This window comes from Mauremys mutica, chromosome 20 (genome assembly GCF_020497125.1).
Source record: "Mauremys mutica isolate MM-2020 ecotype Southern chromosome 20, ASM2049712v1, whole genome shotgun sequence".
Lineage (NCBI taxonomy): Eukaryota > Metazoa > Chordata > Testudines > Geoemydidae > Mauremys > Mauremys mutica.
In genome coordinates this window covers 26,580,244-26,860,383 of record NC_059091.1, presented here as the reverse complement: position 1 = coordinate 26,860,383, position 280,140 = coordinate 26,580,244, and the positions used below count along the sequence as shown (strand labels likewise).

At 57.7% G+C, this 280,140-nt stretch overlaps 4 protein-coding genes, 1 long non-coding RNA gene and 1 pseudogene across 5 annotated transcripts; all 6 read left to right on the top strand.

The window, feature by feature from the left end:
* The first annotated feature begins 258 nt into the window (after window positions 1-258).
* On the top strand, window positions 259-11,989 carry LOC123353561. The gene is made up of 3 exons (XR_006574533.1): window positions 259-332; window positions 9,850-9,906; window positions 11,858-11,989. It is a non-coding gene; the product is annotated as an uncharacterized LOC123353561 (long non-coding RNA).
* Window positions 11,990-17,596: 5,607 nt separating this feature from the next.
* Window positions 17,597-29,866, top strand: LOC123353844 (adhesion G protein-coupled receptor E5-like). Its single transcript, XM_044995260.1, has 15 exons — window positions 17,597-17,663; window positions 19,244-19,375; window positions 20,477-20,526; window positions 20,951-21,052; window positions 21,446-21,617; window positions 21,886-22,002; window positions 22,308-22,540; window positions 23,095-23,259; window positions 24,156-24,347; window positions 24,884-25,104; window positions 26,369-26,435; window positions 26,751-26,842; window positions 27,268-27,436; window positions 28,704-28,793; window positions 29,219-29,866. Exons 1-15 carry the CDS (start codon window positions 17,597-17,599, stop codon window positions 29,225-29,227), a joined length of 1,878 nt encoding a protein of 625 aa, XP_044851195.1. The 3' UTR covers window positions 29,228-29,866.
* A 29,947-nt stretch (window positions 29,867-59,813) lies between these two features.
* Window positions 59,814-89,473, top strand: LOC123353560 (adhesion G protein-coupled receptor E5-like). The gene is made up of 18 exons (XM_044994752.1): window positions 59,814-59,938; window positions 71,793-71,849; window positions 73,124-73,261; window positions 73,973-74,128; window positions 80,190-80,321; window positions 81,402-81,451; window positions 81,861-81,962; window positions 82,355-82,526; window positions 83,049-83,165; window positions 83,630-83,862; window positions 84,127-84,291; window positions 85,289-85,480; window positions 85,883-86,103; window positions 86,493-86,559; window positions 86,875-86,966; window positions 87,324-87,492; window positions 88,381-88,470; window positions 88,899-89,473. Exons 1-18 carry the CDS (start codon window positions 59,908-59,910, stop codon window positions 88,905-88,907), a joined length of 2,193 nt encoding a protein of 730 aa, XP_044850687.1. The 5' UTR covers window positions 59,814-59,907; the 3' UTR covers window positions 88,908-89,473.
* Window positions 89,474-140,610: 51,137 nt separating this feature from the next.
* Window positions 140,611-161,464, top strand: LOC123353843 (annotated as a pseudogene).
* A 14,202-nt stretch (window positions 161,465-175,666) lies between these two features.
* LOC123353842 (adhesion G protein-coupled receptor E3-like) lies at window positions 175,667-198,408 on the top strand. Its single transcript, XM_044995259.1, has 18 exons — window positions 175,667-175,706; window positions 177,905-177,961; window positions 179,252-179,407; window positions 180,010-180,165; window positions 182,449-182,604; window positions 186,271-186,347; window positions 190,617-190,721; window positions 191,434-191,611; window positions 192,148-192,267; window positions 192,944-193,146; window positions 193,808-193,978; window positions 194,147-194,341; window positions 194,881-195,116; window positions 195,861-195,927; window positions 196,704-196,795; window positions 197,063-197,231; window positions 197,348-197,459; window positions 198,230-198,408. Exons 1-18 carry the CDS (start codon window positions 175,667-175,669, stop codon window positions 198,406-198,408), a joined length of 2,469 nt encoding a protein of 822 aa, XP_044851194.1.
* An 8,730-nt stretch (window positions 198,409-207,138) lies between these two features.
* On the top strand, window positions 207,139-265,408 carry LOC123353559 (adhesion G protein-coupled receptor E5-like). Its single transcript, XM_044994751.1, has 23 exons — window positions 207,139-207,204; window positions 223,312-223,368; window positions 224,642-224,779; window positions 227,204-227,359; window positions 234,406-234,540; window positions 238,621-238,752; window positions 244,097-244,228; window positions 245,179-245,334; window positions 246,747-246,902; window positions 255,048-255,179; window positions 256,048-256,097; window positions 256,931-257,032; window positions 257,426-257,597; window positions 257,804-257,920; window positions 258,145-258,377; window positions 258,648-258,812; window positions 260,593-260,784; window positions 261,401-261,621; window positions 262,012-262,078; window positions 262,348-262,439; window positions 262,852-263,020; window positions 263,746-263,838; window positions 264,184-265,408. The coding sequence occupies exons 1-23, from the start codon at window positions 207,174-207,176 to the stop codon at window positions 264,217-264,219; spliced, it is 2,934 nt and encodes a 977-aa protein (XP_044850686.1). The 5' UTR covers window positions 207,139-207,173; the 3' UTR covers window positions 264,220-265,408.
* Window positions 265,409-280,140: the final 14,732 nt, after the last annotated feature.

Below are 280,140 nucleotides of genomic sequence, written 5' to 3'. Positions count from 1 at the left end.
CCCGCGAGCCCCGCCGGGATGGGGGCTCAGCCCAGACCGGGGTCTGTCATTTAGTGGGAGCCCCTGGTTAAAATATTGCCCGCACCTGCCTGTCAGCTGGGCCCTTTTCTGACACCCCCCCGGCTCCCTGTCCTCCGTGGTCTACCCCTCCCATCTCCCCACACACGGCCCTCCCCTCCCCCCGTCCCACCCTTCCTGGGCGGGGCCCCCCGCCCCCCATGGAGCCGGCCCTGGCTCGGGGGCGCTGCCCTCTGGCTGCAGCTCGGTGCGCGCCGCTCGCTGGACTCCCTCGCCCCGCAGCATGGACCCGGCTCGCCGCCTGCTGCCCCTCGGTGAGCCCCCGACCCCGGCCCCGCCGCCCGGCTGCACCATGTGCTCGGCCCGGGCTGCTGCTCCCCGCGCGCGTTGCTGAGCTCGGTTCCCCTGGAGTGACTCCGGAGTCGCTCCGCCGTGGCTGCCGGCGGGCTCCGGCCCCCGGTAGAGCTGGGATCCCCGCGGACTGGGCCCCGAGTCCGACCTGGGGTCCGTGGGGGGTGGGCCCGATTCTGACGCCACTTACTGTGGTGTGAATCACCGGGGGCGGGTCCCCGGCTGGTGTGTTTTGCTGCCCGGACTCCCGGGGAGTGACGCTCATTTACACCCGCTGCCTTGACAGCGTTGTGACCGAGTGAGGGCAGGATCGGGCCCAACCAGTGCCGCCGGGGGCTGATTCTCCCCCCCCGGGTGGAAATCTGGAGCAACTGGGCCCGATTCTGCTCCTACAACTTTCCCCTTATGTGACTCCAGGGGAGTGACTCCTGGATCCCGTGCTGGTGTGAATGGGACCAGGACACTTGTCTCTGGCGGGGCAGGGATCTGCTGGGCTGTCCCGGGCACTAGAGGATTGTGCTATTTGTCCGGCTGGGCTGGGCTCCTCTCTGACACCCTGGGGAGCAGCGGTGTGTGTGTGTGTCGCAGGTTGTCCCACAGAGAGAGATGATCCTTCTTTGACAGAGAGGCCAGGTGGTTTCTCCAGGCTCCTGGCAAGATGGTTCTGGTGCTGGGAAGTGAACCCAGGAGTCCTGGCTTCCAACCCTCCAGCTCTAACTACTAGACCCTGTTCCCTCAGGCTGCAGAAGCAGGGTTTATAAACTGATTCCCCCGGGTTTGTAAACTGTGCTGTCCGGGGTGGACTTTACACCAGGGACGGAGAGGCCCAGGGACCAGGTTTGAAAGCCTTTTGGGGTAATCAGGCTTTGCATTTCCCCCAAGGGGGAATTGTTGGGTATGAGGCACTATCAGAGCGGGGTGGTGGTGCACTGGTGTTGTCTGTGGGCTGCCCCTCCGAACCCTCAGACGAGTCCTGAGTGGTTAATGACAGTGCAGAAGGCTGGATGCAATTGCCTGCATGTGTCCTGGCTCTGTCCCCCTCTGGGCCTGATCCGGTCCCCACTGTAGACAAGGCCAGGTCTACCCTTGGCCTGCACTGTCAGCACATCCCAGGTGGAGATGCCCCAAAGCGCCCCCCACCCCCACCCCCTTCTCAGCTGTTCCGGTCATGGGTCGTCCTGGGTCCAGTCAAGTCCCCTCCAAGCTTCATCCAGACTTGATCTGATCTTTGGGGGCAGGGGAAGTTCCAGGGTCACCTTCCCCACCCCCACCGGCCACTGATGCATCCGCAGTCTCATCCCCTTTGGGCTGTGGGTGGTGCTGGAGCGTGGGATCCACCTCGGAGCTGGAAGCTGCAGCATCAGGAGCTGGGTGCCTGGTGTCCCAGGGTTCAGAGGAGGCTGGATGGGGAGGGGTCGGGTTGGAATGTGGGTCGGGGTCCTTTGCTTTGGGGTGTTTGAAGTCTTCAGCTTCTGTATGAGGAGAGATTAATAAGACTGGGACTTTTCAGCCTGGAAAAGAGACGGCTAAGGGGAGATATGACTGAGGTCTATAAAATCATGACGGGTGTGGAGAAAGTAGATAAGGACGTGTTGTTTACTACTTCTCAAAACACAAGAACTAGGGGTCACCAAATGAAATGAATAGGCAGCAGATTGAAAACAAACAACAGGAAGTATTTCTTCACACAACACACAGTCAACCTGTGGAACTCCTTGCCAGAGGATGGTGTGAAGGCCAAGACCATAACAGGGTTCAAAAGAGAACTAGATACATTCATGGAGGACAGGTCCATCAATGGCTATTAGCCAGGATGGGCAGGAATGGTGCCCCTAGCCTCTGTTTGCCAGAAGCTGGGAATGAGTGACAGGGGATGGATCACTTGGTGATAACCTGTTCTGTTCATTCCCTCTGGGCCACGTGGCATTGGCCACTGTCGGAAGACAGGATACGGGGCTAGATGGACCTTTGGTCTGACCCAGTAGGGCCGTTCTTATGTCTTTCACTTAAAGGAGCATTTGCCTGGCTTTAGATGACGTCAGGGCTAGAAGCAAACCTAGGACTCCTGGGTTCTATCTCGGCAGTGGGAGGGGAGTGGGGTCTAGTGGCTAGAACAGGGGAGGCTGGGCCCGGACTCCTGGGTTCTATCCCCACAGCTGGGGAAGGGGTGTTGGCCAAAAGTTCTTGTCTAAGTGGCTGGCTATACGAAGGGCTGGATCCTGTTGGGTGCTCAGTGCCCCACTTCTATGTCCTGGGCGGGGGGGTGCCACGCCTGTGACGCCAGCATAGGAGTCTCGTTTTCAGAAATATTTCTGTCCCTGTGGTGCCAAGTGATTAATAAAATGGAGCATTCCTTGCCCTGCTTGGCCCTGCCAGTCCAGCCGCCCTCTGGGGAAGGAGGGAGGGAGAGGGAGACATCAGTGCTGCCCTGGGTCTGTGCCCACCCACCTCCCAGAGCTTTGGGGAATCTGCTTTTCAATCCAGATTTAGGCTCCTGAAATGAGAAGCCTGACTTACAAAGGGGCTGTGATTTGTAGGCAGGCAGCGCCGTCTAGTCAACAGAGTGTCGGGGTGGGAGTCAGAACACTTGGGTTCTTTCCACTGATTTGGCAACTCGCTTCCCTGCTCCATGCCTCAGTTTCCCCACTTGTCTTTTGTCAGTTGAGACTGGGAGGCCATTCGGGCAGGGGCTGTCTCTCACTGTGGGTCAGTGCCACGCCTGTTGCGATGGAGACCCCAATCTTGGCTGGGGTCTGTGCAGCCCCTGGCAGAATAGGGCCTCAGTTTTGGTCAGGGCTGATACCGTAATTCACTTAATAACGAGCATTCCCAGATCCTGCAGAATCTGGGCATAACCAGCCAGCCAGGCCAGCTATTTTAGGAGCCTTGATATGGATTTAGGTGCCAGATTTTAGGTGCCCAGGTTTGGCACGTGGCTCCCCAGCTGGAGGCTGGATCCTGCACTGCATGTTCCAACTCAGCTCCCGTTGGAGGCAGGCGCTGTCCTGCTGGTGCGATGGGCTCAGGATTGGATCCAGGGGTAGTTTGAGCTCCAGTAGCTGCTGTTATCTTTGATGCCTCCTTAGATCTGTGTGGCACAGCCCAGCTGGCAGCAGCTCTGTGGCACAGGTGCCCGAGTGGTTCAGGGGCTATGCTGGCACAGGGAAAATCCAGCTTCAGTTCTCAGCTCTGGCACTGAATCGCTCTGTGCCTCAGTTTCCACAGCAGTAAAATGGCACAAATGGTCCTTCACTTGCCTTGTCCGTTTGGGTCATTGGCTCTCAATGCCAAGGCTTGTAGGTGCCAAGCTTGGTACAATGGGGCCTTGGTGCCACAGCAGTATGGCTAATAAATACCAGCTGTGTCTGTGACGGTGGGGTTGCATGACAGCCGTTTGTTAGATCAGTGGCTTTGTTTTTTTACATTTGATTTCCTGGCTTCATAAAATGTCGGGGGGGGGGGGGGGGAGATAATATGGAGCAAAGAGCCAATGATAATATGGAGCAAAGAGCCAAAGACTCCTGTTCCTGGCTCTGGAAGGGGAATGGGGTCTAGTGGTTAGAGAAGGGAGCTGGGAGCCAGGACTCCTGGGTTCTCTTCCCAGCTGCCATTTGCTCTGAGACAGTGGGTGAGTTGTCGCTTAGTGCCTCAGTTTCCCCAGCTGTAAAATGGGGCTGGTGGCAGCTCTTTCTCAGCAGTGGGGCCGTGCGCACTGTGAATGCCCATGAGGCGCTTTAGGGCTGGATGGGGCCGAAGTGCCACCAACGCGCCGTCAGGGAGGGGCCGGCAGCGCTCGTGTCTGGGTGTCGGCCTTGGCCTGGCAGCATCTCTCCCCATCGCCCCTTGGCTGGCAGGGCTGTAACGCGAGAACTGACGGAGCGAACGTGTCTAGTCTCACCAGCGTCCTGAGCTACGGGCCTGGTGGGAACTGAGCTGCCGGGATCTGTCGGCAGATTCCTCCTTGGCCTGTCTCCTCTTTGCCAGGGGCCGTCGTTCTGGTACATTGGGGACTTGTCCCAGGCTAAGCGCTACCATAATACACGTAATACTAACTCCAGCCTTGCTGCCCCAAGCCTTGAAGCATTGAGACAGGCTCTCGAAAATCCCAAGTGGCTTGAAGAAGATAGTGAGATCGCGATGTTGGGTTCCTTGTGGTCTCGTAGCCCTCTGGGGGGGTCACATTTCTGAGCTCCACTCTGCCATCCGGAGGGTTAGAAACTTGCTTTTAATTTGAGCCCAGATCTTCACAATCCCAGGAGCCCAGAAGCTGGGGCTTTAAAAAAAGCAACAATTGTCACTAGGCCGATGGTAAAATCACAAGTGTCGGCAGCACCGTGACGCCCTTTGTCTCCTGTATCGGGACCCGGAGCTTTGGAAGAAATGGCTGGCTGGGGGTTGGGGAGGGGATTGGTTGTATCTCCAGGGGCTGGGGGTTGGGAGAGGGACACCTCATATCTTGTGGTGGGAGTTGGCGGATGAGTTAACCTGGCGGGGGGGAAGCAGGCTGTGTTTTGCCGGGTGAGGCGTTGCGCGGCTGATTTCGAAATCAAGAGCAAAACCGAAAGGCGGGTGCTGAGTTGTGGGAAATGGTGAGAGGTCTGGGAAATGACGGGTCCTGTAACCTCTCCTCATCCCCCCCAAAACCCCCTCGTCTTGTGCCAGGGCTGGCACCTGGGCAGAGTGAGCATGAGCCAGCATGTGTGTGGGGGTAAATTCTCCCAGGTCACCATGGCAGCAGCGCCGGCACCGCCCCCCCACTTGGTGCCGGTGGCATTGATGACGCAAGGGGCAGATCAGTGGTGGATCGGGCCCACCTGGGGGATCAGGCCCCCGTTGTGAGATGGGGGCTGGGCAGAAATGCAGATACAGTATCGGGGGGGGGGGCAGTTCTCCGGGTCCCTGCAGGGTTACTCAGTAGCAGCGAGATGCTGAGGTGACAGCGATTCCTGGAAACTACCCAGGGCAGAGGAAAGCCCAGGGGGGCCAGAGCCCGGCTGGTGTGAATCGGCCTCCTTCCACTGAGCTCACTAGGGCTAGACCAGTTTACACCAGCTGGGACCTTGCCCAGAACGTCAGGGGCTGATTCCAAGAAGAGGGGTGGAAGTGTCCCCTTTGAGAGGGGACTGGTGTCCGGTGGAGGAGAGCCAGGACTCCTGGGTTCTAGCCTCAGCTCTGGGAGGGCACTGTGGTGTAGTGATTAGAACAAGGGGGCTGGGAGCCCAGGCTCCTGTATCTAGCCCCAGCTCTGGGAGGGCAGTATTGTGTAGTGGTTAGAACAGGGGGGCTGGGAGCCAGGGCTCCTGTATCTAGCCCCAGCTCTGGGAGGGCAGTGTGGTGTAGCGGTTAGAGCAGGGGATGCTGGTAGCCAGAGCTCCTGTATCTAGCCCCAGGTCTGTGAGGGCAGTGCGGTGTAGCGGTTAGAACAGGGGATGCTGGGAGCCGGGGCTCCTGTATCTAGCCCCAGCTCTGGGAGGGCAGTGCAGTGTAGTGGTTAGAACAGGGGATGCTGGGAGCCGGGGCTCCTGTATCTAGCCCCAGCTCTGGGAGGGCAGTGCGGTGTAGTGGTTAGAGCAGGGCTCCCTGCACAGGGCTGTGGTTTGAAGCAGCAGCAGCAAGACTGGGCTCCTGAGGGGTGCAGAGGCAGGGATAAGTGCAGTGAGTTTCCTGCCTCTTTAGAGGAGCAGGGACTTTCCAGGGGCAGCTGCGTCGGGGGAGGGGGCGCTGCATCAGCTGCTGCCGCCCCCGCCTAGGCCGGGTGCATGGAGGGGGCACTCAGATCTGCTCGGCTGGGAACGCCGGGCCGGGCCGGGGGAGTCGCTGCTTGGTGTGTGGCTGGGAATGTGGGACCAGGGGGGCTGTGGGAAGCTGTTGCCTCCCACGGGCCAGCACTCCCGGGGGGGGGGCAGGGGATTGCCCTGGGGTGTTCCCTGGGCAGGATGACACGTGGCTTTCACTCTGCGTCACCCGCCCAGCTCCGGGTTTCCCCCCTGACCCTCCTGAGAGTGGTGGGGCTGCGTCCCAGGCAAACAGCACCTCGCTGGGCACGTTGCCAGCCTGTGAGCTGCACGTGTGTGGGCTGGTGGGTGGAGGAGGGGGGGCTGGGGGCTGGGGCTGACTCCTGGCTGCACTGGGGGAGGAGGTTACGCCAGGGCCAGGATCTGGCTGAGCGAGCAGATGAAAGACGTCTCTCCCTTACACAGGTGTCACTCCGGTGAGGCCAGATCCCAGCTGGTGTAAACTGGCCGTCGCTCCTTGGGAGTCAATGGGGCCGGACCCCACAGCTTCCATCGACTTCAATGCACTTACCCCGATTCTAGCAGCTGAGGCTCCGCCCCAGAGCCCGATCTGTCCCGTGTGCTCTAACCCTGCTCCCAGCGGCCGGGGCTCTGCCCTCTTGGCCTTCCCGGTGTCTCCGCTTGGCCCCATTCCCTTGGAGCTCTCACTCCCTGCCCCCTGTCTCCTCCACCCCCAGCCGGGGATATTTCCTGCCTCCAGCTGCCTTGTTCATTTCAGGGGGCTGAGTATTAATAGGAGACCGGGGAGGATTTTGTCAGCCGGCATCTAGCTCTGCCCACGTGTCCAGCGCCCGGCATTCTGCTCGGTGGGAAGGAAAGCGGGGGCGGGGGAGGTCTCCATTGTTATCAGTGGGAGCCTCTGGCCCGATCCTCTTCTTATTGCCCCTCCACATAATCCAGAGTCACTCCAGTTATGCCAGTGGATTCACACTGTTCTACTAACCAGTGTCTGGTTTGGCTATCACACTCTTAGTACTTAGATTACAGAAACTCAGAGACCCCACTCAAGATCAGAGGCCCACATTGTCATGGGTGCTGCACAGATCCTGCCCAAGATCTAGAGGGTCTCAAATGTGGTGGGTGCTGCACAGACACCTAAGAGAGACAGCCCCTGCCTTGAAGTGCTCGCAATAGACATTGAAGATGTGTGGGGAGGGGAAACTGAGGCACAGGGGGAAAGTGACTTGCCCAAGGTCACCCAACAAGCTAGTGGCAGAGGTGGGACTAGAACCTAGGTATCCTGACCCATAGGCTTGTGGCCGAGCTGGTAGGCGGTGCTGCTTCCAGCCAGCATTACGCTCTGATGTTACTACTAAAGTGGAATGGCTCCTCCGTATGTTCCCAGGGTTAAAAATGAGGCAGTGGGGTCAGGTCCCCAGCAGATGTACAGTGACCCCACTGACTCCAATGGAGCGATGCTGATTGACCCCACCTGGGAACCTGGCCCATTGACCCCAGCTGGGCTCTGGACTGGCGCTGCAGGGATGCAGATCTTAACCTTTCCCGGGGACACGTGCCATCTAGTGGAATTCAAAGGCTGCCTTTCAGCTCCCCCCACACCAGCCAAATGTCGTGGTTTTACAACCGCAATGTCCCCGTTCACGTGTGTTTTTTCCTCTCCGCTGTTGCTGAGCGACAGATCCACGCAAACACTGAGGAGACTGACAGGCGGGCTGGGTTTCTGACACGACCTCAGAATAAGGAACAGGCTGGGGCCGGAGGGCCGGGAGAGGCCGTGAAACAGGCAGGATGCAAAGTGCCAGCAAAGGCACCAAGAGGCAGATTTGTAAAAGGTTTTGGGGCCAAATTCCCCAGTGGCCCAAACACACCCGCCCTCCCCTCCCACCGTGCTTGGATCTCATTGGCCAATCCAGCTCTAAGAGCCTGTCTTCTCTAGTGAGTTAACAGGAGACACAGCTCCCCCTAACTCAATGCTGTCCACACACTAACACCTTGGTGTGGGGCTGTGGTGCCTCCTAGTGGTTAGAGCAGAGGGGGAGTCAGCCTTGCACCAATCCCCGGCCTCTGGGTGTCCTCACACACCCGGGCACTAGCACCAGGGTCCCTCACAACAGCTGCCGCAGGGCCAGGCTCCCTAGTGGGACAGGCTCTGTGCTCAGCACTTGTAGCTGGGATGACCTCAGCGAGCCCTGTTAGCAACCGGCCCCACTGCCGCCCCTAATGGCTCAGGGCTTTCAACACTACTTGAGTCCTGCCCATCAGAGAAGTGGGGGGAAGTAGCCAGGAGATAAGTGGCCTCGTGAAAAGGGAACCGATAAAACCCCTAGTTACCCCCCGGATGTTTTCACAACAGAGCCGGCCTTGGCGCTTCCCCCAGATCCCACGGTCTCGCTCTGTGGGGCAGCCCCCCAGCTGGGGTGACAGCCTCGCTCCATTGGCCTAGCAAACTACTGCCCCCTCCCTTCTCCCCCTACACCCCCCACCCCTCTGCTTCAGCCCTGGGTGTTGGGTCTCTAGGTGCAGCCCGTCTGTGGCCTTTCTACTGAAACTGGGTCAGGTCACTTCCTCTCGTGCATTAGGTGTGTTATGGTAGCAGCTACAGACCCCGACTGAACTGGGGGGTTGTTCCATGATTCACGGCTTCCCGGCGCGGTGGGAGGGGACGGCGCTCACTGGTAGTGGTCACCGCCCGGCCGTTGCCATCTGAGGGGGCAGCCTGGGGGGGGGGGGGGCGCGATACCCCGGCTCCTGCCGGCTACACGGGACCCCAGGGGCAGCAGCATCAGCATCAGCAGCAAGCCCTGGGTAAAGTGCTGGAGTGTTATTATTGCAGTCCTGGGCTGACCCAGCAGGGGGTACGTACATGGGAGATTCTGGAGACCCTGTCCCTGCATCTGATGCTGCAGCAGGCTGCCGGTATGTGTGAACATACGGGTCTGAACCTCTGTGCCCGTGCATGAGTGTGCAGCACACGTGTGTTCCCGTGCGTGGGTGTGGGCGCACCGGTATGTACATCGGTACTTGTTCACAGACGTGAGCACACATCTGCACGTTTGTATGCATGCTGGACTGTGTGTGCATATGAACACTAGTGTGTGTGGTGCATGTGCCTGGCATGGGGTAATTATCCTGCTCAGGCACTATGGGGACTCGGGGGGACAGTTGAGGGACCAGACCCAGCCCAGCATGGACGCTGGAGCTGTGGCCTTGGCGTGGGGTTGTGGTGCCCCCTAGTGGCTGAGGCTGTGCAGTGCCGCTCTGTGGACACAAAGGTTCGATGGGGGCGGGGGAAGGTGTTGGGGGGCTGGACTGGCCTTGGGGATCAGGTCCCCTCTGCTCCAGTCTAGCCCACCATGGTGGAGACTAAAAATTGCTGACATGCATCGTATGAAATGAGTTTGGCCCTGCTTCCAAGCTGGGCATCAGGAGTCCTGTATTCTATCTCCAGTTCAGAGGAGAGGGGAGGGGCCTAGTGGTTAGAGCAGGGGTAGGTGTCAGGCCAAAAGTCCAGTTCCAAAGCGGAATCAGGTAAAAATATGACCAGGGATCCCAGCTGGGGATGATTTCCCAGTGCACCAGGTTTCTGCATTTTTACTTCCACCATCGGCAAGGCCCTGACTGGCCATTGGCCCAGGATTGGCAGGACTGGGGTGGCTGGGGGTGTGTGCAGCTGAGTAGCGGTTACCATCTGCCCATGGGGCCTCACCCTGTCTCTGCCTTCCAGGGCTCTGCATCGCCCTGTGCCTGTGGGGCACCGTGGCCCAGAATCATGGCGTACAAGGTAAGGCCGACTCCTCCTGGCTAACCTTCCCCAGCGCTCCCGGCTGCCCGGGATCTCCAGCCTCCCCCCACCCTCCGGCCCCTGTCCCTTGTGGGAGGAGAGCAGAGTCAGGGGTCGGGCAAGCCAGGAGCAGCCCCTTGGTGTGGGCGTCTTGGGGTGGGTTTACAGAGCACGGTGGGTGCGTGCAGGGGAGAGGAGAAGGCCCCTGTGTAGCCCTCCCCTTCTGTCATGGTCTCACCCTCACTTGAAACTGGGGGGTTTCAAGTTGAGGACCAGCATGTATCCCCCCACCCTAAAATCCTAGGGTAGGTCTCCTTTTTGCTGCCACCACCCGGTCAATTTACGTGGGCCGGGACATCCCTCTTTTCCCCCTCCTCTTTCCAAAGACGTTCCCTAGGGAAACACAGATCAACTCACAGAGGGAGAAACCTCTCCATCTCCTTCCTCCCCTCTCTGCCTGGAGATAAGCTTGTCTCACCACCGAGAGAGAGTTTCTTAGCCCCCTCCCCCTGTATCCACAGTAGAAGGGATTTAATCAAATCTTTACAGAAAGAATTTATTAAAAGAAAAACAAGAAAATATACAATCTCTATGAGTCCAAGCTGGACATTCATAGGGTATAACCTTACTAATTTCTGGAGAGAATCCTCCCTCCTTCTCAGTACAAACAATACAGGCAGAATTAAGAATAATCAATAACAAACACACAGAATTGCAAACATAGGATTATTAGATGAGGACACAAAGTATCTTTCTAATACTCACTATCTTGACTAGAAGAAATTAGATCAGAAAGATGGAAACTTGCAGAAGACTTGATTAAACATCTGGACCTTTGTAACTCCAAACGGCTAAGAACAGCACACACAGGAACAGAGAGAAAAAGTTCCCTCCTAGGAATTTTAAATTCTCTTCCATGATTGGTCCTCAGGTCAGGTGTTCACCGGGTACTATGTGTTAACCCTTTACAGGTGGAAACTTAACTCTTAACTAACTATTTATGACACCTTCCCTTCCCAGCCCCGTGGCCAGCAGAGAATAGACCCTGGGGCCCAGGGCTCTACACTGGGGGCTGGAGTGAGGGGCAGATCCCCTTTGTAGCCAAGGGCCGGGTTATCGACCAGCCCGAATCAAACCCCTGATGGCTCAGACGTTAGAAGAGGCATTTGTAGGTGCCCCTCCCCGCCTAAAATCAGGCTGAACTGAAACCTGGGACCCACATGCCCAGCTGGGGGGTGTTTGGGATCCAGACTCTGCGCCCCGAGCCCAGCTCTGCTGCGAATCCCAAGCCCTGCAGTCGTCTGAGCTGCGCTGGGATCCTTCCGCTCACGCTGGTCAGAGGGACGGATCCCAGCGGAGCCCCAAACACGGGGCAGCTAAAGGATCCAGGAGCCCCCGTAGGCAGGTCACAATCTGGGTAATGGGAGGCAGCTCAGGATCCAAACTAGCCTCGCGCCCGATTCCGCTTTCAGTCAATTCAGGGCAGAGCCGGGCAGGAATTTCCCAAGGAACCATTTTTTGCCAGAAAATGCTGATTCGGTTCAGAGGAATTTTTGGTTTTATCTGGGAAAAAATTGCGCTGGGGGTAGGAGGGGCAGAGATGAAATAATTTTCAAAACGAACAATTCCCGTTTTCTGGTTCGAAGCGAGGTTTGGGTTTGAAATTGATGCTAACGAGAGTAATGACGACAGCAACAAAAAGGACAAGAATTGGGTGAGCTCTGGCGGCTCTGCCTGTCTGTGCCGGGGGCACCCTGGGGAGCCAAGGCCTCCTGTGCAGCCGAGGGCAGCTTGTGGCAGGCGGTGGAGGCGTCGGAGCTGTTTGCCAGGCGCCAGGGACGAAAATCAGCGAATGGGGCGTGTGAAAGGAGTCAATCCCCCTGTGTGTGGGGGGGGAGGAGGGAGCTGCTCTGCACTGGCTGACCCTGCCCAGCTGTTCCCGCCCCTGCAGGTGCCACTGGGGACTGCAACAACCATGTGATATGCCCAGCAAACGCCAAGTGTGTCAACAGCTCCCACTGCACCTGCCTGGATGGATACCAGCCAACGGGGAATCGCTTCTTCACCGACCCAACAGAGACCTGTGATGGTAATGGGGCTCCCACGTTGTCCTGGGGGGGCTGGGACAGAGCAGGGCATTAAGGGCCGGAGCAGCCAACTCCACTGACTCCAGGGCCTGCTGGGGGTGCTCAGCCCGGCTGGGGAATGAGGGGGGCAGCAGCTCGGGTGAGGGCCGCCCTCCTGGGGATCAAACCGGGGCCTCTAGAGTGAGCAGCAGGAGCCAGGAGTGTTGGGCTCTGTGAATGGGCACAGGGTGGGGGGGGCATCACACTGACCCGTCTGAATCCCAGCCTGGGCCCTAATCAGCCCCTGGGAGCAGAATGGGGCAGCCCTGTCTGTACTTCCCCCCCACACCTGCAGGGATCCAATGAGGGAGGGGGCAGAGGAGAGGCAGCTTGTCACCCTCCCCCCCCAAACACACAGGGTGCCTGGAGCCCCAGGGGGAGTCTCCCCACCCTCCCGTCACATGGGGGATCTGGGTGCTTGTGCGGCTGAACCCCCCCCACCGCAATACCTGGGCCAGGAGGCTTGGCGGGGGAGGGGCGGGGCTCTTTCTGACATTCCAGCAGCAGAAATGGCTAACTGAGGACGCTCAGGGTCCCGGTCACCTGGATCCTGTTACCCAGCTCAGTGCGGGGGTTGGGGGGTGATACAGGGAACGTCTCCCTGCCAGAACTGTACAAAGCGTCCCCTCTTGCATTACAGATATTAATGAGTGTCTGGGGCCGAGCCCGCCTGACTGCGGACGCAACGCAAACTGCAACAACGCGCCCGGGAGTTACTCCTGCACCTGCAGCGATGGCTATGAGCCCAGCTCTGGGAAAGCCAAGTTCACACTCGCGAGACAGAACAGCTGTCAGGGTGAGCTCTCCCCTGCCCCCACCCCACCCGGATCAGGCCCCCAATCTGCCCCTTCCCTCAGGGCTGGGAGCAGAGCCTTTTCCAGCCCCACACTGACAGGGAGCCCCCTGGCTTGGAGGGTGTTTCCTAGGGGGGCCATTATGCCCCCTTAGGCAGCCAGGGCGGCCTGACCGGAAAAGGGGCCGGGACGTTCCAGGCCCTTGTTTGCGATGTTCAGCCGGTAGTTACAGCTTGTGTCAAGTCCCACCCGGCCATTCCCATGGAAACTGCCCGTTACACCCCCATTTGGGGGGCGCAGAGCACCGGGCCCGTAGCACTGGGAGAACTCAGGAGCCCATTGGTTCAAATGCTTCCCCTGGCAGAGACCTCGCCCAGCTGTTCCTGCGCCAGCCCCAGGCCGCGTGGGATCACCCCAGCCAGTGCCCTTGGGCGGGTCTAGGCACAAGAAGAAATCAGCACCGCAGGGATCTCAGCCAGCGTCCCAGGGATTGTGCGGGGATAGCTGGTATCGGGAGTCGTGTGGAGAATCCCTAGGGCTTGTCTCCGGGGGGGATTGATGGCGATCGCTGTTCTCTTTGGAAGCGCACTGATTATTCCAGACCAGAGTGTCCGGACGGGGAGCAATTCCCTAGGAGCTGTTACCCTCAATTTCCCTGTGTACTTAAGCCCCTAGAGACACCCAATCTCAGAGCTCCCTGCAACTCGGAGCGAGTTTGGAAGCCGCGGGATACCCGTGTGCCGGAGGGAGGGGTGAGCTCTGGCCGCACCACCGAAAACCCAGTGCATGGCGCCCCTTCTCCAGCAGACAGAGCGTCGGAGCTGGGGAAAGCGCTTTGGAGCAGTGGCTGTGCTGTGGCTGGATCTGTGTACAGCACCTGGCACCACGGGGCCCTGGCTGCGGCGCTACCCGCTATAAACATCCCAATGGCACCAGGACGGGATGGATAAGGACGCTGGAAGCTTGGTTCCCATCCCGCATGGACATAAGAACGGCTGTACCAGATGAGACCAAAGTTCCATCTAGCCCAGTATCTGTCTACCGACTGTGGCCAATGCCAGGTGCCCCAGAGGGAGTGAACCTAACAGGCAATGATCAAGTGATCTCTCTCCTGCCATCCATCTCCATCCTCTGACAAACAGAGGCTAGGGACACCATTCCTTACCCATCCTGGCTAATAGCCATTTATGGACTTAGCCACCATGAATTTATCCAGTTTTCTTTTAAACACTGTTATAGTCCTAGCCTTCACAACCTCCTCAGGTAAGGAGTTCCACAAGTTGAGTGTGCGCTGCCTGAAGAAGAACTTCCTTTTATTTGTTTTAAACCTGCTGCCTATTAAACCGCTGGGAAGCCTTCGGGGGTGGAACTCGATTGTACGTCATTTCTGGAATAAAGCAGTTTCTGGAAACGCGGCGCCACCTTGGTGCTGTCAGGAGAATCCGTGAGTGTCGCAGGGTCGAGGGGCGGAGGAGGCAGCACTGGGCAGGATGCAGCCGGTAGGTTCTGACAGGTTCAGTCTGCCCCGGGAGCAGCTCAGCCTCTGAAGAGGCAAAACCGGGCACCGGCCAGGCTGAGACACAAGTAACGTGGCACTTGCACAGCACAGACGGGATCAGAGCTGAGGCCCATCTAGCCTGGTATCCCGGCTCCAACGGACCAAAGCCAGATGCTGCAGAGGACAGTGGAAGAGCCTTGCAGTGGCAGCCGGGGGATAATCTGCCCTCACGTCCTGGTCTCTAATACTCAGCTGTACTGAAGCCCCACAGCAGGAGGTTTTCTCTCTCTTCCCAAGAGTTTGTGCCCGTTAACTATGATCCCTCTGGCTGTTCTCATCATCCATAGGAATGTCCAGTCGCTCCTTGAATCTTGCTAAATTCTTGGCCTCAGTGACTCCTGTGGTGGGGAGTTCCACTGGCTAATTGCACATTGCACGAAACAGCCTTTCCTTGGCTCCATTCCAAATTTCCCCTCTTCTCACTTCCCTGACTGGCCCTGGCTCTCATGTTATGACTTGGGGAGAACAGAAGCTCCCCATCTCCCTTCTCTATCCCCGTCAGGCATTTATAGACTCTTAACACGTCCCCTCTTACGTTCACTCTAAGGTGACAGTCCCAGTCTTTTCAATCGCTCTCCGTAGAGGGTTTCTCCAGCCCCTGATCATTCTCATTGCCTGTCTCTGAACCCCTCTGGTTCTGCACTGTCCTGTGTGCAAGGGGGTGCCCAGGGCAGCTCGTGGGTTGCAGAGGAGGTCACCCCATTGACTGATATCCAGGCATTAGACCAGCCCTCATGTTAGTCTCTATCCCCTTCCTCCAAAGCAGCTCCCCACTTGTCCCCTCCAGGGGCGGACGGCTCATTCAGGCATTGCCGTCTGCACTGATATTACGGCACTGGGCATCGCCAGATCCGCTTGGGAGCTTTAGCAAGCAGCAGGCGCGTGTCCTGGCAGGGCTGCTTTTCCCTTCCCAGCTGGAGCGGCTCATTCCGGACAATAGCCACTTTCTCCCGTTCGCTGACCCAGTCACTGAACTCCTGGCTCTAACCAGCCCCGTCTCCCCAGCGCACGGTGCATGTCGGACGCCTGGATTATCCCCCAGCAGCGTCACCCAGTGCCCAAGGTCCACCTCCTAGATCAGCCTGGCCTAGCGCTTTCTCTCCCCTTGCAAACATTGACGAGTGCCAGCAAAACGCCACAATCTGTGAGCCCCACGGGAACTGCATCAACATGCCAGGGCGTTACATGTGTAAATGCAGAAAGGGATTTGGGAAGAGTCAAAAGGATACGGCTAAGATCTGCACAGGTACAACAGGAACTGGAAACAGTCGTGGCAAAGGCATGATTTTTCTGGCTTGTCTGCAGTGTTGATAACGTGTGGTGTTGCCTTAAAGCCCCACCTCCCGGAGTCACATGATTCCACTTTTGGCTAAAATCAAATGGATTTAAAAAAAAAATCTTGTCATTTTTAAACCGATCTCGTGACTTTTTTGCAGCCTGGCTCACGGTTTGGGGTTTTTATTGATTGCTTGGTGTTGGTGATGCTGTTAATGCACCATCACTGCGCTTACCCGGGATCTCTGACACTAACCAGCATTCATGGATATAGAAACTAACCAGGTTGCTCTGAGGTCTCGCTCTTTCTCTGCGCCACACGTGGGCAAAGTGTCTGTTCTGATTCCCAGCCTGTCTTATGAACTGGAAACTGAGCCCAGGGACTGAAGGTCGCCATTTCTCTTGCTGTGCTGCTTAATTCTACTGAGGCAGGAGCGTAGGGCACTGGGGATGTCATTAGAAGCGGCAGCATCCCCCCAAACCTGCAGCTGCAATCAGAGCCCAAGATGCTCTTTCATAGCAGAGCTTTGAGGTGGGGGAAAGTCAGGTCTTTGCAAAGCAAACTGGGCCGAGGACTCTGTGTTGGACAATCTTTAATACAGCTTGGGCTCAAAAAGCCCATTAGTTTCCTGGAACCCCATTAAGTGAACCCTCAGCAGCTGGTATCACAAAGGAACCAGCTTGGGTTATCAGGAGGAATCAAACCCAGGACTTGTCTGCTGAAAGCCTACAGCTCAGCTGCTGGAGCTAAGGGAGTAACTCCATTAGCCAGTCATTGTAGCAGGCTGTTATCTACTTATGGGTACCAACCACTAGACCAAGACAAACGTGCTCTCTCCTTGTTTCGTGGCTCAGCGGCCTTCGCTAGAGGCTGGCACATACAGGTCCCCTCACATGCATGGCATTGGCCTGTTGCCTTCCAAGAGGTTTAACAATGGAGCAAAAGTTGAATTTCCTGCCAAAGGAACAAGGGATTTTTTTCAGTCCTGATGCTCTCTTAGCCGTGAGCCAGGGAACACACAGCTCCTCTCAGTGAGGGGGAGCAGAGGGTAGAACCCGCATGATGAGGCAGGGGAGACGCATTCTTGACCTTCTATGGCAGAAGCAAGTTGAAAGAGACAGGTCTAGTGGGTCAGGTGTGAGACTCAGGAGACTTGGGTTCTAGTCCCAGCTCTGTTAGTGCTGGGTGTCCTTGGGCAATTCCCTGCCTCAGCTTTCTCTCCCACCTCTTGTCTATTTAGACTAGAAGCTCTTTATGGCCGTGTGTGTGCAGCGCTCTGGGTGCTGCCTTTATGCAAATAACGACCGAGGGGAAGGGGCGTAGCGGGAAATAGCAAAAGGCTGTCACGGCAAAGAGAGAGAAGGGGAGTCTGAGAAAGAGCTGCTGGAACACGGCCCAAGGGAAGGATCCGTGAGCGCTCTGGACTCTCCCTGCTGACTGACTTGTTTGCTGATGTCCAGGCCAAAGGGATTTCAGCCACAAGGATTTCTGTGAGAAGCAGAAGCGTTATGGATAAATATCAGGGAGAGCTTAGCTTTCTTCTATGGCTCTGCCCCTACTTCCTCAGGAAGGATCACTACCCATCTGTCCCCAGGGATGGTGAATGATAGGCCACTGCTGAGCTGAACACCACGGGGAGTCAGCAGAACAGCTCTGCATGCTGATCCAAGCCTGCAAACCGGCTGACCCTTCAATTGTTCGGGTGAATAAATGTCTGTGATTTTATTGGCAAACTGTTTGCTCTGAAAACTTGTCACTGATGTTGTACAATTGGTTGCCTGAGTCCCATGGTCTTTCTCTGCTTCCTGATTGGACGGCTGAAATGTTGGGTTAATAAGCAGGCGAATGTCGAATTCCAGCACTTGTTCCTGGCTGGGATTTCCGGGAGAATCAGTCATGGCCATTTCTGCAGCAGCTCAACTGCTTCCCTCAACCCATGGGAATGATGGACGATGCACCTGTCGCCACCAACTCAGTGCTGCTGTATGTGAAATGGTCACAAAGTGGGGGCCAGAGCCCCTGTGGTGTAAATTGGTGCAGCACCACTGACTTCAAGGGATTTTTGTCCCAGCTCTGCTTGTCCATCTCTCATTGCCCCAGACGGGACTGCAGGCTCCTCAGGGGCTGGCCAGAACGAGTGCGTCTCTGCACAAACAAGCTGGGTCCCTAGGTAGAAAACCCCACTCCCTGCACAGGGTGAGTGACCCCGCTGCACCATGGAGCCCCGACATCCCCCGTGTATCCCCCTTTGCCCAGCAGCTGGCGCTACCCGCATTGGCAGCCTGGCGGGTGCACGTCCCTCCAGCGTTTGGCTAGATCACGGCAGGGCTCCCTGTGCCCGGGCAGGGCGGGGCCCGTCTGTCAGATCAGACTCTCCACTGTGGTGAAAGGCCCCAGGAGCCGGCGAGGGCAGTAAAGTCCCCTCCGTTTGGGGCCGGATTGGTGACCCGCTGGGTGGCGACTCCGGCTGGGGCTATGCTGGGGGTCAGGCTGAGCTGGTCTCTTCCGGCTTCGGCTTCCACAGGCCGGATCGGCAGCGAGTGTCGAGCTGGCGTCATCCGTCCGAGGGTTCAGTGGATTCGCCCCGCGGGGCCCTGGGCCAGGGGTCACAGCAGGGTCCGGGAATGGACGTTGTTGGGCTGCTGCTCACTGCGCAGTTTTAGGAATAGGGGGATCCCCTGGGTCCAGCTGGATTCCAAACAACCTATTTACCAGCCGTGCAGGGCCTGGCCGCATGTTGGGTTTCTGCCATAGACCCCCATGAGAGCCACCAGAGAGCAAAGAAACTAGTTTAAAGGGACATCACCCAATTCCCCTGCACTCCCCTGGGCGCAGCCCACCCAACCTTCTCCTAGTGCTCCAGGGGAGGGGAGGGGCTGGGTGTATCCCGAACAGGGAGGGGACCCATCGGGTATGTAACGCTGAGCGTGGCGCCCCCTTCTGGCGACTAGCTCCAGTTCAGCGCCCCCTTTCTTCTCTTCCACCATTGCAGCGCCCGGAGTCGCGGCTGCCCCGTGTCTCGGCCGTCCGGCCAGGTCACGCTGTGATCCCCGTTCTGGGGGAGCCTTTTAAAGTCAGACCCCTCTCTCCTCTCCTGCTAGCGAAACCCTTCCTCTGGGGCTCCTAGCCCCCCCTCGGGCCTTCCTAGCCCCCCTTACCTCAGGCCCCCACCACTGGGCCCAGCCCTCGGGCTGTAGAGAAGCCCCACCTGTCCCCTCCCAGGCGAGCTTCCTTCTAGCCAGCGCCCTGCACGCAGCCTGAGTCACTTCCCCTTTGCAGCTTAACTGGCTGATCGGGCCCCCCCTTAACCCCGCTCTGTCAGGGCTGGTGCAGGGAGGGGATCGCAGGGTCCTGGTATGGAAAAGGTTGGGCCACAGGGAGGGGGCCCTGCAAATAGCAGGGAAGAAAGGGGAATAGAATGGGGGGGGGGTAGATGGAGCAGACCACGGCCCCTGCAGACCACGGCCCCTGACCGACAGACCACGGCCCCTGCAATGGGTGGGGGGTGCCTCCATGGTCATTTGCCCCCCGTGAGTCCCCAGACGTGCTGTGTGTGACCCCCTCCCCCGCTTTCCCCTCTCAGACATCCACGAGTGCAACAAGACCCAAGATATCTGTGGCCCCAATGCCACATGTATCAACACCATTGGGAGCTACTGGTGTGAGTGCCGGGCCGGCTACGTCCCCTCCAACAGGAACACAACCCTGTGCCAAGGTGGGTCCTGCCGCGGGGGGCATGGAGGGGGCACCTGGGGGGCTGGGCAGGGCCTGGGGTTACACAGGCAGAGGTCTTGCCCGAGGGGGCAGGGAGCTGGGAACTAGTCTGGGACGCTGCGCCAGCCCCCCTGTTCCCCATGGACGGGGTCCCTCTGGGTCTCAGCCCTGGCCAGGGGGAGCTCAGCCTCCAGGCCCTCCCCTCCCCCAGCCCAGCCTGTCCGTCCACTGGGGTGTTTCCGGTTGTCTCAGTGCCACAGGCACCAGCGAGCCCAGGTCTGGCTCTGGGAGCGGAGCAGGGCCAGGCCGGGGAGGGGTGAGCAGGGCAGCCAGGGGCCGGGCGTCTCCCCCCAGCAGTGCCTGTATTCCTGCTGCACGGCTGGATTCTCTGCCCTGGGAAGAGGCAGCAGGGGGCGCAGTCTGTGCCTAGGGGCCACTGTGGGGCCAGCCCGGGGCTCCCTGCTGGATTCTCCTCTCCTCCCCTCCCGCCCCCCCCAAACACACCCCAGAACCACCCACAGCTGGGGGGAGAGGGCTGAGGGGAGATACGGCTGGGATGATTCCACAGCCCCCACGGCCCCACCCCACAGCAGCTCAGTCCCCCCAGGACAGGGAGGGGGGACGGTTCCTTTCACAGAGACCGGCTTGCGGGCAGAGGATGGGGAGAAGGGACTGCACACATGTGTGGGGCTGAATGGCCTCCCAGAGGGGGGGCAAGTGAGGCAATTTGCCCCAGGCCCCGCAGGGGCCCCCATGAGAGGTTTTTGGGGCCCCTGGAGCAGGGTCCTTCACTCGCTCCGGGGGCCCCGGAAAACTGCCTAAGTGCCCCGAAGACCCGCGGCAGGGGGTCCTTCCACCCCTGGACCCGCCACTGAAGTGCCAGGTCTTTGACAGCAATTCCCCCTGCCGCCAAAGACCCCAGGCCCCCTGAATCCTCTGGACGGCCCTGGCTGAATGTGTGTGTGTGGGGGGGGTCACTGCTCCCCCTGCTGGAGGGAATGAGTCCTGCTTTCTGTGCCTGGCTCTGGTGCATGCACCTACCCAGCCAGACCCCACATTTCCCCCCACCCATCTCTCACTCCTCCTCCCTTTCCATCCCCAGAGCTCCCCTGCCCCCTGCTGCTGGCTGATGACAACTCTGCCGGAGCCAAGGTGAGTGGGGCACAGGCCTCGCGGGGTCGGGGAGATAGACCCCGATTCCCCTTTACATGCCACGTTGCTTTTCACTGATCTCGCCCCACAAGGATTCTGGGGCCAAACTCGCCCCTAGGCAAAGAGCCAGTGGCCAGTCCCTGGAGCCCCTGCAGTCCAGCCACGGCCCAGGCCTTTGCCCCAGGGGTGATTCTCACCCCCTAGGATCAGCAGCATCAGGCTGCTGCAACATGCTTCAGCTTGCAACCGCTGTCCCCCACCATCTCTTGCAAACACCGTGCACCCGCTAAGGGCCAGATGGGGCATTGCCCGCACTTCCTCTGGCACCTGGCTTCTGAGCCGAGGGATCCTCTCGGGACGGGGGGATGTGGGCTGCAATTCTGTGATCTCTTTTCCTGAGCCAGGCCTGGGCCTTGTTTTGCAGAACATCCTGAGCAGCTTCCTGGCACAGGTGGGAAGCCTCTGCCAGGTGACGCTGGAGGAGCTGAAGCAGATGAACTCTCAGAACGCCAAGGAAAAGCTGCAGGTGCCAAGCCAAAGTTTGGGGCCTTGCTGGGTTTGTTTCTGTTAGGGGGAGGAATTGCTGCTCCTACTCAGATCTAGTCCCAGGACTATCTATAGAGATGCAGCGCCTGGAACAGGAGATAAATAAACAGTGGCACTTCCCAGAAATTCCCATGCCTGCCTCCCCAGTGGGCTCTGTGCCCAAGAAGCTGGCTCTCCTAGGTTCCTAGGCTAGACGGGACCATTGTGATCATCTAGTCTGACCTCCCAGGCAGCAATGTCAATGGCAGGAGAACTTGTTTTTCCTTTCAGGGGGATTGTGGGAAGGCAGTGGAGGACTAGCAGTCTGGGAATGGGGGGCGCGGCAGGGGCTCAGACACTGTGACACCAACACCCCCCATGTTTGCTTGGCCAGGGCTTCTTGGAGATTCTGGAGAAGCAGATAAATCTGGTCGGGCAGCAGAGCGAGAGTGTGGAGTGGAGACACCGGATCGCGACGGAGCTGATGGCCCTAGTGGAGAAGCTGCTGAGAACGCTGGCCCTGACCGTGCGTGATAGGATCAGCATCACATCCCCCAATGGCACAGGTCAGCACCTGGCCACGCGGTCCCAGTTGGGCTTTCATCACCCACAGACTACACTTGCACCCCACTCCCCACAGCGCCCCCTGCTGGGAGATGGGAGCTCCCCCCACAGCCAGTGCTCCCGCCCTGCTCCCCACAGTGCCCCCTGCTGAGGGAGGCTGGGACTGGAGTAGCTGGGAGCTCCTCCCACAGCCAGGAAAGCACCTTGCCTAGCTACAGGCTTCCTTTCCCTGTTCTCTGTTGTGAGCCCTGGCTGGCATTGTGGTTGCAGAGCTGGGGCTGGCGTTCAGGCAGGCTGGGAACCAGAGCCAGGAGACCGTGACGCTGCAGCAGAGCAAGACGCAGATGGAATTAAAGTGGGCTGGAGCCCCAGGGCAGAAAAACGAAGGTATGTGGTCATCCCCTGTGCTGGGGTGTGTATAGCGATGGGCACGGCCAGGGCATTGGGAGCAGCAGCACAGCGCCCCCTAGCGCCAAGCTGGGGTGTGTAGGGGGACAGGGCATGGTCAGGGCATTGGTGCCTGCACCTCCAGCAGCACAGCGCCCCCTGGTGCCAGGCTGGGGTGTGTAGGGGGATGGGGCACGGCCAGGGCATTGGAGGTAGCACCCCCAGCAGCACAGGGCCCCCTGGCACCAGTCTGCCCCAGGGACCCTCCTGCCCTCCATTTCATCCGTCTCCTCTGTCTCTTGCAGGCTTCATGCTTGTTGGGCTGCTGACATACCAGGGGATGAGCCCCATCCTGGACGGTGCTGGGCGGGTGGAGGCGCCCGAGTGGGACAAGATCGGCCGGACGGGGAAGTGGGCGCAGGAGCTGGGGCGGCCCAGCTACCGTGTGCTGTCTCCAGTGGTGTCGGCCTTCATCAGTGACCCGAACCCCCAGGCACTCGGCCTCTCCGTCAGCATCCGCTTCAGCCACCCGGTGCCGGTGAGCCCCTGGGCTGGGCATGGGGGCAGGGCCGGCTTTAGCAAGTGGAGGGCCCGATTCCTGCGGCTTGTACTCACTGGGCGGCGCTCCCAGGCTTTGGCGGCATTTCAGATCGCCGGCCAGGGGAGGGGGGCCGTGGGGCTTGTCGCACTCCGGCCGGGGTCCTGGGGCTGGGGGCTCTGGCCGGGGGAGCTGGGCCGCCGAAGACCCTGGAGCGGACCGCCGACGGGGTGAGTAAAAAAAATTAAAAAGGCACCTAAGGCGCAGAGACTAATTCCGGGGAATCGAGCGAATGGGCCTAAAGACGGCCCTGCATGGGGGGAGGAGAGCCTGGGGCACTCGGGGACAGAGCCTGGGCCCATCTCTAGTAACACCCCCCACCCCAGGCTGCAGGCGAATCCGCCTCCCACACAGGGACAAATTGATGCTCTGTGAGCCCAGCCCAGCCCCTCGTACCCCCCCGACCTGCTCTCTCGCAGTCTGGGGAGACCGGCTCCAACCAGCCCCCCACCCCTCTCCTGCCCCCCATGCACCAAGCGTCTCTCTGTGCCCAGGAGAAGAAGACCGACCTGCGCCTCCTCTGCGCCTACTGGGAGCCTGGCAGCAGGCGCTGGGCCACCGATGGCTGCACCCTGCAGAAGTTGAACGCCACCATCACCCGCTGCCAGTGCAACCACCTGACCAGCTTCGCGGTGCTCATGGCCTTCTACGAGCTGGAGGTAGGCGCGGCCCTCGCTGGGGCCTCGGGACTGGGCTGGTTCTGCTCATCCCCTCAATCCTCCCCAGCGGAGCAGTAGTCACTCCAGATTCCCCCTGGAGTAAACCCATTCCCCACCAGCAGGCAGGGCCCTGGATCTGATCTGGAGCACAAGCAGCCCCCCCTCCCACAGGGGACAGACAGACTCCCCAGGTAGCAGAGACCGACGTGCCTGGCTGGGAAGCTGTGGGGCAGCAGGGGCAGGGAGCTCACCCCATTGCATTGCAGGGCAGGGAGCCGTCCCCATCCCCATCGCTCAGAAGCAGGGAGGGGTTAAATGCCTCACTCAAGGAGACACAGTGAGGTGACATCAGAGCTGGGAACTGAACCCAGGAGTCCTGCCTCCAGCCCCCCTGCTCCTCTCCAGAGGTGGTAGAACCCAGGAGTCCTGAGCTGCAGCACCATAGCCACAAGCGCATCTGTCTGGTCCAAAAGCAGCTCCCTGCCAGGCAGGGGCTTCCTCCCGCCAGGCGGGGGCGCTCTGCTCTCTGCTACAGGGGAACAGCCCCGGCCCCTCGCACTTTCTGGTGCCCCCGTCCTGCAGGGACCGGTGCCAGGGACTCCCCCTTGGTGGGTGGTGACCCTAGAGCCCCCTCGGCTTCCCATGGCCCTGGGGCTGTGGGTCAGCCCCTCGGGGGGACGGGGGGGCTGGGCAGCATTGAATCCATCTGGGCAGCTGGAGCCAGCCAGACTCTGGTTCCCGCAGGCTGCCCGGTGTCGCCACTAGGGGGCGCTCCCAGCCGCGGTGCAGAGCGAGGCCGACAGGCTAGTCCGGCTGTCCCCTAACGCCCGGCCTGGCTGCTGCCTTGGAGGGGGGGACCCTGACTAACCCCCTCACCCCACCCACCCCCGGCACAGGACTGGACCCTGGACGTCATCACCAAGGTGGGGCTGGTGATCTCGCTGCTGTGCCTGCTGCTGGCCATCGTCACCTTCCTCTTCTGCCGCGCCCTCAAGGGCCCCCGCACCACCATCCACCTGCACCTCTGCCTGGCGCTCTTCATCGCCTACACCGTCTTCCTCACCGGCACCTCCAGCACCGGCAACAAGGTACCCGCCCCCCCGCCAGCCTCGGGCCCAGCGCCCCCTCCTGGGAGCTCCTCCCCACCACCAGCCTCAGGCCCCACTCCCCCCCGCCAGCCTCAGGCCCTGCACCCCACTGCACCTCCCCAGCCACCCCCAGGCTCCACTCCCTGCAGCACCCCCTGCTCAGAGCTCCTCCTCCTGCAGCCAGCCTTGGGCGCCGCTCCCTGCAGCGCCCCCTACTGGGAGCTCCCCCCGAGCGAGCCTCAGGCTCCACTCCCCACAGCGCCCCCTGCTGGCAGCTCCCCCAGCGAGCCTCAGGCCCCGCTCCCTGCAGTGCCCCCTGCTGGCACAGGCTGGGGCTGGAGAACCAGGAGCTACCCCCACAGCCAGTGGTCCTGCCTTGCTCCCCACAGTGCCCCCAGTGCCTGGGGCTGAAGTACCCGGTAGCTCTCCCCAGCCAGTGCTCCTGCCCCACTCCCCACAACGCCCCCTGCTGCCCAGGGCTGGGGCTGGAGGAGCTGGGAGCCCGGCCCTGACGTCCCACGTCCCGTTGGCTGCAGGTGGTGTGTGGCGTGGTGGCCGGGCTCCTGCACTATTTCTTCCTGGCCGCCTTCTGCTGGATGTGCCTGGAGGGCGCCGAGCTCTACCTGCTGGTGGTTCAGGTCTTCACCCCCCACGGCCTCAGGCGCCGCTACATGTTCCTGCTGGGCTACGGCGTGCCGGCCCTCATCGTGGGCGTCTCGGCCGCCACCTACAGCGAGGGCTACGGCACGGCGCGCCAGTGAGTCACCGGCCCGGGGGGGGGCCCATTGCTCGCGGCCAGGGGCTCGAGGGGAGCAGGGCCCCGTGCCCAGGCAGCACACGGGGGCAGGAGCGGCTCAGCCGGGCGGCCGCTGCCATCCGGGCCCACCAGGGGAGGGGAGGAGTGGGACTAAACTGGGAGGAGTGGTTGATACGCTGGAGGGTAGGGATAGGATACAGAGTGACCTAGACAAATTAGAGGATTGGGCCAAAAGAAATATGATGAGGTTCAACAAGGACAAGTGCAGAGTCCTGCACTTAGGACGGAAGAATCCCCTGCACTGCTACAGACTAGGGACCGAATGGCTGGGCAGCAGTTCTGCAGAAAAGGACCTAGGGGTTACGGTGGACGAAAAGCTGAATATGAGTCAACAGTGTGCCCTTGTTGCCAAGAAGGCTAATGGCATTTTGGGTTGTATAAGTAGGGGCATTTCCAGCAGATCGAGGGACGTGATCATTCCCCTCTATTCGGCATTGGTGAGGCCTCATTTGGAGTACTGTGTCCAGTTTTGGGCCCCACACTACAAGAAGGATGTGGATAAATTGGAGAGAGTCCAGCGGAGGGCAACAAAAATGATTAGGGGGCTGGAGCACATGACTTACGAGGAGAGGCTGAGGGAACTGAGATTGTTTAGTCTGCAGAAGAGAAGAATGAGGGGGGATTTGATAGCTGCTTTCAACTACCTGAAAGGGGGTTCCAAATAGGATGGATCTAGACTGTTCTCAGTGGTAGAAGATGACAGAATAACGAGCAATGGTCTCAAGTTGCAGAGGGGGAGGTTTAGGTTGGACATTAGGGAAAACTTTTTCACTAGTAGGGTGGTGAAGAACTGGAATGGGTTACCTAGGGAGGTGGTGGAATCTCCTTCCTTAGAGGTTTTTAAGGTCAGGCTTGACAAAGCCCTGGCTGGGATGATTTAGTTGGGTTTGGTCCTGCTTTGAGCAGGGGGTTGGACTAGATACCTCCTGAGGTCCCTTCCAACCCTGAGATTCTATGATTCTATGACCTCATGGGGTGGGTGAGCCCAGCGTGAGGGGGGGGGGCACCCTCCTGCTGCTTGGGCCAGGGCCCCCGCCCAGGACACTTGAACAACACAGGGAAGCTCCCAGGCACCATGGGGCGGGGGGAGGGGAGGCTGGCAAGTCTCCATCCCCCACTCTGCTAGTAGGGGGGCAGACCCCACCGTGCAGCGCCCCCTGCTGGCAGGTGAGTGACTGACCCGTGTCTGTCTCTCCCCCCACAGCTGCTGGCTCTCGCTGGAGAAGCAATTCATTTGGAGCTTCCTGGCACCCGTCTGCATCATCATCTTGGTAAATCCCCTCCCCCAGCGCAGCCCCCTGCCAGCGCCTGGCCCCCTGGCCGGCCCCTGAGGGCCTGGCTGGCAGCTGCCCTCGCTTCTTTCCCCAGCCACCCAGTCCCCACTCCAGGGAAGCTGGGCCCCTCGCTCCCCCCCCGCTCCAAGTCCCCAGTCCCCAGGGGTAGAGCAGTGTCACTATGGGGAGTGGGGCGCCCCTGGCCCAGGCAAGGGGCTGCCCCAGGGGCTGCACAACTGGCAGATCCCATAGCCCCCACCCCTGGGACACAGCTGTCCCTCTCCCAACCCGCCTCTCCCCTGCCCCCGGCAGGTCAACGCCGTGATCTTCGTGGTCACCGTCTGGAAGCTGTCGCTGAAATTCGCTGACATCAACCCCGACATGAGCCAGCTGAAGAAGCTCAGGTAGCGGGCGCGGCCCCCGGGCAGCAGAGACCCTGGCAGTGCCCTGCTGCCCCCCGTCGGGGGAGGGGGAGCTGGGGGGGGGGATTAGAGTAGCGAGATGTCATCTCCCCATGTGTGGGGGGAGGAAGCCACATATGAGTGACATTTTCCCCCACTGCCTACTGGCTGGGGGGCGGAGTCTGGGGAGGTGGGGCTGTGTGCAGGAGACGTCAGTCACATGGGGGGGTTCAGACTCGAGGGGCGGGGCCCTAGGAGAGAAGGGGAAGTGGGGCAACCCCTGAGGAGGGAGGGGAGATGGGCTGTGACTGAGGGGTGGGACCCCAGGGGGACAGGAGCTGAGGCTGAGGGGAGGGGCCCCAAGGGGGGAGGGGAGCTGGGCCGTGGTGGAGGGGCGGGGCCATGTGACTGGTTCCCCTCCCCCGCAGGGTGCTCACCATCACGGCCATCGCCCAGCTCTGCGTCCTGGGCACCACCTGGATCTTCGGCATGTTCCAGTTCAACCAGCGCAGCCTGGTCGCCTCCTACATCTTCACCATCCTCAACAGCCTGCAGGGGCTCTTCATCTTCCTGCTGCACTGTCTGCTCAAGAAACAGGCCAGTCCCCCGCCAGCCGGTGCTCAACCCCTGCCCCACAGTGCCCCCCCCGGTGCCCCCACAGCCAGCGCTCAACCCCCCCCCCAGCCCATACAGGCACCCCCACAGCCAGCGCTCAATTGCCCCCAGCATAGCCCCACAGCCAGTGCTCAGCCCCGCCCCCCCCAGCTGGTCCTCAACCCCCACCCCACAGCACCCTCCTCCAGGCACCTCCCCCCAGCCAGTGCTTAACCACCCCCAGCGCCTCCCACAGCCAGTGCTAACGCCCCCCGAGGCTCCTTCCACAGCCAGTGCTCAACCCCTGCCCCCCGGTACCCTCCCCAGGCACCCCCCCAGCCGGCGCTCACCCCTCACCCCACAGCACACCCCTGACACCCCCACAGCCGGCACTCAACCCCCGCCCCGCTGGGCACCCCCACAGCCAGCACTCATCTCCTGCCCCACAACGCCCCACCCTCTGCCCCACCCCCAGGCTCCTTCCACAGCTGGTGCTCAACTCCTGCCCCACAGCCCCCCCACTGGGAGCTCTCCCTCTCACAGAGTGTGGGGGAGTCAGAGCTCCGCACCCCCCACTTCCTGCGATTCACCGTGACTCTCAGCCACCCAGTAAAACAGAAGGTTGATTAGCTGACAGGATCGCAGGGCAAAACGGAGCTTGTAGGTACAGAGAACAGACCCCTCAGTCAGGTCCATCTTGGGGGGCAGGGAGCTTAGACCCCAGCCCTGGGGCTCCCCCCATTTCCCCAGCCAGCTCCAAACTGAAACGCCCCAGCCCCTCCTCTGGCCTTTGTCTCTTTCCCGGCCAGGAGGGAACCTGATCGCTTTGTTCTCCAACACCTTCAGTTGGCACTTTGCAGGGGAGGGCCCAGGCCATCAGTTGCCAGGAGACAGGGTGTCGGCCATTCTCTGTGCAGACACCATCACACTGGCCCTCTCGGGCTCTGCACCAATCACACCCCCTTATCCCACCACCTAGAGACTTGAGAAATGCATAGGGGAAACTGAGGCACCCACCCAGTATTCAGAGAAAACATTAAGCACATTCCCACTTCGTCACACCCCCCACCAGCCAGCGCTCCTGCCCCACAGCGCCCCCCACTGGGAGCTCCCCCCAGTGCCCTCTGCTGGGAGGGGCTGGGGCTGGGGTAGCTGAGAGCTCCCCCCCTGCCCGGCCAGTTCTGGCCCCTTGTCTCTCTACAGCTGAGGCCCCACCCCCATGAGCACCCCTGCACTGTGGGGTGACCAGCCCTCTCCTCTCTCCTGCCAGGTGAGGGACGAGTACCGCAGGTGGCTGAGCTGCGGCAGCTTCAAAGGACCAGCCAAGTACTCCAGGTTCTCCAGCTCGACCACCACGCGGGTAAGTGGGGGGACGGGCCAGGCCAGGCTCCACAACAGCGCAGGAGCCTTCTGCCCTGCAGCCCTTCTACCCCCCAGCCTCCCTCCCCTCCTGCTCCGGCCCCCATGGCCAAACCCCACCCAGCAAGTGCTCACTGCCTCCTGCCTGTGTTGGGGAGGGGGCGTGTTAGAAGAGAAACGAGGCAGAGCTGGGCTGAAAAGGAATTAGAAACCAGAGAGGGGCTGGGAGCCCTGGGGTCTGTCCCCAGCTCTGCTGGGGGAAGGGGGATCTAGGAGCCAGGACCCCTGGGTTTGCCCCAGTTTGGGGGGGGGGTGGCTGAGAGCCAGGACCCCATTTGTCATGTTGACTCACCATGAGGCAGCCTGGGAGGAGGGGACAGTGGGGGTCGAATCCTGCTCTAACCTCCGCCCCCCCACTTCCAACAGGGGCTCTAGCCATCACAGGAGTCAGCGTTGTAGCTCTCTTGCGCTCAGCCCATTTCTGGACACTGCAGCTTTGCACATGAGAAAACCCGGCCCCCTGCCCCCGGCCTGGCCCTGCCCGTGAGCAGAGACCCATCTCGCACCTGGACTCGCTGCATGCAGATGCTTCAACAGTTGCCCAGTAGAACCGTTACGCTGCCCAGCCGCCCCCACCCGCTGGGCACTCACCAGCCCCAGGCCTGCACGCTGCCAGCATCACCAGCAATAGCGATACAGGCAGCAGGGCAGCCGCTCAGCTCCGACGCGACGTACTCTGGCCACAGGGGGCGCCTTTCCCTTCGGTATGAACGGGTCCCTGGCCCCGCCTGCGGTACGATGCTGGGCTGGGCTGGGCGTGGGCAGTGGAGATGAATCCAGCCAGCAGTGATGAACCCACCCCCCAGAGGACCCCGCCCTCCACCCAGGGACTGCAGCATCAGCCACTGCCCTTGACTTCGATGACGGTACGACACGGCCTGAGCTGAAGGAGGCAAGCGGCCCCAGCCTGTGGCAGCCCCCAGGGCTCGGCTGTCTGTGTCTCACTGTTGACACTGTTGTTTTTTTTTAATGATCTTTTTAAAGTTATTAAAATATTAAGTTTTGTGACAAAAACAGCTGCTTCAGGGAGCTACGTCTGTGGTGGCTGGAGAGAACCCAGGAGTCCTGACTCTCAGCCCCGCCTGCTCTAACCCTCTAGATGACACGTTCTAAGGGCAGCTGGGCCCACGGTGATCCTCTGAGCCCAACTGTGACGATGCAGTTCTGGCGGGACCCAACTGAGAGTGCCAGTTCAGGAGAAATCGCTGAAAACAGGGCAGTCACAGCCCAAGGCTTGGGTTTTTCCACCAGTAAGTCAAACCAAACCAGAGGTTTTGGTCTCACCCCACTGGCTAACCACAAGTCAGCCAAGCAATTCCCTTAGATACTCCAGTTTCCCAGTATCACCACCAGTGCCACTCGTCCTGGGGATGAATGGTTATGAAAACCAACAACCCAATAAAGGAAAAAAGTTCTCTCGATCCCAAAGGACCATGCCCCAGACCCAGATCAATGTACAAATCAGATCTTACCCACAAATCACGCTGTTGCCAATCCTTTAGAATCTAAAATCTAAAGGTTTATTCATAAAAGGAAAAAGATCTAGATGAGAGTTAGAATTGGTTAAATGGAATCAATTACATACAGTAATGGCAAAGTTCTTAGTTCAGGCTTGTAGCTGTGATAGTATAAACTGCAGGTTCAAATCAAGTCTCTGGAGTACATCCCGCGCTGGGATGGGTCATTCAGTCCTTTGTTCAGAGCTTCCATTTGTAGCAAAGTCCCTCCAGAGGTAAGAAGCAGGATTGAAGACAAGATGGAGATGAGGCATCAGCCTTTTATAGTTTTTTGCAGGTGTAAGAACCTCTTTGTTCTTACTGTGGAAAATTACAGCAAAATGGAGTCTGGAGTCACATGGGCAAGTCCCTGCACTTTGCTGAGTTACAAGGCGTGTTTGCCTTCTCTCCATGGGTCAGTTGTGTAGCTGATGGTCCTTAATGGGCCATCAAGCAGGCTAAGCAGAGCTAACACCAACTTGTCTGGGATGTCACTCAGAATCACAGCACAAGTTTGAAATACGGACAGGATAGAGCCAATATTCATAACTTTAACTACAAAATGACACATGCACACAGCATAATCATAACCAGCAACCCATAACCTGGTCTTAGACACCTTATATGACCCCCTTTACATAAGATTTGGTGCCACTCCAGGACCTTGGTTACAACCATGTTCTATATGGTCCCAGATTATATCAATAACGTCACACCAACCAGCTGCAGAACAGGCCCCCGCCCTCCCTGGATTCACTCCTGCTCCATTGAGTACAGAACGTCCCAGCTCCATTTGGAAAGGGCCAGGGCTGAGAATCCACCACGCCCCTGGGAAGCTGTCCCGGGGTTAATTTACCCTGCCTCAGAGGTGAAAGTAAGCCGGTACACTTCGGTACGGTGTAGCACAAGAGCCGGTTTGCTGTACCGGGGTGGCCCAGCTCCCCTAGGGGGCAATTTAAAGGGCCTGGGGCTCCAGCCCCTGCTGGGAGCCCCAGGCCCTTTAAATTGCCACCAAAGCCGCACTGCTGGAGCCCTGGGGTAGGGCTGCGGGGCTCTGAGGGCTATTTTAAAAGTCCGGGGTTCCCGCTGCTTCTACCGCCCCGGCCCTTTAAATAGCCACCTGAGCCCCACTCCCACTACTCCAGGGCTCCGGCGGCTATTTAAAGGGCCGGGGTGGTAGAAGCAGGGGAGCCCCAGGCCCTTTAAATAGCCCCTGGAGCCCAGGGCTGCTGCTGCTACCCGGGGGGGGGGCACTTACCTTACAGGGGGGGCTGGGGCTGGCTCTGACTCTCAGCCCCGCCTCTTCCACCCTAGGCCCCGCCCCTTCCAGGGGCCAGAGCCAGCTCCAGCATACCAGTAAGTCACTGGACTTACTTTCACCCCTGCCCTCCCTACCGATTTCAGATGTGAGGGTCTCACTTCCAGCCCTTTGGCTGCTAGACTGAAGAGCCCATGATCACAGTCCCCATAGACTGACCAAGTCATCCGTTCCCTGTGTCACGGACTCACAGATCGTGCCCACTCTTGGCCCTGTGCGGTCCGTGGGGGGTGCCCCTTTCAGTGAGACAGCCCTTTTCCCGGGGGTCCACCCTCCCTCGGAGTCAGGGGCCCCTCCATCTCCTGGAGATGCACCTCCCTGAGCCTTAGCACGTCTGTCCCTCGCCATGGGCCCCTCAGGGACTCCACTCGCTCTGGACCCCCAGGGCCTCTGCCCCCAAATGGGTTGACGCAACCCTGTTCTCTACACCGGAGCGACTCTCAGCCAGTGTAAAACAGGAGGGTTTATTGAGCGTCTGAACACAGCACAGGAAACTGATCCTCAGGCCTGGCCTCCTTCAGCCCAGCACATCCAAGTCTCTCCAGCATCCGGTGGGCTCCACCTGCTCCCTGTCTCCAGCCAAGAGCCCCCCTGCTTCCCAGCTGGGCCTCCAATATCACCAGCCCCAGGCACCACCCAATGGCACAGCCAAATTCTAAGTGTGGGGGGAGCAAACATAAAAAAGGTGCCCCCCCGGCTCCTCCTCGCCATGCCCCCCCCGGCTCCTCCCATTTCCCCCCCCAGATTAACCTCGGCGCCCGGCTCAGGACTCCTGCAGGCTTCCCAGGGCTGCGGATACCCCTGTCCCTCCATGGTCCCAGGAAAGTCTCTCCTGCCCAGTGCGCTCTGCAGGTGTCCCCCGCCGGGCTGCGCTGCCCAGCCCCAACCATGGGGTTCTGTCCTCCCCACCCCGGGCTCCAGGCTCCTGCGCCATGCCAGGGCCCCCCGTCCAGACAGCGCAGCCTGTGTCCCTGCCCTGCAGGCCCGGCCCCGGGGAGCCCCTCACCCAGACCCCCCCAGTGCAAGGCACCGGACCCCTGTCACTCACCTTCCGTCCTGCGCCACCGCCTGTCCCCAGCCTGCTCCCGGCGCTCAGTGCGCTCCATGCGGGGCTCACCAGCCAGGTGGCCTTAAAGGCGCAGGGGCCCTTTCGCCTCCCCCCACCCGGCGCTTTAGCAAGGGGCAGGGAGTGCTTGGCCGCCGAGCCCTGAGCCACCGCAGGAGGTGGCTGTGGCGATGTTGGGGCCACGCTGAGCGTGGGGCATGATGGCTGAGGAGCTGGCCCCTTCACTCCTCCGGCCGCGCCTACCACCCCTCATGGGTCCTCCGGCCGTGTTGCTGCCACCACCGGCCCGGCAGGCGCTGCTTTTTGAAAATGTGCTGAGGGGAAGCAGCTGCTTCCCCTGCACCCCTCTAGCTACGCTACTGGCCCCGCCTCTGTCCATTGTCTTCTTTCCAGGTAAACAGGGTCGTCTGGGCCTCCTCTCCTTTCCGCCCTCCTCTGGCTGGGACCAGCTGGTTAGATCATGGGGTCCTCTCTTCGCAGCCCATTGTCCTCCCACTGGCCAGAACTGGCTGCGACTCCTGAGCTGGGTCTCCGGGTCAGCAGGTCACCAGTCGCTGGGGTGTCCCTCCTCCAGGCCATCGGCTGGGGTCCCAAGTTCCCTCTCCGGTCCTCTGTAACAACAAACTCCCTCTCCCCTCCCCTTGTTAAACCAGTAACACCCAGGGACACTGAGTCCCATGAAAAAAAACAAGAAAATCTCCCACTTCGTCACACCCTGTCTCTTTGTTAATCCCATTGACAGGGCCGGCTCCAGGCACCAGCTAAAGAAGCAGGTGCTTGGGGCGGCTCTCCGGCTGCTATTGGGGTGGCACGTCCGGGTCTTTGGCGGCAATTCGGCGGCAGGTCCCTCAGTCCCTGTCAGAACAAAGGACCTGCTGCTGAATTGCCGCTGAATTTTCCACTTGGGGGCGGTAGAAAACCTGGAGCCGGCCCTGCCCACTGAGCTCCTGGAGTCTGTCACTACAGGGCAGGTTTGTGAATCCTCATGGGCCGTCTGGCCTCTCTCCAATTTATCAGCATCTGTCTGGAAGTGGGGACACCAGAACTGGACACTAGTTAAGCGGCACTCAGACCAGTGCCAGATACAGAGTAAAATAACCTCCCTCCTCCTACCTGAGCTTCCCCTCTTCACGCATCCACTGCAAGTTATTTAATTCATAGCAACAGACAAACCCCCACACCACAATCTCATCTTTTTTTTTTACTAAAATCTCCCAATTTGGGGGCCAAGCTCCTGATTTTGGGGTTTGTCTCACTTGATCTCCTGGCGCTGTTAATGATCAGCTCCCACCGAGAGCAGAGAGAGCCTGACCCACCTGGCCTCTAGGGGGGGCTGTTTGCTTGGTGACATATAATATCTGATTAGTATCACGCCTTGGTGATTATTTCCCATTAGCCCTGGCTGTTGCAGGCCCCATGGAGGCACCGACATGATTCAGGCTGATGGTGTCAGGCTCTCGCTCACTCGCTCCCTCTGTCTTGTTCTCTCGCTCGGTGCAACTTCCTCAGCCGGTGCCGGCCTTATCAATGCTGCTATTTCCAGCCTGCCCTGCTTGTGCCCCGCCTCCCCCCACCGAGGCACCCATTGGTGCGATGAGAAAGAGGAACTGGTCTGGGCCACTGCGAGGGAACGTGGGTTTGAGGGAACAGGTTGTACTTCTAGGTTAAGTACAACTGTATAAACACGATGCCACAAATGCATTTGTGTGACGACAACCGTGTAAGCTGCCGTAGCTACAGCTGTGCAAACACAATCTGCTGTAAGTACAACTGGACAACTGTCAAGATCTAGTGCAACCACCACGTAACTACAACCTTGCAGGCACAATCGGCTGCAAATGCAACTAGAACCAGGGAAGTACGCTACACCACAACTACAACTGGGTAACGCTGGCAAGGCAAGCACACAATGCAGCAAGTACAATGGTGCAGCTGTACAAACACTACACTACAGGTGCAACAGCTCTACTACAACTGTACAAAAGCACAATGCTGCAAGTTCAGTGGAACAATTGTGCAGCTAAAACCGTACGAGCACACAATGCTCCTAGTGTAACTGTGCAACTACCACCGTGCAACACGACTGGAAAAAAGCTAATGTAGTGCCCATCTTTAAAAAAGGGAAGAAGGAAGATCCAGGGAACTACAGGCCAGTCAGTCTCACCTCAGTCCCTGGAAAAATCATGGAACAGGTCCTCAAAGAATCAATCCTGAACCACTTAAAGGAGGTGAAAGTGATCAGGAACAGTCAGCATGGATTCACCAAGGGCAAGTCATGCCTGACTAACCTAATTGCCTTCTATGACGAGATAACTGGCTCTGGATGAGGGGAAAGCAGTGGATGTGCTATTTCTGGATTTTAGCAAAGCTTTTGATACAGTCTCCCACAGTATTCTTGCCAGCAAGTTAAAGAAGTCTGGGCTGGATGAATGGACGGTAAGGTGGATAGAAAACTGGCTAGATGGTCGGGCTCAACGGGTAGTGATCAATGGTTCCATGTCTAGTTGGCAGCCGGTATCAAGTGGAGTGCCCCAAGGGTCGGTGCTGGGGCCGGTTTTATTCAATATCTTCATTAACGATCTGGAGGATGGTGTGGACTGCACCCTTAGCAAGTTTGCAGATGACACTAAACTGGGAGGAGTGGTTGATACGCTGGAAGGTAGGGATAGGATACAGAGGGACCTAGACAAATTAGAGGATTGGGCCAAAAGAAATATGATGAGGTTCAACAAGGACAAGTGCAGAGTCCTGCACTTAGGACGGAAGAATCCCATGCACTGTTACAGACTAGGGACCGAATGGCTGGGTAGCAGTTCTGCAGAAAAGGACCTAGGGGTTACGGTGGACGAAAAGCTGAATATGAGTCAACAGTGTGCCCTTGTTGCCAAGAAGGCTAATGGCATTTTGGGTTGTATAAGTAGGGGCATTTCCAGCAGTTCGAGGGATGTGATCATTCCCCTCTACTCAGCACTGGTGAGGCCTCATTTGGAGTACTGTGTCCAATTTTGGGCCCCACACTACAAGAAGGATGTGGATAAATTGGAGAGAGTCCAGCGGAGGGCAACAAAAATGATTAGGGGGCTGGAGCACATGACTTATGAGGAGAGGCTGAGGGAACTGGGATTGTTTAGTCTGCAGAAGAGAAGAATGAGGGGGGATTTGATAGCTGCTTTCAACTACCTGAAAGGGGGTTCCAAAGAGGATGGATCTAGACTGTTCTCAGTGGTAGAAGATGACAGAACAAGGAGTAATGGTCTCAAGTTGCAGAGGGGGAGGTTTAGGTTGGATATTAGGAAAAACTTTTTCACTAGTAGGGTGGTGAAACACTGGAATGGGTTACCTAGGGAGGTAGTGGAATCTCCTTCCTTAGAGGTTTTTAAGGTCAGGCTTGACAAAGCCCTGGCTGGGATGATTTAGTTGGGTTTGGTCCTGCTTTGAGCAGGGGGTTGGACTAGATGACCTCCTGAGGTCCCTTCCAACCCTGAGATTCTATGATTCTATGATTCTATGACACTGCAAGGAAAATTGCACAGCTGTGCAAGTGCATTATACTACAAGTGCAACCATGCAAGCACCATACGCTGCAAATGCAATGGTGCAACTGCAAGCATGCAAGTACCTTTATGCTGAAAGTGCAATTCTTCTTCGAGTGATTGCTCTTATGCATTCCATGTAGGTGTGCGCGCTGCGCGTGCACGGTTCTTCGGAACATTTTTACCCTAGCAACTCCGGCGGGCCGGCTGGCGCCCCCTGGAGTGGCGCCGCCATGGCAGCTGATATATACCCCAGCCGGCCTGTCCGCTCCTCAGTTCCTTCTTTCCGCCCGTGACGGCTAGTAGGAACAGTGGAGTGCTCCCTTACCTCCACAGCCCTAGCGTTTCTCCATAGTTTAGTGTATATAGTTGTTAACATTTAGTTAAAGTTTCTTGTTATAGTTGTATAGTTAGTTGTATAGTATAGTAGTTAGGGAATTAGAGGGGTTAGCCCTCTTCTTCCGCCCCGGTGCGGGCTTATGCCCGGAGCACTGGGATTCAAGCCCTGCGTGGCTTGCCAGCGGCCGATGCCAGTGAGTGACCCGCACGACTCCTGCCTCCGCTGCCTCGGAGAGTCGCACAGGACAGATAAGTGCCCCATTTGTGTGGCTTTTAAGCCTCGTACGAGGAAGGAGCGGGACTCTCGTTTAAAACAGCTCCTTATGGAGTCGGCTCTCCAACCTCCGGCACCAGCTCCTTCGGCACCGAAGCCGGCCTCCGTGAGCAGCGCACCGGCAGCACCGAGCTGCTCCGGTACCGACACGTCTCGGCACCCTGCACCGAAGACCCGGCACCGCTCACTCTCTCCGAGGAAGAAGCAAAAGGTGCCGAAGACGGCCACTGCGAAACAGCAGCAGAAGCCGTTAGTCCAGCCGCCACCGACTAAAACGGTACAGGCTGAGACAGTGCACAAGAAGTGCACCGGGCCGTCGACTCCGGCGCCGCAAGGGCCGTCGAGTCCAGCACCGCCCAGCTCCCCGGTGCCGACCGAGGAGGAGCTGAGGCTCCCGTCCACGCCGGAGGCGTTCGCGACGGCGAGGGAGCTGATCGACCTCACCGCTGATACGGGCCATCAGCTACCGGCACCGCCGGTGCGGACAGTCAAGTCCATTGGAAAGCCACTGATGATGCGCCCTCCCTCTCCTGGCGGCCGAGGTGATCGGAGCACCATGATCCGCTCTCGCTCCCGTTCTCCCTCTAGACGGCGGTCGCCAACGCACCGGGGCCGAGCCACACGACGTTCAACGTCGAGACGCCGCTCTCCATCTCGTCACCGGTCGCAGTCCCGGTACCGCTCGCAATCGCGGTACCGGTCGCACTCCCGGCGGCGCTCTAGGTCCCGGTCACCAAGTCGCCGGCACCGCACCAGGTCCGGCTCCAGGCATCGCGGGCGACGCCGCTCCCGATCCAGGTCTGACTCCTGGCGCCGCCGGTCGAGCTCCCGGCACCGTCGGTCGAGCTCCCGGCACCGCGCTTCGCGCAGATCCCGTTCGCCTATCAGACCGCATGACGACCGGCACCGTCCGTCGGCACCGGAGCGGCAGTTTACTCCGGCACCGGACGTCCGCCCGGGAACCGCAACGGCTCCTCCCTGGCCTTCGAGGGAACCCTCAGTTGCTTCTCCTGAGGGCAGCGAGGTAGACTTCCGAGCGGGGTCTCTTCCTCAGGACCATGGACCCCAGCAGTGGGGATTTTGGGTGCCCTGGGCCCAACATGAGCAGGGACCTCCCCTTCCTCCGAGGCAGCCAGGCTCGGTGCGCTCGGTGCCGGTGGCCACTGTCAGCAGGCCACCCCCGTCTCCAACGCCACAGACCGCCACTCACGGCACGCCGTTGGGGCATGAGACACTGGCACCTGATCGCCCAGAGGCAGAGCAGGCACCTGAAGAGGTGCTACCAGGTCAATCCTCGTCCTCCTCTCCCGACGAGGCTGTGGCAGGGGCGTCACCATCGGAACCCCCGCCTATTGACCTGAAGGCGCACCAGGACCTTCTGCGGAGGGTAGCGAAAGCCATCAACCTGCCCATCGAAGAGGTCCAGGAGGTAGATGACCCCATCACGGATGTCGTGGGAGCAGACGCCCCCGTGAGAGTGGCGCTGCCATTCATCCGCACAATCCAGCGGAACAATGCCGCCGTTTGGCAGTCGCCGTCCTCCGTCCCTCCCACGGCACGCGGCGTGGAGAGGAAATATTCCGTACCACCTAAAGAGTATGAATACCTTTATGTGCACCCGACGCCGGACTCCTTGGTAGTCCAGTCCGTGAACGACCGGGAGCGTAACGGACAGCCTGCCGCTGCGCCCAAGTCTAAGGAGTCCAAACGCATGGACTTGCTGGGACGCAAGATTTACTCGGCGGGCGGCCTCCAACTCCGCATCGCGAATCAAATGGCCCTGCTATCCCGGTATACGTTTAACATCTTGGGATGCCTGGGGAAATTCGCGGAGCTGACCCCGCAAGACTCCCGCCGAGAATTCTCGGCCCTCCTAGAAGAGGGCAAGCTGGCCTCCAGGACCTTGATTAAAGCAGCGGTCGACTCAGCGGACTCGGGGGCCAGAACGGTTGCGTCCGGTGTAACCATGCGACGCATTGCGTGGCTGCAGTCGTCCACTTTGCCGCCGGAGGTACAATATACCCTCCAGGACCTCCCCTTTGAAATGCAGGGCCTGTTCTCTGAGAAAACTGACACAAGAATTCAGACCCTGAAGGACGGACGAGTGGCAATCCGCACTTTGGGGATGCATACACCGGCCACTCAGAGGCGTCCCTTCCGGCAACAGCCCTATTGGCCCGGGCCGCAGGCCAGGTCTCGGCCATTTAATAATCGCAGGGCCCCATTCCGCCGCAGACCATCGGGCGGGCGGCGTAACCAGTCCCAAGGCTCGTCCAAGGCCCCTCAAGGCCCCAAGCCGACCTTTTGATGGGACGCCCGAGGACGGCGCACCACTCTCCCCCCAGGATCCATCCCCTTTGTTTTCAAGTCGTCTTTCCCGCTTCCTTCAGGCGTGGTGTTCGGTAACATCAGACAGCTGGGTGCTCAACACCATTCAGCACGGCTACCGCCTACAGTTTATTTCACCCCCTCCCTCCCACCCACCTTCCCCGTCCCTCTTCAGGGACCCCTCTCACGAGCAAGTCCTCTTACAGGAGGTCCAGTCTCTGTTGAGCGTGGGTGCCATCGAGGAGGTGCCCCCCTGCAGGCGGGGCAGGGGATTCTACTCCAGATATTTTCTCATCCCCAAGGCGAAAGGAGGTCTTCGTCCCATCTTAGACCTCAGGAAGCTAAACAAGTACCTCTGCAAACTCAAGTTTCGGATGGTAACCTTGGGGACCATTATCCCTTCCTTGGATCCGGGAGACTGGTTTGCCGCCCTCGACATGAAGGATGCTTACTTTCATGTGGCAATTTACCCCCCCACACAGACGCTACCTGCACTTCATGGTCAATGAGACCCACTACCAGTTTGCGGTGTTACCCTTCGGCCTCTCCACAGCACCGCGGGTATTCACCAAATGCATGGCGGTCGTGGCCGCGGCCCTCCATCGTCGTCGTATTCACGTGTATCCATATCTCGACGACTGGCTGATTCGTGGCCGTACCCAAGACCTGGTAGCAGCTCAGGTGTCCGAGATACTGCATCTGTTTCGGTCTCTCGGCCTGCTTGTCAACGCCGACAAGTCCCACTTAGTTCCGACTCAAAGAGTGGAATTCATAGGAGCCGTCCTCGACTCCAATCTGGCCAGAGCCTGCCTTCCTCGGGCTCGGCACGAGACGTTGGCCTCCCTGATACGGTCACTGCAGGCCTTTCCAACGACAACAGTGCGGTGCTGCCTACGTCTCCTAGGTCACATGGCAGCGTGTACGTTTGTGACCGCGCACGCAAGGCTGCGACTTCGCCAGTTCCAAATGTGGCTGACATCGGTGTACCGCCCTCAGCGCGACCCACTAGATATGGTGGTGGTGGTGCCGAGTCCCGCTCTCCAGTCACTCACCTGGTGGCTGGATCCGGAGACAGTCTGCGCGGGGGTTCCGTTCCGCCCTCCTCGGCCGTCGATCACCCTGACCACAGACGCGTCGGTGCTTGGATGGGGGGCTCACATTGCAGACCTGCACACCCAGGGCCTCTGGTCAGCCCAGGAGCTCTCCCTCCATATCAACGTCCGGGAGCTGAGAGCGATCCGTCTGGCGTGTCTCGCCTTTCTGACCCACCTTCAGGACCGCTGTGTAGCGGTGTACACGGACAACACCACAGCCATGTTCTATGTCAACAAGCAGGGCGGAGCTCGATCCTCCCCGCTTTGCAAGGAGGCGATGCTCCTCTGGGACCTTTGCGTGACCCACTCGATTCGCCTCGAAGCGTTTTTTCTGCCAGGAGTGCAGAACACGTTGGCCGACCGTCTGAGCAGGTCCTTCGCCTCCCACGAGTGGTCCCTTCGCCCAGATGTGGCTTACGCAATCTTCCAGAGGTGGGGATTTCCCCAGATAGACCTCTTCACCTCCCGAGCCAACAGGAAGTGCCACAGGTTCTGCTCCTTCCAAGGTCAAGCTCCAGGCTCCCTCTCGGATGCGTTTCTCCTGCCATGGACAGAGTCCCTCCTTTACGCGTTCCCTCCATTCCCGCTCGTCCACCGAGTGCTGCTCAAGCTTCGAAGGGACAGGGCTCGCGTAATACTCGTCGCTCCGGCCTGGCCGAGACAGCATTGGTACACCATGCTGCTCGAGCTGTCGGTTCGGGATCCCATTCCCCTCCCGCTATGGCCGGACCTCATCACTCAGGACCTCGGCAGGCTTTGTCACCCGAACCTGCAGTCGCTGCATCTTACAGCTTGGTTCCTGAGTGGTTGACCGACGCAGAGAGAGGATGTTCGGCGGCGGTGCAGCAAGTTCTGCTGGAAAGCAGAAAGCCTTCCACGCGCTCTACTTACCTCGCGAAGTGGAAACGCTTTGCGCTATGGTGCGACCAGCGAAGTCTTAACCCCTTCTCGGCCCCCATCCAGACCGTCCTCGATTACCTCTGGTACCTGAAAGGTCAAGGTCTCACGATCTCGTCCCTCAGGGTGCACCTGGCAGCTCTGTCAGCCTTTCGACCCGCTATAGGAGGCCGCTCCGTCTTCTCCAACCCAATGGTAGCCCACTTCCTTAAAGGGTTAGACCGTCTCTACCATCAGGTGCGTCCTCCTGCTCCGACTTGGGATCTGAACCTGGTTCTCGCCCAGATGATGGGCCCACCCTTCGAGCCCTTAGCCACGTGCTCTCTGCTCCATCTCACCTGGAAGACGGCCTTTCTCGTGGCAATCACATCCGCCAGACGAGTCTCGGAACTCCGCGCCCTGACGGCGGGTCCCCCATATACCGTCTTCCACGGGGACAAAGTGCAGCTTCGACCACACCCGGCCTTCCTCCCCAAGGTGGTGTCGGCCTTCCACCTCAACCAGGAGATCTTCCTCCCGGTCTTCTTCCCGAAGCCGCACGCCTCACCTCGTGAGCAGCAGCTCCACACCCTGGACGTCCGCAGGGCCCTCGCTTTCTACATCGACCGGACGAAGCCCTTCCGGCGTTCGGCCCAGCTGTTTGTAGCGATCGCAGACCGCATGAAAGGCGAGCTGGTTTCTTCACAGCGGATTTCCTCCTGGGTGACGGCCTGCATACGAACATGCTACGAGCTTGCTCGCGTCCCCCCGTGCCGACTCACTGCACACTCGACCAGGGTGCACGCCTCGTCGGCCGCCTTCCTAGTCCATGTTCCCATCCAGGACATCTGTAGAGCGGCCACCTGGTCTTCTGTCCACACCTTCGCCTCCCACTACGCGTTGGTGCAGCAGTCTCGAGACGACGCAGCCTTCGGCTCTGCGGTACTACACTCCGCCACGTCTCATTCCGACCCCACCGCCTAGGTAAGGCTTGGGAATCACCTACATGGAATGCATAGGAGCAATCACTCGAAGAAGAAAAGACGGTTACTCACCGTAGTAACTGTTGTTCTTCGAGATGTGTTGCTCCTATCCATTCCAGACCCGCCCTCCTTCCCCACTGTCGGAATAGCCGGCAAGAAGGAACTGAGGAGCGGACGGGCCGGCTGGGGTATATATCAGCCGTCATGGCGGCGCCACTCCAGGGGGCGCCAGCCGGCCCGCCGGAGTTGCTAGGGTAAAAATGTTCCGAAGAACCGTGCACGCGCGGCGCGCACACCTAACTGGAATGGATTGGAGCAACACATCTCGAAGAACAACAGTTACTACGGTGAGTAACCACCTTTTGTACAACAACCTGACAAGCTCACAAGTATAATGACAGCGGTGCAAGCACACCACACGGAAAGTACAAGTGTGCAAACGCAATATGCTACCAGTGCAACCACACTAGGCTCCAAGGGCACTGTGCAACTATAGATGTGCAAGCACAATACACTGCAGCTGCCTAAGCCCATTGCTCTGCAGTAGACTTGTTTGTGTCCAGCCCTTATGCCCCGGCTGTGACTCTCAGCTGACCCACTAACAACACGCAGGCTGCTGTCCACACAACATCCTTTCCCACCTGCCTCCTCCTTGCTGCTGGAGTTTGTCCCAGTGCATTCTGGGAAACGCTGGGCTGCGATTGAGAATTACTTGCTAGCTCGGGTCCAGTCCCCCTCCCCCAATGCGGATTTAAGTATTTCTACAGAGCAGAACGGCTCCAAGGGGAGCGGGTGAGAACACCCCAGCTCTGAATATCCCATAAGGTGCTTGGCTTGGGAGCCCTGTGCTGCATCAGGCAGAGTGGAGATTAGAACCTGGGTCTCCCACATCCTGGAAGAGGTTCTGACCAGTGGGATAAGTGGGGCAGCCCCCATGATGCTTTGTGCAGGACCCAATTTGGGCTGGAAACTGACTGGGAGGCAGATGGCAAATGAACAGAGCCCAGTGGTTCAGATTTTAGAGGACTGCCTGGTTTGCAAGCTGCGCTGGTGATTCTCTGAGGGGCTGAGGTGTGACGACCACATGCAGCACCAAGGAGACACAAACCTCCACCTTCCTTTCATCTACAGCCGATGGGCGGCTGGATTTCTGGGTGTGGGTTGTTCAGCACCTAGCACCGTTTGTATGGCTCCCCCCTCCCCCAAGGTCCAGTGTGAGCATCCCATCCCATCCGACCGCCTGCATAACGCAGACCATAGGACATCCCCGGCTTAATTCCTGTGGGAACTGGAGCAGATCTGCTAGAAAAACATCCAGCCTTGACTTAAAAATAGCCAGCGAGGGAGAATCCACCATGGCCCTTGGTAAGTTGTTCCAAGGCTTCGTTCCCCGCACTGTGAAAAACGTGCCCCTTATTTCCAGTCTGAGTGTGTCCAGCTTCAACTTCCAGCTTTGCTAGAGTGACGAGCACATGGTCAATATTTTGTTCCCCATAGAGGTACTTCTACACGGTGATCAAGTTGTCCCTTAACCTCTTTGTGGGGCTCAGGGAAGGGAGCGGGATCTAGTGCTTAGAGCAGGAGGGAGCTGGGAATCAGGACTCCTGTGTTCCATTCCCAGTGCTGGGAGGGCAGTGGGGTCTAGTGGTTAGGGCAGGAAGGGGCTGTGAGGCAGAACGACTAGACCCCACTCCTCCCCCAGAGCTGGTCCATGACTGGCATTTCTACATGTACAGTATTAAAGAGAAATAATCCATGAAGTTACCTGGATCTGAACTGGCCCCATTTGAGTCTGTCAGGGATGCACTCTGGTGCCCTGTATGTTGAAACTGTCACAGCTGCCTGTAGTGATAAGGACTCAAACAACAGAGAAATCATGACTAACCCCCGGCCCATGTAGTACAGATCTTCCCCCAGATAAAGCAAACACCAAATGTGCAGCACTGGCTAGTTTTGGCCTCTCGGCCTGGGCTGTCCCGTGCTGTGTTGTTGTTCACACACTATGGAAGTGCGGGGTGGGGACTAGGCACCCAGTTTATTTAATAAAACAAACTCTTCCCTTCCATCTGCACCAAGGAGCAGACAGGGCTGGAGCCATCCCTGCATCTCGCTGGGGGATAAGAGGGCAGGACAACGGGCTGATCAAAGGGATGATTTGGGGTGGGGTCTAGAGGTTAGAGCAGAGGGGCTAGGAGTCAGGACTCCTGGGTTCTATTATGACCCCATTCTCCTTCCAGAGCTGGGAATAGAACCCAGGAGTCCTGACAGCACACCCGCCCCCACCCTTCTAACCCAGCAGACCCCCTATGTCATTTGCACCAGAAATGTTGAAGATGCTGGACAAAATGAGACCCTGCTCCGCACTGGTAGATAGATCCAATTTGTGGCTCTGATTTCCCAAGACTGCATCCCCCCGGCCCATTTGTAGGATCCCCTGTTTCCCCCACCCCCTGGCTCCTGGGTGGGAGCTGCCAATGTGGCATAGCAGAGCCGGCTCCAGGCACCAGCTCAGCAAGCAGGTGCTTGAGGCAGCTAAGGGGAGGGGGCAGTATGCTGGGTTTTTCGCAGCTTTTTTTGTTGTTGTTGTTCCACTGCTTGAAACAGCAAAAACCCTGGAGCCAGCCCTGTGCCATGGACACGGGCTGAGCACGGCTACCAGAGGAAGGAGCCGGCCCACGCTCCAGCACCATAGTGGTGTGGCCCAGAGCCAGCGCCAGGGTGTCCGAGTGCCTGCAGTGCAGCCGGCCCAGGACAGCCACTTCCCCAGAACAACAGCAGGAGCCCACGAGTGAGGAGGGGCCCTGGTTTGTCGGCGCTTTCACTTCTCCTGCTCCTGATTTTCCTGCCCATTGTTCAGCTCGGGAGCCGTCGCCGACGCTTCCTTATGGCAACACAGCTGATATCCCAGGAGAGCCAGGGCACATTCCGGCTGCATCCCCAGCCTGGCGCCAATGCCCTGGCTGTGCCCTGTCCCCAAACACACCCCAGCCTGGCACCAGGGGGCGCTGTGCTGCTGGGGTGCTGCCCCCAATGCCCCGGCTGTGCCCTGCCCCCATACACACCCCAGCCTGGCACCAGGGGGCGCTGTGCTGCTGGGGTACTGCCCCCACTGCCCTGGCTGTGCCCCGTCCCCATACACACCCCAGCCTGGCACCAGGGGGCGCTGTGCTGCTGGGGTGCTGCCCCCAGTGTCCTGGCTGTGCCCCGTCCCCAAACACACCCCAGCCTGGCACCAGGGGGCGCTGTGCTGCTGGGGTGCTGCCCCCACTGCCCTGGTCACGTCCTCTCTCCTCTCTAGTCACTGGGGCCCCATCCCAGGATTGGGCCCGTGGGCCTAGCCGCAGCGTTTGGCGCTTGTCTCTCATTGCTCTCGGCCTCTCTCGCTCCAGTGAAGCATGAACCCCTGGGGCCGGGCTGGTTTTCGGTTCAATTGCCTGGTTCCAGAGCAGCAGGGTCAGCGCCAATTCCCACCCCCCGGAATCCAGGCCAGCTGGGGGGAAACTGATCCCCTTGGCATGAAACTGCCCATGGAAAAGCCCCGGGGCCGACTGGGGCAGGAGGGGGGTTGAGGAACTCCACAGAATGACAATCGCAATCAGGAAACCTGCCCCCGACTGTACGGGGTCCTGGGCTCCTGGCCTCTAACCTCACCCTGGGGAGAGCCCTGCTGCTGGGGCCTGACCCCCAATACCGTGGGGAGAGGGCTGGGGGGGCACAGGAGATGGGGTGTATTTGAGCTGTTGGTGGGGGGGGTCAGAGTACACTTGGGGGGTACAAGGGGTTGGGGTATATTGATGGGGGATCCAAAGGGGGGTTGGATTGTGTCAGAGCTGAACAGCACTACAGAGTATTTTAGGGCGGGGGACTGTGACCCACAGCCCCCCGCTATTCCAGCTGTGAAAGTAGAATGAATTATATTGTAAAAATAAGAATGGATTAAAGAAATGTTGTATGTACCTTTAAGCAGAAATAAGAAATGTTGAAATACAGGTGCCAGGAAAAGAAACATTAGGCATAAACAATGGTGCTAATGGCAAAACATTAACAGAAGATGGGTAAGGAAATAAGATATGCATGCCTAGCCCAGGTAAACTTATCTGATTCTGCTTCCTTTGTTATCTTGTTAAGTTCTCACCCTTTTATCTGTATAAATAAGATAGTTTGTGTCTTGCATGGTGCTCACATTATCTGGGTGTCATTAGCAGAGCGCTGTGCTAATAAAACAGAGTGGTCTGACAAACTGTGAGTCCTGAGTCTAACTTTGACAATTTGGAGGTTCCACCGAGATGGCAACCGTCTTCACTGGGGCTGTGTGATTCCTGACTGTTTTTGTAGGACGACCGTGGCAGCCGGCACCTGGGCATTTGGCCCGAGCGGTCCTCCACTATAACGAAAAGGTGCACGACCACAGTGAAGTCTACGCCATTGAACCTGTTGGTTCCCACTCTGTTCTGGTAGGGACCCCGGGATCTGACATCAGGAATCTGGTCAGGTAATTATTTCTGTGTTTTGTCCGGACTGAGGACTGTCCTGACTCTGTGTCTATCCGTCCTCCTGTGGAGTGTTTGAGTCTGGGTGCCATCTCCGTCCGGGGATCGGCCGACCAAGGGGTTCCTGTCCCCGCGGTCTGAGTGAGTGGAATCTGCACAATCGCAGCCGCACCACACTTTGGGTAAAAGCCCTGGTGTGAAAGCAAGGGCGATTGAGGCAGTAGCCTGTGGGCTCCTAACCCGAATTTCCTTCTTGTGCGATTGGTGTGTGAAGTCCTCCTGTATGGGTAACCAGACGTCTAAGTCAGGACAGTTCCCTAAACGAACGCTGGCTCATTTTATATATTTAGGATGGGTCCAGACTCCTGTAAGAAGGGTCCGGACTCCTGTAAATTACTGGAAAAATGGTCTAGGCTAACTCAGGGGGATCCCAAAACTCAGTGGCCACTGTTAAAATCTTGGAACAAGACCGAGTGGACGTCTTAAAGGACAAACTCGGCCAACCTAAAACTAAATTGGCTAAAGAAGAGGTTAATTGCTTCATTCAGTGGTGGGAAGAGGCAAATCGTAGCTGGACAAAATAAAAAACTCGCCTCTCTCAAATATTCAAATAATAAGTTGAAAGCTTTATTAAAAGCCTCCTCTCCCACCACCAGACCGAGCGCTCCCCTTTACCCCGTTCTCAAAAACCCACCCCGGATCGATCCAACCCCCTTAATACTCCCATCTCATTGTAAAAAGGACAAAAAGCCCCTTGTTCTGTTCCCCTTTGTTGTCTGCCTCAAAAAAAAAATGATTCTTTAGTGTTCCACTACCAATTCAGCAAAGAAGGTGGGTTCCTCAACTAGCCCCCACCCTTCCTGGTCCCTTTCCTTAAACATTTATTTCAAAATTGTGAAGTGACCACAAGATCACTCACAAACGGTTCATTGGAAAAAAGCAGGATCGGGCCCAGAAAAGCAGGCAAGCAACAGATAAAGAAACTGAAAAACAGGTTGGAAGCCCTAAGGGCATAGTGTAAGGAGTAAGAAAAGCAGTAAGTGCAGGCATGAACCCCTGGAACAATACTTAAAATGGTGAAATCTGAGGTGATTAAGGTGTTATTTTGGGAGATAAACGAGTGATTTAAGGAAAGAGAGAGAAAATTTAACTCTACAAAGGCTGGAGAGAATTAAGCAGTTAAACTTTGTGAAAATGTTAAAAAGGACCATGTTAAAGAAAGAATTCTTGGTTTCTTTGCAGCCATTCTGAAGGGAAAATGGGCCCTTTTCCAAAAGAATGCCTGTAAATAATCCAAATATATATAGAGCTATGTAAAAACAAAGCAGTGTAAAGGAATAGAAAATGTGTATGTATCTATTTGTCTGTGAAAATATGTAAAGTTATAAGAAGCTAAACCAGCACATCTGGTTTGTAAAACTCCTGTTTTGTAGGTGTAAGATAAATTGGTTTTGTTTTTGTTTTTAATGCTGTTAGGTAAAAAGCAAGTCCTACTCACCTCTCCAGCACCCGAGTTCGTGCGGAGTTGGTATAGGGCTCAGAAATCTGTCAGAGACCAGACACCAATTCGTTGATCAACGGGCTCACACCATCCTTAGCTTAAAAGCAGAGCTTCGGAGTAAGTGTGGCAAGTTTATTAGGGGTGAGCATCAATGTTTATACACAGAAGTAAACAAAGTGATTAACAGATCATAATGGTCATGCATAATTAATCAAGATTCTACGGGATAAAACAGGTTAAAATGCAAATTGGAGAAGACAAAGGAGGAGATGGCTACTTATGGCTACCTATTGGGAGGGGAAGGGTCATGAGTAGTTCGCAGGTCAAAACTTTTGATTAAAAGTTTCAGACAGACACATGTAGTCTGAGTTAAGTTTCAGTGCATAAAGAGTTCAGACTTAAGATTCCTCCATTTGTAGCTTTGGGATAACTATTTACCAAAGCTACACCCTATTTTAAGGAGCCAAAGGTTGCTTGGCAATTTCAGCCTGGGCCAACTTGAAGAGAGTAAGGCCTTTGGCTGAAGTAGAAAAAGAATAAACTGACCCACATGAGTTTATGAGGGAGGGGACACATTGAATACAGCAACACAGTATTATAAGGATTACTATGGCCCCAACAACACCCACCAAGAGTTTTTTAACCCACCCAAATCCAGGCAGCCAATTTCATAAGGCTCCCCACCAATTATAAGGTGGCTGGCCAGAGGAGTAGTTCTTAGCCATTTCCCTTAGATGTTTGGTACGTTTAAAAGTGTCAGGGTAGGTGTTGTTTACAAAAACACAGCATTTTTTATAAGCAGAAAATAAAATAAAAAGGCATAATAAAAAACATACAGTTGTCAGAATAAAAGGTCCTCTCATTTTTTTGAGTCAATTTAAGTCTGATGTCTGAAAGAGGTAAGCTGGTCCACTGGTTAGAGGCAGTATCCTCAGTGGTGGCAAGAGCTGCTGGTTCGTCACTGTGGTCCACTACGGCTGGCTTGACGTGGGAGTGGTGGATCCAGGATTTGCGTCCTTCCAGGAACACTGCAGTCTGGGTTGTTAAAAGAACCTGGTGGGGTCCAGTAAACCTCGGCTGGAGGGCGTCGCCACGAACGAACTTTTTGGCCCAGACGAAGTCCCCTGGTTGGAACGGGTGGATCGCTTTCCAAAGGGTACGGAGGCGAGCCTGTAGGGAGAGAAACTGGCACGCGGTCATATGATCCCCTCCCAATAGTGAAACATCAGCACGTGGTAGCGCCCCGCCTTTGAAAGGGGGGTGTCCATAGAGCAGTTTAAAGGGGGATAATCCCAATACACGGGTTGGGCGAGTACGAAGGTGAAACAGGACCAAGGGAAGTACCTGAGGCCAGTTTAACCCTGTTTCCTGACAGTATTTAGCCAATGTAAGCTTAAGCTCCCTATTGTCAGAGGGCAAACCAAAACAAGAAGGTGCTTTTTCCCAAAAGCCTTTGGCATATGTGCAAAGTCAATTTGAAGATGTTGAAATGGAGCAGCAGGCGGAGGTTTTTTACCCTTAATTTTGTTAAGAGGCGGAGCAGGTTCATTACGCTGACATGTGCTGCATGCTTTCACTATTGACAGGCAGTAGGGTTGAATGCCTGGAGCATACCAAAAGCGAGCGATGGTGTTTACAAGGGCGTGCGTGCCGTAGTGACCCCCCTTATCATGGTGCCAGCGAACTGCCACGGGGTATGTGGAGCGAGGGAGGCAGGCTCGGCCATCCGGCATAAGCCAGGTCCCTTTGACCAGAGTGGCTCCGAGGCTTTCCCACGACTGTAGTTCAGCAGCGGGTACCAGTACAGGGTAAAAGCATACTTGCTATCAGTAAAAATGGTAACGGTCTTACCAGCGGCCAACTGGCAAGCTCGGGCCAGGGCATAGAGTTCGGCGGCTTGGGCTCCCCAGTTGCCTGGCAGTGAGGCGGCCTTTTGAATGTCCCATTCAGAGGTGACTGCATAACCGGTGAAACGCTTGCCATCAACATAGAAGGAGCTTCCGTCCGAGAAGAGGATGCAATCAGGGTTGTCCAGTGGCACGTCAAACAGGTTGTTTTTTATTTGTAAGATGCTATGAACTACTTTCACACAGTTGTGCTGATCCTGGAGGACTGGCAGGTCAGGAAGCAAGGTAGCTGGATTAAGGGGCCCACACCTTTTAAAAAGTAGGTTAGTGTCTTCTAGGAGTTTGGCCTCTAGCTGCTGCTGACGATGGGCCGAAAAGACTTGGGTCGTGCCCCTACGCAGAAGGGCTGACAAGGCATGAGAGGTCCAGACCGTGGTAAAATGACCCAGGGTCAGGCTCTTTGCCTTTGTGATCAGCAGGGCAGCTGCTGCCAGAGTCCGGGTGCAGGATGGGGTTTCCTGAGCGACAGGGTCGATCTGCTGGGAGTAAAAAGCAAGCGGGAAATGGTGGGGCCCGCTCAGCTGGGTAAGGACGCCACTAGCAATTCCGCCCCTCTCGTGGACAAAAAGGTGAAAGGGTTTGCTGTAATTGGGGGGGCGGAGAGACATGGAGGAGGCCACACTGTTCTTGAGTAACTGAAAGGCTTGGATCGTGTCTGGGGACCACTGCAAAGGGTCAGGAGCAAGGTTAGCAGTGAGTCGGTGGAGCGGTTTGCTTAACTCCCCGCAGGACGGCAACCAAGGGCGACAGAAGCCAATTAATCCTAAGAAATCTCGAAGTTGTTTCTTGGTGTTTGGCAGAGGGCAGTTTTGGATAGTCTTTATGCGGGCTGGGTCCATTTGTCTCCCCTCTGGGGTTAACAGGAAACCCAGATATTGAACCTTTTGTGAGACCCACTGAATCTTGTTAGGGTCTACCTTGTGGCCTCTGGTGTGTAGATATAATAAAAGTGCCTTACCATCGATGCGGAGGGCGGCTTCTTCGCGGTTACCTAGTAGGATGTCATCTACGTATAGGACTAACGTGGATCCCTGCGGACTGGTGAAGCCTTTCAAGTCGTGGCGTAGGCATTGGCTGAAAATCGTGGGGCTGTCTCTGTAGCCTTGAGGAAGTCGTTGCCAGACATAACTTTGTCCCTCCCAGGTGAAACCAAAGAGATATTGAGAGTCTGGGTGCACAGGAATGCTGAAAAAGGCTGATTTTAAGTCAATAACAGTGAACCACTCAGCATCCCAGGGGATTTGGCTGATGATAGTAGCTGGATTAGGAACTACTGCATGAAGAGGGACCACATAGTTATTAATAACCCGTAGATCCTGTACAAAGCGCCAACGAATAGGGTCTCCGTCCTTTTTAGGAGGCTTTTTGACAGGCAGTATAGGGGTATTACAGGGAGTGCGCTGAGGGCGGACTAGCTTTTGTGCAATGAATCCCTTGACAATGGGGCGGATGCCTTTCCGGGCTTCCAGCGACAGGGGGTATTGGGGGACTGACGGGGGGGCTAAGGAGGGCTTCACTTGAATCCTTACTGGCTCTGCCAAAAGGAGCAGGCCAACATCAGTGTCAGAAATTCCCCAGAGGGTTAAAGGCAAGTCAGTGAGGTCAGGGGAGAGAGAGGGGGGGGGGGTTCCCAATTACCCTGAGCTGGGGCCGAATCTTCTAACACTGTCATCAATAATTCTACCCCTTCAGGAGTACAGGTTAAAGTAGCCTCAAGCTTACAGAGTAAATCCCGGCCCATCAAAGGGATCGGACAAGCTGGGGAAAAAAGAAAACGGTGAGAAAAAACATTTATCAGCATAAATAACATTTAGAGGCAAAGTGAGTCCCAGAGACTGTGGGTTGCCTTCCACCCCAGTTGCAGTTTTAACCTCAGAGGATAGCCAGGGAGAGGGGGCATGATTTAAAAGAGAGAAAGTAGCTTTAGTATCAATGAGGAAACAGACAGGCAGTCCCTGGACTGAAAGGGTTAGACGAGGCTCTTTGCTGGGAGGGGAGAAAGTGAGGAAAGAGCCGGCTAAAGACATTAAGGAAATAAGACCATCACATTGTTTGCCTTCGCCCCCGGGGTACCGTCATTGAGAAGGCTGAGTTTGCTGCTGCTGCTGCTGTTGCCCGTAGTTGATCCAGGCCTGAGGAACGGGCTGGGCTGGTGGTGCAGCGGTGTATTCGTCCCTGGTGTAAGTATCTGCGGATGCGACCGGACCCTTTGGGCGTCCCCAGGGGCATTCACGTTTAAAGTGACCGGGCTGTCCGCACTGAAAACAATTTCCTGATGGCTGGGGTTGCCAGGACCCTCTTCCCCGAGCACCCTGAAATTCCCTGCCACGGCCACGGCTTCTGCCTCGAATAACACCGCGAAAAGCTAAAGCCATCAACTTATATTCTTTCTTTTTCTCTTTCTTTTTACTACTTTCCCTTTCTTTCTCCCATGCAAAACTCCTTCCGAGGTGTGCCCCTCCAATTTCTCCTTATCCCTCTGCAGAGATTCCAATTTGGAGTTCTGCAGATTCCCCTCTGCGCTCTGGAGAGAGTCCCCTTGCGGAGGAATAGGGGCAGGTGCAGTGGGGACCAACTGACGAGTTAAAACACGCCGTGGTTTACACCCTTTATCGAAATAACATGGAGGGGGTTCACTCCCGGAAGAATACCTGACTGCCATAATTTTTAAAGATTTCCACAGCTCTGCTGCTGTGTCCCAACAAAACCAGTAACATAACTGTCCCGGATGGTCTTTTTCGATCTGGCTCCTTACTCCTCTTAAGGCAGCCTGTTCGAAAGAGCCATACGAAGGCCACCTCATCTCCGGGTCGGCCAATACCGCGGTATACCCAGTCCAATTCCTTACACACAGTGTGTACAACTTCCTTCTAGACATTCCTGTCTGTACTGGGAGTTTCCCTTCAATCCATAACTTATTTACAATCCCCAGCGGACTCTCAAGAGGCACGCTAGTCCCTTGACCCATGGTGTCTGACAGGAGCCCTCCAACTGGCGTTTATCCTGCTGTCCAGTACACGACCCCTCAATATTGAATCGGCTGGGAGAAATCTCCCGTGGCGCCTGCCAATTCGTATATGAGTGGTCTGACCACTGGACAGAGGCACCGCACCAGAAGGAATCCCGGACGAGCCCCCAAATTGTTAGGTAAAAAGCAAGTCCTACTCACCTCTCCAGCACCCGAGTTTGTGCGGAGTTGGTATAGGGCTCAGAAATCTGTCAGAGACCAGACAACAATTCGTTGATCAACGGGCTCACACCATCCTTAGCTTAAAAGCAGAGCTTCGGAGTAAGTGTGGCAAGTTTATTAGGGGTGAGCATCAATGTTTATACACAGAAGTAAACAAAGTGATTAACAGATCATAATGGTCATGCATAATTAATCAAGATTCTACGGGATAAAACAGGTTAAAATGCAAATTGGAGAAGACAAAGGAGGAGATGGCTACTTATGGCTACCTATTGGGAGGGGAAGGGTCATGAGTAGTTCGCAGGTCAAAACTTTTGATTAAAAGTTTCAGACAGACACATGTAGTCTGAGTTAAGTTTCAGTGCATAAAGAGTTCAGACTTAACAATGCCACTAAAAATTCATTTGACTCTTAATTCAAAGTTGCAAAACTGACAGACCTTTTTGCAAGACACAGGTAATTAGTGTTGTTTGGCTTTGGGATTTAGCATTTAACCCTTAAGGGGTAACTTGATTCTTTATAAAATTTAAAATGTTTTTTTAAATAAAAACCAAGTCATGGCTGCAATAGGGCAGTCAAAATCAGGAGAATAGGGAGAGATTCTGGAGTCTTTTTGTTTGTTTGGTTGGGTTTTTTTTGTAACAATAGCAGATAAGAGCCGTAGTGAAAGAATAAAAAAAAATAAAAAAATTTAACAGTGCCCCTCTGAAGCAACTGCAGAGGTGAGGTGCATAAAACAAAAAGAAGCAATGTTAAAAACATTGAGCCTTATAATGGCTCTGTGTAATCAGACTGTCACTTTTGATAAGGGTACATGAAAACTCTGTAAGAAAAAAGAAAGTTACATCGTATGTAAAAATTGATATGGCTAATGTTTAAAAAAAAAAAGTTGTAGTATAGAAGGAATGTGCTTTTTCCCTAGGACATGTGCAATGTATATTGTAAAAAGGGGTAAAAGAAATACAAATGAAATATGCTACTGAATTAAAATCCTATTAGGGCTCCAAAAAGAGCCGCAATAGACTGTTTTCTTTTTCAGATCTCTGTGTGTTTTGTAAGCAGGAGTTGAAAGTGGAAAGAAATCAAAACTCTGGTGAAAGTTGATTGTGTCCCCAAGACAGAGTCTCTGAGCTCTGCTGATGGCTTTGAATCCAAAAGCCAAGCCTGTGTTGATGCAAATTACCTAACTGATAAAGGAAGGTGAAAACTGCCAGCACAAAAGAAATTACCTAAAAAAAAACAAAAAAAAAAACATGGTATAACAAGATATCTTTAATAGATTTGACGCTAATGTTATTGTTAATATTAAACATTGAAATAAATGTAATGTTAGTAAGTACCCCTTTAACAACGTATAGTATGTATGATTTTTGGAAAAATCCTTTAAGGTAATATGGTAATGATGCTTCTCAGCTATTACCTGTGAATAAACTTAAAGCTTAACACAGCAGGAAAAACATTACAAACTTGGTCTGCTATATAAGAAGAAAAACTTGAGGTACACCACCTCATGAATTTAATAACTAAACAGTAGAATAATTTCCCCATAACCCTTAAAAAGTAGAAGCCATTAAAACCTGACCTGCCTATAAAAAAAAACAAAAAAAACCCAGGAAAATATGGGGGCAATTCCTCTGTTTTGCCTGCAATCAGCAAGGGTATTTGTAAAAGAAAGGAATCTTTTAAGCGACAATCAATGCCACCCTGAAAGGGGTAGAAAAATGTTTTTTGTCTTTCAGAAAATCAGAAAAAGATAATACCAGCTACAGAACAACCTATTACAAAAACAAATGAAAGTTAAAAAAAACATACTGCAATAGCTATGAAATGTACCGAAATGCAGATATTTAGAACATAAAATGTTTTGGGTAATATAAAAAAAATTAAGATTTTGATACATCTGTTAAAGCAAAAAAAAATAAAAATAAAAGATAATTGTTTAATACCTATCAATATAACTGGATGCAGTATGTCTCCAGTACGGTAAGACAAAATTTGTTAAGTGAAGAAATTGTTGTTAAAATTGCACACCAACAGGCTCTGGAAGCAAAGATATGGAAAGTTAACCCACTCCAAAGATTGCACCTGGGATCCTTCTGGCTACCTCAGACCTCAAGCCAGTGGGCTGGGGAGGAAGGGAAACTATTGGACACTAGAGGCTTATCCATGCCTGTTGCTCCAAAGCCCTGTAGTGAAGACATCTCACTAGGATCCTGTATGTGGGATAAAATTAATAATTAGGCCAAAGTATTGTATAACGGGCAATGTGTGTGTTAATTATTGGAAAGAAGTGTTTTAAAAGGATAAAAGTGTTAGCAACCCACCAGTAGACAAATGTACATGTAATGTAAGTACTGTGTTTACCAATAATCACATTTACTATTTGCCACAACCAAAAAGTCTCAGCCTACTGTAAGCACTGATTTAGCTGAGTTCTCTATCAGTCTTAGCGCATTGAATGGCAAACAGTTACCAATTATCTGTTTAAAAAGGTAAAAAGGTAACATAGTTCCTAAAAACAAACAAACAAAACAATGTGGGAAACAGAACCATTCATAATGGTCTCCCACAACTACTGGCATACTAATGTTACTACCCCTAATTGTTTTTGGTTTTAAATTGTATGTGTTTAATTGAAATGTTTAAAATATGCTGGTGGATAAAACAAATGTATGCAAAGCTAGAGCCACAGGCCCAAATCACCTCCCAGTATTTTACTACATAAGAAGTGACACTGGTGATTGATAATCTTAGTGTCAAAAGGGGGATATGTAGGCGCTGGACTTTATAATGTATAATTTGATTTCATCCTACCAGCCACCCTTTTTGAATAGCAGAAAGAAATGACCCTCTGGGACTATAAGATTCTGTTTTCCCATATGCATTACAAATTGGGCCCTCTCTAACTCTTTGTTTTAAGATTTAGGTAGTAAGAGACAGGATTCTCTATTGTGTCTATGTTAAGTAAATTAGAGAAACATTGAAGGCCTGGGTCTCAATGTAAATTGTCTTGGTTATTAATTGTAAAACTTAGCAAGGTTTAATTTGCAATGCCTTTTTGCTCAATATAAAATACTACTGTTTGTATTCTCAATCTGTTTGTGTGAATGAGGAATGAATGCATCAGGAAAAGATAAGGTGTGAAGGCCATTGTTATAGCCAGAGTCAAGGAAAGAAGCAAAAAGACTTAAAGAGTATCAAAGAATCATCAGGCACTGCTTACTACCCAGACGGCTGTTAAACTGTCTGGCATCCGCAGCATGAATACATGCTTTGCCGTGTAAGAATGCACCCCCCCCAGTGAACCAATCATCACCTCAGGACCACGCAGAGTCAATTTTGACTCCAGAAGATGACGTAGAGGAACAGCCTGCAATACCTTACAATCTACGTTCTCGTAAGGGTTGCCAGAAGCAGACAACTACCTAAAGCAAGGCCCAAGAAAAAGCAGTAGTGAGCCTAGCGCCTGCTGCCTGGTGGACATAAAACTGTTACTACAGTTCCCTCAGTTGAGGTTGTCAAAACCAGAAGGGCCCTGCCTCCAACATGTGGTGCCTGTTCCTCGGCTGTTGGTGTCTGAAGGTCTGGGGAGTCCACAATGACAATTCTTTTATCCAGCAGCAAGTGTGGATAGCTCAGACCCTTAATATTTCTAAATGCTGGGTCTGCAGCCACATCCCAGCCCATTCTCAAACTGATGTTCCTGTCCTGGCTATCCCACTCAATTCCCCAGACCTCACTGGAGGACCTTGTCCGTTTAACACAATATGGAACAGTAATGACACCTGGGAAGAGACTATTGGCAGTTCCTTTAACCCACTTGGGGGAGTAATACACCAGGCAAAAAAAAAAAAAAAAAAAAGGTTCCTGAGGTTAAAAGAAGTAGTTAAAATAATGGCAAATAAAACTGGAGAAAGTTTAAGAGCCCTGGCCAAAGAAACAGGGGCAATCCGACAGGTGGCCTCCAAAACCGTCAGGCATTGTACATAGTGCTGGCGGCCAAAGGAGGGACTTGTGTTCTCATTGGAAAACAATGTTGTGTGTTTATACCTGACGATACCAATGAGGTAATAGATCACGCTAGCCACTTAGAACAAATCGCATATCTTCCCCATGAAGAGCCGAGTTCTTTATGGAAGTGGCTAAGTAACCTGTTCAATTTCTCTGGCATAGGAAACTGGTTGTTTCAGGGAGCCCTGACTATCCTGTTTGGAATCCTAATAATTTTTGTATGTTTTCAGTTAGTCTCCTGTTGTACCCAAAATTGTGTAAGGCATGCCACTCAGGTGACTGCCCCAGAACAGAGTGCTAATATGATAATTTTGAATATTGCTGATGAACAAAGAGATAAAGAATGGTTAATATGTGGAACCCAGTAAAATTTTGGTCATGGCGTGAGCTTGACCAAAAGGAGGGATTGTGAAAGTAGAATGAATTATATTGTAAAAATAAGAATGGATTAAAGAAATGTTGTATGTACCTTTAAGCAGAAATAAGAAATGTTGAAATACAGGTGCCAGGAAAAGAAACATTAGGCATAAACAATGGTGCTAATGGCAAAACATTAACAGAAGATGGGTAAGGAAATAAGATATGCATGCCTAGCCCAGGTAAACTTATCTGATTCTGCTTCCTTTGTTATCTTGTTAAGTTCTCACCCTTTTATCTGTATAAATAAGATAGTTTGTGTCTTGCATGGTGCTCACATTATCTGGGTGTCATTAGCAGAGCGCTGTGCTAATAAAACAGAGTGGTCTGACAAACTGTGAGTCCTGAGTCTAACTTTGACACAGCCCTGTCCCCCAACTTTGCTGATGCCCCTCAGTCCTGACTCACAGGCCCCTGCTATCCCAGCCCCACAGCTGGACATTCCCCCCACTCCCATCCCCCCAGCTGATCTCACCCGCCAGTTCCTGTTTCTGCTGGGGCAATGTTTCCATGAGGTCTCTCCAAGGGGTGGCCAGGATATCCTCGCAGTGACACAATCCCCCGGGCTCCAGCCATGGGGCCCCTGTGGTCTGACCTGAACTGCACCCCCATCCCACAGAGCAGACTGGGGGTCAGGACTCCTGGGTTCTAGTCTCAGCTGGAGGAGGGAAGTGGGGTCTAGTGCAGAGGTGGGCAAACAATGGCCCGTGGGCCACATCTGGCCTGCGGGACCCTCCTGTCCGGCCCCTGAGCTCCTGCCTGAGGAGGCTAGCCCCCGGCCTCAGGAGCCTGACCTGAACTGCCCCCCACATCCCAAAGGGCATGACACTGTCAAGCAGGAGGAAGCCTGTGGAGTGAGAGCAGGCTGGAGGTCAGGACTCCTGGGTTCTAGATGCAGTTTGAGGAAGGAAGTGGGGTCTAGTGGTTAGAGCAGGGGGGACCTTGGCATCAGGACTCGTGGGTTATATTCCCTTCTTAACCATCTCTCTCTCCTCATGACTAGCATCACACTGGATGGCCACATTGCCCCTGTATCAGTATCGCAGCCCAATATCTGAACCCTGGGATGCTCTTGTCTTCCCCACTGTCTTGTGGCAGGGAGTTCCCCCGGTTAACAACACAAGGCTGAAGGGATTTACAGGTAACGGTGGGGGTGAGTGCAGGTCGTGAGCTCCCAGCCATGCACAGATCTGCCCCAGGACTTGGATCTGGCCCCAGCTGGGCTGGAATGTCGGCAGCTCTTCAGCTGTTGGGCTGCAAGGGGAAAAGCAGCCCCCGGCTGCCCGGTCCTGCTAATCTGGGCTCCGCACCGTGCTGGGGCTGCGTTCCAGGAGGCACGAGGGGGGACAACAGGGGTGTAGGGGGGGCACAGACAGGAGCAGAGGTAGCATGGGATGGAGATAAGCTTGGGGCTGTTTGCCGGGCTGGAACCGGCCCTGCTGGGTCATTCCTGGGGCCATCTCAGGGGAAGCGTCCAGGGGCAGGGGTGTCTCTGGTCCAAAGAAGGAGGCCGGGGCCTGGGGAGTTTAGAGCAGTGTCTCTGTGTGTCAAAGTGGATGGGAGCCCAGCACGTTGGTCTCCAACACAGATATCCCCATATACACCGGACCCCTCCCTCAATCCGCCACCCACCCCTCCATCCACTCACCCACCCCACCCCACCTTCCCCTCCCCCCTGCATCAATCTATCCAGCCTCCCCCCACACCCATCCAGCCCCCTGCTCCATCCCGTCCTCAGGTGTTCCCCAGGCACCTCTCCCCCTGATCTCCCCCATCGCTAACCCCAGGAAGGGGGGCTCCTTCTGCCCCCCACTCTGCACCTCGGGACTTGGGCAGACACCCGCTGTAGCAGCCCCCGCGGCGCCCCGATTGCCCCATGTGGCTGCCTGGTCGGGGGCAGCTGTGTAAACGGGAACCGAATCCATGCCCCGCCCCCGCGAGCCCCGCCGGGATGGGGGCTCAGCCCAGACCAGGGTCTGTCATTTAGTGGGAGCCCCTGGTTAAAATAGTGCCCGCACCTGCCTGTCAGCTGGGCCCTTTTCTGACACCCCCACGGCTCCCCCGAGCTCTCCCCGTCCCATCTCCCCACACACGGCCCTCCCCTCCCCTCCCCCCGTCCCACCCTTCCTGGGCGGGGCCCCCCGCCCCCATGGAGCCGGCCCTGGCTCGGGGGCGCTGCCCTCTGGCTGCAGCTCGGTGCGCGCCGCTCGCTGGACTCCCTCGCCCCGCAGCATGGACCCGGCTCGCCGCCTGCTGCCCCTCGGTGAGCCCCCGACCCCGGCCCCGCCGCCCGGCTGCACCATGTGCTCGGCCCGGGCAGCTGCTCCCCGCGCGCGTTGCTGAGCGCGGTTCCCCGGGAGTGACTCCGGAGTCGCTCCGCCGTGGCTGCCGGCGGGCTCCGGCCCCCGGTAGAGCTGGGATCCCTGCGGGCTGGGCCCCGAGTCCGACCTGGGGTCCGTGGGGGGTGGGCCCGATTCTGACGCCACTTACTGTGGTGTGAATCCCCGGGGGCGGGTCCCCGGCTGGTGTGTTTTCCTGCCTGGACTCCCGGGGAGTGACGCTCATTTACACCCGCTGCCTTTACAGTGTCGTGACCGAGTGAGGGCAGGATCGGGCCCAGCCAGTGCCGCCAGGGACTGATTCCCCCCCCCCCCGGTGGAAATCTGGAGCAACTGGGCCCGATTCTGCTCCTACAACTTTCCCCTTGTGTGACTCCAGGGGAGTGACTCCTGGCTCCCGTGCTGGTGTGAATGGGACCAGGACACTTGTCTCTGGCGGGGCAGGGATCTGCTGGGCTGTCCCGGGCACTAGAGGATTGTGCTATTTGTCCGGCTGGGCTGGGCTCCTTTCTGACACCCTGGGGAGCAGCGTGTTATGGGGGGCGGGTCACAGGTTGTTCTTCCATCCTGGCTTGTACTCCAGAGAGAGATGATCCTTCTTTGACAGAGAAGCCAGGTGGTTTCTCCAGGCTCCTGGCAAGATGGTTCTGGTGCTGGGAAGTGAACCCAGGAGTCCTGGCTCCCACCCCTCCAGCTCTAACTACTAGACCCTGTTCCCTCAGGCTGCAGAAGCAGGGTTTATAAACTGATTCCCCCGGGTTTGTAAACTGTGCTGTCGGGGGTGGACTTTACACCAAGGATGGAAAAGCCCAGGGACCAGGTTTGAAAACCTTTTGGGGACCCTTTTGGGGTGATCAAGCTTTGCATTTCCTCCAGTGGGGAATCGTGCGTATGAGGCACTATCAGAGCAGGAGTGTGTGTGTGCTGGTGTTGTCTGTGGGCTGTTCAGGCGAGTCCTGAGTGGTTAGTGACAGTGCAGAAGGCTGGATGCAATTGTCTGCTTGTGTCCTGGCTCTGCCCCCCTCTGCCGCTGGTCCTGTCCCCACTGGAGACAAGGCCATGTCTACCCTTGGCCTGCAGTGTCAGCGCATCCCAGGTGGAGGTGCCCCAAATGCCACCCCCCTTACCAGCTATTCTGGTCACTGGTCATCCTAGGTCCAGTAAACTCCCCTTCCAAGCTTCATCCAGACTTGATCTGATCTTTGGGGGGAGGGGATGTTCCAGGGTCACCTTCCCCACCCCCACCAGCCACTGATGGATCCGCAGTCGCATCCCCTTTGGGCTGTGGGTGGTGCTGGAGCGTAAGATTCACCTCGGAGCTGGGAGCTGCAGCATCAGGAGCTGGGTGCCTGGTGTCCTGGGGTTCAGAGGAGGCTGGTTGGGGATGGGGCAGGTTGGAATGTGGGTCGGGGTCCTTTGCTTTGGGGTGTTTGAAGTCTTCAGCTTCCGTATGAGGAGAGATTAATAAGACTGGGACTTTTCAGCCTGGAAAAGAGACAGCTAAAGGGAGATATGACTGAGGTCTATAAAATCATGACTGGTGTAGAGAAAGTAGATAAGGGCGTGTTGTTTACTACTTCTCATATCACAAGAACTAGGGGTCACCAAATAGGCAGCAGGTTGAAAACAAACAACAGGAAGTATTTCTTCACACAACGCACAGTCAACCTGTGGAACTCCTTGCCAGAGGATATTGTGAAGGCCAACACCATAACAGGGTTCAAAAGAGAACTAGATAAATTCATATAGGATAGGTCCATCAATGGCTATGAGCCAGGATGGAAAGGGATGGTGTCCCTAGCCTCTGTTTGCCAGAAGCTGGGAATGAACGACAGGGAATGGATCACTTAATAATTCCCTGTTCTGTTCATTCCCTCTGGGGCACCTGGCACTGGCCACTGTCGGCAGACAGGATACTGGGCTAGATGGTCCTTTGGTCTGACCCAGTAGGGCCGTTCTTATGTCTTTCACATAAAGGAGCATTTGCCTGGCTTTAGATGCCTTCAGGGCTAGAAGCAAACCTAGGACTCCTGGGTTCTATCCTGGCAGTGGGAGGGGAGTGGGGTCTAGTGGCTAAAGCAGGGGAGACTGGGCCCAGACTCCTGGGTTCTATTCCCACAGCTGGGGGAGGGGTGTTGGTTATGAGTTCTTTTCTAAGTGGCTGGCTGTACAAAGGGCTGGATCCTGTTGGGCGCTCAGTGCCCCACTCCTCTGTGCCTCCTATGTCCTGGGGGAGGTGCCACGCCTGTGATGCCAGCAGAGGAGCCTCGTTTTCAGAAATATTTCTGTCCATGTGGTGCCAAGTGATTAATAAAATGGAACATTCCTTGCCCTGCTTGGCCCTGCCAGTCCAGCCGCCCTCTGGGGAAGGAGGGAGGGAGAGGGAGACATCAGTGCTGCCCTGGGTCTGTGCCCACCCACCTTCCCAGAGCTTTGGGGCATCTGCTTTTCAATCCAGATTTAGGCTCCTGAAATGAGAAGCCTGACTTACAAAGGGGCTGTGATTTGTAGGCAGGCAGCGCCGTCTAGTCAACAGAGTGTCGGGGTGGGAGTCAGAACACCTGGGTTCTTTCCACTGATTTGGCAACTCGCTTCCCTGCTCCATGCCTCAGTTTCCCCACTTGTCTTTTGTCAGTTGAGACTGGGAGCCCTTTGGGGTAGGGGTCATCTCTCCCTGTGGGTCAATGCTGCACCTGTTGCGATGGAGACCCCAATCTTGGCTGGAGTCTGTGCAGCCCCTGGCAGAATAGGGCCTCAATTTTGGTCAGGGCTGATACCGTAATTCACTTAATAACGAGCATTCCCAGATCCTGCAGAATCTGGGCATAACCAGCCAGCCAGGCCAGCTATTTTAGGAGCCTTGATATGGATTTAGGTGCCCAAGTTTGGCACATGGGTCCCCAGCTGGGGGCTGGATCCTGCACTGCATGTTCCAACTCAGCTCCCGTTGGAGGCAGGCGCTGTCCTGCTGGTGCGATGGGCTCAGGATTGGATCCAGGAGTAGTTTGAGCTCCAGTAGCTGCTGTGATCTTTGATGCCTCCTGAGATCTGTGTGGCACAGCCCAGCAGGCAGCAGCTCTGTGGCACAGGTGCCCGAGTGGTTCAGGGGCTGCAATGGCACAGGGAAAATCCAGGTTCAATTCTCAGCTCTGGTACTGAATCGCTCTGTGCCTCAGTTTCCACAGCAGTAAAATGGGGCAAATGGTCCTTCACTTGCCTTGTCCGTTTGGGTCATTGGGTTTCAATGCCAAGGCTCATAGGTGCCAAGCTTGGTACAATGGGGCCTTGGTGCCAGAGCAGTATGGCTAAGAAATACAATCTGTGAGGGTGGGGTTGCATGACAGCCATTTGTTAGATCAGTGGCTTTGTTTTTTACATTTGATTTCCTGGCTTCATAAAATGGGGGGAGGGGGGAGATAATATGGAGCAAAGAGCCAATGGGGCTGGGAACCAGGACTCCTGCTCCTGGCTCTGGAAGGGGAGTGGGGTCTAGTGGTTAGAGAAGGGAGCTGGGAGCCAGGACTCCTGGGTTCTCTTCCCAGCTGCCATTTGCTCTGAGACAGTGGGTGAGTTGTCGCTCAGTGCCTCAGTTTCCCCAGCTGTAAAATGGGGCTGGTGGCAGCTCTTTCTCAGCAGTGGGGCCGTGCGGCCTGTGAATGCCCATGAGGCGCTTTAGGGCTGGATGGGGCCGAAGTGCCGCCAACGTGCCGTCAGGGAGGGGCCGGCAGCGCTCGTGTCCGGGTGTCGGCCTTGGCCTGGCAGCATCTCTCCCCATCGCCCCTTGGCTGGCAGGGCTGTAACGCGAGAACTGACGGAGCGAACGTGTCTAGTCTCACCAGTGTCCTGAGCTACGGGCCTGGTGGGAAGTGAGCTGCCGGGATCTGTCGGCAGATTCCTCCTTGGCCTGTCTCCTCTTTGCCAGGGGCCGTCGTTCTGGTACAGTGGGGACTTGTCCCAGGCTAAACGCTACCATAATACACGTAATACTAACTCCAGCCTTGCTGCCCCAAGCCTTGAAGCATTGAGACAGGCCCTCAAAAATCCTGAGTGGCTTGAAGAAGATAGTGAGATCGCGATGTTGGGTTCCTTGTGGTCTCGTAGCCCTCTGGGGGGTGTCACATTTCTGAGCTCCACTCTGCCATCCGGAGGGTTAGAAACTTGCTTTTAATTTGAGCCCAGGTCTTCACAATCCCAGGAGCCCAGAAGCTGGGGCTTTAAAAAAAGCAACAATTGTCACAAGGCCAATGGTAAAATTGCAAGTGTTGGCAGTGCTGTGACGTCCTTTGTCTCCTGTATCGGGACCCGGAGCTTTGGAAGAAATGGCTGGCTGGGGGTTGGGGAGGGGATTGGTTGTATCTCCAGGGACTGGGGGTTGGGGGAGGGACACCTCATATCTTGGGGGGGGGAGTTGGCGGATGATGTAACCTGGCAGGGAGGGAAGCGGGCTGTGTTTTGCCGGGTGAGGCGTTGCGCGGCTGATTTCAAAATCAAGAGCAAAACCGAAAGGCGGGTGCTGAGTTGTGGGAAATGGTGAGAGGTCTGATAAATGACGGGTCCTGTAACCTCTCCTCATCCCCCCCCAAAAAACCCCTCGTCTTGTGCCAGGGCTGGCACCTGGGCAGAGTGAGCATGAGCCAGCATGTGTGTGGGGGGGTAAATTCTCCCAGGTCACTATGGCAGCAGCGCAGGCACCGCCCCCGCTTGGTGCTGGTGGCATTGATGACACAAGGGGCAGATCAGTGGTGGATCGGGCCCACCTGGGGGATCAGGCCTCCGTTGTGAGATGCGGGGGCTGGGCAGAAAGGCAGATACAGTATCATGGTGGGGGGCAGTTCTCCGGGTCCCCGCAGGGTTACTCAGTAGCAGTGAGATGCTGAGGTGACAGCGATTCCTGGAAACTACCCAGGGCAGAGGAAAGCACAGGGGGGCCAGAGCCCGGCTGGTGTGAATCAGCCTCCTTCCACTGAGCTCACTAGGGCTGGGCCAGTTTACACCAGCTGGGGCCTTGCCCAGAACGTCAGGGGCTGATTCCAAGAAGAGGGGTGGAAGTGTCCCCTTTGAGAGGGGACTGGTGTCCGGTGGGTGGGGGAGAGCCAGGACTCCTGGGTTCTAGCCTCAGCTCCGGGAGGGCAGTGTGGTGTAGCGGTTAGAACAGGGGGGCTGGGAGCCAGGGGTCCTGTATCTGGCCCCAGCTCCAGGAGGGCAGTGCGGTGTAGCGGTTAGAACAAGGGGGCCGGGAGCCTGGGCTCCTGTATCTAGCCCCAGCTCCGGGAGGGCAGTGCGGTGTAGTGGTTAGAGCAGGGCTCCCTGCACAGGGCTGTGGTTTGAAGCAGCAGCAGCAAGACTGGGCTCCTGAGGGGTGCAGAGGCAGGGAAAAGTGCAGTGAGTTTCCTGCCTCTTTAGAGGGGCAGGGACTTTCCAGGGGCAGCTGCGTCGGGGGAGGGGGCGCTGCATCAGCTGCTGCCGCCCCCGCCTAGGCCGGGTGCATGGAGGGGGCCCTCAGATCTGCTCGGCTGGGAACGCCGGGCCGGGGGAATCGCTGCTTGGTGTGTGGCTGGGAATGTGGGACCAGTGGGGCTGGGGGAAGCTGTTGCCTCCCACGGGCCAGCACTCCCGGGGGTGGGGGGGGGCAGGGGATTGCCCTGGGGTGTTCCCTGGGCAGGATGACACGTGGCTTTCACTCTGCGTCACCCGCCCAGCTCGGGGTTCCCCCCTGACCCTCCTGAGAGTGGTGGGGCTGCTCCGGAGCTCCCGCGTCCCAGGCAAACAGCACCTCGCTGGGCACGTTGCCAGCCTGTGAGCTGCACGTGTGTGGGCTGGTGGGTGGAGGCAGGGCCGGCTTTAGGCCGATTCAACCAATTCCCCTGAATCGGGCTCCGCCCCTAAGAGGGCCCCGTGCCCAAGCCCCAGTACGGCGTACCCGCAAGAGCCGGTGCGCTGTCCCAGGGTGGCCCGGCTTCCCCAGGGGGCAATTTAAAGGGTCTGGGGCTCCCTGCACACCTGCTTCAATGAGGGGGGCAGGGAGCAGCTGGGACCCACACATGTGCACATCCTAGGGTGACCAGACAGCAAGTGTGAAAAATCAGGACGGGGGTGGGAGGTAATAAGATCCTATATAAGAAAAAGACCCAAAAATTGGGACTGTCCCTATAAAATCAGGACATCTGGTCACTCTAGCACACCCCCAGGGAGTGGCGGGGACCCACACATGTGAAACGGAGCTCAGTTCTAGTTCAGGCCCATCTTTTTAAAAAAGAACTTTAGGTCGGGTTAACATACAGCCGTATTTTCCCGGACATGTCCGGCTTTTTGGTTCTTAAATTGCCATCTGGGAGGAATTTTTAAAATTTAAAATTTAAAAATTCCTCCTGGGAAAATATGGAGTATGGTAACCCTATTGGTACAAAAAAATACATATTGTGGCACATCCCTTAAGTCAGAACTTTTTATAGGGAACCGGTTGCTAAGAAATGAAAGGCTTTTTTTACATGTTTTGGTTTTTTTAGTCATCCCTGCTGGGGCCCCACTGAAAATGTTCGAATTGGGCCCCGCACTTCCTAAAGCCGGCCCTGGGTGGAGGAGTGGAGGTTGGGGCTGACTCCTGGGGGCTGTCCCCAGCTTGGGGAGAGAACTGGGTTTGAAAGTGCTGCCCAATCTGTCTGGGGTAAATGGCTGCTCTGGGGGAGGAGGTTACACCAGGGCCAGGATCTGGCTGAGCGAGCAGATGAAAGACGTTTCTCCCTTACAGAGGTGTCACTCCGGTGAGGCCAGATCCCAGCTGGTGTAAACTGGCCGTCGCTCCTTGGGAGTCAATGGGGCCGGACCCCACAACTCCCATCGACTTCAATGCACTTACCCTGATTCCAGCAGCTGAGGCTCTGCCCCAGAGCCCGATTTGTGCCGTGTGCTCTAACCCTGCTCCCAGCGGCCGGGACTCTGCCCTCCTGACCTTCCCGGTGTCTCCACTTGGCCCCATTCCACAATGGAGCCCTGGCTCCCGGCCCCCTGTCTCCTCTGCCCCCAGCCGGGGATATTTCCTGCCCCCAGCTGCCTTCTTTATTTCAGGGGCCTGAGTATTAATAGGAGACCGGGGAGGATTTTGTCAGCCGGCATCTAGCTCTGCCCACATGTCCAGCGCCCGGCATTCTGCTCGGTGGGAAGGAAAGCGGGGGTGGGGCAGGTCTCCGTTGTTATCGGTGGGAGCCCCTGGCCCGATCCTCTTCTTATTGCCCCTCCACCTAATCCAGAGTCACTCCAGTTATGCCAGTGGATTCACACTGTTCTACTGACCAGTGTCTGGTTTGGCTATCACACTCTTAGTACTTAGATTACAGAAACTCAGAGACCCCACCCAAGATCAGAGGCCCCTATTGTCATGGGTGCTGCACAGACCCTGCCCAAGATCTAGGAGTCCCAAATGTGGTGGGTGCTGCACAGACACCTAAGAGAGACAGCCCCTGCCTTGAAGCGCTCACAATAGACATTGATGATGTGTGGGAGGGGAAACTGAGGCACAGAGGGGGGAAGTGACTTGCCCAAGGTCACCCAACAAGCCAGTGGCAGAGGTGGGACTAGAACCTAGGTGTCCTGACTCCTAGGCTTGTGGCCGAGCTGCTAGGCGGTGCTGCCTCCAGCCAGCATTATGCCCTGATGTTACTAGTAAAATGGAATGGCTCCTCCCTATGATCCCAGGGTTAAAAATGAGGCAGTGGGGTCAGGTCCCCAGCAGATGTACAGTGACCCCACTGACTCCAGTGGAGCAATGCGGATTGACCCCACCCGGGAACCTGGCCCATTGACCCCAGCTGGGCTCTGGACTGGCGCTGCAGGGACACAGATCTTAACCTTTCCCGGGGACACCTGCCGTCTAGTGGAATTCAAAGGCTGCCTTTCAGCTCCCTCCTCCATCCCAGGCAAATGTTGTGGTTTTACAACCGCAATGTCCCCGTTCACGTGTGTTTTTTCCTCTCTGCTGTTGCTGAGCGACAAATCCACACAAACACTGAGGAGACTGACGGGCGGGCTGGGTTTCTGACACGACCTCAGAATAAGGAACAGGCTGGGGCCGGAGGGCGGGGAGAGGCCGTGAAACAGGCAGGATGCAAAGTGCCGGCAAAGGCACCAAGAGGCAGATTTGTAAAAGGTTTTGGGGCCAAATTCCCCAGTGGGAATTCCCCCCACCCCCCGTGCTTGGATCTCATTGGCCAATCCAGGTCTAAGAGCCTGTCTTCCCTAGTGAGTTAACAGGAGACACAGCTCCCCCTAACTCAACCCCTGTCCACACACTAATACCTAGTGGTTAGAGCAGAGGAGGAGTCAGCCTTGCACCAATCCCCGGCCTCTGGGTGTCTCACACACCCGGGCACTAGCACCAGGGTCCCTCACAACAGCTGTCGCAGGGCCAGGCTCCCTAGTGGGACAGGCTCTGTGCTCAGCACTTGTAGCTAGGATGACCTCAGCGAGCCCTGTTAGCAACCGGCCCCACTGCCGCCCCTAACGGCTCAGGGCTTTCGACACCGCTTGAGTCCTGCCCTGCAGAGAAGTGGGGGGAAGTAGCCAGGAGATAAGTGGCTCGTGAAAAGGGAACCGATAAAACCCCTAGTTACCCCCCGGATGTTTTCACAACAGAGCCGGCCTTGGTTCTTCCCCCAGATCCCACGATCTCGCTCCGTGGGGCAGCCCCCCAGCTGGGGTGACAGCCTCGCCCCATTGGCCTAGCAAACTACTGCCCCCTCCCTTTTCCCCCTGCCCCTTCCCCCCTGCCCCACTGTTTCAGCCCTGGGTGTTGGGTCTCTAGGTGCAGCCCATCTGTGGCCTTTCTGCTGAGATTGAGTCAGGTCACTTCCTCTCGTGCATTAGGTGTATTATGGTCGCAGCTACAGACCCCGACTGAGTTGAGGGGTTGCTCCGTGATTCACGGCTTCCCGGCGCGGTGGGAGGGGACGGCGCTCACTGGTAGTGGTCACCGCCCGGCCGTTGCCGTCTGAGGGGGCAGCCTGGGGGTGGCGCGATACCCCGGCTCCTGCCGGCTACACGGGACCCCAGGAGCAGCAGCAGCAGCAAGCCCTGGGTAAAGTGCTGGAGTGTTATTATTGCAGTCCTGGGCTGACCCAGCAGGGGGTACGTACATGGGAGATTCTGGCCATGTCCCTGGAGGGTGGAGAGGGGACAGGGCCCCACGATCACTCCTCTCTGGGCAGAGTCACTGCAGCTCGTCGCCGGCAGGAGGGTTTGAAGGATTCTCCCTCCATTCCGGCCTGGCTGGTGTTTGAGCAGCAGGGAGGGTCCTGGGGGCTCCTTGTCCCTGTATCTGATGCTGCAGCAGGCTGCTGGTATGTGTGAACATACATGTCTGTACCTCTGTGCCCGTGCATGAGTGTGCGGCACACGTGTGTGCCTGTGCGTGAGTGTGGGCGCTCCGGTATGTACATCGGTACTTGTTCACAGACGTGAGCGCACATCTGCACATTTGTGTGCATGCCGGAGTGTGTGTGCATGTGAGCACTAGCATGTGCAATGCGTGTGTCTGGCGTGTGGGTAACTATCCTGCTCAGGCACTATGGGGATTCAGGGGACAATTGAGGGACCAGCCCCAGCCCAGCATGGACCCTGGGGCTGTGGCCTTGGTGTGAGGCTGTGGCGCCCCCTAGTGGCTGAGGCTGTGCAGTGCCGCTCTGTGGACACAAAGGTTCGACGGGGGCAGGGGAAGGCGATGGGGGGCTGGACTGGCCTTGAGGATCAGGTCCCCTGTGCTCCAGTCTAGCCCACGATGGTGGAGACTAAAAATTGCTGACAGGCATTGTACGAAATGAGTTTGCCCCTGCTTCCAAGCTGGGCATCAGGACTTCTGGGTTCCGAACCAGCTCTGGGATGGGGGGAGTGGGGTCTAGTGGTTAGAGCAGGGGTAGGCGTCAGGACTCCTGGGTTCTATTCCTAGCTCTGCCCCTGCACCAATGGCCCATCTCAGAAGAAAGGCCTCCAAGGGACAAAGCCCTTCGCCCCGGGTGGGGTGGGGAGTGTCCCAGCAAGGCTGGGGCTGCCTGGGAACAGGCCCTGCTGCTGCCCCTGTTATAAAGAGCCCGAATAGCCAACACGTCCCCTCTCAGGGCAGGACGACGGCTCGTGTTTTAACGGGGAGGGGACGTCACCCTCAGGGCCGACTGCCCTGGGACGTGGCAGCTTCTCCATCACGTGGAGTCGCACAGACGGGCTGTCCCCTCTCCAGCTCTGCGCTAGCTCCATCCCCAGCTACGGGCTGGATGCAGGAATCCCTGGGTCATTCTCTGGCCCGTGCAGTGCAAGAGGCCGGATCAGCCTGCTCCCGTCCTGGCCTTAGACTCTCTGAATTAATGGCTCGGCCTTCGCTCCCAGGGGACCTGTGGTGCCGTCACCTCCCCAGCTCCCTCGTCCTCCATGGAGTCTCCCCGGGGGAGATCGGCCGGAGCTGAATTTCAAAGCCGCGCCCCCTTTCTAGCTTCCTTCCTAGGAAAGCACAATGGGGTTCCCCAGCCCGCTGGGCTTCCCCTTTGCACAGCACCTCGGGCACTCGGCCCCGGGTCCTTTAGCATCAGGTTCTGCATACCCACGTGTGGTTAATGACTCAGAGCAACAGACTCTAAATAAACACCAGCAGGAGGGGGCGGATCTGGGCCGATACCTGAGTGAAAAGCAGATCAACCGCAGCCTGTGTTGTGCCCCATCCCCTGCTCGGTGCTTCCCCTTTCCAAGTGGGTTTGTCCATTGCATGGACGCACTGGGTGATCTTGGGTAAGTTATTACTCCTCGCTGTGCCTCAGTTTCCCTATCCTCCCTTTGCCTATTGCCATGAGTCTTGTGGGTCACAGACTGGCTCACTGTGTGTCTGTGCAGCACCGAGCGTGACATGGCCCTGATCTCGGTCCGCTCTGGGCAGCACCTGGCACAATGGGAGCCCTGATTTTGGTGGGCTCTGGATGCCACCCGGCACAATGGGCAGGGCTGGATTTCCAATTAGGCACAGGAGGCACATGCCTGGGGGCACCAGCATTTTATGGGGTGCCTAAAAATTGAAATTTTGCCGCTCCCAGGTCCCAGCAAGGGGCAGGGCCGGCTGATGGGGAGACAGCCCCACACAGCCCTGCTGCTGGAGCGCTCCTCCCTCCGCCCGGCAGACAGCGTCACCTCCCAGGCGGGCAGTGAGTGCGGGCCGGGGGGCAGGGCTTGGGAGAGTGGGTCTCAGTGGGAGTTCATGGGGCAGCTCTGGGCAGAGGGGTGGGGGGTGCTGGGCAGTGGGTGGACGGGGTGCTGGGCGGCAACTAAAAGTTAAAAGTGGTGGGGAACCCTCGCTGCCGATGGCGGTTAATAGCTTCCAGGCAGCAGGGGACTCCTGCAGCTCCTGGCCACCTCCGGGTGGCGGGGCCCCCAAAGCTCCAAACCGGCGGGGGGGGGCGGGGGGGACAGGGACGCTCACCGAACCCCTGTGCCTGGGGCACCCAAAGTGTAAATCCAGCGCTGACAATGGGGGCTCCTGGTCTTTGTTGCTAATACACACAATAGAAGACTCAGTTGCCGTGGCCAAAAGCCCAGTACCCAACTGGAACCAGTTAAAAATATGACCAGGGATCCCAGCTGGGGCTGATTTCCCAGAGCACCAGGTTTCTGCATTTTTAATTCCACCATCGGCAGGACCCTGACTGGCCATTGGCCCGGGATGGGCAGGACTGGGGTGGCTGGGGGTGGGTGCAGCTGAGTGGCGGTTACCATCTGCCCATGGGGCCTCACCCTGTCTCTGCCTTCCAGGGCTCTGCATCGCCCTGTGCCTGTGGGGCACCGTGGCCCAGACTCCTGGCGTACAAGGTAAGGCCGACTCCTCCTGGCTAACCTTCCCCAGCGCTTCCGGCTGCCCGGGATCTGCTGCCTCCGCCCCCTCCGGCCCCTGTCCCTTGTGGGAGGAGAGCAGAGTCAGGGGTCTGGCGAGCCGGGAGCAGCCCCTTGGCATGGGTGTCTTGGGGTGGGTTTACAGAGCACGGTGGGTGCGTGCAGGGGAGAGGAGAAGGCCCCTGTGTAGCCCTCCCTTCCCCTTCCCTTCCCAGCCCCGTGGCCAGCAGAGAATAGACCCTGGGGCCCAGGGCTCTACACTGGGGGCTGGAGTGAGGGGCAGGTCCCCTTTGTAGCCAAGGGCCGTGTTCCTGACCAGCCCGAATCAAACCCCTGATTGCTCAGATGTTAGAAGAGGCATTTGTAGGTTCCCCCCCTCCCAAAATTGGGCTGAACTGAAACCTAGGACCCTCGTGCCCAGCTGGGGGGTGTTTGGGATCAGGACTCTGTGCTCCGAGCCCAGCTCTGCTGCGAATTCCAAGATGGGATTTGGGCAAATTCCCATTGACCCACTGGGGTCCCCCAGTGCTGCACCCCCCTGCTCCGTCTGCTCCCATCCCAAGCCCTGCAGCCGGCTGAGCTGCGCTGGGATCCTTCCCCTCACGCTGGTCAGAGGGACGGATCCCAGCAGAGCCCCAAACACCGGGCAGCTAAAGGATCCAGGAGCCCCCATAAGCAGGTCACAATCTGGGTCATGGGAGGCAGCTCAGGATCTAAACGAGCCTCGCGCCCGATTCCACTCTCAGTCAATCCAGAGCAGAGCCAGGCAGGGATTTCCCAAGGAACCATTTTTTGCCAGAAAATGCCGATTCGGTTCAGAGGAATGTTTGGTTTTACCCGGGAAAAAATTGTGCTGGGGGTAGGAGGGAGGGAGATGAAATAATTTTCAAAACGAACAATTCCCGTTCGAAGCGAGGTTTGGGTTTGAAATTAACGCCAACGAGAGTAACGACGACAGCAACAAAAAGGAGAAAAATTGGGTGAGACTGAAAACGTTTCACTTGAAGCGACGCCCGGCTCCGGGGGCTCTGCCTGTCTGTGCCAGGGACACCCTGGGGAGCCAAGGCCTCCTGTGCAGCCGAGGGCAGCTTGTGGCCAGGTGGTGGATGGCGTCGGAGCTGTTTGCAAGGCGCCCAGGGATGAAAATCAGCGAATGGGGCGTGTGAAAGGAGTCGATCCCCCTGTGTGTTGGGGGGGGGGGGGGGAGCCGCTCTGCACTGGCTGACCCTGCCCAGCTGTTCCCGCCCCTGCAGGTACCACTGGGGACTGTAACAGCCATGTGATATGCCCAGCAAACGCCAAGTGTGTGAACAGCACCCACTGCACCTGCCTGGATGGATACCAGCCACTTGGGAATCGCTTCTTCACTGACTCAACGGAGACCTGTGACGGTAACGGGGCTCCCACGTTGTCCTGTGGGGGCTGGGACAGAGCAGGGGCATTAAGGTCCAGAGCAGCCAACTCCACTGACTGCAGGGCCTGCTGGGGCTGCTCAGCCCGGCTGGGGAATGGGGGGGGCAGCAGCTCGGGTGAGGGCCGCCCTCCTGGGGATCGAACCGGGGCCTCCAGAGTGAGCAGCAGGAGCCAGGAGTGTTGGGCTCTGTGAATTGGGCACAGGGTGGGGGGGGCCCATCACACTGACCCGTCTGAATCCCAGCCTGGGCCCTAATCAGCCTCTGGGTGTGCAGGGGCAGAGGGGCCCCACGGGAGCAGAATGGGGAAGCCCTGGCTAAACTCCCCCCCACACACACCATGCGAGGATCCAAGGAGGGAGGGGGGCAGAGGAGAGGCAGCTTGTCACCCCCCCGCAACACACAGGGAGCCTGGAGCCGCAGTGGGACGTCTCCTCCCCTCCCCTCCCATGGGGGATCTGGGTGTTTGTGAGGCCCAACCCCCACGTACCTGGGACAGGAGGGTAGGGGGGGCTGTTTCTGACATTCCAGCAGCAGAAATGGGTAACTGAGAATCAAGCCCTTAATCACTAACCGATCAGGGCCCCAGTTGTCTGGGTCCCATCACCCAGCTCAGTGCGGGGGTTGGGGGGTGATATGGGGAGTGTCTCCCTGCCAGGACTGTACAGAGCGTCCCCTCTTGCATTACAGATATTAACAAGTGTCTGGGGCCGAGCCAGCCTGACTGCGGACCCAACACAAACTGTAACAACGTGCCTGGGAGTTACTACTGCACCTGCATCCCTGGCTACGAGCCCAGCTCTGGGAAAGCCAACTTCACGCATGCGAGTGAGAACAGCTGCCGGGGTGAGCTCTCCTCTGGCCCCACCGCACCCTGCTCAGGCCCCCAATCTGCCCCCTCCCTCAGGGCTGGGAGCAGTGCCTTTTCCAGCCCCACACTGACAGGGAGCCCCCTGGCTGGGAGGGTGTTTCCTAGGGGGCCATTATGCCCCCTTAGGCAGCCAGGGCGGCCTGACCGGAAAAGGGGCCGGGACGTTCCAGGCCCTTGTTTGCGATGTTCAGCCGGTAGTTACAGCTTGTGTCAAGTCCCACCCGGCCATTCCCATGGAAACTGCCCGTTACACCCCCATTTGGGGGGCGCAGAGCACCGGGCCCGTAGCACTGGGAGAACTCAGGAGCCCATTGGTTCAAATGCTTCCCCTGGCAGAGACCTCGCCCAGCTGTTCCTGCGCCAGCCCCAGGCCGCGTGGGATCACCCCAGCCAGTGCCCTGGGGCGGGTCTAGGCACAAGAAGAAATCAGCGCCGCAGGGATCTCAGCCAGCGCCCCGGGGATTGTGCGGGGATAGCTGGTATCGGGAGCTGTGTGGAGAATCCCTAGGGCTTGGCCCCGGGGGAATTGATGGCGATTGCTGTTCTCTTTGGAAGTGCACTGATTATTCCAGACCAGAGTGTCCGGATGGGGAGCGATTCCACAGGGGCTGTTACCCTCAATTTCCCCGTGGACTTAAGCCCCTAGAGACACCCAATCTCAGAGCTCCCTGCAACTCGGAGCGAGTTTGGAAGCCGTGGGACACCCATGTGCCTGACGGAGGGGAGAGCTCTGGCCGCACCACCGACAATCCAGCGCATGGCCCCCCTTCTCCAGCAGACAGAGCGTCGGAGCTGGGGAAAGCGCTTTGTAGCAGCGGCTGTGCTGTGGCTGGATGTGTGTACAGCGCCTGGCACCACGGGGCCCCGGCTGCGGCGCTACCCGCTATAAACATCCCAATGGCACCAGGACGGGATGGATAAGGACTCTGGAAGCTCCGTTCCCATCCCGCATGGACTCTTGGAAGCCTTTGGGGTCAGAACCCGATTGTACGTCGGTTCTGGAATAAAGCAGGTTCTGGAAATGCGGAGCCGTCTCGGTGCTGTCAGGAGAACCCGCGAGTGTCGCAGGGTCGAGGGGCGGAGGAGGCTGCACTTGGCAGGATGCAGCCGGTAGGTTCTGCCCCAGGAGCAGCTCAGCCTCTGAAGAGGCAAAACCGGGCGCTGGCCAGGCTGAGACACAAGTAACACTGGCACTTGCACGGTACAGACGGGATCAGAGCTGGGGCCCATCTAGCCTGGTATCCCAGCTCCAATGGGCCAAAGCCAGATGCTGCAGAGGACGGTGGAAGAGCCCTGCAGTGGCAGCTGGGGGATAATCTGCCCTCACTTCCTGGTCTCTAATACTCAGCTGGGCTGAAGCCCCACAGCAGGGGGTTTTCTCTCTCTTCCCAAGTGTTTGTGCCCGTTAACTATGATCCCTCTGGCTGTTCTCATCATCCATAGGAATGTCCAGTCGCTCCTGGAATCTTGCTAAATTCTTAGCCTCAGTGACTCCTGTGGTGGGGAGTTCCACAGGCTAATCGCACATTGCGTGAAACAGCCTTTCCTTGGCTCAGTTCCGAATTTCCCCTCTTCTCACTTCCCTGACTGGCCCTTGCTCTCGTGTTATGAGGTGGGGAGAACAGAAGCTCCCCATCTCCCTTCTCTGTCCTCGTCAGGCATTTATAGACTCTTAACACGTCCCCTCTTACGTTCACTCTAAGGTAACAGTCCCAGTCTTTTCAGTCTCTCTACGCAGAGGGTTTTTCCAGGCCCCTGATCATTCTCATTGCCTGTCTCTGAACCCCTCTGGTTCTGCACTGTCCTGTAAGGGGGTGCCCAGGGCAGCTCGTGGGGTGCAGAGGAGGTCATCCCATTGACTGATATCCAGGCATTAGACCAGCCCTCATGTTATTCTCTATCCCCTTCCTCCAAAGCAGCTCCCCATTTGTCCCCTCCAGGGGCGGGCGGCTCATTCAGGCATTGCCGTCTGCACTGATATTGCGGCACTGGGCATCGCCAGATCCGCTTGGGAGCTTTAGCAAGCAGCAAGCACGTGTCCTGGCAGGGCTGCGATTCCCTTCCCAGCTGAAGCGGCTCATTCCGGACAATAGCCACTTGCTCCCGTTCGCTGGCCCAGTCACTGAACTCCTGGCTCTAACCAGTCCCGTCTCCCCAGAGCACGGTGCATGTCGGACGCCTGGATTATCCCCCAGCAGCGTCCCCCAGTGCCCAAGGTCCAGCTCCTAGATCAGCCTGGCCTAGCGCTTTCTCCCTCCTTGCAGACATTGACAAGTGCCAGTGAAATGCCACAATCTGTGAGCCCCACGGGAACTGCATCAACATGCCAGGGCGTTACATGTGTAAATGCAGTTGCGGATTTGGGAAGAGTCAAAAGGATACGGCTAAGATCTGCACAGGTACAATAGAAGCTGGAAACAGTGGTGGCAAAGTCTTGATGTTTCTGGCTTGTCTGCAGTGTTGCTAACGTGTGGTGTTGCCTTAAAGCCCCACTTCCCAGAGTCACGTGATTCCACTTTTGGCTAAAATCAAATGGATTTAAAAAAAAATCTTGTAATTTTTAAACCAATCTCGTGATATTTTTGCAGCCTGGCTCACGGTTTGGGGTTTTTATTGATTGCTTGGTGCTGGCGATGCTGTTAATGCACCGTCACTGAGCTTACCCGGGATCTCTGACACTAACCAGCATTCATGGATGGGGAAACTAACCAGGTTGCTCTGAGGTCTCGCTCTTTCTCTGCGCCACATGTGGGCAAACTGTCTGTTCTGATTCCCAGCCTGTCTTACGAATTGGAAACTGAGCCCGGGGAGTGAAGGTCGCCATGTCTCTTGCTGTGCTGCTTAATTCTACTGAGGCACGAGCGTAGGGCACTGGGGATGTCATTAGAAGCGGCAGCATCCCCCCAAACCTGCAGCTGCAATCAGAGCCCAAGATGCTCTTTCATAGCAGAGCTTGAGGTGGGGGAAGGTCAGGTCTTTGCAAAGCAAACTGGGCTGAGGACTCTGTGTTGGACAATCTTTAATACACCTTGGGCTCAAAAAGCCCATTAGTTTCTGGAACCCCATTAAGTGAACCTTCAGCAGCTGGTATCACAAAGGAACCAGCTTGGGTTATCAGGAGGAATCAAACCCAGGACTTGTCTGCTGAAAGCCCACAGCTCAGCTGCTGGAGCTAAGGGAGTAACTCCATTAACCAGTCATTGTAGCAGGCTGTTATCTACTTATGGGAACCAGCCGCTAGACCAAGACAAACTTGCTCTCTCCTTGTTCTGTGGCTCAGCGGCATTCGCTAGAGGCTGGCACATATAAGGCCCCTCACAGGCATGGTGTAGGGCTGTTGCCTTCCAAGAGGTTTAACAATGGAGCAAAAGTTGAATTTCCTGCCAAAGGAACAAGGGATTTTTTTCCAGCCCTGATGCACTCCCGGCCGTGAGCCAGGAGACACAAAGCGCCTCTCAGTGAGAGGAGCAGAGGGTAGAATCTGCATGGTGAGGCAGGGGAGACACATTCTTGCCCTTTTATGGCGGAAGCAAGTTGAAAGAGACAGGTCTAGTGGGTCAGGTGTGAGACTCTGAAGACTTGGGTTCTAGTCCCAGCTCTGTTCCTGCTACGTCTCCTTGGGCAATTCCCTGCCTCAGTTTTCTCTCCCACCTCTTGTCTATTTAGACTAGAAGCTCTTTATGGCCGTGTGTGTGCAGCGCTCTGGGTGCTGCCTTTATGCAAATAACGACCGAGGGGAAGGGGCGTAGTGGGAAATAGGAAAACGCTGTCATGGGAAAGAGAGGGGGTGGAGTCTGAGAAAGAGCTGCTGGAACTCAGCCCAAGGGAAGGATCCGTGAGCGCTCTGGACTCTCCCAGCTGACTGACTTGTTTGCTGATGTCCAGATGAAGGGGATTTTAGCCACAAGGATTTCTGTGAGAAGCAGAAGCGTTATGGATAAATATCGGGGAGAACTTAGCTTTCTTCTGTGGCTCTGCCCCTACTTCCTCAGGAAGGATCACTACCCATCTGTCCCCAGGGATGGTGACTGATAAGCCACTGCTGATCTGAACACCACGGGGAGTCAGCAGAACAGCTCTGCATGCTGATCCAAGCCTGCAAACCGGCTGACCCTTCAATTGTTCGGGTGGATAAATCTCTGTGATTTTATTGGCTAACTGTTTGCTCTGAAAAGTTGTCACTGATGTTGTACAATTGGTTGCCTCAGTCCCATGGTCTTTCTCTGCTTCCTGATTGGACGGCTGAAATGTTGGGTTAATAAGCAGGCGAATGTTGAATTCCAGCACTTGTTCCTGGCTGGGATTTCTGGGAGAATCGGTCATGGCCATTTCTGCAGCAGGTCAACCGCTTCCCCCAACCCATGGGAATGATGGACGATGCACCTGTCGCCACCAACTCAGTGCTGCTGTATGTGAAATGGTCACAAAGTGGGGACCAGAACCCCTGTAGTGTAAATTGGTGCAGCACCACTGACTTCAAGGGGTTTTCATCCCTTCTCTGCTTCTCCATCTCTCATTGCCCCAGACAGGACTGCAGGCTCCCCAGGGGCTGGCCAGAATGAGTGCGCGTCTGCACAAACAAGCCAGGTCCCTAGGTAGAAAACCCCACTCCCTGCACGGGGCGAGTGACCCCGCTGCACCATGGAGCGCCGACATCCCCTGTGTATCCCCCTCTGCCCGGCAGCTGGCGCTACCCGCGTTGGCAGCCTGGCGGGTGCACGTCCCTCCAATGTTTGGCTAGATCACGGCAGGGCTCTCTGTGGCCAGGCAGGGCGGGGCCCGTCTATCAGATCAGACTCTCCACCATGGTGAAAGGCCCCAGGAGCCAGCGAGGGCAGTAAAGTCCCCTCCATTTGGGGCTGGATTGGTGACTTGCTGGCTGGCAACTCCGGCTGGGGCTATGCTGGGGGTCAGGCTGAGCTGGTCTCTTCTGGCTTTGGCTTCCACAGGCCGGATCTGCAGCGAGTGTCGAGCTGGCATCATCCGTCCGAGGGCTCAGTGGATTCACCCCGCAGGGCCCTGGGCCTGGGGGTCACAGCAGGGTCCGGGAAAGGACGTTGGGCCGCTGCTCACTGCACGATGTTAGGAATAGGGGGATCCCCTGGATCCAGCTGGCTTCCAAACAACCCGTTTACCAGCCGTGCAGGGCCTGGCTGCATGTCGGGGTCTGTGGGCTTCTGCCATAGACCCCCGTGAGCACAACCAGAGAGCAAAGAAACTAGTTTAAAGGGACACCACCCAATTCCCTGCACTCCCCTGGGTGCAGCCCACCCACCCTTCTCCTAGTGCTCCAGGGGAGGGGAGGGGCTGGGTGTATCCCGAACGCGGAGGGGACCCATGGGGCTGGGGTCTGTAATGCTGAGTGTGGCGCCCCCTTCTGGCGATTAGCTCCAGTTCAGCGCCCCCTTTCTTCTCCTCCACCATTGCAGCTCCCAGAGTCGCGGCTGCCCCGTGTCTCGGCCGTCCGGCCAGGTCACGCTGTGATCCCCATTCTGGGGGAGCCTTTCAAAGTCAGACCCCTCTGTCCTATGCCTGCTAGTGAAACCCTTCCTCCGGGGCTCCTAGCCCCCCCTCGGGGCTTCCTAGCCCCCCTCGCCTCAGGCCCCCACCACTGGGCCCAGCCCTCGGGCTGTAGAGAAGCCCCACCTGTCTCCTCCCAGGCGAGCTTCCTTCTAGCCAGCGCCCTGCACGCAGCCTGAGTCACTTCCCCTTTGCAGCTTAACTGGCTGATCGGGCCCCCCCTTAACCCCGCTCTGTCAGGGCCGGTGCAGGGAGGGGATCGCAGGGTCCTGGTCTGGAAAAGGTTGGGCCCCCGATCTGGGGGGTGGGGGAGGGGTTGTGCCGCAGGGATTGGGGCCCTGCACGTAGCAGGGAAGAAAGGAGAATAGAATGGGTGGGAGGGTAGATGGAGCAGACAGACTGACCGACAGACCACACCCCCTGCAATGGGGGTGGGGTGTCTCCATGGTCATTTTCCCCTCGTGAGCCCCCAGCCGTGCTGTGTGTGACACCCCCACACACACTTTCCCCTCTCAGACATCGACGAGTGCAACAAGACCCCAGCTGTCTGCAGCCCCAACGTCACGTGTATCAACACCTATGGAAGCTACTGGTGTGAGTGCCGGGCCAGCGACGTCCCCTCCAACAGGAACACGACCCTGTGCCAAGGTGGGTCCTGCCGCGTGGGGCATGGAGGGGACACCTGGGGGGCTGGGCAGGGCCTGGGGTTACACAGGCAGAGGTCTTGCCCGAGGGGGCAGTGAGCTGGGAACTGGTCTGGGATGTTGCGCCAGCCCCCTGCCCCCCATGGACGGGGTCCCTCTGGGTCTCAGCCCTGGCCAGGGGGAGCTCAGCCTCCAGGCCCTCCCCTCCCCCAGCCCAGCCTGTCCGTCCACTGGGGTGTTTCCGGTTGTCTCAGAGCCACAGGCACCAGCGAGCCCAGGTCTGGCTCTGGGAGCGGAGCCGGGCCAGGCCGGGGAGGGATGAGCAGAGCAGCCCGGGGCCGGGCGTCTCCCCCCCAGCAGTGCCTGTATTCCTGCTGCACGGCTGGATTCTCTGCCCTGGGAAGAGGCAGCAGGGGGCGCAGTCTGTGCCTAGGGGCCACTAGGGGCTCCCTGCTGGATTCTCCTCCCCGCTCCCCAAACACACCCCAGAACCACCCACAGCTGGGGGGAGAGGGCTGAGGGGAGATACGGCTGGGATGATTCCACAGCCCCCGCCCCACCCCACTGCGGCTCAGTCCCCCCAGGACGGGGTTCGGGAGGGATCCTTTCACAGAGATCAGTTTGCGGGCAGAGGATGGGCAGAAGGGGCTGCGCACATGTGTGGGGCTGAGTGCAGGGCCTCCCAGATGGGGGCCAAGTGAGGCAATTTGCCCCAGGCCCCGCAGGGGCCCCCACGAGAATTTTTTGGGGCCCCGGAGCAGGGTCCTTCACTCGCTCCGGGGGCCCCGGAAAACTGCCTAAGTGCCCCGAAGACCCGTGGCGGGGGGTCCTTCCATCCCCGGACCCGCCGCCGAAGTGCCAGGTCTTCGACAGCAATTCCCCCGGCCACCGAAGACCCTAGGCCCCCTGAATCCTCTGGGCGGCCCTGGCTGAATGTGTGTGTGTAGCGGGGGAGGGTCACTGCTCCCCCTGCTGGAGGGAATGAGTCCTGCTCTCTGTGCCTGGCTCTGGTGCATGCACCTACCCAGCCAGACCCCACATTTCCCCCGCCCATCTCTCACTCCTCCTCCCTTTCCATCCCCAGAGCTCATCTGCCCCCTGCTGCTGGATGATGACAGCTCTGCCGGAGCCAAGGTGAGTGGGGCACAGACACCGGGAGACCTGATTCCCCTTTAGGGCCACGTTGCTTTTCACTGATCTCGCCCCACAAGGATTCTGGGGCCAAACTCGCCCCTGGGCAAAGAGCCAGTGGCCAGTCCCTGGAGCCCCTGGAGTCCAGCCACGGCCCAGGCCTTTGCCCCCGAGGTGATTCTCACCATCCAGGATCAGCAGCATCAGGCTGCTGCAACACACCTCAGCTTGCAACCACCGTCCCCCACCATCCCTTGCAAATGCCATGCACTCCCTGGGGGCCAGACGGGGCATTGCCCGCGCTCCCTCTGGCGCCTGGCTTCTGAGCCGAGGGATCCTCTCGGGACGGGGGGATGTGGGCTGCAATTCTGTGATCTCTTTTCCTGAGCCAGGCCTGGGCCTTGTTTTGCAGAACCTCCTGGGCAGCTTCCAGGCACAGGTGGGAAGCCTCTGCCAGGTGATGCTGAAGGAGCTGAAGCAGATGAACTCTCAGAACGCTGAGCGGAAGCTGCAGGTGCCAAGCCAAAGTTCGGGGCCTTGCTGGGTTTGTTCTCGTAAGGGGGAGGAATCGCTGCTCCTACTCAGATCTAGTCCCAGGGCGATCTATAGAGATGCAGCGCCTGGAACAGGAGATAAATAAACAGTGTCACTGCCCAGAAATTCCCATGCCTGCCTCTCCAGTGGGCTCTGTGCCCAAGAAGCTGGCTCTCCTAGGTTCCTAGGCTAGACAGGACCATTGTGATCATCTAGTCTGACCTCCCAGGCAGCGATGTCAATGGCAGGAGAACTTGTCTTTCCTTTCAAGGGGATTGTGGGAAGGCAGTGGAGGACTAGCAATCTGGGAATGGGGGCGCGGCAGGGGCTCAGGCACTGTGACACCAACACCCCCCACGTTTGCTTGGCCAGGGCTTCTTGGACATTCTGGAGAAGCAGATAAATCTGGTCGGGCAGCAGAGAGAGAGCGTGGAGTGGAGACACCGGATCGCGACGGAGCTGATGGCCATAGTGGAGAAGCTGCTGAGAACGCTGGCCCTGTCCCTGCATGATAGGATCAGCATTGCATCCCCCAGTGGCACAGGTCAGCACCTGGCCACGCGGCCCCAGTTGGGCTTTCATCACCCGCAGTCTACGCTCCCGCCCCACTCCCCACAGCGCCCCCTGCTGGGAGACGGGAGCTCCCCCCCACAGCCAGTGCTCCTGCCCTGTTCCCCACGGCGCCCCCTGCTGGGAGACAGGAGCTCCCTCCCACATTCCAGTGCTCCCTCCCTGCTCCCCACAGCGCCCTCTGCTGGGAGATGGGAGCTCCCCCCACAGCCCAGTGCTCCCGCCTCACTCCCCACAGTGCCCCCTGCTGGGAGATGGGAGCTCCCCCCAACAGCCAGTGCTCCCGCCCTGCTCCCCACACTGCTCCCTGCTGGGAGAAGGGAGCTCCCCCTGACAGCCAGTGCTTTTGCCCCACTCCCCACAGCGCCCCCTCCTGGGAGAGGCTGGGACTGGAGTAGCTGGGAGCTCCCCCAACAGCCAGGAAAGCACCTTGCCTAGCTACAGGCTTCCTCTCCCTGTTCTCTGTTGTGAGCCCTGGCTGGCATTGTGGTTGCAGAGCTGGGGCTGGCGGTCAGGCAGGCTGGGAACCAGAGCCAGGAGACCGTGACGCTGCAGCAGAGGAAGACACAGATGGAATTAAAGTGGGCCAGAGCCCCAGGGCAGAAAAACGAAGGTATGTGGTCATCGCCTGTGCTGGGGTGTGTATAGCGATGGGCATGGCCAGGGCATTGGGAGCAGCAGCACAGCGCCCCCTGGTCCCAGGCTGGGGTGTGTAGGGGGACAGGGCATGGTCAGGGCATTGGTGATGGCACCTACAGCAGCACAGCGCCCCCTAGCACCAGGCTGGGGTGTGTAGGGGGATGGGGCATGGCCAGGGCATTGGGGGTAGCACCCCCAGCAGCACAGCGCCCCCTGGTGCCAGGCTGGGGTGTGTAGGGGGACAGGGCATGGTCAGGGCATTGGTGATGGCACCTACAGCAGCACAGCGCCCCCTAGCACCAGGCTGGGGTGTGTAGGGGGATGGGGCATGGCCAGGGCATTGGGGGTAGCACCCCCAGCAGCACAGCGTCCCCTGGCACCTGTCTGCCCCAGGGGCCCTCCTGCCCCTATTTCATCCATTTCCTCTGTCCCTCGCAGGCTTCACGCTGGCCGGGCTGCTGACATACCAGGGGATGAGCCCCATCCTGGATGGTGCTGGGCGGGTGGAGGCGCCCGAGTGGGATGAGATCGGCCGGAAGGGGAAGTGGGCGCAGGAGCCGGGGCGGCCCAGCTACCGTGTGCTGTCTCCGGTGGTGTCGGCCTTCATCAGTGACCCAAACCCGCAGGCACTCGGCCTCTCCGTCAGCATCCACTTCAGCCACCCGGTGCCGGTGAGCCCCTGGGCTGGGCATGGGGGGAGGAGAGCCTAGGACACTGGGGAGCAGAGCCTGGGCCCATCTCTAGTAACACCCCCCACCCTGGGCAGCAGGCAAATCCACCTCCCACCCAGGGACAAACTGATGCTCTTTGCCCCCAGCCCAGCCCAGCCCCTCGTACCCCCCCGACCTGCCCTCTCACGGCCTGGGGACACCAGCTCCAACCAGCTCCCCACCCCTCTCCTGCCCCCCATGCACCAAGCGTCTCTCTGTCCCCAGGAGAAGAAGACCGACCTGCGTCTCCTCTGCGCCTACTGGGAGCCTGGCAGCAGGCGCTGGGCCACCGACGGCTGCACCCTGCAGAAGTTGAACGCCACCATCACCCGCTGCCAGTGCAGCCACCTGACCAGCTTCGCCGTGCTCATGGCCTTCTACGAGCTGGAGGTAGGCGCGGCCCTCGCTGGGGCCTCGGGGCTGGGCTGGTTCTGCTCTTCCCCTCAATCCTCCCCTGTGGAGCAGGAGTCACTCCAGATTCCCCCTGGAGTAAACCCATTCCCCACCAGCAGCCAGGGCCCTGGATCTGATCAGGAGCACAAGCAGCCCCCCCTCCCCACAGGGGACAGGCAGACTCCCCAGGTAGCAAAAAGAACAGGAGGACTTGTGGCACCTTAGAGAGTAACAAATTTATTTGAGCATAAGCTTTCGTGGGCTACAGCGACCAACATGCCTGGCTGGGAAGCTGTGGGGCAGCAGGGGCAGGGGGCTCACCCCATTGCATTGCAGGGCAGGGAGCCGTCCCCATCCCCATCCCCATCGCACAGAGGGAGGGAGGGGTTAAATGCCTCACTCAGAGAGACACAGGGAGGTGACATCAGAGCTGGGAACTGAACCCAGGAGTTCTGCCTCCAGCCCCCTCCTCTGACCCCTAGATCCCGCTCCCCTCCCAGAGCTGGTAGAACCCAGGAGTCCTGAGCTGCAGCACCGTAGCCACAAGCGCATCTGTCTGGTCTAAAAGCAGCTCCCTGCCGGGCAGGGGCTTCCTCCCGCCAGGCGGGGGCGCTCTGCTCTCTGCTACAGGGGAACAGCCCCGGCCCCTCGCACTTTCTGGCGCCCCCGTCCTGCAGGGATCGGTGCCAGGGACTCCCCCTTGGTGGGTGGTGACCCTAGAGCCCCCTCGGCTTCCCATGGGCCTGGGGCTGTGGGTCAGCCCCTCGGGGGTGGGGAGGGGAAGGCTGGGCAGCATCGAATCCATCTGGGCAGCTGGACTCAGCCAGACTCTGGTTCCCGCAGGCTGCCTGGTGTCGCCAGTAGGGGGCGCTCCCAGCCGCGGCACAGAGCGAGACCGACAGGCTAGTCCGGCTGTACCCTAAAGCCCGGCCTGGCTGCTGCCTTGGGGGGGGGACCCTGACTAACCCCCTCACCCCACCCACCCCCGGCACAGGACTGGACCCTGGACGTCATCACCAAGGTGGGGCTGGTGATCTCGCTGCTGTGCCTGCTGCTGGCCATCGTCACCTTCCTCTTCTGCCGCGCCCTCAAGGGCCCCCGCACCACCATCCACCTGCACCTCTGCCTGGCGCTCTTCATCGCCTACACCGTCTTCCTCACCGGCACCTCCAGCACCGGCAACAAGGTACCCGGCTCTCCCCTCCCCTGCCAGCCTCAGGCCCCGCTCCCAACAGCGACCCTCCAGCCAGCCTTGGGCCATGTTCCCCACAGCGCCCCCCTCCCCTGACCTCCTCTCCAGCCAGCCTCAGGCCCCACTCGCTGCAGCGCCCTCTGCTGGCAGCTCCCCCCAGCCACTTTGGGCCCCGCTCCCTGCACAGGCTGGGGCTGGAGAACCAGGAGCTACCCCCACAGCCAGTGGTCCTGCCTTGCTCCCCACAGTGCCCCCCAATGTCTGGGGCTGAAGTACCTGGGAGCTCCCCCCAGCCAGTGCTCCTGCCCCGCTCCCCACTGCGCCCCCTGCTGCCGGGGGCTGGGGCTGGAGGAGCCGGGAGCCCGGCCCTGACGTCCCACGTCCCGTTGGCTGCAGGTGGTGTGCGGTGTGGTGGCCGGGCTCCTGCACTATTTCTTCCTGGCCGCCTTCTGCTGGATGTGCCTGGAGGGCGCCGAGCTCTACCTGCTGGTGGTTCAGGTCTTCACCCCCCACGGCCTCAGGCGCCGCTACATGTTCCTGCTGGGCTACGGCGTGCCGGCCCTCATCGTGGGCGTCTCGGCCGCCACCTACAGCCAGGGCTACGGCACGGCGCGCCAGTGAGTCACCGGCCCGGGGGGGGGCCCAGTGCTCGCGGCCAGGGGCTCGAGGGGAGCAGGGCCCCGTGCCCAGGCAGCACACGGGGGCAGGAGCGGCTCAGCCGGGCAGCCGCTGCCATCCGGGCCCACCAGGGGAGGGGTGGGGTGGGACCCCAAGGGGTGGGTGAGGCCAGCGTGAGGGAGGGGGGCACCTTCCTGCTGCTTGGGCCAGGGCCCCAGCCCAGGACACTTGAACAACACAGGGAAGCTCCCGGGCACCATGGGGCGGGGGGAGGGGAGGCTGGAAAGTCTCCATCCCCCACTCTGCCAGTAGGGGGGGCAGACCCCACCCTGCAGCGCCCCCTGCTGGCAGGTGAGTGACTGACCCGTGTCTGTCCCTCCCCCCACAGCTGCTGGCTCTCGCTGGAGAAGAAATTCATTTGGAGCTTCCTGGGGCCCGTCTGCATCATCATCTTGGTAAATCCCCTCCCCCAGCCCAGCCCCCTGCCAGCGCCAGGCCCCCTGGCCGGCCCCTGAGGGCCTGGCTGGCAGCTGCCCTCGCTTCTTTCCCCAGCCACCCAGCCCCCGCTCCGGGGCAGCTGGGCCCCTCGCTGCTCCCCCCACCCCAAGTCCCCATCCTCCAGGGGCCGAGCTGGGTCACTATGGGGGTTGGGGTGCCCTGGCCCAGGCAAGGGGCTGCCCCAGGGGCTGCGCAGCTGGCAGATCCCATAGCCCCCACCCCCGGGACACAGCTGCCCCCCTCCCAACCCGCCTCTCCCCTGCCCCCGGCAGGTCAACGCCGTGATCTTCGTGGTCACCGTCTGGAAGCTGTCGCTGAAATTCGCTGACATCAACCCCAACATGAGCCAGCTGAAGAAGCTCAGGTAGCGGGCGCGGCCCCCGGGGCAGCAGAGACCCTGGCAGTGCCCAGCTGCCCCCGTCGGGGGAGCTGGGGGGGCATAAGAATAGTGAGATGTCACCCCCCATGAGTGGGGGGAGGGGGCCACAGATGAGTGACATTTTCCCCCACCGCCTACTGGCTGGGGGACAGAGTCTGGGGAGGTGGGGCTGTGTGCAGGAGACGTCAGTCACATGCGGGGGGGGTTTCAGACACCAGGGGCGGGGCCCTAGGAGAGAAGGGGCGGTGGGGCAAACTCTCAAGGGGTGGGGCCCTGAGGAGGGAGGGGAGCTGAGCCGTGGTGGAGGGGCGGGGCCATGTGACTGGTTCCCCTCTCCCGCAGGGTGCTCACCATCACGGCCATCGCCCAACTCTGCGTCCTGGGCACCACCTGGATCTTCGGCATGTTCCAGTTCAGCCAGCGCAGCCTGGTGGCCTCCTACATCTTCACCATCCTCAACAGCCTGCAGGGGCTCTTCATCTTCCTGCTGCACTGTCTGCTCAAGAAACAGGCCAGTCCTCCCCCCAGCTCAACCCCCGCCCCCCAGCACCCTCCCCAGGCACCCCCACAGCCAGCACTCATCTCCTGCCCCACAGCGCCCCACCCCCTACCCCACCCTCAGGCTCCTTCCACAGCTGGTGCTCAACTCCTGCCCCACAGCCCCCCCACTGGGAGCTCCCCCGTCACAGATTGTGGGGGAGTCAGAGCCCCGCACCCCTCACTTCCTGCGATTCACCGTGACTCTCAGCCAGACGGTTGATTAGCTGACAGGATCGCAGGCCAAAACGGAGCTTGTAGGTACAGAGAACAGGACCCCTCAGGTCCATCTTGGGGGGCAGGGAGCTTAGACCCCAGCCCTGGGGCTCCCCCCGTTTCCCCAGCCAGCTCCAAACTGAAACGCCCCAGCCCCTCCTCTGGCCTTTGTCTCTTTCCAGGCCAGGAGGTCACCTGATCTCTGTTCTCCAACACCTTCAGTTGGCACTTTGCAGGGGAGGATCCAGGCCATCAGTTGCCAGGAGACAGGGTGTCGGCCATTCTCTGTGCAGACACCATCACACTGGCCCTCTCAGGCTCTGCACCAATCACACCCCCTTATCCCACCACCTAGAGACTTGAGAAATGCATAGGGGAAACTGAGGCACCCACACACTATTCAGAGAAAACATTAAGAACATTCCCACTTCATCACACCCCCCACCAGCCAGCGCTCCTGCCCCACAGCGCCCCCCACTGGGAGCTCCCCCCAGTGCCCTCTGCTGGGAGCGGCTGGGGCTGGGGTAGCTGAGAGCTCCCACCTCGCCTGGCCAGTTCTGGGCCCTTGTCTCCCTACAGCAGAGGCCCCAACCCCATGAGCTCCCCTGCGCCGTGGGGTGACCAGCCCTCTCCTCTCTCCTGCCAGGTGAGGGACGAGTACCGCAGGTGGCTGAGCTGCGGCAGCTTCAAAGGACCGGCCAAGTACTCCAAGTTCTCCAGCTCGACCACCACGCGGGTAAGGGTGGGGCCGGACCAGGCCAGGCTCCACAACAGTGCAGGAGCCTTCTGCCCTGCAGCCCTTCTACCCCCCACCCCCCTCCCCTCCCCTCCTGCTCCGGCCCCCATGGCTAAACCCCACCCAGCAAGTGCTCACTGCCTCCTGCCTGTGTTGGGGAGGGGGGGTGTTAGAAGAGAAATGAGGCAGAGCTGGGCTGAAAAGGAATTAGAAACCAGAGAGGGGCTGGGAGCCCTGGGGTCTGTACCCAGCTCTGCAGGGGGAAGGGGGATCTAGGAGCCAGGACCCCTGGGTCTGCCCCAGTTTGGGGGGGGGGGGGCTGAGAGCCAGGACCCCATTTGTCATTTTGACTCACCATGAGGCAGCCTGGGGGGAGGGGACAGTGGGGGTCAAATCCTGCTCTAACCTCCCCCCCCCACTTGCAACAGGGGCTGTAGCCGTCGCAGGAGTCAGGGTTGTAGCTCTCTTGCGCTCAGCCCATTTCTGGACACCGTAGCTTTGCACATGAGAAAACCCGGCCCCTGCCCCTGGCCTGGCTCTGCCCGTGAGCAGAGACCCACCTTGCACCTGGACTCGCCGCATGCAGATGCTTCAACGGTTGCCCAGTGGAACCGTTACGCTGCCCAGCTGCGCCCACCCGCTGGGCACTCACCAGCCCCAGGCCTGCGCGCTGCCAGCATCACCAGCAATAGCAACGGGCAGCAGGGCAGCCGCTCAGCTCCGATGCGACGTACTCTGGCCACAGGGGGCGCCTTTCCCTTCGGTACGAACGGGTCCCTGGCCCCGCCTGCAGTGCGATGCTGGGCCGGGCTGGGCGCGGGCAGTGGAGACGAATCCAGCCAGCAGTGATGAACCCACCCCCCAGAGGACCCCACCCTCCCCCCAGGGACTGCAGCATCAGCCACCGCCCTTGGCTTCGATGACGGTACAACACGGCCTGAGCTGAAGGAGGCAAGCGGCCCCAGCCTGCGCCAGCCCCCAGGGCTCGGCTGTCTGGGTCTCACTGGTGGCACTTTTTTTTTTAAATTATCTTTTTAAAGTTATTAAAATATTGAGTTTTGTGACAAAAACAGCTGCTTCGAGGAGCCACATGTGTGGTGGCTGGAGAGAACCCAGGAGTCCTGACTCCCAGCCCCCACTGCTCTAACCCTCTAGATGACACGGTCTAAGGGCAGTTGGGCCCACGGTGATCCTCTGAGCCCAACTGTGACGATGCTGGTTCTGGCGGGACCCAACTGAGAGTGCCAGTTCAGGAGAAATCGCTGAAAACAGGGCAGTTACAGCCCAAGGCTGGGGTTTTTCCACCACTAAGGCAAACCAAACCAGCCAGCCAAAGAGGACTTTGGTTTCACCCCACTGTCTAACCACAAGTCACCCAAGCAATTCCCTTAGACACTCCAGTCTCCCAGTATCACCACCAGTGCCACTCGTCCTGGGGATGAATGGTTATGAAAACCAACACCCCAATAAAGGAAAAAGGCTCTCCTGATCCCAAAGAATCAAGCCCCAGACCCAGGTCAATATACAAATCAGATCTTACCCACAAATCTAAAATCTAAAGGTTTATTCATAAAAGGAAAAAGATAGAGATGAGAGCTAGAATTGGTTAAATGGAATCAATTACATGCAGTAATGGCAAAGTTCTTAGTTCAGGCTTGTAGCCGTGATAGAATAACTGCAGGTTCAATCAAGTCTCTGGAGTACATCCCCCGCTGGGATGGGTCATTCAGTCCTTTGTGTAGAGCTTCCATTTGTAGCGGAGTCCCTCCAGAGGTAAGAAGCAGGTTTGAAGACAAGATGGAGATGAGGCATCAGCCTTTTATAGTTTTTTCCAGGTGTAAGAACCTCTTTGTTCTTACTGTGGAAAATTACAGCAAAATGGAGTCTGGAGTCACATGGGCAAGTCCCTGCATACTTGGCTGAGTTACAAGATCTATCTGCCTTCTCTCCATGGGTCAACTATCTAGCTAATGGGCCATCAAGCAGGCTAGGCAGAGCTAACACCAACTTGTCTGGGATGTCTCCCAGAAGCACAGCACAAGTTTGAAATACAGACAGGATAGAGCCAATATTCATAACTTTAACTAAAAAATGACACATGCACACAGACAGCATAATCATAACCAGCAACCCAGAACCTGGTCTTAGACACCTTATATGACCCCCTGCATCTGACGAAGTGAGTATTCACCCACGAAAGCTCACACTCCAAAACGTCTGTTAGTCTATAAGGTGCAACAGGACTCTTTGCTGCTTTTACATAAGATGTGTTGCCACTACAGGACCTTGGTTGCAACCATGTTTTATATGGTCCCAGATTATATCAATAATGTCACACCAACCAGCTGCAGACCAGGCTCCCGCCCTCCCTGGATTCACTCCTGCTCCATTGAGAGCAGAACGTCCTGGCTCCATTTGGAAAGGGCCATTACTGAGAATCCACCACACCCCTGGGAAAGCTGTTCCAGGGTTAATTTACCCTCCCTCAGAGGTGAAAGTAAGCCAGTATGCCCTGGTACAGCGTAGCACAAGATCCAGTTTGCTGTACTGGGGTGGCCCAGCCCCAGGCCCTTTAAATTGCCACCAGAGCCCCACTGCTGGACCCCTGGGGTAGGGCTGCGGGGCTCTGAGGGCTATATTAAAAATCCGGAGCTCCCGCTGCTTCTACCACCCTGGCCCTTTAAATAGCCACCTGAGCCCCACTCCCACTACTCCAGGGCTCCGGCGGCTATTTAAAGGCCGGGGCGGTAGAAGCAGGGGAGCCCCAGGCCCTTTAAATAGCCCCTGGAGCCCAGGGGTAGCAGGGGGCTCCAGGGGCTATTTAAAGGGCCCAGGACTCCAGTTGCCTCTGCCGCCCTGATCCTTTAAATAGCTGCTAGAGCCCCGCCGCTTCCCCAGGGCTCCGGCGGCTATTTACAGGGCCGGGGCGGTAGAAGCAGGGAAGCCCCAGGCCCTTTAAATAGCCCCCGGAGCCTTGGGCTACTGCTGCTACCCCGGGGGGGGGGCGTGGCACTTACCTTACAGGGGGGGCTGGGGCTGGCTCTGACTTTCTTGGCCCTGCCCCTTCCACCCTAGGCCCCGTCCCTTCTGGGGGCCAGAGCCGGCTCCAGCATACCAGTAAGTCACTGGACTCATTTTCACCCCTGCCATCTCTGTCGATTTCCAGTGTGAGGGTCTCGCTTCCAGCCCTTTGGCTGCTAGACTGAAGAGCCCATGATCACAGTCCCCATAGACTGACCGAGTCACCTGTTCCCTGTGTCACGGACTCACAGATCGTGCCCACTCTTGGCCCCATGCAGTCCATGGGAGGTGCCCCTTTCAGTGAGACAGCCCTTTTCCCGGGGGGCCACCCTCCCTCGGAGTCAGGGGCCCCTCCACCTCCCTGAGCCTTAGCACGTCTGTCCCTCGCCATGGGCCCCCTCAGGGACTCCACTGGCTCTGGACCCCCCAGGGCCTCTGCCCCCAAAGGGGTTGACGCAACCCTGTTCTCTAGACTGGAGTGACTCTCTGCCAGCGTAAAACAGGAGGGTTTATTGAGTGTCTGAACACAGCATAGGAAACTCTCAGGGCCTCAGGCCTGGCCTCCCTCAGCACAGCACATCCAAGTCTCCCCTGCATCCCGGTGGGCTCCACCTGCTCCCCCTTTCCAGCCCAGAGCCCCCCTGCTTCCCATCTGGGCATCCGATATCCCCGGCCCCAGGCCCCACCCAGTAGCGTAGCCAGATTCTAAGTGTAGGGAGAGCAAATATAAAAAAGCCCCCTCCCCTGGCTCCTTCTCTGGCCACGCCCCCCAGCTCCTCCCATTCCCCCCCCCCAGATTAACCCCGGGGCCCATCTCAGGACTCCTGCGGGTTTCCCAGGGGTGCGGATACCCCCGTCCCCCCACGGTCCCGGGAGAGTATTGCCCAGTGTGCTCTGCAGGTGTCCCCTTGCCGGGCTGCACCGCCCGACCCCACCCGTGGGGTCCCGTCCCCTCCGCCCCAGGCTCCTGCACCATGCCAGGGCCCCCCGTCCAGCCAGCGCCCCTGCCCTGCGGGCCTGGCCCCGGGGAGCCCCTCGCCTGGACCCCCAGTGCAAGGCACCAAACCTCTGCTGCTCACCTTCCATCCTGCGCCACCGCCTGTCCCCAGCCTGCTCCTGGCGCTCGGTGCGCTCCACGCAGGGCTCGCCAGCCAGGCGGCCATAAAGGCGCAGGGGCCCTTTCGCCTTCCCCCACCCGGCGCTTTAGCAAGGGGCGGGGAGCGCTTGGCCTCCGAGCCCTGAGCCACTGCAGGAGGTGGCTGCAGCGATGTTGAGGCGACACTGAGCGTGGGGCGCGATGGCCTAGGAGCCGGCCCCTTCGCTCCTCCAGCCGCGCCTACCCCCCCCCCCCCATGGCTCCTCCGGCCGTGTTGCTGCCGCCAGCATTGGCCTGGCAGGCGCTGCTTTTTGAAAATGTGCTGAGGGGAAGCGGTTGCTTCCCCTGCACCCCGCTAGCTACACTACTGGCCCCACCTCTGTCCATTGTCTTCTTTCCAGGTAAACAAGGTCGCCTGGGCCTCCTCTCTTCTCCGCCCTCCTCTGGCTGGAACCAGCTGGTTAGATCATGGGGTCCTCTCTTCGCAGCCCATTGTCCTCCCACTGGCCAGAACTGGCTGCGACTCCTGAGCTGGGTCTCCGGGTCGGCAGGTCACCAGTCGCTGGGGTGTCCCTCCTCCAGGCCATCGGCCAGGGTCCCAAGTTCCCTCTCCGGTCCTCTGTAACAACAAACTCCCTCTCCCCTCCCCTTGTTAAACCAGTAACACCCAGGGAAGCTGAGTTCCATGAAAAAAAACAAGAAAATCTCCCACTTCGTCACACCCTGTCTCTTTGTTAATCCCATTGACAGGGCTGGCTCCAGGCACCAGCTAAAGAAGCAGGTGCTTGGGGCGGCCAATACCAAGGGGCGGCCCTCCGGCTGCTATTAGGGCGGCACATCCAGGTCTTCGGCGGCGGGTCCCTCAGTCCCTGTCAGAACGAAGGCCCTGCTGCCGAATTGCCACTGAAGAGTGGAGCGGCGCGATCGCGCCGCCACAGCTTTTTTTTTTTTTCCTGCTTGGGGCAGCAGAAAACCTGGAGCCGGCCCTGCCCACTGAGCTCCTGGAGTCTGTCACTACAGGGCAGGTTTGTGAATCCTCACGGGCCTTCTGGCCTCTCTCCAATTTATCAGCATCTGTCTGGAAGTGGGGACACCAGAACTGGACACTACTTAAGCGGCACTCAGACCAGTGCCAGATACAGAATAAAATAATCTCCCTCCTCCTACCTGAGCTTCCTCTCTTCACACATCCACTGCAAGTTATTTCATTAATAGCAACAGACAAACCCCCACACCACAATCTCATCTTTTTTTTTACTAAAATCTCCCGATTTGGGGGCCGAGCTCCTGATTTTGGGGTTTGTCTCATTTGATCTCCTGGCCCTGTTAATGATCAGCTCCCACGAGAGCAGAGTGAGCCTGACCCACCTGGCCTCTAGGGGGAGCTGTTTGCTTGGTGACATATAATATCTGGTTATTATCAAGCCTTGGTGATTATTTCCCATTAGCCCTGGCTGTTGCAGGCGCACCGACGTGGTTCAGGCTGATGGTGCCAGGCTCTCGCTCACTCACTCCTTCTGTCTCGTTCTCTCACTCTGGGTGCAACTTCCTCAGCCTGTGCCAGCCTTATCAATGCTGCTATTTCCAGCCTGCCCCACTTGTGCCCCACTTCTCCCCACCGTGGCACCCATTGGCGCCATGAGAAAGAGGAACTGGCCTGGGCCACTGCAGGGGTACGAGGGTTTGAGGGAACAGGTTGTACTTCTAGGTTAAGTACAACTGTATAAACACATGATGCCACAAATGCATTTGTGTGACGACAACCGTGTAAGCTGCTGTAGCTACAGCTGTGCAAACACAATCTGCTGCAAGTGCAACTGGACAACTGTCAAGGTCTAGCGCAACAACCACGTAACTACAACCTTACAGGCACAAGCGGCTGCAAGGGCAACTAGAACCAGGGAAGTACGCTACACCACAACTACAACTGGGTAATGCCGGCAAGGCAGGCACACAATGGTGCAGCTGTACAAATGATACACTACAGATGCAACAGCTCCACTACAACTGTACAAAAGCACAATGCTGCAAGTGCAATGGGACAATTGTGCAGCTAAAACCATACGAGCATGCAATGCTCCCAGTGTAACTGTAACTACCACTGTGCAACATGACACTGCAAGGAAAATTGCACAGCTGTATACTATAAGTGCAACAATGTGAGCACCATATGCTGCAAATGCAATGGTGCAACTGCTAGTGTGCAAGCACCTTTATGCTGAAAGTGCAATTGTACAACAACCTGACAAACTCACAAGCATAATGACAGGTTTCAGTGTAGCAGCCGTGTTAGTCTGTATCCGCAAAAAGAACAGGAGGACTTGTGGCACCTTAGAGACTAACAAATTTATTTGAGCATAAGCTTTCGTGGGCTTCAGCCCACTTCTTCGGATGCATGGAATGGAACATGAATTGAGGAGATATATATATACACATAAAGAGAGCATGAAAAGGTGGGAGTTGTCTTACCAACTCTGAGATGCCAATTAAGTAAGGGAAAAAAACTTTTGAAGTGATAATCAAGATAGCCCAGTACAGACAGTTTGATAAGAGGTGTGAGAATACTTACAAGGGGAGATAGATCAATGTTTGTAATGGCTCAGCCATTCCCAGTCTCTATTTAAACCGAAGGTGATTGTATCTAGTTTGCCTATCAATTCCAGCTCAGCAGTTTCTCGTTGGAGTCTGTTTTTGAAGCTTTTCTGTTGCAAAATTGCCATCCGCAGGTCTGTCATTGAATGACCAGAAAGGTTAAAGTGCTGTTGGTGGCACCAGGCATGGCCCAGTGTTGACAGAGGGGTGGAAAATGACAGTGCCAATGAAGGCTCCCTGTATTAGGCCTCTGCTTGTTCGAACCGCTTCCATGTTTAGACTTTAATTAACTCCACAGGCTAGATGGAAAGAATGGAATGTGTGGCAACTAGTTATCAGTACCAGGAGGCAATTATACAGCCTGCTTGCACCTGGCTGAAGGGAGTGAAACAGAATGACCGGTCAAGAAAAGTTACTAACGAGATAATGTTTTTTGCCAAGTATGATCTAACCTGTTTAGAGTAATTGCTACGTTATAATGTATTTGCTGTATGGGAACTAAAAAGGAGGGAGAAGAGGGGGGGGAAGGGGGGAGCTGGGCATTGGGGGTAATAGACATGCTTAGCTAAAATCATGTATAAAGACAGAGAGCTGCTTGTATGGAGGGTGCTTGATCTGAGATGTGTGTCTCCGAGCACGTGCGCTTTGAGATCTCAAATAAACTTTTTTGCTTCTCCACCCTGGTGTGTCTAATTGGAGCGAGGCACTCCGGGCAACGAACCACTGTTGCTGTCGCCTCAGGCCTTTTGTGCCGGCAACAGTTTTGGCGTCCCTGGGTGGGCTTGAGGCTAAATTTAGCCTTGCCCGGACCCCTCCTGGAGGTCGACGGATTGCGGCGACGACCGATGCCCAGCGCGCACCGGTGACTTCATCGGGGGCCTCGGCGGAGACGCGGTGTGGTCGACCCCGGAGGGCACTACGATGCAACGCGCTCAGATAGTGGAGAAGCAGCTGCGGGCGACGGTGGGGAACCGGTCTCGTGGATAAGGTAGGAACAGTCCAGTGCTGTTAACCTTTTGTTTGCCTGTTAAGACCTGGGGACGCCCAGTGTCTTCCCATAGGTATGGGGCAGGGACAGAGTACAGGCAGGGTACGGTGTACACCCTTAGAATGCATCTGATGAATTGGAAAGTGTTTAAAAAAGATCCATTGATTAAAAGTAAACTGAAAAGATTCTGTACAGTAAACTGGCCTCAGTACCAGCTAGAGGGCCAGGAAAGGTGGCCACCGGAGGGATCACTTAATTACAACACGATCCTTCAATTAGCTTTGTTTTGTCAGCGAATGAATAAGTGGAATGAATTTATGTATGCACAGTTGTTTATGTTGTTGAGAGATAGGTTAGATCTGTTGCAAGAGTGTAATCTGACTCCGACAGGCTCGGCAGTCACTGTTGTTAGTTCCCCAAACCTCTCCCCGGCTGTAATGGCAGAGTCGGTGTCCCCTTCGGCTCCTACACCCCCACCGTATAAAGACCAGGTGCCTCAGGTTTCAGAGATTGCTCCTTCAGTGGGACTTTATCCGTTGATTACTGAGACTGTGGTGGCTCGCCCGGGAGCAGAGGGGCACCGGGCCACTACTATGCTAGTTTACTCACATGTGCCTTTTAACCCAGTGGACCTAGCAGCCTTTAAGGCACAGGCAGGGGAATTCTCCACAAATCCCAGCAAGTTTATTTCGGTTTTTGAGGGATGTTTTGCCAGTCACAAGCCTGACTGGGATGACTGTAATATCCTTATGAGGACCCTGTTGTCTGAAGTGGAGAGGAATCAGGTTATAGCTAAGGCAAGAGAAGAAGCACAACTAAGGCATGATCGGGATCCAGCTAATATTGCCACTCCTGCCAATATGGTCCCCCTAGCAGATCCTAGGTGGAATCCTAATGATCCTAATGGTCAGACCCGCCTCACTGTGTACAAGGAGCTGCTTTTGCTTGGACTCCGACGCTCAGCTGTTCGCCATAACAATTGGGCCAAGCCTTATGAGCTCATACAGGAGCCTAAGGAAAGTCCGGTCACTTTTCTGCAGCGCATCCGGGATACCATTCGGCAAAACACTAACGCAGACCCTGATAATGCAGCAACTGAGGCAATTATAAAAGGTATCTATACCAGCCGTGCTGCCCCTGACATTAAAAGGAAATTGCAGAAAAAGGAGGATTTGATGGGCATGTCTGTGGCACAGATTTTGGAAACTGCAAACAGGGCTTACAGCCTTAGAGAGGGAAAGAAGGAAAAGAGGCAAGTGAAGATGATGGTTGCAGCAGTACAGGCCAGTGACAAGAGGAAGTTTCAGGAAGGAGGTGGAAGGGGCCGGGGAATGAGCGGTCGTGGACGTGGGCGCCCTGGCTCACAGGAAAGGCGTTTGGGTCGCAATCAGTGTGCCATATGCCGAAAGGAGGGACACTGGAAAAATGAGTGCCCCGAGAGGGAAGATACCCCTATGATGGCAGCAGAGAATCAAGACTAGGGGTGTCAGGGGAGACGGACTATCCTGCCCCCGGAACCCCAAGTAAAAATGTGGGTGGGAAATTCTGAAATAGACTTTTTAGTAGACTCTGGAGCAGCTCGAACCGCTGTAAATCAACCCCTCCAGCTGCCTGTGGCAGATTCCCTCACTGTGGTCGGCGCTACAGGAAAAGGAATCAAATGTCCAGTGTATGCCCCAGCAGAATGTGCTTTGGGAGACAGAACTCTATCCCACAAGCTGGTTTACTTTCCCGACTGCCCAACACCTCTACTGGGACGGGATCTGCTTTGTCGCTTAGGTGCCACCCTGCACTTCACCCAAGATGAAATCACCCTCACCCTGCCCCCAGAGAATGTCTGGATAATGACTCTTGCAGTTGAGCCCTCAGCCATGCAAGCCCCAGAGTGGAGCCAGTGGGAGGACCAGGTTTTTCCTCTAGTATGGGCATCAGGGGTCCCAGGAAAGGCAGCACATCACACCCCCATTAAAGTTCAGCTCCTGCCAGGAAAAGGTCCGGTGCGGATCAAGCAGTATCCGATCAAGAGGGAGGCCAGAGAAGGGCTGCAGGAAACTATAAATCAGTTTCTGAAGTACGGGGTACTGCGAGAATGCCAGTCAGCCTGGAACACCCCCATCCTGCCTGTTCGAAAGCCCAATGGCACCTATCGGCTGGTCCAGGACCTGAGGGCAGTTAATGAACGGGTTAAGACTCTGCACCCCCTTGTTCCAAACCCATATACACTGTTGGCATCTACAGGAGGGCAGTACACCCACTTTTCGGTCCTAGACCTGAAAGATGCTTTCTTCACAATTCCAGTCGACACACAATCTCAGGAGATTTTCTCCTTCGAGTGGGAAGACGACCGAAGGGTTAAAAAACAGCTTTGCTGGACTGTTTTAGCTCAGGGATTTAAAAACTCCCCCACCCTTTTCGGCCAGGCTCTGGCCAAAGACCTGGAGGAGTGGAATACTCCGGAGGACGGGATTCTCCTCCTGCAGTATGTTGACGACCTGTTAATAGCGGCGGTGGGATTAACCCCTTGCCTCCATGCCACTGTGAGCCTCCTGAACTTTGTTGGGCTCCGAGGATACCGGGTAGCTCGGAGCAAGGCTCAGATTGCCCTCTCAGAAGTACAGTACTTAGGATTTCACATAAGACAGGGGGAGAGACAGCTTTCAAATGAGAGGAAGGAAGCAATCTGTCAAATTCCTGTCCCAAGCAATCGTAAACAGCTCAGGGCTTTTCTGGGCATGGCAGGCTTTTGCAGAATATGGATCCCAGAGTTCGGACTGTGGGCTAAGCCCTTGTATGAATGTGTTAAGGGAATGGATCACGACCCCTTTCACTGGTCCTCAGAAGCTGACAAGGCATTTAAAGTGTTAAAGCGAAAGCTAATGAAAGCCCCGGCACTCGGTCTTCCAGACATCTTTAAGCCGTTTCAACTGTATGTGCATGAAAGGAAGGGAGTGGCTCTAGGGGTGCTTACTCAATTATTAGGCACTTGGAAACGTCCTGTGGCATATTTCTCTAAACAACTGGATCAAGTTGCCAAGGGGTGGCCAGCTTGCTTGCGAGCTGTCGCGGCAACTGCCCTAGTGCTTGGTGAAGCAGAAAAACTGACTTTCGGGGGGACTGTGCAGGTGTATACCCCTCATATGGTTCAAGCCCTGCTGGACACTAAGGGTGGTCTCTGGCTCACGCAGGCTCGGGTAGCTCGGTACCAGGCTAAACTCCTAGAAAATCCTGAAGTTACCCTGCAGACCTGCCCCTCCCTCAACCCAGCCACTATGTTGCCAGAAACAGAGGAGCAGGAACATGACTGTTTAGAAATCATAGATGCCCAGTACTCCAGCCGTCCAGACTTAAAAGATCAGCCACTCCCCAATGCAGAGTATGAGTGGTACACTGACGGCAGCAGCTTTGTTACAGACGGGCAAAGGAGGGCTGGCTATGCTGTTGTAACTCTCCATGAGACTGTGGAAGCGGAAAGTTTGCCTGCCGGAACATCAGCCCAGCTGGCTGAATTGGTAGCTTTAACCCGTGCACTCGAACTGTCAAAAGGAAAAAGAGTTAACATTTTTACTGATTCCAGATATGCCTTTGGAGTGCTACATGCTCATGCAGGTCTCTGGAAGCAAAGAGGAATGCTTACAGCTCAGGGGTCCCCGGTCAAGCATGGGACACAGATTCTCCGGCTTCTGGAAGCGGTGCAGCTCCCCTCAGAGGTAGCAGTGGTGCACTGCAAGGCTCATCAACGAGAAGACCAGGACGTAGCCAAGGGCAACGCCAGGGCCGACAGGGAAGCCAAGCGAGCTGCCACCCTGGAACCATTGGAAGCTGAGGAGGCCCATGTGCATGCCCTCATCCCATCAGTGGGTGAGCTCCCAGCCCCTCAGTACTCTCGTGAAGAAAGGAATCTGGCCAACTCCCTTGGGCTCCAGGAAAAGGAGGGATGGCTCCACTCCACAGAAGGAAAAATCCTCCTACCTAAAAGCCTAATACGGCCAGTACTACAGAAACTACATCAGACCACTCACGCTGGAAGGGAGGCTCTCACCCAGCTTATGAATAAGTATTTTCTAACCTCTGGATTAAGACCCCTGGCTTCCCAGGTACAGGCTGAGTGTTTAGTCTGTCAAAAGAACAACCCTCGACCAGGAGTGTCAGTGCCACCAGCCACTCTGGAACCTACCCCAGGGCCAGGATTGGTGTGGCAAGTAGACTTCACTGAATTCCCCGAACCCAAGGGTTCAGGTACCTCCTCGTCATGGTGGATCGATTCAGCGGATGGCCTGAAGCCTTCCCATGCCGAAACAACACTGCCAGAACAGTGGCTCTCAAGTTTGTCAAGGAAATCATTCCTCGCTTTGGACTCCCCCAGTGGATGGAATCTGACAATGGAACACACTTCACATCGCAAGTCATTCAGGGGATTTCGGATGTTCTACAGATCACCTGGAAGCTCCACACTCCATGGCGACCACAGGCCAGTGGAGTAGTGGAACGTACTAATCAGACACTCAAGCGGCATCTCTCAAAGGTCTGCCAAGAGGCTTCTCTTCGGTGGCCTGATGCCTTACCCCTTGTTTTGCTCCGAGTTCGTGCTCTCCCAAAGGGCAGGTTAGGGCTTAGTCCCTTCGAGATTATGTTTGGGAGGGCATGGCCTATGAATGGTACACCGGTTCTGTTAGGGGAGTGGGAGGTAGGCTGCGGTTTCTTATCTCAGTACATGTGCTCTCTGTCTGCTGTTCTCTGTTCTCTCCACAGGTATACCAAAGATTTGCAGCCTCTCCCGCTGGATGCCCCTGTCCACTCCCTGCAGCCTGGTGACTCCGTTCTCGTTCGTACCTGGAAGGACGAGCCTCTCCAAGAGAAGTGGAAGGGACCTCACACCGTCCTGCTGATCACCCACACAGCAGCAAAGGTCGAGGGATACAAGAACTGGATCCACTACTCCCGTCTGAAAGCAGTGCTAGCTCCTGAACGGTGGACCGTCCAACCTGCGGAGAAGACTGCCAACGACGATCTGGGACTTAAGCTGTTATTCAGGCGACAGTAAGGCCTGCTGGGAATGCCCTGTGACCCCTTTGGACAGTTACAGCGCACTCCCCGTGAACACTCTGAGCGTTGGCTGTGTTTATTTTCACAGGGCCAGCCTAACCTGTGGGCTTGGTCCCTTTTGTTTTTAATCTGCTTGTTATTAGTAGTAGTAATTTTGTGGGTATTTGGGGAATTGTAATTGTTAGGCCTTAGAATCACTTGCCCAGTATGGATCCAGGCCTAGGGTTTGCCACAATGTTACTCTTTGCTATGGGAACACATCCTGTCAGCCGAACAGGCTTTCGAGGAGTGGAAGGCCCAGGAAAGGGAACCCACAATTTTTGATTCCCTTTGGAGTTGGTTGCCCAACCTAGGAGGACTGGGAAGTGGCCTTGTGCGTCTCCTCCTCACAGGTGTGATACTGTGCCTGGTCACCCTCCTCCTGCTTGCTTGTTTTAAACTGCTCCTCCGTAAACTTTGTACCCCCCGTGCCCCGAAGGTCCCTATGTACCCTCTCATTGACAGCCCCAGCTCCATAGAACTCAATTATGTTTTGTCCACAGTATATGAGAACACTCAGCCAAAGGTTTGTTGAGTATTCTTAAAGGAGGGAATTGTTGGTGGCACCAGGCATGGCCCAGTGTTGACAGAGGGGTGGAAAATGACAGTGCCAATGAAGGCTCCCTGTATTAGGCCTCTGCTTGTTCGAACCGCTTCCATGTTTAGACTTTAATTAACTCCACAGGCTAGATGGAAAGAATGGAATGTGTGGCAACTAGTTATCAGTACCAGGAGGCAATTATACAGCCTGCTTGCACCTGGCTGAAGGGAGTGAAACAGAATGACCGGTCAAGAAAAGTTACTAACGAGATAATATGTTTTTTGCCAAGTATGATCTAACCTGTTTAGAGTAATTGCTACGTTATAATGTATTTGCTGTATGGGAACTAAAAAGGAGGGAGAAGGGGGGGGGAAGGGGGGAGCTGGGCATCGGGGGTAATAGACATGCTTAGCTAAAATCATGTATAAAGACAGAGAGCTGCTTGTATGGAGGGTGCTTGATCTGAGACGTGTGTCTCCGAGCACGTGCGCTTTGAGATCTCAAATAAACTTTTTTGCTTCTCCACCCTGGTGTGTCTAATTGGAGCGAGGCACTCCGGGCAACGAACCACTGTTGCTGTTGCCTCAGGCCTTTTGTGCCGGCAACAGTGCTCTCCTACTGGTTTTTGAGTGTTATGATGCCTGATGTCAGACTTGTGTCCATTCATTCTTTTGCGTAGAGACTGTCCGATTTGGCCAATGTACAGGGCAGAGAGGCACTGCTGGCACATGATGGCATATATCACATTGGTAGATGTGCAGGCGAATGAGCCCCTAATGGTGTAGCTGATGTGATTAGGTCCTATGATGATGTCACTTGAATGTGGACAGAGTTGGCATCGGGCTTTATTGCAAGGGTAGATTCCTGGGTTAGTGTTTTTGTTCAGTGATGTGTGGTTGCTGGTGAATATTTGCTTCAGGTTGGGGGGTTGTCTGTAAGCGAGGACAGGTCTGTCCCCCAAGATCTGTGAGAGTGAGGGATCATCTTTCAGGATAGGTTGTAGATCTTTGTGGATGCGCTGGAGAGGTTTTAGTTGGGGGCTGAAGATGACAGCTAATGGTGTTCTGTTATTTTCTTTGTTGGGCCTGTCTTGTAGGAGGTGACTTCTGGGTACTCGTCTGGCTCTGTCAATCTGTTTTTTCACTTCAGCAGGTGGGTATTGTAGTTTTAAGAATGCTTGATAGAGATCTTGTAGGTGTTTGTCTCTGTCTGAGGAGTTGGATCAAATGAGGTTGTATCTTAGAGCTTGGCTGTAGACAATGGATCGTGTGGTGTGTCCTGGATGGAAGTTGGAGGCATGTAGGTGAGTATAGCGGTCAGTAGGTTTCCGGTACAGGGTGGTATTTATGTGACCATCGCTTATTAGCACAGTAGTGTCCAGGAAATGGACCACTTGTGTGGATTGATCTAGGCTGAGGTTAATGGTGGGATGGAAATTATTGAAATCATGGTGGAATTCCTCAAGGGCTTCTTTTCCTTGGGTCCAGATGATGAAGATGTCATCAATGTAGCGCAAGTAGAGGAGGGGTGTTAGGGGATGAGAGCTAAGGAAGCGTTGTTCTAAGTCAGCCATAAAAATGTTGGCATACTGTGGGGCCATGCGGGTACCCATAGCAGTGCCGCTGACTTGAAGGTATATATTGTCCCCAAATGTGAAATAGTTGTGGGTGAGGACAAAGTCACAAAGTTCAGCCACCAGGTCAGCTGTGACATTATCGGGGATAGTGTTCCTGATGGCTTGTAGTCCATCTTTGTGTGGAATATTGGTGAAGAGGGCTTTCTACATCCATAGTGGCCAGGATGGTGTTTTCTGGAAGATCGCCGATGGATTGTAGTTTCCTCAGGAAGTCAGTGGTGTCTCGAAGATAGCTGCGAGTGCTGGTAGCATAGGGCCTGAGGAAAGAGTCCACATAGCCAGACAATCCTGATGTTAGGGTGCCAATGCTAGAGATGATGGGGCGTCCAGGATTTCCAGGTTTATGGATCTTGGGTAGCAAATAGAATACCCGTGGTCGAGGTTCTAGGCATGTGTCTGTACAGATCTGTTCCAGTGCTTTGTCAGGGAGTTTTTTTAGCAGATGGTGTAGTTTCTTTTGGTAATCCTCCGTGGGATCAGAGGATAATGGCCTGTAGAATGTGGTGTTAGAGAGCTGGGAATGGCTGAGCCATTACAAACATTGAATCTATCTCCCCTTGTAAGTATTCTCACACCTCTTATCAAACTGCCTGTACTGGGCTATCTTGATTATCACTTCAAAAGTTTTTTTCCTTACTTAATTGGCCTCTCAGAGTTGGTAAGACAACTCCCACCTTTTCATGCTCTCTGTATGTGTATATATATCTACTCAATCCATGTTCCATTCCATGCATCCGAAGAAGTGGGCTGTAGCCCACGAAAGCTTATGCTCAAATAAATTTGTTAGTCTCTAAGGTGCCACAAGCATAATGACAGCGGTGCAAGCACACCACACGGTAAGTACAAGTGTGCAAACACAATATGCTACCAGTGCAACCACACTAGGCTCCAAGGGCATTGTGGAACTATAGATGTGCAAGCACAATACACTGCAGCTGCCTAAGCCCATTGCTCTGCAGGAGACTCGTTTGTGTCCAGCCCTTGTGCCCCGGCTGTGACTCTCTCAGCTGACCCACTAACAACACGCAGGCTGCTGTCCACACAACATCCTTTCCCACCTGCCTCGTCCTGGCTGCTGGAGTTTGTCCCAGTGCATTCTGGGAAACTCTGGGCTGCGATTGAGAATTACTTGCTCGCTTGGGTGCAGTCCCCCTCCCCCAATGCGGATTTAAGTATTTCTACAGAGCAGATCAGCTCCAAGAGGAGGGTGAGAACACCCCAGCTCTGAATATCCCATAAGGTTCTTGCTTGGGAGCCCTGTGCTGCATCAGGCAGAGCGGAGATTAGAGCCTGGGTCTCCCACATCCTGAAAGAGGCTCTGACCACTGGGATAAGTGGGGCACCCCCCATGATGCTTAGTGCAAGACCCAATTTGGGCTGGAAACTGACTGGGAGGCAGATGGCAAATGAACAGAGCCCAGTGGTTCGGATTTGAGAAGATCGCCTGGTTTGCAAGCTGTGCTGGTGATTCTCTGAGGGGCTGAGGTGTGACGACCACATGCAGCACCAAGGAGACACAAACCTCCACCTTCCTTTCATCTACAGCCGATGGGTGGCTGGATTTCTGGGTGTGGGTTTGTACAGCACCTAGCACCGTTTGTACGGCTCCCCCTCCCCCAAGGTCCAGACAGGTCCAGTGTGACCATCCCATCCCATCTGACCGCCTGCATAACGCAGGCCCTAGGACATCCCCGGCTTAATTCCTGTGGGTACTGGAGCAGATCTGCTAGAAAAACATCCAGCCTTGATTTAAAAATAGCCAGCGAGGGAGAATCCACCATGGCCCTTGGTAAGTTGTTCCAAGGCTCCGTTCCCCACACTGAAAAACGTGCCCCTTATTTCCAGTCTGAGTGTGTCCAGCTTCAACTTCCAGCTTTGCTAGACTGACGAGCACATGGTCAATATTTTGTTCCCCATGGAGGTACTTCTACACGGTGATCAAGTTGTCTCTTAACCTTCTCTTTGTGGCGCTCAGGGAAGGGAGCAGGGTCCAGTGGTTAGACAAGGAGGGAGCTGGGAATCAGGACTCCTGGGTTCCATTCCCAGTGCTGGGAGAGGAGTGGGGTCTAGTAGTTAGAGCAGGGGGAGCTGGGAATCAGGACTCCTGGGTTCCATTCCCAGTGCTGGGAGGGGAGTGGGGTCTAGTGCTTAGGGCAGGAGGGGGCTGTGAGGCAGAACGACTAGACCCCACTCCACTCCCAGAGCTGGTCCATGACTGGCGTTTCTACATGTACAGTATTAAAGAGAAATAATCCGTGAAGTTACCTGGATCTGAACTGGCCCCATTTGAGTCTGTCCGGGATGCACTCTGATGCCCTGTACGTTGAAACTGTCACAGCTGCCTGTAGTGATAAGGACTCAAAAAACAGAGAAATCATGACTAACCCCCGGCCCATGTAATACAGATCTTCCCCCAGATAAAGCAAAAATTAAATGTGCAGCACTGGCTAGTTTTGGCCTCTCAGCCTGGGCTGTCCCGTGCTGTGTTGTTGTTCACACACTATGGAAGTGCAGGGTGGGGACTAGGCGCCCAGTTTATTTAATAAAACAAACTCTTCCCTTCCATCCGCACCACAGAGCAGACAGGGCTGGAGCCATCCCTGCATCTCGCCAAAGAGGAGGGGCTGGAGGGGGTTTCATTTTGGGGCTGGCTGGGGACAGGAAGTGAGGGCAGATGGGGTTGTTTGGCTCGCTGCCCCCCCAGGATGGACCCAGCTGAGGGGTCCCGTTCTCTGTACCTACAAGCTCTGTTTTAGACCGTGGTCTTATCATCTAATAAACCTCTGTTTTACTGGCTGCCTGAGAGTCAGGTTGGCCTGCGAAGTGGGGGTGGAGGACCCTCTGGCTTCCCCAGGACCCTGCCAGGGCGGACTCACTGTGGGAAGCGCACGGAGGGGCAGAGGATGCTTAATGCTCCAAGGAGAGACCCAGGAAGGTGAAGGCTCCCCAAAGTCCTGACTGGCTTTGTGGGGAGCAGTTCCAGAGCATCGCCCGGGGACTCCGTGACAATTCCTAAATGTTAATACTCCTTTTTTGACCTTTGACTCAAAGCTATAGCAATAGACAAGACTGTTTTGCTTACATCACAAGACCTGAGCAAACATCTCCCCTTCTACCTCTAACAATACAGGCTGCTTTTCAAAGCTCTATTCATTTACAGATCCTCCTAACCAGTCTTTAAAGTTTGGCCATGGGTCAGGTCAGTCTGTGAGTTAATTAACTCTTTCTGGCCCTGCCACCTTCCAATTAAATATTATATTAGACTCATAACGTCAGAGGCCCACGCTCCAGCACAACAGTGCCATCGGTCAGAGCCAGCGCCATGGTGTCCGAGTGCCTGCACCGCGGCCGGCCCAGGGCAACCACTTCCCCCAGAACAACAGCAGGAGCCCACGAGTGAGGAGGGGCCCTGGTTTGTCGGCACTTTCACTTCTCCTGCTCCTGATTTTCCTGCCCATTGTTCAGCTCAGGAGCTGTCGCTGATGCAGCTGATATCCCAGAAAAGCCAGGGCACATGTTCAGCTGCGTCCTCAGCCTGGCGCCAATGCCCTGGCTGTGCCCTGCCCCCAAACACACCCCAGCCTGGCACCAGGGGGCGCTGTGCTGCTGGGGTGCTGCCCCCAATGCCCTGGTCACATCCTCTCTCCTCTCTAGTCACTGGGGGCCCATCTCAGGATCGGGCCCGTGGGCCTAGCCGCAGCGTTTGGCGCTCGTCTCTCATTGCTCTCGGCCTCTCGCTCCAGTGAAGCATGAACCCCTGGGGCCGGGCTGGTTTGTGGTTCAATTGCCTGGTTCCGGAGCAGCAGGGTCAGCGCCAATTCCCACCCCCCGGAATCCAGGCCAGCTGGGGAAACCTGCCCCTGACTGGACGGGGCCCCGGGCACTCGGCCTCTAACCTCACCCTGGGGAGAGCCCTGCTGCTGGGGCCTGACCCCCAATACTGTGAGGAGAGGGCTGGGGGGGCACAGGAGATGGGGTATATTTGGGCTGTTGGTGGGGGGGGTCAGAGTACACTTGGAGGGTACCAGGGGTTGGGGTATATTGATGGGGGGTCCAAAGGAGGGTAGGGTTGTGCCAGAGCTGCCCAGCACTACAGAGTATTTTAGGGCGGGGTACTGTGACCTGCAGCCCCCGCTATTCCAGCCCTGTCCCCCAACTTTGCTGATGCCCGTCAGTCCTGTCTCACAGGTCCCTGCTATCCCAGCGCGGTGCCCCACAGCCAGGGCTGGCTCCAGGCACCAGCAAACCAAGCAGGTGCTTGGGGCGGCACATTTTCAGGGGCGGCACTTCCAGACGGCCTTTTTTTTTTTTTTTTTTTTGTGCTTGTGGTGGCAAAAGCCTAGAGCTGCCCCTGGCAGCAGCAGCGCGTCCTGCACGGGGGTTTCCCCTGGGGCCGCTGCAGTTTGCGTCGAGGAGCAGCACCTGCACCTTACGGCTGGGCGGGCTCCGAGCGCGGGACTCTCAGGCTGAGGGCCGCCCCCCGGGACGCACGGAGCCGCCTGCAGGTGCCGCAAGGTGGCCTCCCCCGAGCGCCACAGCCGGGGCTGGGCAAAGCAGCCCGAGCCACCCAGGGACTGCGGCAGGGCGGCCAGCAGCAGAAGCGAGGCCATAGTGGGGACCAGTGCCCGGGGTGCTGCCGTGCAGGGCCTGCGTCCCACTCTCTGGGCTCTGCTCCCTCTGGGGCTGCCCTGCCCCGGCTCCTCAGCCCCCTGCTGGGCGGTTCCCCAGCTCTGCCATCCCGGGTCCCGGGCGGTCCTGGAGGCGGGAGCCCCAGCTGGAGGGACCCGGGGCTGAGGTGTGGCCTGGGAGCCCCACTGCTCTCCCCGACCCTGCCAGCGCTGGACTGGCTGGAGGCGAGGGGGGAAGTGAGCAGAGTCAGCACTAGTGGGGGGAAGCCCAGGGCTGGGGCAGCAGGGGGTGCGGGTGGGGTGGGGGGCAGAGCCCAGGGTTGGGATGGCAGGGGCTGTGGGTGTGGGAGGGGGCAGAGCCCAGTGCTGGGGCGGCACAGGGGTGGGGGGGGGAGCCCAGGGCTGGGGTGGGGGGGCAGCCAAAATTTTTTTTGCTTGGGGCAGCAAAAAACCTAAAGCCGGCCCTGCCCACAGCTGGACATTCCCCCCACCCCCATCCTGCCAGCTGATCTCACGCTGGTTCCTGTTTCTGCTGGGGCAATGTTTCCATGAGGTCTCTGGTGCCTGCTCAAGGGGTGGCCAGGATATCCCGGCAGTGACACAATCCCCCAGCCTCCAGCCATGGGGCCCCAGCAGCCTGACCTGAACTGCCCCCCACATCCCACAGGGCACGAACCTGCCAAGCAGGAGGCAGCCTGTGGGGTGAGAGCAGGCTGGGGGACAGTACTCCTCAGCAGGGCCGCCCAGAGGGGGGCAAGTGGGGCAATTTGCCCCAGGCCCCGGGCCCAGCAGGGGCCCCCACGAGAGTTTTTCAGAGCCCCTGGAGCGGGGTCCTTCACTCGCTCCGGAGGTCCCGGAAAATTCTTGCAGGGCCTGGGCCTCCGGAGCTTCTTCCATTCCGGATCTTCGGTGGCGGAGGACCTTCTGCCGAAGTGCCGGGTCTTCAGCGGTAATTCGGTGGTGGGGGTCCCCCACCATGGGTCTTCGGGGAACTTCAGCAGCAGGTCCTGGAGCGGACGGACCCCCCCCCCCGCTGCTGAATTACTGCCGAAGCAGAGGCCCCCTGCTGCCGAAGACCCCAGGCCCCCTGAATCCTCTGGGCAGCCCTGATCCTGGGTTCTAGTCTCAGCTGGAGGAGGGAAGTGGGATCCAGTGCAGAGGTGGGCAAACAATAGCCCATGGGCCACATCCGGTCTGCGGGACCCTCCTGCCCAGCCCCTGAGCTCCCGGCTGGGGAGGCTAGCCCCTGGCCCCTCCCTGCTGTCCCCCTTCCCCCGCAGTAACGCCGCCATGCAGGCAGCTCCGCTGGCTCTGGCCGGGTGTGGGGTACAAGCTCCTGCTGCTCTGAGCAGCATGGTAAGGGGGCAGGGTGTGGGGAGGGAGGTTGGATAAGGGGCAGGGGGTTCCGGGAGACAGTCAGAGGACAGGGGGCGGATGGATGGATGGATGGATGGGAGGCGGTAAGGGAACAGGCAGGGTTGGATGGGGGTGTGGTCCTGGGGGTGGTGGTTAGGGGCGGGGGGTGCTGGGAGGGGGCAGTCAGGGGACAAGGGGCAGGGGTGTTGGATGGGTCGGGAGTTCTGAGGGGGGCAGTCAGGGGGCGGGAAGTGGGAGGGGGCAGATAGGGGGTGGGGGCCAGGCTGTTTGGGGAGGCACGGCCTTCCCTACCCGGCCCTCCATACAGTTTCACACCCCGATGTGGCCCTCGGGCCAAAACATTTGCCCACCCCTGGTCTAGTGGTTAGAGCAGGGGGACTTGGCATCAGGACTCGTGGGTTCTGGTCCCTTCTTTACCATCTCTCTCTCCTAACGAAGAGCATCACACTGGATGGCCTCATTGCCCTGTATCAATATCGCAGCCCTTTCCGGGGAACTCTTGCCTTCCCCCACTCTCCTGTGGCAGGGAGTTCCCCGGGTTAACAACACAAGGCTGAAGGGATTTACAGGTAACGGTGGGGGTGAGTGCAGGTCGTGAGCTCCCAGCCAAGCACAGATCTGCCCCAGGACTTGGCTCTGGCCCCAGCTGGGCTGGAATGTCGGCAGCTCTTCAGTTGTTGGGCTCCAAGGGGAAAAGCAGCCCCCGGCTGCCCGGCCCTGCTAATCTGGGCTCCGCACCGTGCTGGGGCTGCGTTCCAGGAGGCACGAGGGGGGCACAGAGAGGAGCAATGGCGGCATGGGGTGGAGATAAGCTTGGGGCTGGGGGCCGGGCTGGTACGGGCCCTGCTGGGTCATTCCAGGGGCCATCTCAGGGGAAGCGTCCAGAGGTCGGGGTGTCTCTGGTCCAGAGAAGGAGGCCTGGGGCCTGGGGAGTTTAGAGCAGTGTCTGTGTGTGTCAGAGCGGATGGGAGCCCAGCACGTTGGTCTCCAAGGCAGATATCCCCATAGACACCGGACCCCTCCCTCCCAGCCAACCTCCCTCAATCCGCCACACACCCCTCCATCCACTCACCCACCCTTCCCCATCTCCCTCCAGCCCCACACCCCTCCCCCCTCCATCAATCTATCCAGTCCCACCCCCCATCCAGCCCCCTGCGCCATCCCGTCTTCAGGTGTTCCCCAGGCACCTCTCCCCCTGGTCTCCCCCATTTCTAACCCCAGGAAGGGGGGCTCCTTCTGCCCCCCACTCTGCACCTCAGGCCTGGGGCAGACACCCGCTGTAGCAGCCTGCGGGGTGCCCCGATTGCCCCATGTAGCTGCCTGGTCGGGGGCAGCTGTGTAAACGGGAACCGAACCAATGCCCTGCCCCCGCGAGCCCCCCTGGGATGGGGGCTCAGCCCAGACCGGGGTCTGTCATTTAGTGGGAGCCCCTGGTTAAAATAGTGCCCGCACCTGCCTGTCAGCTGGGCCCTTTTCTGACACCCCCACGGCTCCCCCGAGCTCTCCCTGTCCCATCTCCCCACACACGGCCCTCCCCTTCCCTCCCCCGATTCTGCTCTCCTCCCCCCTGCCCTGGTCCCACCCTTCCTGGGCGGGGGCCCCCGCCCCCCCATAGAGCCGGCCCTGGCTCGGGGGCGCTGCCCTCTGGCTGCAGCTCGGTGCGCGCCGCTCGCTGGACTCCCTCACCCCGCAGCATGGACCCGGCTCGCTGCCTGCTGCCCCTCGGTGAGCCCCCGACCCCGGCCCTGCCGCCCGGCTCCAGCATGTGCTCGGCCCGGGCAGCTGCTTCCCGGGCGCGTTTCTGAGCTCAGTTCCCCGGGTGTAAATCTGGGGGAGTGACTCCGGAGTCGCTCCGCCGTGGCTGCTGGTGGGCTCCGGCCTCCGGTAAAGCTGGGATCCGCGCGGGCTGCGCTCCGAGTCCAGGGTCAGGAGCGGAGCTGGGGCCAATGGGGGATGGGCCCGATTCTGGCACCACTTACTGTGGTGTGAATCCCCAGGGGGGGGCCCCGGTTGGTGTGTTTTGCTGCCTGGATTCAGGGCGCCCGGAGGGGGGGGGCAAGTGGGGATACTGGCCGCAGGCCCCACAGGGGCCCCGGGAGCCACTCTGGGTTTTCGGCGGCACTTCGGCGGCGGGTCCTTCACTCACTCCATGTGTTCGGCGGCGGGTCCTTCAGTGCAGCGGAAGACTCGGCGCGAGTGAAGGACCCGCCGCTGAAGTGCTGCCGAAGCCTCGGAGCGGCGCCCGCTGAGTACAAGCGCCGCAAGCACGAGGCGGGGGCAGGGAAAAGCCACGATCGGCAGCACTTAGGCTGCTCTGCCGCCGCCGCTTCATTCTTCGGCTGCATTCGGCGGCGGGACCTTCCCTCCGAGAGGGACCCGCAGCTGAATTGCCACTGAGGACCCGGCCCTGCCCCAGACCCCCTGAATCCTCTGGGTGGCCCTGCCCAGAGTCCCGGGGAGTGACGCTCATTTACACCCGCTGCCTTTACAGCGTTGTGACCGAGTGGGGGCAGGATCGGGCCCAGCCAGTGCCGCTGCCGGGGGCTGATTCTCCCCCCCCCGCCTCCGGTGGAAATCTGGAGCAACTGGGCCCAGTTCTGCTCCCATAAGTTTCCCCTTGTGTGACTCCAGGGGAGTGACTCCTGGATCCCGTGCTGGTGTGAATGGGACCAGGACACTTGTCTCTGGCGGGGCAGGGATCTGCTGGGCTGTCCCGGGCACTAGAGGATTGTGCTATTTGTCCGGCTGGGCTGGGCTCCTCTCTGACACCCTGGGGAGCAGCGGGTTATGGGGGGGGCGGGGTCACAGGTTGTCCCATCCTGGCTTGTACTCCAGAGAGAGATGATCCTTCTTTGACAGAGAGGCCAGGTGGTTTCTCCAGGCTCCTGGCAAGATGGTTCTGGTGCTGGGAAGTGAACCCAGGAGTCCTGGCTCCCAACCCCCTCTGCTCTAACCCACCAGACCCCACTCCCCTCTCCCTGCTGGGAATAGAACCCAGGTATCCTGACAAACCCCCCCCCCCCCCCACGCTAACTACTAGACCCTGTTCCCTCAGGCTGCAGAAGCAGGGTTTATAAACTGATTCCCCGGGGTTTGTAAACTGTGCTGTCCGGGGTGGACTTTACACCAGGGATGGAGAGGCAAAGGGACCAAGTTTGAAAGCCTTTTGGGGACCCTTTTGGGGTGATCGGGCTTTGCATTTCCCCCAGCGGGCAATCGTTGGGTATGAGGCACCATCAGAGTGGGGGGTGGGGGTGCTGGTTAGGGGCGGCTCTAAGAATTTGGCCGCCCCAAGCAGGGCGGCATGCCGCAGGGGGCGCGCTGCAGGGCGCTGGCCCTGCGGCTCCTGGTGTCCTCTTGCAGACGTGCCTGCGGAGCCGCAGGACCAACGGACCCTCTGCAGTCATGACTGCGGAAGGTCCGCCGGAGCTGCCTGCCGCCCTGCCAGCAAAATGCCGCCCCACGCGCGCGCTTGGTGCGCTGGGGTCTGGAGCCGGCCCTGGTGCTGGTGATGTCTGTGGGCTGCCCCTCCAAACCCTCAGATGAGTCCTGGGTGGTGTGGCAAACCCAGGCCAAATGGCTACAAAGGGAGGGGTAGGAATTAGTCCCAGGGGGGTTAAAAGGCTTCTCCCTATCCATTGAGGAGAGAGAGCCATGAGAAATTAGGTTCAGCTGGAACAGGGGTTACCAGGGAACTAATTTGGTTCAGCTGGCCCCAATTGCTGGTGACCTTTTTAAACCCTCCCTGAGAGGGAAATGGGGGTGGTGGTAAGGGCAGTGGCAGCAGCTGCTGCTGCCACCACCACCACCACCACCAAGGTGCAGCAAGGCTCTGCCCTCTTCCAGCAAGGAAGCCTGCACTCTGTCTCCAGAAGGGGAGAAAAACAGCAAGGGACTGACTGAGAGGAGGATCAGCCAGACCCTGTGTGACTGGGAAGGATTTTACTTTGCCCAAGCCTGTGTCTCCAAGGCAAAAAGGGACTGAGCCAGCTGAGGAGAAGCAGGTATTTTGCCACAGTGGTTGGTGACAGTGCAGAAGGCTGGATGCAATTACCTGCATGTGTCCTGGCTCTGCCCCTTCTCAGCCATTCTGGTCATGGGTCATCCTGGGTCCAGTCAATTCCCCCTCCAAGCTTCATCCATACTTGATCTGATCTTTGGGGGCAAGGGAAGTTCCAGGGTCACCTTCTCCACCCCCACTGGCCACTGATACATCTGCAGTCGCATCCCCTTTGGGCTGTGGGTGGTGCTGGAGCGTAGGATCCACCTCGGAGCTGGGAGCTGCAGCATCAGGAGCTGGGTGCCTGGTGTCCCGGGGTTCAGAGGAGGCTGGATGGGGAGGGGACAGGTTGGAATGTAGATCAAAGATCCCTAGGCAAAGGACGCCGAAGTCTTCAGCTTCCGTATGAGGAGAGATTAATAAGACTGGGACTTTTCAGCCTGGAAAAGAGATGGCTAAGGGGCAGGGGCAGCTCTAGGAATTTGGCCGCCCCAAGCAGTCATGCCTGCGGGAGGTGCACCAGAGCCCCGGGAGCAGCGGACCTCCCACAGGCATGACTGCGCAGGGTTCGTTGGTCCCGTGGCTCCAGTGGACCTCCCGCAGCTGCGCAGGGTTCGCTGGTCCTGCGGCTCTGGTGGAGCACTCGTTGGCATGCCTGCAGGCGGTCCACCCGAGCCATGGGACTAGCGAACCGTCCGCAGTCATGCCTGCGGGAGGTCCACTGGAGCCGTGGGAGGAGCGCACCCTCCACAGTCATGCCTGCAGGAGGTCCGCTGCTCCTGGGGCTCCAGTGGACCTCCCGCAGACATGACTGCGGAAGGTCCGCCAGACCCACCGGCCGCCCTCCCGGGAAAATGCCGCCCCACGCGTGCACTTGGCGCGCTGGGGTCTGGAGCCGGCCCTGCTAAGGAAAGATATGATTGAGGTCTATAAAATCATGACGGGTGTAGAGAAAGTAGATACGGACGTGTTGTTTACTACTTCTCATAACACAAGAACTAGGGGTCACCAAATTAAATGAATAGGCAGCAGGTTTCAATCAAACAAAAGGAAGTATTTCTTCACACAACGCACAGTCAACCTGTGGAACTCCTTGCCAGAGGATGTGGGGAAGGCCAAGACCATAACAGGGTTCAAAAGAGAACTAGATACATTCATGGAGGACAGGTCCATCAATGGCTATTAGCCAGGATGGGCAGGGATGGTGCCCCTAGGCTCTGTTTGCCAGAAGCTGGGAATGGACAACAGGGGATGGGTCACTTGGTGATTCCCTGTTCTGTTCATTCCCTCTGGGGCACCTGGCATTGGCCACTGTCGGCAGACAGGATACTGGGCTGGATGGTCCTTTGGTCTGACCCAGTAGGGCCGTTCTTATGTCTTTCGCTTAAAGGAGCGTTTGCCTGGCTTTAGATGCCGTCAGGGCTAGAAGCAAACCTAGGACTCCTGGGTTCTATCCCCACAGCTGGGGGAGGGGTGTTGGTTGTGAGTTCTTGTCTAAGTGGCTGGCTGAATAAAAGGGCTGGATCCTGTTGGGTGCTCAGTGCCCCACCCCTCCATGCATCCTATGCCCTGGGGGGGGGGAGGTGCCACGCCTGTGACGCCAGCAGAGAAGCCTCGTTTTCAGAAATATTTCTGTCCATGTGGTGCCAAGTGATTAATAAAATGGAGCATTCCTTGCCCTGCTTGGCCCTGCCAGTCCAGCCGCCCTCTGGGGAAGGAGGGAGGGAGATGGAGACATCAGTGCTGCCCTGGGTCTGTGCCCACCCACCTTCCCAGAGCTTTGGGGGGGTCTGGTTTTCAATCCAGATTTAGGCTTCTGAAATGAGAAGCCTGACTTACAAAGGGGCTGCGATTTGTAGGCAGGCAGCGCCGTCTAGTCGACAGAGTGTCAGGGTGGGAGTCAGAACACCTGGGTTCTTTCCACTGATTTGGCAACTTGCTTCCCTGCTCTGTGCCTCAGTTTCCCCACTTGTCTTTTGTCAGTTGAGACTGGGAGCCCTTTGGGGCAGGGGCTGTCTCTCGCTGTGGGTCTGTGCAGCCCCTGGCACAATAGGGCCTCAATTTTGGTGAGGCCTGATAGTTGCTACCGTAATTCACTTAATAACGAGCATTCTCAGACCTTGCAGAATCTGGGCATAACCAGCCAGACAGGCCAGCTATTTTAGGGGCCTTGATGTGGATTTAGGTGCCAGATTTTAGGTGCCCAAATTTGGCATGTGGGTCCCCAGCTGGGGGCTGGATCCTGCACTGCGTGTTCCAACTCATCTCCCGTTGGAGGCAGGCGCTGTCCTGCTGGTGCGATGGGCTCAGGATTGGATCCAGGGGTAGTTTGGGCTCCTGTAGCTGCTGTTATCTTTGATGCCTCCTGAGATCTGTGTGGCACAGCCCAGCTGGCAGCAGCTCTGTGGCACAGGTGCCTGAGTGGTTCAGGGGCTGCAATGGCACAGGGAAAATCCAGCTTCAATTCTCAGCTCTGGCACTGAATTGCTCTGTGCCTCAGTTTCCACAGAAGTGAAATAGGGCAAATGGTCCTTCACTTGCCTTGTCTGTTTGGGCCATTGGCTCTCAGTGCCAAGGCTTGTAGGTGCCAAGCTTGGTACAATGAGGCCTTGGTGCCAGAGCAGTCTGGCTAATAAATACCAGCTGTGGCTTGTGTCTGTGACAGTAGGATTGGTGCCAGCCATTTGTTTGATCAGTGGCTTTGTTTTTTACATTTGATTTCCTGGTTTCATACAGGCGTGTGGGGCTGAGAGTTCTCTTCCCAGCTGCCATTTGCTCTGAGACAGTGGGTGAGTTGTCGCTCAGTGCCTCAGTTTCCCCAGCTGTAAAATGGGGCTGGTGGCAGCTCTTTCTCAGCAGGTGGGGCTGTGCGGGCTGTGAATGCCCATGAGGCGCTTTAGGGCTGGATGGGGCCGAAGTGCCACCAACGCGCCGTCAGGGAGGGGCCAGCAGCGCTCGTGTCCGGGTGTCGGCCTTGGCCTGGCAGCATCTCTCCCCATCGCCCCTTGGCTGGCAGGGCTGTAACGCAAGAACTGATGTAACGAACGTGTCTAGTCTCACCAACGTCCTGAGCTACGGGCCTGGGTGGGAACTGAGCTGCCGGGATCTGTTGGCAGATTCCTCCTTGGCCTGTCTCCTCTTTGCCAGGGGCCGTCGTTCTGGCACAGTTGTGAGATGCGGGGGCTGGGCAGAAATGCAGATACAGTATCACGGGGGGGGTGGGGCGTTCTCCGGATCCCCGCAGGGTTACGCAGTAGCAGCGAGATGCTGAGGTGACAGCGATTCCTGGAAACTACCCAGGGCAGAGGAAAGCACAGTGGGGCCAGAGCCCGGCTGATGTGAATTGGCCTCCTTCCATTGAGGTCACTAGGGCTGGGCTGGGTTACACCCGCTGGGGCCTTGCCTGGAACGTCAGGGGTTGATTCCAAGAAAAATGTCTGCTTTGAGAGGTGTTGGGTCAGGGAGAGCCAGGACTCTGGGTGTCCTCGCACACCTGGGCACTAGCATTGGGTCCCTCACAACAGCTGCCGCAGGGCCAGGCTCCCTAGTGGGACAGGCTCTGTGCTCAGCACTGGTAGCTGGGATGACCTCAGCGAGCCCTGTTAGCAACCGGCCCCACTGCCGCCCCTAACGGCTCAGGGCTTTCGACACCGCTTGAGTCCTGCCCTTCAGAGAAGTGGGGGGAAGTAGCCAGGAGATAAGTGGCCTCGTGAAAAGGGAACCAATAAAACCCCTAGTTACCACCTGGATGTTTTCACAACAGAGCCGGCCTTGGCGCTTCCCCCAGATCCCACGGTCTCGCTCCATGGGGCAGCCCCCCAGCTGGGGTGACAGCCTCGCTCCATTGGCCTAGCAAACTACTGCCCCCCTCCCTTCTCCCCCTGCCCCCCACCCCCACCCCTCTACTTCAGCCCTGGGTGTTGGGTCTCTAGGTGCAGCCCGTCTGTGGCCTTTCTACTGAGACTGGGTCAGGTCACTTCCTCTCGTGCATTAGGTGTATTATGGTAGCAGCTACAGACCCCAGACTGAGATGCGGGGCCCCATGAGCCAGGTGCTGCACAAACTGGGGCAGTGGGCCTCGGACCACGTAAGGTGCCTCTTAACACCACTGCACCTGGGCTGGGAGGTAACACTCTGCAGATAAACTTTTGAAGTGCACTGACCAGGGACAGAGACTTTTGGGGTGTTGGACTTTTGGGACTTTGGGTGATTTTTTGGGTTGCTGGACTTAAGACCCCAAGGGGAAAAGGACACTGCCAGACTCACTTGGGGGTGGGTCTTTTGCTCATGGTTTGTGTTATGAATCCTGTTTGTGGGGTTTCCCCAACATGATGCCGCATTGTTTCCCTCCTTTATTGAAAGGCTTTTGCTACCCTCAGACTCCGTGCTTGCGAGAGGGGAAGTATTGCCTCCTAGAGGCGCCCGGGGGGTATGTAATTGTCCCCGGTCACTGGGTGGGGGCTCGAGCCAGTTTTGCATTGTGTTATTGAAACGGAACCGCTAGATACTGACCCCGGCCCTTGTTGCTGCCAACGCAGCCGGGCAGAAGGGTTACATGTAAAACTAGGCAGATATCTAGATGCATTGATGTACCCTCGAAAGACCTGTGCGTCTCCCCGGGGGTACATGTACCCCTGGCTGAGAACCACTGCTCTGTATGACACGGGAGGTGACTGTCCCACCCTGCTCGGCACTGGGGAGGCCTCAGCTGGAGTCCCGTGTCCAGTTCTGGGCGCTGGCGCTTTCAGGAAGATGTGGACACGTTGGAGAAAGGCCAGAGGAGAGCACCAAAAAGGATCAACGGTTTAGCAAACCAGACCTGTGCAGACAGATTAAAACATGGGCCATGTTTAGTCAGGAGCAAAGATGACTGTGGGGGGCCTGAGAAGCCCTCAAATACGCTGAGGGCTGTTACAAAGAGGCCGGAGATGTTCCCGGAAGGGCCTTCCTACCTGTACGTTTGCCGTGGTGGTGCAGCCCTGTCGGCCCTCGGATTTCAGAGACGGGGGAGGGGTTGGAATTTGAGCAGCAGCCGGTCCGGGCTCCTGCTTGCAACCAGGGATTGGGGTTCATGGGCCTGCAGAAAGCCTAGAGAGAGACTGATCAGCCATGGCCGCCGGCCACCAGCCCCCAGTGCTGGGGGGACTTGGCTGGCGCTTCCGGCCCCATCTGGGAAGCGGCGCCCACTGCCGGGACCCCGTGTGCGTCAGGGGAAGGGGGACACCCCGGGGGCAGCAGATTCCAGAGGAAACCGCAGATGAGCCTGCCTGAGAAACGAAGCCCAGACTGTGCGGAGCTAAATCAACCCAGCTGTGCTGTGCCGGGTTGGGGTGTGTTCGTGCCAGTGCTGAGAGCGTTGTGTGCCCGTCACTCCAGTCGGTGGATCTGCCTGACACACGTGTGTGTGTGTGTGTGAGTCACTTTTCCACAGTCCATTCCCAGAGCAGCCCCCCACCCCCGTCAGCCCAGCCCCTCCCCACTTGGGATGTGCTCCTGCCCCAGAGTTTGTGCCCAGGTTGACGCCAGCCCGGATCCCTCCCTCCCGCCAGCAGCCGGGCTCTGCGGTGGCTCTGGTCCAGCGCCCCAGAGCGCACGTCTGTCTGGCGTGGGGGAGGGCAGAGACGGGGACTGTCTGCACTTTGTCTGGGGCCACGGCTGCGGGAGTCGGGCCCTTTCCATTGCGTCAAGGGGAGAATCACCTGATTGTCCTGGGATCATTTCTCAGCACCAGTCTCTGTTCCTCCAGCGCCCCGTGGGGGGGGGGGCAGCTCTGATTCCACCCCCGAGACTGACCTCAGGGGCCGGACGTCCTTGGGGCTGGGACGGTACCGATGGGGCTGTGTCAGGAGGGGTCTCTGACAGTCCGTGCAGGTTGTGGGGAGGGCACGTCCCTTCCTTACACCGTTTCACAGCAGGGTTACTCCAGATTTACACCCCCACATGGGATAGAAGAACTAAGAGCGTCTGTTCAGGTGGCGGTAACTGGGCCTGGTTTACAATGGGGTAACTCCTGGGGCAGGGAGAGAAGACTCTGCCCCCCACCCTGCACCCCCCAGGCTGATGATGCCAAGTGCCATGGTTCCCTTGGGGGTGAAAGGTCTGATCTGGGTGCTGCTTCCCTCCCCCCCCCCCCCCCGTGCTCCCCAGGCACCCCTGGAGTTAGCGTGGCCTCTCCTGTACCCAGGCTGTGGGTCGCATCCCTCCCTGGGGTGACTCTGCACAGGCCTGCAGCCGGATCCGGGTGCGTCTCCTGGCCTCTGAGTCACTGCCCCTCACCCTGCTCCTCTCTCGTTCACCTCCCTGTCCCGCTCCCAAACTTTCCATGCTCAGATCTGCCACCCCCTGTAACAGCCAGGGGTGTCTCTGCTGTGGCTGCTGAGGGGCAGGATCAGGGCTGTTTGGGGGGGCAGAGGAAGGGGCCCTGGCTAGCTGCGCACTGTCTCTTTAAGGCCTCCTGACACCCCGCCCCCCATTAATGTTCCTTTTCACCCCTTCTGCCCCCCTGGGAAAATGTTCTTGGCCATTGGGAGGCAGCTGCTGGCCAAGGCCTGGAGGGGCCGGATGGGACACAGGGACAGTTATTCTGTGCGCCCGCCTCCGGCTGAGACATGAGCCTGAGACGTTCCCGGGGGGGGCCAACATGGCTCATCGCCCCCCTGCCCCCAATGGGGCCTTAAAACATCAGGGGAGCCGGGCTGTGTCTGTGGTGGTGGCAGACATGGAAGGGGGGCGCTGGATCGTACCTGGGAGCACAGGAGCTGGGATGAGTCCCCATTGGGTCGGGGGGGCGCATGCCAGATCCAGGGTAGCTGTACTGGATCCAGGGAACTGGTTGGCGGGGGGGCTTGTCAGACCCAGGAGGGGGCAGTTCGGACCTAGAGAGCAGGGGAGACAGGTTGGAGCCAGGGGGTAGGTGGGAGTCTAGAGGTCCTGAGGGGCCATGTGGGACCCAGAGAGCAGGGGAGCTAGTTTGGGGGTTCAGGTGGGAATCCAGGGTCAAGGGGAGGCAGATTGGATGCAGGGGTCGAGGGTGTCATGTGGGAATCCAGCAGGTGGGGGAGTTCGGGTCTCTCGAGTGCCTGCGTCAGCTCTTGGCCGAGGTTGTTCCATGATTCACGGCTTCCCGGCGCGGTGGGAGGGGACGGCGCTCACTGGTAGTGGTCACCGCCCGGCCGTTGACGTCTGAGGGGGCAGCCTGGGGGGGGGGGGCGCGATACCCCGGCTCCTGCCGGCTACACGGGACCCCAGGGGCAGCAGCAGCAGCAAGCCCTGGGTAAAGTGCTGGAGTGTTGTTATTGCAGTCCTGGGCTGACCCAGCAGGGGGCGCTGTGGGGGGGGGCAGGGCAGGAGCGCCAGCTGTGTGGGGAGCTCCCGGCTGCTCCAGTTCCAGCATCTGCCAGCAGGGGGCGCTGTGGGGAGCAGGGCGGGAGAGAGGACTGATTCCCTTCTAAGAGGGTTACACTGGGGCTGGTGGTGGGGGGGTTGCATGGGGGATTCTGGCCATGTCCTGGGGCAAGGGGGGTAGAGGGGGCAGGGCCCCACGATTACTCCTCTCTGGGCAGAGTCACGGCAGCTCATCGCCGGCGGGAGGGTTTGAAGGATTCTCCCTCCATTCCGGCCTGGCTGGTGTTTGAGCAGCAGGGAGGGTCCTGGGGGCTCCTTGTCCCTGCATCTGATGCTGCAGGCTACTGGTATGTGTGAACATATGTGTCTGTACCTCTGTGCCCGTGCATGAGTGTGCAGCACACGTGTGTTCCCGTGCGTGGGTGTGGGCGCACCGGTATATACATTGGTACTTGTTCACAGATGTGAGCACACATCTGCATGTTTGTGTGCATGCCGGAGTGTGTGTGCATGTGAACACTAGCGTGTGCGATGCATGTGTCTGGCGTGGGGTAATTATCCTGCTCAGGCACTATGGGGATACTCGGGGGACAGTTGAGGGACCAGACCCAGCCCAGCATGAACACTGGGATTAGGCTCTTGATGTGGGGCTGTGGCGCCCCCTAGCGGCTGAGGCTGTTCAGTGCTGCTCTGTGGACACACAGGTTTGATGGGGGCGGGGGAAGGTGTTGGGGGGGCTGGACTGGCCTTGGGGCTCAGGTCCCCTGTGCTCCAGTCAAGCCCACAACGGTGGAGACTAAAAATTGCTGACAGGCATCACATGAAATGAGTTTGGCCCTGCTTCCAAGCTGGGCATCAGGACTCCTGGGTTCCGTCCCAGCTCTGGGATGAGGGGAGTGGGGTCTAGAGGTTAGAGCAGGCAGTGGGAGCCAGGACTCCTGGGTTCTTCTATTCCCAGCTCGGAGGGGAGGGGAGTGGGGTCTAGTGGTTAGAGCTGCAGTAGGTATCAGGACTCCTGGGTTCTATTCCTAGCTCTGCCCCCGCACCAATGGCCCATCGCAGAAGAAAGGCCTCCAAGGGGCAAAGCCCTTCGCCCCGGGTGGGGTGGGGGGTGTCCCAGCAAGGCTGGGGCTGCCTGGGAACAGGCCCTGCTGCTGCCCCTGTTATAAAGAGCCCGAATAGCCAACACGTCCCCTCTCCGGGCAGGACGCCGGCTCGTGTTTTAACGGGGAGGGGACGTCACCCTCAGGGCCGACTGCCCTGGGACGCGGCAGCTTCTCCATCACGTGGAGTCGCACAGACGGGCTGTCCCCTCTCAAGCTCTGTGCTAGCTTCATCCCCAGCTACGGGCTGGATGCAGGAATCCCTGGGTCATTCTCTGGCCCGTGCAGTGCAAGAGGCCGGATCAGCCTGCTCCCGTCCTGGCCTTAGACTCTCTGAATTAATGGCTGGGCCATCGCTCCCAGGGGAACTGTGATGCCGTCACCTCCCCAGCTCCCTCATCCTCCACGGAGTCTCCCTGGGGGAGATTGGCCGGAGCTGAATTTCAAAGCCGTGCCCCCTTTCTAGCTCCCGTCCTAGGAAAGCACAATGGGGTTCCCCAGCCCGCTGTGCTCCCCCTTTGCACAGCACCTCGGGCACTCGGCCCCGGCCCCGGGTCCTTTAGCAACTGGTTCTTCGCACCCGCGTGTGGTTAATGACTCAGAGCAACAGGCTACAAATAAACACCAGCAGGAGGGGGCGGATCTGGGGCGACACCTGAGTGAAAAGCAGATGAACAGCAGCCTGTGTTGTGCCCCATCCCCCCCTCGGTGCTTCCCCTTTCCAAGTGGGTTTGTCCATTGCATGGATGCACTGGGTGACCTTGGGTAAGTCATTACCCCTCACTGTGCCTCAGTTTCCCCCTCTGTAAAGTGGAGAGAATGCTCCTCCCTTTGCCTATTACCATGACCCTCTTGGGTGACAGATGGGCTCACTGTGCGTCTGTGCAGCACCGAGCGTGATGTGGCCCTGGTCTCGGTCGGCTCTGGGCAGCACCTGGCACCATAGGCATGTGCCGCTCTCAACATTCTCCAAGCACCTAAAAATTCCAATTTTGCCGCTCCCAGGTCCCTGCAGGGGGCGGGGCCGGATGAGGGGGCAGACAGCGTCACCTCCCAGGAGGGCAGTGAGTGCGGGCAGGGGTTGGGAGAGTGGGTCTCTGGGGAAGTTTATGGGACAACTCTGGGGAGGGGAGTGGGGGGTGATGGGCAGTGGGCAGAGGGGGCGCTGGGTGGCAGGGCACCGCCTGTGGTGGTTAAGAGCTTCCGGGCAGCAGGGACCCTGCAGCTCCCAGCCACCTCCAGACGGTGCGGCCCCCAGAGTTCCAAGATGGGGGGGAGACCACCAAGCCCCTGTGCCTGGGGCACCCTAAGTATAAATCTGGCCCTGTGTGACAGTGCGGTTTAGGCGGGACCCAACTGAGAGTGCCAATTCAGGACCAATTGCTCAAACAGGGCAGTCACAGCCCAAGGCTGGGGTTTTTCCACCTCTAAGGCAAACCAAACCAGCCAGACACAGAGGACTTTGGTTTCACCCCACTGGTTAACCACAAGTCACACAAGCAATTCCCTTAGACACCCCAGTTTCCCAGTATCACCACCAGTGCCGCTCGTCCTGGGAATGAATGGTTGTGAAAACCAACACCCCAATAAAAGAAAAAGGTTCTCTCGATCCCAAAGAATCAAGCTCCAGACCCAGGTCAATATACAAATCAGATCTTACCCACAAATCACGCTGTTGCCAATCCTTTAGAATCTAAAATCTAAAGGTTTATTCATAAAGGGGAAAAGGTAGAGATGAGAGCTAGAATTGGTTAAATGGAATCAATTACATACAGTAATGGCAAAGTTCTTAGTTCAGGCTTGTAGCTGTGATGGAATAAACTGCAGGTTCAAATCAAGTCTCTGGAACATCCCCCGCTGGGATGGGTCATCAGTCCCTTGTGTAGAGCTTCAGTTTGTAGCAAAGTCCCTCCAGAGGTAAGAAGCAGGATTGAAGATGAGTTGAGGCATCAGCCTTTTATAGGTTTTTCCAGGTGTAAGAACCTCTTTGTCCTTACTGTGGAAAATTACAGCAAAATGGAGTCTGGAGTCACATGGGCAAGACCCTGCATACTTTGCTGAGTTACAAGGCGTATCTGCCTTCCCTCCATGGGTCAGTTGTAGCTGATGGTCCTTAATGGGCCATCAAGCAGGCTAGGCAGAGCTAACACCAACTTGTCTGGGATGTCTCCCAGAAGCACAGCACAAATTTGAACTACAGGTCTCTCGCAACTTACGTGCATTTAACATGTGCAATTTCAGCTTTACGCTGAAAGGCCTGGAGTCTGGGAGGGGGCGTGGCCTCAAGTAGAAGAGGCGTGGCCTCAAGATTTAAAGGTCCTGGGGCACCAGCTGTGGCTGGGAGTCCCAGGGCCTTTAAGTCACCCAGGGGGCTTCCAGCTGCAGACGTGGCCACGGTGGTGCTCCGGGCCCTTTAAATGCCGGCCCCATCCCGCCGCCAGAGCTGCGGGCAGGATTTAAAGGGCTCCTCTGGGCTCCCCGCCGCAGTGGGAAGCCTCGTGGAGCCCTTTAAATCCCGCCCGCCGCTCCGGTGGCGGGGTGGGGGGGCATTTGGGAGCCCGGTGGAGCCCTTTAAATGCCCCCCCCCGCCCCGCCGCCAGAGCTGAGGGCGGGATTTAAAGGGTTTGAGATTGTGACTATACGCGGTTTTCGCTTTACGTGATAACCGCGGAACGGACCCCCCCCCCGCCTAAGATGCGACAGACCTAGTATAGAGCCAATACTCATAACTTCAACTACAAAATGACACATGCACACAGACAGCATAATCATAACCAACAACCCATAACCTGGTCTTAGACACCTTATATGACCCCCTTTACATAAGATTTGGTGCCACTACAGGACCTTGCTTGCATCCGAAGAAGTGGGTATTCACCCACGAAAGCTCATGCTGCAAAACTTCTGTTAGTCTATAAGGTGCCACAGGATTCTTTGCTGCTTCTACAGGACCTTGGTTGCAAACCCTGTTCTATATGGTCCCAGATTATATCAATAACATCACACCCTGACAACGGAGGCTCCTGGTCTTTGTTGTTCATACACACAATGAAGACCCAGTTGCCCTGGCCAAAAGCCCAGTTCCCAACCAGAATCAGGTAAAAATATGACCAGGGATCCCAGCTGGGGCTGATTTCCCAGCGCACCAGGTTTCTGCGTATTTAATTCCACCATCGGCAGGGCCCTGACTGGCCATTGGCCCGGGATTGGCAGGACTGAGGCGGCTGGGGGTGTGTGCAGCTGAGTGGCGGTTACCATCTGCCCAGGGGCCTCACCCTGTCTCTGCCTTCCAGGGCTCTGCATCGCCCTGTGCCTGTGGGGCACCGTGGCCCAAACTCCTGGCATACAAGGTAAGACCGACTCTTCCTGGTTAACCTTCCCCAGCGCTCCCGGCTGCCCGGGGTCTCCGGCCTCCACCCCCTCCGGCCCCTTTCCCTTGTGGGAGGAGAGCAGGGTCAGGGGTCTGGCGAACCGGGAGCAGCCCCTTGGCGTGGGCGTCTTGGGGTGGGTTTACAGAGCACGGTGGGTGCGTGCAGGGGAGAGGAGAAGGCCCCTGTGTAGCCCTCCCCTTCCCTTCCCAGCCCCGTGGCCAGCAGAGAATAGACCCTGGGGCCCAGGGCTCTACACCGGGGGCTGGAGTGAGGGGCAGGTCCCCTTTGTAGCCAAGGGCCGTGTTCCTGACCAGCCCGAATCAAACCCCTGATGGCTCAGACGTTAGAAGTGGCATTTGTAGGTGCCACCTCCCCCACAAAAGTCAGGCTGAACTGAAACCTGGGACCCACGTGCCCAGCTGGGGGGTGTTTGGGATCCAGACTCTGCACCCCAAACCCAGCTCTGCTGCGAATCCCAACATGGCATTTGGGAAAATTCCCATTGATCCACTGGGGTCCCCCAGTGCTTCACCCACCCTGCTCCGTCTGCTCCCACCCCAAGCCCTGCAGCCGGCTGAGCTGCGCTGGGATCCTTCCCCTCACGCTGGTCAGAGGGACGGATCCCAGCGGAGCCCCAAACACGGGGCAGCTAAAGGATCCAGGAGCCCCTGTAGGCAGGTCACAATCTGGGTCATGGGAGGCAGCTCAGGATCCAAACTAGCCTCGCACCCGATTCCGCTCTCAGTCAATCCAGAGCAGAGCTGGGCAGGAATTTCCCAGGGAACCATTTTTTGCCAGAAAATGCCGATTCAGTTCAGAGGAATGTTTGGTTTTACTTGGAAAAAAATGCACAGGGGGTAGGAGGGGGGGGAGATGAAATAATTTTCAAAACGAAAAATTCCCGTTTTCCGGTTCCAAGCGAGGTTTGGATTTGAAATTGACACTAACCAGAGTAACGATGACAGCAACAAGAAGGAGAAAAATTGGGTGAGATTGAAAACGTTTCACTTGAAGCGACACCCGGCTCCGGGGGCTCTGCCTGGCTGTGCCGGGGGCACCCCGGGGATCCAAGGCCTCCTGTGCAGCCGAGGTCAGCGTGTGGCCAGGTGGTGGATGGCGTCGGAGCTGTTTGCCAGGCGCCCAGGGATGAAAATCAGCGAATGGGGCGTGTGAAAGGAGTCGATCCCCCTGTGTGGGGCGGGGGGGCCGCTCTGCACTGGCTGACCCTGCCCAGCTGTTCCCGCCCCTGCAGGTACCACTGGGGACTGCAACAGCCATATGCTGTGCCCAGCAAACGCCAAGTGTGTGAACAGCACCCACTGCACCTGCCTGGATGGATACCAGTCAGATGGGAATCGCTTCTTCACCGACACAACAGAGACCTGCAACGGTAACGGGGCTCCCACGTTGTCCTGGGGGGGCTGGGACAGAGCAGGGCATTAAGGGCCGGAGCAGCCAACTCCACTGACCTGCTGGGGAATTCCAGGGCCTGCTGGGGGTGCTCAGCCCGGCTGGGGAATGAGGGGGGGCAGCAGCTCTGGTGAGGGCCCCTCCTGGGGATCGAACCGGGGCCTCCAGAGTGAGCAGCAGGAGCCAGGAGTGTTGGTCTCTGTGAATGGGGCACAGGGTTGGGGGGGCCCATCACACTGACCCGTCTGAATCCCAGCCTGGGCCCTAATCAGCCTCTGGGTGTGTAGGGACAGAGGGGCCCCACGGGAGCAGAATGGGGCAGCCCTGGCTGTACTTCCCCCACCCACCCTGCAGGGATCCAAGGAGGGAGGGGGCAGAGGAGAGGCAGCTTGTCACCCTCCCCCCTCCAACACACAGGGAGCCCAGAGCCCCAGGGGGAGTCTCCCCACCCTCCCCTCACACGGGGGATCTCAGTGTTTGTGGGGCCAAACCCCCCCGTACCTGGGACAGGAGGCTCGGGGGGGGGGGAGGCTGTTTCCGACATTCCAGCAGCAGAAATGAGTAACCGAGAATCAGGCCCTGAATCACTAACCGCTCAGGGCCCCGGTCGCCTGGGTCCCGTCACCCAGCTCAGTGCAGGGGGTTGGGGGGTGATATGGGGAACGTCTCCCTGCCAGGACTGTACAGAGCGTCCCCTCTTGCATTACAGATATTAACGAGTGTCTGGGGCAGAACCAGACAGACTGTGGACGCAACGGATACTGCAACAACGTGCCTGGGAGTTACTACTGCACCTGCATCGATGGCTACGAGCCCAGCTCTGGGAAAGCCAACTTCACGCTTGCGAGTGAGAGCAGCTGCCAGGGTGAGCTCTCCCCTGCCACCAGCTGCTGAGACACCCCCGCCCCCTTGCACACACAAATGCTCGTTCCAGGCCGGCTTTGGCAGTGGCCCGAGGGCTCAGCGAGGCTGTGATGAGACGTGACCCTCACCTGCTCCCACAGAGCCTGGGGCCAGGCTCACCCCTGTGCCCGACGCTTGGACAGGGAATAAACCCTCGGGGTTAGAAACAGACCCACGGAGCAAACGCCTTGTGCTGCAGAGATGCGCTGGGGAGGGGGAGGGGACCCTTGCTGGCCCCAGCACGCAGCATCTGGGCTGCTAATGTCCTGCTGAGCCTGGGAAGGGGCCCCGGGAACGGCTCTGGGAATTGGACTAAAGCGTTCTTGAATTCGCCCCTGTCCCCTATTGCTTGAGGTTCCGCTGTGGGCAGGCAGCCATGCTCTGCTCTGGCCTCTAGGGGGCGCAGCTGCTAGTTCGAGGGACCCTCCCACTGCCCCAAGCTCCCTGCGTGGGCAGCGCTGGGAGGGGCATGTGCTGTGACTGGCATTGCCAGCCCAGCCCCAGGCTGCCCTGAGGCCCCCCGAGTTCCAGCAGTCTGGGGCGGGGACGTGGGGTTGGCGTTCGTCGGCTCCGTGTGCTGTCCCGGCTCTGGGCGGGTCGCCGGCCCGGCAGACCTCCAGCGAAGTGCCCAGACAGCCCAGAGTCGGGGCAGTGGCCAAGGCGCTCGGCCAGGTTTATCACCAATGCAGCCCGGTGCCAGCGCCCAGAGATGCCACAGGGACACGGCCACACGTCTGCCTCTGCCAATGGACCCCGGCAGTTACAGACTGAGACAAACCATCCGGGATAAACAACTGACGTCCCAGCTTGGGTGTCTCACAACATGCTTGTTACCCCCCTTGTGCCTTTCTCCTGCCGCTTCAGACACAACATTCCCCACCCCTCAAACCAGGGCCGGCTTTAGGCCGATTCCCTCGATTCCCCTGAATCGGCCCCGCACCCAGTGGTGAGCTGAAGCCGGTTCCCAAGCTCCAGCAGCCGTCCGCCCCGCCCCCGGCCCCAGCTCACCTCCTGCTCCTCCCCTGAATGCTCCGACCCCCTTCTCCTCCCCCTCGCCTGCTTCCCGCGAATCAGATGTTTGCGCGGGAAGCCTGGAAACAAGCAGTGGCAGGTAAGCTGGGGCGGGGGGGTGCGAGGAGGGCTCCAGGGAGGCGCAGTGCGGCTCCAGCCCAGCCCCGGCCCCGGCCCCGGCCCCGGCCCCGACTCTGGCCGGGCAGCGCGGCTCTGGCTCGGGTCCCGGCCCGGCTCTGGCGGGGGTAAGCGGCATGGTAAAAGACCGGATCTGGGGGGGGCTGGATAAGGCAGGGGCAGGGAGTCCCAGGGACAGAGAGCGGGTTGGGGAGGTTGGATCGGGCAGAGGTTCTGGGGGGGGCGGTCAGGGGCCAGGGAATGGGGGGTTGGGTAGGCGTGGGAGTTCCAGGGGTCTGTCGGGGTGGTGATGGATGGGGTGGGGGCAGTCAGGGGACAGGGAGCAGGGTGAGTTGGGTAGAGGGTGGGGTTCTGGGGGCAGTTAGGGTGGGGGCTCTTGGGAAGGAGTGGTCAGGGGACAAGGAGTGTGGGGGCCTTGATGGGTTGCAGTTTCTGAGGGGGGCAGGACATGGGTGGGGGTTGGATGGAGGGGAATGTACTCACCGGGTGGCTCCCTACCGGGTCGTCGATGGCGGGTCCTTCAGTGCCACAGAAGACCCGGAGCAAAGACCCGGAGTGCCGCCGGGTGTGTCATCCCTGCCGGGGCCCCGCCAAATCGGGCCCTGCACTTCCTAAAGCTGGCCCTGCGTCAAACCATCTGATCCTGCGCCAGGCAGGGGAATCTGGTGCTGGGATGTGGTTACACAGTCAATGTGTTTTGGCAATGCCGGCAATATCAGTGCCGAGTTCGTGCACCGGACGGTGAACCTGCAGGAAGCCTCTGCTTTGTGTCAGGGTGTGACTGGTGTCTGGGGGGGCCACACTGAGATTGCTCCATCAGGGAAAACTGCAGAGTGGGGCCGACAATCCCCCAAACTGCTGGTTATTTCTGATACTTAGATTCACCGAGCCAGCAACAAACCAGCGGCTCCGATACCGGCTGCTTCTCCAGAGCCAGAAACAGCTCCAGGCTCCTTTCTAGTGTGGCTTTAAAGGCAGAATTTGGGTCATTTAGCCTGCAAGGTGCTTAACCCTTTCTGGCTCAGTGTCCCACAGGGCCGGACTTTTGCTCAGAGCGTCACTTCTGCTGACTTTGGTTCTGGCCTTGTGCCAGGCCCCTGCTCCAGGCTCTCTCTGCTCCAGCTCCATGTCGCTCCCCCAGGGCTGCGCTGTGAGGGGGATGTGCTGGGACTGGCATTGCCAGCCCAGCCCCAGGCTTCCCTCAGACACCCTGGCTCCCAGCGGCATGGCACAGGGACACACGGGCTGGGCAGCTCCGCGTCGCTCCCCCAGGGCAGGGAGTTTGCCCAGGGCACAGACCGAGAGGTCTCTCTGGGCTCGCAGTTCAGTGGATTTGGAGACCCCTTTGCGCTGGTGAAGCTGGCGCATGCACCAATGCCAGTCCCCTGGCAGGGGATACCCACATGCTGGTATCTCCACCGGGGGACGCTGGAAGCTGCCAGCTGCTAAATCGCTTTGTGCTGGTCCCTGTCTGTGCTCCCTGAGCCCCCCGAGTCAGCAAAGCACATGCTTAGCTCCAGCCCTGCACAGCTACGCACTGAACTCGGCTCCAGTGGGTCTAAAGTGCATGGCTGAGCTCGTGACAACAATCCCAGGCATTAAACAAAAATCAGATTAACTTAGAAAATCAGGAGCTTTAGAAAGACCAGTGAGCGAGGGGCAGTGTGTGGAGAGAATTGAATTGAAAAGGGGCAAATTCAAAGCAGATACAAGGAAATACTCCTCCACCCGGGGCGGCAGTAGCCTCTGGAACTCACTGCTACCGCGGCCAGGGGGCTGTGAACGTGTCGAGGTTTAAAGAGGGACCGGCTGGTTCTATGGGGAACGACAATGCCTGGAGCTGTGCTAGTTAATGGGCAATAATTCTGGAAGGGAGGGAGAAGCTCCCACTTCAGGGCTTAAGTCGACCTCTGACTATTAGAGATCAGGAGGAGACCTTCACGGGAGCAGATTATCCCCCAGCTGCTGCTGCGGGACTCTTACACCTTCCTCTGTAGCACCCATCGCAGATGGGATACCGGGGTAGATGGGCCTTGGTGCTGACCCAGACTGGCAATGCCTGTGGGTTCCCCTGTGATTGGAACCTGAGGGGTATTTCTACCAAGTCCCAGTGTTCTCACCCCTTGGGCAACTCAGCTTCAACCATGGACTCCTAAATCTCCCCAAATCTTGGCCCCATTGGGGCTTGGCCCATAGAGGCCACAGTGGCTGTTCTGGGGTCTGAAGGTCCCCTTCCCTCTGTTACAGTCACAGCACATGCACACAGTTAGAAACAAAGCGTCACATCCTCTCGCTGGCAGGCTGCAGCTCAACACAGGGTTATTCTTAGAATCCAGAACCCTAGCACACGAGGACCCCAAACAGAGAGAGACAAAGCAGGCTGCTCCTGAAGGCAGACGGGCACAACTAACCCCACTTTGCTCTAGGCTGGCCCTTTGGCAGACACACTGCTGAAAACCCCAGATTACATGCTTCTCATCTGAGCCCCCTAGCCCGCAAGCAGGACCAGGAAAGCCCCTTGCAGATGTAAAGTGAGAGCTTGTGATGCTAACACAGTTTTCAATGCACCATATTCTCGAGTGGCCGTTCCACTGCCAGAGCAGCCAAGCTCTGAGTGGCCTGAGTGTCGCTGAGAATCAGGCCTGTGATTGTTAAGCTGCTAGTGGCCCGGTCGCCTGGGTCCCACCACCCAGCTCAGCACAGGTGGGTGATACAGAAATGTCTCCCTGCCAGGATTCTACAAAGTGTCCCCTCTTGTGTTGCAGATATTGACGAGTGTCTGGGCCCGAGCCCGGCAGACTGCGGACCCCATGCAAACTGCACCAACGCGCCTGGGAATTACTACTGCAGCTGCATCGATGGCTACAAGCCCAGCTCTGGGAAAGCCAACTTCACACACGCGAGTGAGAACAGCTGCCAGGGTGAGCTCTCCTGGGGCCCTCACCGGCTGACTCCCCCCTCACACACACAAATGCTCCTTCCAGGCCTGGCGCTGCACCGGGGCTGCTGCCGGCTTTGGCAGTGGCCCGAGGCCTCAGAGAGGCTGTGATGAGACCTGACCCTCGCCCAGGCTCTCTCAGAGGTCCAGAGAGGCGCAGGCCACTTCCAGCTGTTGAGGCCTCCAGCCATAATAAACATAAAAAATGACGACACATGAAAACAAAATAAGGCACCAAAAAAAGAGTGAGACGTAATTTAAATATTGTTTATTTATCAAATGCTTTTGTAGCTGTTTTCTGTGCAAATGTTCTAATTACTGAGGAAAAATCTCGCTGTCGTGCAATGTCACAGCTGACGTTAAGCGTGGGGAGCCCATTCACACGCTCCTGTCCCATAGCTGAACGGGGATAGTTCTTTCCCTGCTTCAACATGTTGAAGGTGCCTTCACCTGAAGCCACTGACGCAGGCAAACTGACAAAAACACACAATATCTATGAGCATTTTTAACTCTTTAATATGATAAAATCTGTATCAGTTAACAAAAAAATTATGTCTTACCAAACCACATCTCTTATTTGCTTGAATTTGTAGCTCTAAGCTGAGGGAAGGTGGGTCACATTGATTTTGGTCCGATAGGGACGCGCATAAAAACAAGTTGCAAAACTTATCAAATGCCACAAAATTAAGTGTCTAATTTGAGTCCCCTTTGAACTTGCGGCCCAGGCCAAATGGCCTCCTGGCCCCTCTCTGATTGGCCGTGGCCTTGTCTGCTCCTACAGCACATGGGGCCGGGCTCACCCCTGAGCCTGGCGCTTGCATGGGGGAGAAACAGACCCACGGAGCAAACGCCTTGTGCTGCAGAGATGCGCTGGGGAGGGGGGAGGGGACCCTCACTGGCCCCAGCACGCAGCATCTGGGTTGCTCGTGTCCCCCTGAGCTGGGAAGGGGCCTCGTGTCTGGGCCATGGAAATAGCACCGTGCGCTCTGCCCCCTACGGGCCCTGGGGAGGAGAGAATAGCCACAGCACAGTGTGCCCCAGCCCCACCCCCGATCCTCCCCCATGGGTGCTGGGGGCCAGGGAATAGCTGCAGTGCTGGGCCCCGGCCTCGGCCCCTACATCAGGGGCTAGGAGCAGGGTGGGGGCAGGACCCCGACAGTAGCTCCCCACCAGCTGGGGTGGCCCCTTTTGCAGGGCGGGGGATTCTCCAGTGGCCGTTCCGCTGCCAGAGCTGCCATAGTGCCGCCTGAGTGTAGCTGAGAATCAGGCCTGTGATTGTTAAGCTGATAGAGCCCCGGTCACCTGGGTCCCATCACCCAGCTCAGTGCGGAGGGCTGGGGGTGATACTGGGAACATCTCCCTGCCAGGACTGTACAGAGCGTCCCCTCTTGTCTTGCAGATATTGACGAGTGTCAGGGCCCAAGCCCGGCAGACTGCGGACCCCACGCAAAATGCACCAACGTGCCTGGGAGTTACTTCTGCAGCTGCATCGATGGGTACAAGCCCAGCGCTGGGAAAGCCAACTTCACGCACGCGAGTGAGAACAGCTGCCAGGGTGAGCTCTCCCCTGCCCCCACCTGCTGAGACCCCCCACCCCTCATGCCCATTCCCAGAAAGGCCCCGCACTGGGGCTGCTGCCGGGTTTGGCAGTGGCCCGAGGCCTCAGCCAGGCTGTGATGAGACGTGACCCTCGCCCAGGATCTCTCAGAGGTCCAGAAAGGCGCAGGCCACTTCCAGCTGTTGAGGCCCCAGCCATAATAAACATACAAAATGACGACACATGAAAACAAAATAAGGCACCAAAGAAAGAGTGAGACGTAATTTAAATATTGTTTATTTAACAAATGCTTTTGGAGCTTTTTCTGTGCAAATGCATTAATTACTGAGGAAAAATCTCGCTGTTGTGCAATGTCACAGCTGACGTTAAGCATGGGGAGCCCATTCACACGCTCCTGTCCCAGAGCTGAACGGGGATAGTTCTTTCCCTGCTTCAACACGTTGAAGGTGCCTTCACCTGACGCCACTGACGCAGGCAAACTGACAAAAACACGCAATAGCTATGAACATTTTTAACTCTTTAATATGATAAAATCTGTATCAGTTAACAAAAAAATTATGTCTCACCAAACCACATCTCTTATTTGCTGGAATTTGCAGCTCTAAGCTGAGAGAAGGTGGGTCACATTGATTTTGGTCCAATAGGGACGTGCATAAAAACAAGTTGCAACATTTATCAAATGCCACAAAATTAAGTGTCTAAATTTGAGTCCCCTTTGAACTTGCGGCCCAGGCCAAATGGCCTCCTGGCCCCTGTCCTTGTCCAGGCTCACCCCTGTGCCCGGTGCTTGGATGGGGAATAAACAGACTCATGGAACAAACTCCTTGGGCTGCTAGTGACCCCCTGAGCTGGGAAGGGGCCTCGTGACTGGGCCATGGAAATAGCACCGTGCGCTCTGCCCCCTATGGGCCCTGGGGAGGAGAGAATAGCCACAGCACAGTGTGCTCCAGCCCCACCCCCGATCCTCCCCCATGGGTCCTGGGGGGCAGGGAATAGCTGCAGTGCTGGGCCCCGGCCTCGGCCCCTACATCACGGGCTAGGAGCAAGGTGAGTGCAGGACGCCTATAATAGCTCCCCACCAGCTGGGGTGGCCCCTTTTGCAGGGTGGGGGATTGTCCAGTGGCTGTTCCGCTGCCAGAGCTGCCATAGTGCCGCCTGAGTGTAGCTGAGAATCAGGCCTGTGATTGTTAAGCTGCCTGAGTCCTGGTCGCCTGGGTCCCGTCACCCAGCTCAGTGCGGGGGTTTGGAGGAGGGTGATACAGGGAACGTCTCCCTGCCAGGACTGTACAGAGCGTCCCCTCTTGTCTTGCAGATATTGACGAGTGTCAGGGCCCGAGCCCGGCAGACTGCGGACCCCACGCAAACTGCACCAACGCGCCTGGGAATTACTACTGCACCTGCATCGATGGCTACGAGCCCAGCGCTGGGAAAGCCAAGTTCACGCACGCGAGTGAGAACAGCTGCCAGGGTGAGCTCTCCCCTGGCCCCACCTGCTGAGACCCCCCACCCCTCATGCCCATTCCCAGAAAGGCCCCGCACTGGGGCTGCTGCCGGCTTTGGCAGTGGCCCCTCTCTGATAGGCCGTTGCCTTGTCTGCTCCTTGTCCAGGCTCTCCCCTGTGCCCGGTGCTTGGATGGGGAATAAACAGACTCATGGAACAAACTCCTTGTGCTGCAGAGATGCGCTGGGGAGAGGGGAGGGGACCCTCGCTGGCCCCAGCACGCAGCATCTGGGCTGCTAGTGCCCCGCTGAGCTGGGAAGGGGCCTCGTGTCTGGGCCATGGAAATAGCACCGTGCGCTCTGCCCCCTACGGGCTCTGGTGAGCAGGGAATAGCCACAGCACAGTGTGCCCCAGCCCCACCCCCGATCCTCCCCCTGGGTCCTGGGGGGCAGGGAATAGCTGCAGTGCTGGGCCCCGGCCTCGGCCCCTAGATCGGGTGCTAGGACAGGGGTGGGCAAACTTTTTGGCCCGAGGGCCACATCGAGGTTCCAAAACTGTATGGAGGGCCGGGTAGGGAAGGCTCTGTCTCCCCAAACAGCCTGGTCCCTGCCCCCTATCTTCCCCCTCCCACTTTCTGCCCCCTGACTGCCCCCCTCAGAACTCCCGACCCATCCAACCCCCCTGCTCCTTGTACACTGACCGGACCCTCCCAGGACGCAATGCCCCAAACTGCCCCCCCTGGGACGCCACCCCCTATCCAACCCCTCCTGCTCCCTGTCCCCTGACTGCTCCGAACCCTATTCACACTCCCACCCCCGACAGGCTTCTTGGGACGCCTACGCCTATTCACACACACCCTGTTCCCTGTCCCCTGACCCCCCCCTCCCGAACCTCCACCCCATCCAACTGCCCCCTGCTCACTGTCCTCTGACTGCTCCCCGGGACCCCCTGCCCCTTATCCAACCCCCCTGCTCCCCGCCCCCTTACCATGCTGCTCAGAGCATCAGGAGACTGGCAGCCGCACCTCCCGGAGGGAGTGCTGGTGGCATGATGAGCTGAGGCTGTGGGGGAGGAGGGACAGCAGGGGAGGGACCAGGAACTAGCTTCCCCGCCGGGAGCTCAAGGGCCAGGAAGGATGGTCACGCGGACCGGATGTGGTCCACGGGCTGTAGATTGCCCACCTCTGGGCTAGGAGCGGGGTGGGGGCAGGACCCCTACAGCAGCTCCACACCAGCTGGGGTGGCCCCTTTTGCAGGGCAGAGGAATCTCAAGTGGATGTTCCCCTGCCAGAGCAGCCTAGTGCCGCCTGAGTGTAGCTGAGAGTCAGACCTGTTATGGTTAAACTCCCAGGGTCCCAGTCGCAATGGACCCATCACCCAGCTCAGTACAGGTGGGTGATCCAGGAACGTCTCCCTGCCAGGACTGTACAGAACATCCCCTCTTGTGCTGCAGATATTGACGAGTGTCAGGGCCCGAGCCCGGCAGACTGTAGACCCCACGCAAACTGCACCAACATGCCTGGGAGTTACTACTGCTCCTGCAGCGATGGCTACGAGCCCAGCTCTGGGAAAGCCAACTTCACACACGCGAGTGAGAACAGCTGCCAGGGTGAGCTCTCCCCTGCCCCCACCTGCTGAGACCCCCCCCCCCCCACACAAATACTCGTTCCAGGCCTGGCGCTGCACCGGGGCTTTCACCGGCTTTGGCAGTGGCCCGAGGGCGTCAGCGAGGCTGTGATGAGACGTGACCCTCACCTGCTCCCACAGAGCATGGGGCCGGGCTCACCCCTGTGCCTGGTGCTTGGACAGGAAATAAACCCTCGGGGTTAGAAACAGACCCACAGAGCAAACTCCTTGTGCTGCAGAGATGCGCTGGGGAGGGGGAGGGGACCCTCGCTGGCCCCAGCACGCAGCATCTGAGCTGCTAGTGCCCCGCTGAGCCTGGGAAGGGGCCTCGTGTCTGGGCCATGGAAATAGCACCGTGCGCTCTGCCCCCTATGGGCCCTGTGGAGGAGAGAATAGCCACAGCACAGTGTGCCCCAGCCCCACCCCCGATCCTCCTCCATGGGTTCTGGGGGGCAGGGAATAGCTGCAGTGCTGGGCCCTGGCCTCGGCCCCTACATCAGGGGCTAGGAGCAGGGTGGGGGCAGGACCCCGACAGCAGCTCCACACCAGCTGGGGTGGCCCCTTTTGCAGGGTGGGGGATTCTCCAGTGGCCGATCCGCTGCCAGAGCAGCCTAGTGCCACCTGAGTGTAGCTGAGAATCAGGCCTGTGATTGTTAAGCTGCCTGGGGGCCCGGTCGCCTGGGTCCCGTCACCCGGCTCAGTGCGGGTGGTTGGGGGAGGGTGATACGGGGAACGTCTCCCTGCCAGGACTGTACAGAGCGTCCCCTCTTGCATTACAGATATTAATGAGTGTCTGGGGATCGCTGGAACACCTACCAGGGTGAGCTCTCCCCTGGCCCCCACCGCACCCTCCTCAGTTCCCCCCACCACACACACACACACATCCCTGGGCTCATTCCAGGCCTGGTGCTGCGCCAGAGGCTGCTGCCGGCTGCAGCAAAGGCACCTGATCCACTCACCAGGGCTGTGATCAGCCGTGACCCTCAACTGCTGCCCCAGCGCATGGGGGCAGGATCTCCCCTGCCTCGGTGTTTGGATAAGGAATAAACCCCTAGGTTTGCAGGGGGGCACCGGGGAGGCGGGTGGGGCCCTCGCTGTCCCCAGCACACACAATCTAGGCTGCTAGTGCCCCTGAGCCTGGGAAGGAGCCTTGTGTATGGTCCACATACAGCGCAGTGCGCTCTGCCCCCTATGGGCCTGGGGATCAGGGAATAGCCCCAGCGCAGGGCACCCCAGTCACGCCCCCAATCTGCCCCCTCCCTCAGGGCTGGGAGCAGTGCCTTTTCCAGCCCCACACTGACAGGGAGCCCCCTGGCTGGGAGGGTGTTTCCTAGGGGGCCATTATGCCCCCTTAGGCAGCCAGGGCGGCCTGACCGGAAAAGGGGCCGGGACGTTCCAGGCCCTCCCTAGGTAACCCATTCCAGTGCTTCACCACCCTACTAGTGAAAAAGTTTTTCCTAATGTCCAACCTAAACCTCCCCCTCTGCAACTTGAGACCATTACTCCTTGTTCTGTCATCTTCTACCACTGAGAACAGTCTAGATCCATCCTCCTTGGAACTCCCTTTCAGGTAGTTGAAAGCAGCTATCAATTCCCCCCTCATTCTTCTCTTCTGCAGACTAAACAATCCCAGTTCCCTCAGCCTCTCCTCATAAGTCATGTGCTCCAGCCCCCTAATCATTTTTGTTGCCCTCCGCTGGACTCTCTCCAATTTATCCACATCCTTCTTGTAGTGTGGGGCCCAAAACTGGACACAGTACTCCAAATGAGGCCTCACCAGAGCTGAGTAGAGGGGAATGATCACATCCCTCGATCTGCTGGAAATGCCCCTACTTATACAACCCAAAATGCCATTAGCCTTCTTGGCAACAAGGGCACACTGCTGACTCATATTCAGCTTTTTGTCCACCGTAACCCCTAGGTCCTTTTCTGCAGAACTGCTGCCCAGCCATTCCGTCCCTAGTCTGTAGCAGTGCATGGGATTCTTCCGTCCTAAGTGCAGGACTCTGCACTTGTCCTTGTTGAACCTCATCATATTTCTTTTGGCCCAATCCTCCAATTTGTCTAGGTCCCTCTGTATCCTATCCCTACCCTCCAGCGTATCAACCACTCCTCCCAGTTTAGTGTCATCTGCAAACTTGCTGAGGGTGCAGTCCACACCATCCTCCAGATCGTTAATGAAGATATTGAACAAAACCGGCCCCAGCACCGACCCTTGGGGCACTCCACTTGATACTGGCTGCCAACTAGACATGGAACCATTTATCACTACCCATTGAGCCCGACCATCTAGCCAGTTTTCTATCCACCTTACCGTCCATTCATCCAGCCCATACTTCTTTAACTTGCTGGCAAGAATACCGTGGGAGACTGTATCAAAAGCTTTGCTAAAGTCTAGAAATAGCACATCCACTGCTTTCCCCTCATCCACAGAGCCGGTTATCTCATCATAGAAGGCAATTAGGTTAGTCAGGCATGACTTGCCCTTGGTGAATCCATGCTGACTGTTCCTGATCACTTTCCCCTCCTTTAAGTGGTTCAGAATTGATTCCTTGAGGACCTGCTCCATGATTTTTCCAGGGACTGAGGTGAGACTGACTGGCCTGTAGTTCCCTGGATCTTCCTTCTTCCCTTTTTTAAAGATGGGCACTACATTAGCTTTTTTCCAGTCATCCGGGACCTCCCCCGATCGCCATGATTTTTCAAAGATAATGGCCAATGGCTCTGCAATCTCATCGACCAACTCCTTTAGCACCCTCGGATGCAGTGCATCCGGCCCCATGGATTTGTGCTCGTCCAGCTTTTCTAAATAGTTCCGAACTACTTCTTTCTCCACAGAGAGCTGGTCACCTCCTCCCCTTACCGTGCTGCAGAGTGCAGCTGTCTGGGAGCTGACCTTGTCTGTGAAGACAGAGGCAAAAAAAGCATTGAGTACACTAGCTTTCTCCACATCCTCTGTCACTAGGTTCCCTCCCTCATTCAGCAAGGGGCCCACACTTTCCTTGACTTTCTTCTTGTTGCTAACAAACCTGAAGAAACCCTTCTTGTTACTCCTAACATCTCCGGCTAGCTGCAACTCCAAGCGTGATTTGGCCTTCCTAATTTCACACCTGCATGCCTGAGCAATACTTTTATATTCCTCCCTGGTTATTTGTCCCATCTTCCACTTCCTGTAAGCTGTTTTTTTGTGTTTAAGACGAGCAAGGATTTCACTGTTAAGCCAAGCTGGTCGCCTGCCATATTTACTTTTCTTCCTACACATCGGGATGGTTTGTTCCTGTAACCTCAATAAGGATTCTTTAAAATACAGCCAGCTTTCCTCGACTCCTTTCCCCGTCATGTTATTCTCCCAGGGGACCTTGCCCATCAGTTCCCTGAGGGAGTCGAAGTCTGCTTTTCTGAAGTCCAGGGTCTCTGTTCTACTGCTCTCCTTTTTTCCTTGTGTCAGGATCCTGAACTCGACCATCTCATGGTCACTGCCTCCCAGGTTCCCATCCACTATTGCTTCCTCTACTATTTCTTCCCTGTTTGTGAGCAGCAGGTCAAGAAGAGCTTTTCCCCTAGTTGGTTCCTCCAGCACTTGCACCAGGAAATTGTCCCCTGCACTTTCCAGAAACTTCCTGGATTGTCTGTGCAAGTGTCAAGTCCCAGCCGGCCGTTCCCATGGAAACCGCCCGTTACACCCCCGTTTGGGGGGCGCAGAGCACCGGGCCCGTCGAACTGGGAGAACTCAGGAGCCCATTGGTTCAAACGCTTCCCCTGGCAGAGACCTCGCCCAGCCGTTCCTGCGCCAGCCCCAGGCCGCGTGGGATAACCCCAGCCAGTGCCCTGGGGTGGGTCTAGGCACAAGAAGAAATCAGCGCCGCAGGTATCTCAGCCAGCGTCCCGGGGATTGTGCGGGGATAGCTGGTATCGGGAGCCGTGTGGAGAATCCCTAGGGCTTGTCCCCGGGGGGATTGATGGCGATCGCTGTTCTCTTTGGAAGCGCACTGATTATTCCAGACCAGAGTGTCTGGACAGGGAGTGATTCCACAGGAGCTGTTACCATCAATTTCCCCGTGGACTTAACCCCTAGAGACACCCAATCTCAGAGCTCCCTGCAACTCGGAGCGAGTTCGGAAGCCGCGGGACACCCGTGTGCCCGAGGGAGGGGAGCGCTCTGGCCGCACCACCGAGAACCCAGCGCATGGCCCCCCTTCTCCAGCAGACAGAGCGTTGGAGCTGGGGAAAGCGCTTTGGAGCAGCGGCTGTGGCTGGATGTGTGTACAGCACCTGGCACCACGGGGCCCCGGCTGCGGCGCAACCCACTATAAACATCCCAATCGCACCAGGACGGGATGGATAAGGACACTGGAAGCTCCATTCCCATCCCGCATGGACTCTTGGAAGCCTTCGGGGGTGGGATCCGATTGTATGTCGTTTCCGGAATAAAGCAGGTTCTGGAAACGTGGAGCCGCCTTGGTGCTGTCAGGAGAACCCGCGAGTGTCGCAGGGTCAAGGGGCGGAGGAGGCAGCACTGGGCAGGATGCAGCCGGTAGGTTCTGACAGGGTTCAGTCTGCCTCGGGAGCAGCTCAGCCTCTGAAGAGGCAAAACCGGGCGCTGGCCAGGCTGAGACACAAGTAACGCTGGCACCTGCACAGTACAGATGGGATCAGAGCTGAGGCCCATCTAGCCTGGTATCCCGGCTTCAACGGGCCAAAGCCAGATGCTGCAGAGGACGGTGGAAGAGCCCAGCAGTGGCAGCCGGGGGATAATCTGCCCTCACGTCCTGGTCTCTAATATCAGCTGGGCTGAAGCCCCACAGCAGGTTTTCTCTCTCTTCCCAAATGTTTCTGCCTTTAACTATGATCCCTCTGGCTGTTCTCATCATCCGTAGGAATGTCCAGTCGCTCCTTGCAATTTCCTAAATTCTTGGCCTCAGGGACTCCTGTGGTGGGGAGTTCCACCAGCTAATCGCACATTGCGTGAAACAGCCTTTCCTTGGCTCAGTTCCGAATTTCCCCTCTTCTCACTTCCCTGAATGGCTCTTGCTCTCGTGTTATGAGGTGGGGAGCAGGGGTGGCTCTACGATTTGTGCTGCCCCAAGCATGGCGGCACGCCGCGGGGGGCGCTGTGGCGGTCGCCGGTCCCGCGGCTCCGGTGGACCTCCCGCAGACGTGCCTGCGGAGGGTCCACCGGAGCCGCGGGACCAGCGGACCCTCCGCAGGCACGTCTGCGAGAGGTCCACTGGAGACGTGGGATCAGCGGATCCTCCGCAGGCATGCCTGCGGGAGGTCCAACGGAGCCGCCTGCCACCCTCCTGCTGGGACGCCGCCCCAAGCGCGCGCTTGGTGCGCTGGGATCTGGAGCCGGCCCTGGTGGGGAGAACAGAAGCTCCCCATCTCCCTTCTCTATCCCCGTCAGGCATTTATAAACTCTTAACACGTCCCCTCTTACCCGGGCCGGTGGAAGCACTAGGCAAGTTGGGCAGCCCTCTAGGGCGCCGAGATCTGGGGGGTGCTAAAAAGCCGGTGCCTAAAAATAGATGCAGGCTCAGGCTGCAGATCACAGACTGTAGGGAGGACATAGATGAGAACTAGGCTCCCAATGAATTGCTCTCCTGCCATTTACAAAGCCAGCGATTAGGGAAGTCCTTTGATTCCATCACAGACCATAGGGAGGAGGAGGTGATAAGAACCAGCTCCCAGTGAATTGCTCCCCGACTCCTGTCTCCTGCCATTCAGAAAACCAGGGAAGTCCCAATTGCTCTCTGACTCCTGCCATGTGAAGTCCTTTGATTGTGAATCGCACATTGTACAGATTGCTGTGTCGGTAGGTACATTATTACAGTACTCGCTCCTCTGTCTTGTAGTACATTGCACAGCAGCAGCCAGAAGGAGAGTGGAGCAGCTGGGGCGGGGGGTGCGTAAGACCCCCTGTGACGGTGCTGCCCGTGGGAGCCAGCTGAGGTCACTCAATCAGGGTGAACTGCAAACCAAACGGGGCAGACAAACCCCAAACGCTGGTGGTTATTCCAATACTTAGATTTACCAACCAGCACAAAACAGCTTCTCTAGTACCTCACTGGTCACTTAGAAGTCCAAACCACGCAGTTCCCTTAAAGTGCCCAGCCTCAGGCCTCCGTCCAGACACACCTGTCAGATATGATGATGATTCCTGAGAATCTTACTTCATCATATAAAAGAAAAGGTTCTTCCAATCCCAAAGGATCAGCCACATACCCAGATCCAATTATAACTTAGACCTTACCCAAAATACACGCTATAGCCAATTCTTATTAACTAAGCTAAAATTTATTAAAAAAGAAAAGAGAGAGAGTGTTGGTTAAAAGATCAATACACAGACAGACTTGAATTCAATTCTTGAGGTTCAGATACACAGTAGAGATGAGCTTGTAGTTGCCAAAAGTTCTTTTAGAAATAGTCCATAGGTTATAGTCCAATTTCCATATTCAGGGTGGCTCCAGTCAATGACTGGGGATCTCAATCCTTATGGCTTAAGGTTTCCCCCTCTTGAAACCCAAAGCAGATCTGAGATGAAGAAGGATCGTGTCCCAGGCTTCTTATACATTTCCAGCAGCCTTTCGGCCTGAGAAAACAATAGGCTCAACTCCTTCTCCCAAACATCCTGGCAATTAGCACAGAGTAATTTATCCATTAAACAGTTCAGATACAGGTTAGCTCAACCTTCAAAGAGACACATAGACAAATACAACTTTAGATAATGCTTTCCCAGCTATTTCACTCAAGTATCATCCTAAATGTTAATATTCCTTTTTTGATCTTTGAATTAAAACTATAGCAATAGACAAGACTTGTTTGCTGACATCACAAGACCTGAGCAAACATCTTCCCTTCTACCTCTAACAATGCAGACTTGCATTTCAAAGCTCTAGTCATTTACAGATCTTCCTAACCCGTCCTCAAGGTTCACCCATGGGTCAGGTCAGTCTATGAGTTACTTAACTCTTTCTGGCCCTGTCACCTTTCAATGAGATATTATATCACACTCATAACGTCACACCCCCCGTTGGGGCTAGGGTGACCAGATGTCCCGATTTTATAGGGACAGTCCTGATTTTTGAGTCTTTTTCTTATCTAGGCTCCTATTACCCTCCTGCCCCCGTCCCGATTGTTCACATTTGCTGTCTGGTCCCCTAGCTGGGGCTGAGCTGTGCTGTCAGTGCGGTGCAGCCGGGGCCAGCTTGCATGGGATGCTCCTCGCAGAGCAGGCTGCAGGTTTTCCAGGGCAGAGGCTCTGCTCCCTGGGGAGAGAAGGGAGGGAGGCCACAGCTGGCAGCTCTGTGGGCTCTCTTGCGTGGAGGGGCGGCTAAGCCGCTTTAACCCACCTCCCTGCGCCCCAGCTTTCTACCCTCCCGACCCTGCGTTGGTGTGAGGGCCGCGCACTCTCTGCCTCACAGTCCTGCCTGCCCCGTGCCCCCCTGCCGGAGCGAGAGCCCAGCATTCAACTCCCCAGCCCAGGCGCAGGACGGACGGCGACACACTCCCGTTGCCCTGGTGCAATTGCACCGTGACTTGGCCCACGGCTGCATGCCAGGGACTGGAGAGGAGAGCGCCCATTTCACCTTGCGGCTCTTTGAATCCTACCCCGTCCGCCACCCCCCTCCACACCCAAACCCGGTCTGCTCCCCTGGCACTCCCCAGCCAAACCCGAACCCCCAGTGACCGAACCCAGTCTGCTCCCCTCCCCCACCTAACCCGAACCCCCACTGACCCCAAACCCGGACTGCTCCCCTGGCACTCCCCAGCCAAACCCGAACCCCCACTGACCGAACCCAGTCTGCTCCCCTCCCCCACCTAACCCGAACCCCCACTGACCCCAAACCCGGTCTGCTCCCCTCCCCCACCTAACCCGAACCCCCACTGACCCCAAACCCAGTCTGCTCCCCTCCCCCACCTAACCCGAACCCCCACTGACCCCAAACCCGGTCTGCTCCCCTCCCCCACCTAACCTGATACCCCACTGACCCGAACCCGGTCTGCTCCCCTCCCCCACCTAACCCGAACCCCCACTGACCCCAAACCCGGTCTGCTCCCCTCCCCCACCTAACCCGATACCCCACTGACCAAACCCCATCTGCTCCCCTGGCACTCCCCAGCAAAACCCGATACCCCACTGACCGAACCCGGTCTTCTCCCCTGCCCCACCTAACCCAATACCCCACTGACTCAACCCGATCTGCTCCCCTCCCCCACCTAACCCGATACCCCACTGACTCAACCCGGTCTGCTCCCCTCCCCCACCTAACCCGATACCCCACTGACCCCAAACCTGGTCTACTCCCCTTCCCCACCCAACCCAATACCCCACTGACCGAACCCGGTCTGCTCCCCTCCCCCACGTAACCTGAACCCCCACTGACTCAACCCGGTCTGCTCCCCTCCCCCACCTAACCCGATACCCTACTGACCCCAAACCCAGTCTGCTCCCCTCCCCCACCTAACCCGATACCTCACTGACCAAACCCGGTCTGCTTCCCTTGCACTCCCCAGCCAAACCAGAGCCCCCACTGACCGAACCCAGTCTGCTCCCTTCCCCCACCTAATCTAAACCCCCACTGATCCGAACCCAGTCTGCTTCCCTTCCGCACCTAACCCAATACCCCACTGACCAAACCCGGTCTGCTCCCCTTGCCCTCCCCAGCCAAACCCAATCCCCCATTGACTGAACCCAGTCTGCTTTCCTTCCGCACCTAACCCGATACCTCACTGACTCAACCTGGTCTCCTTCCCTTCCGCTCCCCAGCCAAACCCGAACCCCCACTGACCGAACCCGGTCTGCTCCCCTCCCCCACCTAACCCAATACCCCAGTATGATGGAGTATCTTCCATTCTAATTTTATAAATTTTATTAATAACAATAATTCAATATGATAAAGGTAGAATAAAAAGTAGTAGATTTTGATATGAAAGAAGGAAGGAAGGAAGTTTAGGTGACCAAAAAGGGTGTATTTCTGATTACAATCAACATTGCTTAATTTTCAGGAAAAGTCATCCTGATCTTACTCAATGTTTACATCATCTAGGGAAAGACATACAGAATGAGCTTATTCACTTCTAACCAATGCCATCCAACAAAAAATCCCAGCATCTGCTCGTGCTGCAAAATACTTTTTGAGCATTCTAGATTGTACACCAGATTCAGGCCACACTGAACAAATGACCATAATCATTCGGTTTGTGGATAGGCCTACTTGAGAGATAGAGACTGAGACTGAATCAGGATGCATAAAGGAACAGTTCTTGGGATTTGTGTCGCTTTCGGGGACAACTGGAGCTGGTATGACAGAAAAGATTCTTCACTAGTTAGAAGAGATGTCACTGCCTATAGAAAACTTGTGTGGTCAAGGGTACGATAATGGGAGCAATATGAAAGGGAAAGAAAATGGTGTCTGGCGAAGAATTCTGGATATTAATCCACGAGCCTTTTTCGTTCCTTGCAGTGCACATTCATTGAATTTGGTTGTTAATAATGCTGCAACATGTTGCTTGGAGGCAACTGCCTTCTTTGATTTAGTTCAAGGTGTGTACGTGTATTTCTCAGCTTCTACACGTTGCTGGGAAGTTCTAACACACCACGCATCTAATCTCACAGTTAAACCATTGAGTGAAACAAGATGGGAAAGTCAAATTGATGCCTTGAAACCTCTTCGCTATCACCTTGGTGACATCTATGATGCTCAGATAGAGATTTATGATGACACAACTCTAACAGGATCATCTGGCAATACGGCACGAGTTGATGCACAGGTTCTTGCAAAAGCCATTTCTAGTTTCAAGTTTCTTGTTTCTCATTGTGTGGTATGACATATTGTTTGAGATCAACATGACTGGCAAACAACTTCAGGCAAAAGAATTCGACATAAGTGACGCCATTAGTCAACGTGGAGAAACCAAGAAGTTTCTTGTTGGCTGCAGAAGTGACGCAGACTTTGAGAAAACATTGGTAGATGCAGGTGAACTTGCGGAGGAGTTGGATGTACCGGCACTTTTTGAACCAGATCCAATCCATATTAGAAAAAAGAGGAAGCAGTTCACATATGAAGCAGATGACGAACCTATTTATAATCTGAAAGAAAAATTCAAAGTGAACTTTTACTTTGCAGTCATTGACACAGCAGTACCTTCAGTTGAAGAAAGATTCACACTGATGCAGCAAATTAGTTCAGTGTTTGGCTTCCTATATGATGTTTACAGTTTGCAAAATACAACACCAAAGCAAATTATGGAACATTGTTTGAATCTGGAGCAAGCTTTGCAACATGGCGAATCCAAAGATACTGATGCCTTTGACTTGTGCAATGAATTGCAAGCTATTGCACGACGAGTCCAAAAGAGTGCATCGCCGCAAGCTGTACTGAACTTCATATGCACAAATAAACTGACCGATAGTGTCCCCAACACAGGTAATGCTCTTCGCATCCTCTTGACTCTCCCAGTTTCTGTGGCCAGTGGTGAGCGAAGCTTCTCGAAGCTCAAGTTGATAAAAACACACATGCGGACATCAGAGTTGCATAAAGACTTGTTGGGCTCTCGACCTTGTCAATAGAACATGACATTGCTCGCAGCACGGACTTGGAGGAACTTGTTTCTAAATTTGCTAAACTGAAAATGCCGAAAAATTAATTCTAACGTGTGACTCTGTGACAGTGTGTTGTGTAGAAGGCATGTGATTTATTTTCAGATCCAGGCTATGTTGTGCAAAGTGAAACCCAATAACAGTGCCAACACTGTCAGGTTATTCATTTATTTTCATTAAATATGTGGACTAAATAATTCAGTTAATAAATGTTCAAGCTGAACGTGTATTAATTCTAATGAACAATGCCACGTTAGGCTGCATTCATTTTTTAAAGTTTTTAATAAGCGATGCTCGGAGGGTGGGGGTGGGGGCGCAAGGTGGAAGTTTCGCCTAGGGCGCAAAATATCCTTGCACCGGCCCTGCCTCTTACGTTCACTCCAAGGTGACAGTCCCAGTCTTTTCAATCTCTCTCCACAGAGGGATTTTCCAGGCCCCTGATCATTCTCATTGCCTGTCTCTGAACCCCTCTGGTTCTGCACTGTCCTGTGTGCAAGGGGGTGCCCAGGGCAGCTCGTGGGGTGCAGAGGAGGTCACCCCATTGACTGATATCCAGGCATTAGACCAGCCCTCATGTTAGTCTCTATCCCCTTCCTCCAAAGCAGCTCCCCATTTGTCCCCTCCAGGGGCGGGCGGCTCATTCAGACATTGCCGTCTGCACTGATATTGCGGCACTGGGCATCGCCAGATCCGCTTGGTGGCTTTAGCAAGCAGCAGGCACGTGTCCCGCCAGAGCTGCTTTTCCCTTCCCAGCTGGAGCGGCTCATTCTGGACAATAGCCACTTGCTCCCGTTCGCTGACCCAGTAACCGAACTCCTGGCTCTAACCAGCCCCGTCTCCCCAGAGCACGGTGCATGTCAGACGCCTGGATTATCCCCCAGCAGCATCCCCCAGTACCCAAGGTCCAGCTCCTAGATCAGCCTGACCCAGCACTTTCTCTCCCCTTGCAGACATCGACGAGTGCCAGCAAAACACCACAATCTGTGAGCCCCACGGGAACTGCATCAACATGCCAGGGACTTACATGTGTAAATGCAGAGAGGGATTTGGGAAGAGTCAAAAGGATACGGCTAAGATCTGCACAGGTACAACCGGAGTTGGAAACTGTCATGGCAAAGGCGTGATGCTTCTGGCTTGTCTGCAATGTTACTAACGTGTGGTGTTGCCTTTAAGCCCCACCTCCAGGAGTCACGTGATTCTGCTTTTGGCTAAAATCAAAATTAGGGCCGCTTGATGCGCTAGGGCTCCAGGAGAGGGGCGGAGGCGGGAGCCTCAGCTGATCTCTTGGGGGCCCCTGCGGAGCCTGGGGCCCGGGGCAAATTGCCCCACTGGCCCCCCTCTCTGGGCGGCCCTGATTTTTTCCAGCCCTGATGCACTCCTGGCCGTGAGCCAGGGGACACAAAGCTCCTCTCAGTGAGGGGGAGCAGAGGGTAAAATCTGCATGGTGAGGCAGGGGAGACACATTCTTGGCCTTTTATGGAAGAAACGCACGGAAAGAGACAGGTCTAGTTGGTTGGGTATGAGACTAGGACTCAGAAGAGTTGGGTTCTAGTCCCAGCTCTGTTCCTGCTACGTGTCCTTGGGCAATTCCCTGCCTCTGTTTTTCTGTCCCACCTCTTGTCCATTTAGTCTAGAAGCTCTTTATGGCCGTGTGGGTGCAGCACGCTGGGTGCTGCCTTTATGCAAATAATGACCGAGGGGAAGGGGCATAGCGGGAAATAGCAAAACGCTGCCATGGCAAAGAGAGAGAAGGGGAGTCTGAGAAAGAGCTGCTGGAGCACGGCCCAAGGGAAGGACTCTCCCCATTGATTGACTTGTTTGCTGAAGTCCAGGTGAAGGGGATTTTAGCCACAAGGATTTCTGTGAGAAGTAAAAGCGTTATGGATAAATATCAGGGAGAGCTTAGCTTTCTTCTGTGGCCCTGCTCCTACTTCCTCAAGGGATGTCCCCAGGGATGGTGAATGATAGGCCACTGCTGATCTGAATGCCAGAGGGTGTCAGCATAACAGCTCTGCCTGCTGATCCAAACCTGCTGGTTCACCGGCCGACCCTTTGACTGTTTGAGTGGATAAATGTGTGTGATTTTATTGGCAAACTGTTTCCTCCAAAAACTTGTCACTGATGTTGTATAATTTGGTTGCCTGAGTCCCATGGTCTTTCTCTGCTTCCTGATTGGCCAGCTGAAATGTTGGGTTAATAAGCAGGCGAATGTCGAATTCCAGCACTTGTTCATGGCTGTGATTTCTGGTAGAATCAGTCATGGCCATTTCCGCAGCAGCTCAACCGCTCTCCCCAATCCGCGGCAATGACTGACGATGCGCCCGTCCCCCATGCGTCATCACCAACTCAGTGCTGCTGTATGTGAAATGGTCACAAAGCAGGGACCAGAACCCCAGTGGTGTAAATTGGTGCAGCACCACTGACTTCAAGGGGTTTTGGCCCCTCCATTTGGGGCCAGATTAGTAAACCACTGCGTGGCAACTCCAGCTGGGGCTATGCTGGGGGTCAGGCTGGGCAGGTCTCTTCTGGCTTCGGCTTCCACAGGCCGGATCGGCAGCGAGTGTCGAGCTGACATCATCCGTCTGAGGGCTCGGTGGATTCGCCCCGCGGGGCCCTGGGCCTGGGGGTCACAGCAGGATCTGGGAATGGACGTTGGGCCGCTGCTCACTGCGCAGTGTTAGGAATAGGGGGATCCCCTGGGTCCAGCTGTTTCCAAACAACCCGTTTACCAGCCGTGCAGGGCCTGGCTGCATGTCGAGGGTCTGTGGGCTTCTGCCATAGACCCCCGTGAGCGCCACCAGAGAGCAAAGAAACTAGTTTAAAGGGACATCACCCAATTCCCTGCACTCCCCTGGGCAGAGCCCACCCGCCCTTCTCCTAGTGCTCCAGGGGAGGGGCGGGGCTGGGTGTATCCCAAACGCGGAGGGGACCCATCGGGCTGGGGGTCTGTAACGCTGAGTGTGGCGCCCCCTTCTGGCGACTAGCTCCAGTTCAGCGCCCCCTTTCTTCTCCTCCACCATTGCAGCTCCCGGAGTCGCGGCTGTCCCATGTCTCGGCCGTCCGGCCAGGTCACGCTGTGATCCCCATTCTGGGGGAGCCTTTCAAAGTCAGACCCCTCTGTCCTATGCCTGCTAGCGAAACCCTTCCTCCGGGGCTCCTAGCCCCCTCGCCTCAGGCCCCCACCACTGGGCCCAGCCCTCGGGCTGTAGAGAAGCCCCACCTGTCCCCTCCCAGGCGAGCTTCCTTCTAGCCAGCGCCCTGCACACAGCCTGAGTCACTTCCCCTTTGCAGCTTAACTGGCTGATCGGCCCCCCCCTTCCCCCCTTAACCCCACTCTGTCAGGGCTGGTGCAGGGAGGGGAACGCAGGGTCCTGGTCTGGAAAAGGTTGGGCCCCTGATCTGGGGATGGGGGAGGGGTTGCACCATAGGGATTGGGGCCCTGCACGTAGCAGGGAAGAAAGGAGAATAGAATGGGGGGGGGGTCGATGGAGCAGACAGACTGACCGACAGACCACGCCCCCTGCAATGGGTGTGGGGTGTCTCCATGGTCCTTCGCCCCCAGCCGTGCTGTGTGTGACCCCCTCCCCCACTTTCCCCTCTCAGAGATCGACGAGTGCAACAAGACCCCAGATATCTGTGGCCCCAACGCCACGTGTATCAACACCATCGGGAGCTACTGGTGTGAGTGCCGGGCCGGCTACGTCCCCTCCAACAGGAACACGACCCTGTGCCAAGGTGGGTCCTGCCGCGGGGGGCATGGAGGGGACACCTGGGGGGCTGGGCAGGGCCTGGGGTTACACAGGCAGAGGTCTTGCCCGAGGGGGCAGTGAGCTGGGAACTGGTCTGGGATGTTGCGCCAACCCCCTGCCCCCCATGGACGGGGTCCCTCTGGGTCTCAGCCCTGGCCAGGGGGAGCTCAGCCTCCAGGCCCTCCCCTCCCCCAGCCCAGCCTGTCCGTCCGCTGGGGTGTTTCCAGTTGTCTCAGAGCCACAGGCACCAGCGTGTCCAGGTCTGGCTCTGGAAGCGGAGCAGGGGACAGGCCGGGGAGGGGTGAGCAGGGCTGCCAGGGGTCGGGTGTCTCTCTCCACCCCCCCAGCAGTGTCGAATTCCAGCACTTGTTCCTAGCTGGGATTTCCGGGAGAATCGGTCATGGGAATGACTGATGATGCGCCCGTCCCCAATGCGTCATCACAAACTCAGTGCTGCTGTATGTGAAATGGTCACAAAGTGGGGGCCAGAGCCCCAGTGGTGTAAATTGGTGCAGCACCACTGACTTCAAGGGGTTTTCGTCCCAGCTCTGCTTCTCCATCTCTCATTGCCCCAGACGGGACTGCAGGCTCCTCAGGGGCTGGCTGGCCAGAACGAGTGCGTATCTGCATGTACAGGCCGGGTCCCGTAGAAAACCCCACTCCCTGCACAGGGTGAGTGACCCCACTGCACCATGGAGCCCGACATCCCCCATGTATCCCCCTTTCCCAGCAGCTGGCGCTACCCGCGTTGGCAGCCTGGCGGGTGCACGTCCCTCCAGCGTTTGGCTAGATCACGGCAGGGCTCTCTGTGCCCGGGCAGAGCGAGGCCCGTCTGTCAGATCAGACTCTCCACAGCGGTGAAAGGCCCCAGGAGGCAGCGAGGGCAGTAAAGTCCCCTCCATTTGGGGCTGGATTGGTGACCCGCTGGCTGGCGACTCCGGCTGGGGCTATGCTGGGGGTCAGGCTGGGCAGGTCTCTTCCGGCTTCAGCTTCCACAGGCCGGATCGGCAGCGAGTGTCGAGCTGGCGTCATCCGTCCGAGGCCTCAGTGGATTCGTCCCACGGGGCTCTGGGCCTGGGGGTCACAGCAGGGTCCAGGAATGGATGATGTCAGGCCGCTGCTCACTGCGCAGTGTTAGGAATAGGGGGATCCCCTGGATCCAGCTGGCTTCCAAACAACCCGTTTACCAGCCGTGCAGGGCCTGGCCGCATGACGGGGTCTGCGGGCTTCTGCCATAGACCCCTGTGAGCGCCACCAGAGAGCAATGAAACTAGTTTAAAGGGACAGCACCCAATTCCCCTGCACTCCCCTGGGCGTAGCCCACCCACCCTTCTCCTAGTGCTCCAGGGGAGGGGCGGGGCTGGGGGTATCCCGAACGGGGAGGGGACCCATTGGGCTGGGGTCTGTAACGCTGAGCATGGCGCCCCCTTCTGGCAACTAGCTCCAGTTCAGCGTCCCCTTTCTTCTCTTCCACCATTGCAGCTCCTAGAGTCGCGGCTGCCCCGTGTCACGGCCGTCCAGCCAGGTCACGCTGTGATCCCCATTCTGGGGGAGCCTTTCAAAGTCAGACCCCTCTCTCCTGTGCCTGCTAGTGAAACCCTGCCTCCGGGCTCCCAGCTCCCCCCCTCGGGGCTTCCTAGCCCCCCTCGCCTCAGGCCCCCACCTCTGGGCCCAGCCCTCGGGCTGTAGAGAAGCCCCACCTGTCCCCTCCCAGGCGAGCTTCCTTCTAGCCAGCGCCCTGCACGCAGCCTGAGTCACTTCCCCTTTGCAGCTTAACTGGCTGATCAGCCCCCCCTTAACCCCGCTCTGTCAGGGCTGGTGCAGGGAGGGGATCGCAGGGTCCTGGTCTGGAATAAGTTGAGCCCCTGAACTGGGGGGTGGGGGAGGGGTTGTGCTGCCAGGATTGGGGCCCTGCACGTAACAGGGAAGAAAGGAGAATAGAATGGGGTGGGGTGGGTTTAGATGGAGCAGACAGACTGACTGACAGACCACGCCCCCTGCAATGGGTGGGGGGTGCCTCCATGGTCATTCGCCCCCATGCGTCCCCAGCCGTGCTGTGTGTGACCCCCTCCCCCGCTTTCCCCTCTCAGACATCGACGAGTGCGAGACCCGAGATATCTGCGGCCCCAAGGCCACGTGTATCAACACCATTGGGAGGTACTGGTGTGAGTGCCGGGCCGGCTACGTCCCCTCCAACAGGAACACGACCCTGTGCCAAGGTGGGTCCTGCTGTGTGGGGCATGGAGGGGGCACCTGGGGGGCTGGGCAGGGTCTGGGGTTACACAGGCAGAGGTCTTGCCCGAGGGGGCAGGGAGCTGGGAACTGGTCTGGGACGGTGCAACAGCCCCCCGGCCCCCCATGGACGGAGCTCAGCCTCCAGGCCCTCCCCTCCCCCAGCCCAGCCTGTCCGTCCACTGGGGTGTTTCCGGTTGTCTCAGAGCCACAGTCACCAGCGAGCCCAGGTCTGGCTCTGGGAGCGGAGCCGGGCCAGGCCGGGGAGGGGTGAGCAGGGCAGCCAGGGGCCGGGCGTCTCCCGCCCAGCAGTGCCTGTATTCCTGCTGCACGGCTGGATTCTCTGCCCTGGGAAGAGGCAGCAGGGGGCGCAGTCTGTGCCTAGGGGCCACTAGAGGACACTGTGGGGCCAGCCCGGGGCTCCCTGCTGGATTCTCCCCCCACCCCCAACACACCCCAGAACCACCCACAGCTGGGGGGAGAGAGGGCTGAGGGGAGATACGGCTGGGATGATTCCACAGCCCCCACCCCACTGCGGCTCAGTCCCCCTAGGACAGGGAGGGGGGACGGTTCCTTTCACAGAGACCAGGTTGTGGGCAGAGGATGGGGAGAAGGGGCTGCGCACATGTGTGGGGCTGAGTGTGTGTGTGTGGGGGGGTCACTGCTCCCCCTGCTGCGGGGAATGAGGGGAGGCTGCTGCTGCCCCCTGCTGGAGGGAATGAGTCCTGCTCTCTGTGCCTGGCTCTGGTGCATGCACCTACCCAGCCAGACCCTGCATTCCCCCCCGCCCATCTCTCACTCCTCCTCCCTTTCCATCCCCAGAGCTCACCTGCCCCCCGCTGCTGGATGATGACAACTCTGCCGAAGCCAAGGTGAGTGGGGCACAGACACCGGGGGGGGGGGGGGATAGACCCCGATTCCCCTTTATGTGCCACGTTGCTTTTCACTGATCTCGCCCAATGAGGATTCTGGGGCTAAACTCGTCCCTGGGCAAAGAGCCAGTGGCCAGTCCCTGGAGCCCCTGCAGTCCAGCCACGGCCCAGGCCTTTGCCCCCGGGTTGATTCTCACCATCCAGGATCAGCAGCATCAGGCTGCGGCAACACGCTTCAGCTTGCAACCGCCGTCCCCCAGGGATAGTAACACTATCCGTCTAGTGTTACTGGGGCTGTCTCATGGGGGATGGGAGAGCAGGGGGTGACTTTAGGTGAGAGGGTCCCTGAGCCTGTAACCTGAGCCAGGAGGAGGGTGGGGCCAGGTGACACCTTTGCCCAGGAAACTGGACAAAGAGAGAGGAGGAGCTGGGGTGGGGGGGGGGAGTGAGTCGGCTGGAGGGGTTTCCAGTTTTGGGCTGCCTGGGAAGATGCAGGGAACCCCGAGTCTGGGGTCTAAGCTCCTTGTCCCCCAGAGGGACCTGGCTGAGGGGTCCTGGTTGTACCTACAAGCCCTGCTTGGGACTGTTCCTGTCGTCTAATAAACCTTCCCTTGTACTGGCTGGCTGAGAGTCACGGTGAATCACAGGAAGTGGGGGGTGCAGGGCCCTGACTCCTCCATACTCCATGACACCTTGCAAATGCCGTGCACCCCCTAAGGGCCAGACGGGGCATTGCCCACGCTCCCTCTGGCATCTGGCTTCTGAGCCGAGGGATCCTCTCGGGACAGGGGGATGTGGACTGCGATCTCTTTTCCTGAGCCAGGCCTGGGCCTTGTTTTGCAGAACCTCCTAGGCAGCTTCCAGACACAGGGGGGAAGTCTCTGCAAGGCCGCGCTGAAAGAGCTGAAGCAGATGAACTCTCAGAACGCTGAGGGAAAGCTGCAGGTGCCAAGCCAAAGTTTGGGGCCTTGCTGGGTTTGTTCTCGTTACGGGGAGGAATTGTTGCTCCTACTCGGATCTAGTCTCAGGGTGATCTATAGGGATGCAGCGCCTGGAACAGGAGATAAATAAACAGCAGCACTGCCCTGAAATTCCCATGCCTGCCTCCCCAGTGGGCTCTGTGCCCAAGAAGCTGGCTCTCCTAGGTTCCTAGGCTAGACGGCACCATTGTGATCATCTAGTCTGACCTCCCAGGCAGCGATGTCAATGGCAGGAGAACTTGTCTTTCCTTTCAGGGGGATTGTGGGAAGGCAGTGGAGGACTAGCAATCTGGGAATGGGGGGCGCGGCAGGGGCTCAGACACTGTGACACCAACACCCCCCACGTTTGCTTGGCCAGGGCTCCTTGGCCATTCTGGAGAAGCAGATAAATCTGGTTGGGCAGCAGAGCGAGAGCGTGGAGTGGAGACACCGGATCGCGACGGAGCTGATGGCCCTAGTGGAGAAGCTGCTGGGAACGCTGGCCCTGACTCTGCGTGATAGGATCAGCATCACATCCCCCAACGGCACAGGTCAGCACCTGGCCACGCGGCCCCAGTTGGGCTTTCATACCCACAGACTACACTCCCACCCCACTCCCCACAGCGCCCCCTGCTGGGAGATGGGAGCTCCCCCCCGACAGCCAGTGCTCCCACCCCACTCCCCACAGTGCCCTCTGCTGGGAGACAGCAGCTTCCCCCCCAGCCAGTGCTCCCCACAGCGCCCCCTGCTGGGAGAGGCTGGGACTGGAGTAGCTGGGAGCTCCCCCCACAGCCAGGAAAGCACCTTGCCTAGCTAAGGCGTCCTCTCCCTGTTCTCTGGTGTGAGCCCTGGCTGGCATTGTGGTTGCAGAGCTGGGGCTGGCGGTCAGGCAGGCTGGGAACCAGAGCCAGGAGATCGTGACGCTGCAGCAGAGCAAGACGCAGATGGAATTAAAGTGGGCCAGAGCCCCAGGGCAGAAAAACGAAGGTATGTGGTCATCCCCTGTGCTGGGGTGTGCATAGCGATGGGCACGGCCAGGGCATTGGGAGCAGCAGCACAGCGCCCCCTGGTGCCAGGCTGGGGTGTGTAGGGGGACAGGGCATGGTCAGGGCATTGGGGGTAGCACCCCCAGCAGCACAGCGCCCCCTGGCACCTGCCTGCCCCAGGGACCCTCCTGCCCCCATTTCATCCGTCTCCTCTGTCTCTCGCAGGCTTCACGCTGGCCGGGCTGCTGACATACCAGGGGATGAGCTCCATCCTGGACGGTGCTGGGCGGGTGGAAGCGCCCGAGTGGGACGAGATCGGCCGGACGGGGAAGTGGGCGCAGGAGCCGGGGCGGCCCAGCTACCGTGTGCTGTCTCCAGTGGTGTCGGCCTTCATCAGTGACCCGAACCCCCAGGCACTCGGCCTCTCTGTCAGTATCCGCTTCAGCCACCCGGTGCCGGTGAGCCCCTGGGCTGGGCATGGGGGGAGGAGAGCCTGGGGCACTGGGGGGCAGAGCTGGGGCCATCTCTAGTAACACCCTCTACCCCAGGCAGCAGGCGAATCCACCTCTCACCCAGGGACAAACTGATGCTCTGTGCCCCCAGCCCAGCCCCTCGTACCCCCCCGACCTGCCCTCTTGGGCCCTGGGGAGTCCTGCCCCCCATGTGGCCCCAGCCAGCCCTCCACCCCTCTCCTGCTCCCCATGCACCAAGCGTCTCTCTGTCCCCAGGAGAACAAGACTGACCTGCGCCTCCTCTGTGCCTACTGGGAGCCTGGCAGCAGGCGCTGGGCCACCGACGGCTGCACCCTGCAGAAGTTGAACGCCACCATCACCCGCTGCCAGTGCAACCACCTGACCAGCTTCGCCGTGCTCATGGCCTTCTACGAGCTGGAGGTAGGCGCGGCCCTCGCTGGGGCCTCGGGGCTGGGCTGGTTCTGCTCATCCCCTCGATCCTCCCCAGCGGAGCAGGAGTCACTCCAGATTCCCCCCAAAGTAAAGCCATTTCCCACCGGGGCAGGGCCCTGGATCTGATCAGGGGCACAAGCAGCCTCCCCCCTCCCCTAGGGCTCAGGGGGACTCCCCATGTAGCAGCGACCGATGCGCCTGGCCGGGAAGCTGTGGGGCAGAAGGGGCAGGGGGCTCACCCTATTGCATTGCAGGGCAGGGAGCCATCCCCATCCCCATCCCCATCGCACAGAGGCAGGGAGGGGTTAAATGCCTCACTCAAGGAGACACAGGGAGGTGACATCAGAGCTGGAAAATGAACCCAGGAGTCCTGCCCCCAGCCCCCTCCTCTGACCCCTAGATCCCGCTCCCCTCCCAGAGCTGGTAGAACCCAGGAGTCCTGAGCTGCAGCACCTTAGCCACAAGCGCATCCGTCTGGTCTAAAAGCAGCTCCCTCCCGGGCAGGGGCTTCCTCCCGCCAGCCGGGGGCGCTCTGCTCTCTGCTACAGGGGAATGACCCCGGCCCCTGGCACTTTCTGGCGCCCCCGTCCTGCAGGGATCGGTGCCAGGGACTCCCCCTTGGTGGGTGGAGACCCTAGAGCCCTCTCGGCTTCCCATGGCCCTGGGGCTGTGGGTCAGCCCCTCGGGGGGGGGGCAGGCTGGGCAGCATCAAATCCATCTGGGCGGCTGGACCCAGCCAGACTCTGGTTCCCGCAGGCTGTCCGGTGTCGCCACTAGGGGGCGCTCCCAGCCGCGGCGCAGAGCGAGGCCGACAGGCTAATCCGGCTGTCCCCTAAAGCCCGGCCTGGCTGCTGCCTTGGGGGGGGGACCCTGACTAACCCCCTCACCCCACCCACCCCCGGCACAGGACTGGACCCTGGACGTCATCACCAAGGTGGGGCTGGTGATCTCGCTGCTGTGCCTGCTGCTGGCCATCGTCACCTTCCTCTTCTGCCGCGCCCTCAAGGGCCCCCGCACCACCATCCACCTGCACCTCTGCCTGGCGCTCTTCATCGCCTACACCGTCTTCCTCACCGGCACCTCCAGCACCGGCAACAAGGTCCACCCCCCCCACCGCCAGCCTCAGGCCCTGCTCCCCGCAGTGCCCCCCCCGCCAGCTTCGGGCCCCACTCCCCCCACCAGCCTCAGGTCCTCCTCCGCAGAGCGCCCCCTGCTGGCAGCTCCTCCCCCAGCCAGCCTCAGGGCTGATCCCCACAGCGCCCCCTCCTGGGAGCTCCCACTCCCAGCCAGCCTCGGGCTCTGCTCCCCACTGTGCCCCCTGCTGGCACAGGCTGGGGCTGGAGAACCAGGAGCTACCCCACAGCCAGTGGTCCTGCCTTGCTTCTCATAGTGCCCCCCAGGGTCTGGGGCTGAAGTACCCAGGAGCTCCCCCACAGCCAGTGCTCCTGCCCCGCTCCCCACTGCGCCTCCTGCTGCCGGGGGCTGGGGCTGGAGGAGCCGGGAGCCCGGCCCTGACGTCCCACGTCCCGTTGGCTGCAGGTGGTGTGCGGCGTGGTGGCCGGGCTCCTGCACTATTTCTTCCTGGCCGCCTTCTGCTGGATGTGCCTGGAGGGCGCCGAGCTCTACCTGCTGGTGGTTCAGGTCTTCACCCCCCACGGCCTCAGGCGCCGCTACATGTTCCTGCTGGGCTACGGCGTGCCGGCCCTCATCGTGGGCGTCTCGGCCGCCACCTACAGCCAGGGCTACGGCACGGCGCGCCAGTGAGTCACCGGCCCGGGGGGGGGCCCAGTGCTCGCGGCCAGGGGCTTGAGGGGAACAGGGCACCGTGCCCAGGCAGCACACGGGGGCAGGAGCGGCTCAGCCGGGCGGCCGCTGCCATCCGGGCCCACCAGGGGAGGGGAGGGTGGGACCCCATGGGGTGGGTGAGGCCAGCGTGAGGGAGGGGGGCACCTTCCTGCTGCTTGGGCCAGGGCTCCAGCCCAGGACACTTGAACAACACAGGGAAGCTCCCGGGCACCATGGGACTGGGGGAGGGGAGGCTGGCAAGTCTCCATCCCCCACTCTGCCAGTGGGGGGGGACAGACCCCACCCTGCAGCGCCCCCTGCTGGCAGGTGAGTGACAGACCCGTGTCTGCCCCTCCCCCCCACAGCTGCTGGCTCTCGCTGGAGAAGCAATTCATTTGGAGCTTCCTGGGGCCCGTCTGCATCATCATCTTGGTAAATCCCCTCCCCCAGCCCAGCCCCCTGCCAGTGCCTGGCCCCCTGGCTGGCCCCTGAGGGCCTGGCCCCCTGCTGCCCTCACTTCTTTCCCCTGTCACCCAGCCCCCGCTCCAGGGCAGCTGGGCCCCTCGCTTCCCCCCCCCGCCCCCGCCAAGTCCCCAGTCCCCAGGGTTAGAGCAGTGTCACTATGGGGAGTGGGGCGCCCCTGGCCCAGGCCAGGGGCTGCCCCAGGGGCTGCACAGCTGGCAGATCCCATAGCCCCCACCCCCGGGACACAGCTGCCCCCCTCCCAACCCGCCTCTCCCCTGCCCCCGGCAGGTCAACGCCGTGATCTTCGTGGTCACCGTCTGGAAGCTGTCGCTGAAATTCGCTGACATCAACCCCGACATGAGCCAGCTGAAGAAGCTCAGGTAGCGGGCGCGGCCCCCGGGCAGCAGAGACCCTGGCACTGCCCAGCTGCCCCCCATCGGGGGAGGGGGAGCTGGGGGGGGCATAACAGTAGTGAGATGTCACCCCCCCATGTGTGGGGGGAGGGGGAGACCGGGGGGAGGGGGCCACATATGAGTGACATTTTACCCCACCGACGACTGGCTGGGGGGCAGAGTCTGGGGAGGGGGGGCTGTGTACAGGAGATGTCAGTCACATGGGGGGCAGTCAGACTCGAGGGGCGGGGCCCTAGGAGAGAAGGGGAGGTGGGGCAACCCCTCAAGGGGTGGACCGTGGGGCCCTGAGGAGGGAGGGGAGATGGGCTGTGACTGAGGGGTGGGGTCCCAGGGGGACAGGAGCTGAGGCTGAAGGGCGGGGCCCCAAGGGGGGGAGGGGAGGTGGGCCCTGGTGGAGGGGCGGGGCCATGTGACTGGTTCCCCTCCCCCGCAGGGTGCTCACCATCACGGCCATCGCCCAGCTCTGCGTCCTGGGCACCACCTGGATCTTCGGCATGTTCCAGTTCAACCAGCGCAGCCTGGTCGCCTCCTACATCTTCACCATCCTCAACAGCCTGCAGGGGCTCTTCATCTTCCTGCTGCACTGTCTGCTCAAGAAACAGGCCAGTCCCCCCCCAGCCGGTGCTCAAACCCCGCCCCCAGATGGCGCTCAGCCTGCACCCCCCCCGGGCACCCCCACAGCCGGCACTCAACCCCCAGCCCCCCCCCCCCGGTGTCCCCACAGCCAGCGCTCAACCCCCGCCCCAGAGCACCCCCCTGACACCTCCACAGCCGACACTCATCCCCTGCTCCACATTGCCCCTCCAGGGCTCCTTTCACAGCCAGGGCTCAACTCCTGCCCCACAGCCCCCCCCCCCCCGCCGCTGGTGTCCCCACAGCCAGCGCTCAACCCTGCCCCAGAGCGCCCCCACAGCTGGTGCTCAATGCCCACCCCACAGTGCCCCACCCCCCTCCGGGCACCCCCACTGCCAGCGCTCAACCCCCTGCCCCACAGCATCTCCCCTCCCCTGGGCACACCCCCACAGCCAGCGCTTAACCCCCACCCCATAGCACCCCCCAGGCACCCCTACAGCCAGCGCTCACCCCCTGCTCCACATAGCCTCCCCGGGGCTCCTTCCACAGCCAGTGCTCAACCTCTGCCCCACAGCACCATCCCCAAGCCACACACCCCAGGCTCCCCCCAGCCAGCGCTCAGCCCTCACCCCACAGCGCCTGCCCCCCCCGGCACCCCTACAGCCAGCGCTCAGCCCCCACCCCACACCTCTGCTTCACATAGGCCCCCCTGAGGCTCCTTCCACAGCCGGCACTCAACCCCTGCCCCACCGCCCTGCCACTGGGGGCTGCCCCCAGTGCCCTCTGCTGGGAGGGGCTGGGGCTGGCGTAGCTGAGAGCTCCCCCCCACCCCCGCGCGCCCAGTTCTGGGCCCTTGTCTCCCTACAGCTGAGGCCCCACCCCCACGAGCTCCCCTGCGCCGTGGGGTGACCAGCCCTCTCCTCTCTCCTGGTCGCCTCCTACATCTTCACCGTCCTCAACAGCCTGCAGGGGCTCTTCATCTTCCTGCTGCACTGTCTGCTCAAGAAACAGGCCAGTCCCCGCCCCAGCCAGTGCTCAACCCCCATCCCCCATCCCCCTCCCCGTGCCCCCCACAGCCGGTGCTCAACCCCCGCCCCCAGATGGCGCTCAGCCTCCGCCCCCCAGCTCCCCCACCGGGCACCCGCACAGCCGGCACTCAACCCCCCCAGGCACCCCCACAGCCAGTGCTCAACCCCTGCCCCACAGCCCCCTCACTGGCAGCTCCCCCGTCACAGATTGTGGGGGAGTCAGAGCCCCGCACCCCCCACTTCTTGTGATTCAACGTGACTCTCAGCCACCCAGTAAAACAGACGGTTGATTAGCTGACAGGGTCGCAGGCCAACACAGAGCTTGTAGGTACAGAGAACAGGACCCCTCAGTCAGGTCCATCTTGGGGGGCAGGGATTTTAGACCCCAGCCCTGGGGCTCCCCCCGTTTCCCCAGCCAGCTCCAAACTGAAACTCCCCAGCCCCTCCTCTGGCCTTTGTCTCTTTCCGGGCCAGGAGGTCACCTGATCTCTGTTCTCCAACACCTTCAGTTGGCACTTTGCAGGGGAGGGCTCAGGCCATCAGTTGCCAGGAGACAGGGTGTCGGCCATTCTCTGTGCAGACACCATCACACTGGCCCTCTCGGGCTCTGCATCCACCACCTAGAGACTTGAGAAATGCATAGGGGAAACTGAGGCACCCACACACTATTCAGAGAAAACATTAAGAACATTCCCACTTCGTCACACCCCCCACCAGCCAGTGCTCCTGCCCCACAGCGCCCCCATTGGGAGCGCCCCCCAGTGCCCTCTGCTGGGAGGGGCTGGGGCTGGCGTAGCTGAGAGCTCCCCCCTTGCCCGGCCAGTTCTGGGCCCTTGTCTCCCTACAGCTGAGGCCCCACCCCCGCGAGCTCCCCTGCGCCGTGGGGTGACCAGCCCTCTCCTCTCTCCTGCCAGGTGAGGGACGAGTACCGCAGGTGGCTGAGCTGCGGCGGCCTCAAAGGACCGGCCAAGTCCTCCGAGTTCTCCAGCTCGACCTCCACGCGGGTAAGGGGGTGGGGGCGGGCCGTGCCGAGCTCCACAACAGCGCAGGAGCCTTCTGCCCTGCAGCCCCCATGGCCAAACCCCACCCAGCAAGTGCTCACTGCCTCCTGCCTGTGTTGGGGGGAGGTTAAGAAGAGAAATGAGGCAGAGCTGGGCTGAAAAGGAATGAAAAGCCAGAGAGAGGGGCTGGGAGCCCTGGGGTCTGTCCCCAGCTCTGGAAGGGGGTGGGGGATCTAGGAGCCAGGACCCCTGGGTCTGCCCCTGCTCTGAGTGGGGCTGAGAGCCAGGACCCCATTTGTCATTATGACTCCCCATGAGGCAGCCTGGGGGGAGGGGACAGTGGAGGGTTGACTCCTGCTCTAACCCTCCCCCCCCTTCCATCAGGGGCTCCAGCTGTCGCAGGACTCAGGGTTGTAGATCTCTTGCACTCAGCCCATTTCTGGACACCGCAGCTTTGCACATGAGAAAACCCGGCCCACTGCCCCCGGCCTGGCCCTGCCCGTGAGCAGAGACCCACCTTGCACCTGGACTCGCCGCATGCAGATGCTTCAACGTTGCCCAGTGGAACCGTTACGCTGCCCAGCTGCCCCCACCCGCTGGGCACTCACCAGCCCCAGGCCTGCGCGCTGCCAGCATCACCAGCAATAGCGACGGGCAGCAGGGCAGCCGCTCAGCTCCGACACGACGTACTCTGGCCACAGGGGGCGCCTTTCCCTTCGGTACGAACGGGTCCCTGGCCCCGCCTGCGGTGCGATGCTGGGCCGGGCTGAGCGTGGGCAGTGGAGATTAATCCACCCCCCAGAGGACCCTGCCCTCCCCTCAGGGACTGCAGCATCAGCCACCGCCCTTGGCTTTGATGACGGTACAACACGGCCTGAGCTGAAGGAGGCAAGCGGCCCCAGCCTGCGGTAGCCCCCAGGGCTCGGCTGTCTGTATCTCACTGGTGGCACTGTTCTTTTTTAAATGATCTTTTTAAAGTTATTAAAATATTAAGTTTTGTGACAAAAACAGCTGCTTCGAGGAGCCACGTGTGAGGTGGCTGGAGAGAACCCAGGAGTCCTGAGTCCCAGCCCCCGCTGCTCTAACCCTCTAGGTCAGGGGTCGGCAACCTTTCAGAAGTGCTGTGCCGAGTCTTCATTTATTCACTCTAATTTAAGGTTTTGCGCGCCAGTAATACATTGTAACGTTCTTAGAAGGTCTCTTTCTATAAGTCTATAATATATAACTAAACTATTGTTGTATGTAAGGTAAATAAGGTTTTTAAAATGTTTAAGAAGCTTCATTTAAAATTAAATAAAATGCAGACCGGTGGCCAGGACCCAGGCAGTGTGAGTGCCACTGAAAATCAACTCGCGCGCCGTCTTCAGCACACGTGCCATAGGTTGCCTAGCCCTGCTCTAGATGACACATTCTAAGGGCAGCTGGGCCCACCGTGATCCTCTGAGTTCAACCAGCTGCGGAACAGGCCCCCGCCCTCCCTGGATTAACTCCTGCTCCATTGAGAGCAGAACGTCCCGGCTCCATTTGGAAAGGGCCAGGGCTGAGAATCCACCACACCCCCGGGGAAGCTGTTCCGGGGTTAATTTACCCTCCCTGCCCATTTCCAGTGTGACGGTCTTAAGAGGGTTAATGCCTCTCTTACCTGCAAAGGGTTAAGAAGTTCACCTAGTCTAGCTGACACCTGACCAGAGGAACCAGTGGGGGAACAAGATATTTCAAAAGGAAGGAGGGAAGTTTCCTTTGTTTAGAGGCAGTTTCAGTTTCAGGCGTGGAAAAGATCAAGGAACCAGCCTCTTATCAGGTTTTAGAAATGAATAAATAGGTTCATGTTTATTTTCTTTTGTAACTTGTCTTTCTGCAATTAGGGGAATTATCAAATTGGGAATTCTTGTGTGTATTAAGGTTTTTGCCCAGGGGAACATCCTGTGTTTTAAATCTGTTGTCTGTGAAATCAGCTGTATGCTATCTCCCAGAGGTTTTTTTTTACCTTTCTTTTCTTTAATTAAAAGCCTTCTTTTTAAGAACCTGATTGATTTTTCCCTGTTTTTTAGATCCAAGGGAATTGGATCTGGACTCACCAGGGAATTGGTGGAGGAGTCTCTCAAGGCTACCCAGGGAGGGGAAGGTTTTTTGGGGGGAGAGAGTTTTCCAGATAACTCAGAAATCTGGATGGTGGCAGCGAGACCAGATCTAAGCTGGTAGTTAAGCTTAGAGGTGTTCATGCAGGTCCCCAGATCTGTACCCTAAAGTTCAGAGTAGGGGTGAAACCTATGACAGGCTGCTAGATTGGAGAGCCCATTATCAAAGTCCCCATAGACCAGGGATTCTCAAACTGGGGTCAGGACCCCTCAAGGGGTCACAAGATTATTACATGGGGGGGGGGTCACATGCTATCAGCCTCCACCCAAAACCCCACTTTGCCCCCAGCATTTATAATGGTGTTAAATATATAAAAATGTGTTTGTAATTTATAAGGGGGGGTCACATTCAGAAGCTTGGTATAGGAAAGGGGTCACCAGTACAAAGGTCTGAGAACCCCTGCCACAGACTGACCAAGTCACCCTTTCCCTGTCTCTCTGCTAATCCAATTGAGCTCCTGGAGTCTGTCCTACAGGGCAGGTTTGCGAATCCTCACGGGCCTTCTGGCCTCTCTCCAATTTATCAGCATCTGTCTGGAAGTGGGGACACCAGAACTGGACACTAGTTAAGCGGCACTCAGACCAGTGCCAGATACAGAGTAAAATAACCTCCCTACTCCTACCTGAGCTTCCCCTCTTCACGCATCCACTGCAAGTTATTTCATTCATAGCAACAGACAAACCCCCACACCACAATCTCATCTTTTTTTTAGTAAAATCTCCCAATTTGGGGACCGAGCTCCTGATTTTGGGGTTTGTCTCACTTGATCTGGCGCTGTTAGTGATCAGCTCCCACCGAGAGCAGAGAGAGCCTGACCCACCTGGCCTCTAGGGGGAGCTGTTTGCTTGGTGACGTATAATATCTGATTAGTATCAATCCTTGGTGATTATTTCCCATTAGCCCTGGCTGTTACACGCCCCATGGAGGCACCAACATGGTTCAGGCTGATGGTGTCAGGCTCTCGCTCCCTCGCTCCCTCTGTGTTGCTCTCTCGCTCTGGGTGCAACTTCCTCAGCCGGTGCCAGCCTTATCAATGCTGCTATTTCCAGCCTGCCCCACCTCCCCCCACCGCGGCACCCATTGGCTCTATAAGAAAGAGGAACTAGCCTGGCCCACTGCGGGGGTATGTGGGTTTGAGGAACAGGTTGTACTTCTAGGTTAAGTACAACTGTATAAACACACGATGCCACAAATGCAATTGTGTGACGACAACCGTGTAAGCTGCCGTAGCTACAGCTGTGCAAACACAATCTGCTGCAAGTACAGCTGGACAACTGTCAAGGTCTAGCACAATGCTGGAAGTGCAATGGGACAATGGTGCAGCTAAACCCGTACAAGCACGCAATGCTCCAAGTGCATCTGTGCAACTACCACTGTGCACAACAACACTGCAAGGAAAATTGCACAGCTGTGAAGTGCACTATACTACAAGCGCAACCATGCGAGCACCATACGCTACAAATGCAACGGTGCAACTGCAAGCACCTTTATGCTGAAAGTGCAGTTGTACAACAACCTGGCAAGCTCACAAGTATAATGACAGCAGTGCAAGCACACCACACTGAAAGTACTAGTCTGCAAACACAATATGCTACCAGTGCAACCACACTAGGCTCCAAGAGCACTGTGCAACTATAGATGTGCAAGCACAATACACTGAAACTGCCTAAGCCCATTGCTCTGCAGGAGACTCGTTTGTGTCCAGCCCTTGTGCCCTGGCTGTGACTCTCTCAGCTGACCCACTAACAACACGCAGGCTGGTGTCCACACAACATCCTTTCCCACCTGCCTCATCCTGGCTGCTGGAGTTTGTCCCAGTGCATTCTGGGAAACTCTGGGCTGCGATTGAGAATTACTTGCTAGCTCAGGTCCAGTCCCCCTCCTCCAATGTGGATTTAAGTATTTCTACAGAGCAGAGCAGCTCCAAGGGGAGCAGGTGAGAACACCCCAGCTCTGAATATCCCATAAGGTGCTTGTTTGGGAGCCCTGTGCTGCATCTGGCACAGTGGAGATTAGAACCTGAGTCTCCCACATCCTGGAAAAGGCTCTGACCAGTGGGATAAGTGCGGCACCTCCCCCCCATGATGCTTTGTGCAGGACCCAGTTTGGGCTGGAAACTGACTGGGAGGCAGATGGCAAATGAACAGAGCCCAGTGGGTGTGATTTTAGAGGATCGCCTGGTTTGCAAGCTGCGCTGGTGATTCTCTGAGGGGCTGAGGTGTGACGACCACATGCAGCACCGAGGAGACACAAACCTCCACCTTTCTTTCATCTACAGCTGATGGGCGGCTGGATTTCTGGGTGCGGGTTTGTACAGCACCTAACACCATTCGTACGTTCTAAAGCCAGATGGGACCAGTGTGACCATCCCATCCGACCGCCTGGTTAACGCAGGCCCTAGGACATCCCCGGCTTAATTCCTGTGGGAACTGGAGCAGATCTGCTAGATCTAAAAATAGCCAGCGAGAGAGAATACACCATGGCCCTTGGTAAGTTGTTCCAAAGCTTCGTCCCCCACACTGTTAAAAATTTGCATCTTATTTCTGGTCTGTCATTTGCACCAGAAACGTAGAAGATGCTGGACAACATTAGACCCTGCTCTGTGCGGGTAGCTAGATCCAATCTATGGCTCTGATTTCCCAAGACTGCGTCCCCCCAGCCCATTTGTGGGATGCCCTGTTTCCCGCCCCCCCCCCCCCCCCAGCTCCTGGGCAGGAGCTGCCCATGCAGCACAGACATGGGCTGAGCATGGATGCCAGAGGAAGGAGCCGGCCCACGCTCCAGCATAATAGAGGCGTCACCCAGCGCCAGCGCCAGGGTGTCCGAGTGCCTGCACTGCAGCCGGCTCAGGGCAACCACTTCCCCCAGAACAACAGCAGGAGCCCATGAGTGAGGAGGGGCCCTGGTTTGTCGGCGCTTTCACCCTGGCTGTTCCCCGTCCACAAACACACCCCAGCCTGGCACCAGGGGGCGCTGTGCTGCTGGGGTGCTGCCCCCAATGCCCTGGTCACGTCCTCTCTCCTCTCTAGTCACTTGGGGCCCATCTCAGGATCGGGCCCGTGGGCCTAGCCGCAGCGTTTGGCGCTCGTCTCTCATTGCTCTCGGCCTCTCTCGCTCCAGTGAAGCATGAACCCCTGGGGCCGGGCTGGTTTGTGGTTCGATTGCCTGGTTCCGGAGCAGCAGGGTCAGCGCCAATTCCCACCCCCCGGAATCCAGGCCAGCCGGGGGGAAACTGATCCCCTTGGCATGAAACTGCCCATGGAAAAGCCCCGGGGCCGACTGGGGCAGGAGGGGGTTGAGGAACTCCACAGAATGACAATCGCAATCAGGAAACCTGCCCCCGACTGGACGGGGCCCCGGGCACCCGGCCTCTAACCTCACACTGGGGAGAGCCCTGCTGCTGGGGCCTGACCCCCAATACCGTGGGGAGAGGGCTGAGGGGGCACAGGAGATGGGGTGTATTTGAGGTGTTGGTGGGGGGGTCAGAATACACTTGGGGGGTACAAGGGGTTGGGGTGTATTGATGGGGGGTCCAAAGGGGGGTTGGATTGTGTCAGAGCTGCCCAGCACTACAGAGTATTTTAGGGCGGGGGACTGTGACCCGCAGCCCCCCGCTATTCCAGCCCTGTCCCCCAACTTTGCTGATGCCCCTCAGTCCTGACTCACAGGCCCCTGCTATCCCAGCCCGGCGACCCACAGCTGGACATTCCCCCCACCCCCATCCCGCCAGCTGATCTCACCCGCCGGTTCCTGTTTCTGCTGGGGCAATGTTTCCATGAGGTCTCTAGTGCCTGCCCAAGAGGTGGCCAGGATATCCCCGCAGTGACACAATCCCCCGGGCTCCAGCCATGGGGCCCCAGCAGTCTGACCTGAACTGCCCCCCATCCCACAGGGCACGACCCTGCCAAGCAGGAGGCATCCTGTGGGGTGAGAGCAGACTGGGGGTCAGGACTCCTGGGTTCTAGTCTCAGCTGGAGGAGGGAAGTGGGGTCTAGTGCAGAGGTGGGCAAACAACAGCCCGTGGGCCACATCCAGCCTGCGGGACCCTCCTGCCCGGCCCCTGAGCTCCTGCCCAGGGAGGCTAGCCCCCGGCCCCTCCCTGCTGTCCCCCTTCCCCTGCAGCCACGCCACCAAGCAGGGGCTCTGGCTGGGCAGCAGGGCTGTGAGTTTCTGCTGCACTGAGCGCATGGTAAGGGGACGGGAAGCGGGGATGGTGGTTGTATAAGGGGCATGACATTCCAGGGGGCAGTCAGAGCACAGGGGGCGGAGGTTCAGGGTGGAGGAGACAGGGGATGGGGAACAGTGGAGGGTTGATAGGGGGTGGAGTCCTGGGGGGCCTGTCAGGGGGTGGGGCTGTGGATAGGGGTTGGGGCAGTCAGAGGACAGGGAACAGGCAGGGTTGGATAGGGGGTGGGGTCCCGGGGGAGCGGTTAGGGGCAGGGTCCTGGGAGGGGGCAGTCAGAGGACAAGGGGCAGGGGGTGTTGGATAGGTCTGGAGTTCTGAGGGGGGCAGTCAGGGGGCAGGAAGTGGGAGGGGGTGGATAGGGGATGGGGGCCAGGCTGTTTGGGGAGGCACGGCCTTCCCTACCTGGCCCTCCATACAGTTTCACACCCCAATGTGGCCCTCGGGCCAAAAAGTTTGCCCACCCCTGGTCTAGTGGTTAGAGCAGGGGGACTTGGCATCAGGACTCGTGGGTTCTGGTCACTTCTTTACCATCTCTCTCTCCTCACAAAGAGCATCACACTGGACGGCCCCATTGCCCCGTATCAATATCGCAGCCCTTTCCAAACCCTGGGAAGCTCTTGCCTTCCCCCACTCTCCTGTGGCAGGGAGTTCCCCCGGTTAACAACACAAGGCTGAAGGGATTTACAGGTAATGGTGGGGGTGAGTGCAGGTTGTGAGCTCCCAGCCAAGCACAGATCTGCCCCAGGACTTGGATCTGGCCCCAGCTGGGCTGGAATGTCAGCAGCTCTTCAGCTGTTGGGCTCCAAGGGGAAAAGCAGCCCCCGGCTGCCCGGCCCTGCTAATCTGGGCTCTGCACCGTGCTGGGGCTGCGTTCCAGGAGGCACGAGGGGGGACAACAGGGGTGTAGGGGGGGGCAGCACAGACAGGAGCAGAGGCAGCATGGGGTGGAGACTGGGGGCCGGGCTGGTACGGCCCTGCTGGGTCATTCCTGGGGCCATCTCAGGGGAAGCGTCCAGGGGTAGGGGTGTCTCTGGTCCAAAGAAGGAGCCCTGGGCCTGGGGAGTTTAGAGCAGTGTCTGTGTGTGTCAGAGTGGATGGGAGCCCAGCACGTTGGTCTCCAATGCAGATATCCCCATATACACCGGACCCCTCCCTCCCAGCCAACCTCCCTCAATCCGCCACTCACCCCTCCATCCACTCACTCACCCCACCCCGCCTTCCCCTCCCCCCTTCAGCCCCACACCACTCCCCCTCCATATCCAAACACCCCCCCATCCAGCCCCCTGCGCCATCCCAACCGAATCCATGCCCCGCCCCCGTGAACCCCCCTGGAATGGGGGCTCAGCCAGACCAGAGTCTGTCATTTAGTGGGAGCCCCTGGTTAAAATATTGCCCGCACCTGCCTGTCAGCTGGGCCCCTTTTCTCACACCCCCACGGCTCTCCCTCCCCTGAGGTCTCCGCCTCCCATCTCCCCGCACACGGCCCTTCCCTCCCCCGATCCCGCTCTCCTCCCCCCAGGTTCCGGCCCCAGCCTTCCTGGGCGGGGCCCCCCACCCCCCATGGAGCCGGCCCTGGCTCGGGGGCGCTGCCCTCTGGCTGCAGCTCGGTGCACGCCGCTCGCTGGACTCCCTCGCCCCGCAGCATGGACCCGGCTCGCTGCCTGCTGCCCCTCGGTGAGCCCCCGACCCCGGCCCCGCCGCCCGGCTGCACCATGTGCTCGGCCCGGGCTGCTGCTCCCCGCGCGCGTTGCTGAGCTCGGTTCCCCGGGTGTAAATCTGGGGGAGCGACTCCGGTGTCGCTCCACCATGGCTGCCGGCGGGCTCCGGCCCCCGGTAGAGCTGGGATCCCCATGGGCTGCGCTCCGAGTCCAGGGGCAAGAGCAGAGCTGGGGCCCGTGGGGGATGGGCCCGATTCTGACGCCCCTTAGTGGCATAGCCAGGTTCTAACATCAAGGGGAGCGAACACACAAAAAAAGGCGCCACCCGACATATCAAATGACTAATTACATCCACTCCCTCCCACTTCCTGCCCCCTCAGAACCCCAACACTCCCCACTCCTTGTTCCCTGACTGCCCCCTCCTGAGATCCCCCCACCCTAACTGTCCCCCTAGGGCCCTCCTACCTGTCCCCTGACTGCCCCGACCCTTATCCACACCCCGACAGACCCCCAGGACTCCCATGCTTATCCAACGACTCCCCGACCCCTGACAGGACCCCCCCCGATATACACCGAGACACACCCCGTAATCCAAAGGGGGGGGCGAGGGACCACACACAGCTCCTGCCATTGAAGGTACCTATTGGGTTTCTGGGAACTGGGCGGGCTAACGGATCCACCCCAGCCTCAGGGGAGGATCTACTGGACCTCAAAAACCCAACTGATTCTGGGGGACAACTAATAAAAGAACAGGGACAGGAGTGCGGTCAAAGGGTCATAAGAAGGGAGCCTGACGGGGACACCGAGCAGAGAACCCCGGACAGCGCCCACTGCTCCTCGAAGGCATCAAGGGAGCCAGTGGACGCCGCCCAGAGGAACTCCACCCGGAGACGTGAATGGACAGAGGATCAGAATGGGCAGCTGCCTCTGCCCTAGCACCTGGCTTCAGTGTTTAGCCAGAAGCCCTTGCGAGCAGGCCGAGGGATACTGCTAGCAAAGGGGGAACTTGATTTTAGAGTCTGATCCAAACAGACCCAGCAGAGAACACAACAATAGCGCTGCCTCTGCCATCCCAGCACAGAGCCCATAAACAAGAGAGGCAGAGACTTGCTTAATACAGTGCATGGGCTGGGGGTACAGACAAGGGACCGAGCATGGAGAAAAACCCACAGAGACGGAGGGAAGGGGAAGTGAGGAAGGAGAAGGCAGGAGGCTGTGTGTCTGGAGGGAAGGCCTGGGGGAGGAGCATGTTAACGAGACCCTCCTCGCAAAGTCAAGGGAAAGAAGCAGGGAAGGGACTGGGTCTGGGCAGAGGACAAGCCAGGCTACTCACTCAGTCTCCCCTGTGGCACTGGGTAGCAGGGCCCAAGAAATGAAAATCTCTTAACCGCACAGAATTGTTAACTGCTCCCAAATCCTTTCATGCCACGGCTGCAAGCTTAGAAGAGCTGGAGCTGTGAGATGCACGAACTTCCCCAATGAATCTCTCTTGTGCAGTGCCTCAGGCAGGTTTGCACTGTGTGACCCAGATGAAAAGCCCAGCAGAGATAGCTTGCAACTTTCCCGGCTCTTTCAGTCGTGTTTGGGGCCTTTAAATCGCTCAGGCTGCATCTTCCAAATAAAATGCATTAATAATACAGCCCAGGCAAGCGGGCGGGTGCTGTGCAGGCTGCCTGGGCCAGCTGATAGCACTTCCCGCTGACAGCTGCTTTTATGTGCTTGTGTTTTGCTGTTGGAAAGAGGCCCAGACTTCCTCCCCTGCCGGCTTTAGGAAGTGTGGGGCCCAATTTGAACAGTTTCGACGGGCCCCGGCAGGGATGACAAAAAAACCCCAACAATATGTGGGGCTTGTACTCACTGGGCGGTGCTCCGAGTCTTCAGTAGCACTTCGGCAGTGGGTCCTTCACTCACTCCAGGTCTTCGGCGGCACTGAAGGACCCACCGCCGAAGACCCAAGCGCAAGCGAAGGACCCACCGCCTAAGTGCCACCAAAGATCCGGAGCGCTGCCAGGTGAGTAAAAATTAAAAAGGCGCCTCTAGCCAGGGAAGAGATTCTCACTGGGCACGGGGCCCTCTTAGGCGCAGGGCCCGATTCGGGGGAATTGGTGGAATTGGCCTAAAGCCGGCCCTGCCTGTAACCCCCCTCTCTCCCTGACTGCCCCAGCCCCGCTCCACACCTCCAGCCCCGAACCATCCAACCCTCCCCCTGCTCCGACTGCCCCAGCCCCTCTCCACAACCCCAGCCCCGAACCATCCAACCCTCCCCCTGCTCCGACTGCTCCAGCCCCTCTCCACACCCCCACCCCTGAACCATCCAACCCTCCCCCTGCTCTGACTGCCCCAGCCCCTCTCCACACCCCCACCCCTGAACCATCCAACCCTCCCCCGGCTCCCTGACTGCCCCAGCCCCTCTCCACAACCCCACCCCTAAACCATCCAACTCTCCCCCTGCTCCCTGACTGCCCCAGCCCCTCTCCACACCCCCACCCCTGAACCATCCAACCCTCCCCCTGCTCCCTGACTGCCGCCCCAGACTCCCCTCGCCCCCAGCAGCTCCAGCCCCCGGCTGCCTCTGGAGTCAAAGTTAAACATGTGCCAGCGCACATCCCCTCCCCCGCAGCGTGCTGAGGGAGCGCGAGGGGCGGGGTCTGGCTGCTGGAGGCCCAATGGGATCAGCTTAATCAGGCCCCGGCGGCCAATCAGCAGCGCCGCACTCTGCAGGTGGGGGGGGGGGGAGAATCCCGGACCTTTCTGCCTTCTTACAAATTTGTAATAAGGTGCCACATGGGGGCCTGTGCTCAGTGGGGGAGGGGCTGCTCCCCTCCCCAGCTACGCTCCTAAATCCCCGGGGCGGGTCCTCGGCTGGTGTGTTTTGCTGCCCAGACTCCCGGGGAATGACGCTCATTTACACTCGCTGCCTTGACAGTGTCGTGACCGAGTGTGGGCAGGATCGGGCCCAGCCAGTGCTGCCGGGGGGCTGATTCTCTCCCCCACCCCGTGGAAATCTGGAGCAACTGGGCCCAATTCATTTCTCAGCACCAGTCTCTGTTCCTCCAGCGCCCTGGAGGTGGGGGGCAGCTCTGATTCCACCCCCCAAGACTGCCTCGGGGGCGGGGCATCCTCGGGGCTGGGGTGGTACCGATGGGGCTGTGTAAGGGGGAGGGGGTCATAAGAACATAAGAATGGCCATACTGGGTCAGACCAAAGGTCCATCCAGCCCAGTATCTGTCTACTGACAGTGGCCAATGCCAGGTGCCCCAGAGGGAGTGAACCTAACAGGCAATGATCAAGTGATCTCTCTCCTGCCATCCATCTCCATCCTCTGACAAACAGAGGCTAGGGACACCATTCCTTACCCATCCTGGCTAATAGCCATTAATGGACTTAACCACCATGAATTTATCCAGTTCTCTTTCCAATGCTGTTATAGTCCTAACCTTCACAACCTCCTCAGGTAAGGAGTTCCACAAGTTTATTGTGCGCTGCGTGAAGAAGAACTTCCTTTTATTTGTTTTAAACCTGCTACCCATTAATTTCATTTGGTGACCCCTAGTTCTTGTATTAAGGGAACAAGTAAATAACTTTTCCTTATCTACTTTCTCCACATCACTCATGATTTTATACACCTCTATCATATCCCCCCTTAGTCTCCTCTTTTCCAAGCTGAAGAGTCCCAGCCTCTTTAATCTCTCCTCATATGGGAGCCATTCCAAACACCTAATCATTTTAGTTGCCCTTCTCTGAACCTTTTCTAGAGCCAATATATCTTTTTTGAGAGGAGGAGACCACATCTGTACACAGTATTCGAGATGTGGGTGTACCATTGATTTATATAAGGGCAATAATATATTCTCCGTCTTATTCTCTATCCCCTTTTTAATGATTCCTAACATCCTGTTTGCTTTTTTGACCGCCTCTGCACACTGCGTGGACATCTTCAGAGAACTATCCATGATGACTCCAAGATCTTTTTCCTGACTCATTGTAGCTAAATTAGCCCCCATCATGTTGTATGTATAGTTGGGGTTATTTTTTCCAATGTGCATTACTTTACATTTATCCACATTACATTTCATTTGTCGTTTTGTTGCCCAATCACTTAGTTTTGTGGGATCTTTTTGAAGTTCTTCACAGTCTGCTTTGGTCCTAACTATCTTGAGCAGTTTAGTATCATCTGCAAACTTTGCCCCCTCACTGTTTACCCCTTTCTCCAGATCATTTATGAATAAGGTGAATAGGACTGGTCCTAGGACTGACCCTTGGGGAACACCACTAGTTACCCCTCTCCATTCTGAGAATTTACCATTAATTCCTACCCTTTGTTCTCTGTCTTTTAACCAGTTCTCAATCCATGAGAAGATCTTCCCTCTTATCCCATGACAACTTAATTTACGTAAGAGCCTTTGGTGAGGGACCTTGTCAAAGGCTTTCTGGAAATCTAACTACAGGGTCTCTGACAGTCCACACAGGTTGGGGGAAGAGCACATCCCCCCAATTACACCGTTTCACAGCAGGGTTACTCCAGATTTACACCGCCACATGGGATAGGGGAACTAAGAGCTTCTGTCCAGGTGGTGGTAACTGGGCCTGGTTTACAATGGGGTGACTCCTAGGGGCAGTGAGAGGAGACCCTGCCCCCCACCCTGTACCCCCCGGGCTGATGGTGCCAAACACCATGGGTCCCTTGGGGGTGAAATGTCTGGTCTGGGTGCTGCTATCTCGCCCCGCCCCCCTCATGCCCCCCAGGCACCCCATGAGTTAGCATGGCCTGTCCTGTACCCAGGCTGTGGGTCAGATCCCTGGGGTGACTCCACGCAAGCCTGGAGCCGGATCTGGGTGTGTTTCCTGGCCTCTGAGTCTCTGCCCCTCACCCTGCTCCTCTCTCATTCACCTCCCTGCCCCCTGGCCCGCTCCCAAACTTTCCATGCTCAGATCTGCCACCCCCTGTAACAGCCAGGGGTGTCTCTGCTGTGTCTGCTGAGGGGCAGGATCGGGGCTGTTGGGGAGGCAGAGGGAGGGGCTCTGGCTAGCTGCACACTGTCACTTTAAGGCCTCCTGCCCCCCCTGCCCCCCATTCATGTTCCTTTTCACCCCTTCTGCCCCCTGGGAAAATGTTCTTGGCCATTGGGAGGCAGCTGCTGGCCAAGGCCTAGAGGGGCCAGATGGGACAAAGGGACAGTTATTCTGTGCGCCCGCCTCCGGCTGAGACATGAGCCTGAGACGTTCCCGGGGGGCGGAGGGGGGGCCAACATGGCTCATCACCCCCCTGCCCCCAATGGGGCCTTAAAACCTCAGGGGAGCCGGGGTGTGTCTATGGTGGTGGCAGACCTGGAAGGGGGGCGCTGGATCGTACCTGGGAGCACAGGAGATGGGATGAGTCCCCATTGGGTCAGGGGGCGCATGCCAGATCCAGGGTAGGTGTATTGGATCCAGGGAACTGGTTGTGGGGGGGGGGGCTTGTCAGACCCAGGAGGGGGCAGTTCAGACCTAGAGAGCAGGGGAGACAGGTTGGACCCGGGGGTAGGTGGGAATCCGGAGGTCTGGAGGGCCATGTGGGACCCAGAGAGCAGGGGGGCTAGTTTGGGGGTTCAGGTGGGAATCCGGGGTCAAGGGGGGCAGGTTGGATGCAGGGGTCGAGGGGGGTCATGTGGGAATCCAGCAGGTGGGGGAGTTTGGCTCTCTCGAGTGCCTGCGTCAGCTCTTGGCCGAGGTTGTTCCATGATTCACGGCTTCCCCACGCGGTGGGAAGGGACGGCGCTCACTGGTAGTGGTCACCGCCCGGCCGTTGCCGTCTGAGGGGGCAGCCTGGGGGTGGCGCGATACCCCGGCTCCTGCCGGCTACATGGGACCCCAGGGGCAGCAGCAGCAGCAGCAAGCCCTGGGTAAAGTGCTGGAGTGTTATTATTGCAGTCCTGGGCTGACCCAGCAGGGGGCGCTGTGGGGAGCAGGATGGGAGCTCTGGCTGTGGGATACTTGGGGGGCAGGGGAGGACTGATTCCCTGCTAAGAGGGTTGCACAGGGGCTGGAGGGTGGGAGCTGCATGGGGGAATCTGGCCATGTCCCTGGGGGCGGGGGGGCAGAGGGTTCAGGGCCCCACGATTACGTCTCTCTGGGCAGAGTCACGGCAGCTCGTCGCCGGCAGGAGGGTTTGAAGGATTCTCCCTCAATTCCGGCATGGCTGGTGTTTGAGCAGCAGGGAGGGTCCTGGGGGCTCCTTGTCCCTGCATCTGATGCTACAGCAGGCTGCCAGTATGTGTGAACGTACGTGTCTGTACCTCTGTGCCCGTGCATGAGTGTGTGGTACACGTTTGTGCCCGTGCATGGGTGTGGGCGCTCCGGTATGTACATAGGTACTTGTTCACAGACGTGAGCACACATCTGCATGTTTGTGTGCATGCCGCAGTGTGTGTGCATGTGAACACTAGTGTGTGTGGTGTGTGTGCCTGGCGTGGGGTAATTATCCTGTTCAGGCACTATGGGGACTCGGGGGACAGCTGAGGGACCAGACCCAGCCCAGCATGGACTCTGGGAATAGGGCCTTGATGTGGGGGCTGTGGTGCCCCCTAGTGGCTGAGGCTGTGCAGTGCCGCTCTGTGAACACAAAGTTTTGATGGGGGAGGGGAAGGTGTTGGGGGGCTGGACTGGCCTTGGGGATCAGGTCCCCTGTGCTCCAGTCTAGCCCATGATGGTGGAGACTAAAAATTGCTGACAGGCATCATATGAAATGAGTTTGGCCCTGCTTCCAAGCTGGGCATCAGGACTCCTGGGTTCCATCCCGGCTCTGGGATGGGGGAGTGGGGTCTAGACGTTAGATTGGAGGCTGAGACCCAGGACTCCTGGGCTCTATCCCCAGCTCAGAGGAGAGGGGAGTGGGGTCTAGTGGTTAGAGCAGGGGTAGGTATCAGGACTCCTGGGTTCTGTTCCTAGCTCTGCCCCCGCACCAATGGCCCATCTCAGAAAAAAGGCCTCCAAGGGGCAAAGCCCTTCGCCCTGGGTGGGGTGGGGGGTGTCCCAGCAAGTCTGGGGCTGCCTGGGAACAGGCCCTGCTGCTGCCCCTGTTATAAAGAGCCCGAATAGCCAACACGTCCCCTCTCAGGGCAGGACGCCGGCTCGTGTTTTAACGGGGAGGGGACGTCACCCTCAGGGCCGACTGCCCTGGGACGTGGCAGCTTCTCCATCACGTGGAGTCGCACAGACGGGCTGTCCCCTCTCCAGCTCTGCGCTAGCTCCATCCCCAGCTATGGGCTGGATGCAGGAATCCCTGGGTCATTCTCTGGCCCATGCAGTGCAAGAGGCCGGATCAGCCTGCTCCCGTCCTGGCCTTAGACTCTCTGAATTAATGGCTCGGCCTTCGCTCCCAGGGGAACCCCCCAGTTCCCTCGTCCTCCATGGAGTCTCCCCGGGGGAGATCGGCCGGATCTGAATTTCAAAGCCGCGCCCCCTTTCTAGCTCCCGTCCTAGGAAAGCACAATGGGGTTCCCCAGCCCGCTGGGCTTCCCCTTTGCACAGCACCTCGGGCACTCGGCCCCAGGTCCTTTAGCATCTGGTTCTTCGCACCCGCGTGTGGTTAATGACTCAGAGCAACAGGCTACAAATAAACACCAGCAGGAGGGGGCGGATCTGGGGTGACACCTGAGTGAAAAGCAGATCAACAGCAGCCTGTGTTGTGCCCCATCCCCCCCTTGGTGCTTCCCCTTTCCAAGTGGGTTTGGCCATTGCATGGACGCACTGGGTGACCTTGGGTAAGTCATTACCCCTCACTGTGCCTCAGTTTCCCCATCCTCCCTGACAATGGGGGCTCCTGGTCTTTGTTGCTCATACACACAATAAAAGACCCAGTTGTCCTGTCCAAAAGCCCAGTTCTCAACTGGAACCAGTTAAAAAAAATATGACCAGGAATCCCAGCTGGGGCTGATTTCCCAGTGCACCAGGTTTCTGCATTTTTAATTCCACCATCGGCAGGGCCCTGACTGGCCATTGGCCTGGGATTGGCAGGACTGGGGCTGCTGGGGGTGTGTGCAGCTGAGTGGCGGTTACCATCTATCTGCCCATGGGGCCTCACCCTGTCTCTGCCTTCCAGGGCTCTGCATCGCCCTGTGCCTGTGGGGCACCGTGGCCCAGACTCCTGGTGTACAAGGTAAGACTGACTCCTCCTGGCTAACCTTCCCAGCGCTCCCGGCTGCCCGGGCTCCTGCCTCCACCCCCTCCGGCCCCTTTCCCTTGTGGGAGGAGAGCAGAGTCAGGGGTCTGGTGAGCCGGGAGCAGCCCCTTGGCGTGGGCGTCTTGGGGTGGGTTTACAGAGCACGGTGGGTGCGTGCAGGGGAGAGGAGAAGGCCCCTGTGTAGCCCTCCCCTTCCCTTCCCAGCCCTGTGGCCGGCAGAGAATAGACCCTGGGGCCCAGGGCTCTACACTGGGGGCTGGAGTGAGGGGCAGGTCCCCTTTGTAGCCAAGGGCCGGGTTACTGACCAAACCGAATCAAACCCCTGATGGCTCAGACGTTAGAAGTGGCATTTGTAGGTGCCCCTCCCCCTCTAAAATCAGGCTGAACTGAAACCTGGGACCCACGTGCCCAGCTTGGGGGGGGGAGCGTTTGGGATCCGGACTCTGCACCCCGAGCCCAGCTCTGCTGCAAACCCCAAGCCCTGCAGCCAGCTAAGCTGCGCTGGGATCCTTCCCCTCACGCTGGTCAGAGGGACGGATCCCAGCGGAGCCCCAAACACGGGGCAGCTCAAGGATCCAGGAGCCCCCGTAGGCAGGTCACAATCTGGGTCATGGGAGGCAGCTCAGGATCCAAACTAGCCTCGCGCCCGATTCCGCTCTCAGTCAATCCAGAGCAGAGCTGGGCAGGGATTTCCCAAGGAACCATTTTTTGGCCAGAAAATGCTGATTTTGGGGGGGTGAAAACAATTTTCAAAACGAACAATTCCCGTTTTCCGGTATGAAACGATGTTTCGGTTTGAAGTTGACGCTAACGAGAGTAACGACGACAGCAACAAAAAGGAGAAAAACTGGGTGAGATCGAAACGTTTCACTTGAACTGATGCCCGGCTCTGGCAGCTCTGCCTGTCTGTGCCTGAGGCAGGTCCGCCCGTGGCGGGGGGTGTGTGTGTGTGTGTGTGCAAGTGGGGCAGTTTGCCCCAGGCCCCCACGAGAATACAGTATTCTATAATATTGCAATTGTTTTATGGAAGGGCCCCCAAAATTGCATTGCCCCAGGCCCCCGAATCCTCTGGGCCGCCCTGGCCTGGGGCACCCCGGGGAGCCAAGGCCTCCTGTGCAGCCGAGGGCAGCTTGTGGCCAGGCGGTGGAGGCGTCGGAGCTGTTTGCCAGGCGCCCAGGGATGAAAATCAGCGAATGGGGCGTGTGAAAGGAGTCGATCCCCCTGTGTGTGGGGGGGAGCCACTCTGCACTGGCTGACCCTGCCCAGCTGTTCCCACCCCTGCAGGTACCACTGGGGACTGCAACAACCATCTGCTGTGCCCAGCAAACGCCACGTGTGTGAACAGCACCCACTGCACCTGCCTGGATGGATACCAGCCAACGGGGAATCACTTCTTCACCGACCCAACAGAGACCTGTGACGGTAACGGGGCTCCCACGTTGTGCTGCGGGAGCTGGGACAGAGCAGGGCATTAAGGGCCGGAGCAGCCGACTCCACTGACTCCAGGGCCTGTTGGGGGTGCTCAGCCCGGCTGGGGAATGAGGGGAGGCAGCAGCTCGGGTGAGGGCCACCCTCCTGGGGATCGAACCGGGGCCTCCAGAGTGAGCAGCAGGAGCCAGGAGTGTTGGGCTCTGTGAATGGGGCACGGGTGGGGGGGGCCCATCACACTGACCCGTCTGAATCCCAGCCTGGGCCCTAATCAGCCCCTGGGTGTGTAGGGGCAGAGGGGCCCCACGGGAGCAGAATGGGGCAACCCTGGCTGTACTTCCGCCCCCTCGTGCCACGCAGGGATCCAAGGAGGGAGGGGGCAGAGAACAGGCAGCTTGTCACACACCCCACAATACACAGGGAGCCTGTAGTCCCAGGGGGAGTCTCCCCCACCTCAGAATCAGGCCCTTAAGCACTAACCGCTCAGGGCCCCAATCACCTGGGTCCCATCACCCAGCTCAGTGTGGGGGTTGGGGGCTGATACGGGGAACGTCTCCCTGCCAGGACTGTACAGAGCGTCCCCTCTTGCATTACAGATATTAACGAGTGTCTGGGGCCGAGCCCGCCAGACTGCGGAGTCAACACTCACTGCACCAACGTGCCTGGGAGTTACTACTGCACCTGCACCGATGGCTACGAGCCCAGCTCTGGGAAAGCCAACTTCACGCACGCGAGTGAGAACAGCTGCCGGGGTGAGCTCTCCCCTGGCCCCACCTGCTGACACCCCCCCCTCGCACACACAAATGCTCGTTCCAGGTCTGGTGCTGCACTGTGGCTGCTGCCGGCTTTGGCAGTGACCCGAGGGCCTCAGTGAGGCTGTGATGAGATGTGACCCTCGCCTGCTCCCACAGAGCATGGGGCCGGGCTCACCCCTGTGCTCCGGCACTTGGATGGGGAATAAACAGACCCACAGAGCAAACTCCTTGTGCTGCAGAGATGCACTGGGGAGAGGGGAGGGGACCCTCGCTGGCCCCAGCACGCAGCATCTCGGCTGCTAGTGTCCCCCTGAGCCTGGGAAGGGGCCTCGTGTCTGGGCCATGGAAATAGCACCGTGCGCTCTGCCCCCTACGGGCCCTGGGGAGGAGAGAATAGCCACAGCACAGTGTGCTCCAGCCCCACCCCCGATCCTCCCCCACGGGTCCTGGGGGGCAGGGAATAGCTGCAGTGCTGGGCCCCGGCCTTGGCCCTACATCAGGGGCTAGGAGCAGGGTGGGGGCAGGACCCCGACAGCTCAATCTGGAGGCTTCACCACCCTCCTAGTGAAATAGTGTTTCCTAATATCCAACCTAGACTGCAATTGGAGACCATTACTCCTTGTTCTGTCATTTGGTACCACTGAGAACAGTCTAGATCCATCCTCTTTGGAACCTCCCTTCAGGTAGTTGAAAGCAGCCTAGTGCCGCCTGAGTGTAGCAGAAAGGTCCGGGATTCTTTCCTCCCACCCTGCAGAGTGCGGCGCTGCTGATTGGCCACCGGGGCCTGATTAAGCTGATCCCATTGGGCCTCCAGCAGCCAGACCCCGCCCCTCGCGCTCCCTCAGCACGCTGCGGGGGAGGGGCTGTGCGCTGGCACGTGTTTAACTTTGACTCCAGAGGCAGCCGGGAGCTGGAGCTGCTGGGGGCGAGGGGAGTCTGGGGCGGCAGTCAGGGAGCAGGGGGAGGGTTGGATGGTTCAGGGGTGGGGGTGTGGAGAGGGGCTGGGGCAGTCAGGGAGCAGGGGGAGAGTTGGATGGTTCAGGTGAGGGGGTGTGGAGAGGGGCTGGGGCAGTCAGAGCAGGGGGAGGGTTGGATGGTTCAGGGGTGGGGGTGTGGAGAGGGGCTGGGGCAGTCAGAGCAGGGGGAGGGTTGGATGGTTCAGGGGTGGGGGTGTGGAGAGGGGCTGGAGCAGTCGGAGCAGGGGGAGGGTTGGATGGTTCAGGGGTGGGGGTGTGGAGAGGGGCTGGGGCAGTCAGAGCAGGGGGAGGGTTGGATGGTTCAGGGGTGGGGGTGTGGAGAGGGGCTGGAGCAGTCGGAGCAGGGGGAGGGTTGGATGGTTCAGGGGTGGGGGTATGGAGAGGGGCTGGGGCAGTCGGAGCAGGGGGAGGGTTGGATGGTTCGGGGCTGGAGGTGTGGAGCGGGGCTGGGGCAGTCAGGGAGAGAGGGGGGTTACAGGCAGGGCCGGCTTTAGGCCAATTCCACCAATTCCCGCGAATCGGGCCCTGCGCCTAAGAGGGCCCCGTGCCCAGTGAGAATCTCTTCCCTGGCTAGAGGCGCCTTTTTAATTTTTACTCACCTGGCGGCGCTCCGGATCTTTGGCGGCACTTAGGCGGTGGGTCCTTCGCTTGCGCTTGGGTCTTCGGCGGTGGGTCCTTCAGTGCCGCCGAAGACCTGGAGTGAGTGAAGGACCCACTGCCGAAGTGCTACTGAAGACTCGGAGCACCGCCCAGTGAGTACAAGCCCCACGTATTGTTGGGTTTTTTTTGTCATCCCTTCCGGGGCCCCGTCGAAACTGTTCGAATTGGGCCCCGCACTTCCTAAAGCCGGCAGGGGAGGAAGTCTGGGCCTCTTTCCAACAGCAAAACACAAGCACATAAAAGCAGCTGTCAGCGGGAAGTGCTATCAGCTGGCCCAGGCAGCCTGCACAGCACCCGCCCGCTTGCCTGGGCTGTATTATTAATGCATTTTATTTGGAAGATGCAGCCTGAGCGATTTAAAGGCCCCAAACACAACTGAAAGAGCCGGGAAAGTTGCAAGCTTTCTCTGCTGGGCTTTTCATCTGGGTCACACAGTGCAAACCTGCCTGAGGCACTGCACAAGAGAGATTCATTGGGGAAGTTCGTGCATCTCACAGCTCCAGCTCTTCTTAGCTTGCAGCCGTGGCATGAAAGGATTTGGGAGCAGTTAACATCACCCGGCTCAGTGCGGGGGGTTGGGGGGTGTGATACGGGGAACGTCTCCCTAGCAGGACTGTACAGATCATCCCCTCTTGTGTTGCAGATATTGACGAGTGTCAGGGCCCAAGCCCGGCAGACTGCGGACCCCACGCAAACTGCACCAACACTCCTGGGAGTTACTACTGCACCTGCACTGATGGCTACGAGCCCCGCGCTGGGAAAGCCAACTTCACGCACGCGAGTGAGAACAGCTGCCACGGTGAGCTCTCCTCTGCCCCCACCGCACCCTGCTCAGTTCGCCTCTCCGCCCATAGGCTCATTCCAGGCCTGGTGCTGCACCAGAGGCTGCTGCCATCTGCGGCAAAGGCACCCGGTCCACTCACCTCCCTAGGTAACCCATTCCAGTGCTTCACCACCCTCCTAGTGAAATAGTGTTTCCTAATATCCAACCTAGACTGCAATTTGAGACCATTACTCCTTGTTCTGTCATTTGGTACCACTGAGAACAGTCTAGATCCATCCTCTTTGGAACCTCCCTTCAGGTAGTTGAAAGCAGCTATCAAATCCCCCCTCACCCTTCTCTTCTGCAGACTAAACAATCCCAGTTCCCTCAGCCTCTCCTCATAAGTCATGTGCTCCAGCCCCCTAATCATTTTTGTTGCCCTCCGCTGGACTCTTTCCAATTTTTCCACATCCTTCTTGTAGTGTGGGGCCGAAAACTGGACACAGGACTCCAGATGAGGCCTCACCAATGTCGAATAGAGGGGAATGATCACATCCCTCGATCTGCTGGCAATGCCTCTACTTATACAGCCCAAAATGCCATTAGCCTTCTTGGCATATCCAGCTCCTTGTCCACTGTAACCCCTTTTCTGCAGAACTGCTGCCTAGCCACTCAGTCCTTAGTCTGTAGCAGTGCATGGGATTCTCCCATCCTAAATGCAGGACTCTGCACTTGTCCTTGTTGAACTGCATCAGATTTCTTTTGGCCCAATCCTTTAATTTGTCTAGGTCCCTCTGTATTCTATCCCTATCCTTCAGCATATCTACCACTCCTCCCAGTTTAGTGTCATCTGCAAACTTGCTGAGGGTGCAGTCCATGCCATCTTCCGGATCATTAATGAAGATATTGAACAAAACCGGCCCCAGGACTGACCCTTGGGGTACACCGCTTGATACCATCTGCCAAATAGACATGGAGCCATTGATCGTTACCTGTTGAGCACGACGATCTAGCCAGCTTTCTATCGACCTTATAGTCCATTCGTCCAGCCCATATTTCTTTAACTTGCCGGCAAGAATACTGTGGGAGACTGTATCAAAAGCTTTGCTAAAGTCAAGGAATAACACGTCCACTGCTTTCCCCACATCCACAGAGCCAGTTATCCATAGAAGGCAATTAGGTTAGTCAGGCATGACTTGCCCTTGGTCAATCCATGCTGACTGTTCCTGATCACCTTCCTCTCCTCTAAGTGCTTCAGAATTGATTCCTTGAGGACCTGCTCCATGATTTTTCCAGGGACTGAGGTGAGGCTGACTGGCCTGTAGTTCCCCAGATCCTCCTTCTTCCCTTTTTTAAAGATGGGCACTACAATAGCCTTTGCTAACATGTGGAGTTGCCTTAAAGCCCCACCTCCCGGAGTCACGTGATTCTGCTTTTGGCTAAAATCAAATGGATTTTTTTAAAAAAGTGTTGTGATTTTTAAACCAATCTCGTGACTTTTTTGCAGCCTGGTTCGTGGTTTGGGACTTTTATTGATTGCTTGGCGTTGGTGATGTTGTTAATGCACCGTCATTAAGCTTACCCAGGATCTCTGAAACTAACCTATATGCCTGGAGGGTGAAACTAACCAAGGTTGCCCTGAGGTCTCGCTCTTTGTCTACACCACACCCGGGCAAAGTGTCTGTTCTGACTCCCAGCCTGTCTTACAAATTGGAAACTGAGCCTGTGGATGGAAGGTCGCCATGTCTCTTGCCATGCTGCCTAATTCCACCGAGGCACAAGCGTAGGTATGTCGTTAGAAGCTGGAACATCCGCCCAATCCTGCAATCAGAGCCCAGGATGCTCTTTCGTAGCAGAGCTTTGAGGTGGGGGAAGGTCAGGTCTTTGCAAAGCAAACTGGGCTGAGACAGAACCAAGGACTCTGTGTTGGATCAACCTTTAATACAGCTTGGGCTCAAAAAGCCCCTTAGTTTCTGAACTCCATTAACCGAACCCTCAGCAGCTGCTAAGGAGCTGGTATCACAAAGGAACCAGCTTGGGTCATCAGCAGGAATCAAACTCAGGACCTGTCTGCTGAAAACTCACATCTTGGCTGCTGCAGCTAAGGGAGTAACTCCATTAGCCAGTCATTGTAGCAGGCTGTTATCAACTTATGGGAACCAGCCACTAGACCAGGACAAACTTGCTCTCTCCTTGTTCTGAGGCACAACATCATCATCAAGAGGTCGGCACATACAAGGCCCCTCACAGGCATGGCGTAGGCCCGTTGCTTCCAAGAGGTTTAACAATGGAGCAAAAGTTGAGTTTTCTGCCAAAGGAACAAGGGTTTTGTTCCAGCCCTGATGCACTTCCGGCCGTGAGCCAGGAGACACAAAGCTCCTCTCAGTGGGGGGGAGCAGAGGGTAAAATCTGTATGGTGAGGCAGGGGAGACACATTCTTGCTCTCCTATTGAGGAAGGAAGCTGAAAGCTTAATGGGTCAGATGTGAGACTGAGACTCTAGTCTCAGCTCTGTTACTGCTGGGTCTCCTTGGGCAATTCCCTGCCTCAGATTTCTCTCCCACCTCCTGGCTATTTAGACTGGAAGCTCTTTATGGCCGTGTGGGTGCAGCGCTCTGGGTGCTGCCTTTATGCAAATAATGACGGAGGGGAAGGGTCGTAGCGGGAAATAGCAAAACGCTGCCACGGGAAAGAGAGAGAAGGGGAGTCTGAGAAAGAGCTGCTGGAACTCGGCCCACGGGAAGGATCCGTGAGTGCTCTGGACTCTCCCCGCTGACTGACTTGTTTGCTGATGTCCAGGGAAGATTTTAGCCACAAGGATTTCTGTGAAATGCAGAAGTGTTATGAATAAATATTGGGGAGAGCTTAGCTTTCTTCTATAGAGCTGCCCCTATTTTGTCAAGAAAGGTTGCCACCCATCTGTCCTAAGGGGTGGTGACTGATAGGCCACTGCCAGGGCTGGCTCTAGACAGCCGCAAAGCAAGCATGTGCTTGGGGCAGCACATTTGCAGGGGCGGCAGGGATCCAGCCTGGGAGCTGAGAACCAATCGGGGGCCCTGGGAGCTCTAGTTCTTTAGTTAGTACCCTGCCTATAGAGCCAGCCCTGGAGCAGGGAAAGAACTACATTTCCCAGGTTTCCCTTGGCCGCTATCAAGAGGAAAGGGAGGGGGAGGGAGGGAGGTAGCTGAGACCTTCTGCTGCAGCTTGCTGTGAATGGAGGGCTCACTGCTAGAGCGGAGTGGCACTGTGAACGGTAGAGATACCATATTTTAACATTGAAAAAAGAGATGGGGTAGCCCCGCCCCTTATCCACTCCCTCCCGCTGCATTGGGAGGGAAATCCCGGACCTTTTGAGAGTTTTACAAATTCCTCCCAGACGGCTATTTAAAACCCCCAAAACCGGACATGTCCGTGAAAATATGGACGTATGGTAGGTAACCCTAGAATGGGGAACAAGTATGCCCAAGGAGTAGAAGGCTTTGGCCCAGAGCCGGGGCGGCAAGGGGTGCAGGTGAGGGGGAGGAGAGCCCAGGGCTGAGGCCACAGGGGGGTGCGGGTGGGAGCCCAGGGCTGGGGGTGGGGGCAGCCAAAAATTTTGTTGCTTGGAGCGGCAAAAAACCTAGAGCCGGCCCTGCCCTAGGCAGGAATGAGTTGATATGAAAATCTGATATGAAAGCTCTAACGTCTGCTCCTCTCTTCCCAGAGCTCCAAGTCACCAGCATTAACTCCAGCGCTGAGTTCAAGGGAATCAAAGAGACGTGCAGGAATTTCTCTCTGCAGGTACGTTTGACCCCATCATTCATTTGTTGGGGATTTTGCTCTGTGTTTTTTACCACCAATATGGAAATTCCCAGACCAAAACCTTTGCTGTTGGAATTACGGTGACCTCTGTAAACCCCATCCAAGATCAGGGCAATTCTGTGTTTGTTCCTTTCATCCCTGGGACTCGATCCTCCTCATCCTTCTCGGCTGGTCCCATCTACATGCGATCAGCTGTTCAAGTCCTTCTCCATTCCAGTTTGTCTTGAAGCGGTTCCTCAGAAACTCCATAGCTCATCACATCCTTTTGCGTGACAGTCACCCATCTAGTCTGGAGTCTCCCAATCCCCTTATCTTCTGCAGCTAAGTTTAGCACCTTGTTTCCTGTTTGTTTTCGGACCTTTTCACACACCCACACCATCTGAGCCTGGTTCCCTCAGTTTTTCTATCATTCATCCTACTTTCACTCTTCCCTAGTTCGCTCATTTCGAACATGGTCCGTCCTTGTATCTCCAAGCATCCATCTTAACATTTTCACTTCCTCTGTCTTCAAGAATAGCTCCTGGCTCTTCCTCAGTCCCGGCTTTCAGAGTCATACAAAAGTGCAGGCCTGGCCAATGTCCTCTAGATCTTACTTTTCTGTTTGACAGGCATTCACCTATCGCAGAACACTCCTTCCAGGGGTGGCTCCAGACCCCAGCATGCCAAGCGCGTGCTTGGGGCAGCAAGCCACTGGGGGCGCTCTGCCGGTTGCCGCGAGGGCGGCAGGCAGGTTACCTTCGGCGGCTTGCCTGCGGAGGGTCCGCTGGTCTCGTGGCTTCAGCGGACCTCCCACAGGCACGCCGAAGCCGCGGGACCAGCGGACCCTCCTTAGGCAAGCCGCCGAAGGCAACCTGCCTGCCGTGCTTGCAGGGCCGGGTTTAGGTTTTTTGCTGCCCCAAGCAAAAAAAATTTTGGCTGCCCCCCCACCCCAGCCCTGGGCTCCCCCCCCGTGCCTCCCCAGCACTGGGCTCTGCCCCCTCCCCCACCCGCACCCCCTGCCATCCCAACCCTGGGCTCTGCCCCCCACCCGCACCCCCTGCTGCCCAAACTCTGGCCTCTCCCCCCCACCCCACCCTCACTCCCTGCTGCCCCAGCCCTTCCCCACACCAGTGCTGACTCCGCCCACTTCCCCCCTCGCCTCCAGTCAGTCCAGCGCTGGCAGGGTTGGGGAGAGCAGCGGGGCTCCCAGGCCACACCTCAGCCCCGGGTCCCTCCAGCCGGGGCTCCTGCCTCCAGGACCGGCCGGGACCCGGGACGGCAGAGCTGGGGGACCGCCCGGCAGAGGGTTGAGGAGCAGGGCAGGGCAGCCCCAGAGGGAGCAGAGCCCGGAGAGCGGGACACAGACCCTGCACGGCAGCACCCCGGGCACTGGTCCCCACTAGGACCCCGCTGCTGCTGCTGCTGGCCGCCCTGCCGCAGTCCCTGGGTGGCTCGGGCTGCTTCGCCCAGCCCCGGCTGTGGTGCTCGGGGGAGGCTGCCTTGCGGCACCTGCAGGCGGCTCTGTGCGTCCTGGGGGGTGGCCCTCAGCCCGAGTGTCCCGTGCTCGGAGCCCGCCCGGCGGTAAGATGCAAGTGCTGCTCCATGACGCAAACTACAGTGGCCCCAGGGGAAACCCCCGTGCAGGACGCACTGCTGCTGCCAGGGGCAGCTCTAGGCTTTTGCCACCACAAGCGCAAAAAAAAAAAAAAAAGCTGGCTGGACGTGCTGCCCCTGAAAATGTGCCGCCCCAAGCACCTGCTTGGTTTGCTGGTGCCTGGAGCCGGCCCTGCGTGCTTGGGGCGGCAAAATGCCTACAGCCGCCCCTGACTCCCTCCCTTCTCTCCCTTTACTCCAGGCCTTTCCCAGTCTGCTTATAAGTATTTTGTTGAGTTCATCTTTTTCTTGTACTATCATAGAATTGTAGGAATGGAAGGGACCTCGAGAGGCCACCTCGTCCAGTCCCCTGCACTCATGGCAGGGCTAAGTATTATCTAGACCAGAGGTGGGCAAACTACGGCGACCGACCTGCCCAGCCCTTGAGCTCCTGGCTGGGGAGGCTCACCCCCAGCCCCTCCCCTGCTGTGCCCCCTTCCCTGCAGTGGTGCTGCCGCGCGGGTAGCACAGTTTGCGCCCGCTCACCTCTCAGGCTTTCCAATAAACCTGTCCTGCCGCTCTGAGTGGCATGGTAAGGGGGTGAGGGGATGGGGGGATGGATAAGGTGCAGGGGGGCAGTCAGGGGATGGGAGCAGTTGGATGGGACAGAGGTTTGGGGAGATCCTGGGGGGACGACAGGGAGAAGGGGGAGTGGGATAGGGGGTGGGGTCCTGGAGGGGCAGTTAGGGATGGGGGTCCCGGGAGGGGGCAGTCAGGGGACAAGGAGGGGGGGGTTGGATAGGGGGTGGGGTCCCGGGGGTGGTGATCAAGGAGCAGGGGGGGTTGGATGAGTCAGGGGTTCTGAGGAGGGCAGTCAGGGGGTGGGAAGTGGGAGGGGGCAGGGACCAGGCTGTTTGGGGAGGCACAGCCATCCCTACCTGGCCCTCCATACTGTTTTGCAACCTCGAAGTGGCCCTCGGGCCAAAAACTTTGCCTACCCCTGATCTAGACTATCCCTGACAGGTGTTTGTCTAACCTGCTCTTAAAAATCTCCAATGATGGAGATTCTACAATCTCCCTAGGGAATTTATTCTAGTTCTTAACTATCCTGACAGGAAGCTTTTCCTAACGTCCAATTTAAACTGCCCTTGCTGCATCTTAAGCCCATTGATTCTTGTCCTATCGTCAGAGGTTAAGGAGAACAATTCTTCTCCCTCCTCCTTGTAACAACCCTTCATCTGTTTGAAAACTGTATCATGCCCCTTCTCAATTTTCTGTTTTCCAGACTAAACAAACCCATGTTTTCTAGACCATTAATCATTGTTGTCACTCTTCTCTGGACTTTCTCCAACTTGTCCACATCCTTCCTGAAATGTGGCACCAGAACTGGACACAGTACTCCAGTTGAGGCTTAATCAGAGCGTAGTAGAGCGAAAGAATTACATCTCATGTCTTCCTTACAACATTCCTGCTAATACATCCCAGAATAAGATTCACTTTTTTTGCAACAGATTTACACTGTTGACTCATATTTAGCTTGTGGTCCATTATGACCCCCCAGATCCCTTTCCACAGTGCTCCTTCCTAGGCAGTCATTTCCCATTTGGAATGTGAGCAACAGATTGTTCTTTCCTAAATGGAGAACTTGGCATTTGTCCTTGTTGAATTTCATATTATTTACTTCAGACCATTTCTCCAGTTTGTCCAGATCATTTTGAACTTTAATCCTATTCTCCAAAGCACTTGCAACCCCTCCCGGCTTGGTATCATCCACAAACTTATAAGTGTTCTCTCTATGCCATGATCTAAATCACTGATGAAGATATTGAACAGAACCGGACCCCACTCGATATTCCCTTCCAGCTTGACTGTGAACCACTGATAACTATGCGCTGGGAACGGTTTTCCAACTAGTTATGCACCTACCTTAGAGTGGCTCCATATAGGTTGTATTTCCCTAGTTTGTTTATGAGGTCACATGAGACAGTGTCAAAAGCCTCACTAAAGTCAAGATATACCACGTCTACTGCTTCCCCCCATCCCAGGCTTGTTACCCTGCCAAAGGAAGCTGTCAGGTTGATCTGACAGGATTTGTTCTTGACAATCCATGCTGACTGTTACTTATCACCTTATCATCTTCTAGGTGTTTGCAAATCGATATCAAACCTTCTAAAACTTCTGTAGCTTTGCTAGTGGCTGGTCCCCAGACTTACACCCGCATTGTCTTCCTGCAGGAGAGCATTGAATCTACAGATCATGTACTCTGATTTCTTCTGCTGATTTTCATGCCATTTCTTTCCTATATGCACCTTCATGTCTCTCTGCGTCTTCCTTCACTTCCTCTTTCCTCTCCCCCACTAGCACGACATCATCTGCAAAAGACATGTGCCAGGGGGCCACTTTCTGGCTGCTTTCTGTCAATGCATCCAGCACCGATGTGAACAAAAAGGGGCTTAGTCCAAAGCCTTGATGTATTCCAGCTGTTACAAGAAACTGTTCCCTTTCTCCACATGAACCTCTTGCTGTGGCAACAGCGCCATTGTACATGTCCTGATATTAAAGCTTTATTCACTCAATGAGGGGTGTCGGGATCAGGCCCCGGCATAAGGCAAACACCCGTGTTGGTCGCCCTTCAGTGCCTGCAGAACTCACCCTCTGCCCTGGGTCTCTCTGCAGGGAAAGTGGAGCAGCAGAAGCAGCAGTTTTTGCTCTTTCTTTAATTCAACCTTAGAAATTTTGATGTCCACGTTTGGAGACGGGAGTACAGCGTTATCACTGGAGGTGAGAGGCTCTGCCCCTGGAATGTGCCCTGCAGACTAGTGCCCCGTGTGCGTCCCAAAGCCCTGCGTGCTGCTGTGCCGGGTTAGGAGTCTCACTGGGGGGAGGGAGACATGTAGATACTCCTCAGAAAAGATCTGTGCCCTCCACTGCCGTGGGGAGGGGGGTGCACCCTCTAGTGGTGTTTGTCTGTGTCTGCGCGCACATGCCCTCAAGTGGTGTGAGTGCACGTTTGTGTTTGTCCACCCACATGCACCCTTTAGTGTTCAGAACTGTTGTTGTTCATCAGAGATGCTATAGTGCTAACAGTTAATGGGGATTCTCCCTCAGCTCATCTGTCAGTGACCTGAGTTTTTCAGGCAGCAGGATCTGGGCTCTATCCCGGCCCTGCCAGATATTTCCAAGCAGCTGCCGAATGCAGCATAGAGACAGCCTATGAAGCCGTGGGCTTGTGACAATGTTGTTCCCTGGCCTCTGAAATGGAGGAGCGAAGAACGAATGACAAAGGTTTCTAGCCCCAGTTGGCTTCAGGTCCCAGTGGGGTCCCAAGTCAGCCTCAGTGGACCCCCTTTGTAAAGGGCTCCCCCCCTGAGAGCACTGCAGCCCCCTGAACTGGGAGAGGCTGTGATGCCCAATGCCCCCTGGGAACACAGGGGACGTGGCACCTGAACCCCCGGACTCCTCACTCCCAGAGCTTTTCCTTTCCTGTCCCCAGAACGTGACTCTCCGTTTCAACGCTCTCCTGAACAGCACCTCCCTCTGGGACGGCGGAGACAAGTGGGAGATGGTGTCGGCCGTGACGGTCCTGCTGCAGAGCGTGGAACGGGCCGCGCTGGCCACTGCGCTCCGGTCTCCGGAGAGGACAACACAGAACGTGACGACAGAGTCTCTGGGTGAGGGGGGACGTGTGGCTCTCAGCGCCACCTGCTGGCTGCCGTGAGATACGGGGTTACACACTGTGCCCCAAATCCACTGGAAGTTAGAGCCTTTATACCATTGTGATGTGAGCCTGTGTTCAGTACAGACACAGAACAGCACGGCCCCTGCACCAGGAAATATAACCCTGCCCCGCCAGTGCCCCCAGGAGCAACAGCAAAGCCTGAGAGGGGTTTAAATGTGATATTTGGCATTTCACCACTAGGGGCTGCCACGCTGAGCCAGGAGCCTCCCCCCACCCCCACTACTCCCCCTGCTGGGGACGCAGCATCCCCAGGGAGAGACAGCCAGAATGGGGGGAGGGGAGATGGGGGGTGATCAGTGGAACTAGGGGGGGCTCCAAACTTCCCCCTCCCACAGTGTAAAGTGCCCTGAAGCCCCCCGGCTCCAAGTGGAGTGGGAGGGGGGTGGATCTGGCCCGGAACGGACAGATTCCCAGGGAAGTGGTTTCACAGCGAGGGGCTCTGTCATTCCTCACCCCCACCCCCCACAGCTATCCAGACGCGGCTCGTCACAGGGAACTGCAGCCAACCCAGCGAGGTCTTTACGCTGAGAGCTCACGAGGAGACAATGGTCGTGCACTGTGATACCGTCACCGGGGCAGCCATACAAGGTACCATCCTGGGGAGGGCGACACCCACGGACCAAACCACGGCACAGAGAAATTCCCTGGCACCGAACCCCAGACTGGGTTCCCCCCTTCCTCCCTCCCTCCCTCCCCATGGATCCCCTGGCCAGCCCTGGCCTCTGTCTCTAGCCCTGGAGTGCTCCTTGCTGGCTGAGCCAGTGGTTCTCAGGCTGTGGCCATGGAGCTGACACCTTCGTTCCTGCCTGTCCCACAGCTTGAGCCCCCAGCAGTGAGGAGTTGGGGGCACAGAGGGGAAACGGCTCATGAGAGGGTCTCTGGTATTAAGTGGGTCCAGAGACTGGAAAGGGCAGAGACTCACTAGTCTAGCTAGACCCCCAAATGGAGATATGGGGGACTAGGGTAACGTGTACCCTCAGTTGCCATATTCAGGGCCCCGAATCCTCCGGCACCAGGGGAAGCTCATCCCTGGCCACCCCCTCTCCTGGTCTCACTGAGAAAATCCGTATCTTCATCTCTGCATCCTGCAGCTCGACATTTCCAGCCAGTTAGTCCAGTGGCTAAATCTTAAGAGTTGTGGCCAGGATCCTGGGTTCCATTCCCAGATCTGCCACAGACTTACTGTGACCCCTGGGCACCTGGCCGGCTCGTTCTTTGCCATTGTGTCCCCAGCTCCCTAACGAGGGATCATCTCCTCTCCCAGCAGGTTTGGGGGCTGCTGCTTTCATTTCCTACTCCACCCTGGACTCCATCATCAGTGCGAGACGTCTCAGAGATGGAAACCTACCGGCTGGTGTGAAGCTGGAGAAGAGTCACCTCAACTCCAGGGTGGTGAGTGGGGCCATCGGAGATGGGAGACCCATTAACCTCTCCAGCCCCGCAAACTTCACCCTGCGCCACAGACAGGTGCGTGGAGGGAGATCCCCTCGCTTTGCTCCCTAGCTGGAGCTCCAGAGGGACCTATAGAAGGTACCATCTCCTGCCGGGCATTTGGGCCGTGCTGCCTTTCTGGTTCCTGATGGTCCTGAGAAGAGGAGGCCTCCTTATTCCTGATGCGTTGGCGCTGTGTTACTGGAGGAGGTTACCGGGGGTCGCACCACGACACAGGGCTGTGCAAAGTGCTCTAGGGTAACAGCTCCGCCTAGCTCACCCCTGAGCCGGAATAACTGGAAAGCCGCTTTCTGTAGATAGTGGGGTTCAGGGAATCAGCATGAAACTCTTTGATACGGTAATGACGTGGTTAGGGTGAGTATGTGTATGTGTGCACACAGCACTGCCCTCTGCTGGATGCTGTCGGAACTGCTCAGCCTTGTGCCAGGTTCCTCATAGTGCTAACGGCTAGCAAGGATTTATTACCCTTTCACTCCAATAGCAGGGCCTGGGCTTTTGGAGCAGCAGGATCTGTGTTCTCTCTCTGCTGTCACCGGGATGGCCCCAGTGGGCACTGGGGGCTGCGTGGGGAGAGCCGTGGAGCTGTCAGTGGCCTCGGGTTTGCTATAGACATGTGATAGCAGAAACGACGTTCTGTGGTTCTGTGAGGATGAGGATGATTCTGTTGTGTTTCCAGGCCAAAAAAGAGGAGGAAGAGGCTCTCTGTGTCTACTGGAAAGTGGTGGCCGAGAGCGGCAGCTGGTCTCCAGACGGCTGCACCACCGTGCACACGAACAGCACTCACACCACCTGCAGCTGTGACCATCTCTCCAGCTTCGCCGTCCTAATGGCTCCCACCGCAGTGACGGTATCTCACCGTGAGACTCGGGTCACAGGGCAGGACCCTGAGCTCCGCACTCAGCCGTGGGCAAAGCTCTCCCTGGAGCGACTGGAGGCTTTGCTGGGGAAAAGGCTGAGTCGGAGCCGAGGGGGCTGGGCTGGGGTCACTGGTGATTCTCCCTTTGCTGTGTTACAGGAGAGTTACCCACTGACCATCATCACCTACGTGGGACTGACCCTCTCTCTGCTGTGCCTCTTCCTGGCCATCCTCACCTTCCTCCTGTGCCGCTCCATCCGCAACGTCAGCACCTCCCTCCACCTGCAGCTCTGCCTCTGCCTCTTCCTGGCCGACCTGCTCTTCCTCACCCAGGTGACCCGCCCTGGCAGTCAGGTACGGCCTGATTCTCCTCTGCCCTGTTCCTCCACTCGCAGCAGGGCTGGGGTGTGTGGCTTTGAACCCCTTTGTGCTCCCTGGATTCTGGGCTGTGCAGGACACTGGGGGGATTCCCACAGGGACATTTCCACCCCGTTAGGCCCCTTCACACTGGGCACAGTGCTCTGAGTTTCCACAACCCCTGCAGTTCAGCCAGTTCTATCTCTATGTCACAATTTCCCTGTGTCTCGATTCCTCTCCTACGTGATTTGCCCATGGTCACCCAGGGACTCTATGGCAGGGCTGGGAACAGAACCTGGATCCCCTGAGCCCTGCTGCCCTGCTCTAACCACTAATCTCTGCTCCCTTCCTGCATCAGCAATGTGCACCCACAGGACCTTCTGTAGACCGACGAACCTGCCGTCTCTGGGTCACGGAGCGCTGTACCTGGAGAGCTGTGCTAGCAAGAATCCCGGTGTGACCCCCACAGCAGGCCTCCCCATACTCAGCATTTCCCTTCCCCACTGCAGTGCCCCTGGGCTCTCTGTCTTCCCCAGGTGGCGTGTGCTGTCATTGCTGGCTTCCTACACTACCTCTTCCTGGCCTGCTTCAGCTGGATGTTCCTGGAGGGGCTGCACCTCTTCCTCACTGTCAGGAACCTGAAGGTCGTGAATTACACCAGCGCCAGCCGGTTCAAGAAGAGATTCATGTACCCGTTCGGCTACGGATTCCCAGCCCTGGTGGTGGCTATTTCTGCAGCGGTGAATCCTGGTGGCTACGGAACTTCCACACAGTACGTGCAGTGCCCATCCCGAAGGGGAGCTGGGATGTGGCTTCCATGTGCTTGTCCGGCTCACCCCAGGTCTGACTTGAACCTAGATTTCCCGGCTCGCCCTGCCTGGGAGCTGAATGTCCCCCTGGGACCCTTCCCATCCCCAGGGACACGAAGCTGCCCCGAGTGCTGTAGTTGAGTTGCCCCCTGTCAGACATCTACACTCCTCACCCCACTGACGATGTGGAAGAACAAGCCAGAAAGATCCCAGCTTGACTCCAGATCCCAGGTTGGGTTTGTGGGGCTGGTGGGTAGGAAACAAATGCACCTTCTTCCTGTGTGCAAATCCCTGAGCATCCTCTCTCTAAAGTGAGCGACGCCACTAAAACAGGGTGTGGCGTGTTCTAGACACCCCAGGCGAGATCCTCAGCTGGTGTAAATCAGGGCAGCCCCACTTCCTTCAGTGCAGCTAGGCCAATGTCCCTCCGCTGCATGTCTGGCCCTCCATCAATACTGCGCCCATCCACCAGAAAGGGTCATGTGAGGAGGTGGAAGAGGAAGTGGTGGCTGAAAGCAGGAGATGCTGAGGTACATGGGAAGGGCTGTTAGCCTGGTGCCCGCAAGAGAGTCAGCCATGTCACAGGCAGGCTGAGATCCATCTCGCTTTTGAGAGCCAGCTGCCCTGTGACACCCCCTCTCTGCCCCGGGGCTGAAAAAGGGCAGTAATCCCATTAAAGTCACCTTCTTCTTCCTCCCTCCCTGTAGCTGCTGGCTCAGCCTGGACAGAGGCTTTCATTGGAGCTTCCTGGGACCAGTCTGTGCCATAATCCTGGTGGGTACCTCACAGAACCACAGGGCCCCATTCTCCTCTCCCCTCTGCGACCCCATTGATTTCAGTGAAGCAGGGAGGGGAACGTGGCCCATAAAACACAAGGAAAGACCCAGTTAGGTCCCACCTGGCTCATCTGCTGTGGTCAGTCCCGGGATGAGTCCCTGTGCTGTGTCCCCAGGCCTGCAGCCGTTAATCGGGCATAGCTCCCAGGGACGTCAGCAGGAGTTTTGCCAAGTGAAGACAGAAGAGTTTGGTCTAGTCGAGTTAATGACCCAAGGAATGAGGAAAGGAGAGGGCTGCACTCTGCAGTGGTTTTTGTAGGGCGGAAACAAATGTCCCTCCATATTCCTCCCTACCCCTGGGGAAGTTGGGGAGGAGGGGCAGGGGGATTTGTTACAGCCTGGAAGTGGCAGGAAATATTCTAGAGGCAGGATCTGGAATCTCTGAGCCAGATCCTGCTCTCAGTTACACCAGTGTAAACCCAAAATAACTCCTGACACCACTGGAGAGGCTCCATATTGAACTCTGAGCAGCATCTGGCCTCTGTGATCCCATTGATCCATCTCAGCCCTGGCTGTGCTGTCAGCACCATGCATGGGGAGGGACCGAGAGCTGCCAGGGGATATTACAATAGAGGGGATGATTCCCACCAGAAATGAGCAGTCCCTGGTTCTGCAGTGTTCGGCTCGGTCCCCTGGGATCGTTCTGTGCCACAGCTGGAGTCACCAGCCCCGGATGGGATGTTTTACAGGAAATATTTCCCACTCTTCCCACAGATAAATATAACATTCTTTGCCCTGACCCTGTGGATCCTGAGAAACAGACTCTCCTCCCTCAATGCAGATGTGTCCACCCTCAGAGACCACAGGTGAGAAGGCAACAAAACAATCCTGGAGGGTCAGATGCCTTGGATTGGAGAGTCCTTGGCACCGGAGGGTGTGAGGGATTTCAGGAGGGGAACAGCATATCTAGGATCCATGGGAATGAATTCCCAGTTTGTTTGCATTGAGAGTAACCCTGTCCCATATAGGAAAGCAGGGGCCAGTAGCTCCACCCCACTCTGCCTGGATCCTCCTGACCCGATTGCTCTCCATAGGGTTATTGTAACGAGATCTCACCATCTGCCTTTATCCAGGTTACTGACCTTTAAAGCCATCGCCCAGCTCTTCATTCTGGGCTGCTCATGGAGCCTTGGTCTCCTCCAAGTCGGCCCAGCAGCCACGGTCATGGCGTATTTATTCACCATCATCAACAGCCTGCAGGGAGCCTTCATCTTCCTGGTGCACTGTCTCCTCAATCACCAGGTAACACCCACGGCCCGTCAGCGCCCACCCAGTACCTTCACCGGCCTCTTGGTGGCCATGTCTGATCTTCTCAGTGTTAGTTACATAGTGCAGTGACCATGTCCCTCACTCTCCAGGTGAGACAGGAATACAGGAGATGGATCAAGGGATTCCGAATGTTCCGCACGAAATCTCAGCCATCCGATCTGTCCATGTCTGCTGTCCCCACCACCAGCACCAAGACGGTAAGAGGTCCTCTGCTCTGCTCCAATACCAGCCTGTAACACAGTCATCTCTAGCTGGGTCTCATCACTGCTGTAAAGGTGCTTTGCCCCCTTAGTGATGCAGGATTGGTTATGAGCCAGCTGGGAACGTCACTGCAAGTGTCAGTGAGAGTCGGTCACTGTTGAGGTGTATCCTAGATGTCTTAGGCACCAGAACAGAATGTCCTGTCCTGGCACCTCCGTGTTCCCTTCCCTTGGCTCTCCTGGGAGCTCCAGGGGTCACTCACTGTGGCAGGCATTGGCTCTTGCAGTGTAATGATCTGATTATATCCGATTGTCCCCTGGGATTGAAACCTTGTCAGTGCAGACGGATCATCCCCAATGGGCAGTGAGCACCGTGAAGAATTTCTCTTGGCTCCATTATCCCGATGGGTCAGGGTCCAGGGGCTTTGTGTGTCGCCTCCCAGAGACAACCCACCAGTTCGCACATTACACTCTCAGTGGCCTTGGAACCTACTGTCATTTTTCTGCTTTTCTTGCCAGGAGTAACCCTTCTGCCAGGTGGAGTCGGAAGCAACCAGGGCCGGGGTCAATACCTAGTGGGTTCCAATACAAAACCGAACCGGCTGGAGCCCCCCGTGACGTTGTGCTCCATGTGCTTTATGGAAATATGCTTATGAATATGACATAACTGGAATATGCTTTACGCTAAATATCCCTTGGATGGTGTCTTTAGAAAGCTTGTAATCTGCAAAGTGTGTTCATCCTATTTGTTTACATGAATTGTTTGGGTGTGTGGGAGCTCTGAGGTTCCCTGCTCCCCACGGCAGCTGAGCAGTTGTGGGGGATCCTACTGCCTGCAGCAGCAGGGAGCTCCAGTTCCCCGCCACCTGCGGCAAGTGGGAGGTCTAGGGTCCCCCACTGCCCATGAGGGAGGGCTGCTGCAGGGCCTTCTCATCTCCCACAGCAGCTGAGAGCCCCGGGGGTCCCCCTCTTCCTGCCATGGCTGGGCAACTACAGGGGGTCCCCGACTACCAACAGCAGGGCAGCCGGGGACGCTTGGTGGTGGAGACGGCCTTCCCCATCCAGGCCGCCGCGCCACATGCAACCCCCTTCCACCGCGTCAAGATGATCGGCATTGCGGCTGAGCCCCTCGGGGAGGAAATGGGCCTGGGCAGCGGGGACACGCCAGGTAGGGTCCAGCGGAGGCGTCCGGGGGGTGCCCCATGGCCTTCCTCCCCCATCAGACTAGGAAGCTTCCCGCCCCCTGGCCAGTTCTGGGGTGGGGATTATTGGGGGGCAACGCTAATTGGAGGGGAAAGACCTCATGTCCGTGACCTCCGGGACATAATCGTAGCTTTAGCCATGAGCAAACTCCTACCCCAGAATATATTGAGCAGTGTCTTTCTTGGGCGTGGGAAGCCCTGTTAGAACCACCCCCAGCAGCTGGAATATTCCACAGAAAAATCAGGCGTAACCCCATTAAAATCGGTAGAGTTACTCTGCCCTGCACCCGGGTAACTGAGAGCAGTAGCTGGCCCACCTCAGCCCCGCACTGGTGTCCCGCAGCTCTGACTCGTCTCCCAAAGCCCTGGGAAGTGGCCAGTCTCCAATCTCAAGGGTGGATTCTCAGGGGAAGGAATAACCGACGTCCTGGTGAGGAACCCAGAGGGAGATCGTCCCTAGGACATTACAAGGCCTGGAGGTTGAGGAGATACCAAGAACCTTTCACCGCCAGAGCAGCAGCTGACCCCTTGTTGATGAGAGGGGCCAGACCAGCCTGTGTTGGACCTGCACCCTAAGACTATCTACCTCCTCTGTAGCTCATTTCCTCAGAAGGTCTCAATGTCCTTTACCAAGGAGGCCATTATCCGTATCCCCATGTTACATAAGGTTCCTGGGAAACAAGTGGGGCGATAGACGGAACACATATCCCTATCTTGGCACCAGACCACCTTGCCAAAGAGAACATAAACCGAAAGGGATACTTCTCAATGGTGTTGCAGGTGCTGGTGGATCACAAGGGCCGTTTCACCGACATCAGTGTGGAATGGTCAGGAAATGTACATGACGCCGGCAGCTTTAGGAACTCCAGTCTCTTCAGAAAGCCGCAAGAAGGAACTTTCTTTCCAGACTGCAAAATAACCATTGTTGACGTTGAAATGCCAGCGGCTATCCTTGGAGACCCAGCCTACCCCTTGCTCCCATGGCTCATGAAGCCATACACAGGCAGCCTGCACAGCTGTAAGGAGCAGTTTAACCATAGGCTGAGCAAGTGCAGAATGGTGGTGGAATGTGCCTTTGGACGTTTAAAAGCCCGCTGGTGTAGTTTGCTAACTAATTTAGATCTCAGTGAAAGCAGTATTCCCCTTGTTGTTGCTGCTTGCTGTGTGCTCCATAATATCTGTGAAACAAAGGGAGAAAAGTTTCCGGTGGGGTGAGGGGTGGAGGCAGATTGCCTGGCAGCCAACTCTGAGCAGCCAGACACCAGGGCAATAAGAAGAGCACATTGAGGCGCACTCCGTCTCCGTGAGGCTTTGAAAACTAGTTTCATCCCTGAGCCACAGTGATGTGAAACTTACATGTGTTGTTGCTTACCAAGCTTCCCCCTTCATTGCATGTCCTCCCCTGTAAACTACACCCCTGCTGACCACAGTGTGCTGAGCGAATAAAGAGCCTGTTATCCTCAATCCATTAACTTTTATTAGTCTTACAAACACTGTTGAGAGTCAGCAAAGAAAAGTAAAGAGAAACTGGGGCTATGGGGCTGATAACACTGTGAGGTGGGGGAGAAACAAGGACCCGTTGCTTACGATTTGTACTGCAATGACAATCAAAGCTGTGGGCATGGGCCCCTTCTGTTCCTTGTCCCCTCCCCTGGAGTTGAGTACAAGGGATACCGGAGCTTCCCCTCTCCCCCCGCCCCCATCTTAGGAAGTCTGGGAGAGAAGGATGTGGGACTTGGCAACAAGGGCAGCAGGTTCAGCATAGGGTGCAGCGGGATTCTAGTGTCCAGCTGCCTTTCTTCAACCTCAACCAGACGCCTCAACATGTCTGTTTGATCCCTCATAATCCAAACCATCTCGTCCTGCGTGTCATGCTCCTGTTCCCTGCATACTCTCCTAGCCTCACGGTCACTGTGCATGTTCTCCGACAGTGCAATCCTCCATGCACTGAGCTCGGGCTTGTCACTCTCGGAGCCAGGCATTAACTCATTGAACACGTCCTCCCGAGCCTTCTTTTTCCACCTTCTAGTCTGGAAAAGTCACTGTCCTGGTGTGGAGGATGCGACCACGGACAAGGTTTCAGCTGCAAAGAATGCAAAGCACAAGGGTAGCGTTGACAGTGCAGACATTGTTTGAGGTGCAAGGTTAAATCTTTTCATAAAAGAAACAGCCCTCAATGCACTTCCCCAAGAGCTACTGTGACGGTGCCTCCCATAAGGCTTTATGGGAATATGACATAACTGGAATATGTTTTGTGCTGCCTGTGCCATGTAACATATCTCTGAAAAGGTTATGGTCTGCTATATCTGTTCATCCTATTTGTACACAAATATCATTTTCTACTTGAGGTTAAGAATATTGGCTGTATACTTGCTTGGTTTCTAAGTAAGCTTTGTGAGGCATTTGGTCAGTTTCTTTAGGAAGGAATTCACAAGGTTAAGTACCTGATCAGGAAGCACTTGGGGAACAATGCATCTTGGAAGGCTCCAATCCACATAAGTCTTCCTGGAGATATACAAGACACCATGTGGACAATAGCTTCTGCTATTGACTGTGAGTCATGTATGGACATGTGACTTGCCCAGATGACTCCAGAACTCCATGTCAGAGCTGGATTTGCATAGCAGCAAGGAGGGGGATCTCCATCCACAAGAGAAAGTCTTTTTAAACCTGAGAGACCCCTCCATTGGGTCTTCAGCTGGCTAAAGAAGGAGCCTCTTCACCCCCCAGGATACTTGAAGGAAACTGGAACACAGGACAGTAACTACAGTGGGTGTGAGTGATTGCTGGACCCAGGCGAAAAGGAGATTAGTCTGTAAAAGGGAGCATTCTGGAACTGGTGAGGATCTTATCTGTATTCAGTTTGATTAGACATAGATTTGCACATTTTATTTTATTTTGCTTGGTGACTTACTTTGTTCTGTCTGATACTACTTGGAACCACTTAAATCCTACTTTCTGTATTTAATAAAATCACTTTTTACTTATTAACTCAGAGTGTGTATTAATACCTGGGGGAGCAAACAGCTGTGCATATTTCTCTATCAGTGCTATAGAGGGTGAACAATTTATGAGCTTATACAGGGTAAAACGGATTTATTTGGGCTTAGACCCCAATGAGAGTTGGGCATCTGGGTGTTAAAGGCAGGAACACTTCTGTGAGCTGCTTTCAGGTAAACCTGCAGCTTTGGGGCAGGTAATTCAGACCCTGGATCTGTGTTGGAGCAGTCGGGAGTGTCTGGCTCACAGGGTGCTGAGTCCTGAGCTGGCAGGGAAAGCAGGAGCAGAAGTAGTCTCGGCACATCAGGCGGCAGCTCCCAGCGGGGTTCTGTGATCCAACCCGTCACAGTCATAAAAGAAACAGCCCCCAATGCACTTCCCCACAAGCCGCAACATAAGCAGAACCACTGGCTACTGCAAGAGTCACTCTGCTGCCGCAGCCATGGTGAGTGAGCCCACGAGGCAGGGGCAGGAGGTCTCGTGCTGCAGCTTTTCAGACATCTGGGATCAATGGTTCCAGTCTCAGCACAGCCCCTTTCCCATAGCAACCTGGACAGTGCTTGAGGACAGGCACCAACGTCAAGCCCCACACAGACACTTTGCTTGTTAAAGAAGCAGCAAGGGGTTGGGGTGGAAAGGAACAGGAAGTTTGCCGCCCCCCCTTTTAAATGCTGGCTGCAGTGTGCGGTGATCCCACAAACAGGGCGTGCCCGGGAAAGCGAGGTTGTGTGACCCAGAGTTCACCAAACCGGGGTGGGTTACTTGCGGCTTAGGGGCTAGCACTTATAACTTCCCCCAGGTCCCCTAGGGAACCATATGCGACATCACTCTCCTGAGGGTAAGAGAGGTGGAAAGGGAGCAGATGCTGCAAGCGTCTAGGTCCAGACCTGGCCCTTATGCTGCAGTGCTGTGTGCCGCAATGACGCCAGAAGAGTTAACACTGGAGCGGCGTGGGAAAGCGTCCCACCATGGTGGACGAAATAAGGCATCTCTTCCCAGAAACCTCCTGCACAGGATTGCAGAGAACCTCCGGGAGAGCTTCCTAGAAATATCCATGGAGGATTCCCAGTCCATCCCCAGGCACATAAAAAGTTTTTTGGAGATCACCCTCTACGTACTGTGGACTGGCCGCTACTAACTACTATCCCAATTTTTTAATTCAGATTAAACATTAAAAATAATAGCATTTAACCCCTACAGTTTGGGGCATGACTCCATTCCTGGAAGTTCATAATATGAGGCCAGACCCTCAGTTGGTGTAAGTGGGTGCGTGGACGCCTTTGGACCGATGCCGATTTGCACCAGTTGGGGAGCTGGGAACATCTGTAGTTCTACACTGGTAACTTGTGTTTGTGAATCTAACCCTTACGGGCGCCTGCTCAGAACAGCTTTGCCGATGCTCATTCAGGCAGGGACAGCTGAGTTTACACCTGTCTTCAGGAACGCACTCGAACGAGGAAGCTTTGGAGAATGAAGTCTTGGTTGGCAGGACAATATAGTGGAGCCCCGACTAATGACCTCAGCACACGTCATCATAGACTCCGCTGGCCAATGGCAACCAGGAGAACAAAGAAATGTCTTTAGCCACAGGGAATGTGTTGTTCTAAAGCAGCCAGAGGAGGAAATAAGGCAGGTGAACCACCCCCCACTGCTCACCACAATCCACCCAGGACAGAGCGAACCACCATGAAAGGGGAATTCACTGAGCCGAAACGGACTTTACGTGGGTGTCACAGGGTCCACACAGGTTTCCGCCTTCCCGCCCTGTGCTGAGGCTGGTAAAATAAGAGTCCTCACGCCTTCTCCTGGGGTTTCACCCTTGTGCTTTGTGTTACAGGGCCACCGTGCAGTCCCCTTTATCCCCCAACACTTATCCCCTTTCCACCCCGTTCCAGGGTCTCCTGGCCCTTGAGGCTCCCGTCCTGTGGTGAGGAGACAGAGCTGTCGCCTCCTGTCCCCTCCCCGATTAGCCTCCTGACTGAGTCTATTGCAGTGAGGCCTTGTTAGGGCCTGCAGCTGGGCTCCCCGCTGGCTGCTTTGAGCCTCTGCCCTGGCCTCTGCCCGAAGGGAGGGCTCAGCCAGCATTTTAGCAGGGCAGTCAAGGGGTTTCACCCCTGCCCTGCCACAATGGGCAAACCCACATGTGTGTGCAGTGTTTTTCCTCAGGGGAAGGTTGATCTATTTGGAAGAAGCACGTTTGTGACACTGACCAGAGCTGTTCTTCTAGGAGGGGCCACAAGAAAAGGGGACCTGGTAAGACCCACACATGAGAGTGATCATAGGAGGAGGAGCTTGAGTGTATTTCTTTGCCTCTCTTCGCCTTGATCTTATGGACACCTGGTTGGGAGGACTGGAGAGCCCCAGGTCCTGAGGACTCTCCCTTGAAGACCTTGCTATATGGGACCATTGCCAAGGACCATCTGTCAGGAATCAGGGCTTGCAGCAGACCCAGTCTCTGGGTAACCTAACGAGCGCTGCTGGCCTGTACCAAGCTGCCTGATTGGTGGGAAGGATCAGCAGACAGGCTCCTAAGCCCAGCAGTGGCAGTTCAGTAGCTGCTCAAAGCTTGTGCCCACAGCTATGGTAGCTCCGGCCTTGGTGCAGCCCGGCTCCTGCCTTGTCTCTCTCCAGGTAACCTGGTTCTGACCCTCAGCTCCGATTCCTCATCTCCAACATCGGCTCCAACCCCGATTCTGACAATGGGTTCCGACTCCGGGCTCCTGCCCCAGCTCTGACCCGTGGTGCTGGTATTTGGCCCCTGGCTCTGACCTGTGGCTCTGGTTCTTGGCTACTAGGTCCTGCTCTGACCACTAGACCTGACCACCCACATCCCGCTCTCTGACACCGTCAAGCACGGATAGTCATTAGCCGCCTCTTCCATCTTCTTCCTGTGTTAACCCTGTTACTACGGCACCACCTGGAACGGGACTGATGTTCTGTCTGTGTCTCCAAGACGACAGCTGCAGACAGGAGCTACAATCACAGCTGAGACTTGGACAGCACCATCTCACGCATAGGGAGCTGCACTGTGAGCTGGATGAAGATCTGTTCTTCTGTTTGTTTCTGTTAAGAAGAGCTACTGCTCAGAAAGTGACTAAGGCCTTGGCTACACTTGTGAGTTACAGCGCAATAAAGGAGCCCCGGGCGCCCCAGTTCACTCCGTGTACACACTGGCAAGGCACACAGAGCGCTCTGACTCCGCTGCTAGAGCGCACCTGGTTCTCCACCTCGGCGAGTGGAATAACATTTGCTGCGCCCCCGCTGGAGCACCGCGGGGCTAGTGTGGACGAGGTGTTGCATTACTGCGCTCTGATCGGCCTCCGGAAACGTCCCATAATCCCCTTAAGTCAAGTGGCCACTCTTGTCATTGTTTTTGAATCGCTGCAGGAATGCGGAAATGCCCTTTCAAAACTCCCTTTCTGACAGCCGGCTGCTTGTCTGCCCCAAGACAAAGCAACCAGTACGGTGGAATGCTGTGTGAGAGAGAGAGGCGGGAGGGAAAGGGGGGTCTGCTACTGTCTGAACTTACAAGAACCAAAAACCCACTCTCTCTCCCCTCACATTCACACACACTCCCAGTCACACTCATCCCATCCCACCCCCATTTGAAAAGCACATTGCCATCACTTGCATGCTGGGATAGCTGCCCATAATGCACTGCTCCCAATGTCACTGCAAGTGCCACAAATGTGGCCACGCCAGTGCGCAAGCAGCTGTCAGTGTGGACAGACTGCGGCGCTTTCCCTACTGCGCTCTCCGAAGGCGGGTTTAACTCCCAGCGCTCTACATCTGCACGTGTAGCCAAGCCCTCGGGCATTACAGCTGCACCACCTTAGATGACTGCTTACAGCAAGACTCAGTAACACCCCCAGGCCACTGGCATCTCTGACCATTACGTCAGCAACCAGCCACTCAGTATGGGCACCTCTGCAGTTTTACTGACTGCAGGATTAAAAAGGTAATTTTGTGACCAGATCCTTCACATCAGTTAATTTTAACAAGAGGGAAGGAAACTGGCCAGAACAGGGAAATAACAGATAAGTTAACAGATAAAGACTCTTTAGATAAGTTAGATCTATGCAACTCGGCAGGGTACACCCTAGAGTGCTGAAGAAACTAGCTGAAGCAATCTCTGAACCATTGGCAATGATCTTCCAGAACTCATGGAGGGTGGGTGAGGTTCATAACAAGGAAAACTTCAAAAAAGGGTAAAGGACCTCTCAGGGAAGTACAGACCAGAGAATCCAACTTCAATACCCAGAAAGATACTGGAACAATTGATTAAACTGCCAATTTATTAAAACCTAGAGGATAATAAGTGATAAGAACAAGTCCTGACGAATGAACATATTTTCCTTCTTTGATTGGGTACCCAGTCTAGTGGATGCAGGGAAGAGGTGGACGTGATGTATCTTGAATTTAGTCAGTCTTTTGACACAGTCCCACATGACATTTTCCTACTCAAGCTAAGGAAATATGGACTAGATGAAACTACCAGAAGGAGGGCGCAAAGCTAGTTGGAAGTCGTTACTCGCAGGGGAGGGATGGGGACTCACTGGCTTGGCAGCAGAACTGCAGAAAAGGGTGTGAGGTTTCTGGTGAACCACAAATGGAAAGTGAGTCTACAGTGTGATGCTGTTGAAAAAGGGAAAATGCCATTCTGGGATGTATTGACAGGAGTGGGGTGGGTCAGAGATGGGAGGTGACTGTTCTCCTCTATTCGGGGTGGGAGAGCCATGTCCAGGTTTGGGTGCTGCGCTTCAGGAAGGATGAGGGCAAATTGTGCAGAGTCCAGAGGAGAGCAACAGAAATGATCAGAGGTTTAGAAAACATGACCTGTGAGGAAAGGTTGAAAGAATTGGGCATGTTTTGTCCAGAGACAAGACGGCTGAGTGGGGACATGATAACAATCTGCAAATATGCAAAAGGTCGTTATAAAGAGGAGTGTGATGAATTGGTGCCCATGTCCACCAAGGGTAGGACAAGAGGGAATTGGCTTAGTGAGCAGCAAGGGAAATTTAGGTTAGATATTTATAAAAACTTTCTAACTCTAAGGATGGTTCAGCACAGGAACAGGTTACTAGGGAGGTTGTGGAATCCCTGTTATTGAGGGATTTAAGGCTGGACAAACATCTGCCAGGGATGGTCTTGGTGCACTTGGTCCTGCCTCAGCACATGGGGAAGGATTGTTTGACCTCCTGGGGTCCCTTCAACTCCACATTCCAGTGATTCTGTGAAGCAGTGCTAGGCCCTCTGCACTGTGGTTAGTTTCCCCCATAGGTACTCAGCAAGGTAAATGCTTATGGGGCTGGGAGAAGTGGTAGGGCGGAAGGAAGGAGAGCAGGGCATGCTGGGAAGACGGTGCTTTCCTGTGTGCAGTGCTGTCAGTTGATACGATATAATGCAACAGGACATGAGTCAACTTGGCTTCTTGTCTAATTTCCTCAAGATAAGGAAGCTGCAAAGCTCAAAATCCTCAGAATTCGACCTGCCCTGATAGCGTCTGAGCCACCATGGGAACCCGAGGTGACGTGTATCCATTGGGTGAGTGGAACAAAGTCCATGGGCTGAACTCGGGTGGGGTTAGGAGAGTGCAGAGCTGCCCACAGGTCTGTCTGCACTGGGGCTGGAAGGTGAATATTCCATCTGAAGAAGACATAGTCACGCTAGCTCTCATCTGGCTAGAAATAGAAGTGTCGCTATGGGGTGGGAGGGGCGGCCGGCCTGAGGGCGTATCTGTTGTCTTGGACGGGATCGTAGTTGGGGCAGGGAGCCTCTCCTGTTACTTGCCCAAGCACGGCCACGCTTCAATTTTTGGCATGCCAGCTGGGTCAGAGCAAGCCCTGGTCTCTCTCCCTGAGCTAGAATTTACACTTAGGCATACGCTACATTGGTGTAACGTGCAATTTCCTCTGCTCCCTCCAGTGTTCATGTTGCACCAACTCAGACTCCATCCAGATCACTGAAACACCCTTAGATTTACCGGGCCAGATTCCTGGTGCTGACTGAGATGGGCTCATCTGAGATGGGCTCACTATGAGACCAGAGCGTGGAGAGGTCCCAGATGGCTTTTCACCACGTTCACAGCTACTGAATCCCAGGGGATAACTGCAGATCAGTCTGGTCCCTGGAAGCAGAGCAGCCCAAAGCCTTCCCTGATTCATCCCCCACTGTCCGTAGCCCCGAGGGACCAGTCCAGCAGCTGGCAAGAGCCAGAGTAGAGGAGTACGTTGGCCAGACCACTCACCTCTGGGAATGCCCACTGTGCCTGGGGGCTGTAGCATAGAGCTAGTACAGGAGGGGCATTTCCAGGTAGCTGGGTGAGGCAGCTTTCTGTAGCGGCACAAAGCCGGGGTTCTGAAATATTACTACAGTAATAATAGTTCTTAATGACCCAGTAGGGCCGTTCTTATGTTCTTATGTCTTTCACTTAAAGGAGCATTTGCCTGGCTTTAGATGCCTTCAGGGCTAGAAGCAAACCTAGGACTCCTGGGTTCTATCCCGGCAGTGGGAGGGGAGTGGGGTCTAGTGGCTAGAGCAGAGGCAGCTGGGAGCCCGGATTCCTGGGTTCTATCCCCACAGCTGGGGGAGGGGTGTTGGTCATGAGTTGTTGTCTAAGTGGCTGGCTGTACAAAGGGCTGGATCCTGTTGGGTGCTCAGTGCTGCACCTCTCTGTGCGTCCTATGCCCTGTGGGGGGAGGTGCCACGCCTGTGACGTCAGCAGAGGAGCCTCGTTTTCAGAAATATTTCTGTCCATGTGGTGCCAAGTGATTAATAAAATGGAGCATTCCTTGCCCTGCTTGGCCCTGCCAGTCCAGCCACCCTCTGGGGAAGGAGGGAGGGAGAGGGAGACATCAGTGCTGCCCTGGGTCTGTGCCCACCCACCTTCCCAGAGCTTTGGGGGGTCTGGTTTTCAATCCAGATTTAGGCTTCTGAAATGAGAAGCCTGACTTACAAAGGGGCTGTGATTTGTAGGCAGGCAGCGCCGTCTAGTCAACAGAGTGTCGGGGTGGGAGTCAGAACACCTGGGTTCTTTCCACTGATTTCGCAAGTTGTTTCCCTGCTCTGTGCCTCAGTTTCCTCACTTCCCTTTTGTCAGTTGAGACTGGGAGCCCTTTGGGGCAGGGGCTGTCTCTTGCTGTGGGTCTGTGCAGCCCCTGGCACAATAGGGCTTCAATTTTGGTCAGGGCTGATAGTTGCTACCGTAATTCACTTAATAATAAACACTTTCAGAATCTGGGCATAACCAGCCAGCCAGGCCAGCTATTTTAGGATGTAGATTTAGGTGTCAGATTTTAGGTGCCCAAGTTTGGCACGTGGGTCCCCAGCTGGAGGCTCGATCCTGCACTGCATGTTCCAACTCAGCTCCCGTTGGAGGCAGGCGCTGTCCTGCTGGTGCGATGGGCTCAGGATTGGATCCAGGGGTAGTTTGAGCTCCTGTAGCTGCTGTTATCTTTGATGCCTCCTGAGATCTGTGTGGCACAGCCCAGCTGGCAGCGGCTCTGTGGCACAGGTGCCCAAGTGGTTCAGGGGCTGCAATGGCACAGGGAAAATCCAGCTTCAGTTCTCAGCTCTGGCACTGAATTGCTCTGTGCCTCAGTTTCCACAGCAGTAAAATGGGGCAAATGGTCCTTCACTTTCCTTGTCTGTTTGGGCCATTGGCTCTCAATGCCAAGGCTTGTAGGTGCCAAGCTCGGTACAATGGGGCCTTGGTGCCAGAGCAGTCTGGCTAATAAATACCAGCTGTGGCTTGTGTCTGTGACAGTAGGATTGGTGCCAGCCATTTGTTTGATCAGTGGCTTTGTTTTTTGTATTTGATTTCCTGGTTTCATAAAGCAGCAGGGAGATGGGAGCCAGGACTCCTGGTTTCTCTTCCCAGCTGCCATTTGCTCTGAGACAGTGGGTGATTTGTCGCTCAGTGCCTCAGTTTTCCCACCTGTAAAATGGGGCTGGTGGCAGCTCTTTCTCAGCAGGTGGGGCTGTGCGGGCTGTGAATGCCCATGAGGCGCGTTAGGGCTGGATGGGGCCGAAGTGCCGCCAACGCGCCATCAGGGAGGGGCCGGCAGCGCTCGTGTCCGGGTGTCGGCCTCGGCCTGGCAGCATCTCTCCCCATCGCCCCTTGGCTGGCAGGGCTGTAACGCGAGAACTGACGGAGCGAACGTGTCTAGTCTCACCAGCGTCCTGAGCTACAGGCCTGGGTGGGAACTGAGCTGCCGGGATCTGTCGGCAGATTCCTCCTTGGCCTGTCTCCTCTTTGCCAGGGGCCGTCGTTCTGGTACAGTGGGGATCAGGCCCCCGTTGTGAGATGCGGGGGCTGGGCAGAAAGGCAGATACAGTATCATGGGGGGGGGCAGTTCTCCGGATCCCCGCAGGGTTACTCAGTAGCAGCGAGATGCTGAGGTGACAGCGATTCCTGGAAACTACCCAGGGCAGAGGAAAGCACAGGGGGGCCAGAGCCCGGCTGGTGTGAATTGGCCTCCTTCCACTGAGCTCAATGGGGCTGGGCCGGTTTACACCCACTGGGATTGAATCCGAGAAAAAAGTCTGCTTTGAGAGGTGTCGGGTGGGGGAGACCCAGCACTCTGGGTGTCCTTGCACACCTGGGCACTAGCACCTGGGTCCCTCGCACCAATCCCCAGCCTCTGGGTGTCCTCGCACACCTGGGCACTAGCACCTGGGTCCCTCGCTCCAATCCCCATCCTCTGGGTGTCCTTGCAAACCTGGGCACTAGCACCGAGTCCCTCACAACAGCTGCCGTACGGCCAGGCTCCCTAGTGGGACAGGCTCTGTGCTCAGCACTTGTAGCTGAGATGACCTCAGCGAGCCTTGTTAGCAACCGGCCCCACTGCCGCCCCTAACGGCTCAGGGCTTTCGACACCGCTTGAGTCCTGCCCTTCAGAGAAGTTGGGGGAAGTAGCCAGGAGATAAGTGGCCTCGTGAAAAGGGAACCGATAAAACCCCTAGTTACCCCCCGGATGTTTTCACAACAGAGCCAGCCCTGGTGCTTTCCCCAGATCCCACGGTCTCGCTCCGTGGGGCAGCCCCCGAGCTGGGGTGACAGCCTCGCTCCATTGGCCTAGCAAACTACTGCCCCCTCCCTTCTCCCCCTGCCCCCCCGCCCCTCCCGGCCCCTCTGCTTCAGGCCTGGGTGTTGGGTCTCTATGTGCAGCCCGTCTTTGGCCTTTCTACTGAGACTGGGTCAGGTCACTTCCTCTCATGCATTAGGTGTATTATGGTAGCAGCTACAGACCCCAGACTGAGATGCGGGGCCCCATGCGCCGGGTGCTGCACAAACTGGGGCAGTCGGCCTCGGACCACGTAAGATGCTCCTTAACACCCCTGCACCTCCCCCCGCCCCCCCCCCCCGCCCATCCCCAGGCTGGGAGGTAAAACTCTGCAGATAAACTGTTGAACTCTGAGGCTGCACTGACCAGGACCAGAGACTTTTGGGGTGTTGGACTTTTGGGACTTTGAGTGTTTTTTTGGGTGGCTGGGCTTAAGAGGAGTGAAGTTCTGGAACAGCCTTTCAAGGGGAGTAGTGGGGGCAAAAGACATATCTGGCTTTAAGACTAAGCTTGATAAGTTTATGGAGGGGATGGTATGATGGGATAGCCTAATTTTGGCAATTGATCTTTGATTATCAGTGGTCTGGGATGGGATGTTAGATGGGATGGGATCTGAGTTACTGCAGAGAATTCTTTCCTGGGGGCTGGCGGGTGAGTCTTGCCCACATGCTCAGGGTTTAACTGGTCGCCATATTTGGGGTCGGGAAGGAATTTTCCTCCAGGGCAGATTGGCAGAGGCCCTGGAGGTTTTTCGCCTTCCTCTGCAGCGTGGGGCACAGGTCACTTGCTGGAGGATTCTCTGCAGCTTGAGGTCTTCAAACCACAATTTGAAGACTTCAGTAACTCAGACATAGGTTAGGGGTTTGTTATAGAAGTGGATGGGTAGGATTCTGTGGCCTGCATTGTGCAGGAGGTCAGACTAGATGATCATAATGGTCCCTTCTGACCTTAGAGTCTATGAGTCTATAAAAAAAAAAAAAGACCCCGAGGGGGAAAGGACACTGCCAGACTCACTTGGGGGTGGGTCTTTTGCTCATGGTTTGTGTTATGAATCCTGTTTGTGGGGTTTCCCCAACATGATGCCGCATTGTTTCCCTCCTTTATTGAAAGGCTTTTGCTACACTCAGACTCCGTGCTTGCGAGAGGGGAAGTACTGCCTCCTAGAGGCGCCCGGGGGGTATGTAAGGCCTTGTCTACACTACAGGACTATTTCGAATCTACTTAATTCGAATTTGTGGATTCGACCTTATGAAGTCGAATTTGTGGATCCATACTAAATACACTAATTCGAACTTCTGAGTCCACATTAACGGGGCCGGCGTCGACTTTCGAAGCGGTGCACTGTGGGAAGCTATCCCACAGTTCCCGCAGTCCCTGCTGCCCATTGGAATGCTGGGTAGAGCCCCCAATGCCTGCTGGGGGAAAAAATGTGTCGAGGGTGGTTTTGGGTAACTGTCGTCATTGAACCGTCAATCACGCCCTCACTCCCTCCCTCCCTGAAAGCGCCTGCGGGCAATCTGTTCGTGCACTTTTCTGGTCAGTGACAGCGTGGACGCCACAGCACTGCAAGCATGGAGCCCGCTGCGATCCTCGCCGTTTTCTCCTCCTCGCACTTTATCGTCCACCTCTTCCACATTCAGCTGCTGAGAAATTGGGCTACTTTTCAATGGTTCTGCAAGCACTGGGGGACCATAGGGGCCTTTTTACCAACATGAACGTCTTATGGCCGGGCAAGGTTCCTGATGCGTGTGTTCTCAGGAACTGTGGGATGCTCAGACGCCTGCTGGAAGGTAGTTTCTTCCCGTACCACGAAATAACTGTTGTGGATCTGCATTTGCCTATAGTGATCCTCGGTGACCCAGCCTGCCCGCTAATGCACTTGCTCATGAAGCCCTATACAGGCGCCTGGGACAGCGACAAGGAACTCTTTAAATACCAGCGAGCAGCGAGCAGCGTGACCTGTGACTGTTCAGTTTCTTTACTGAGAAGCTGAACCTGGCCCTTATTCTTTACCCAGTTACTGTTGACTCTCCTCTTCGGTTAAATACCCCGTTCTCCCCGTTTCCTCCACTTCCAAGACACATGTAAAAATAAAATACATGTCACACTGTTACTGAGGAGAGGTTTCTTTATTCATGACTTTTCGTTAAAGGGTCGAAACTGGAACGCAGACTGCGGTGGGTAGGGTGTGCGCTGATGTAAAGACCGCCTCTAAACTCAAGGAATGACAGGCTCCTGCTCCTACAGTGGTCCGCATTGCCGGACTGCTTGTTTCAACGGAGCCTGCCATCCCTCCTTTTTGGGATTCTGTGTGCGGGGGGCTATGTGGCCTTGTGGTGGAGGAGGACGGATACAGATTCCTCTGCTGCGTGACTCAGCGGTCCACGACAAGGACCGCTGTATAAGATCTGTACCCGCCCTCCCCCGCTAAAAAGTCACATCCCCACCGCCCACACAGAACCTGGAAACCACCTCCCATACCGACCACGGTGCCTGCTGACTGCACTGTGTGTGTTACCCGCTGCTGATCCGGCCCCCGTGTCTGTACCCTGCGAAAGGTGCCTGTCCTATGCAATTAGCAACGCACTTCCCCACGCACCCCATTCAAACACAGTCTTCAGTGAAGAAACATGACGGAAACAGTACTTAACAGCAAAGTATTTTTATTACTTAAGTACACAGTTATGGGATGGGACTGGGATTGGGACTTGTTTGAGTCCGGAAGGGAAGGACTTATGCAAACGTAGGGTATGAGAGCTTTTGGTTACTTGAGCACTCTGCTGGGGTGCAGTGACAGTATTCACGGCCCAGGGCGGGCATCCTCCTGGTTATTTAGGGTGAGGGGGGTATGTGACTTTGTGGCGGGGGAGGGCTGTTGCAGAGATACTGCCGGGGGCTCTGTCCTGCAGCGGTCCTGTAGAACATACACAAGTCGCCGGAGCGTGTCCGTTTGCTCCCTCAGTAGTACAAGCATTGCTTGAGTCGCCTGCTTGTGTTCCTCACGCCACCTCTCCTCCCATTCGCTGTGTGAGCGCTGGTACAGAGAGACTTTCTCCCTCCACTGCCTCTGCTGGTCCGCCTCGGCTAGGTAGCAGCCCACACATTCATCGAAAATCGTGTCCCTTGTCTTTTTCTTTCGCCGCCTAATCTTCGCCAGCCTCTGCGAGGTGGATGCTGTGGAAGGTCTGGAGACAGTGGAAGCTGTGAGATGGGAAACAGTTAGTTAATTCCTTGCAATGATACTTTTTTGCGAACAATTAACTGAGTCTAGGCTGTCTCTGTGAATTTTTTGTTGAGACCCCTGTGCCTGTTGTTGCACAAATCATTTGCACGGTGGATTCTGGGTAAATGTCGCCAGTCATTCCTTCCTCCGGGAAAGCAACGGCAGACAATCATTTCGAGCACGTTTTCCATGAAATGCCCTGGCACACGCCATAGCGTGGCAACAATGGACCCTATTTTGCCTTTTGTGTATGTCACCGTATGTGTACTGGATGCCGCTGACAGAGGCGGACCAGCAGCGCTACACAGCAGCATGCTTATGCTTTTGCATGACAGCAGCGATGGTTACCAGGCATACTGCACCGTCTACCATACCATGAACTGGTAAGAAGACGGTAATAAGATGGTCATGGTTACCTGTCCTTTTGCACTGCGCCATTTGGTGCTGTCATAAGTGCCCCTGGTCGATCAGCCAGGGGCGCAAAAGCAAAATTTGGGAATGACTCCCCGAGTCAATCCCTCCTTTTTGGGTATCTAAAAATAGAATCAGTCCTGCCTAGATTATGGGCAAGTGTACTAGAGAACCACTGTATCATACAACCAGAGACCACAGCTGCTCTCTGTCCAATCCTGCATAAATTTTGAGCTGAATGCTATACACAGGGTGTGCTCCTGAAACAACCCCAGCTGTTCATTCCGTTCTTCCCCCAGCCTTCCTGGGTTCCAATACCATTGTCCCCCCACTTGTGTGATGAAGTAATATAGAATGCATGAATAAGACACAGGTAGTCGTTTGTGAGAAATGAGTGGAAGGAAGCCTCCAGCTGCAATGATAGTCCAGAGATGACATTAAGGGGTGTGGAGAAGGGAGCCACTCATCCCTCTGCTAGTCCAGGGGCAATTGAATCTTTTCTTTACAATGAAGGGTGGGGGCTGATGGAGCTCAGCCCCCTGTTGCAATGATGAGGACGGTTACCAGCCATACTGCACCATCTACCATGAAAAATTAGCACCAGGCGGCCTTGACTGACCGGTCCCAAGCAAGTTGGTATGGTTGTCATGGTTACCAGCCCTTTTGCACTGCCCCATTGCCAATAGGCTGATGGTACAATAAGATGGAAATGCATCCTCATCATCAGCCATCCATAGCGTGGGGGGAGCAAGGATGTTGGTGTTGAGTGCTGCACCATCGCGTCTATCTGCAGCATTCAGTACAGATACGGTGACATGTAAAAGAGTCAACAGAGGATTGTTTTCCCTTTAACTTCTGGGGGTCGGGGGGGTGCGTAAATTGCCGAGCTATGCCCCGACCCACCGCGGACACTGTGTTTGACCCTAGAAGCATTTGGAGATCAGCCAAGAATGCAAATGCTTTTCGGAGACAGCAGGAACTGTGGGATACCTTGCGTCCTCGTTCCCCCCTCCCTCCATGAGCGTCCATTTGATTCTTTGGCTTTCCGTTACGCTCGTCACGCAGCTGCGTGCTGAGTCTGTGCTATGCCGTCTGTCCGTTTATTTATTAAAAATACTTTGGACCAGGCGTAACGTAACATTTCTTCCCCTACTTAGATGCAGGAGTCTCCGAGCGAGATAACCGTGAGGACGGGCACTGAAGGAGATAGAGAGCGCATGCTGCGTGAAATGTAGCACGAACCACGGACCTATGCAGCCATGCTCTGGGAGGCAGTGCTCCCTGAATTCCGCATGAAAGCCTCGCGCGGAAAAGTGTGCTATCACGGAGCACCCAATAAGGCAGCTCTCCCCAGGAACCTCCTGCTGATGCTTATCGATTAACGGCAGGAGAGCTTCGTGGAGTTCTCCCAGGAGGATTTCTGTTCTATCACCATATATACAGAGACCTCCTTTTCACACACTTCAGATTCCTGTTATATTAAGAATAAAAGTTAACATGGTTAAAGCACTTACCGACTGATCCTACCCCTGATTCAGGATCCGGGTTCCTGGCCGGGGAGGGTTGGTAGGGGATCTCCGTGACGGTCATGAAGAGATCCTGGCTGTCGGGGAAACCAGCGTTGTAAGCGCTATCGTCTGCCTCGTCCTCCACAAACCCTTCCTCATCTTCCCCGTCCGTGAACATCGTCGAATAACTGTCCGTCGACACTGTCCCATCATCAGAGTCCATGGTCACTGGTGGGGCAGTGGTGACAGGCTCCGTAGCGTCCGTTGGCCGCTTTGATTTTTTGGTAGCCTTGTCTGGGGTCCTTGATTTTCACGCGGCACTGCGTTGCATGACGGCTGTATCCTCTGTCTGGATCATGGCTTTGGAGACCTTCTCGTAGGTCTTTGCATTCCGTGTTTTGGAGCGCAGCTCCGAAAGCACAGACTCCTCGCCCCACACACCGATCAGATCGAAGAGTTCCCGGTCACTCTATGCCAGGTCCCTCTTTCCATTCAGAGATTACATGAACTCCTCTGCTGGAGAGCTCTGCATTGCTGCCGGTGCTGCTGAGCTCGCCCCGATGTCCAACCACAAAATGAGATTCTAACTGTCCAGAAAGGAAAAGGAATTCAAATTTTCCCGGGTCATTTCCTGTGTGGCTGGTCAGAGCATCGAAGCTCGGACTGCTGTCCAGAGCGTCAACAGAGTGGTGCAGTGTGGGATAGCTCCCGGAGCTACTAAGTTCGATTTCCATCCACACCTAGCCTAATTCGAACTAGCCATGTCGAACTTAGCGTTACTCCACCCGCCGGGGTGGAGTACCAAATTCGAACTAAAGAGCCCTCTAGTTCGAATTAAATGGCTTCCTGGTGTGGACGGTTGAGCGGTTAGTTCGAATTAACGCTGCTAAATTCGAATTAAAGTCCTAGTGTAGACCAGGCCTAATTGTCCCCGGTCACTGGGTGGGGGCTCGAGCCGGTTTTGCGTTGCGTTATTGAAACGGAACCGCTAGATACTGAACCCGGCCCTTGTTGCTGCCAACGCAGCCGGGCAGAAGGGTTACATGTAAAACTAGGCAGATATCTAGATGCGTTGATGTACCCTCGAAAGACCTGTGCGTCACCCCAGGGGTACTCGTACCCCTGGCTGAGAACCACTGCTCTGTATGACATGGGAGGTGACTGTCCCACCCTGCTCGGCACTGGGGAGGCCTCAGCTGGAGTCCTGTGTCCAGTTCTGGGCGCTGGCGCTTTCGGGAAGATGTGGACACGTTGGAGAGAGGCCAGAGGGGAGCCAGAAACATGAGCAGAGGTTTAAAAAACCAGACCAGTGAGGAAAGGTTAAAGAGACCTGAGAGCAGCCCCCACATACGCTGAGGGCTGTTACAAAGAGGCCGGAGGTGTTCACGGAAGGGCCTTCCTACCTGTACGTTTGCCGTGGTGGTGCAGCCCTGTCGGCCCTCGGGTTTCAGAGACGGGGGGAGGGGTAATTTCTTTTATTGGACAAACTTCTGTTGGGGGAAGAGCGGCGGCTGTGGAGACCCAGCCCTGGGGGGGTTAAGAACAGGTTGGACAAACCCCTACAGGGATGGGCTAGGGATGAACTGGTCCTGCCTCAGCACAGGGGCCAGCCCAGCCCTGCATGTCTGATTGCAGGAGAGCGGGGGTGCTGCTGGGGCCTGCGGGCCCCTGGGGCCGGGGCTGCTCGGCCGGGGCTGGGAACGCCATGGGGCCCTTTGCAGACGGCCCCCAGCTGGTCCCAGCCAGCAGCTCCTGGGTTGGAATTTGAGCAGCAGCCGGTCTGGGCTCCTCCCTGCAACCAGGGATTGGGGTTCATGGGCCCACAGAAAGCCTAGAGAGAGACTGACCAGCCATGGCCGCCGGCCACCAGCCCCCAGCGCTGGGGGGACTTGGCTGGCGCTTCCGGCCCCATCTGGGAAGTGGCGCCCACTGCCGGGACCCCGTGTGCGTCAGGGGAAGGGGGACACCCAAGGGGCAGCAGATTCCAGAGGAAACCGCAGCTGAGCCTGCCTGAGAAATGAAGCCCAGACTGTGCAGAGCTAAATCAACCCAGCTGTGCAGGCTGCCTCTGGGGGGCTGCAGGCCAGGAAATGGGGGATGGGGGCTTAGTCCCCAACCCCAGGAAGGCTCTGTCATCTTAACGCCTTGTGGCACCAGGAGGCACCGTTCTCCTGAGGCCAGAGCCTCTGGTGGTTGTTTCTTAGAGTCCAGCTCCAGCACAGAGCAGAGCAGCCCAGCGGGGTGAGCTAAGGGGGGAGTGCCTTCGGCATGCAGAGGAGTAGGCTGTTATCCTGCAGTGGAGCGATGTGACGGGCACTCAGTAAACAGATGGAGGGGGGAGTCAATCACCCCTGGGCGAGCCTGGTGCATTGTGACAAGGGTGTGCGAGGGAAATCCTGCCCTCGGTGCCCCCTGCATGGTCCTGTCCCCCCCCCCATGATGCTCTCCGTGCCCCTAATGGCCCTATTGACCTTCCCAGGTCTGGGCAGGTGCAGCCGACTGAGCTGGGCTAACGATTCAGTCTGAGGATGCTGGATCCGGATGAGAGTTCAGCTCGTCCGCCGGTAGCTGGGCTGGCTGTGCCGGGTTGAGGTGTGTTCATGCCAGCGCTGAGAGCGTTGTGTGCCCGTCACTCCAGTCAGTGGATCTGCCTGACACATGTGTGTGTGTGTGTGTGTGTCTGTGTGTGTGAGTCACTTTTCCATAGTCCATTCCCAGAGCAGCCCCCCACCCCGTCGGCCCAGCCCCTCCCCCCTTGGGATGTGCTCCTGCCCCAGAGTTTGGGCCCAGGCTGACGCCAGCCCGGATCCCTCCCTCCCCCCAGCAGCCGGGCTCTGCGGTGGCTCTGATCCAGCACCCCAGGGCGATCGCACGTCTGTCCGGCGTGGGGGAGGGCAGAGACGGGGACTGTCTGCACTTTGTCTGGGGCCACGGCTGTGGGAGTCGGGCCCTTTCCATTGTGTCATGGGGAGAATCACCCGTTTGTCCCGGGACCATTTCTCAGCGCCAGCCTCTGTTCCTCCAGCGCCCCGGAGGTGGGAGGCAGCTCTGATTTCACCCCCCAGACTGACCTCAGGGGCGGGACGTCCTCGGGGCAGGGATGGTACCAATGAGGCTGTGTCGGGGGGGGGGGTCTCTGACAGTCCGTGCAGGTTACGGGGAGGGCACATCCCTCCCTTACACCGTTTCACAGCAGGGTTACTCCAGATTTACACCCCTACATGGGATAGGGGAACTAAGAGCTTCTGTCCAGGTGGCGGTAACTGGGCCTGGTTTGCAATGGGGTGACTCCTGGGGGCAAGTATCAGAGGGGTAGCCGTGTTAGTCTGGTTCTGTAGAAGCAGCAAAGAATCCTGTGGCACCTTATAGACTAACAGACGTTTTGCAGCATGAGCTTTCGTGGGTGAATACTTGCATCCGAAGAAGTGGGTATTCACCCACGAAAGCTCATGCTGCAAAACATCTGTTAGTCTATAAGGTGCCACAGGATTCTTTGCTGCTCCTGGGGGCAGTGAGAGGAGACTTGCCCCCCCAACCCCCCAGGCTGATGGTGCCAAGTGACCTGGGTCCCTTGGGGGTGAACGGTCTGGTCTGGGTGCTGCTCCCCCCCCCGTGCCCCCCAGGCACCCCAGGAGTTAGTGTGGCCTCTCCTGTACCCAGGCTGTGGGTCAGATCCCTCCCTGGGGTGACTCCGTGCAGACCTGCAGCCAGATCGGGGCACCTCTCCTGGCTTCTGGATCTCTGCCCCTCACCTTGTTCCTCTGTCTTTCACCTGCCCGGCCCCCTCTGCTCGGCAAGGGCCCAATCCTGCCCCCCAGCCCACGCCCAAACTTTCCATGTTCAGATCCCCCGACCCCGAACAGCCAGGAGTGTCTCTGCTGTGGTTGCCGAGGGGCAGGATTGGGGCTGTTTGGGGGGGCAGAGGGAGGGGCCCTGGCCTCTTTTTAAGGCCTCTTGACACCCCCCCCCCACTTAATGTTCCTTTTCATTCCTTCTGCCCCCTGGGAAAATGTTCTTGGCCATTGGGAGGCAGCTGCTGGCCAAGGCCTGGAGGGGCCGGATGGGACAAAGGGACAGTTATTCTGTGCACCCGCCTCCGGCTGAGACATGAGCCTGAGACGTTCCCGGGGGCGGGGAGGGGGGGGCGACATGACTCATTGACCCCCTTCCCCCAATGGGGCCTTAAAACGTCAGGGGAGCCAGGGTGTGTCTGTGGTGGTGGCAGCCCTGGAAGGGGGGCGCTGGATCGTACCTGGGAGCACAGGAGATGGGATGAGTCCCCATTGGGTCGGGGGGGCGCATGCCAGATCCAGGGTAGCTGTACTGGATCCAGGGAACTGGTTGGGGGGGCTTGTCAGACCCAGGAGGGGGCAGTTCGGACCCAGAGAGCAGGGGAGACCGGTTGGACCCAGGGGGTAGGTGGGAGTCCGGAGGTCTGGGAGGCCATGTGGGACCCAGAGAGCAGGGGGGCTAGTTTGGGGGTTCAGGTGGGAATCCAGGGTCAAGGGGAGGCAGGTTGGATGCAGGGGGTGGGGGAGTTTGGGTCTCTCGAGTGCCTGCATCAGCTCTTGGCCGAGGTTGTTCCATGATTCATGGCTTCCCAGCACGGTGGGAGGGGACGGCGCTCACTGGTAGTGGTCACCGCCCGGCCGTTGCCATCTGAGGGGGCAGCCTGGGGGTGGCGATACCCCGGCTCCTGCCGGCTACACAGGACCCCAGGGGCAGCAGCAGCAGCAAGCCCTGGGTAAAGTGCTGGAGTGTTATTATTGCAGTCCTGGGCTGACCCAGCAGGGGGCGCTGTGGGGATCAGGGCAGGAGAAAATACTGATTCTCTGCTAAGAGGGTTGCACTGAGGCTGGTGGCAGGGGGTAGCTTGGGGGATTCTGGCCATGTCTCAGGGAGGTAGACGGGGCAGGGCCCCACAAATGCTTATCTCTGGGCTGAGTCACTGCAGCTTGTCGCTGGCGGGAAGGTTTGAAGGATTCTCCCTCCATTCCGGCCTGGCTGGTGTTTGAGCAGCAGGGGGGATCCTTGTCCCTGCATCTGATGCTGCAGGAGGCTGCCGGTGTGTGTGAACATACGTGTCTGTGCATGAGTGTGCGGCACACGTGTGTTCCCATGCGTGGGTGTGGGCGCACCGGTATGTACATCGGTACTTGTTCACAGACGTGAGCACACATCTGCACGTTTGTGTGCATGCCGGAGTGTGTGTGCATGTGAACACTAGTGTGTGCGGTGCGTGTGCCTGGCGTGTGGGTAATTATCCTGCTCAGGCACTATGGGGACTTGGGGGACAATTGAGGGACCAGACGCAGCCCAGCATGGACCCTGGGGCTGTGGCCTTGGCGTGGGGCTGTGGCGCCACCTAGTGGCTGAGGCTGTTCAGTGCCGCTCTGTGGACACAAAGGTTTGATGGGGGCAGGGGAAGGTGTTGGGGGGCTGGACTGGCCTGGGGGATCAGGTCCCCTGTGCTCCAGTCTAGCCCATGATGGTGGAGAATAAAAATTGCTGACAGGCATCGTATGGAATGAATTTGGCCCTGCTTCCAAGCTGGGCATCAGGATGTTGCCGGCCCAAAAGGCCTGAGGCAGCAAACAGTGGTTCGTTGCCCGGTGTGCTTCGTTCCAAATAACACACCAAGGTGGAGAATGCAGAAAAAGTTTATTTGAGCCCAAATAAAGGTGCAAGGGAGATATTACAATCTCAAATCCTGCACACAGATGCAAGCTGTGTGTCTCTTCTTATACATGACTTCAACTAGGCATCCTCATTATCCCCCACTAGTCTCCTCCCCCCTCCTATATAGTACACACATTGTATAGTTAACAATTAAATCATCCTTGACAGCAGACAATTCATTTTGTTAGTAACTTTTCAAGGCTGTTACCTTGGTTTACTTCTGAATTTATTACTTTGCCTCCCCTCCCCTCTTTCTCAACTAAACACAAGTAGTAAAAAGGGGCCCTATCTTCTGGTGTCAGTGTTACACTGATAAGAAGCTGTTACACATTCCATTCTCAATTCTGACCTGTGAGTTTAATCAGAGTTTAGACATGGAGGCACTCTGGACAAACATAGCATTAACTTTGGTTCATTCAGGCCTAATGGCACCAACAAGGACTCCTGGGTTCCGTCCCAGCTCTGGGATGAGGGCAGTGGGGTCTAGAGGTTAGAGCAGGCAGTGGGAGCCAGGACTCCTGGGCTCTATCCCCAGCTCAGAGGAGAGGGGAGTGGGGTCTAGTGGTTAGAGCAGGGGTAGGTGTCAGGACTCCTGGGTTCTGTTCCTAGCTCTGCCCCCACACCAATGGCCCATCTCAGAAGAAAGGCCTCCAAGGGGCAAAGCCCTTCGCCCCGGGTGGGGTGGGGGGAGTCCCAGCAAGGCTGGGGCTGCCTGGGAACAGGCCCTGCTGCTGCCCCTGTTATAAAGAGCCCAAATAGCCAACACTTCCCCTCTCAGGGCAGGACGACCGCTCGTGTTTTAACGGGGAGGAGACGTCACCCTCAGGGCCGACTGCCCTGGGACGCGGCAGCTTCTCCATCATGTGGAGTCGCACAGACGGGCTATCCCCTCTCAAGCTCTGCGCTAGCTCCATCCCCAGCTACGGGCTGGATGCAGGAATCCCTGGGTCATTCTCTGGCCCGTGCAGTGCGAGAGGCCAGATCAGCCTGCTCCCGTCCTGGCCTTAGACTCTCTGAATTAATGGCTCGGCCTTCGCTCCCAGGGGACCTGTGATGCCGTCCCCAGCTCCCTCATCCTCCATGGAGTCTCCCCGGGGGAGATCGGCCGGAGCTGAATTTCAAAGCCGCACCCCCTTTCTAGCTCCCGTCCTAGGAAAGCACAATGGGGTTCCCCAGCCCGCTGCGCTTCCCCTTTGCACAGCACCTCGGGCACTCGGCCCCGGGTCCTTTAGCAACTGGTTCTTCGCACCTGTGTGTGGTTAATGACTCAGAGCAACAGGCTACAAATAAACACCAGCAGGAGGGGGCGGATCTGGGGCAATATCTGAGTGAAAAGCAGATCAACAGCAGCCTGTGTTGTGCCCCATCCCCTGCTCGGTGCTTCCCCTTTCCAAGTGGGTTTGGCCATTGCATGGATGCACTGGGTGACCTTGGGTAAGTCATTACCCCTCACTGTGCCTCAGTTTCCCCATCCTCCCTGACAATGGGGGCTCCTGGTTTTTGTTGCTCATATACACAATAAAAGACCCAGTTGTCCTGGCCAAAAGTCCAGTTCCCAACTGGAACCAGTTAAAAATATGACCAGGGATCCCAGCTGGGGCTGATTTCCCAGTGCACCATGTTTCTGCATTTTTAATTCCACCATCATCAGGGCCCTGACTGGCCATTGGCCCGGGATTGGCAGGACTGGGGTGGCTGGGGGTGTGTGCAGCTGAGTGGTGGTTACCATCTGCCCCTGGGGCCTCACCCTGTCTCTACCTTCCAGGGCTCTGCATCGCCCTGTGCCTGTGGGGCACCGTGGCCCAGACTCCTGGTGTACAAGGTAAGACTGACTCCTCCTGGCTAACCTTCCCCAGCGCTCCCGGCTGCCCGGGCTCCGGCCTCCGCCCCCTCCGGCCCTTTTCCCTGGTGGGAGGAGAGCAGAGTCAGGGGTCTGGCGAGCCGGGAGCAGCCCCTTGGCGTGGGCGTCTTGGGGTGGGTTTACAGAGCACGGTGGGTGCGTGCAGGGGAGAGGAGAAGGCCCCTGTGTAGCCCTCCCCTCCCCTTCCCTTCCCAGCCCCGTGGCCAGCAGAGAATAGACCCTGGGGCCCAGGGCTCTACACCGGGGGCTGGAGTGAGGGGCAGGTCCCCTTTGTAGCCAAGGGCCGGGTTACTGACCAGCCCAAATCAAACCCCTGATGGCTCAGACATTAGAAGTGGCATTTGTAGGTGCCCTCCCCCGCCCTAAAATCAGGCTGAACTGAAACTTGGGACCCACGTGCCCAGCTGGGGCGTGTTTGGGATCAGGATTCTGTGCCCCAAGTCCAGCTCTGCTGTGAATCCCAAGATGGGATTCAGGCAAACTCCCATTGACCCACTGGGGTCCCCCAGTGCTGCACCCACCCTGCTCCGTCTGCTTCCATCCCAAGCCCTACAGCCGGCTGAGCTGCACTGGGATCCATCCCCTCAGGCTGGTCAGAGGGACGGATCCCAGCGGCGCCACAAACACCGGGCAGCTAAAGGATCCAGGAGCCCCCATAGGCAGGTCACAATCTGGGTCATGGGAGGCAGCTCAGGATCCAAACTAGCCTCCCACCCGATTCCGCTCTCAGTCAATCCTGAGCAGAGCCGGGCAGGGATTTCCCAAGGAACCATATTTTGCCAGAAAATGCCGATTTGGTTCAGAGGAATGTTTGGTTTTACTGGAAAAATTGCACAGAGGAGGGGGGAGATGAAATAATTTTCAAAATGAACAATTCCCGTGTTCTGGTTTGAAACGAGGTTTGGGTTTGAAACCGACGCTAACGAGAGTAATGACGAGAGCAACAAAAAGGAGAAAAATTGGGTGAGATCGAAAACTTTTCACTTGAAGCGACGCCCGGCTCCGGGGGCTCTGCCTGTCTGTGCCGGGGGCACCCCGGGGAGCCAAGGCCTCCTGTGCAGCCGAGGGCAGCTTGTGGCCAGGCGGTGGATGCGTTGGAGCTGTTTGCCAGGCGCCGAGGGACGAAAATCAGCGAATGGGGCGTGTGAAAGGAGTCGATCCCCCTGTGTGTGGGGGTGGGGGGGGGAGCCGCTCTGCACTGGCTGACCCTGCCCAGCTGTTCCCGCCCCTGCAGGTACCACTGGCGACTGCAACAGCCATATGCTGTGCCCAGCAAACGCCAAGTGTGTGAACAGCACCCACTGCACCTGCCTGGATGGATACCTGCCAAGGGGGAATCGCTTCTTCAATGACACAACGGAGACCTGTGACGGTAATGGGGCTCCCACGTTGTCCTGGGGGGGCTGGGGCAGAGCAGGGCATTAAGGGCCGGAGCAGCCAACTCCACTGACTGCAGGGCCTGCTGGGGGTGCTCAGCCCGGCTGGGGAATGGGGGGGGGGCAGCAGCTCGGGTGAGGGCCGCCCTCCTGGGGATCGAACCGGGGCCTCCAGAGTGAGCAGCAGGAGCCAGGAGTGTTGGGCTCTGTGAATGGGACACGGGGTGGGGGGCAGGGGTGAGCTGGAGCCGGTTCGCACTGGTTCGCGCGAACCCGTTGTTAAATTTAGAAGCGGTTTTTGAACCGCTTGTTAACTAGCTTCCCTGCGAGGGAAGCTTTGATGGGCTCTGCCTGGGAAGCCTGTAATTCCTCCTCCCGGCCGCCGGGGGGCGCTGCGCTGTGCTGCGAGAGCCATGTGAGCTGCCTCCTGGCCCTGTTGCTGCTCCTGCTCTTTGGAACTCTGGCCCTGGGGCTCCGGCTGCTGCTTGGTGGGTCCCCGGCTGCGTCCTGCTGCTCCCAGCCCCCCCCCCAGTGTGAGTATCTGCGCCCCTCCCCCGCCTTCCCTGCCACCCCCTGCCCCCAGCCAGCCCCAGCCAGCCCCTGCCCACAGCCGCCCCCTGCTCCACCCCCTGCCCACAGCCAGCCCCTCCCCCAGCCACCCATAGCCAGCCCCTGCCCCCAGCCAGCCCCCTGCCAGCCCCTGCCCCCAGCCACCCACAGCCAGCCCCTGCCCCCAGCCCCAGCCACCCACAGCCAGCCCCTTCCCCCTGCCCCCAGCCACCCCCTGCCCCCAGCCAGCCCCAGCCCACAGCCGCCCCCTGCCCCACAGCTGCCCCTGCCCCCAGCTAGCCCCTGCCCCCAGCCACCCACAGCCAGCCCCTGCCCGCAGCCAGCCCCTGCCCGCAGCTGCCCCCTGCCCCCAGGCACCCCCCTGCCTGCAGCCACCCCCCTGCCCGCAGCCACCCCCTGCCCCAGCCCCTGCCCGCAGCCGCCCTCTGCCCGCAGCCAGCCTCTGCCCGCAGCCCCTGCCACAGCCACCCCCTGCCTGCAGCCAGCCTCTGCCCACAGCCGCCCGCAGCCACCCCCTGCCTGCAGCCAGCCTCTGCCCACAGCCACCCGCAGCCCGCCCGTCTGCATCACCTGCCCACAGCCAGCCTGTGTCACTCCCTGCCTCCAGCTAGCCCTGCCCCACGCCCCTATCTGCAGCCAGCCCCACATCCACTGGTGCCCTGCAGTTCCCAGGGCAGTAACCCTGCACACGTGCTTTAATGAGGGGGGGGGCAGGGAGCAGCTGGGACCCACACATGTGCACACCCTAGAGTGACCAGACAGCAAGTGTGAAAAATCGGGACGGGGGTGAGGGGTAATAGGAGCCTATATAAGAAAAAGACCCAAAAATTGAGACTGTCCCTGATCACCACCCACACATGTGAAATGGAGCTCATTTCTAGTTCAGCCCCATCTTTTTAAAAAAGAACTTTAGGTAGGGTTAAAATACATCTGTATTTTCCTGGACATGTCAGGCTTTTCGGTTCTTAATCACCTCCTGGGAAAATATGGACGTATGGTAACCCTATTGGTACAAAAAATACATGCTGTCGCACATCCCTTAAATCAGAACTTTTTATAGGGAACCCGTTGTTAAGATTTTGGCAGCTCATCACTGGTGGGGGGGGCCCATCACACTGACCCGTCTGAATCCCAGCCTGGGCCCTAATCAGCCCCTGAGTGTGCAGGGGCAGAGGGGCCCCACGGGAGCAGAATGGGCCAGCCCTGGCTGCAGGGGCGGCTCTAGGCATTTTGCCGCCCCAAGCACGGCAGGCAGGCTGTCTTTGGCAGCTTCCCTGCGGGAGATCCCCAGTCCTGCGGATTTGGCGGCCCGCTTGTGGGAGGTCCGCCGAAGCTGCGGGACCAGCGGACCCTCCGCAGGCAAGCCGCCGAAGGCAAGTGCCTGCCGCCCTTCCGGCGACTGGCAGAGGCCCTGTGACTTGCCGCCCCAGACACGCGCTTGGCATGCTGGTGCCTGGAGCCGCCCCTGTCTGGCTGTACTCCCCCCTCCCCAGCCTGCAGGGATCCAAGGAGGGAGGGGGCAGAGGAGAGGCAACTTGTCACCCCCCCAACACACAGGGAGCCTGAACCCCAAGGGGGACATCTCCCCACCCTCCCTTCACATAGAGGATCTGGGTGTTTGTGGGGCTGACCCCCCGTACCTGGGACAGGAGGCTCAGGGGGGCGGGGGGGGGGCTGTTTCCAACGCTCCAGCAGCAGAAATGGGTAACTGAGAATCAGGCCCTTAATCGCTAACCGCTCAGGGGCCCGGTAACCTGGGTCCTGTCACCCAGCTCAGTGGAGGTGCTGGGGGTGATACGGGGAACATCTCCCTGCCAGGACTGTACAGAGCGTCCCCTCTTGCATTACAGATATTAACGAGTGTCTGGGGCCGAGCCTGCCAGACTGTGGAAAAAACGCACAGTGCAAGAACGCGCCCGGGAGTTACAACTGCACCTGCATCGATGGCTATGAGTCCAGCTCTGGGAAAACCACCTTCATGAACGCGAGTGAGAACAGCTGCCAGGGTGAGCTCTCCCCTGCCCCCACCTGCTGAGACCCCCCCCCCTCGCACACACAAATGCTTGTTCCAGGCCTGGCGCTGCACCGGGCCTGCTGCCGGCTTTGGCAGTGGCCCAAGGGTGTCAGCGAGGCTGTGATGAGACGTGACCCTCACCTGGTCAGACAGCACATGGGGCCGGGCTCCCCCCTGTGCCCGGTGCTTGGACAGGGAATAAACCCTCAGGGTTAGAAACAGACCCACGGAGCAAACTCCTTGTGCTGCAGAGATGCACTGCTGGGAGGGGAGGGGACCCTCGCTGCATCTCTGCCCTGCTGAGCCTGGGAAGGGGCCTCGTGTCTGGGCCATGGAAATAGCACCGTGCGCTCTGCCCCCTGTGGGCCCTGGTGAGGAGAGACTAGCCACAGCACAGTGTGCCCCAGCCCCAGCCCCGATCCTCCCTCATGGGTCCTGGGGGGCAGGGAATAGCTGCAGTGCTGGGCCCCGGCCTCGGCCCCTACATCAGGGGCTAGGAGCAGGGTGGGGGCAGGACCCCAACAGCAGCTCCCCACCACCTGGGGTGGCCCCTTTTGCAGGGTGGGGGATTCTCCAGTGGCCGTTCCGCTGCCAGAGCAGCCTAGTGCTGCCTGAGCGTAGCTGAGAGTCAGGCCTGTGATTGTTAAGCGGCCTGGGGGCCCGGTCGCCTGGATCCCGTCACCCAGCTCAGTGCGGGGGTTTGGGGGAGGGTGATATGGGGAATGTCTCCCTGCCAGGACTGTACAGAGCGTCCCCTCTTGCATTACAGATATTAACGAGTGTCTGGGGATCGCTGGAACACCTACCAGGGTGAGCTCTCCCCTGGCCCCCACCGCACCCTCCTCAGTTCCCCCCACCACACACACCCACACTCCTGGGCTCATTCCAGGCCTGGTGCTGCACCAGAGGCTGCTGCCAGCTGCAGCAAAGGCACCGGATTCACTCACCAGGGCTGTGATCAGCTGTAACCCTCAAGCTCTGCCCCAGCATGTGGGGGCCACGATCTCCCCTGCCTCGGTGTTTGGATAAGGAATAAACCCCTAGGTTTGCAGGGGGGCACCGGGGAGGCGGGTGGGGCCCTCGCTGTCCCCAGCACACACAATCTAGGCTGCTAGTGCCCCTGAGCCTGGGAAGGGGCCTCGTGGATGGTCCACGTACAGCACAGTGCGCTCTGCCCCCTATGGGCCTGGGGAGCAGGGAATAGCCCCAGCGCAGGGCACCTCAGCCCACGCCCCCAATCTGCCCCCTCCCTCAGGGCTGGAAGCAGAGCCTTTTCCAGCCCCACACTGACAGGGAGCCCCTTGGGTGGGAGGGTGTTTCCTAGGGGGCCATTATGCCCCCTTAGGCAGCCAGGGCGGCCTGACCAGAGAAGGGGCCGGGGCGTTCCAGGCCCTTGTTAGCGACGTTCAGCCGGTAGTTAGAGCTTGTGTCAAGTCCCAGCCGGCCGTTCCCATGGAAACCGCCTTCTACACCCCCGTTTGGGGGGCGCAGAGCACCGGGCCCGTAGCACTGGGAGAACTCAGGAGCCCATTGGTTCAAATGCTTCCCCTGGCAGAGACCTCGCCCAGCTGTTCCTGCGCCAGCCCCAGGCCGCGTGGGATCACCCCAGCCAGTGCCCTTGGGCGGGTCTAGGCACAAGAAGAAATCAGCACCGCAGGGATCTCAGCCAGCGTCCCAGGGATTGTGCGGGGATAGCTGGTATCGGGAGCCGTGTGGAGAATCCCTAGGGCTTGGCCCCGGGGGGATTGATGGCGATCGCTGTTCTCTTTGGAAGCGCACTGATTATTCCAGACCAGAGTGTCCGGACGGGGATCGATTCCACAGGAATTGTTACCCTCAATTTCCCCGTGTACTTAAGCCCCTAGAGAGACACAATCTCAGAGCTCCCTGCAACTCAGAGCGAGTTTGGAAGCCTTGGGACACCCATGTGCCTGACGGAGGGGAGAGCTCTGGCCGCACCACCGACAATCCAGCGCATGGCCCCCCTTCTCCAGCAGACAGAGCATCGGAGGTGGGGAAAGCGCTTTGGAGCAGCGGCTGTGCTGTGGCTGGATGTGTGTACAGCGCCTGGCACCACGGGGCCCCGGCTGCGGCGCTACCCGCTATAAACATCCCAATGGCACCAGGACGGGATGGATAAGGACTCTGGAAGCTCCGTTCCCATCCCGCATGGACTCTTGGAAGCCTTCAGGGACGGAATCTGATTGTGCGTCATTTCCGGAATAAAGCAAGTTCTGGAAATGCGGAGCCGCCTTGGTGCTGTCAGGGGAGCCCGCGAGTGTCGCAGGGTCGAGGGGCGGAGGAGGCAGCACTTGGCAGGATGCAGCCGGTAGGTTCTGACAGGTTCAGTCTGCCCCGGGAGCAGCTCAGCCTCTGAAGAGGCAAAACCGGGCACTGGCCAGGCTGAGACACAAGTAACGTGGCACTTGCACAGTACAGACGGGATCAGAGCTGAGGCCCATCTAGCCTGGTATCCTGGCTCCAACGGGCCAGAGCCAGATGCTGCAGAGGACGGTGGAAGAGCCCTGCAGTGGCAGCTGGGGGATAATCTGCCCTCACTTCCTGGTCTCCAATACTCAGCTGGGCTGAAGCCCCACAGCAGGAGGTTTTCTCTCTCTTCCCAAATGTTTCTGCCTTTAACTGTGATCCCTCTGGCTGTTCTCATCATCCGTAGGAATGTCCAGTCGCTCCTTGCAATTTCCTATATTCTTGGCCTCAGTGACTCCTGTGGTGGGGAGTTCCACAAGCTAATCGCACATTGCATGAAACAGCCTTTCCTTGGCTCAGTTCTGAATTTCCCCTCTTCTAACTTCCCTGACTGGCTCTTGCTCTCGTGTTATGAGGTGGGGAGAACAGAATCTCCCCATCTCCCTTCTCTATCTCTGTCAGGCATTTATAGACTCTTAACACTCCCCTCTCACCAGGGCCGGTGGAAGCACTAGACAAGTTAGGCAGCCCTCTAGGGCGCCAAGATCTGGGGGGCACTAAAAAGCCGGTGCCTAAAAATAGACACAGGCTCAGGCTGCAGATCACAGACTGTAGGGAGGACGTAGATGAGAACTAGGCTCCCAATAAATTGCTCTCCTGCCATTTACAAAGCCAGCGATTAGGGAAGTCCTTTGATTCCATCGCAGACCATAGGGAGGAGGAGGTGATAAGAACCAGCTCCCAGTGAATTGCTCCCCGACTCCTGTCTCCTGCCATTCAGAAAACCAGGGAAGTCCCAATTGCTCTCTGACTCCTGCCATGTGAAGTCCTTTGATTGTGAATCGCTCATTGTACAGATTGCTGTGTCGGTAGGTTCATTATTACAGTACTCGCTCCTCTGTCTTGTAGTACATTGCACAGCAGCAGCCAGAAGGAGAATGGAGCAGCTGGTGGTGGTGGGGGGGGTACATAAGACCCCCTGCTGGGGCTAGGGTGACCAGATGACCCGATTTTATAGGGACAGTCCCGATTTTTGGGTCTTTTTCTTATATAGGCTCCTATTACCCTCCTGCCCCCGTCCTGATTTTTCACATTTGCTGTCTGGTCCCCTAGCTGGGGCTGAGCGGTGCTGTCAGTGCGCTGCAGCCGGGGCCGGCTTGCATGGGATGCTCCTCGGAGAGCAGGCTGCAGGTTTTCCAGGGCAGAGGCTCTGCTCCCTGGGGAGAGATGGGAGGGAGGCCACAGCTGACTTGGCCCACGGCTGCATGCCAGGGACTGGAGAGGAGAGCGCCCATTTCACCTTGCGGCTCTTTGAATCCTACCCCATCCGCCGCCTCCCTCCTCACCCAAACCCGGTCTGCTCCCCTGGCACTCCCCAGCCAAACCCGAACCCCCACTGACTCAACCCGGTCTGCTCCCCTCCCCCACCTAACCCGAACCCCCACTGACCCCAAACCCGGTCTGCTCCCCTCCCCCACCTAACCCAAACCCCCACTGACCCCAAACCCGGTCTGCTCCCCTGGCACTCCCCAGCCAGACCCGAACCCCCACTGACCAAACCCGGTCTGCTCCCCTCCCCCACCTAACCCAAACCCCCACTGACCCCAAACCCGGTCTGCTCCCCTGGCACTCCCCAGCCAGACCCGAACCCCCACTGACCAAACCCGGTCTGCTCCCCTCCCCACCTAACCCAAACCCCCACTGACTCAACCCAGTCTCCTCCCCTCCCCCACCTAACCCGATACCCCACTGACCAAACCCAGTCTGCTCCCCTGGCACTCCCCAGCCAAACCCAAACCCCCACTGACCCCAAACCCAGACTGCTTCCCTCCCACACCTAACCCAATACCCACTGACTCAACCCGATCTGCTCCCCTCCCCCACCTAACCCAATACCCCAGTATGACGGAGTATCTGCCATTCTAATTTTATAAATTTTATTAATAACAATAATTCAATATTATAAAGGTAGAATAAAAAGTAGTAGATTTTGATATGAAAGAAGGAAGGAAGGAAGTATAGGTGACCAAAAAGGGTGTATTTCTGATTACAATCAACGTTGCTTAATTTTCAGGAAAAGTCATCCTGATCTTACTCAATGTTTACATCATCTAGGGAAAGACATACAGAACGAGCTTATTCAGCTTCTATCCAATGCCATCAAACAAAAAATCCCAGCATCTGCTCATGCTGCAAAATACTTTTCGATCATTCTAGATTGTACACCAGATGCAGGCCACGTTGAACAAATGACCATAATCATTTGGTTTGTGGATAGGCCTACTTCAGAGACAGAGAATGAGACTGAATCAGTATTCAGAAAGGAACACTTCTTGGGATTTGTCGCTTACGGGGACAACTGGAGCTGGTATGACAGAAACGATTCTTCACCAGTTAGAAGAGATGTCTCTGCCTATAGAAAACTTGTTTGGTCAAGGGTACGATAATGGGAGCAATATGAAAGGGAAAGAAAATGGTGTCTGGCGAAGAATTCTGGATATTAATCCATGAGCCTTTTTCGTTCCTTGCAGTGCACAATCATTGAATTTGGTTGTTAATGATGTTGCAACGTGTTGCTTGGAGGCAACTGCCTTCTTTGATTTAGTTCAACGTATGTACGTGTATTTCTCAGCTTCTACACATCGCTGGGAAGTTCTAACACACCACGTATCTAATCTCACAGTTAAACCATTGAATGAAACAAGATGGGAAAGTCAAATTGATGCCTTGAAACCTCTTCGCTATCAGCTTGGTGACATCTATGATGCTCTGATAGAGATTTATGATGACACTACTCTAACAGGGTCATCTGGCAATACGGCAAGTCTTGATGCAAAGGATCTTGCAAAAGCCATTTCTAGTTTCAAGTTTCTTGTTTCTCTTGTTGTGTGGTATGACATATTGTTTGAGATCAACATGACTAGCAAACAACTTCAGGCGAAAGAATTCGACATAAGTGACGCCATTAATCAACGTGGAGAAACCAAGACGTTTCTTGTAGGCCGCAGAAGTGACGCAGACTTTGAGAAAACATTGGTAGATGCAGGTGAACTTGCGGAGGAGTTGGATGTACTGGCACTTTTTGAACCAGATCCAATCCGTATTAGAAAAAAGAGGAAGCAGTTCACATATGAAGCAGATGACGAACCTATTTATAATCTGAAAGAAAAATTCAAAGTCAACTTTTACTTTGCAGTCATCGACACAGCAATACATTCAGCTGAAGAAAGATTCACACTGATGCAGCAAATTAGTTCAGTATTTGGCTTCCTATATGATGTTTACCGTTTGCAAAATACAACACCAAAGCAAATTATGGAACATTGCTTGAATCTGGAGCAAGCTTTGCAACATGGTGAATCCAAAGATACTGATGCCTTTGACTTGTGCAATGAATTGCAAGCTATTGCACGATGAGTCCAAAAGAGTGCATCGCCGTAAGCTGTATTGAACTTCATATGCACAAATAAACTGACCGATAGTGTCCCCACACAGTTATTGCTCTTCTCATCCTCTTGACTCTCCCAGCTTCTGTGGCCAGTGGTGAGCGAAGCTTCTCGAAGCTCAAGTTGATAAAAACACACATGCAGACATCAGTGTTGCAATAAAGACTCGTTGGGCTCTCGACCTTGTCAATAGAACATGACATTGCTCGCAGCACGGACTTGGAGGAATTTGTTTCTAAATTTGCTAAACTGAAAACGCCGAAAAAGTAATTCTAACGTGTTACTCTGTGACAGTGCGTTGTGTAGAAGGCATGTGATTTATTTTCAGATACAGGCTATGTTGTGCAAAGTGAAACCAATAACAATGTCAACACTGTCAGGTTATTCATTTATTTTCATTAAATATGTGGACTAAATAATTCAATTAATAAATATTCAAGTCAAATGTGTATTAATTCTAATGAACAATGCCACGTTAGGCAGCATTCATTTCTGAAAGTTTTTAACAAGCGATGCTCGGGGCGTGGGGGCGCAAGGTGGAAGTTTCACCTAGGGCGCAAAATATCCTTGCACCGGCCCTGCCTCTTACGTTCACTCTAAGGTGACAGTCCCAGTCTTTTCAGGCTCTCCCCCTAGAGGGATTTTCCAGCCCTTAATCATTCTCATTGCCTGTCTCTGAACCCCTCTGGTTCTGCACTGTCCTGTGTGCAAGGGGGTGCCCAGGGCAGCTCGTGGGTTGCAGAGGAGGTCACCCCATTGACTGATATCCAGGCATTAGACCAGCCCTCATGTTAGTCTCTATCCCCTTCCTCCAAAGCAGCTCCCCATTTGTCCCCTCCAGGGACGGACGGCTCATTCAGGCATTGCCGTCTGCACTGATATTGCGGCACTGGGCATCGCCAGATCTGCTTGGGAGCTTTAGTAAGCAGCAGGCCCGTGTCCTGGCAGGGCTGCTTTTCCCTTCCCAGCTGGAGCGGCTCATTCTGGACAATAGCCACTTGCTCCCATTCGCTGACCCAGTAACCAAATTCCTGGCTCTAACCAGCCCCGTCTCCCCAGAGCACGGTGCATGTTGGACGCCTGGATTATCCTGCAGCAGTGTCCCCCGGTGCCCAAGGTCCAGCTCCTAGATCAGCCTGACCCAGCGCTTTCTCTCTCCTTGCAGACATTGACGAGTGCCAGCGAAACACCACAATCTGTGAGCCCCACGGGAACTGCATCAACACGCCAGGGAATTACACGTGTAAATGCAGTGAGGGATTTGGGAAGAGTCAAAAGGATACGGCTAAGATCTGCACAGGTATAACAGGAGCTGGAAATAGTCGTGGCAAAGGCATGATGTTTCTGGCTTGCAGGGGCGGCTCTAGGAATTCCGCCGCCCCAAGCAGGGCGGTGCGCCGTGCGGGGCGCTCTGGCAGTAGCCAGTCCCGCGGCTCCAGGGGACCTCCTGCAGACGTGCCTGCGGAGGGTCTGCTGGTCCCACGGCACTGGTGGACCTCCCGCAGGCATGCCTGCGGATGCTCCACCGAAGCCGCGGGACCAGCGGCCCCTCCGCAGGCACGTCTCCGGGAGGTCCGCCGGAGCCGCATGCCACCCTCCCGGCAAAATGCTGCCCCAAGCGCGCTTGGCGCGCTGGGGTCTGGAGCCGGCCCTGCTGGCTTGTCTGCAGTGTTACTAACGCGTGGTGTTGCCTTAAAGCCCCACCTCCAGGAGTCACGTGATTCTGCTTTTGGCTAAAATCAAAATTAGTGCCCAGCCCACGTGGTGGAGGAAAAACTGCCAAACGTTACGCTGGGGTGACCGACAGCTCCCAAACCAGAGTCAAACAAAACAAACCCAAAATGGATTTAAAAAAAAATCTCATGACTTTTTTGCAGCCTGGCTCAGGGTTTGGGGCTTTTAGTGATTGCTTGGCGTTGGCGATGCTGTTAATGCACCATCACTGAGCTTACCCGGGATCTCTGAAACTAACTCGCATGCCTGGATGGTGAAACTAACCAGGTTGCTCTGAGGTCTCGCTCTTTCTCTCTGCCACACCCAGGCAAAGTGTCTGTTCTGACTCCGATCCTGTCTTACAAATTAGAACTGATCCCGGGGACTGAAGGATCACCATGTCTCTTGCTAGCCTGCTTAATTCCCCCAAGGCAGGAGCAGAGGGCTTGGAGATGTCATTAGAAGCTGCAACATCCCCCCAAACCTGCAGCTGCAATCAGAGCCCAAGATGCTCTTTCATAGTAGAGCTTTGAGGTGGGGGCAGGTCAGGTCTTTGCAAAGTAAACTGGGCTGAGACAGAGCCAAGGACTCTGTGTTGGATCAACCTTTAATACAGCTTGGGCTCAAAAAGCCCCTTAGTTTGTAGAACCCCATTAACCAAACCCTCAGCAGCTGCTAAGGCTGGGGAAGGTGCTGGTATCACAAAGGAACCAGCTTGGGTCATTAGCAGGAATCAAACCCAGACCCTGCCTGCTGAAAGCACACAGCTCAGCTGCTGGAGCTAAGGGAGTAACTCCATTAACCAGTCATTGTAGCAGGCTGTTATCTACTTATGGGAACCAGCCACCAAAGCAGGACAAACTTGCTCTCTCCTTGTTCCATGGCTCAGTGGCCTTCGCTAGAGCATGGCACATACAAGCCCTCTCACAGGCATGGCGTAGGCCTGTTGCCTTCAAAGAGGTTGAACAATGGAGCAAAAGTTGAGTTTCTTGGCAAAGAAACAAGGGATTTTTTCCAGCCCTGATGCACTCCCGGCTGTGAGCCAGGGGACACAAAGCTCCTCTCAGTGAGGGGGAGCAGAGGGTAAAATCTGCATGGTGAGGCAGGAGAGACACATTCTTGGCCTTCTATGGAAGAAACACACTGAAAGAGACAGGTTTAGTTGGTTGAGTATGATACTAGAACTCAGAAGAGTTGGGTTCTAGTCTCAGCTCTGTTCCTGCTACGTGTCCTTGGGCAATTCCCTGCCTCTGTTTTTCTCTCCCACCTCTTGTCCATTTAGACTAGAAGCTCTTTATGGCAGTGTGTGTGCAGTGCTCTGGGTGCTGCCTTTATGCAAATAACGACCGAGGGAAAGCAGCGTAGCGGGAAATAGCAAAACGCTGTCATGGGAAAGCGAGAGAAGGGGAGTCTGAGAAAGAGCTGCTGGAACTCGGCCCAAGGGAAAGATCCATGAGCGCTCTGGACTCTCCCTGCTGACTGACTTGTTTGCTGAAGTCCAGGTGAAGGGGATTTTAGCCACAAGGATTTCTGTGAGAAGTAAAAGCGTTATGGATAAATATCAGGGAGAGCTTAGCTTGCTTCTGTGGCCCTGCTCCTACTTTCTCAAGAAAGGTCACCACCCATCTGTCCCCAGGGATGGTGACTGATAGGCCACTGATGCTCTGAACGCCAGCGGGAGGCAGCAAAACAGCTCTGCCTGCTGATCCAAACCTGCTCGTTCACCGGCCGACCCTTTGACTGTTTGGGTAGATAAATGTCTGTGATTTTATTGGCAAACTGCTCCAAAAACTTGTCACAGATGTTGTACAATTGTTTGCCTGAGTCCCATGGTCTTTCTCTGCTTCCTGATTGGCCAGCTGAAATGTTGGGTTAATGAGCAGGCGAATGTTGAATTCCAGCACTTGTTCCTGGGTGGGATTTCCGGGAGAATCGGTCATGGCCATTTCTGCAGCAGCTCAACCGCTTCCCGCAACCCGCGGGAATGACTGACAATGCCCCCGTCTCCCATGCGTCGCCACAAACTCAGTGCTGCTGTATGTGAAATGGTCACAAAGCGGGAGCCAGAACCCCAGTGGTGTAAATTGGTGCAGCACCACTGACTTCAAGGGGTTTTTGTCCCAGCTCTGCTTCTCCAACTCTCATTGCCCCAGACAGGACTGCAGGCTCCTCAGGGGCTGGCTGGCCGGAACGAGTGCGTCTCTGCACAAACAAGCCAGGTCCCTAGGTAGAAAACCCCACTCCCTGCACAGGGTGAGTGACCCCGCTGCACCATGGAGCCCTGACATCCCCCATGTATCCCCCTCTGCCCGGCAGCTGGCGCTACCCACGTTGGCAGCCTGGCGGGTGCACGTCCCTCCAGTGTTTGGCTAGATCACGGCAGGGCTCTCTGTGCCCAGGTGGGGCGGGGCCTGTCTGTCAGATCAGACTCTCCACCGCGGTGAAAGGCCCCAGGAGGCAGCGAGGGCAGTAAAGTCCCCTCCGTTTGGGGCCGGATTGGTGACCCGCTGGGTGGCGACTCCGGCTGGGGCTTTGCTGGGGGTCAGGCTGAGCTGGTCTCTTCTGGCTTCAGCTTCCACAGGCTGGATCGGCAGCGAGTGTCGAGCTGGCGTCATCCGTCTGAGGGCTCAGTGGATTCGCCCCATGGGGCCCTGGGCCTGGGGGTCACAGCAGGGTCCGGGAATGAACGTTGTCGGGCCACTGCTCACTGCGCAGTGTTAGGAATAGGGGGATCCCCTGGATCCAGCTGGCTTCCAAACAACCCGTTTACCAGCCGTGCAGGGCCTGGCCGCATGTCGGAGTCTGTGGGCTTCTGCCATAGACCCCCGAGAGCACAACCAGAGAGCAAAGAAACTAGTTTAAAGGAACATCACCCAATTCCCCTGCACTCCCCTGGGTGCATCCCACCCACCCTTCTCCTAGTGCTCCAGGGGAGGGGCGGGGCTGGGTGTATCCCGAACGGGGAGGGGACCGATGGGGCTGGGGTCTGTAACGCTGAGCATGGCGCCCCCTTCTGGCGACTAGCTCCAGTTCAGCGCCACCTTTCTTCTCTTTCACCATTGCAGCTCCCGGAGTCGCGGCTGCCCCGTGTCTCGGCCGTCCGGCCAGGTCACGCTGAGATCCCCATTCTGGGGGAGCCTTTCAAAGTCAAACCCCTCTGTCCTGTGCCTGCTAGAGAAACCCTTCCTCCGGGCTCCCAGCCCCCCCTCGGTCCATCCTAGCCCCCCTCGCCTCAGGCCCCCACCACTGGGCCCAGCCCTCGGGCTGTAGAGAAGCCCCACCTGTCCCCTCCCAGGCGAGCTTCCTTCTAGCCAGCGCCCTGCACGCAGCCTGAGTCACTTCCCCTTTGCAGCTTAACTGGCTGATCGGCCCCCCCTTAACTCCCTCTGTCAGGGCTGGTGCAGGGAGGGGATCGCAGGCTCCTGGTCTGGAAAAGGTTGGCCCCCCGATCTGGGGGGTGGGGGAGGGGTTGTGCCGCAGGGATTGGGGCCCTGCACGTAGCAGGGAAGAAAGGAGAATTGAACGCAGGGGGGGGGGTTAGATGGAGCAGACAGACTGACAGACCACGCCCCCTGCAATCGATGGGGGGTGTCTCCATGGTCCTTCATCCCCTGTGCGCCCCCAGTCATGCTGTGTGTGACCCCTCTGCCCCGCTTTCCCCTCTCAGACATCAACGAGTGCAAGGAGACCCCAGATATCTGCGGCCCCAAGGCCACATGTATCAACACCATCGGGAGCTACCGGTGTGAGTGCCGGGCCGGCTACGTCCCCTCCAACAGGAACACGACCCTGTGCCAAGGTGGGTCCTGCCGCGGGGGGCATGGAGGGGGCACCTGGGGGGCTGGGCAGGGCCTGGGGTTACACAGGCAGAGGTCCTGCCCGAGGGGGCAGGGAGCTGGGAACTGGTCTGGGATGTTGCGCCAGCCCCTCTACCTCCCATGGACGGGGTCCCTCTGGGTCTCAGCCCTGGCCGGGGAGGGCTCAGCCTCCAGGCTCTCCCCTCCCCCAGCCCAGCCTGTCCGTCCACTGGGGTGTTTCCAGTTGTCTCAGAGCCACAGGCACCAGCGAGCCCAGGTCTGGCTCTGGGAGCGGAGCAGGGGCCGTGCCATGGCCAGGCCATGGAGGGGGTAAGCAGGGCTACCATGGGGTTGGGAGTCTCTCTCCACCCCCCCAGCAGTGTCAAATTCCAGCACTCGTTCCTGGCTGGGATTTCCGGGAGAATCGGTCACGGGAATGAAGGACGATGCGCCCCTCCCCCATGCGTCACCACCAACTCAGTGCTTCTGTGTGTGAAATGGTCACAAAGTGGGGGCCAGAGCCCCAGTGGTGTAAATTGGTGCAGCAACACTGACTTCAAGGGGTTTTTGTCCCAGCTCTGCTTCTCCATCTCTCATTGCCCCAGAAAGGACTGCAGGCTCCTCAGGGGCTGGCAGGAATGAGTGTGTCTTTGCACGAACAAGCCAGGTCCCTAGGTAGTAAACCCCACTCCCTGCACGGGGTGAGTGACCCCACTGCACCATGGAGCCCTGACATCCCCCGTGTATCCCCCTCTGCCTGGCAGCTGGTGCTACCCACGTTGGCAGCCTGGCGGGTGCAGGTCCCTCCAGCGTTTGGCTAGATCACGGCAGGGCTCTCTGTGCCCGGGCAGGGCAGGGCCTGTCTGTCAGATCAGACTCTCCACCGCGGTGAAAGGCCCCAGGAGCCAGCGAGGGCAGTAAAGTCTCCTCTGTTTGGGGCTAGATTGGTGACCCGCTGGGTGGCGACTCCGGCTGGGGCTATGCTGGGGGTCAGGCTGGGCAGGTCTCTCCCGGCTTCAGCTTCCACAGGCCGGATCAGCAGCGAGTGTCGAGCTGGCGTCATCTGTCCAAGGGCTCAGTGGATTCACCCCACGGGGCCCTGGGCCTGGGGGGTCACAGCAGGGTCCGGGAATGGATGTTGTCAGGCCACTGCTCACTGCGCAGTGTTAGGAATAGGGGGATCTCCTGGGTCCAGCTGGCTTCCAAACAACCCGTTTACCAGCCGTGCAGGACCTGGCCTCATGTCGGGGTCTGCGGGCTTCTGCCATAGACCCCCGTGAGCGCCGCCAGAGCGCAAAGAAACTAGTTTAAAGGGACATCACCCAATTCCCCTGCACTCCCCTGGGCACAGCCCACCCACCCTTCTCCTAGTGCTCCAGGGGAGGGGCGGAGCTGGGTGTATCCCGAACGGGGAGGGGACCCATCGGGCTGGGGTCTGTAATGCTGAGCGTGGCGCCCCCTTCTGACAACTAGCTCCAGTTCAGCGCCCCCTTTCTTCTCCTCCACCATTGCAGCTCCCGGAGTCGCGGCTGCCCCGTGTCTCAGCCGTCCGGCCAGGTCATGCTGTGATCCCCATTCTGGGGGAGCCTTTCAAAGTCAGACCCCTCTGTCCTGTGCCTGCTAGCGAAACCCTTCCTCCGGGCTCCCAGCCCCCCCCCCCGGGCCTTCCTAGCCCCCCTCGCCTCAGGCCCCCACCTCTGGGCCCAGCCCTCGGGCTGTAGAGAAGCCCCACCTGTCCCCTCCCAGGCGAGCTTCCTTCTAGCCAGCGCCCTGCACGCAGCCTGAGTCACTTCCCCTTTGCAGCTTAACTGGCTGATCGGCCCCCCCTTAACCCCCCTCTGTCAGGGCTGGTGCCGGGAGGGGATCACAGGTTTCTGGTCTGGAAAAGGTTGGTCCCCCTGATCTGGGGGGTGGGGGAGGGGTTGTGCTGCTGGGATTGGGGCCCTGCACATAGCAGGGAAGGAAGGAGAATAGAATGCGGGGGGGTTAGATGCAGGGGCGGCTCTAGGCACCAGCAAAACAAGCTGGTGCCTAGGGCGGCAAAATCTAGGGGGCGGCAAAAGGCTGGGGCCCCAGCTCATCCTGCCGCTGCGAGCCGAGGAGCGGCCCGTTCCCTGCAGCCGGGGCAGGGCCGCGCTACCGGCTCCGCTTGGGGGAGAGGACTGGCCCCTTACCGGTAGCGCCGCCCCGCCTGGCTGCAGGGGACGGGCCGCTCCTCCTCCGCTTGTTCACGCGCCGGTCCTTTAAACAGCGCAGCAGCCGCCTGGCTGGGAGAGCTGAGCTCCGCCCCGCTCCGAGCCGCGTGGCCAGGGGGCGGGGCTGCGAGCTCCGGGCCGAGCGGCTCCTCCCCTCACCACGCGGCTCTGAGCGGGGAAGAGCTCAGCCCCCTGCGGAGCCATGCGGCTGCAGCGCTGTTTAGGACCCGGGCGCACGGTGAGCGGGGGGTAAGCAGCCGGGGCGGGGAGGTGGCTAAGGGGCAGGGAGTCCCGGGGACACTCAGGGGGCAGGGAGGGGGCACAGGTTCTGCGGGGGGCGGTCAGGGGCCAGGGAAGGGGGGTTGGATTGGGGGGGTCTCAGGGAGGTGGTTGTCAGGCACCCCCTGACCCCATTACCCCCCAGGCCCAGCCCTGACCCCCAGCTCCAAGTCCAGCCCCTCAGAGGTGGGCACCCCCCCAACCCATCCTCCCCACCCAGCCCTGACCCCCAGCTCCAAGCCCAGCCACTCTGAGGTGGGCACCCCCCCCAACCCATCCTCCCCACCCAGCCCTGACCCCCAGCTCCAAGCCCAGCCCCTCGGACCTGGGCACCCCCCTGACCCCATTCCCCCCACAGCCCTGACCCCCAGCTCTGAGACCAGCCCCTCTGATCCGGACACCCCCCGACCCCATTCCCCCCACAGCGCTGACCCCCAGCTCCGAGCCCAGCCCCTCTGATCCAGACACCCCCCTGACCCCATTCCCCCCACAGCCCTGACCCCCAGCTCCGAGCCCAGCCCCTCTGATCCGGACACCCCCCTCACCCCATTCCCCCCACAGCCCTGATCCCCAGCTCCAAGCCCAGCCCCTCTGATCCGGACACCCCCTGACCCCATTACCCCCCAGGCCCAGCCCTGACCCCCAGCTCCAAGTCCAGCCCCTCAGAGGTGGGCACCCCCCCAACCCATCCTCCCCACCCAGCCCTGACCCCCAGCTCCAAGCCCAGCCCCTCTGATCCAGACACCCCCCTGACCCCATTCCCCCCACAGCCCTGACCCCCAGCTCCGAGCCCAGCCCCTCTGATCCGGACACCCCCCTCACCCCATTCCCCCCACAGCCCTGATCCCCAGCTCCAAGCCCAGCCCCTCTGATCCGGACACTGCCTGACCCCATTACCCCCCAGGCCCAGCCCTGACCCCCAGCTCAATGCCCAGCCCCTTGGTCATTGGCTCCCCCCGGCCCCATCCCCCTCACAGCCCTGACCCCCAGCTCCGAGCCCAGCCCCTCTGATCCAGACACTCCCCTGACCCCATTCCCCCCACAGCCCTGACCCCCAGCTCCGAGCCCAGCCCCTCTGATCCGGACACCCCTCTCACCTCATTCCCCCCACAGCCCTGACCTCCAGCTCCGAACCCAGCCCCTCTGAGGTGGGCACCCCCCCAAACCCATCCTCCCCACCCAGCCCTGACCCCCAGCTCCAAGCCCAGCCCCTCGGACCTGGGCATCCCCCCCGGCCCCATCCCCCTCACAGCCCTGACCCCCGGCTCCGAGCCCAGCCCCTCTGAGCTGGGCACCCCCCCAAACCCATCCTCCCCACCCAGCCCTGACCCCCAGCTCCAAGCCCAGCCCCTCGGACCTGGGCACCCCCCCCAGCCCCATCCCCCTCACAGCCCTGACCCCCAGCTCCGAGCCCAGCCCCTCTGATCCGGACACCCCATTCCCCCCACTGCCCTGATCCCCAGCTCTGAGCCCAGCCCCTCTGATCCGGACACCCCCCTGACCCCATTCCCCCCACAGCCCTGACCCCCAGCTCTGAGCCCAGCCCCTCTGATCCGGACACCCCCCTGACCCCATTCCCCCCACAGCCCTGACCCCCAGCTCTGAGCCCAGCCCCTCTGATCCGGACACCCCTCTGACCCCATTCCCCCCACAGCCCTGACCCCCAGCTCCGAGCCCAGCCCCTCTGATCCGGACACTCCCCTGACCCCATTCCCCCCCACCCCAGACCCCCAGCTCTGAGGCGAGCCCCTCTGAGCCAGACAATCTCCGACCCCATCTCCTCACAGTCCTGAGCCCAGCCCCTGTGAGCCGGGCACCCCCCAGAGCCCAGCTCCCCACCCAGCCCTGGGCAACAGCAGCACCACCTCCAGGCAGCGACAGCCCATTGGCACCAACCATCACCATCACCCAGCAACAGCCCATTATGTAATTGCAAATGTAGACAGACCAGTAAAGCATTTAATGTTTTTAAATAATGTATTTGGTGTATTTTCAAATTATTACAAATTAATTTTCACTAGTTATTTTTTACATTTCCAAACACATGTTACTCTAGTATTGCAACTTTTTTTATGGAAGGGGCCCCCAAAATTGCTTTGCCCCAGGCCCCCTGAATCCTCTGGGTGGCCCTACCCAGTGTGTGTGAGGAGCCGAGGAGGGAGGGAAACGGGGTCCCCTGGAGCCGAGCCCGGGCTGCGATGGTGGCGAGGGGCTCCTGGAGTGTGTGAGGAGGTGAGCGGCCGACTGGGTTCGTCGGTGCTGAGCAGGTAGCCCCGCAGCCGGAGATCCTCGCCTTCCCTCCTGCCGGGGCTGGGCCAGGGCACCGTGAGGCTGAAGAGCAGCAGGTCCAGGGGGCTCTCCAGGTCCTCAGCGGCCAGCATGTCGGGGGTGAGGGCAGTGAGCGCGAACTGATCCACCTTGGCCACCAGCAGTGCTGCGAAGCCCAGGGAGGGGGCCGTGTTCTTTGCGCCACCCCGTAGCCGCGCCGCCACCTGGAAGTACTCCCGCTCCGTGCTGCCCAGCAGCTCCACCCGCATGGGGACAGAGTCGCAGCTGGGCCAGGGCTCGGCTGCAGTGTGCTGGTAGCGGATCCCACATTTGGGGGGGAGCCCAGTGCGGGGGCAGCAGGGGGCGTGAGTGGGGGGCACTGGTGGGCGGGGGGGTGCTCATGTCGGGGGGGAGGGGGGAGGCAGCCAAAAATTTTTTTGCTTGGGGCGGCAAAAAACCTAGAGCCGGCCCTGGTTAGATGAAGTAGACAGACTGACTGACAGACCACGCCCCCTGCAATGGGTGGGGGGTGCCTCCATGGTCATTCACCCCTGTGCCCCCAGCCGTGCTGTGTGTGACCCCCTCCCCCGCTTTCTCCTCTCAGACATCAGCGACTGCCGCAGGATCCCAGTTACCTGCAGCCTCAAGGCCACATGCATCAACACCAATGGGAGCTACTTGTGTGAGTGCCGGGCCGGCTACATCCTCTTCAAGAGGAGCACGACCCTGTGCGAAGGTGGGTCCTGCCACTGGCGGTGTGGGGGGAGCACCTGGGGGGCTTGGCAGGGTCTGGGGTTACACAGGCAGCCAGGGGCCGGGCGTCTCCCCCCCAGCAGTGCCTGTATTCCTGCTGCACGGCTGGATTCTCTGTCCTGGGAAGAGGCAGCAGGGGGCGCAGTCTGTGCCTAGGGGCCACTAGAGGCCACTGTGGGGCCAGCCCGGGGCTCCCTGCTGGATTCTCCCCCCTCCCCCGACAACACACCCCAGTACCACCCACAGCTGGGGGGAGAGGGTTGAGGGGATACATGGCTGGGATGATTCCACAGCCCCCACCCCACAGCAGCTTCACACATGGACTCCTAAATCTCACCAAATCTTGGCCCCATTGGGGCTTGGCCCATAGAGGCCACAGTGGCTGTTCTGGGGTCCGAAGGTCCCCTTCCCTCTGTTATGTTCACAGCACACACACAAAGTTAGAAACAAAGCATCACATCCTCTCGCTGGCAGGCTGCAGCTCAACACAGGGTTATTCTTAGAATCCAGAACCCTAACACATGAGGACCCCAAACAGAGAGTGACAAAGCAGGCTGCTCCTGAAGGCAGACGGGCAAAACTAACCCCACTTTGCTCTGGTCTGGCTCTTTGGCAGACACACTGCTGAAACCTCCAAATCATGTGTTTGTCACCCAAACCCCCTAGCCCGCAGGCAGGTCCAGGAAAGCCCTTGCAGATGTTAAGTGAGAGCTTGTGATGCTAACACAGTTTTCAATACACCATATTCTCGAGTGGCCGTTCTGCTGCCAGAGCAGCCTAGTGCCGCCTGAGCGTAGCTGAGAATCAGGCCTGTGATTGTTAAGCTCCCAGGGGCCTGGTCGCCTGGGTCCAATCACCCAGCTCAGTACAGGTGGGTGATACAGAAACGTCTCCCTGCCAGGACTGTACAGAGCATCCCCTCTTGTGTTGCAGATATTGACGAGTGTCAGGGCCCGAGCCTGGCAGACTGTGGACCCCACGCAAACTGCAGCAACGTGCCAGGGAGTTACTACTGCACCTGCATCGTTGGCTATGAGCTCAGCTCTGGGAAAGCCAAGTTCACGCATGCGAGTGAGGACAGCTGCCAGGGTGAGCTCTCCCCTGGCCCCCACCTGCTGACCCCCCCCCCCCCCCCCCCGCACACACAAATGCTCCTTCCAGGCCTGGCGCTGCACCGAGGCTGCTGCCGGCTTTGGCAGTGGCCCGAGGCCTCAGTGAGGCTGTGATGAGACGTGACCCTCGCCCAGACTCTCTCAGAGGTCCAGAGAGGCGCAGGCCACTTCCAGCTGTTGAGACCTCCAGCCATAAGAAACGTACAAGATGACGACACATGAAAACAAAATAAGGCACCAAAAAAAGAGTGAGACGTAATTTGAGTATTGTTTATTTAACAAATGCTTTCGTACCCTTTTTCTGTGCAAATGCACTAATTACTGAGGAAAAATCTCACTGTTGTGCAATGTCACAGCTGACGTTAAGCATGGGGAGCCCATTCACACGCTCCTGTCCCATAGCTGAATGGGGATAGTTCTTTCCCTGCTTCAACACCTTGAAGGTGCCTTCACCTGAAGCCACTGACGCAGGCAAACTGACAAAAACACGCAATATCTATGAGCATTTTTTACTCTTTAATATGACAAAATCTGTATCAGTTAACAAAAAAATTATCTCACCAAACCACATCTCTTATTTCCTTGAATTTGCAGCTCTAAGCTGAGGGAAGGTGGGTCACGTTGATTTTGGTCCGATAGGGACGCGCATAAAAAGAAGTTGCAAAACTTATCAAATGCCACAAAATTAAGAGTTTAAATTTGAGGCCCCCTTTGAGCTTACAGCCCAGGCCAAATGGCCTCCTGGCCCCTCTCTGATTGGCCGTGGCCTTGTCTGCTCCTACAGCATATGGGGCCAGGCTCACCCCGTGCCCAGCGCTTGGATGGGTAATAAACAGACCCACGGAGCAAACTCCTTGTGCTGCAGAGATGCGCTGGGGAGGGGAGGGGACCCTCGCTGGCCCCAGCACGCAGCATCTGGGCTGCTAGTGTCCCCCTGAGCTGGGAAGGGGCCTCGTGTATGAACCATGGAAATAGCACCGTGCGCTCTGCCCCCTATGAGCCCTGGTGAGGAGAGAATAGCCACAGCACAGTGTGCCTCAGCCCCACCCCCGATCCTCCTAATGGGTTCTGGGGGGCAGGGAATAGCTGCAGTGCTGGGCACCAGCCTCGGCCCCTACATCAGGGGCTAGCAGCAGGGTGGGTGCAGGACCCCAACAGCAGCTCCCCACTAGTTGGGGTGGCCCCTTTTGCAGGGTGGGGGATTCTCCAGTGGCCGTTCCCTGCTAGAGCAGCCTAGTGCTGCCTGGGTGCAGCTGAGAATCAGGCCTGTGATTGTTAAGCTGCCAGGGGCCCGGTCACCTGGGTCCTGTCACTCAGCTCAGTATAGGTGGGTGATACAGAAACGTCTCCCTACCAGGACTGTACAGAGCGTCCCCTCTTGTGTTGCAGATATTGACAAGTGTCGGGGCCCGAACCCGCCAGACTGCGGACCCCACGCAAACTGCACCAACATGCCTGGGAGTTACTCCTGCAGCTGCATCGATGGCTACAAGCCCAGCTCTGGGAAAGCCAACTTCACGCACGCGAGTGAGAACAGCTGCCAGGGTGAGCTCTCCCCTGCCCCCACCTGCTGAGACCCCCCCCCCCCTCGCACACACAAATGCTCGTTCCAGGCCTGGCGCTGCACTGGGGCTGCTGCCGGCTTTGGCAGTGGCCCGAGGCCTCAGCGAGGCTGTGATGAGACGTGACCCTCGCCTGCTCCCACAGAGCATGGGGCCGGGCTCACCCCTGTGCCCAGCACTTGGACAGGGAGTAAACCCTCAGGGTTAGAAACAGACCCACGGAGCAAACTCCTTGTGCTGCAGTTATGTGCTGGGGAGAGGGGAGGGGCCCCTCGCTGGCCCCAGCACGCAGCATCTGGGCTGCTCGTGCCCCGCTGAGCCTGGGAAGGGGCCCCGGGAATGGCTGTGGGAATTGGGCTAAAGCGTTCTTGAATTTGACCCCTGTCCCCTATTGCTTGAGCTTCTCTGGGGGCAGGCAGCCATGCTCTGCTCTGGCCTCTAGGGGGCGCAGCTGCTAGTTCGCGGGACCCTCCCACTGCCCCAAGCTCCCTGCGTGGGCAGCGCTGGGAGGGGCATGTGCTGTGACTGGCATTGCCAGCCCAGCCCCAGGCTGCCCTGAGGCCCCCCGAGTTCCAGCAGTCTGGGGCGGGGACGTGGGGTTGGCGTTCGTCGGCTCCGTGTGCTGTCCTGGCTCTGGGCGGGTCGCCGGCCCGGCAGACCTCCAGCGAAGTGCCCAGACAGCCCAGAGTCGCGTCAGTGGCCAAGGCGCTCGGCCAGGTTTATCGCCAATGCAGCCCAGTGCCAGCGCCCAGAGATGCCACAGGGACACGGCCACACGTCTTCCTCTGCCAATGGACCCCGACAGTTACAGACTGAGACAAACCATCCGGGATAAACAACCGACGTCCCAGCTTGTGTGTTTCACAACATGCTTGTTACCCCCCTTGTGCCTTTCTCCTGCTGCTTCAGACAAAACATTCCCCACCCACCAAACCATCTGATCCTGCGCCAGGCAGGGGAATCTTGTGCTGGGATGTGGTTACACCAGGGGTCGGCAACCTTTCAGAAGTGCTGGGCCAAGTCTTCATTTATTCAGTCTAATTTAAGGTTTCACGTGCCAGTCATACATATTAACGTTTTTAGAAGGTCTCTTTCTATAAGTCTATAATATAGAACTAAGCTATTGTTGTATGTAAAGTAAATACGTTTTTTTAAATGTTTAAGAAGCTTCATTTAAAATTAAATTAAAATGCAGAATCCCCCGGACCAGTGGCCAGGACCTGGGCAGTGTGAGTGCCACTGAAACTCAGCTCGCGTGCTGCCTTCAGTGTAGAGGACCCTCACTGGCCCCAGCACGCAGCATCTGGTCTTCTAGTGGCCCCTGAGCCTGGGAAGGGGCCTCGTGGATGGTCCACGTACAGCGCAGTGCGCTCTGCCACCTATGGGCCTGGGGGGCAGGGAATAGCCCCAGCGCAGGGCACCCCGGCTACGCCCCCAATCTGCCCCCTCCCTCAGGGCTGGGAGCAGAGCCTTTTCCAGCCCCACACTGACAGGGAGCCCCCTGGCTGGGAGGGTGTTTCCTAGGGGGCCATTATGCCCCCTTAGGCAGCCAGGGGAAGGGGCCGGGGCCTTCCAGGCCCTTGTTTGCGACGTTCAGCCGGTAGTTAGAGCTTGTATCAAGTCCCAGCCGGCCGTTCCCATGGAAACCGCCCATTACACCCCCGTTTGGGGGGCACAGAGCACAGGGCCCGTAGCACTGGGAGAACTCAGGAGCCCATTGGTTCAAACGCTTCCCCTGGCAGAGAACTCGCCCAGCCGTTCCTGCGCCAGCCCCAGGCCGCGTGGGATCACCCCAGCCAGTGCCCTGGGGCGGGTCTAGGCACAAGAAGAAATAAGCGCCGCAGGGATCTCAGCCAGCGTCCCGGGGACTGTGCGGGGATAGCTGGTATCGGGAGCCGTGTGGAGAATCCCTAGGGCTTGCCCCCAGGCGGGATTGATGGCGATCGCTGTTCTCTTTGGAAGCGCACTGATTATTCCAGACCAGAGTGTCCGGACGGGGAGCGATTCCACAGGAGCTGTTACCCTCAATTTCCCCATGTACTTAAGCCCCTAGAGACACCCAATCTCAGAGCTCCCTGCAACACGGAGCGAGTTTGGAAGCCGCGGGACACCCGTGTGCCCGAGGGAGGGGAGAGCTCTGGCCGCACCACCGAGAACCCAGCGCATGGCCCCCCTTCTCCAGCAGACAGAGCGTCGGAGCTGGGGAAAGCGCTTTGGAGCAGTGGCTGTGCTGTGGCTGGATGTGTGTACAGCACCTGGCACCACGGGGCCCTGGCTGCGGCGCTACCCGCTATAAACATCCCAATGGAACCAGGACGGGGTGGATAAGGACGCTGGAAACTCCGTTCCCATCCCGCATGGACTCTTGGAAGCCTTCGGGGGTGTCGTTTCCAGAATAAAGCTGGTTCTGGAAATGCGGAGCCACCTTGGTGTTGTCAGAACCCGCAAGTGTCGCAGGGTCGAGGGGCGGAGGAGGCAGCACTTGGCAGGATGCAGCTGGTAGGTTCTGACAGGTTTAGTCTGCCCTGGGAGCAGCTCAGCCTCTGAAGAGGCAAAACCGGGCACTGGCCAGGCTGAGACACAAGTAATGCTGGCACCTGCACAGTACAGACGGGATCAGAGCTGAGGCCCATCTAGCCTGGTATCCCAGCTCCAACAGGCCAGAGCCAGATGCTGCAGAGGACAGTGGAAGAGCCCAGCAGTGGCAGCCGGGGGATAATCTGCCCTCACGTCCTGGTCTCTAATATCAGCTGGGCTGAAGCCCCACAGCAGGTTTTCTCTCTCTTCCCAAACAATTGTGCCCGTTAACTATGATCACTGTGGCTGTTCTCATCATCCATAGGAATGTCCAGTTGCTACTTAAATCTAAATTCTTGGCCTCAGGGACTCCTGTGGTTGGGAGTTCCACAGGCTAATCACACATTGCGTGAAACAGCCTTTCCTTGGCTCAGTTTCGAATTTCCTCTCTTCTCCCTTCCCTGACTGGCCCTGGCTCTCGTGTTATGAGATGGGAAGAACAGAAGCTCCCCATCTCCCTTCTCTATCCCCGTCAGGCATTTATAGACTCTTAACACGTCCCCTCTTACGTTCACTCTAAGGTGACAGTCCCAGTCTTTTCAATCTCTCTCCGTAGAGGGATTTTCCAGACCCTGATCATTCTCATTGCCTGTCTCTGAATCCCTCTGGTTCTGCACTGTCCTGTGTGCAAGGGGGAGCCCAGGGCAGCTCGTGGGTTGCAGAGGAGGTCACCTCATTGACTGATATCCAGGCATTAGACCAGCCCTCGTGTTAGTCTCTATCCCCTTCCTCCAAAGCAGCTCCACATTTATCCGCTCCAGGGGCGGACGGCTCATTCAGGCATTGCCGTCTGCACTGATATTGTGGCACTGGGCCTCGCCAGATCCGCTTGGTGGCTTTAGCAAGCAGCAGGCGCGTGTCCTGGCAGGGCTGCGTTTCCCTTCCCAGCTGGAGCGGCTCATTCCGGACAATAGCCACTTGCTCCCGTTCACTGACCCAGTCACTGAACTCCTGGATCTAACCAGCCCCGTCTCCCCAGAGCACGGTGCATGTCGAAGGCCTGGCTTATCCCCCAGCAGCGTCACCCCAGTGCCCAAGGTCCAGCTCCTAGATCAGCCTGGCCTAGCGCTTTCTCCCTCCTTGCAGACATCAACGAGTGCCAGCGAAACGCCACAATCTGCACAGGAACTGCATCAACATGCCAGGGAGTTACATGTGTAAATGCAATTGGGGATTTGGGAAGAGTCAAAAGGATACGGCTAAGATCTGCACAGGTACAACCGCAGTTGGAAACAGTCGTGGCAAAGGCATGATGCTTCTGGCTTGTCTGCAGTGTTGCTAACGCGTGGTGTTGCCTTAAAGTCCCACCTCCCAGACTCACGTGATTCTGCTTTTGGCTAAAATCAAAATTAGGGCCTGGCCCATGTTACACTGGGGTGACCAACAGCTCCCAAACCAAAGTCAAAACAAACCCAAAACGGGTTTTGGTTTAAAAATGACGAGATTTTTTTTTTTAAATCTTGTGACTTTTTCGCAGCCTGGCTCAGGGTTTGGGGCTTTTATTGATTGCTTGGCGTTGGCGATGCTGTTAATGCATGGCCAGGATCTCTGACACTAACCCGCATGCCTGGATGGGGAAACTAACTAGGTTGCCCTGAGGTCTCGCTCTTTCTCTGTGCCACACCCAGGCAAAGTATCTGTCCTGACTCCCCACCTGTCTTATGAATTGGAAACTGAGCCCGGGGACTGAAGGTCGCCATGTCTCTTGCCAGGCTGCCTAATTCCACCGAGGCACGAGCATAGGGGGTGTCATTAGGAGCTGCAACATCCCCCCCAAACCTGCAGCTGCAATCAGAGCCCAAGATGCTCTTTCATAGCAGAGTTTTGGGTGGGGAAAGGTCAGGTCTTTGCAAAGCAAACGGGGCTGAGACGGAGCCGAGGACTCTGTGTTGGATCAACCTTTAATACAGCTTGGGCTCAGAAAGCCCAGTAGCTTCTGGAACTCCATTAACTGAACCCTCAGCAGCTGCTAAGGAGCCGGCATCATAAAGGAACCAGCTTGGGTCATTACCAGGAATCAAACTTAGGACCTGCCTCCTAAAAGCACAGATCTCAGCTGCTAGAGCTAAGGGAGTAACTCCATTAGCCAGTCCTTGTAGCAAGCTGTTATCTACTTATAGGAACCAGCCACCAAAGCAGGACAAACTCTCTCCTTGTTCCGTGACTCAGCGGCCTTTGCTAGTGGCTGGCACATACAAGCCCCCTCACAGGCATGGCGTAGGCCCGTTGCCTTCCAGGAGGTTTAACAATGGAGCAAAAGTTGAGTTTCCTGCCAAGGAACAAGGGATTTTTTCCAGCCCTGATGCACTCCCGGCCGTGAGCCAGGGGACACAAAGCTCCTCTCAGTGAGGGGGAGCAGAGGGCAAAATCTGCATGGTGAGGCAGGGGATACACATTCTTGGCCTTCTCTGGAGGAAGTAAGCTGAAAGAGACAGGTCTAGGGGGTTGGGTGTGAGACTCAGGAGACTTGGGTTCTAGTCCCAGCTCTGTTACTGCTGGGTGTCCTTGGGCAATTCCCTGCCTCAGTTTTCTCTCCCACCTCTTGTCTATTTAGACTGGAAACTCTTTATGGCCGTGTGGGTGCAGCGCTCTGTGTGCTGCCTTTATGCAAATAACGACCGAGGGGAAGGGGTGTAGCGGAAAATAGCAAAATGCTGTTGTTGCCGGCACAGAGGCCCGAGGACAGCAACAGTGGTTCGTTGCCCGGTGTGCTTCGCTCCAATAAACACACCAAGGTGGAGAAGCAGACAAAGTTTAGTTGAGCCCAAATAAGGTGCAAGGGAGACATAGCAATCTCAAATCCTGCACACAGATACAAGCCGTTTTTCCCTTCTTATACATGATTTCAGCTAAGCATTCCCATTACCCCCACACTCCTCCCCCTTACCCCCCCCTTCTTCCCCCTCCCGTCTATTTTTCTATAGCAAATACATCATGCAAGTAGCAATTACATTAAGCAGTTAAGTCATACCTGGCAACAAACAAGTCATCTCGTTAGTGACTTTTTCTTGACCGGTTATTTTGTTTTACTCCCTCTGATTTGTTATCCTGCCCTTCCCCCTCCCCCGTTCTTGCCAGGTGCAAACAGGCCTTATTATTGCCTCCTGGTATCAGTGTTGCACTGATAACTAGCTGCTACACATTCCATTCTCGGTCACTGGCTTGCTAGGTTGATTAAAGTTCAAACATAAACATGGAAGCGCTTTGGTCACACATGGAGTGACTTTAGTTCATTTAGGCCTACTACAGGAAGGCTTTATTGACACTTATGGTTTTCCACCCTCCTGAGTTACCCTCTTAGAGTCATGCCTAGTGACACCAACACTGTCACAGGAAAGAGAGAGAAGGGGAGTCTGAGAAAGAGCTGCTGGAACATGGCCCAAGGGAAGAATCCATGAGCGCTCTTGACTCTCCCCACTGATTGACTTGTTTGCTGATTTCTGTGAGAAGCAAAAGCGTTATGAATAAATATCAGGGAGAGCTTAGAGGCTCTTCCCCTACTTCCTCATGAAGGGTCACCACCCATCTGTCCCCAGGGATGATGATTGATAGGCCATTGTTGATCTGAACGCCAGGGGGAGTCAGCAGAACAGCTCTGCATGCTGATCCAAGCCTGCAAACTGGCTGACCCTTTGACTGTTTGGGTGGATAAATGTCTGTGATTTTATTCGCAAACTGTTTGCTCTGAAAAGTTGTCACTGATGTTGTACAATTGGTTGCCTGAGTCCCATGGTCTTTCTCTGCTTCCTGATTGGACGGCTGAAATGTTGGGTTAATAAGCAGGCGAATGTCGAATTCCAGCACTTGTTCCTGGCTTGGATTTCCGGGAGAATCGGTCATGGCCATTTCTGCAGCAGCTCAACCGCTTCCCCCAACCCGCGGGAATGACTGACGATGTGTCCGTCCCCCATGCGTCGCCACAAACTCAGTGCTGCTGTATGTGAAATGGTCACAAAGCGGGAGCCAGAACCCCAGTGGTTTAAATTGGTGCAGCACCACTGACTTCAAGGGGTTTTCGTCCCAGCTCTGCTTCTCCATCTCTCATTGCCCCAGGCTCCCCAGGGGCTGGCCGGAACAAGTGCGTCTCTGCACAAACAAGCCAGGTCCCTAGGTAGAAAACCCCACTCCCTGCACGGGGTGAGTGACCCCGCTGCACCATGGAGCGCCGACATCCCCTGTGTATCCCCCTCTGCCCGGCAGCTGGCTGCTACCCGCGTTGGCAGCCTGGTGAGTGCCTGGCCCTCCAGCGTTTGGCTAGATCACGGCAGGGCTCCCTGTGCCCGGGCAGGGCGGGGCCCGTCTGTCAGATCAGACTCTCCATAGCGGTGAAAGGCCCCAGGAGGCAGCGAGGGCAGTAAAGTCCCCTCCATTTGGGGCTGGATTGGTGACCCGCTGGGTGGTGACTCCGGCTGGGGCTATGCTGGGGGTCAGGCTGGGCGGGTCTCTCCCGGCTTCGGCTTCCACAGGCCGGATTGGCAGCGAGTGTCGAGCTGGCGTCATCCGTCCGAGGGCTCGGTGGATTCGCCCCACGGGGCCCTGGGCCTGGGGGTCACAGCAGGGTCCGGGAATGGACGTTGTTGGGCTGCTGCTCACTGCGCAGTGTTAGGAATAGGGGGATCCCCTGGATCCAGCTGGCTTCCAAACAACCCGTTTACTAGCCGTGCAGGGCCTGGCCGCATGTCGGGGTCTGCGGGCTTCTGCCATAGACCCCCGTGAGCCGCACCAGAGAGCAAAGAAACTAGTTTAAAGGGACAGCACCCAATTCCCCTGCACTCCCCTGGGCAGAGCCCACCCGCCCTTCTCCTAGTGCTCCAGGGGAGGGGCGGGGCTGGGTGTATCCCGAACGGGGAGGGGACCCATGGGGCTGGGGTCTGTAATGCTGAGCGTGGCGCCCCCTTCTGGCGACTAGCTCCAGTTCAGCGCCCCCTTTCTTCTCCTCCACCATTGCAGCTCCCGGAGTCGCGGCTGCCCCGTGTCTCAGCCGTCCGGCCAGGTCATGCTGTGATCCCCATTCTGGGGGAGCCTTTCAAAGTCAGACCCCTCTGTCCTGTGCCTGCTAGCGAAACCCTTCCTCCGGGGCTCCTAGCCCCCCCTCGGGGCTTCCTAGCCCCCCTCGCCTCAGGCCCCCACCTCTGGGCCCAGCCCTCGGGCTGTAGAGAAGCCCCACCTGCCCCCTCCCAGGTGAGCTTCCTTCCAGCCAGCGCCCTGCTCGCAGCCTGAGTCACTTCCCCTTTGCAGCTTAACTGGCTGATCGGGCCCCCACTTAAGTCCCCTCTGTCAGGGCTGGTGCAGTGGGGAGATCGCAGGGTCCTGGTCTGGAAAAGGTTGGGCCCCTGCTCTGGGGGTGGGGGAGGGGTTGTGCCGCAGGGACTGGGGCCCTGCATGTAGCAGGGAAGAAAGGAGAATAGAATGGGTGGGTTTAGATGGAGCAGACAGACTGACCGACAGACCACGCCCCCTGCAATGGGTGGGAGGTGCCTCCATGGTCATTCGCCCCCATGCGCCCCCAGCCATGCTGTGTGTGACCCCCTCCCCTGCTTTCCCCTCTCAGACATCGACGAGTGCAACAAGACCCCAGATATCTGCGGCCCCAACGCCACGTGTATCAACACCATCGGGAGCTACTGGTGTGAGTGCCGGGCCGGCTACGTCCCCTCCAACAGGAACACGACCCTGTGCCAAGGTGGGTCCTGCCGCGGGGGCCATGGAGGGGGAAGCTGGGGGGCTGGGCAGGGTCTGGGGTTACACAGGCAGAGGTCTTGCCCGAGGGGGCAGCGAGCTGGGAACTGGTCTGGGACAGTGCACCAGCCCCCTGCCCCCCATGGACGGGGTCCCTCTGGGTCTCAGCCCTGGCCAGGGGGAGCTCAGCCTCCAGGCCCTCACCTCCCCCAGCCCAGCCTGTCCGTCCACTGGGGTGTTTCCGGTTGTCTCAGCGCCACAGGCACCAGCGAGCCCAGGTCTGGCTCTAGGAGCGGAGCAGGGCCAGGCCGGGGAGGGGTGAGCAGGGCAGCCAGGGGCCGGGTGTCTCCCCCCCAGCAGTGCCTGTATTCCTGCTGCACGGCTGGATTCTCTGCCCTGGGAAGAGGCAGCAGGGGGCACAGTCTGTGCCTAGGGGCCACTAGAGGCCACTGTGGGGCCAGCCCGGGGCTCCCTGCTGGATTCTCCCCCCACCCCCAACACAGCCCAGAACCACCCACAGCTGGGGGGAGAGGGCTGAGGGGAGATACGGCTGGGATGATTCCACAGCCCCCACCCCCACCCCACTGCGGCTCAGTCCCCCTAGGACGGGGAGGGGGGACGGTTCCTTTCACAGAGACCGGCTTGTGGGCAGAGGATGGGGAGAAGGGGCTGCGCACATGTGTGGGGCTGAGTGTGTGTGGGGGGGGTCACTGCTCCCCCTGTTGCAGGGAGTGAGGGGAGGCTGCTGCTGCCCCCTGCTGGAGAGAGTGAGTCCTGCTCTCTGTGCCTGGCTCTGGTGCATGCACCTACCCAGCCAGACCCCGCATTTCCGCCCCCCCCATCTCTCACTCCTTCTCCCTTTCCATCCCCAGAGCTCACCTGCCCCCCGCTGCTGGGTGATGACAGCTCTGCCGGAGCCAAGGTGAGGGGGGCACAGACACCCTGGGGGGGGGGATAGACCCCGATTCCCCTTTATGTGCCACGTTGCTTTTCACTGATCTCGCCCCACAAGGATTCTGGGGCCAAACTCGCCCCTGGGCAAAGAGCCAGTGGCCAGTCCCTGGAGCCCCTGCAGTCCAGCTACGGCCCAGGCCTTTGCCCCTGGGGTGATTCTCACCCTCCAGGATCAGCAGCATCAGGCTGCGGCAACACACTTCAGCTTGCAACCGCCGTCCCCCAGGGGCGGATTGTCTAGTGTTACTGGGGCTGTCTGCATGGGGGATGGGGAGCAGGGGGTGACTTTAGGTGAGAGGGTCCCTGAGCCTGTAACCTGCAGCCAGGAGGAGGGTGGGGCCAGGTGACACCTTTGCCCAGGAAACTGGACAAAGAGAGAGGAGGAGCTGGGGGGGCGGGGAGTGAGTCAGCTGGAGGGGTTTCCAGTTTGGGGCTGCCTGGGAAGACACAGGGAACCCCGAGTCTGGGGTCTAAGCTCCTTGCCCCCCAGAGGGACCTGGCTGAGGGGTCCTGGTTGTACCTACAAGCCCAGAGTGTTCCTGTCGTCTAATAAACCTTCCGTTGTACTGGCTGGCTGAAAATCATGGTGAATTGCAGGAAGTGGGAGGTGCAGGGCCCTGACTCCCCCACACTCCATGACACCTTGCAAATGCCGTGCACCCCCTAGGGGCCAGACGGGGCATTGCCCGCACTCCCTCTGGTGCCTGGCTTCTGAGCCGAAGGATCCTCTAGGGATGCGGGGAGGTGGGCTGCGATTCTGTGATCTCTTTTCCTGAGCCAGGCCTGGGCCTTGTTTTGCAGAACCTCCTGGGCAGCTTCCCGGCACAGGTGGGACATCTCTGCAAGGCGGCGCTGGAGGAGCTGAAGCAGATGAACTCACAGAACCCTGTGGGGAAGCTGCAGGTGCCAAGCCAAAATTCAGGGCCTTGCTGGGTTTGTTCCCGTTAGGGGGAGGAATCGCTGCTCCTCCTCGGATCTAGTCTCAGGGCGATCTATAGAGATGCAGTGCCTGGAAAAGGAGATAAATAAACAGCAGCACTGCCCAGAAATTCCCATGCCTGCCTCCCCAGTGGGCTCTGTGCCCAAGAAGCTAGCTCTCCTAGGTTCCTAGGCTAGATGGGACCATTGTGATCATCTAGTCTGACCTCCCCGGCAGCAATGTAAATGGCAGGAGGACTTGTCTTTCCTTTCAGGGGGATTGTGGGAAGGCAGTGGAGGACTAGCAATCTGGGAATGGGGGGCACGGCAGGGGCTCAGACACTGTGACACCAACACCCCCCACGTTTGCTTGGCCAGGGCTTCCTGGACATTCTGGAGAAGCAGATAAATCTGGTCGGGCAGCAGAGCGAGAGCGTGGAGTGGAGACACTGGATTGCGACGGAGCTGATGGCCCTAGTGGAGAAGCTGCTGAGAACGCTGGCCCTGACTCTGCGTGATAGGATCAGCATCGCATCCACCAATGGCACAGGTCAGCACCTGGCCACATGGCCCCAGTTGGGCTTTCATCACCCGCAGTCTACGCTCCCGCCCTGCTCCCCACAGTGCCCCCTGCTGGTAGAGGCTGGGACTGGAGTAGCTGGGAGCTCCCCCTACAGCCAGGAAAGCACCTTGCCTAGCTACAGGCTTCTTCTCCATGTTCTCTGGTGTGAGCCCTGGCTGGCATTGTGGTTGCAGAGCTGGGGCTGGCGGTCAGGCAGGCTGGGAACCAGAGCCAGGAGACCGTAACACTGCAGCAGAGCAAGACGCAGATGGAATTAAAGTGGGCCGGAGCCCCAGGGCAGAAAAATGAAGGTATGTGGTCATCCCCTGTGCTGCGGTGTGTATAGTGATGGGCACAGCCAGGGCATTGGGAGCAGCAGCACAGCGCCCCCTGGCACCAGGCTGGGGTGTGTAGGGGGATGGGGCATGGCCAGAGCATTGGGGGCAGCACCCCAGCAGCACAGCGCCCCCTGGCACCAGTCTGCCCCAGGGCCCCTCCTGTCCCCCATTTCATCCGTCTCCTCTGTCTGTTCCAGGCTTCACGCTGGCCGGGCTGCTGACATACCAGGGGATGAGCCCCATCCTGGACGGTGCTGGGCGGGTGGAGGCGCCCGAGTGGGACGAGATCGGCCGGACGGGGAAGTGGGCGCAGGAGCCAGGGCGGCCCAGCTACCGTGTGCTGTCTCCGGTGGTGTCGGCCTTCATCAGTGACCCAAACCCCCAGGCACTCGGCCTCTCCGTCAGCATCCGCTTCAGCCACCCGGTGCCGGTGAGCCCCCGGGCTGGACATGGTGGGAGGAGAGACTGGAGCACTGGTGGGGGCAGAGCTGGGCCCATCTCTAGTAACACCCCCACCCCGGGCAGCAGGCAAATCTGCCTCCCACACAGGGACAAACTGATGCTCTGTGCCCCTAGCCCAGCCCCTCGTACCCCCTCACCTGCCCTCTTGGGGCCTGGGGAGTCCTGCCCCCCATGTGGCCCCAGCCAGCCCCCCACCCCTCTCCTGCCCCCCATGCACCAAGCGTCTCTCTGTTCCCAGGAGAAGAAGCCCGACCTGCGCCTCCTCTGCGCCTACTGGGAGCCTGGCAGCAGGCGCTGGGCCACCGACGGCTGCACCCTGCAGAAGTTGAACGCCACCAACACCCGCTGCCAGTGCAACCACCTGACCAGCTTCGCCGTGCTCATGGCCTTCTACGAGCTGGAGGTAGGCGCGGCCCTCGCTGGGGCCTCGGGGCTGGGCTGGTTCTGCTGTTCCCCTCAATCCTCCCCAGCGGAGCAGGAGTCACTCCAGATTGCCCCCAGAGTAAAGCCATTCCCCACCAGGGGCGGGGCGCTGGATCTGATCAGGAGCAGAAGCAGCCCCGCCAGGGCCGGCTCTAGGCACCAGCAAACCAAGCACGTGCTTGGGGTGGCACATTTTCAGGGGCAGCATTCCGGCCATCTTGTTTTGTTTTGTTTTGTTTTGGGCGGCAAAAGCCTAGAGCCGGCCGTGGCAGCAGCAGCACGTTGTGCACAGGGGTGCCCTGGGGCTGCTGCGGTTCACGCCGCAGGGGAGCAGCGCCTACACCTTGTGGCTGGGCTGGGCAGGCTCCGAGCGAGGGACACTCAGGCTGGGGGCCGCCCCGCGGGGCACATGGAGCCGCCTGCAGGTGCCGCAAGGCGGCTGCCCCCCAGCACCACAGCCGGGGCTGGGTGAAGTGGCCTGAGCCGCCCAAGGACTGTGGCAGGGCAGCCAGCAGCAGCAGCGGGGTCATAGAGGGCGGGGCGCTGCCATGCGGAGCCCACGTCCCGCTCGCCGGGGCTCTGCTCCCTCAGGGGCTGCCCTGCCCTGGCTCCTCAGCCTCCTGCCGGGGCGGTCCCCTGGCTCTGCCCTCCCAGGTCCTGGCTGGTCCTGGATGTAGGAGCCCTGGCTGGAGGGACCCTGGGCTGAGGCACAGCCTGGGAGCCCTGCTGCTTTCCCCGACCCTGCCAGCGCCGGACCAGCTGGGGGCAAGGGGGGAGTGGGCGGAGTCAGCACTGGTGGGGAGGAGCCCAGCGCTGGGGCGGTAGGGGGTGTGGGTGGGGTGGGGGGCACTGGTGGGGGGGGTGAGAGCCCAGGGCTGGGGTGGTGGGCAGCCAAAATTATTTGCTTTGGGCAGCAAAAAACCTTGCCCCCCGCCCCTGGGCACAGGGAGACTCCCCAGGTAGCAGCAACCAATGTGCCTGCCCACCTGGCCAGGCAGCAGGGGCAGGGGGCTCACCCCATTCCCAGAGCTGGTAGAACCCAGGAGTTCTGAGCTGCAGCCAGGGACAGTCCCGATTTTTGGGTCTTTTCCTTATATAGGCTCCTATTACCCCCCACCCCCATCCCGATTTTTCACATTAGCTGTCTGGTCACCCTATTAGGGTGTCACAGCTGCCCTATCTTTATTTTATTTTATTTTTTTGCTTTGCCTCCCAGCTGCCTCCGCCCTGTTTGTTTTTGTTTGTTTTCTTGGGGCGGCAAAAAAGTCAGACCCAGCCCTGGCTGCAGCACCGCAGCCACAAGCGCATCCGTCTGGTCTAAAAGCAGCTCCCTGCCGGGCAGGGGCTTCCTCCCGCCAGGCAGGGGAGCTCTGCTCTCTGCTACAGGGGAACAGCCCCGGCCCCTCGCACTTTCTGGCGCCTCCGTCCTGCAGGGATCGGTGCCAGGGACTCCCCCTTGGTGGGTGGTGACCCTAGAGCCCCCTCGGCTTCCCATGGGCCTGGAGATGTGGGTCAGCCCCTCGGGGGGAGGGGGGAAGGGACAGGCTGGGCAGCATCGAATCCATCTGGGCGGCTGGACCCAGCCAGACTCTGGTTCCCGCAGGCTGCCCGGTGTTGCCACTAGGGGGCGCTCCCAGCCGTGGCGCAGAGCGAGGCCGACAGGCTAGTCCGGCTGTCCCCTAACGCCCGGCCTGGCTGCTGCCTTGGGGGGTGGGGGGGGACCCTGACTAACCCCCTCACCCCACCCACTCCTGGCACAGGACTGGACCCTGGACGTCATCACCAAGGTGGGGCTGGTGATCTCGCTGCTGTGCCTGCTGCTGGCCATCGTCACCTTCCTCTTCTGCCGCGCCCTCAAGGGCCCCCGCACCACCATCCACCTGCACCTCTGCCTGGCGCTCTTCATCGCCTACACCGTCTTCCTCACCGGCACCTCCAGCACCGGCAACACGGTACCCGACTCTCCCCCCGCCAGCCTCGGGCCCAGCGCCCCCTGCTGGGAGCTCCTCCTCCCTGCCAGCCTAGGGCCTTGCACCCCACAGCACCCCCCCTCCTCTGACCTTCCCCCCGCCAGCCTCGGGCCCAGCGCCCCCTGCTGGGAGCTCCTCCTCCCCGCCAGCCTCGGGCCCTGCTCCCCACTGCGCCCGCCTAGCCACTCCTAGGCTCCGTTCCCTGCAGCACCCCCTGCTCAGAGCTCCTCCCCCCACACCCAGCCTTGGGCCCCCCTTCCCCCCGCCAGCATCAGGCCCTGCTCCTCGCAGCGCCCCTCCCCCCACCAGCCTCGGGTCCCACTCCCAACAGCAACCCCCGCTGGGAGCTCCTTCCCCCCCAGCCAGCCTTGGGCCCCGCTCCCCTCAGGGACCCCCCAGCCAGCTTCAGGCCTTGCTCCCCGGAGCTCCTTCCCCCTGCCAGCCAGCCTTGGGCCCCGCTCCCCATGGCGCCCTCTACAGGGAGCTCCCCCACAGCCAGTGCTCCTGCCCCGCTCCCCACTGCGCCCCCTGCTGCCGGGGGCTGGGGCTGGGGCAGCTGGGAGCCCGGCCCTGACATCCCACGTCCCGTTGGCTGCAGGAGGTGTGCGGCGTGGTGGCCGGGCTCCTGCACTATTTCTTCCTGGCCGCCTTCTGCTGGATGTGCCTGGAGGGCGCCGAGCTCTACCTGCTGGTGGTTCAGGTCTTCACCCCCCACGGCCTCAGGCGCCGCTACATGTTCCTGCTGGGCTACGGCGTGCCGGCCCTCATCGTGGGCGTCTCGGCCGCCACCTACAGCGAGGGCTACGGCACGGCGCGCCAGTGAGTCACCGGCCCGGGGGGGGGGCCCAGTGCTCGCGGCCAGGGGCTCGAGGGGAGCAGGGCCCCGTGCCCAGGCAGCACACGGGGGCAGGAGCGGCTCAGCCGGGCGGCCGCTGCCATCCGGGCCCACCAGGGGAGGGGAGGGTGGGATCCCATGGGGTGGGTGAGGCCAGCGTGAGGGAGGGGGGCACCTTCCTGCTGCTTGGGCCAGGGCCCCAGCCCGGACACTTGTACAACACAAGGCAGTTCCTGGGCATGAAGGGGGGGGGATGTGGGGGCTGGCAAGTCTCCATCCCACACTCTGCCAGTGGGTGGGGGTGCAGACCCCACCCTGCAGTGCCCCCTGCTGGCAGGTGAGTGACTGGCCCGTGTCTGCCCCTCCCCTCACAGCTGCTGGCTCTCGCTGAAGAAGCAATTCATTTGGAGCTTCCTGGCGCCCGTCTGCATCATCATCTTGGTAAATCCCTCCCCCAGCCCCATGCCAGTGCCTGGCCCCCTGCTGCCCTTGCTTCTTTCCCCAGCCACCCAGCCCCCGCTCCGGGGCAGCTGGGCCCCTCGCTCCCCCCCCCCCCCCGCCAAGTCCCCAGCATCCAGGGGTAGAGCAGTGTCACTATTGGGAGTGGGGCGCCCCTGGCCCAGGGGCTGCACAGCTGGCAGATCCCATAGCCCCCACCCCCGGGACACAGCTGCCCCCCTCCCAACCCGCCTCTCCCCTGCCCCCGGCAGGTCAACGCCGTGATCTTCGTGGTCACCGTCTGGAAGCTGTCGCTGAAATTCGCTGACATCAACCCCGACATGAGCCAGCTGAAGAAGCTCAGGTAGCGGGCGCGGCCCCCGGGGCAGCAGATACCCTGGCACTGCCCAGCTGCCCCGTCGGGGGAGGGGGAGCTGGGGGGGCATATGAGTATCGAGATGTCACCCCGCCGGTGTGGGGGGAGGGAGCGACTGGGGAGAGGGGGCCACATATGAGTGACATTTTCCCCCATCACCGACTGGCTGGGGAGCAGAGTCTGGGGCGGTGGGGCTGTGTGCAGGAGACGTCAGTCACATGGGGGGGGGGGTCAGACTTGAGGGGCGTGGCCCTGAGGAGGGAGGGGAGATGGGCTGTGACTGAGGGGTGGGGCCCCAGGAGGACAGGAGCTGAGGCTGAGGGGCGGGGCCCGAAGGGGGGAGGGGAGCTGGGCCGTGGTGGAGGGGCGGGGCCATGTGACTGGTTCCCCTCCCCCGCAGGGTGCTCACCATCACGGCCATCGCCCAGCTCTGCGTCCTGGGCACCACCTGGATCTTCGGCATGTTCCAGTTCAACCAGCGCAGCCTGGTCGCCTCCTACATCTTCACCATCCTCAACAGCCTGCAGGGGCTCTTCATCTTCCTGCTGCACTGTCTGCTCAAGAAACAGGCCAGTCCCCCACCAGGCAGCGCTCAACCCCCGCCCCACAGCCCCCCCCCCGGTGCCCCCACAGCCAGCGCTCAACCCCGCCCCAGAGCGCCCCCACAGCTGGTGCTCAATGCCCACCCCACAGCGCCCCCGCCCTGGGCACCCCCACTGCCAGCGCTCAACCCCCTGCCCCACAGTGCCTCCCACCGGGCCCCTCCATAGCCAGCGCTCACCCCTGCTCCACAGCATCTCCCCTCCCCTGGGCACACCCCCACAGCCGGCACTTAACCCCCACCCCATAGCACCCCCCCCAGGCACCCCTACAGCCAGTGCTCAGCCCCTGCTCCACATAGACTCCCCGGGGCTCCTTCCACAGCCAGCGTTCAACCTCTGCCCCACAGCACCATCCCCAAGCCACACACCCCAGGCTCCCCCCAGCCAGCGCTCAGCCCCCACCCCTCAGTGCCCCCCCCCCCCGACAGCCCCAGAGCCAGCACTCACCTCTGCTTCACATAGGCCCCCCTGAGGCTCCTTCCACAGCCGGCACTCAACCCCTGCCCCACCGCCCTGCCACTGGGGGCTGCCCCCAGTGCCCTCTACTGGGAGGGGCTGGGGCTGGCGTAGCTGAGAGCTCCCCCCCCCCCCGCGCACCCAGTTCTGGGCCCTTGTCTCCCTACAGCTGAGGCCCCACCCCCGCGATCTCCCCTGCGCTGTGGGGTGACCAGCCCTCTCCTCTCTCCTGCCAGGTGAGGGACGAGTACCGCAGGTGGCTGAGCTGCGGCGGCCTCAAGGGACCAGCCAAGTCCTCCGAGTTCTCCAGCTCAACCACCATCACGCGGGTAAGGGGGGGCCGGGCTCCACAACAGCGCAGGAGCCTTCTGCCCTGCAGCCCTTTCCCATTCCCCCTTTCCCTCCTGCTCCAGCCCCACAGCCAAACCCCACCCAGCAAGTGTTGGGGGGGCGGGGTTTAGAAACGAGGCAGAGCTGGGCTGGAAAGGAATTAGAAGCCAGAGAGAGGGGCTGGGACCCCTGGGGTCTGTCCCCAGCTCTGAGAGGGGCTGAAAGCCAGGACTCCATGTGTCATTTTGACTCACCATGTGGCCTTAGGGCCACTAGTGACCAGCCTGTGGGGAGGGGACAGTGGGGGGGTCGAGTCCTGCTCTAACCCCCCCCCCCCTTTCCAGCAGGGGCTCCAGCGGTCGCAGGAGTCAGGGTTGTAGCTCTCTTGCGCTCAGCCCATTTCTGGACACCGCAGCTTTGCACATGAGAAAACCCGGCCCCTGCCCCCGGCCTGGCCCTGCCTGTGAGCAGAGACCCACCTCGCACCTGGACTCGCCGCATGCAAATGCTTCAGTGGTTGCCCAGTGGAACCGTTACGCTGCCCAGCTGCCCCCACCCGCTGGGCACTCACCAGCCCCAGGCCTGCGCGCTGCCAGCATCACCAGCAATAGCGATGGCCAGCAGGGCAGCCGCTCAGCTCTGACGCAACATACTCTGGCCACAGGGGGCGCCTTTCCCTTCGGTACGAAAGCTGGGTGCAGGCAGTGGAGATGAATCCAGCCAGTAGAGATGAACCCACCCCCCAGAGGACCCTGCCCCTCCCCCAGGCACTGCAGCATCAGCCACCGCCCTTGGCTTCGATGACGGTATGACACGGCCTGAGCTGAAGGAGGCAAGCGGCCCCCAGGGCTCGGCTGTCTGTGTCTCACTGGTGGCACTTTTTTTTTTTTAAATGATCTTTTTAAAGTTATTAAAATATTAAGTTTTGTGACAAAAACAGCTGCTTCACGGAGCCACGTGTGTGGTGTCTGGAGAGAACCCAGGAGTCCTGACTCCCAGCCCCTGCTGCTCTAACCCTCTAGATGACACGGTCTAAGGGCAGCTGGGCCCACGGTGATCCTCTGAGTCCAACCAGCTGCAGAACAGGCCCAGCCCTCCCTGGATTAACTCCTGCTCCATTGAGAGCAGAACGTCCCGGCTCCATTTGGAAAGGGCCAGGGCTGAGAATCCACCACGCCCCCGGGGAAGCTGTTCCGGGGTTAATTTACCCTCCCTGCCCATTTCCAGTGTGACAATTTTGAAGAGCTCATGATCAAAGTCCCTATAGACTGACCAAGTCACCCCTTCCCTGTCTCTCTGCTAATCCCATTGAGCTCCTGGAGTCTGTCGCTACAGGGCAGGTTTGCGAATCCTCACGGGCCTTCTGGCCTCTCTCCAATTTATCAGCATCTGTCTGGAAGTGGGGACAGCAGAACTGGACACTAGTTAAGCGGCACTCAGACCAGTGCCAGATACAGAGTAAAATAACCTCCCTGTTCCTACCTGAGCTTCCCCTCCATGCATCCACTGAAAGTTATTTCATTAATAGTAGTATTAGTTATTATTACTGATCATTAGTACACAAGGAGACTTCAAACATTAAAGTTCAGCACTTGCTTTACCATGGTGCCGATTCAGAATTCTTTCCCACACCCCAAGCAGGAGCTCCTGAACCACTTTCAGAAGTGCTGTGCCGAGTCTTCATTTATTCACTCTGATTTAAGGTTTTGCGTGCCAGTAATACATTTTAACATTTTTAGAAGGTCTCTTTCTTTAAGTCTATAATATATAACTAAACCATTGTTGTAGGTAAAGTAAATAAGGTTTTTTAAATGTTTAAGAAGCTTCATTTAAAATTAAATTAAAATGCAGATTTCCCCAGACCAGTGGCCAGGACCCAGGTGGTATGAGTGCCACTGAAAATCAGCTCGCGCGCCACCTTCGGCACACGTGCCATAGGTTGCCTACCCCTGGTCTACACACACACACACACACATATAAAAACCAGCTTTTTAACACTAGCAGTAGTAATCTGTTGGGTACGTTTGTTTGGTTTTATTTTATTTTTACTAACCACTTTAATATGGAATTTTATGTTATTTCTTTTTATTCTTTTTTCGTTCCTTTATTTCTGTTCTTCCGATAAATCCTGGGTTTGGGATTCTTCTTATTTTTTTCCTGCCTGTTAAAAGAAATTAAATTAAGCAAAAGCTGCACTCATGGTCTTTAACTCGATCTGGTATTGCCAGAAGGGGTGGGGATGCAATTGATTTTATATATATATATATATATAATTTGACCATCTCAGCCCTTTGTGGAGGTTTCTAGTTGAACGTAAGTACCAGGAACGGCAGGGAGAAAACAAGATTTTTCTAACGAGCATTGGGGCTGTCAGAGGCAGCAGTAGGAAGCCAGTAAATTAACAAATTGATAATTGCTCAAGAGAAAACAGCAAAAAAAAAAAAAAAGCCAGGCTTGATTCTTTCCAATCCATGTTTTTCTCTCTTTCTCTCGGCTTATTTTGTATTTCCAAGTGCACTGGGGTGCGGGGGGGCAGATCTATATTTATTTTTGCTGGGGGGGCTAAACACGCTTTTTTCCCACACGTCCAGCAAGGATCCCATGGTTCTGGGGTGTTAAAAACCTTCCTGATGTGGCTTTTTTTGTTTGTTTTAAGTTGATTGCTTCCTTGTCCATTTCGGCCCCGGCTGCCTTCATCCCCTGTGCGCCCAGGAGGGATAGAAACCAGCTAACCCCCCCTCACCCCATCTTTAACAATGTGTTTCTCCTCCTCCTCCTCCCGCCAGGAGCCCTCCATCCATCCCACCTCACCACCCCCAGCCTGGGCCGTGGGGCCAGCCCGACTGAACCTGTGAGTCTCAGAGAGGAGTCTGTGATCACCCCGAGTGGGACAGGAACGGGGTCAGATCACACAGCTGGGGCGAGAGCCCCCAGCCTTGAGTAACAGCATGGCCCAACCCCCACCCACCCACCCAGCACCCGCACTAATGAGCAACTCTGCTGGTTTGCACCAGCTGTCGATCCTTTATCCGTCCGGGGCCTGGGCCACAAGAGGGCAATGCACACAACTGCACACACATACTCAGACATGCATGCGCAGAACACAGGAGACCCTGCACATGTATGTAAACATGCATGAATGGAACATGCACACACACACCAACAGGCGAACACAGATGCACCCACTGTATCACACACCCCCATGCATGCCCATGCACACACATAGGAACATGCATACACGGGGGCACATATATGTACCCATGCACACACACTCTCTGATTGCATCACCCTGTGCAGCTCTCCCTCGACTCTCAGAGCATTGGCCTGGATTTACCCCTAGCTCTGGATCTGGGTTCACCCCAGGCCCCGGGAAGCTGGGCAGCAAAGATGGGCCGAGGGTGGCACCAGGTGGTTGAGACGGGAGTGGGCGTGGGACAAGTTTCAGAGCAGGTGCAAACACTCCGGAACCAGCGCTGGCTGGCTGCCATCAGGGACTGAGGCCATCCCCAGCACTGGCCTCGGGGCAGGTAGGGGATGGCAAAGGCAGGAACATCTCCCCTCTTCCCCTGGGCATGAATCCCTGTCTCTCTGCTGCCCCTGGCTGGCAGGAACTGGGCAGTGCACTAGGCAGGTTGGATGGGATCCCCTCTGGGGCAGCGCAGGGGGCAGGTGGGGTTGACAGCAGGGAAAGGCCTAGGACTGCCAAGGGCATCAGGATGAGCCCAGAGCAGGGTTAGGCAACCTATGGTACGTGTGCCGAAGGCGGCACGCGAGCTCGTTTTCAGTGGCACTCACACTGCCTGGGTCCTGGCCACCGGTTGGTGGGGGGGGGCGGCTCTGCATTTTAATTTAATTTTAAATGAAGCTTCTTAAACATTTTAAAAACCTTATTTACTTTACATACAACAATAGTTTAGTTATATATTATAGACTTATCGAAAGAGACCTTCTAAAAACGTTACAATGTATTACTGGCACGCGAAGTCTTAAATCGGAGTGAATAAATGAAGACTCAGCGCAGCACTTCTGAAAGGTTGCCATCCCCTGGCCCAGAGGGTCCCCGTAGCTGGAGCTCACAGGTTCAGGCGGAAAGGTCCCACATCCCGCTCCAGCTCGTCCTACCAGGCTCCCCCCAGCTCAATAACGACCTGCTGTTCTGGCAGAGGAATCCCGACTGAAGACTGTGTGTGTGTGTATGTGCGTGCATGCGTGTGTGTGTGTGTGCGTGCACACACGTGTATCGGGGGTTCAGTGGACACACTGGCCATGCTAATGCAGGAGAGATGTGGGCGGGTGCTGGGAGAGACACCCACAGCGTGGGGCCCTGACCTGCCTCCCCCCAGCTCCCCCAGCTGTAATGATTCTTTGAGATGTGTTGCTCATCAATTCCAGTTAGGTGTGTGTGCGCGCTGCGTGCACGGATGTTGGAAACTTTTTTCCTAACAGCTACTCGTTGGACCGGCTGGGGAGGCACCTGGAGTGGTGCTGAAATGGCGATTTATATAAGTCCCTGCCGGCCCAACCCCGCTTCGGTTCCTTCTTACCACCAGTGATGGTTGTTGGAACACTGGTCTCTTGCTTATCAAGTGCTCCACTAATCCCCAGCTTTCTCTTATCTTAGTAGTTACCTTTGTTAGTTAATTGTTGATAATTATCTTAGTGCTAAGTGTAGTTTAGTAGTTGGGGGCAGTTCTACCCTTCAAGGAATGCCCTGCGGGGCTCCAGGGCATGCCGTCCCAGGGCTTCAAACCCTGCAGTTCTTGTAACAAGCCCGTGTGCGATCCCCACAACTCCTGCCTTAGGTGTCTGGGGGAGGCCCATCGGGCTGACAAGTGTAAGATCTGCAAAGCGTTCAAGCCCCAAAGAAGGGAAGAGAGGGAAATCCGCCTCAAGCAACTCCTCATGGAGTCCACGCTGCATCCCTCCCAAGATGCGGAACCAAGCGCCTTGGTGCGCAGTGCTCCCCCAACAGTACCGGCCATGGCACCGCAAAAGATCCCGCACCTGCTTCGGGACTGACAGTCTCCCAGGCCCCAAAGACGTCCACCCTGGCAGCACTCCCACTCCCCAGTCGCTCGAAAAAAGCCTTGGGAAAACCCTCTATTAGGCCCGAAGCAGTCGCTGCGGCCCTAACCGAGCAAAATTCGAAGCAGGCCTCTAAACCTGACAAAGTCGCTAGGCCCTGGTCTGCTCATGCCAGTCTGTCAAGACGCACATGCCATTTTCCTGTGGCTCAGTGGGAAGCTCCTGCAGCTCTCACCCTTTCTGCGTTTTCCAGCTCTGCTTTTATTTCCTCCTCTGAAGACATGCAGAAGTCAGGTGCCTCGTGGGCGCTGCTGTCTGAAATTGGTTGGGTCAAGATGAGGGTGGGGAGGATTTTGGGGGGCCAATTTGACAATTGAACCATTCTCCCCCACCCCCCCCAAAAAATCAGCCAGATCATCTTTGAGCAAAAGAACAACAGAAACCCAAATGGCACTTTTTTTTTCTTTCTTTCAAAGGACAAAACAACAACAAACAAAAAATTCTCCCTTTTCAAGCACAACTCTGAATTCTCGCGCCCTCTTCTTCCCAGCAGAGACCATGGGAGCCAATATCACATGAATACATCATTACGCTGGGGCGGGGTTAATTCGGGGGAGGTGGGCAGGGATACAGATTGAAATGCTGTAAATATTAAATTTCAAACAAACAACAAAAAGAGGAATTGAGGAATCCCTTGAAAAATAAAACAGGGATTTAAAAAAAAATACAACCAATCAACCACAGTCCCAGGGAACAGTTTGTATCCTGGAATTAAAATATATATCTATAGATATATACTGAGCTATATATAGATATATACTCCAGCCCCATTGACTGTTGAGGGGGCAGGTGAAGGGAACAAGGAGACCCCCCTCCCCGTTTGCTGAAGTCAGGGGAAGGAATCGCAAAAACGAAGAGCAGATTTTTACAATCAAAACAAAACAAAAATAACTGTTTTTGGCACAATTTTTATGTAATATATACATATAATGCGTCATTTCTGTGACTTTCTCAACATTCCCTTTTCCTGCTGGATAAGGTCCTTTCTCATACATCTTGACAAGGCTCAGTCATTTTCTCACTCACTGCCACTGTGGAATTGTGGGTAAAAAAAATTTACCGTAAGACCCAAAGATGCTGTAACTGTAGGTTAGGAACATTGTTTGGGGTTTATTTTGCTTTTTTTCTGGCCGGGGCTGTTGGGTGTTGGGAGTTTTTAAGTCTATGGTTATTTATTTGCATCCCTCTGAGCTGGAAGGCATTTGACGGGATCGAGTTGAAGGGGCAGGTGGGCGTGTGGCTCAGATTCATGGAGTGTGGAAGGGTTTCGCTTTCTGGTTCCTTTTCTCCCAGCCTGTGGGAGAGATCATGGGGGGGTTTAGGACAGTCCTGGGCTTCATTGGCTTGGATGTAGTGATTTAAACGTTGGATAGACGGGTGGAGACGTAAGAGGCAGGATCCCTAGCTGGTGTGAATGGATGTTGCTCCATTGGGGTCCATGTAGCTATGCTTATTGGCACCCTGCTGGGGATGGGGCCCAAGGAGCTTGGGAAACTCAAGCTCCCACTCCCAGTGGCCAGCAAACGCCCTGGGTGAACTGCAGGGTGTAGGTGACAAGTGGGTGATATTTATGGAGTTGCCCTGGCCAGTGGTCTCTGGCCAGACACAAGGCCAGCAAAGGGCTGGATAGGCCCTGAAAAGTTTTTTCCAGCTCTAGGCCTTGGTGGGGGTAGATGGACCACCCACTAGTGTCATTCCCCTGCCCCATGCAGAGCAACCAGCCCTCGCCCACCAGGGCCATCGCTGAGAGCTGAGCGCCCGTGAAACTCAGGGGTTTCAGCGCAGCCACTGTCCCACCTCGCCAGAGCAAAACCTACAGGCAGGATGGCTGGCAGGCTCCCCGCCCAAGCCAAGTGGCCAATAGGAGGGAAACTGGCATGCAAAGACTCCTGGGATACTGAGGGCTGCTTCAGTGGCTCCGTTGGAGCTGTATGCCAGACCACGGACCCCCCCAGGGTCCCCCCTGAACACCGCGGCTTGCACCAGAGTCAATGCAGCATCCAAGTCTGTTACTCTAGGTCAGGATATGTGAGTGTTTTATTCAACAACCGATGACTTGCCCCCTCATTCCCCCCTCAGCCTCCTCCTTTTGTCCAATGCCCAGCCCGGGCCCTGGGCTCAGCAGAGCCTGAGCCGAGAGGGTGCAATGGGGGTGTCAGCTGCACAATCCCTTTTGCAGCTCTGGGATAACACAGCACAGCTTCTCCTGCCCGTCCTGGCCTTGGCATGGGAACAGCTCCAGTTCCCATTGCACTGAGGGGAGCCACTCCCAGCCACCCCCCAATGGGAACTGCCCATCAGTCCCCTGATGGGAGCTGGGCTGGGGTCTGGTCTCCAGCCCTCGCTGCACAGTCAGGGCAGTCACGCCCTTGTAGGACATTCCTGCCTCCCAGTCTGCGCCAGGAGCCTGCATTTCACCCTCCCCGTCACAAGTGCAATGAGTTCGTTAGCTGAGCCGGGCTCAGCCCTGCTGGGCGGTGGGTTTTTCAGGACGCTGGGGGACATTTAAGCAGCAGGTTTGTTCTCTTGCTGGGTGTTGCATTTGGAGGCTATTTGAAAGCTGAGTGTGGGAGCGATTGGAGCCATGTGACTTTTGCGCCTATGGAATCTTTGCAGGGCGATTGGGGGTTGGGACGGCTGCCTCGCGACGCCTCCCAGGGAGCAGCCGTCCAACCAGGGCTTGCGTCCGTGTCACGGCTGAATTTGGTTGCATGGGCTGTTGGTCTCCTGGGGCTTAGCGCCCAGATCTGCTCGGAGGGAGAGGTCAATTCTGCACCTCCTGTTCTGGGGGGTTGGAAATTCCTGTGCTCACAACCCGGCAAACCAACCAGACTTATGCCCTCCCGTCTCACCCGTGGCTGGTGCCTCCTGGACGTTTCTTCATCTGAGGTGCAGCCCTTCGGCAGGCCTAGCCCCACCCCCACCCCAAAACCAAAGAAATACCCAGCGGAGCGAGGGGCTGGCTGCCTCCGGCTAGCGCTGATGGGAGCCAACAGTGCTCGGGGCAGGGGGGCTCCAGGGTTGGCAGGTTATCACGAGGGTGGGTAGAGCCTGGCATGGCCCAAACTGGAGCCCCCCAGCAGCACAGCTGGGCTGGGTCCCAGTGGCCTGAGCCCCATGAGCTGTAGCTGGATTAGCACGTAATCCTGGTGTGATGATGCGGTTCTGGTGGGACCCAACTGAGAGTGCCAATTCAGGACCAATTGCTTAAACGGGGCAGTTACAGCCCAAGGCTGGGGGTTTTTCCACCTCTAAAGCAAACCAAACCAGCCAGACAGAGGACTTTGGTTTCACCCCACTGGCTAACCACAAGTCACACAAGCAATTTCCTAAGACACTCCAGTCTCCCAGTATCACCACCAGTGCCACTCATCCTGAGGATGAATGGTTATGAAAACCAACACCCCAATAAAAGAAAACGGTTCTCTCGATCCCAAAGAATCAAGCCCCAGACCCAGGTCAATATACAAATCAGATCTTAGTCACAAATCACGCTGTTGCCAATCCTTTAGAATCTAAAATCTAAAGGTTTATTCATAAAAGGAAAAAGATAGAGATGAGAGCTAGGATTGGTTACATGGAATCAGTTACATACAGTAATGGCAAAGTTCTTGGTTCAGGCTTGTAGCAGTGATAGAATAAACTGCAGGTTCAAAATCAAGTCTCTGGAGTACATACCCCGCTGGGATGGGTCATCAGTCCTTTGTTCAGAGCTTCAGTTTGTAGCAAAGTCCCTCCAGAGGTAAGAAGCAGGATTGAAGATGAGATGGAGATGAGGCATCAGCCTTTTATAGTTTTTTCCAGGTGTAAGAACCTCTTTGTCCTTACTGTGGAAAATTACAGCAAAATGGAGTCTGAAGTCACATGGGCAAGTCCCTGCATACTTTGCTGAGTTACAAGGCGTATCTGCCTTCCCTCCATGGGTCAGTTGTAGCTGATGATCCTTAATGGGCCATCAAGCAGGCTAGGCAGAGCTAGCACCAACTTGTCTGGGGTGTCTCCCAGAAGCACAGCATAACTTTGAAATACAGACAGTACAGAGCCAATACTCATAACTTCAACTACAAAATGACATGGGCATACAGACAGCATAATCATAACCAGCAACCCATAACCTGGTCTTAGACACCTTATATGACCCCCTTTACATAAGATTTGGTGCCACTACAGAACCTTGGTTGCAACCATGTTCTATATGGTCCCAGATTATATCAATAACGTCACACCCGGGTTTTCATCGCCTTGCACTTAGTGAAGCCTTTACCCCCAGTGCCCACTGCGAGCGTAGGGGAGTGGCATGTTGTCACGGAGTGTGGGGGAGTCAGGCCCTGCACCCCCGGGCTCCCTGCCGATTCACCAGGACTCTCAGCCAGCCAGTAAAACAGAAGGTTTATTTAGACGACAGGAACACAGTCCAACACAGGTCTTGCAGGCACAGATAACCGGATCCCCCCTGTTAGGTCCATCTTGGGGCCCCACAGCCCCCCTCGGGGATCAGACCCCTCTCTCCCTGCTTCCCCTCTTTTCTCCAGCCAACTCCAGTCTGCCCAACCCCCTCCGGATCCTCCTTTCTGCTCAGCTTCTTTCCCAGGCTAGGAGGTCGCCTGACCCCTTTGTCTCCAACAGCTTTAGCCAGCACCTTTGCAGGGAGGGGCCCGGCCATCAGTTGCTAGGAGACAGAGTGTCAGGCATTTGCTGCATGGACTTTTGCTGCTAGATACTTAGGATCTGTACCCAGCCCCCAGTAAGACCAGTCCCACTTCGTCACACATGTGCCCACTGGCACTCGTAGCCATGCCCTGTGCCATGCGCGGCAGCAGCACTCCATCCAGCCCCAGCAGAGCGAGCTGAGAGCTATTGGTGGGTTTCCTCCACGAGGCAGGAGCCCAGATAGTGCAGTGATGGCTCCTAATGTGCTCTGGCCAAAGAGACCCCAAGGCCAAAATCACTGTGTGTGTGTGGGGGGGGGGTGTTCCCGGGGCTGGGGTATCGCAGGGGGGTGCAGTCGTGTCTCACTGGGGTTACTGGGGTGCAACGGGGGGGGTGCAGTCGTGTCTCACTGGGGTTAATGGGGTACAACAGGGGGGTGCAGTCGTGTCTCAGGAGGGTGGTTCCTGAGGTATTGCAGGGGGGTGCAGTTGTGTCTCGGGGTGTTTCTGGGGTACAACAAGGGGTGCAGTCGTGTCGCAGGGTGTTACTAGGGTGCAACGGGGGGTGCAGTCGTGTCTCACTGGGGTTACTGGGGTGCAACGGGGGGTGCAGTCGTGTCTCACTGGGGTTACTGGGGTGCAACAGGGGGGTGCAGTCGTGTTTTCTACCAGAGTGGCTCTAACGTGGCTTCCTATCCAGGCCCTTGAGCTGATCTGGCACCGGTGCCCCTCCCCCATTTCTTTACATTTTGCTGATGCCTGCGGGACCCTTGTCACTTGGCTGCACTTGGGGGTTGGCCCCAGCTCCCCATCTCTGGGCGGGGCTTTAGCAGGGACCCTCCTTTCAGTGCATCTCCCCGGCTCAGTGCATTTGACTGCGTCGCCCCCTGGTGTCTGGCAGCGGCTCTAACAGCCTCCTGCTGACCCTCAGCAGCATGTATCTGTTCCTGGGGTTTGGGGGGCAGGTTCTGGGGTGAAGGTCTCTGTGTCTAATCCCAGTGGTGACGGCAGCGTGGTCTGGGCTTGGACCCAACAGCCCCCCCCACCACCACCACCTCACTGACTGATGAGCCAGCTCTGATCTGAGGGAGGGCAAGGGGGTGTCTGTCAGTGGTGGGTCAGGGGACCCTGCCTGTGCTCTGATGCATTGAATGTTGCTCGCTCTCTTTCTACGTGGCTCTTTTAATTTATCTAGGGGCGGGATTAGCCCTTCTGATAGTGGGATCGGGGGTGGGGGTACAGTGTATCAGGGGGTGATTTGTGGGGGTGACCTCCCTTTAAGCCTCTCCTCCCATCTCCCCCATTGGCCCCCACGCCCGCCAGCCTCTTATTTCATGGGTGGTAGGTCCTGGTAGGACACTCACCGTCAGAGCAATCTGTCACCCCTGTTTGCGGGGCTCCTCCTCTCTTGCTGGTAAACTGGCCCCCAGCCATGGGGAGCCCTGCTCTCCCAGCTCAGCCTGCCCCCCATCTCTTTGGGACCAGTGTTACACTGAGGGCCTGGGCAAACTCCCAGCTCCAGAGCCTTTAAAGTCGGGGAAGGGCCCCGTCCCTCATCCTGCAACCCATCCTGGCTGCCCCCCTCTGACCCACACCCCAAACCCATTCCCAGCCCCCAGCTGCAACTGAAGCCAGAGAGCCACAGAATCCTGCTGCCATCCACACCACGGAATGAGCCCCCACCCCCCAGCCAGCCATGATCCCCACCCCGGTCAGTCCACCCCCTCAAATGCCTTTATGTATTGGTGTTGTACTTAAAGTACTGCACAGGATCTTTTCAGGGGGAATAAGGCAAAACGCCACATTTATTAGTGATACATGTATTAATTACCACTGTATCATATGCATATGATATACCAGCCCCTCTCCAAGGGTTGAGGCTGTCTGGAGGTGCTGCCTTCCCACCTTCCTCATTCACACCTCATTCATTCAACAGGGCAATTGATTAAGGGAGTTGGGGGGGGGGGAGATCTTGTACTACTCCGAGCAAAAAGACATTTTTCTTCTATCTTATTCTATCCTTAGGGGCTATAATGTTATACCAAGGGCAATGCAAAGTTTCTATGTGCGGCTTTGATACAAAGTTTCCATGTACCAAGGCTCATCAGTGCAAAGTTTCTATATGAGCCTTTGATACAAAGTCTCATGAAAACAGAGTTCACACATGGGTTGACCCACTACAAGGCTGTATGAAGAGGCACAACGCAAAGTCATATGAAAATTATCAGCGATTTATCTACATTGGGAAGGCGGAGCTTCAAGCTCTCCAATCAGCTTCCAACTCCAGCTCCGGCCACCAATGAGAAGCCTGTGCCACCCCCTTTCCATGAGAGATCTCCTCTGTGATTGGCTAGCTGTTAGCCAATGGCTAGGAAGATGTGCTCCATTTCCCTTGGTGACTCCATTTCCCTTGGGGTCATGGGCCAAGTTGGGATAGAGCAGCTGCAGGCCCACAGAGTCCACAGCCCCATGAGCCATAAGGGGGATTAGAACCCACGACCTGCTGAGCCCAAAGCCACCTGTGCAAATTCTGCACCCAGCCAGTAGGGGGCGGTGGTGCAGGCACCATCGCATTGCAGCAGGTAATGAGGGAGGTGCTTCTGCCCCTCTGCTGCCCATTGCCTGTGGACAAGGTGTCTCTGAGCCCTTCCCTCACCAGGAGATGGCAGAAGGGGGGACCCCTTAGTCCCACCATATGGCCAGCCACCCATGGGGACCCTCCTGGGGCCCTTCAGGCACCCAACCCTCCCCCCATCCTTGAGCTGAGGGTGCAGCTCTCCCAGCTGGGAGCTAGTAGAAGGTTGTTGTCCTCATTAGCAGGTGCTTCCTCTGCCAGGCCCTATGGGTTTAGCTCCCCCTTTTCCCATCACACCCCTCGTTGGCCCAATGCCACCACATGTTACCAGGGCTGCCCAGTGGGTGCCTGCAGAATAGCGCCACCTCCTGCTCTCCTGCCTGCTGGGTGTTGGGCCTGTCTCTCACTTGGAATTCCGTTGCTCCTTCCTTCCTCTATTCAATATGCCAAACCAATTTTGGGTCGAGTGCATTAAACAGAACAAAAGACAAAAGAATTATAACAATAACGACGATGCAGATCATTTTAAAAAAAGAACAAAAAAATACAAAAAATGGCAACTATTGTTGAGTTACAAACGAGAAATTCAAACAATAAAGGAAACAAGAGTTCTTGGAACCAAGGGGCTGAGAGCTGGGTGGTTTTGTTCTGGTGGGCGCGGTAGGCAGGGCGGGGGGTCGAATGGCACAGCAGGCAGGGCAATGAAAGCCTGGGGGCAGGGATGGTGCCTGGGGAAGGTGCCAGGGAGTGGGGGGTGATGCCAGGGGCTGGGGAGGGGATGCTTGAGGCGGTGAGGTGATGCCAGGGGGCACAGGGGTGCGTGATCAGCTGTTTAGGGCTATTCCTCCCCCACCCCATTCTCTGTTCATTAGCCCCTTCTGTGTCAGCCCAGCATCTAGGGAGCCCCCTAGTGGTGGCCCCAGGATGCTGCTGAGCCAGAGAACAGCTAGGTTGGGTCAGGGTCCATCAGCCCCAAGACAGAATCTGCCTTTATGGTCACCACCGGGGAGGCCAGGCTATTTCCACCACCAGGGGGCGCTGTGCATGCCCACACCTCAATCACACCCACCCAGACAGACAGCTGTGGGGGGATGGGGGGCTCGGGGCACAGGGTGGCCCCATCACTGTGGATGTGAATGAACGTGGCCCTCAGGGGTCAGCGCCCGGCATCGCCTCAGCCTGGTTCTGGTTTCCAGAGGCCCATTGGGAGCTGGCAGCCTGGCAGCCCCTCAGCTCCCCCCACCCCCATGTTCTGGGAGCCCCGTCTCTGTGGCCCTGGCAGCCCCAGTGCCCCTCTGCACAGACCATGGGGGCAGCTGCCACCTCCACACACCCTGGAGCTGAGACCCCCTCAAACTCATTTCATAGTCAGGCCCAGGCCCCATTCCCTGCCCTGAGTCTGTATCAGAGCCAGCGCCCCCTAGCGTGGCAGGGCCCTGTCTCCTATTCCCGCCCCCGAGCCAGGCTGAATTTGATAACAGTGATTAGACTGGGGATCAATGGGGAGGTTGGGAGTCAGGACTCCTGGGTTCTATCCCCAGCTCCGGGGAGGGGGAGATGAGACTGCGCCAGCCCCCTGCAGACAGCAGCTCACCTGCACCAGAATCAGCCCTGGCTTGGAACTGGGAGACTCCCAGGGAATTTGGGGGGGGGGGCGGGGCATAGAGATTGCTGGGGGGGAGGGGGGCTGTGTGAAAGGCCTTGGGGTCTCCATCCTGCCTTTCCTCTGCCGGCCAGGAGATGGCAGCAAACCCCAGCGAGCACGACTGGCCCTGCCAGGGTGAGCCAGGAAGGGAGGGATGGATCAGATACACCCCCAGGCCTGGGTACAGCCAAGGTAGCAGCTCCCTCCCCCCCCCCCGCTGCTCCCGTCTCCCCCTCCCCTGAGGCACCCGTGGGGGCAGCTGGCAGGAGCTGGGGTCCAGGGTGGGGAACTGGCCTGGCAGGATGAATGGGGAGAGGATGGCAGGTCTGTCTGTGCCGTGTCCTTCTGTCCTTTGGAGGGTCTAGCCCCACTCTAACCACTCGACCTCCCTCCCCCCCGCCTCCCTTCCATCCAGTGGGTCCCTGCCCCCCCCCCCCAATGTGGGGGTGTGGGGCTCAGCCCCCTGCTCGGCTTGGCTGCTGCACGGCTGCCTTGGGGGCAGAGATTATCCCCATGCTAACTTGGCACCAAACTGGGGTGGGGGGGGACTCATTCAAACCATGGGCTGGGACTCAGGAGCTCTGGGGTCAGTTCTTGCCTCTGCCACTGACTTCCCTGAGTGACCTGGGTCAGTCCCTCTGCACTGCAGGTTATCGTCCCTGGTTCGATGGGGAGCTCTTTGGGCAGGGACTGTGTGTATGTGCAGAATCTGGCACCATGGGGGCCCTGATCTCAGCCGGGGTCTGCGCAGCACCCAGCACAATCGGGCCCTAATCTCAGTTCTCATCTGCCCCCTGTCTGGAGAGACACAGCAGGGTTCTGGCTCTGTGTGATCAATTCTATTGCCCTCCAGTGACCAGGACTGCTGTGTGGTTAATAGACCTACAGCTGCAAGCTGCTGAGGGAGCGCTCCCTGAGCTCAGCTGGGTTGGGACCCGTCTCAGTCTCCCCTTGTGGTCTCCGACTGGAGCTGTTATTTGTTTTCTTCATTTCCACACTGCTCTGTGTTGTTGCTGCATGGCTGTTCAGTAGCCCCTGCCCCCTGCCCCAGAGGTGGCTACATCTCAGCACCGGGCGAGAGATCCCCATAGAAACAGCCCCTGCGCCCCACCCCAGAGGCGGCTGCATCTCAGTGCCAGGCGAGGGATCCCTGTATAAACAGCCCCTGCGTCCCACCCCAGAGACGGCTGCATCTCAGTGAGCTGAGAACTCATCCCTCTATAAACAGCCAGAAGTGTCCCTAGGTGCCGCGGCAGCGCCGGAGAGTTCTGAATGTCCCGGCCAAGAGCTGACCCGAGGACAGCCCAGCTGGGAGCAGCAGCTGGGCCCATTGCCCATCGCAGCCCCACAGCCTGTGACAGGCCAGCGCTTCCGTGTCACCCCCCTGCAGCTGACAGCGCTCTGTCCAGAACCCCGCTGGGGCCCTGCTGCATGGCCCCTGATGGAGAGACAGCTGATTTCCACCAGCTGGGCCCTGGCCCCATAGACACCAATTTCCACCAGCGGGGGCCCTGCTCTCTGCTCCCATCCCCACAGCCCGAGCACTGAACTTCGCTCCAAGATTGGCAGCAATAAAACCAGCTGGCTCCTTGGATGGAAAAACGATTCCCGCCCCCACAGCCCATGGTCCCTGCATCTCTACAGCAAATTGCACAATATTTATGGGGTGGGGGGGCAGAGCCAGCTAGCCATGACATCGCAGTGGGGGAGAAGCAGAGCGTCCCTGAGGGCTGTATGCCTGCTGCACTCCACCCCCTGAGCTACAGGAGTCGCTCCCTCAGCCAGCAGCTTGAGTTGGCTGTTATCCTCCATAGGGTGCAGGCACTGTGCACCCCCGTGTTCCCTCAGTGCTGTGACCCCCGTTGGTCTCCAGCCATTGTGGTGCAGAGGAATCCCCAGCAGTTGTGGCTCTCAGGGATCCCCCCACCCCAATCTGGACCCTGTTCCCCAGATCAGGGCGCAGGCCTCCACCCACCTCCCAGGAATCATCCCATTGCTCGCTCGGGGGGCAGCCCCCCAATTCCCCAGCAGGGAGTGGGGCCGGGGTCAGGTCCAGAGCGGAGGATGCTGGCGAATGCCCTCTGGCCAGACACAGAATGGGAACAGTTGGGGAAAGCCCCATCCCAGAGCCCACACCAGCTCGTCAGCCTGCAGCCTGCCCCATATGGACCCTGGCCCACCTCCATGAGCTGCGCCTCCATGGCCCCCACTTCCCCACTGGGGCTGCTGCCCAGGGGCCCCATTGTTAGCCACAAAAGAAGCAGCGAAGGTCAGACCCCTCCATACCAACAGCCCTGACCCTCTAGGCTGCAGGGAACTCGCTGTGGGCCGTATAGGGCATATGGCA

Coding starts and splice junctions, on each gene's coding strand:
- LOC123353842 (XM_044995259.1), top strand. CDS start 175,667: ATGGGACCCCAGGGGCAGCAGCAGCAGCAGCAAGCCCTGG. Junction 190,722..191,433: donor GTACAGCGTTATCACTGGAG/GTGAGAGGCTCT, acceptor TCCTGTCCCCAG/AACGTGACTCTCCGTTTCAA. Junction 194,342..194,880: donor TGACCCGCCCTGGCAGTCAG/GTACGGCCTGAT, acceptor TGTCTTCCCCAG/GTGGCGTGTGCTGTCATTGC.
- LOC123353559 (XM_044994751.1), top strand. CDS start 207,174: ATGGGAACCCGAGGTGACGTGTATCCATTGG. Junction 255,180..256,047: donor GAACACGACCCTGTGCCAAG/GTGGGTCCTGCC, acceptor TTCCATCCCCAG/AGCTCACCTGCCCCCCGCTG. Junction 257,598..257,803: donor CGCATCCACCAATGGCACAG/GTCAGCACCTGG, acceptor TTGTGGTTGCAG/AGCTGGGGCTGGCGGTCAGG.
- LOC123353560 (XM_044994752.1), top strand. CDS start 59,908: ATGGACCCGGCTCGCCGCCTGCTGCCCCTCG. Junction 80,322..81,401: donor GAACACGACCCTGTGCCAAG/GTGGGTCCTGCC, acceptor TTCCATCCCCAG/AGCTCATCTGCCCCCTGCTG. Junction 86,560..86,874: donor CCGTCTGCATCATCATCTTG/GTAAATCCCCTC, acceptor TGCCCCCGGCAG/GTCAACGCCGTGATCTTCGT.
- LOC123353844 (XM_044995260.1), top strand. CDS start 17,597: ATGGGAATGATGGACGATGCACCTGTCGCCACCAACTCAGTGCTGCTG. Junction 21,053..21,445: donor ACGCCAAGGAAAAGCTGCAG/GTGCCAAGCCAA, acceptor TTGCTTGGCCAG/GGCTTCTTGGAGATTCTGGA. Junction 26,436..26,750: donor CCGTCTGCATCATCATCTTG/GTAAATCCCCTC, acceptor TGCCCCCGGCAG/GTCAACGCCGTGATCTTCGT.